The sequence below is a fragment of the Drosophila sulfurigaster genome, chromosome 3 (genome assembly GCF_023558435.1).
Source record: "Drosophila sulfurigaster albostrigata strain 15112-1811.04 chromosome 3, ASM2355843v2, whole genome shotgun sequence".
Classification (NCBI taxonomy): Eukaryota; Metazoa; Arthropoda; class Insecta; order Diptera; family Drosophilidae; genus Drosophila; species Drosophila sulfurigaster.
The window spans coordinates 44340593-44626224 of NC_084883.1; the positions used below are offsets into that span (position 1 = coordinate 44340593).

The following is a 285632-nucleotide window of genomic DNA, read 5'->3' on the forward strand; positions in this document are numbered from 1 at the left end:
GCTGAAATTTCAAGATCATTATCCATTTTGATTAGACCGCTGCTTGAGAGCTTCAGAGCAGAGACTCGGCAGAGACAATGACTGCGAAATAGGTTCACATTCCAGTGACAGTTTGTGGACAAATTCCAACCGCGAAGCTAGTTGATTAGCCTGCAGTAATAATAAAAATATCTGGATAGTTTTGCAGTGCAGTGCGGCAATTGAAATAATTTGCAGCAAAGACAGATGGCGGACTGAGAAGATCAGACAGTTAGTAAGCGAAGCGATCTGCAGCTTGCTGTTGACAGCGATGACATTTCTCAGCTCAGCTCAGTTCAGAGAGAGATAGAGAGAGAGAGAGAGAGAGAGAGAGAGAAGGAGTAGGAGCAAGAGAAGGCAGCTGAGTGCTGCGACGCCGTGCAGTCTAGTGTAATAACAAGTAGTAGTTGAAGAAGGAGCTGGAGGAGGAGGTGGTGCAGCAACTGCAGACAGACTGATGTCTGGTGTGGGGCAACCTTCTGTGGCCGTGGCATGCTTATCAACAAATGCCGCAGACAGATATTTAGAAGCATCGAAGCTGTTGCTGCTCCAGGCTGCATAGCCACAACCTCAGTCAAGTTAGCGCGCTGTCAACTTGACTAAGCACAGGCCTCCTTCTACCTCCTCTTTTGCTGCCACAAAGTTGCAAGCTGCAGTTGCAACTGAAGCTGAAGCAGAAGCTGAAGCTGCTCATGTCATGGCAGGCAACGTTGAAATATTTGACCATAACAAGTTATTTACTATGACGACGTCGATGTACGCAGGCTTGCAACTTGCCACTTGCTGCTTGCTGCTTGCCACTTGCAACAGGCTGTGCCTCAAGGACGGGCTGCCTTGCTGCCCGCATTCCGTGCGTGGAAATAGGAAAAGCGCAGAGTGTGTGCAAATTGTGCACCTATTTTGTTTAGCAACTATGAACAAAAAAAAACTGGTAGCCTGCAGTGGCAATAACAACATGTTGCTGCAACATGCTGCCAAGACAAATTTCAATAAGCCAGCTGGCGGCAGCAACATCATTACGTTGCTGCGTTTAATGACAAGATCAAGCGCAGATCAACTTTGCCACAACTTTTGCGCCGCAGACGAGTCGTCAAAGAGAGTTGCTGTTGCTGTTGCTGTTGCTGTGTTGGTGATGTGTATAGCAAATGTTGTTGATGCTTGCGGTGGTTGCTGCTGCTGCTGTCCGATGATGATGATGAACGTCAAGTAGGAGGAAAAAAACCAGCTTCGGTGTGGCACAGCAGCAAATACATCTCACCTGCTGTTGTTGTGGTTGTTGTTGTGGTTGTTGTTGCTGTGGTTGTTGTTTTAGTTGTTGCTGGCATGAGTAGTTCACAAGTCTAGTCGACCGCCTTTGTCGTCGACGTCGTCGCAGTGTCTGGGAAGTCGCTGTGTACGTTGCGCCTTAGTGACAGTCATGGGAATTATTGTTTATTGGCATTGGCCACGGTTAGCCAACAGCAACAGCAGCAGCAACAACAACCAGAACAACTACACAGCAACAGCCACCTTAACTGAGTAGACAAATATGAAATGCTATGAATATTCACACACAGAGAGAAAGAGAGAGCGAGGGAAGCTTTTTGCAGTGGCTGAGCAGCCTATTAATAAGTAGATATATCACTTAGTTTACCCATAAATTCTGACTACTTTGTTCTCTTCTCGGCATCTTCCAGTTCATTTTTACTGCCTTCGACAACTTTACTTTGCTTGCTGTTCAACAAGGAATCTTAATCAGCTAGTGAGCATAAGAGTTAAGGTTTGGCAAGTGCGCAATAATGAAGAAATATTCATTTCTACAAAAAATCTGTAATTAAAATGATTAAATTAATACAAAAGGAAAAAAGTATGTTAAGAAATTAACAGAATTTTAATGAAATATAATTTAATAATGATAAGGTTTTGAAAACTTTAGAAATTACGTTAAGTATTGTTTAAGAAACAACAGAAATCCACAAAAAAAAATCAATAATTTCCGAAAATTTTTAAGATATTCATTAAATATTAGGAAAGTTACTAAAATTATTATTTCTCTCTCAAATAATATTCAGAATAAACTATTAAATATATATTCAAAAATTATAAAATAAAAATTAATTTTTAAAATGTTGCCCTAGAAGTAGAACCACTTTTAGAATAAAATATTAAAACTAAAACTAAGAATATTAATCTTAAAAATTCCAAGTTCTCAATACAAGACCGTAGGTTACAAAATTTCTCGAATTATTCAAAATTCCTATAATTATTCATAGTTCAGTAAATAGAATTGTCGCGAACCATTCTTCATTATGATCTAAGTGTAAGCTCATTTTATTGAATTTGATTTATATTCAAAAAATGTTTAGAAAAATTTTAGAATCATACAAAAGTGATAAAGGGACACGAAATTTTATTAATTAAGATATTTTATAGTTTTTATATTTCTTTTACAATTAAAATTAGTAATAGCAAAGTCCTACATTAACTTTTCTGTTATATTCTTAAGACGAATTACTGAAGATCACTTTGTATGCCCGGCCTGTAATAAAGTAAAAGGAGCTGCCTTTCTAAAATGAAAAGAAAGTGCAGCTATAACATTTAAGATATGCTGATTGTTCAGGATCGTAAGCTTGGCATTCAGATGGTTATCTCCACAAGGCAACCCTTTCAATTGCCAAAGGACTTTGCTAAGTATAATGGATAGCTTAAATTAATTGAAGTAAATATGTATCTGTCGCTGTTGCTGCTGTTGGGCTCTAAGCCCTTGAGTTGTCCTGGGGACAACTAGAGGGACAACCCTTGCATGTCCTGACAGCTGCTGCAACTGTTAAATGCAGTTAGGCTGGCGACAAGAAGGCGGACACAAGGCGGACGATGTGCCTTTCAAATTATAAAGCGGCTTTTTTGTTGCTGTTGTTGTTGTTGTTGTTGTTCGGAATCAACTCGTTGGCCAAGTTGGCCAAAGCTATCGATCAGTGCGGCTAATGGGCAGCTGTGCAGGTGTGTCTTTGTTGCAGAGGCAGAGGCAGCTGCAACAACCAAGCTTGCAACAAAACCACGTGCTAAAACGCACACTAAACTTTTGTTCGAGGGGTTCTTAACTCTCTCTCTCTCTCTCACTCTCTCTCTTTGGACTGCTGTGAGTCATCGCACAGAATGTGAGTCGCATTTTTTTGGGTACAACTCTCGTGTGGTCCGGCGTCAGACAGTTTTGCTGATAAAGCGGCTACCTTCATTAATTAGCCGCACACCAAGATAGAACCCCGACAAAAAAAACACACAAGGAATGGAATGAAAAAACGTGGCTGCCAACTACTATTTTGGGAGGCTTGTTTTTCGGCACCTTGTTGCTCATTTGTTGTTGCCAAAAAAGAGAAGAGAAAAAAACGAATGACGGAAAAAAAATGAAGCAGCAACGCGTGGAGTGACATTCTGATTGAGAGCACAGCACGCCCAACAAACAGCCGAAGCAGTGGAGGAATAACACAGCCAAGGAGCAGGTGCTATTGCAGGTCCTGTTTGCTTTTGCTTCCTTGCCTTGCCTTGCCTTGTTGCCTTGTTATTCCTCTGCAGCTGGCAGCTGTTGTGTCTTGTGCTGTTTCCTTCTGTCTTGGCTTGCCTTGACATTGGCAGGATCAACGACTTAGCACGTGGCGCATGTGGCGCAAAAGGATGCCTGCTCCAGTCCAGTTCAGCGTGGCTCCTGCCACAAAATACACACACACACACACACACACACAGTAAGAAAAAGGTCACTCGGGAAGTGTGCTCGTCGTCGTCGTCGTCGATGCTGTGTCCTCCATTGTGCACAACAAATTGCGACAGCTGCTCCTTATGCCAGCGCCTGCTCCTTGCTGCCTGCCTCTGCCTCTGCCTCTGCTTCTGCCTCTACCTTTGCCTGCCTCTGTCTGCGTCTTGATTTCTCTTCTTCATCTCGTCTCCTTTTTTTCTCGGCCTGTCATTATTTATTATTGTTTGACTGCATTGTTTGATTTGCGCTCTCATTTGTTGTGCGTTTTAATTTAATTACGATTTATTTATGGAAATTTTTCCTAAACTACCCCTCGATCGATTTCGTCGCCCCTCTCTTCGCAATAATATTTGGACAGCATTGGCAAAATATTGGTATATTTTCATTAGCAATTAGTTGTTAGGAGGGTTGGAAAACTGCAATTTCCCAGCGGTCTGGGTGTTGTTGTTATTGTAAGTATTAATGCTCAGACACACGCAACGCAATCCGTGAGATTGAGCGTTAATTGAGACATAATTTGATCAAATTATCGCCATATCGCATCTTGCTCTCGGGGTGGCCAAACTCAACACTACTTAAGATAATGCCCCCAGAGTCGGACGGACTTCAACTCAAGAGAGTTGAGAGAAGAGCTTAGCGCCCCAATTGGACATTGTCCGGGGCAATGTTTTCAGATACTTTATCGCCGAGACGCGTTAAAATGTTTCGCGCTTTTTATTGCGCTTAACGTGATTTCTGTTTCTCGCCTGCCTCTCTCTCTCTTCCCTTCTCTACACTTCTCTCTGCTCTTCTGTGTGTGTCTCATATAAATTGACAAACTTATGGACAGCGAGGATCCTACCTCAAGTCTCTTGTCTCTTCTCTTGCCTTCTTCCTGCTGCGTTCAAGTTGAAGTTGAAGCTGAGGCTGAGACTGAAGTGATCGGCGTGTGCGGCGTCTCTTATTGATTTTATAATTAAGCGTTGTCATTAAATTTTATGAGCTGGCAGCAGAGACAGCAACAGTGATGAGAGAGCGAGAGAGAGAATGCTGCTTAATTGAGTTGTTTGGTTTTTAGCACAACATTGTGTGGCTTATACTTAAGCTATACTATGGCCAACCTCATAGTTGCAACATCGATCGTAAACTTAGTTTCAATTCGCAACTCGCAACTCAAACTCACATTCACATTGTGAGTCACTCTGCTTCAGTTTGATGATGTTTGATGCTTTCATACATAAATCATCTGCATAAATTTCGGTTTGCGAACTTCGCTGCTTCGTCGTGGAATTTCCTTTGTTTTCGTTTTCGTTAACGTTTACGTTTTCAATTGGTATTTTGGGGATTAGCTCATGCCATTCGCTTTGATTGAATGTCGCTGCGACTGTCTGCACATTTCTGAAATTCTAAACTCGCCTCATTGTCTCTCGCTCTCTCTGGCCTATAAATCTCCCAAAAGACTGTCCCATTGTTAGGAGTCTTTGCAGACTCTGCTGCCGACTTTGTGGACTCGCCATCAGCAACAGAAGCAGCAGCAGCAGCTTCTTGGTTGGGCTTCAATTAATGCGAGTTTTGTCTTCGTAATTGCCGCATCATCATCGTGCGTTGGGTAATGACTGCCCAGGCCACGCCCTTCAACCTGTGATCAGCTGACAACTTTATCTAGTCGTTGTTGCTGCTACTTCGACTGCTGCTGCTTCCGTTGCCGGAACACACACACGCAGAGACAGCTAGACAGACAGTCCAAGAGAGAGAGAGTGAGTGAAGGAGACGTGTCTACACTTAGAGAAAAATTCAATGCAGTTTGGATAGACAGCAATTGTTAAACGAATTATCCATTAAATCTTTATAGTGACATCAATTAATATTTTAACAACTTACTTAATACCGAAAATGTATAAATAAAACAACAAGTAGAACCACAAAATTTAAATATATTTGTGAACATATAAATTATAAAGTTTTTGAGAAGTAACAACCGAGACGGTGAAGTCATCCTCTGTCTGTCCAAAGGAACACACTGATATCAGAGAATATACAACTATATAATATACAAGAATATACATTTGTATATTTGTTTATAATATTACTTTTATGCAAAAGAAGAATAACTTTTGAAATTTTGTGGAATTCATCAATAAGTTGGTTTGGTAAATCGATCTTTATTTCAATAATAAAGAAATAAATTTCGAATATATTCTACAAATTTTATTTTGATTAGATAATAAAAACATATATTTAAGAATAGAGTTTCCACTTTATTGATATAAATATATTATAGACTTTTTTTAAAACAACTAGGTAGTAAACCATAGTAAAACAAATGTATGCTAAAAAGCTAAAGAAATATAAATATACATTCTAAATTGCCAAATACTGAATTATATTATTTATGTATATATTTCATCAGGTGTGCAATCTTTTTATTTTGATTTATATTTATCTTCTTATTTGTTGATATTCATTTTAGAATTTTAACAATATGTATTTGTAGTATACATGTTTCCTAATATACATATATGGTTTACCACATTATTACATAAATTGTGAATACCTCAACGAGTTAATCGCTAATTGAAGGCATCAATTCAATTTTAACTAACAAAATATGCGTTTTAAACCTTAAGTACAAACACCACGTAATTTGCATCGATTGTCTTAAGAAAATTTTCTCTCAGCGTAAGTACGAGTACAGGAGGCTCTATAGATAGCTGTAGATGTAGTTGTAGTTGGTCTGTTATTAAGGGTAAAGGTAAGGGTAAGGGGCATAAAGCCGCCTCGTCTGCATCTCAATCTCATTGTCTCGCTAATTGTCTGACTGTGTGAGCGTCAAAAGCCGACGTCGACGTCGCAGTCGCCGTTGCAGTTGCAGTCGCTGTTTTGCGCTGCTGGCGCAATGAGTTTGGGTTTAAGGTTGGCCCTGACTATGGCTTTGGTATTGGTATTGGCTTTGGCTTTCGCTTTGGTCTCTGACCGACCGTTGACGACGTGCGTCCCATTGTGTTGTGTTCCAAGCAGCAGGTCATTCTTCCTGTTTATCTCTCCCTTGCTTCCTGACGCGCTCACTCTGCTCGCTCTGCTCTGCCAGTGATATTTTCATGCCACAACACGCACAATTTACCTCAGGCGAGAGCAAACACAAACAGCACACACAAAAAGCAAAGTCAGCTGACTCATTGCAGACGTCCGTCTAGAGACATAGACATAGACACTCACATAGCGGAGGGCGGTGCGTTTAATGACCGGAACGGATTTCTCTGCTCCTACCACACAACACACACACACATACACACACACACAGAGAGAGAACACAAAAGTCTCAAATTCTCAATCGACAATTCTCAAATCGTCAAATCGGCAGTCGACAGTCCGCAATCGGCCGTCGTCAGCCGTTATCCTCGTGCAGCTTCCTCAGTTGTTAGGCACAGTGGGACAACACACACACACACCTTTACTTAGTGTGCGTGTGTGTGTGTGCACTTAAAATCCTATTAGGCTCAATTATCCGCTGATATTGCGTACACGATCTTGGCGATCTCAGAGTTCTTTCTTCTTTCATTTCTCGGTTTTCTTTTTCACTTTTTTTTCATTCATTCATTCAGTCATTCATTTGGTTTCCTTTCTTGGCCTCTGTGTGTGTGTGTGTGTTCTTGGAATTAGTTTGTTTGCCTCTTGTTGTTGTTTGCATTCAATTTGTCTCCCTCCCTCCTTTCGGTAGCCTAGACTCCTGATGGTGTCCTGTCCTGTCCCGTGCAGCAAGCTGCGTCTTTGTGCCGCACGCTTTGCCTTCTGCCCCTGACATTGATTCATATTTAGTGAGTTGCGTGTGTGTGAGAATTGCTTTTGAATTTGTCTAAGGGTTGCACACACACTAGCACACTCGGTTCTATTAGCCATCCTAGCTGTTAACTGGTGGTCCCACTTCCCACTTGTAGGTCAGGGTCAGAAGACACAGCTGCTAATTTCGAGACGTGCGTGTCGTTTGTGTAAATGATCTGATTAACACCGTTTTGAGGGTCATCAAGGGGTTAAGACCAGCTACAGAGCAGACAGCATCAACTTAAGCCAGCTGCTCCTGCTCCTTCTTATCCTTGCCTCCCCTCTCTCTTTTAAGGAATGCAGTTGGATTTGCCTGGGAGCCTGGGCAATCATTCGATGCCACTTCAAAAGGCGCCTCTGCGCCTCATCTTACCGTTAAATGAAATCACTTTTAATTTCAGTATCTCTCCAGCTTGAAAAAATAAAGTGTCGTGTTTCAAATGCTTCATAAAGACATCAACTAAATCAATAGCGACAACAGCCACCTAAAGCCAAAAAAAACCAAAAACAAAACAGAAAACCCTCCGACAACAACAACAACAAGATAAACATTCAATAGCCCAGAGCCGCAGTCAGAGCTGGAGCTGAAGTTGGAGTTGGAGCTGGGTCGTTGAAAAATTAATAAAATTAGTAATCAGCGCTTTAAATCAACAGAAATCAACAGAAGAGGTAGCCAAACGCGAGCGCCAGAGAGCAGCCCCCGTAACCGCAGATTAGATTATAGCCAACCAACAACAAACAACCAACCCAAGCAAGGCAGTCAGAGGGAATCGAGCAGCAAGCAGCAAGCAGCAGCCAACAGCAAGATGCCGCCGTCAATGCTGCTAATGATTTCTATTGCCACTTGCACACCAGTGGAAGAAGAGAGTGGAGAGAACGGGGATTGTGGAAGGGGATCAAAGGCAAGGCAGACACTGAAGATGCTGCTGTGGACAAGGACTGGTTGCCGTTCTGTCTGCCCGGCTGGCTGCCTGGCTGGCCACTTGGTGCCGGCAACTTTTAATGACGCAACAACAACAGGGCAGCATGGCAAGCTAAAGCAGAAGAACATAACAAAGTTTAGATACTCTTTGTTACTAGCACATCGTGGAAATAAGCTTAAGTAGAGAATTTACTGAAATTTTTTTCAACTCTTCACTTTTCTTTCAGCAAAATGCTTTAGTAGAGAGTAGTCGCAGTTGTTCCAAATTTATTGATATTTTTTGCAGTGTTCTTTCAACTGAAAATCCTAACAATGAAGTCAATAATTATGTCAAAGAAATTCCTATTTAACATTGGAAAATGCAGACAAAATTTTATTGTATGTTTAGTCACAATGTGTGAAATTTGCATACTGAATGCGCAAAAATAAAAGGGAGAATTATATTTATATTGCTTATTAATTTTCATTGATTACTATATTCTTTATTTTGAAATTGATAAATTGATAAAGAAGCCATTTAAATCGTTGTTATAACAATATTGCTCTTAAAATATCAAATTGGTTGTCTAGGGAAATACTCCAAAATTGTATAGTCTCGAAAAAAATTGTGAAAAATATTGTCCAATATATTTAGTAGCCAGTACATTATACATTGTTAAATGTATAAAACATAATGCGTACACATGTATGTTATCATTAAGCTGTTTAGATATATGATTTTTAAATTAATTTTCCAAGCTCTGCATTGAGTTTAAATTGCAAAAATATGTTTATTGAAAGTGTTGCTGACAATTTAATAAAAAGTTGTTAGTTTAATTTACAATTTACAATTCCAATTTATAATTTATAATCTTTTTATCCGGTAAAATTCTGCGCATTTATTTTACATTAAAAACGCTTATCGCTTTGCTAGAAACTTTCACTATCAAAAGTAGAATAGTTCTTGGCATTTGTTACCAAATCTTTAGCTTAGCAAATAGACTTGCTGTTTGAGGAACCAAATCATCGATCTGGCCTGGCAAACAGCGTCTTCTAAAATGCTCAAGGTCCCCAAAGGGGGCACTGCGAATTGAGCGAACTGCGGCAACCAATTGGCTGAGCTCACACTTGGCGCTGGGCATGGAGATCGCCGGCATTAGATAAACTTGCCACCAGCATCGATGCTGGCGTCGACTCCGCAGTTGCAGTTGAAGTTGGAGCTGAAGTCGGAGTCGGACTCAGTGTTGGAGTCGTGGCCAGTGCGCGGATGCTCGTCATCATTATAAAACGAATTGATGCGCGATTATCGCTTGAGGTTTTAAGCGCCAGCCAGCCAGCCAGCGAGCGAGCGAGCTAAAGAGCAAAAGATTGAAGGAGGCTGGTCAGCCTGATTATGGCAGCAGCTACCGCACACTCAGGCAAAAAAAAAAACGACTTTACACAGCCCAAAACACACTTCAAAGTCTCACTTCTGGGTGGATATTGGCCACGACTCCGCAGCACAAGACACAAGCTCCCTGCACCGCCCCCTCTTAACGCCCGAGAAGTGTGTTGATCTGTGTGGGAATGCGGCCGAGTGTTTTGCAATTTTTGTTGGTGGTTTCGTTTGATTTTATTCTTATTTTTTGTTGCCTCGTTTCGGTTTTTTTGGTTTTGTTGTGTTTTTCTGTTGCGTTGTGACTGCCAAAAACAATTGAATTCGATTGAATGCACCGGCATAAGGAGGCGACGGTCACATTCCAGACGGCAGCAACAATGCAACAGAGTTCTGCTGTGGCCGAAGCTGTGGCAGCTTGATCGGCCAAAACGGCAACAACAATCACAATCACAACAACTGTCAACGCGCGCTCCTTGGTGCGATGGCGGCGCCGCCGATGCCGTCTCTTAAAAGACAATCAGCGACACCTTTTTGGGTCCAAAATACTCTCACTGCAACAGCAGCAGCGGCAGCAAAGAGCTCAGCTGCAGCGGCAGTGGCAGCAAAAAAAATTGAAGCTCGCAGGCAAGTTCGTTGCTTAAGTCTTTTGTTTCGAATGCAGAAGACAGAAAACCAAATTGAACTCTATCTCCCCTTTGTGAAGTGCGAAAGCGACAGTGCAAAGAACAATGCTCAGTTGTTGGCCAGGCCAATCCAGTCCAGGCCAGGCTAGCTACTCCAAGCTTTGCTCCCCAAGCTATCTGGGAGCAGCTCTCTGCAGTTATGTCGCGCCATGTTTGGCGTATGATTTCAAAAATTGCCCTTTTTGGGGTTTCGACTTACAGCAGCAGCCAGAGCAGAGCAAGAGCAGACTCTTCTGCGTCTGAGAATTGAAGTCAGTCTCTGCAACTAAGGCCGCGGCCATGACATCATATTTGGGTGCTAAAAGCGATGCCGCCCTGCTGTAAATAGAGACTGCAAAAGCGGCTGCTGCTCCTGGCGCTGACAGGCCAAGATGGTAGCGGTCTTCACTCCTCCCTCTCCCTCTCTTTAAATTGTATGTGCTGCTGCTTTTTCACATACGTATTCTGATTCTGATTCTGTTTCCCTTTTTTTTTTGCTTCTCTTTCAACTGGTGTCGAAGTTCGCACATCAATTGCACAATCCGCAAACAGCAATAATCACTGTCAGAAGAGATTAAAGCGATAAGCCGAGCAGAGCCTGAGAGAATGAGAAACGCGAGAATGAGTAGGAGAACAAGTTGGAGATGGAGTTAAAGACGACGTCCAAGTTGCGACCTGAAATCGAAGTGTGAAAGATAACGAGGGAAGCAACGGCTTGAACATTGGCAATTGGGTGGCCAAAAATGAAATCATTAACACCTAAGATAAGTAATAAAAAAATGAAAATAAAAAGTAAATAATATTATCATTAACAAAAAAGCTAAGTAATAGGAAAAGGGAAACTAAATTAAAAATAAAATGAAAAAATAAGAATACTGCTCGACTGTTAAATACCCGCTACGCAAAAGTGTATGGTATTAATTTTAAAATGTACTAAATTAATATACCGCAACAATACAAAAAATATACCAATGTCTATATTTGGTACTACATTTAAAATGTACCCCAGAATACAAAATACACTAGATTTAAAATTGTTGTGGTATATAAATTTAGTATTTTTTAAAGTTAATACCGCAATATTTTGCATTTACTTAAAATGGTTAGCGGGTATATAACAGTCGAACACACTCGACTCTAGCTTTCTTACTTGCTTTCCATACAAAAGTATTTCTTTTCACAATTTCATTTGATCACAGCCAAATTTTCAGAAAGCATAAAGACTATAATTATTATTGTACGTATCAAAAATCGATGTACTATATTTCTTGATTTTAGCACATTATTTTTTTCTGTGTATGTTAGTACTAAGATTTCTTTATAGTTTTATCAGCTTGTGTGAACTTTGGTGCATTTCAAAATCACACAAAGCTGCCACTTTTGTTGCGCTGAAAATGGCAAACGAGCCGCAGCCAATTAATTTATTAAATTGAAGTATGAAATGGCCAATGTGGCACATGCAACAGCAGCAGAGGAGGAGGCAGGTTAGGAGTTCGCGTTCACGTTCGCGTTGTCATGAAAGGAATTTTGGCGACAGACGCCTAAAAGCAAAATGGGCTTCGCTGGTGACCGTTTTTGGTCAAGAGCAAAAGCAACAGCGTGTTAATTTTTACCAATTTGCGGTCGATGGCCAATGTGGCCAGCCAAACATTTTCGGCGACTCAACGACTTCGACGATGCGATGCTGCAACATGTTGCAAAGGTGCAAAACTAATGGATTTCATCGTCGGTTCGGCATCGTCAGCACTTTAGCCTGCCCCCGCAGCAACCTCTTCGCAGTCGAAGTCGCAGTCGAAAACGAAGACGAAGACGAAGTCAATGTCCAGCTACAGTGCGAGCCATGAATGTGCTTTGCTTCCCAGGCGCTCAACTCTCTGTTGTTGTGTGTGTATGTGTGTGTGTCTGCGTTTATATTGATATATTATGGCCACGGTTTCTTTGGGACAAAGATCTGCTTATTATATAAAAAACGAAAAACAGCAAGGAAAAAAAAAAAAACCAAAAGAGTCGCACCACAGTCCGCCGCCGTCTGTCCGCCGTGTCTGGGTCCAGTGCCAGTGAAGCAACTGCTGCCCATAGCCAGAACGAACAGCAGACCCCATCCACACACACACACACAATCGCACACACACTCGTTGAGTATGTGGCCAACTCGTGTATAAAAGGCGCACAGCAAAAGGCATCGCTGCGGCAGATCTTGAGATCTGATAAGAAAATGATAAAAAGGTAGACGCCAGTTTTTAATTTGATTGGAATGGAATTTTCAGATGATTGCAATGTTGCTAAAACGGCAGCGCCGCCGCCGTCGTCGTCGTCGTCGTCATCGTCGTTGCAGAGTGGGCAGCGTTGCAGAAGGGCAAAGGCAACGGGAAGAGAAGGGAGCGAGGGGGCAAGCAATGGGGAGACAGCCGACTGCTGTGAGAGCACAACAAAAACACAAGCAACTGCAGAGAGAGCGCAGGAGAGGGCAGCTGTGTTTTGCATGGCAGGCGGGAAGAGAGTGGTGAGAGAGAGAGAGAGGGGAAAGATGAGGGGCAGCTGAAAGAGCTTTACGTTGGTCACTGCAAATGTTGTGCCGCATACGAATGTTGCAACACTCGGTTGCAATCACTTGAACAGCGCGCTACCCTTGAGCCATGATGTATCAAGTTTTTGCTAATAAGCTAATTGAGGGGTTACCTTGCGTATACTTGATTTTCGAGTAGGCATTTGTAAATGTAACACATGTTTAGCGTATTTGACTCTGAAATATAAAGAGAAACATAAGAAATTCTAAATAAATAAATAAAAATATAAAATAAATATCAAATAAAATACAGTCATTATAAAAATTTGAAAAAAATACATAAATATTTATCTAAAATATATAATAATTTCAGTAAATGTGTGCGATTTAGTGCACTTAATAAAATATTATTAAATTTATCGTAAAGAAATATAACATGTAATAAAATTGAGACAACAAATTCGGCAATAAAATTGAAAAATAAATAGAAACAGCATTATAATATGAAATAGGGGCAGTTAATAAATGTAGTAACTAAATGTAAATTAAATTATTTCAATTAGAATTCAGCAAATATAATTATAATAAGAAAACATTTATGTCGCATGAAAAATATAATGAAATTGGGCAAGCAAGTGTTAAACCAAATGAAAATATATATTTTTTATGAAAAAATAGTATAGTATTAAAATAATAATTTTAAAAAAAGAACTTAAAAGCTCTTAGCGAATAATATCTTTAATTCAATTTTAATTTTAAACAAGCAAGTCAATAACAGTTTTGTTTCAAGAATGGGTAAGTCTCAAAATTGAACCAAGAAGGCAAAATCTTAAGTCAAGATTAGCAATCTATTCTTCAATCTAGATTTTTTTCTTTCTGTTTATAAATAGAAAATTTCTTTTAGTTTTAAAGCACAGTAAAAATATGTAAACTTAAAGAAAACAAGATTTTGATTATATGTTTATGTTAACTTAATTTAATTTTTAGCTGAAAATTCATCTTTATGCAATCTCTTATATATAAAGCTCATAAAGGGTATATGTTATATATGTTAATAAAGAGAAGTTACTTCACATAAAATCGATTTACTTGATGAGCTTTAACTGCTGGCGTAGTGTGCTCCAGATTCTTTATGGTCTAATCAGCATTCCATAGGTAAATTTGCATCTTGCGCCGTGTCTGTCATTTCATTTCACCCAAAGTACACACAACAACACAACAAGAGGCAGCAGCAGCCGCAGCAGCAGAAGGAACAACAACAAATGTAGCAGCAACAGACGATGACGATGGCAACGCTGAAGACGCAAATGGAGAAGGCGACGGAGACGGCGACGGCGACGTCGCCACTGGCGGCCTGAACGCCTGGCTGGAGAGTTGCCGTCGTCGTCGTCGTCGACGTCGTCGTCATCGCTGTCGCCGTCGGCGCAAGGATGCGAGCAATAGGAAGCAATGTGAATAGTTTTCAGACTGGCCTGAAATGGACTCGAGTCTCGAGCTGCTGCTGCTGCTGGAGCTGCTGCTGCAGTCGACGCCGCCACCTTAATTTATTTCATCTCATGCAATAATTTTTGTGGTTAACAAGTTTTGGCGGCATCGTTAGCGTCTTCACACGCTTCGCGGGATATCAACACCATTTATTGCCGTTTTGGTATTTTCCTTTTGCTCCTCTCTCACTCTGTGTGTGCCACAGTTTCTGTCTCTGTCTCTCTTTCCCCTCAACTCTCCCTCTCTCTGTCTTGTCTCATTGTCAGCCTCTGTGGCTGCTCTTCATTTTGCACCGCGGCTCTGCCTCACTTTAGTGCTTTGTTGTTGTCTTCTTTTATTTTTTTGGTTTTGTTTTGTTTCTTTTGCTTGGGCAGCGATTTTATTGCTTGATTTTTGCGGTTTATCTGCGCGCTCTCATATAAAAATCGATTGGATTCCCGTGAAATTGATAAGTCAAGTCAACGCCGCTGTTTCCCTTTGCTTCCCTCACCTCCTCGCCGCCTCTCTGCCGCCTCCCCCTGATGTGATCCTTGGCAGACGCTGTCGTAAATTATGCGCCTCGACTAGTTTTCTACATTAAAAGGCAGACGCCAGCGCCACAGATTGCCACTGTCTTCTACATCTTAGGGTCTTCGATGAGCACAGATACTGTTGAATGTTGAATGTTCGATGCTGTATGTAGGACTGTAGACTGTGTAGACTGTGTAGAGTGTAGACTGGAGGCAACTCAGTGCCCGGTAGTGTTAAAATATTCGACCACCTAGGGTCCCATGGAATTTATTTCGCCCTGCTCTTCTGGCACATTTCTGCCGCTTTTTATTAACGTTGGGCATGTCATCAACTTGGCTATTGCTTTTTAGACTCTCCTTTTTTTCTTCACCCTTCCTTCCTCTCCGTCTCTCGCTCTCTTTCTCGCTTTGAGCGTTTCTCCTAATTGAAATATTAGTTGAGCATTTCAGCTTTGTGTAGCTGGTGAGTCAGTCTACAGTCTAGAGTAGAGAGTGAAGAGTGAAGCGAGTGTAGAACTCTATGCTTAAGCTAAAGAACCACTAAATACTTTCAACTCGACCCGAATGCGAATTGCAGTTAGTTCTTCCCAGTTGAGTTCAGTCTGCGTTCGCCTTATTTATAGCCCATCCATCGCCTGTCGCGACTCGCCGCGTTTTTGGCTATTTTTGCTCCAGACAGCGCACAGCACAGCACAGCAACTGGAAAGGCACGAAATTTGCACCAACAAAAACAACGAACGATATGAGCATGAAATTCTACATACTCTAACTATGTGAAATTTGCCAAATATTTCATAAATTCAGCGGTCAATTTAGTTGGCATAATACAGAAAGATTGATAGAGTTTGAAAAAAGAAACTTTAATGGGAAGATAAAGTTATTGAAGTATTTTTTGTTATTTCATGCCATAATTTGATTTTTTTTAACATTTCAGAAATGCGCAAAATATTTGGCAACATTCAACCAAAGAATTCATTGTTTTTCTTGGCATTTATATTTGTTTATGTTAAAAACTGTAATATTAAAATGAGTTTTCTCTTTAATTTTTTCTATGGAATTAATATTTTATATAACTACATTTGCCACACTTATATTTGAATTTTGATTTAAAAAATCTAAAGATATTTAATATATTCTTATTTCAAATAAAATAGTATTGATGTATAATATATATTTAAAAAGTGGAAATTTAGAATTTTAAAATAAAATATAATTTATTTATATTTTAAAATAAAACTGAATTATTTTATAATAAAAATATAATAAATATTTTAAGAAGTGGAAAGTTGGAGCTATAATATTATATTTTAATCAGAAGAAAATTCACATTTTACGATTTTAAAATAATATATTAAATACGTTTGTCGCATTTTTAAACTAAAATATTGTATTTATATAATAGCTTGTTTCAATCTTAAGTTTAAGTTTAAAAGGAAACTATGTTCATTCTCATATGCACTCTAGTCACATTCTAAATGAGGGAGTTGTTATACCTTTGGAAAGCAGACAGTGTATGGAAACGCGAGTATTAAGAGTAAAAGCCAACACCGCCGACACTTGGCGGGGCTAATTACATGGAGTTTATTTTTAGGCCTAGACACGACGAACGCTGATTATCTGCAATGCACGTGTCAGCTTCAGCCTCCTCTCTGTGTTGTCTCCCCCCCTTCCCCTCCTGCTTAGTCCACACTTCAGTTTGCCAAAAATGTCAAAACTTTGAATCTTCAGACATTTCATTATCAGAGAAAGATGAAGAAACGGGGTCAAACTCCTTTCGTTGTCAACTTTGGAATTTCAAGGTGTCAAATCAAAGTATTAAATGCTTATCAATTAGTCATAAGACAATTTAATAATTCTAACGATTGCTGTGGGTCAGTGACGGAAACAATATTAAACGCTTGAAGAGTGTTAATAAAATATAACAATAGAATAGATTAGATAGAAGTGCGTTATAAATACCTCAAGCTTTATACGTCATATATGGAATGCCAAACGAAAAACGGAAGTACTTTATGCGATTATATTATATTTCTTTGATACCGTTGCGTATCTTAATGTGTGCCAGTTATCAAAATTCGTTTAACAAGTGTTATTTGCTTTAGACATTGTGTTATCACACTTTACAAGCACTTGATAAGTCTGGCGTGCTTATTAGATTGTTAGTAGATTGGTCAGTGCTGAAGTACTGAAGTACTGAAGAGTAAGAAATGCATTTTTTCTGGGAAACAAATTCCATTTTGTATGCCTCATCGATGCGGCCCAATTAGACGGCAAGTCAACACTCGAAAGGTTCGAAGTGATATTAAGTAAATACATTCATTAATTTATTTTGCGCCCCCCCCATCCCGAAAAAGGGCTCAACCCTCGGGGTTTGAGCTCGCCACAAATCATCAAAAGTCATTTAGCAAACATTTGAAGTTGAAAAATAGCCTTCAGTTTGCTTCAATGCACTTGAAGAGCGGCAACCGACCGCAAGTGGACGTCAGTCAGTCAGTCAGTCATGGCAGCAGCTGGGGAGGGGAAAAGTCAGCGGCAGCGGCGGCAACTTTTTACGGAAGCGGCTCAGGTAGAGCTAAAGTAGTATACTACTACTACTATATAGAGGTAGCAGAAAGTCAAACCAAAGAGTCACGTCACGCGTGGGTGCTCTGCAGTTTTTTTTTTTTTTTTTTCGTTTTACTCCCAGAGTCAAAGTCAGTCTCAGAGCTCAGAGCGTACTTAGCACTGTTGAATAATTTCCACGACCACGAAACCCAATTGAAATTAGAGCCCCGGCTCAGTAACAGACCCAAGACTCGGGCAGAGGCTCAGACCTGGCCACATGTCGCCGCTAACAACCTGAATGGAGCCCCCTTCCCTCTTCTCCCTCTCACTCTTTCTCACTCTGTAAGCCAAGTGCATTTTCATTTCCATTTCCTCACCGAAAGAGCTGCTGACTTGGACTTGACTGTTGCTGTTCGGTGTTTGCTACTCATAATGCGGAAGATTGCACCAAGTTCAGTTGGCTTCGTTCCGATCCGTTCCGTTTCATTCTCGCACCCCAGCTCCAGCCCAGTGAGAGAGAGAGAGAGCGAGGGAAGAGAGGCGAGCTTATCTCTGGCCAGAGATCTTGAGGTTTCTGCGTTCTGTAGTTTGGCTGGCAAAGGTTTTAACACAATTTAGTGGCTGTGGCCGCTGATGATCGCAAGGGTGGCACCCGGAGACAGCCGAGTAACAAAAAAAAAAAAAAAGAGTGCTGTAGTTTTGTGGCAACAGTTGTGTTAAGACTGGGAAGGGGCAAAGAAGAGGTGGGGAGAGAGCGACAAGCAATAACGGCGCTGACTGTTTGTTGTCTTGGGTTACCTGACGTTCGTTGAAGTTGCACTGTGCGAATGCACATCAACAAGTGCAACAGCAACTTGCAACTAGCAACAAATTTGAATCTCATTTACTTTCATTGTAATTACAGTCAGCGAAAAAGACAAACAACTGACCAGCGAAAGAGATAGAGAACTGATCAGTAAAAGAGATAGACAACTTACCAGTAAATAATAGAACTGATCAGCGGGAAAGAATTTAAGTTACGCAACTCAAACAATCACGCAGCCAGCAAGTGTCCAAACGTTGTAAACTTTGCTCTCTTTTATCAAAAGTCAGGTGATAAAAATTGCAAACTGGCGCCTGCGAATAGATTTTTAATTGTGCGGATTGATGACTAAGATCCAAAATGATATCATTATTTAATCACTGTCATGAGGAACCTTATCGTCGACTAGAAAGTGTTCAAATAGATTTATTACATAACCAGCGGATTTCCTTAGTTATTTTAAACTGCTTGCAAACAAAATATCTTTATTTTATTTAGTAAGGGTTCAAATAGTTATTATACTTAATATTTCAGGCATAAAAAAAAAGACCTATTATAAACAAGTAAGAAAGTTACAGTCGAGTGTGCTCGACTGTGAGATACCCGCTACCCATTTTTAATAAGGGCAAAATATTGCGGTATTATTTTCAAAATATACCGAAAATACTAAAAAAATACTAAAAATATACCAAATGGTCTGTTTGCTATATCAATATAGTACCGCATTCAAAATATACCATAGACGGCTCAATATACCAGATTGTCAGCCAAAGCAACTAAGACCCTTAGTAAATAGGCGTTTTTGCCCATACAAAAGTATTTCTTTAATAACTTCCACAATTTTTATCTGATCGCAACCAAATTTTCAGGAATCATAACTACTATAGTAGTTATTGTATGTACCAACAATCTATAACAATGCATTTTAATATAATATTTAATATAATATTAATGAGATCTGTATTTTACTGACTTTATATTTCTATTATTACTATATTTCATATTTTTATACCCGCTACCCATAGGGTAGAAGGGTATTATAACTTTGTGCCGACAGGAAATGTATGTAACAGGTAGAAGGAGGCATCTCCGACCCTATAAAGTATATATATTCTTGATCAGCGTCAACAGCCGAGACGATCTAGCCATGTCCGTCTGTCCGTCTGTCCGTCTGTGTGTCTGTCCGTCTGTGTGTCTGTCCGTCTGTCCGTATGAACACCTAGATCTCAGAGACTGTAAGAGATAGAGCTATAATTTTTTTTCGACAGCATTTGTTATGTTTGCACGCAGATCAAGTTTGTTTCAAATTTTTGCCACGCCTACTTCCGCCCCCGCAAATCAAAAAAATCGAATAACAAGCGTAATTTTAAAGCTAAAGTTACGAATTTTGGTATATACAATAATAATTATAGTAGTTATGATTCCTGAAAATTTGGTTGCGATCAGATAAAAATTGTGGAAGTTATTAAAGAAATACTTTTGTATGGGCAAAAACGCCTATTTACTAAGGGTCTTAGTTGCTTTGGCTGACAATCTGGTATATTGAGCCGTCTATGGTATATTTTGAATGCGGTACTATATTGATATAGCAAACAGACCATTTGGTATATTTTTAGTATTTTTTTAGTATTTTCGGTATATTTTGAAAATAATACCGCAATATTTTGCCCTTATTAAAAATGGGTAGCGGGTATCTCACAGTCGAGCACACTCGACTGTAACTTTCTTACTTGTTTTATTATTTTTTTATTATTATATTTATATATATTTTTTTTTAAATTCATTTAATTATAACAACAATTTTTTTTTTAATAATTTTTTGTTTAGTTGTTATTTTACTACTTCTTTTTCTCATTTCAATGCAGATGTTTCAGCTTAGAGCTTATTTCCAACTCAAGAATTACACCTTCAACTTGGCTACTCATTCTTTTCCTATAGTTTGTGTTTGTGTGAAAAGTCATTTAAGAAAATTACACAAACATTTGCGTAGTTTTGGTATTTTGCTTTTGTTATTGTTTTGGCTTTTAACCACTTGCTGTACAAATAAAGAGAACTCAAATCGCGTCAACTCGACTGAATTGTTGTTTTTGCTTTTGGCCATTTAATTTACATTACATATTTTCTTTGGTTCCTTTCCAAAAAAAAATGAGAATAAAAATCGCTTGTCGCTGACGTTGACGTTGACAGCGCAGTCGACGTCGCCGTATTTGAAAATTGCTTTTTGGAAAATTTGTTTTTGTATGTTTGTTATTGTTGTGGGTTTTCAGTGGTGCGTTCGACTGTTGTTGTTATTGTTGTTCTAATTTCTTGGTGTGTCTCGCTATGCGACTGTGTGTGTGTGTGACCGTATGTGTGTGTGTTTGTTGATGATGCAATGACGCTGCGCTTGGCAGCTGTTGTCGCTGTCGTTTGTCTTTTGTCGTTGTCTATCGTTCTACCGTCTGCTCTGTGTGCCAGGTTCTCAGTTCTCAGTTCCCTGCTCTCTGCTTCCTCCTGTATTTGGCCTGTATTTGTGTATGTGTGTGTGTCGGGATTGAGCAGCTTGTTTATGCGCGCACTTTGAGGTTGAGGTCCACGAGAGTTCGAGGAGTATTTCCTGCACTTCCGCAAAACTCTCAGCTGAGTTTTTTCAGTTCAGTTCTTAGTTGATTCCCAGTCTCAGCCTCGCGTGGCAAACAATGCTCTTTGATTGTTTGGTTTTGCAGCTTTTCAAACACTCGCACTCACACTCGCACTCACTCATTCATTCGTCTTGTACCTTCTTCTTCTGCGGCTGCTTCTTCTTCTTCTACCTGTTTGAACTGCGCCCACCAAAAAACGACAGGTGCTGACGACGCTGTTGCCACTTCCACTTCCACTTTCCCCCCAGCGAAGCTCCACATCCGTTTCCGCAACCTCGCGTCACTCTAACGCTAAAAATAGTAGCCTTTAACCGATAAGATTATATAGACCGGCGACTAGCAACGTCACTCGTGATTGCCTGTTCAATTCAAATTTCATTTATAAAACACGTACGCCAACAATCAGAGAGTCATCGACTGCTACTGCTCACTAAAAATTCGATAAGAAATTTGCAAACCTGATTAATTAGTTAGAACATATTGATTAAAATTATATATAATATATAGTGTATATCTTAGATATCTTTGTAAATAGGTAACCCTCGAAGTTATTATTATTATTATTATTATTATTATTATTATTATTATTATTATTATGATTATTATTATTATTATTATTATTATATATTATTATTATATATATATTATTATTATTATTATTATTATTATTATTATTATTATTATTATTATTATTATTATTATTATTATTATTATTATTATTATTATTATTATTATTATTATTATTATTATTATTATTATTATTAATCTCTTCTCTAATTTAGTTTTTTTCTTTCTTGATAACTGTTTTTGTTACAATTATTAATTTTAATGTTAATGTAATTATAATTTTTAATAATAGATCATAATCTTTATTATTATTCGTTAGTAATTATTTCTTATATTATTGGACATATTATATTCTCCTTCTTTTGTTCCTAAAATGGGTATTCTAAGAGAATCCCAAAGACTACTTATAGAATTAAGAAATGAAGTTCCTAATTTTTGAATTCTTTTAGCTGTTAAAAATGTTTCACATCAAACATTAAATAAATAAAACATTTCTTCTGTTAAAGACAATGAATAAAATACGTTTTTTCCCTTTTTATGTTGTTAATTACCGCAAATTACGTCATCGATACTCGATTGTTTATGTTTGTTAGATCGACGTGAAGTGTGATAAGCATTATCTGCGATTGACTTATATCGCTGATTCGCCAGAAACTCTCAACCTTGAGCTGAGTGAGTAAAATGACGCCTCTTTTGGCCGACTTTGCCCACTTTTGTTGGCCCGGCCCTCCACACGCTCTGAGGTGCAGGTGCCAAACAACATTGAGGTTGAGCTAGAGTTGAGTTGGAGTTTCGAGATGAGGTTTGTTTTACAATTGCCGCACTTGTCAGAGCGCCGTTTGGGGCGACGACATCTTTTTGTGCTACGCTTTTTATATCTTCCCCCCTCCTTTTGTGCTCCACACTCACACACACACACACACATACACACACTTCCCGCTGTCCGCTGTTGCCTCTTTTATTGTTATGCGCGCTGCGTAGAACAAGTGGAAGCTTTGTTTTGACAACAACAACATCAACAACAACGGCAGCGGCAACAACAATTATAACAACAATAACAGCATTAGCAGCAACTGGTAACTGGTAACTGGTAAAAAGCAACAGCAAGAGCAACAGCAACAACAACCACATTGAGAAAACGTTAAGTTTACACGACTTCCAGTTTCAGCTCCAACTCGAGCTCTCGAACTCCACCTGAGTCGCGGTCTCCTTCTGTTTGCCGCGCTGCTGTTTTGCTGGGCTTGACATTTGACAATAAAGCAAATAATCATGGGAAAAAGTCGAGTTACCAACTCGCTTTGCCTAGCTCCGTCTGTATGTGTGTCTGTACGAGTGTGTGTGTGTGTGTGTCAACTAAATGTTTTCGTTTTCGTTGGCTAACCATAAAACAACAACAAACTTGAGCAGCAACAATAACATCAACTAAAACCAAATTAAAGTCACAGCTAGCTGCTTTCTTAACTTGCCACCCAAAAAAACAGAAGTATGATGACTTGCAATGCTCCAAAAAAAAAAAAAATATATACACATACATACATATAGAGATATTAATGCGTCATATGTCTGACTCAAAGGGATTCTAATAATTTTCGTATTTGATCAATAATTTGCAGCTTCTATAAATTCTAATCTATTTAAGTTAATTCCGTTTGTTACTACTTTTTTGCAGTTTTCTTATCTCTGCTGACAACGCTAGTGGGAAATCGCTTAAATAGCTCGTAGCACTTGCTAAATTATTTAATTGCAATCGCAGAGTGAATGGGTCAACACCTTCAAGATAACATAATTATCGTTTGACTTTATTACGTCAGAACGTTTGCCGTGCTTTTCTAATCAATGTGATAATCTAGACATTCTTTTATTGCAATCGGACGCCGTAAGTTCTTTGGTGATAAAATTATATTTGTCAATCATAATTCATTTGAAATATAATTTGTTCTATACCATTTGTTGTCTGTCATTTCATTTGCATACCATCATTGTTGAACCTTTTTTAGATTTGTAGTAAAATTGTTTGAGTACTTAGGAAAAATAGAAAAGTCCTGAAAGGAATCGGTTGAAAATTAAATTTCTTAGGATTACATAATAATACCAATAGTTCAATTGACATTACAAATAATATCGAATACACAAATAATAATATTATTGTAATATGAAAATTGTTTAATTAAAAACAAAGTTACCAAAACTATTAAGAGTCCCCTTGACTTGATCGCGAGTCGATGTGCTTGCTACTTCCACTAAATGATAATGCATTATAGAACATTACTAGACCCAATACTTCATTGGTAGTATTCCAATTGGTGCTCACATTACTTAAAGTGTTTTCCAAAAGATTTAATAGTAAAATGAAAACCCTAAATCAGTCACATAGTTATGTTTGCCAATAACAGTTTGGAAAAAACATAAATTAAAAATGTTTTGCGCTAAATTTCGCGCACTTTCTATTCAAATTGTATAATGCATTTGAATTTTTGGCAGCAGCCATCTGATCTTATACGTATAAGGCGGGCAGCGTGCAACATCGAACCGAGACATCGAACTCGAACCGCTTACATTTTGTCCTAAGCAGATGCTAGCAGTGCCATTGTGAGTTTAACATGACCATTTTGAGTTTAACATGAAATGTGAACAGTTTGTGTTAAAGATGCTTTAATTGCAATAAATATTATTAATTAAAGACTGACTTAATATAAAAATGAAAAATTGAAATGAACTAAAAATTGATTTATCAAAATTGTAAAAATAGTATACAAATTATCAGTTGAGCACAGTCACCGCAAATATAGTTACAGTAATGAGCTGTTAACCAGAATCAGAATCTTCAACAGTCGGTTGGCTGTCTGGTTACGATGCGTTGGCGGTTCGACATGCAACGCAACGTAAGCGTTTACGTGCCGAATTACGTGTTGGCGTTAGTCCGCGGCAAACACTCAACGGCAACGGGTCAGATACGCGCGTGTCGGCAACCGCAAAAATAAAAGGCAAAAACGGCGAAAGATACAAAAACATTTCAGAGACCAAAATCGAAACCGAAACTGAGGAGCATTGATAAAAAAAAAGAAAGAAAAATTTATATTGAGTCAAATCAAACTGCAGACCGAGACACTGAGGCTGCCTGTGTTTGTGGATTTCGAATTGAATTTGAATTGCTTTCGAATTAAATCGGTGCAAAGATAAAAAAAATAAAGAATTAAAAAAATATATATGATAAAGATTACGGTACGCGATACGAGATCTAACTAATTTATGATTGTCGATTCGACTTCGATTTGCAAAGTGCGAGTGGGAAAAAAGTCGCGTGAATTTCGTCAGATCATGAAAGGACTTTCGATTTCGTATTGATATTGAATTGATGATTGCATTGATAAGCCCAGTCAGGCGTTAAGTGAAGTGAATAAAAGAAAGAAAAAAAGTCGAACGAGAATCCGAAGACGAAAACAAAACTTTGCACAACAATAACAAGAAATTGCAACTGCAACGGAAAATCCGCAAAGGGAACTTCGTCTCTGCCTCCGTCCAGCAAACAACTGACATCGTCTGTCTGCACAAGCACATATATACTATATATATATATATATATTGCTATATAAAAAACGATCGAGATCGATTTAGTGTGTGCGTGTGCAATATTCCAACATACAAACATATGTACTTGCTGTGACGATCCTCTATATAATCCACACATACACACCGATACAGTTATAATTCGCGTGTGTGCGTGTATATAGATATATATATATACATATATATATTTGTAGATATATCTAGGCAGAGTAGAAGATATATGCGTATGAGCTGAACGCGGCGCACTCTGCTCTGCTTTTTTCTTTTATAATTACTTTTGTCTAAAATTAGAAAACGTGTGTGTTGTGTTCGTCGGGTGTGTGTGTCTTGCGTACGCGTCTCTGTATTAGTGTTAGTGTGTTAGTCTGTGTCTGGTATATCAACAACAACAACACGAGCAACAGCAACATCATCATCATCGCCATCGTCATCAGCGACAACCGAGACAGTGTTCGCTTGTATGTGTGTGCCAGAAAACACTCGACAGTGAATCAGGCAACGACTACGACTACGACTACGACTATGTCTATATAGACAGATCGCGTATACGGCGAGACAAGCACTAGAGGCATTATCGGGGGGCTGGCCAGCCTACGAAAAGAAGCACACACACAGACACATATCGAACTGTTGTGTGAGATACGCGCGCAGCGAGGATTACAATTACAACAGCAGCAGCAACAGCGCAACAACAACAACACTGTGACGGCGACAGCGACACGAACGAAGCGTCGCATCGCATCACACGAACGCGAGACGAAGCAGCCAATCGGCAATTGCCGACGGCAGCCGAACGTGCCAAACGAAACGCGCACGAAACGCGCGCGCGTGAAAAACGTCGTGAAAAACGCGTAAACAGCAACAACGACAAAAATCACAAAACAAAACAAAAACAACAACAAAACTTCAAATCAAACGCCACGCGACGACCTTAAGTCTACGCCTAACGCAGAGGTTTTTGAGTTGGGGGGCGTGGCCAGTGCGTCGACTCCAAGGCGCTCAAGTGAAACGCAGCGAACAAAATAATTCTAACAGCAACATAAATAAGTGCAGCAACAACAGCGAGAAAACGAATCAACGAACGAACAACAACAATAATAACAACAAAAAGAATACAAGCAGCAATTTATTTATTTAAAGATATACGTATACATTTTTGCATTGCCAAAGCAGACGATCGGGCCAAAATGAGTCACCAGCAGCAACAACAGCAGCAACTACAAGAGCAACAGCAACAACAACAAGAACAAGAGCTGACAGCAAAAATCTCAAAGTGCTTATAAATATTATGCTAGCGATTGTCAAACATTGACACACACACATACACTACACAATCACACACCCTCTCTCACAGTCTGTGTCTCTGTCACTCACACACCCACTCATACAAGCTCGCTCTCTATCTCGCTCGCTCGCGCCTCTCTCTCTCGCTGCTGTCTCTCAAAATGCTACGAAACTATCGAAAGTATTTGCAGGATAAACGAAAATACGACAAGGCACAGCGACGACGCAGCATCGACAGCGACAGCAATTGTCAGGATTAGACAACAGCAACCACAACAGTAGCAGCAACAGTAGCAACAATCGGTCACTTCTATTTGGAGCAACTTGAATACAAAGACGAAGACGAAGTGAGAGCTCGAGCAACACACAATAAGAAGAGCAGCAACATCGACAGCAATTCGATTTGTTGAGTTTTGGGATTGTAAATAAAGCTAGGGCAACAGCAACAACAACTTTGGAGGACGCCATGTATGCGCAACATGTGCGCAAATGGAGTCTAAAAACGCAACTGCAACAAATGCCATTGATATCGCTAGCAATCTACGTCAGCAACATGTTGCTATTGATCACATGTGCGCCGACGATAACAGCAACAGCCACAGCAACAGCAACAGCTGCAGCTGCAACAGCAACAAACACACAACATCACACATTATGGGAAGCTGAAGAAAGCAGCTATTACATTGCATTGCCCCAACAGCAACAGCAGTATCAGCAACAACAACAACAACAGCTGGCGGCGGACAATGGCAGCAGTGGGAGCAGTGAAAGCGACAACAACAGCAACAATAACAACAACAATATATTAAGTAGGCTGCTTAGCCGGCCAAGCAATAGTCTTAGTAGCACTAGCACTAGCAACATTAAGTTAAGGCCAGCAACAGTATTCGACGCACAGCAGCAGCAGCAGCAGCAACAGCAGCCACAAGTTCCAAATACGCTAATCAATAGTCAAATAAATAAATTATTATACAACAACGGCAATCCGAGCTTTGCGTTGAGCAGTAAAGCGCGGCGACATGCGTTGCCACAACTACAACAACAACAACTCAGCAGCAGCAGCAGCAGTAGCAACATCAATGCTGCGCGGCAGCAACCACAAGATGATGTTGCCTTTAACTATAACAGCAAAGTCAGAGCAGCAATCACACGCCATTTCATCGCGTCCTACGAAGTGCCAGAGAGCAGCCAAGTCAACGATCAAACGGCGCGCAATCGTCGCGATTTTGGCAACATCAGCAACAGCAACGTGGGCAGCCAACGACAACAGCGTGCTAACAACAACCATCGAAGGCAACAGCAGCAGGATAAACGCGAGCATCGCCGCCAGCGGCAGCAGCAACGCAAAGAGCAGCGACAGCAGAAGCAACAACACCAGCAGCAACAGCAACATCAACAGCAAAGGCAACAGCAGCGGCAACAACAGCGTCGCAAGCATCCGCGCAAGCATAAAAATCGCTGTCGATCTGATCGCTATTGCTCAGCGCGTGATCCCGCCCAGCTGGCGTTTGTAGCGCCCACCGTTTTCATGGGCGTCTTTACATCGATGACAGCCGATCGTCGCGCCAATTTCTCGGCCACAATGAAAGTGTTGCAGGTGTACAAGCAACAGCGCGATCTGCAATTGCCGCCGTTGGTCCGATTGCAGTTCGCATTGCGCAACGGCAGCGGTGAATGCGACATCTACAGGGAGCGATTGCTGCCACGCGGATTGGTCCGTGGCAACGATCTTGAGCAATCCTCGGACGTCACCTACATGATGTTCGTGCAGCAAACGAATCCCGGCAACTTCTCCATCCTCGGACGGCCGATTCGTGTCACGCACTCGGTGCTCGAATCAGTCAAAATGGCTGTGAATGAAACTTATGGTGAGTTTGCATTTTACTTTAACTTAAGATATCTAAGAAAATTATAGAGTATTATTGAGGGAAAAGATTTAGGTCGAAATATTCAGAAATCTGAAATGATTGCAAAGTTTTTGGTGGCTACGAATCATCATTTCGCTGAATAATTATTATTATGACAGCTAAGAAATATTGAACATGGTTTATATTTTACGAATTTTTGAACTGCAATTTTTACTTCTACAATAATCTTAGACTTTCATTTAATGGTTAAACTGACATCGTTATACTTAATAATATGTTAACTCAATATGCAGAATCAGTTCTACTAGAAAAGTTTTCTCTAATGCATAATTATTATCATTAAATTAGATGCTTTCTTTCACAGCCAGTTTATCTTCGAAGACTTCAAGAATGATAAAGCATAGTCAATACCTTTGTTCTAATGGAATCATTTGTTCCAAAGAGCATATTTCTGATGTTGACCTTTCAATAAAAGATATTTATCGAAGAGGAAGTTAAGAAATTATAAGTTCTCGAATTAATATAGGGAATTTTACTATATTGTATTGCTTTTTAATTGTTGACTGCAAAAAGATTATATTTTATAATTATATTTTGCTTGGTGAAATTAAAAGAGGCAACCTGATGTTACAAAGCAAAAAATGCCATAATCTAGATTATTCTAGTTTAGGCAGCATTTACATTGACAAATCTATCTTGCAACATTTGCCTAAGACTTCTATTTAAAACTCAAGCTATTATATTAAGTTTTGATCTTGAAAACTTTTACCTTCAGAGCTGCAACTCTGTCTAATGGTAACATAAGATTCTTTTTTTATACCATATTTCTGTTCTTATTTTTGTGAAATACTTGAAAGTTGTTGCTTTAAAGATGCGATACAGATAGGCTGCCGAGCAGAAATCCCTTTCGAGGTTTGCATTTTTATTGAAATTGTGCAAAAGTATGTTGTGCAGCAATCTTATCGATGCATTCTATCTCTTTTCCGCCCACTCAGAGGCTCTTCCGCCTCTCTTGGCCAATTTTTCTTCACTGCTGCTGCTGCTCTTGATGTTGTTGTTGTTGTTGCTGCTGCTGCTGTTTCTGTTTAATGAAAATTTACCTTTTTTTATGCTGAATTTCTTATTTGCCAACTTCACGCTCTGCTAATATCCACCAGACCGAAATAATTTTATGCAACACACACACACACGAGCAACTTACACGAGCAATACACATGAGCAACACTCTCTCACACACACATACATACAACATTGGAGCCGTCGCACATGCGCCGACGATTGCAATTTTCCGTTCCAAGTCCGCATCCAGGCGAATGTTGTTAGTGTTGCTGTTGCTGTTGTTGCTGCCTGCTGCTTCTTCTACAATTTGGTGGCTGGGCAGCAACAAGAAAAGCTCAGCTCTAGAATTGTTGCCGTTTGCTGTTGCTAGTTGCACATTTTAATTAAATTCGCATTAATTTTGTGCTGCTCCCCAAGTTGGAAAAACTTTTGAAAACTCATTTCTTCTGGCCTTCGTCGTCGTCATCGTCATCGTCGTCGTCGTCGTCGTCAACGTTGGCATCTGCAGTCGACCTTTGCGGTTGGCAGACCCAGCCCTAAGTTGTTGCTGTTGCTGTTGTTGCTGCTGTTGTTGTAATTATTGTTGCGTTGCGGTTCATGACGTTTGCGTCTGTAACGCGACTAAATGCGCCCAACAACACACAGATCCCGACTTCAGTGTGTGTATGTGTGTGTGTGTTTGTATCCCCCGCCTTGAGTTGCCGCGTTTCGTTGCCTCTTTTTTTGCTTCTTTATTATTTTTATTGTCTTTTGCCGTCTTTGCTTTGTTTCAATGCGATCGCAATTAGATTTTTAATTCATTTTTTGCTGCTGCTGCCGCTGCGTCTTCTTTGGCTTCCGTCATGGCTGGCGCACACACACAGACAGCAAGAGAGTGAGGTGGTGGGAGAGAGAGAGGGGAGGAGACACTGTCGCCCTTTGCAGCAGCAGCAGCAACAGCAGACAGAAATCAGCTGCAATCAGCTGTTCCCTCTCGACAACTCGATATGCTCTCTTTACTCAGCAATTCTTCTGGATCTCTCTGTGTCCTCAAATCTTTGGTTCCAAACTCATTCCCATTCTTTTTGTTTATTACTCTTTCCTCTCTCTTTCTTCGCTTGCAATTTTTGCATGACTTCTCAATTAATTAATAAATCATCTGAGTCTTATTCTATGGCCTGACTCAACTCTCCGTTTCATCCATCTCTTTCTTCACCTTTTCGTTCCCTTCTAACGTTCTGTGTCTTCATATCTTCCTTCTCACATCTGCTTGCAACATTTGTCTCTCTCTATCTCTCTTCAATTAATTCCTTACTTTACTCGAAGTCTTCTCTATATTTCCCCACTCAAATCTTCTCAATCTTTCTTTATAGTTCCACTCAGATCTTTCTTCCATCTCTTGCCTCCATCTCACTGTTTCTCCACTCAACTCTTCCTGTTCTCCGTTTCTCTCCCTATCCTCAACTGTTCCTCTCTCTCTTTTGCTTGCAATTGTTGCTTCTCTCTTCAATTTATTCTTCATATTACTCAACTCTTCTCTCAAGCTTCATTCAACTCTTCCCTATATCCTCCCTCTTAATTTTTCCCTACATCTCTCTCTTCTTCATCAACTCTTCCCTTCTCTTTTCCCCTCCTCAGCCACAGCTCATTTTGTGTTTATTTACTTATTGCCCCCGCTTCCCTTTGCAACTTTGCAGCTTCCAGCTTTAGCTTAATGAATGAAATCGCCAATGAATGGCAAACTAAATGGCATGAGAGAAAGAGATTCGAGAGGGGACTGCAGGGACAGGATATTTACTTTTTCGTCTGCTCCGATTGATTTATTTTGCTTTGAGCTTTGTGCTGTTCGCAAACGCAGCACAAAACATTATTCGTTTTTTTTCGCAGCTGCCTTCCGCGAGTTAACTGTAAATCTCTTTCGCTTAAACAAAAAATGAAATAATCATGCACTAAATGCATACTTAAACTAGACGAATTAAGCATATATATACATATAAGAGAGAGAGCTAAACACCCACGCACTCATCAGCATACGCAAAAAAGGCATTTGCATATCAATATAGTTTTGGTAGCTGTTGGCCATAAAGCAAATCAATCACCAGCTAGATCGAGCTGAAGATCGTCATAAAACAAAACCGAAAAAAAGAGGAGAAGTCAAGCCAATCAATGTCAATCTCGCAATCTGGCAATCTAGATGAGAAACCACAAATAACCCAATCAACACTTTACAGATGCGACAATCTGAATCGGTTTTCAGTTTTTTTTTTTGTACCGGGCTCGAATATTAATCATACGCCACCGGTGACGGAGTTTCAGCGCTTCTACGCTCTGCTTGAAACTAATTAAAATGCCTTCGAACTTGAATGAATCGGTATTTTCATGAATTAACTGGTCCAAACACACATTCATATTGCCATTGGCCAATTTGCACCCACGCAACGCAGCTCACACAATTCTCACACGAGAAAAGATGAAACAAAAATAAAATAAAAAACACTCCAAAGAAGCCAACGAACAACAAAATGTGACTCCAAATATAAAAAAGGCCATGTGAAAAATAAATAAAAAATAAATGTTTTATTTCTTCAGCGCGGGCTATTATAGTTGATATTTCATTTTGTTGTTGTTGTTGTTGTTGTCCGCTTTATCTTTATTCTTGCTGTTGCTGTTGTTGCTGAGGTGTTAAGTAAATTAGCTGCTCATAAAACATCATTTGCTTTTGTGTGCTCGTCGTTACCAGCAGCAGCAGCAGCAGAAGCTGAAGCAGCAGCAGCAGCATCGATGTTGATGTTGGTTGTTTGTTTTGGTTAAAAGCGGAGACAAACTGGCAGTGCTCGAAATGCCGCCAAGCGAATACCAGAAGCAATCGCAACAACAGCAACAAGCAATAAACTGTTGTTGCTGGCATCAGCAGCAACACCTTCAATCAGTGCACAACTGTCGCTGTCTTTTAACCATTTACAACATTATATAATACTATATTGTAAATACATATAAGTTGCAACATTGAAAATCAATTTGTGGTTTTATCTAACTATGAGTATAGATTTCATTGCATTTGTATGAACCTTGACTGTGAGTTTCGCATTACGCGCAAAGCTCTCGCTCTCTGTGTCTCTGTATCTCTGTATCTCTACTCTGGTTGCACTTGTCGCCACTAGAATTGTTTAGCAAGCGATTGCACAAGCGGAAAACGATTTAACAGCAACAACAGCAACAACTGAGACAGCTAAGAATTTATTTAGGTCAACGCCTACGTTGCATAGAGACAAACTTACTCAACGGCACCCACAATTCATCATCTCTGGCTACCTGGTCAGAAGATTTTTCGCTGTTTTCTTGACGTTGTTGTTGTTGTTGTTGTACGCGTCACGCCAGAAAAGATACAACAAACTGCGACTGCGACGATTCTTCGACTTTTCTCGTTGTTTTCTTTCTGTTTTTTTATACCCGCTACTTATGGGGTAGAAGGGTATTATAACTTTGTGGCTATAGTTTTTGCTTTTGTTGATCATTTGGTATATTTTGTACTCTATGGTATACTTTAATGTAATAGTATATCGATATACAAATTATAGTCTTCAGTATAATTTTCATATTTGTTTGGTATTATAACTTTGTACCTACACTTTTTGCTTTGGTTGAGCATTTGGTATATTTTGTACTCAATGGTATATTCCTACAGTTTTTGCATTGGTTGAGCAATGAATGGAATACTATGTACATATATCTATATATATATACCATATACCATTTATGGCCTTCGATATATTTTATCTTATATTTTTAGAATAATGTCGCACTGTTTTTCTTTCATTGAAAATGGCTAGCGAGTATCTCAGAGTCAAGCACACTCAACTGCAGTTTTCTTACTTGTTTTTTTGGTAATTAAGTATGAATGCCGGCGCTAGACGCAGCAAACCAAATGAACAACTACGCGTAGTCAACAGTCATGAAAGGGGGAGGGAGTGCAGGAGAGGGTGGAGAGGGACCCCATTGGTAGCATCACCTAGGGGCCGTTTGGCATGCGGGAAATAGAAAATTATAACGAAACGAAATGAAACAAAATGAAATGAAATGAAATGAAATTTTCAAATGGCATCGCATGTTGCTGTTGCCGTTGCCCGTCGTTGACTGAGTCGCCACTCGCTGCCACTTGCCCTGCTCAGCCCCTCCCCGTCTGCCCGTAACCCACCCTCCGCTGCCAGTCGACGTTTATGAGTTTTACGCTATTTCTGGCCCCGCCAACAACAACAACAAGATCGGCGGGCAGCTGAAAAGCATTTCGAGAATAGGAAGACGTCGCTTTCGTCGCTGTCGATGTCGTCGCCTTCATCATCATCGTCAGCGCCGCCTTGCCAAAAATATTATGCTTGTTAGCCTCCCTCTAAGTGCACTTTCCTCTCCGTCTTCCCCCTTACCTCCCTCCCCTTTTCCGCTACAAATGATGTCTGTAATTCGCATTTGGAAATCAGAGATGCGGCATCTTGAAGCAACGCGCATTGCACCTAACGCAAGTGGCGCTAATGGCGCATCGACCGATATCAATGGCAATCCACTGTTCCACTCGAGCTTAATGGCAGCCCCTCTCCACTCCCTTGCCTCTCCAGCAGCGGATGTGACATAATATCCATCCACATTCTCATTCTTTGCCAGCTACAAATATCGAGTGTGAAATGCATAAAACGTATGGCACTCATTTCTGACTGAGTTCATTTGCTCAATATTCCAATTCCTATTCCGATGCAGATCTGTGTCGGCGATATCAAAGTTAGCGCAACTGCCCCACAGGTGGCGCTTCCCGCCCCTCACAAAGCATAATGAACACATTTTTTTCACTCTTTAGCATAATAACGAACTCTGTATGCTTTGCATTTAACTCATTGAATCCGTTTCTTGGAATGTACGAACACTACACACACACAAATAGATCTACATTTGTGGCAGCACTATATAAACTATATAGAATTGAACATTTAACAAATTTCTCGTGGCAAATTGTATTTTCAATTAATTGTTTTTCGGATGAAAAATGTTGTTAGTTTTGTTGTATTTCACATTTTTATATAGTTCTTGTTTGAGGTAATTATTTTCGCTTTTTTGTTGAATATTTGTTATTTATGTGAAATTTTAATATTACTGTATACTTAAATATTAACGTATTTATTATTTTAAAAAAGGAACAACATAATTATAAACTCATATTCTCATAATGAGATCTACAAAATCTCAAGATCCTTTGACGAAAATGTTATAAGAGGTCGACTTAATATATTTATTTTTTTAGAGACAATTTCTTAGTTTCGTCTAACTTATGAAATATCATTTCTTATTTTTTTTTTCAACAATTTGTAAAATAGTCACTCCATTCTATAATATTTGCATCTGTTTTACTTGCAGCGTCGTATAAGCTATCTTATTTATTTCAATTGAATTTCCATATTTTAAAAAGTCATAAATGCTTTCACAATGCTTTGACTCTAAAAAAAATTTCTTTTAATTGCTAAACTATCTTCGTTCATTTAATTTTGTTTAACTCCCCATATTTGTGGTTACAAACTTCACAAAGTATTCCGAATGCTCTTCTGCATTTGTTGGCATGTTTTGTTGTTGGCCAAAAGAGCCGAGGCTCAATTAGCCAGCTCAAGATTTTGCGTTAATTTTCGCGGCACTTGCGGCACATTCCAAATAAATAGCCGCGCAGCAGCTAAGATAAATGATAAGATACAGATACATCTTGTTGGTCGGTTGGTCGGTTGTTCACTAATTGTTTGTTGCCTTGCTTGCTGTTTAATTTCTGCCCGCATAAACGCATTGCCCTCGGCCACCTTTTGCTCCACTAAACGCGTCTCCGCCCCCTCGCCTTGCAACTGCTCTCCTTTCCCCCTCCTCCATCACCTTATGCTCTTGCGGCTGTGTTGAAAATGCTGAAAATACTGAAAAACGCTTCAACAGTTGCGCACGCGGCCAAGATTAATGACAACGCAGCTTATTGAAATTGATTGATATTTTTCGAAGAGAGTTGAAGAGTTATTTTGAGAAATCGTTTCGTTTCGTTTCGTTTGGTTTCGGATTCGGTTTCATGTTTTTGTTTTTGGCAGCATCATTTGCTCAGTTTCCCATGGTACAGATATTAGAGTCGGAAAGCTTAATGGTTTCTAACTAACTCAACTAACTAACCGTTTAAACTCTGCAATTTGCGTTGGCGGCGCAAACGCTTTGAACTTGGCTTGGCCGCTTTTAAAAGGAAGTACCCAATATATTTGGGCGCGAATATTAGCAGCTACTGTCCAGCAATTGTTCTGCTCTGGTATCTCCATGAAACTCTTCACTTTGTTTATCCTTTTTCCAACTTAATAAGTAAGAAATCTGTAGTCAAGTGAGCCCGATTGTGAGATACAAAAGTGCTATATTCACAAAATATACCAAAATGAATGTACTACAAAAACACTTAAATGTTCAAAAGATTCCGTTTTTGGTATATTGATATAGTACCACTTAAAATATGCCATAGAACGCAAAATATACTATAATGTCAGCCAAGGCAACTAAGGAAGCGTTTTTCCCCATATCAAACCATTTATTAAAAATTTTCTGATCACAACAAAATTTACAGGAATCATAAATACTATAGTTATTATTGTTTGTACCAAAATGTTAATCTTTAGCTTCAAAATTACGCTTGTTATTCGAATTTTGTCAATTTGTGGGGGCGGAAGTGGGCGTAGCAAAAATTTTAAACTATTTTCATCTGCGCGCAAACATAACAAATGCTGTCAAGAAAGAATTAGATCTCCATCTCTTATAGTCTCTGAGATCTAGGTGTTCATACAGATGGAAGGACAGACAGACGGACATTTCTATATCATTACTTTTGGAGTGGGAGATGCCTTCTTCTGTCTGTTACATACATTTTCTGCAGGCACAAAGTTATCATAATTACAGCAAACATTCATACAGTAGCTGTGGTTGCTGTTGCAGCATTTCAGCAACATGTCTTGACAACTTCTTCATCGCCGACAGCCATCGTTTCTTTTGGCTAATCGCATTTGCCACATTTGAATTGCGTTCTTAATGCAATTGATAGAACACAAACGATTTCGACTTCTTACCTGCGTGGGAAAAAAGTAATTTTTCGAACTCGAAACTCTAATCTCAACGTGCAACAGGTAAATCGAGAACATCACATGCCACATGTCCTCAGATCTTTCATAGACCGGAAATTCCCCGCGCGCCTTTCACCTTGGGTTTTATGATGAATTTTTGTCACTTGGCGTGAGCGTTTGCTCTCTGTGGGATTTTCCGCCACTGGCACTGCCACCGAGCGGAAATTCCAAAACAATTGCAACTGCTGCTCGAACAGCAGCAACAGCAGCAGCAGCAGCAGCAAATATGTTGCACTTTGCGCTTATGAAAATTATATAAAATGTGTATTATTAAACACGCAAATTGCAGCCAATCATCCGCAGTTCTCTCTCTATCTCTCTCTCTATCTCGCTCTTTGCTTGTTGCCGGCCGGCAAGCTGACCGTGTGCTATAAAAAAAAGCCAAAAAACAAAAGCAAAAAACAAAAACGACAGCAATGAAAATCAGCTAAAATTGCCGCTGGCTGCGCGAGCCACTGGCCACTTTGCCACTTGCCACTTTGGGGCAAGCTGAGCGCGTGTTTGTCTGTTTAGTTTTTTTTTTTTGTTTTTGGTTCCCAAGCTTTACTCACACACACACACACACATGCAGCTGACAATTTCAAGTTGGAGTTGCATTTTTAGCAGCATTTTTGTGCAGCATTTTATTCATCGCCGCGAGCAACAAATTTGCTGCTGTGGCTGCTGGTTGCTGCTGTTTGAGCTACTCAGTGGCAACTGCTTCACCTTGTGCAGCAAGCTATTTAAATGGTATTTAAATGTGTCTAAATGCAATTTTTGGTGGCTTTTCGAATGCGCAACAACAAATGCCTGACATAATTGAGCCGCTGTCAAGGACGCAGCCACAAAACACTTTGCGATAGCAACATGTTGCTCAGTGCAAAATATATTTATTTTCACACAGCAAATTATTTGTGGCAGCCTCATAACAACAAGTTGCCAGGTAGCTGGCATGCCACACACAGCAGCAGCAGCAGCAGCTCGACAACTTGCAACGTGCAACTTCGCTTGACCAAGGCGAGCGCATAAAGCATAAGCATAAAAAAGCTAAAACTTGCAACTCGAAAAAGTCATTATATGCAACGTCTGCGTCGCCGTTGACTGCGTCTTTGGCTTTGACTGCGACACATTTGCTTAAATAACAACAGCAGCAGCCACAGCAGCAGCAGCCACAGCAGCAGCAACTGTTGCCGCCGCCGCAGTGAAGAATTTTTTTCTTTACTATTTTTTTTTTATTGCCACAGTTGGAAAATGCAAGCAAGTTTATGCCTAGACACAAGGGGAGGAGGCTGCAGAAAAAAAAGAGAAAAAAGAAGAAAAAACACACACGCAAAGCAGAAAGAGAGAGAGAGAGAGGAGAGAGAAAAAATAAAGTCGCTGCGCGATGTGTCTTGGGTGTCTTGGATTTCCAGTTTTCGGTTCCCACAATGCAAAATTAGGTACGAAGCGTCGTCCCCATGACGTAATTAGCATAGAGCAGTTTGCAGTCGACGTCGCAGTCGCCGTTGCAGTCGTCGCATTCGCAGTTGAAGTTGTTGTCGGGAGCCCATAAAGCGAATTTACCGCACAGCACGCCAGACGCACTGCAAAAAGGGGGCGGCAACAGCAACGTGGTGGCAACCAGTCGAACAGACACACAGACGGACAGACGGAGGGAGGGACAAACAGAGAGTGAGAGAGGGGGGCAGGTGAGCCATTGCCATTGCGCATGTGTGGCGTGCGAACGCGCAGCTGGACGAGGACGTCGTCATAACTCATGTGGCAGCCGTTGCAATTGTCCAACTCGTCGCTGTCGCTGCTGCTGTCGACGTCGACGTCGCCGTTGACTGAGGCCGCGAAACATTCGCAGTTGTCGTTGCCATCGATGTTGCTGTTATTGTCGTTGTTGTTGTTGTTGTTTTTGTCGCTGTTGTCGTCATCGTCAGCGCTTTGAAAATAAAAACATTTCGTTTAACGATCTTTATCGATGCGATTATTGATTGTGTTGTTGTGGTTGCTGCCGATGTTGTTGTTATTGTTATTTGCGGTTGCTTTTGTTTGTTGCTGCAACGCAACCAAAGACCGCAACATCAACACGTAGTGCATACTAGCAACATGTTGCCAGGGCATTAGATGCAACATTGTTGCTGCGCTTAATGCAATTTTCCCTAATACGGAACCAGTTCATTATTTGCCATAACGAAAACAAAAGAAAAAGGTGCACATTGTGAATTGGTTGAGAAAGATCGTTTAATATGGGAATTACATTAATAAAAATAATAAAAATGTTAACATTATTGAACTTGCATGAATTAAAACCAATCTATAAAGTAAATTTAGCAATACTTATTGCTGGAACATGTTATACCAAAAAAACAATTATTATGTGTTGAACTTTTAATACTTTTAAACAATTAATAATGTTGTAAGAGATAAATTCACATTTCAATTAAAAAAATATAAAAAACAAATTTCAGTATTTATTATTAGCAAAACCTTTGAAGTAAACAAATTATTACTAAAAAAGTTCAGCAATTTGTATTTTTGGTGAGTTCAACTCTAAAAATAAATGGAAATAATAATATTGTTGAAAGTTTATCTCTTTCATATTTCACATTCACAAATTTAAATATATAGTATTGGGTAATAATTTGAAATAAAATCGTTATTACTTAAAAGTTAAAGCAATTATTATTTTTGATTGTTAAAAGACACAATTTCATATGAAAATTACAAAGATAAAAAAAAATTTGTAAATTTAATTTGTTATATATTTTTTAAAACAAAAATTGGATTACTAAATAGTTCGACAATTATTTTTTGTATTTTCTTTTCGCATTATCACATTACATTTAAAAAAATAAATTATTTGAATTTGAAAATTGTCATTTGCAATGAAATTCCAATAAATATTATAGTTTATTTAATGCAAAAAAAAGTCCTTGCAACAATGTAAATAAACGAGTTCATTATATTAGTTGCACTTTTTAACATTAATGCACATTGCACACACATTTATGTTAATATATTTTTTATGAAAATACTGCGAGTATAGAATTAGTTAACTAACTGGAACTCTGCATTAGTCACACGTGTCAGACTGGAAAATTGAGAAGACAACAAGTTTTGTGTGTCCGTCGTTAGTCTTCTGTCTTTCGTCTTGGTCATCCATCTGGCTAACAGCAGCAGCCTGGCTGGTCTCAGTGCCTGTCTTGTCTGGCTGTCTGTCTTTCTGTCTGGCTAACAGACTTTTCACTTCTTCTTTGGCCGGCACTCAGCGCGCGCTTTCATATGAAATTCTTGGCATAGTTTGTCTGACAGGCCAAGCTGCCTGTTGTCCATTGCCTATTGCCTGTTTTGCTGCTGCTGTTGCTGCTGGATGTTGCCACAGCTCCTTTGCTGCCTGCTGCCTGTTGCCTGACTGCCTGCCAACCACTTATTACGTAATTATTTAGCCACGGCAGCATCGCCCTGGGCACGTGTTGCCAACTCTGACTGGCAACTCTTAACTGCCAACTGGCGGCAAACTCTTGGGCACCTGTTGCTCTCAGTCTTGAGTCTCAGTCTTCGGCTATTTATGCTATAATTTCAGGCATGCAGCTAACCTGACTTGACTCTGGCTGTGGCTGCCGCTGTTGCTGTTGCTGTTGCTGTAGCAAGGGCAACAACGTCAGCAACATCAATTCAATTTGCATTACTTGGCCTCGAGCTTGAGCTCCCCTCTTTGAAAACTGCATTTGTTGATAAGTTTTTGATAATGCTCCGCAGTTCTTTTAATCTTTACGAGCAGCCAAATCAAATGGTTGCACTTCAGCGATTACACGTGCCCTCAGCATGTACTAAAAAAAAATAATATTACTGGCAAACTGACAGAGAAACAACAAGCCAAAAAAAAGCGAAAAAAAAATAACTAAGTTAACGGCGCTTTGCCAACTGTTTTACGGTTTCTGCCAGTTGCAATTAAGCCCAAAGCGTAGAAATTTTGATCGTTTCATAGACCATAAAGCGCTACGCTCTCACTAGCCCACAAAACGAGACGAGAGACAGTCATAGCAAACGGTGCGTATGAGCAATGTCTTTAAATACAACCACGTATTTTTCATTTGTCAGCTTTATAGTTTTTAATAATCAGCATTTTCTCCCTCCCCCAAAAACGAAATTATTATTATTATTCTTATAAACGGAACGTGTCATAAAAGAAAGAATGAAAAGTCTTCTTGGAAAAAATCTGCACACACAATTTGTCAGCAGAAAAAGTTGTTCATAAATACAAAATATATATAAATTTCTAATATTTGTTTTTATTAGCGCATAATTTAAATGACATGCAGACCGCTTACTTAAAATGTGATCAAAAATATAACAAACAATTTTGATGGCACATTTTTGTGGATTATTCGAAAGCCAACAACTGATTTATCCATAATTATTTTGAACATTTTAACTACTTAGAAAATTGCGAGTACGCTGCGAAAAAGATCTCGCTTTTCGTTGTCAAATATTAATTTGAATATATTCATTTTGTTGCTAGTTTTTAGTTTAGTTTGCCAAAAACCAAAAAATATATTCGCTTGGCATTTTGTCAACTGTCAACTGGCCACAAATTGAAACTCATGAGTTCCACTTATCAATGTTTTATGTCTCATGTTTTGTGCTTCTCTCGCTTCTCTTTGTGTTTGCGACATTTATCGACATTTTGTCAGTGTGTGTGTGTGTGTGTGTGTGTGTGTGTGTTGTGGTCTTAACAACAATTTTAATTGTTTATTTATGCGTCGCGGCGTCTTATAATTCCAACATTAGTTAATGCGTTTATAATGCGCAAAAAGAGCAGCAACAACAAAAATACTTTGTGTGACTCTTTTTTGGCGCCTTTCATACAATTGACGGGCAATTCCCACGCTGCGTATGAAATAAATTTCAAAAATTGTGAGCTCCTCTGTACATTTTAATGATGCCACCAAAAAGAAAGAGAGAAGACCAAAAATGAAATAAAATGAAATAAAATAAAATACCGAAAAAAGGCGAAAAACCAAAAATGAAACAACTTTGAAGCCGCCGCATCGACGGCCAAGTAATTTTCTTGCTATTCGTTGTAGTTGTTGCTCTTGTTGTTGCTATTGCTATTGCTATTGCTGCTGCTGTTTTGGTTGTTAGGCGCCCCATTATAAATCTGCGCCAGTCTATGACAGTTTCTGGCCCAAAATGTGACGCCAAAGTTTGCGTTTGCGTTTTGCCTTTGCGTTTGCCTTTCTGATTTTTCGTTTCGTTTCGTTTCGGATTTTTCTGGGGGCCATTGCTCGGCGTCTGACGCCTGTCGCCTCTGACGTGACTGCAAATGAGGCAGCGTGACAAGCGAACGACCCAAAAGCAGAAAGAGACAGATCTATGCAGAGAAAGAGAGAGAGCGAGAGAGAGAGTTTAAAGTGGGTGCTGAAATGATCTCGTGATACGCTTTTTGTGTTGGCATTACTTATCGGCGTGTATTACTTAGATAACTTTAGTTATTCCCAGAAAATCAAGTAACGAACTTTACGCCCATGACGTATTTACTATCACTGTATGTGTGTTTACGGTGCGTATGCGTAATGTACTCAGTCGCGTTAGTCGCTAATAATTCACTTAATGGCCAATCTATTGGTTGGGTATTCACATGTTAAATTTATTTATTATTTATTTAAGAACAAACACTTTAATAAATAACCGAGAATATAAACACTATAATAATAGTCATAAAATGATTGTGCTATCGAAAGCTTGTAATTGATAATGTGATTAAGGCACGGCAAAGTCACAACTAGCAAATCATTGAGCTCTTTTTAAAGGTCTTTGTTTACTTATTTTGATTTTATTTCTTTGCTTGGTTTTGAAATTTTGAAATTTTTGAAATACTTTCCTAATTGATCATTATATTTAGATATAGTTTTTAGCAACTAGTATATGTTTTATTTCTTCGACGGATCGATATATTATCATTATATTATGATCTTTTGTGCCAAGTCAAATTATAGTCTACACTCGTGATAATAAATCAAACCAAAATTTAGACAACAACTTGATTAAAGATTGTATACTTTAAACTGCAATAAATGCTTAAAGTGTACATATATTTCCTGGGTTATTGAAATGATTTCTGAAGGTTATGAGATTGATGGAAAAAATAGTTCTGATTATAATTATTATTACCTGTATTTTAGAAATGAAGAATTCGTCTTATTGTTAATATGAGTATTTCACTTACCATCGTATTCTTATTTAAATTATTATATTAACTAGTTTCTTTGATTAAACGTTTTAAAAATGTTATATTATCATGAAGATTATTTTTATTAATAAACTTCTTGATTGAATACTATTTTACTACTTTGCTGATATATTTTCTGTTTTTTTTTTTAATGACTTCTTATGTTTTCATGATTTAAAAAATTAAGATTTTTTCTTAGTATTTTTTTAGAGCATTTTTTATTTGTCTTATTACTATTATTATTAAAAGTATTTTACTTTTTCATTGATTTAAAGAAATGAAGAATTCCTAATGTAAAAGAACTTTTCTTGCTTTGTTTTTTGTTTTTTTTACTTCGCAAGCTTGTATTATTATTATTATTATTATTATTATTATTATTATTATTATTATTATTATTATTATATTATTATTATTATTATTATTATTATTATTATTATTATTATTATTATTATTATTATTATTATTATTATTATTATTATTATTATTATTATTATTATTATTATTATTATTATTATTAAATGCTTTTTACGTACTAGCAGCTTTGTTTTAAGGAAATGAAGAATATGTCTTATTATTATTATTAAAAGTATTTTACTCGCTAGCCTCCTTAATCGATTTGCTAGCAAAACACTTGCCATCGACTGTGAAGTGGCAACAACTACCGGGTTTGCTAGCCAAACAGGCTGCAACTTTGCTGCTACCAAAAGTTGTTATTGTTATGGTTGTTGTTGCAGTTGCGATTGTTGTTGTCGTTGGACGACATCGCATCTTTATTTAGACACAAAAATGTTGCATGTTGCGCGCTTTTCACCAAATGCGCACCTTGTCCACATTATTATGCAAAGAGGGTTGCACTATTTACCCAAAAATGGCCGTGGCTAATGATGATGATTGCCAGCTTTGCCACAGCAGCAGCAGCAGCAACAGCAACAACAGCTAGACTGTCTGGCCAGACAATCGAGCCAACTTTTGTTGCCTGCTGCCTGGTTGCTGGTTGCACTTGGCCAAAACGGCTGTGCAAGCAACTTGTTGCTGTAAATGTTGCCAAGCGATTGTTTATATGTCATTGGCAATTAGTTGTTGTTGTTATTGTTGCTATAACTACAAGTAGTTGTTGCTCTCTCGGTGTGTTTTTGTATTTGTTTATGGCGCTTCCTGCTGCGTTCGCCGAGACTAACTAAATATTTAGCTATCAACATTTTTGGCAGCTTTAAAACGCAATTTGTTTATGGGGAATTTCGTATTCTACTTGTAATGGCGCATTTCATGCATTGTTCTGATCTCAACTCATAAACTAATTAATTTAAAATGGAAAATCTTCTGTGTCTGCGTCTTTGCGAGTCTTTCGCCCTTTGACAAACTGATGAAATATTTATTTGAAATCTTTCATGTTTCATAAATTTATGTGCAATTTATTTTTAAAAACGCCGTCGACGCGACGATGAGCGAGCGATGAGCTGACAGACACAGCGATGAAGAGGGGGGAGAGAAAGGCACCCCACAACAACAACAGCAACAACAGCGACTAGAGCTGCCCCTATTTAAAGTGTGCGCCTAATTAGAGCTGCAGTAATAATAACAACAACAACGAAAACAACAACGGCATGTGGCGCCATGTTTGTTGGCCAAAATTAAAACTACAGCAAAAGAAAATACAGTGAAGAGATCAAAGGGCTGCAATATATGTATGTTGTTTTTTTTTCGTGTGCCTTTTGCTTCGCAGTCGGCGCCGCCGCTGTTGATTGCGCAAAAAACGAACGCTAGAGGCCGCCACCTTATGCGCTGCGGGCAGCAGCAGAAGAAGAAGAAGCAGATGAGCTGACTTTTGCTCTGCTTTTTTTTTGCATATCAATCAGTTGGTGCAACAGTTGCTGCTGCTGCTTCTGTTGATAATTATCAGTTTGAAGATTGTGCCAAAGATGCCCCCCAAGCCATTAAAGGTGTTGAAAAGGCACAAAATTTGTTGTTGTTACTGTGGCTGTTATCAGGTTACGGCATTGATATTGATATAAAAGCAATTAGCAAGCAGCGACCAGCAGATGTTGTTGTTGCTGCCAGCTGGTGCCCGATTCTCTTTCCATAGAAATTGTCAAGCTGTGACTTTGATCTGCGGAAATGTTTCGGCAGCAACAACTTTGAATTTGATTTGAAAAAAATAAAGGCCTCTAGTCTCCACACACACATAGAAAGAGAGAGAAACTAAACAGTTCCTACAGGGTCTTATTTATAGCCACAATTTTTATGCTCCATTTCAATGGGCCGACATAGACGGCGCGCGCCGCCATCCCCTGCCCCCTTCTTTGTTTCCCCCCTCTTTGGCTTGCCGCCGTCATCGCCGTTTGCCCCTTTGAAGATTGCCCCTAGGTTAGCCCCTCCCTGCCGCCTGCCTTTGCCTCTCCCAGGCATACAAAACTAACCACTTGATTGCACTTTTCGCAGCATAAAATATACATTTATGTGTGTGCGTGTGCATGTGTGTGTGTGAGTGTGCATGTGTGTTGCGGCCACAGTGGAGAAAATAAAAACCCCAAAACGAGATATAAGAAACAGCGGCAGCAGAGTCTGAACAAAAAAGCGATATAAAATTGATTTCCCCAACCGCGCAATGGCCGACAATGAAGCGCCATTGAAGCGCAACCAAATTAATCTTTCAACGACAATTACAATTAATTATAAACGCCCCCGCCGGCGCGGCCGCAATGAAATCCAACAACTGAACCACAAAAAGTAGCAGCAATCGAAGTGTGTGTGTGTGTGCGTGCGTATCGACAGCTGTTTGTTCAACGTCTGGCGTTTAAAATCTTTAAACGCAAATCGAAACGAAGTTTCAATACACTTTCAAAGCGTTAAACATCAATGCGAATAACAAATATTATAGCCATATTACTTTGCTTTATATAAGGAACTTGTGCAGTTCAAAATTTGATAGTTTTAATTCATAATTTCCTTTTTAATGCATGAAAGTCAAAAGTTGTTCTTAACAGAACCTTATTAATAGCACTCATTGTTAACAACGCACCAAAAACTGATGATCAGTTATCAATAATCAGCTCGAATGCAATTAATATAGCTGAATATTTTTATGTTTATTGGCAACTTTCAAAGTCAAAAATTTGCTGGATTTAATTCATGATTTTCGTTTTAGCTGCACGCAAGTCAAATGTTCTTAACCTAACCTTGTCTTAACAGCACTCATTGATAACAGCGCAGCAAATGACTCTTGGTTAGTTATTAATAATGCAATTAACGTTGCTGAATACTTTTCTTTTTAATAGCAAGTTTCATAGTCATAAATTCGGTAGTTTTAATTCATGATTTTTCTTTTTAAACGCAAACAAATCAAACGCTGTCGTTTAACATGGGACTTTAACATAACAGCTGGTTAACAGCGCTTGCTGTTAAAATTGCTCACACAGTCTGTTGATCGTTTATCGATGACGATTTGCAGCGCAAACTGCATCGACAACTTGTTATGCTCGCTTGCAAGTGTAGCAAAGGCAGCATTGCAATATGTAAACATTTGCTGGGCTGCTGTTTTAATTTTCATCTTTCCAACGCGCTGCCCCATATATGCATAAACTTATACTCTATGTATTTGTATGTATGTGTGTATATGTGTTTGTTGTGTAGCTGGCTATTCAAAATCCAATCTGTATGTATCCCACGAGCTATCTATCAGTCTCTGCGCGCACCTAATTACAAAAAGATGAAAGCGCTACTTGAGGTCTTCCCCCCTCTACCGCTCCCTTAACCCATGCCTGCCCCTTCAATGTTTGTGGGCCACCCAAAGCAAACACCTTGATGTGCTTTTGTTGTTTGTTGGCTGCTGCTGATGTTGCTGTTAACGTTGGCTACTTAATTTCGTATTAATAAACATCACAAATGTTGTAATCTGTAGTTTGGCACTTTATTTATTTATTTTGCCCAGGCAGTGGGGGTGGCAACTCTGCTCACGCTTATTGATGGCACCGATTTTTCGCAATGGGAAAAACACACATACAACAGTTGATTGACGAACCGTTCCACAAGTTGTTTAAACAAAATACATCTGCTGCTGTTGTTGTTGTTGTTGTTGTGCAATTTCGGTGGCAACATTGTTCTGTCAGTGGGTGTGGCAATTGCTTTTTTTCTTTGTATTAGTGAGAGTTGCCGAATTTGAAAATTTGAAGAGTGCAATCAAGCGAAACGCGTTTCGATGTTTCAGACTTAACTGTGAATTTGAACCAATTTGAATTTATACTTATTGCTCTTGGGGAATCACATTTTCAACACATCGTTAATGTGCGACCCGCACACTCCCATGTGGCAAGAAGAAGCAACAGATAGCTAATGGAAGTCAGTGAAAAACATAACGATTGGATGACAAATTGACTCGATCATCGAACGGGAAGTGCAAAAAAAAAATATTGGGGAAATTGCTCTTGGTTATTGGGAAGAACGCTGATGCACAGCGTCAATTCCTGGAAAAATCCACCAAAAAACATTTCGAATGTTGTTCAACATGCGAAACACTCACCACAAATAGATAACAGATCAAAATGTCAAAGTTTTTTTGTATTGCAAAAATTTACACATCGATAAGAATGACTAAGAAACAATTTATTTTTGGGAAGAACATAGTGCCAAGAATAGTTGGTTTATATATATTTATTCAAACAAGAGTTTGCTTTAGTTTGACTTAAAGCTTATCAGACAAAATGCAAGTGTTAAGCTGCTGCAAACATTGCGTATACGCAATTTATTCCTCAATGCTTCTTCTCTGGCTAAATTAAAACGAAAACTGCTGAAAAGTTTGCGTTTACTAAAGCTCAAATTATGTCAAAACTTTTATATTGCTTATGAAACATTTTATTTATTTTCTGATTTATTTAAAGTTAATTCGAAAATATATTTAAAGTATTTATATATTTATTTTATCATTTAATCTGTTAATAAGATGATTAGATATACGTAAAATATGATTAAGTATTCCCTATGAAATTATTGATGATTTATATAAAAGCTTTTAAAGCATATTTTTATTTAGTTTTCAAATTGCAATCTGCAATTTAATTGATATTTTTAGAACAACTCTCATCGAATATGCATTTATCGAATCATTAGTAATCTTTCCTTCTTAAGCAGATGATTTGCTAATAACAATTTCTTCAGAAATTCAGTTGAATAATAAACAAAAACAAGTAGATAGAAGCGATTATATTTACGATTATTTTTACAACAGTTTAGTGCGCAATTCTCACCCAAAATATGGGTATAAATATTACAAGATAACAACAATAGCAACAGCAACCGTCAGAGCCAGAGCAACACAGTAAAAATGCCAAGCTCACTGTATGAATAAATATCTGGATATATTTTTGTGAATATATATCTGTATTGTATATGGCCCGATAAACATTTCAACGGGCAGGCAAAGAGTAAACAATAAATGGGCTTAAAAGACGAAACGAAACGGAATGAAATGCAACGCAACGGAATGGAATGAAATGAAACGGATGCATTAAGGAATAAATAATAATAAATAAGCGCAAGTGAATTAAAAAGTGCAAAGGCGAAAATTGTTCACAGACTTTTTTTTTCTCAATGTAAGTGCCAATTCTTATTTTTTTTGTGGCCATCTGTCTGCTACAATTTCCAGCTTTTAAAGCAGTGTTGAGAACATTTTATGTGGCGTGTCAAAGAAATGTATTTTTGCGCCCGAAATTTTCCAAGAAGTCAACGCATTGTCGACTCAGAGCGAGGGATAAAAATATTCAGCCCAGAAGACCAACATAGGCGATGAGTGCGCTGCAAATTTATTGGAAAAGCGCACGAATCATGCAAAAAAAAAAAAAGAAAAAAAAAAAGGCCAACACACTTTTTGGTTACGTCATTCGTTTAATGGGGCGTATGATTAATTTTGGTGGCCGCCAAGCAAAACGTTGTTGGCCGGAATAGTTTCCCATAGCAGAACTTGGCCAGCTGACTTTTCACTGACTGCACATTTTCACATTTTCCACAAAGCAATCGACTCGAGTTGTTGTTGTTGCCCACTTTGGACATTTAAGCCGCTTTTGGCATGCGTACAACTGGCGGCTTTTTCCAGCCATCCAAGCGCTGTCCCCATCTCTGTCTCTGTCGCTGTCTCTGTCTCTGTCTCAGTCTCTAACTCCAACTCTAACTCTCTGTCTCAGCAGCAGCAGCAGCAGCAGCTGATTTATGCGCTGTTGTTGTGTGGTTGCTAGTTGCTAGTTGTGGTTGCTGCTGCTGTTGTGTAGGCGCGTTTCATGTAATCTGGCGGGTAATCCAAGTGGCCAAGCGTGAGAATTTTACTCATTGCGCTTGAGTGCAGCCAGCAACTAGCAGCCAGCAGCTCGAAGCAGCAGCTCCAACTCCAAACTTCGACCGACTTCCGTATCATTTGTGTTCAATCAGCGAACATGCACCAAATTTTATAGCTGCCAGGTGCTGCAGCTGCAGTTTAAAGTTGCAGCGCCACCTAGCGGTGCTTTTCTTTTTAGTTTTACCTCAGCTGTGGGTGTGAACTGCACCACTTGAAGGTCACACACAGCTGTTTGCTGTTTGCTGTTTGTGGTTGCTTGTGTTGTGATTTTCCCACGCTGATTAAGAACAAAAGCGAGAAGCTTTTACCACAGCCAAAAGGATGTCGCTCTCCCTCTCTCTCTCTCTCTCTGACTCTCCCTCTCTCTCTCTTCTTCACAGACTTTTCTTTGCAACTGTGCCAACAAAACAGCGCTTGTTTCTTGTAATGTGCTCATTTTCCTTATGCGGCCCGCAAATTGGGTTAAGTTTAGATTTCGCATTGCTTTCGTCTCTTTCTCTCTGTCTTTCTCGCTCTGCTCTAGATTATAAACTGTTGATTATGCTGTTGACGATCATCATCATAATTAAGATGATCATCATAACGAAGTTGTTGCCTGCTGTTGATGATGATCTTGGCTAAGTTAACAGCCTTGTGTGGCTATTTTTAGAGCAAATACTGACAAAAAGGGCGCGTCGCGATCTACAACTGGGCGATAAGCGCAGTCAGGCTGCCAGTCAACAGTCAACAACGAGAGGCAACAGAGACCCCAGATCAAGACCAAGAGCACAGCGACTTTGGAGAGCGCTTAGTCATTCCACTTGTTGGCAGCTCACCCACGTAACCAAAGCGCTGCGCTGACTCAAAACCGGCCAAAAAGAGACGCGAGACGAGACGAGACAAGACGATTGTCTGTGGACTCTGGACTGTTGACTGTCGCTGTTGGTTGTTGGTTGTGGTTGCTGTTGCACTCTGGGCTGGGCATGCAAAAATAATGTCGTCAGTGGAAATTGATCGATTTAAATGGAATTAAGATCATCGACAAAGCGAGCCAAGGAGGGAAAGAGAGCGAAAGACTGACTCACTGACTTAGTGAGCGACTTAGGTGGAACGTGGGGCACACACATCGACAACCACAGCATCGAAAACAACAACAACAACAACAACCAGTTGCCTCAACGATTTCGAGTGCAACTTAATTATGGCTTGTTTGCTTTACCGGCCGTCGTCTGGGAGGTGCGCTCTGTCATTGCCAAACAATTGCAATCGTTGTCCATGTTGCCGCTGCGACTGGCTGCTGATGCTGCTGCTGCTGCTGATGGCTATCAGCAATCAGGCGCTTTGTGCGCCAGCCAGCCACAACAACAACAACAATGACAACAGCAACAACAAAACAAAAAAAGTCAGCAGCAGCGCTGATGAGCAGAGCAGACGCCGCAGACATTTAAATTGTGGCAGCCACAGCCAGTTGCAGTTGCAACTACTTTTGCTACAATCTTCCCAAACTCATAACAAACAACGAGAGTCAAATGAAATGAGATAAGCTTCGAAAACGAGATGCAAATGCAAACACATGGCTCCTGACTCGTGGCCTTGGACAAATCTACATCTACTCTATCACTCTTTCTCTCTCTATCTATATAGTTCTCTCTCTTTCTCTCTCAATCTATTTAGTTCTCTCTCTATCTCTCTTTCTATCTCACTCTCTATCTCTCTCTTTTCTTCTCAATGTATGTTTATTTAAATTTTAGTAGAGAAAATAGAAATAAAAGCATAACACCAAAAAAAAAAAAAATGTCAATGCATTTGTGTAGATTTTCACACGCTGTCGCCAGAGCAACAAGTGCGTCTCTATGTCTGTGTCTATGAGTGTGTGTGAGAGTGTATTTGAATGTCTGAGTGTATTCATGTATTCAAAAAAACATATTGTGTGCTGGTGACGTAGTTAGATGCCGTTATCTGACAGGGCTGCAGCAGCAAATGAAGCAGAATCACAAGAAGATACAAATGTATCTTAGAGAGAATTTAATTAATTTGAATGTAAATAAAATGTTGCAAAATGTATATTTAATAATATGAAGATAAAATTTAAAACAAAATTTAATAATTAATAATTTAAAAATAAAAATTCAAAACTAAATTAATAGCTCACCTATAGAAATAGAAAAATTGTAGTAATTGCTTTTTTATAATACGAATTATATTGAACATTTAACCATTAGACTTGGCGTTTGAGAATATCGCTTTAACAATTATTTACTAAAAGACTCAAAACAAAAATAATTACCACCAAATATTCCAAATAAAAACAAACAGGAATTTATTAGTCTTAATAATCTAAAGAATTAGAGGAAAAAGAGAAGGTTCTAAACAAATAATAATAATAATGAATGTTAAAGCATATTTTACCTATAAGAATGCATCTTTCGTTTTAATATTTTAATTCTTCAGAATATTTTAGACAGAATTTTCGTGATGCATTCTTCAGAATATTTTGTTTAATTCTCTTTTACACGCTTCAGAATATTTAAGTTAAATTTTGCTATTATATTTTTCAGCAAATTAAGCTGAATTGTCTTTTGTATTCTTTAGAGAGTTTAATCTAAATTTTTTTAATCGATTTCTGAATATTAAGGCAGAATTTTCCCTTCATATTCTTCAATATATTTAAACTAAAGTATTCTTCAGAATATTTGAGCTCAATTTTTAGGTTTTATTCTTCAGAATATTTAAGATCAATGTCTTCAATATTGTTCTTCTTCACTTTATACATATGTATGTGCTTAATTCCTTAAAATATTTAGGTTCAATTTTATTTTATTCTTCAGAACTTTTAAGTTCAATTTTCAATATATTTAAGCTCAATTTTCGTTTAAAATCCAAAATTTGATGTACTACATCAATTGTATTTTTGTGCATCCCTCGCCGCAAATCGAACAAACAACAGCACAGAGTCAGTCAGAATTTTGGTTTCAGCTCTTATCGGCATTATCACTGCCGCATTGTTGTCATTCACACGCCCCCAACACAGAGCCAACAACAACAACAAAAAGAAGAACAACCACAGGCAAATAACGAGAATAAAATATCGCTTTAGAGAACGAGAGAATCTCTTGAAGAGAATACTCTCGGATTTACATAAAATGACACCAAATATTTGCATAACTTTTTGACAGTTTTGTGGAAAACAAGTCAAGAGGTGGTCCCAAACAACAACAACAATAATTATACTAATATAAAAGAGTAACAGTAAATTTAACTACTGTGGGAGCAGGCGACGTCATCGTCAAAAATCAAAAACACGTCACGGAAAATTTGTGTTATTATCAGCAAACAACAATAAATTGTAAATCAATTTTCCATGTTTGTCTGTTTGTCCGCTTTGTTTGTTTATTTGTTTGTTTGTCCCTCCGTCCGTTCGTCTGTTGGTCTGTTTGTTTGTTTGTTTGTTTGTTTGCTTGCTGCAGCGCCAGCGTCACAGCTTCAATCACTTTGATAACACACTATGCAACAAATTTTCAGCTCCTTAGCTGTGTTCACACGTCGCACTTATCTGACAAATTAATTTATTATTAACTTATACACAAACAAATATGAATTGTGCTTCCTCGCTGCTCAATTACTTAATTAAACAAATATTATGTGATCAATTTCGTTTGTGTTTATTGCATCACATACAGCTTTAAGCTGTCAAATGTTTGCTGATATTTGTTATAAATATTTATTGCCAGTATTTAGCTCAAATTTCAACGAATTTGCTGAGTATTTTGCTTTCTAGTTTTCAACACTTTTAAGTGCGAAAAAATATTGTCTTTGACTCTGGGAAATACTTCAAAGATATTCTCAATGTGTATTGAATTTCCTCAGGAATTTATTTTCACGCATGTTTGTCAGCTGCTTAAGTGATTTAAGTGGTATTAAATTCGATTGGTTTAAAAGGTATTTAGTAGGGATTAACAAATTGTTTAATTCTGTTTTCTTAAAAGCTATTTAGTTAATTTTTTTTAGATAACACAAACTATTAAAAAAGTAACCCCTAAAGAAAATATGAGAGAAAATTATTTGTATTGTATCTCTACAAACTTTTACTAATTATAATTCGAAAATATTCTATTTACGTTATTTATTCATAACAAATTTTTATTTACAATAATCGTCAAGATCTATGAGATCAACGTTTTGATATCTAAAAAATTAATATTCGGAAAACATTTTTTGTTAAGTTTGCTATTATTTAATTTATGTTATTCATTCTTACCAAATTTTGAATTTATAATAATCCTAACAATATGCGAGGACAACGTTTGAATTGACCTCTTTCTTATTCATTTAAAATTGGATTCTGCTTCTAATTTTCTATTTAAGCTATTGAACATTTTTTAGAATAATCATTTAAATTTCTAATTCATTTAAAATTTAATGCTACTTCTGCTAAACATTTAATGTAAAGAATCATACGAGTTTTAAGCAGTTTAAAAAGCAACAACACTTTTATTTGTTTGTCAAAGAGATGATAGTAAGCACTATTTATTGTAGTCAGCGAGTTATCAAGAAATGCAAAAATGTTTTTGTTTACACAAGATAAAATAATCTTATGAATGATTATTTGTAGTTTTTGTTGGATTGTGGCTTCAGTTGCTGCTGCTTCTGCTGTGTGTTGTGTTGTGTGTTGCATGCGAACAGTTTGAGCTATGCGGCGATGCATGATTCATGGTCAGAGCATGAACTCGATGTAGAAGTCAGAGAGACAGATTCAAAGCTTATGCTTATCAGCAGCAGCAGCAGTAGCAGCAGTGGATGAAACAACCACAAGCAAAGCAGCTGCTATGCTGATAAGCCACCTGCAGCAATTGCGCTTGGGCATTAGTCAGAGAAGAACGTGAGAAACTATGCGACAAGATAAGTGAAAAACGCCGCTAGAAAAAGTTCGCATAGAGCGTGCTGTTTATGCTGACGCTGACGCTGATGATGATGACGAAGAAGTTAGTATATAGACTAAAGCATTAAATGAAATACTATATAAGATAGTAGCTGGTTTTTTTTCGGGTAGATGCTGTTCTGGGTCGCTTAGCTCAGCTGGGCAGCTGGGCGAACAGATTTGCAAACTCACAGCAAAAATAGAGCGACGTCTTCGTCGGCGGCGGTTGCAAACAAAGAAAGCAAATCAAATCAAATAAACAAAACAAATACAAGAGCTGCTGCTGCTGCTGCTGCTGATGCTGCCTCGTAAAAAGGGGCAACAGAAGGTGGTAAGGAAAGGGAAGGGAAAAGGGAGGAGGGAAAGAGAAGCAGCTGCGCTGAATTTGTTTGGCATTTAGAGAGGCATTGCGTCTGTGTCTATGGATGTGTGTTGCATGGGGCAGCGATCCTCACTCACTTGACTTAATTAAACGGGGCAGGCAGTGTTATAAAAATATATATGTAGCGTCTGTCTGCCAAGCTATATATTGTATATATAGTTGAATATATATGCATGTGTGTATATGGGAGGCAGACGTAAAAAACGAGACGAAGTTCAAAGCGAACACAACGCAAAAGAGATGGAGAGAGATGCTGCTGCTGCAAAGATTGCGTGTGTTTGCTATCGCGCTTATCTTAGCGAACACAGATTAGATGCTAAAGCTAAAGCTAAGGCTAAAGCTACCTGTGATGTTTAAATAATCGCGATCGCGATCGCATCGCGTAGCCAATTTGTTGTTGTTATTGTTATTGTTATTGCAGTGAGATTTGCCACAAAATGACGACAACCTCTAGACGTGAAAGTCGCGCGTTCAAAGGAAATCACATTGCGTATACGCAACGTATACGGCAAATACATAAATAAATAAGCGAACAAACGCTGGATGCGGCGGCAAACAAACATGGAAAAAACAGTTCGACAGACGCAACGCAACGACACAATCATTATACATACATTAAGTTGTTGCTGTCGATGTCGATGTCGATGTATTGTTGTTGTTGTTGCCAGTGTTTTGCTATTTTATTAGTGTGCTGCCAACACACACACAACACAGCACAACACAGCGCCTTCAAGGCATTTTCATTGCGAACATTTTGGCCACACGTGCCGGCCATTCATCTGCCATCAGCGCTTGCCCAGGCACAGCCAAAGGCACAGGCCCAGGTCTGACGTTCATCGAACAGAGCAGACAGACAGACAGACAGACAGTCAACTAGAGAACTTGCCTCAATTTGCCTGCTTTATCCGTCTGTCTGTCCGTTTTGCAGCTTTCCGGTTTTTCTTTTCTTTTTTCTTTTTGCTTTTGCCTTGGCCATTAGAACAACATAATTTGCTTGTTGATGCTGCTTTGATTCCACATACAGAATTCGCTTTTTTCTCAACTTTCACCCCAAAGAAAAATGCTCTGCATTTTCGCACCTTGCTTAACCATTTAAATGAAGTGAAATGCTAGCTGGTAAAATCTGCAAATTCCCAGAATTACGGTAGCATTAAAGTTTGCGCTTCTAATCTAATCTAACGCAAACAATTGTAGCTGCTATTTTATTTGTCGCGTCTGCGCAATCGTCTAAGCCCAAAGGGCATCGAACCAAGCACGTAAACGTTAAAATTAAGGCAGCATAATAATTATAATAACAATTATTATTCTGCTATTTAGATAAGTGCAATAATTAGAACAAGCAAGAAAGCTACAGTCGAGTGTGCTCGACTGTGTGATACCAAGTACCCAATTTTAATGAAAACAAAAAAGTGCGGTATTATTCCTAAAATATACCAAATAATATACCGAAAAACTACTCATTTTTAATGAAAGTAAAACAGTGCGGCATTATTCATAAAATATACCAAATAATATACCAAAAATACCAAAATATACCGAAAACCAAATCTGGTATATTGATATAGTAGCATATAAAATATACCATAGAGTGAATAATATACCAGATTGTGGAAATATACCAAAACTCATAAACTAGCGTAATAGTTATTCGATTCTTATCGATTTGCGGCACCGAAAGTGGGCGTGGCAAAAATTTGAATCAAACTTGATCTGCGTGGAAACATAACAAATGCTGTCGAAAAATATTATATCCCTACCTCTTATAGTCTCTGAGATCTGGGTGTTCGTACGGACGGACAGACAGACAGACAGACGGACATGGTCTCGGCTGTTGATGCCTCCTTCTACATACATTTCCTACCGGCACAAAGTATAATACCCTTTTACCCTATGGGTAGCGTCTATAAAATGATGAGTGCCATTATCAAAAGTGTTTACATTTTTAAAGCTGCACCTACCTGGCGTATGCGTAATGTTAGAGAGAGAGAAAGAAAGAGTGAAAGAGAGGCGCAAAGTCATATAAATCTTATCTGCATGCAAATATTATGATATTCAATGCGATAGGTTGAGGCGACTTCTGGCCCCTCAATTTCGTTGGGAGTTCAACCCCGCCCCCCACCCCTAACGTATTTTATGAGGGGCGCGTGCTACGCACGATTGTAAATGATATCGGGGGCAAATAAGATAATGTTGAGAGTCGAGAGTCGCTCACTCAGTCACTCGCTTGCTTCGTTCATTCGTTCGTTTTTATGGCCAATGCCAATAAATCACTTTTGCTCAATTCTATTTAAATACAATCGAGAAAATGACACAATGTCGCCTGGGCGCCAATAAAAATGAATCAAAAATTATCAAATAAATAACGAGCGTGCGAGCTGCAACATCATAAATAACCCTCCCTAAAAACAACCGAAATGAAAATTAAAATGAAAATGGGGAAGAAGAAAAGATGAAGAGATCAGGGGCTACATTTCATTTTTGGAAAAACAGCGTAAAATCTTGTTGGAGAACAAACACGACAGCGAACGGAAGTTTTTCTTCATCGTCGTCGTCGTCGTCGTCGTCGTCGTTGAATGTGGGTCAAACGAACGCAAGCGAGACAGCAAATGTGCGTGTGTGTGTGTGCGAGAGGGGGACAGCAAGAGACTGCCAAAATAAAATGTCTTTCAGCGCAAAACGAGGCGACGTTCAAAATTCATTTACAAAAGTGAACTAAAAAGTTGTAATGGAAAATAACAAAAAAAAAAAAAAGAAAATACAACAAATTTCGATTCTCATTTTGGTAATTTTTGCTGCGTTGCTTTCGTTATTGGGAACCCCCATTGAGGGAGAACAATGTGAATGTGAAATTGTTGAGTCGCAAAAATAATGTGTATGCAAATTGCATGCAATTTGGACGACAGATGGCGCCAGCAGCGTGTCGCATGCAATTTGCTTATTAATTCAATAAAATCTTAATAAACGTAACCGTTCTCTCTATCTCTCTCTCTCGCTCTGGCTTTGGCAACGCTTCGATGCCATAACCACATGTTGTCGCCCCTCTTTATCTCTATCTCTCTCTCTCTCTCTTGCATTCTATCTCTCAGTTCTGTTCATGTTTGTTTTGCTTCTTATTTAGTCTTTTTTGATGGATTTGCATGAATCATTGAGGCGTCACGCTCGAAGGAAAAGCGCTCAGAAATGAGTTGCAAAAACGAAGAAAAATTATAATACACACACATATATTTCATACTCGTATGAAAAGTTATTTTAATGCTAGTGCCCTCCAACGTGCCCTCGACTCCTCCCCCGCCTCCTTTGCGAGGGAGGGGGAGGGAGAGGGCGACCAAAGTGTGCTAAAATCGGCGACAGGCAGCAGCCAAAACGACGACACTTTTCCTGCCTTTGGCAGCGTTTCCTCTCCGTGTTTTCTTTCGCCTTTTTGTCAATCTTTTCTTTTTTCTTTTTGTACTTTATATTTCTTTCTGTTGTTGTTGTTGTTGTTTTGTGGTAGTTGTCGCAGTTGTTATGCCAGACTTTTCCGGAAGCGCGGCGCGACAGCAGCTGCGGCTTTGACGTAGTGTTGACGCACACACAACATCAACAACTACAGCAGCAACCACAACAACAACAATGGCAAGAGCAACAAACAACAAACAGCAACAACAACGACAACTACAATCAGCGACAGCAATTGGTGTTAGGCCCCATCTTCATCATCATCAGTTGGGGCCAATGAGCTCTGCCAGCGAAGCACTTGACAAAATAACGCAACGAGTATCAAATTTCCATTTGCACACTGCGTTTATCAAGGCAGGATTTAGGATTAAACAGAAAGCCATTTATTATTGAAAATACAAAAATATATCGAATTAGTTTCTTTCTCTCTATATTTTGAAATTTTTGCAAAAATAAAACAAAAGTTTTAGAAATATACAAAATATTTTTATAATTTTTTTGATCAATGAGTTCACATTGCATATTATGCACGAGCCTCTCATGGCGATTCTCATAGGTAAAAGCAACTTTATAGCAAATTCTTTTTCACTTTTGTATATTATATATATTTATACTTATTTTATTTTTTTTAGTTTGAAATTTTTGCACTCACTAAATGGAATATAAAAAGCTTAGTAGATCCGTTTCCCGTTTCCTAACGACAAAAATTGAAAAACACAGAAATTTTAATATTAACAAACATGTCGAAGATTCTTTTCCACCTTTTTTTTATTTACTATTAAATTTTCACAAATGTATAGTAGCCCTGAATTTATATACAGAGAGAAATTTAGTACCAATATAAATATAATTTCATTCTTTTTTCACCAATGAGTTACTACTGAATATTATTAAAGAGCCTCTCCTTGTGATTCTCATAAAAATAAAGGAGTAGAGTAGTAGTAGTCAACATATTTTTTTATACATATCTTTTACTATGAAGCTTACATAGTCGAACAAGTAAGAAAGTTACAGTCGAGTGTGCTCGACTGTGAGATACCCGCTACCCATTTTTAATAAAGGCAAAAAATTGCGGTATCATTTTCAAAATATACCGAAAATACTTAAAAAATACTAAAAATATACCAAATGGTATGTTTGGTATATCGATATAGTACCGCATTCAAAATATACCATATACGGCTCAAAATACCAGATTGTCAGCCAAAGCAACTCAGACCCCTAGTAAGTAGGCGTTTTTGCCCATACAAAAGTATTTCTTTAATAACTTCCACAATTTTTATCTGATCGCAACCAAATTTTCAGGAATCATAAATACTATAGTTATTATTGTATATACCAAAATTCGCAATTCTAGCTTTACAATTACGCTTGTTATTCGATTTATTTGATTTACGGGGGCGGAAGTGGGCGTGGCAAAAATTTGAAACAAACTTGATCTGCGTGCAAACATAACAAATGCTGTCGAAAAAAAATTATAGCTCTATCTCTTATAGTCTCTGAGATCTAGGTGTTCATACGGACGGACGGACAGACGGACAGACGGACAGACACACAGACGGACAGACGGACAGACGGACATGGCTAGATCGTCTCGGCTGTTGACGCTGATCAAGAATATATATACTTTATAGGGTCGGAGATGCCTCCTTCTACCTGTTACATACATTTCCTGCCGGCACAAAGTTATAATACCCTTCTACCCTATGGGTAGCGGGTATAAAAAGTAATAAAATATATAAAGGGTGGATTTTAGTACCAATATAAAAATATAATGTTATCATTTTTTGAGCAATTAATTAAATTTGATTATTTTGCAAGGGCCTCTCTTTGTGATTCTCATATACAAGACACTTTTTCACTTTTATTTAAAGTGATGTCGACTAATAAAATAAACATTTTAAAATTTGAAAATAATTAAATATTAAACAAACAAAACAATGTGAGGAGAAATATTAATGAGTTTATTTGACATTTTAAAATTTAAAGGTTGCATTTTATTGTGAAACGTATTTCTCACTTTTACCTCCCACTTAATGGAATCTACTACTCTCTCTCTCTCTCTCTCTCTCTCTCTCTCTCTCTCTCTCTCTCTCTATATATCTATCTTTCTCTTTCTCTTAATTGGGGCTTCCCCACCCTGTCTTTCTCCACGCTTTATTTAAAGCGCTCCCAAATATCATGGCAAATGCCTTTAGCCAAAGTCCATGCTGAAAGACCAATGGCCAAGGCGTTTTGATAATCATTTTTTAAGCGCATAATTAAGTCATAATAACAATGAATCGAAATGAAATGATATGCCAAACATTAAAAAATCATAAAAAAAAGATCCCCAGCAACAACAACAACAAGAAGAAGAGCAAAAAAAAACACTGTAATAATGAAGAAAAAGTAAATAAAATAACGCACACACGCAAATAAAATGTTCATCTTATTATTATGCCTCGAATTTCATTGTGAATCAAAGCAGAAATACAAAAAAAAACGACTTGAAAAGGCTTCGACCGGCAGCAACTGCGTGCTGAATTTTTTTTGTCTTTTATTTTTTTGGGGATCCGATCTCCACCGAATTACCGATCTGCAAGCGATAGAGGAAGGGGGAGGAAGAGGGGGTAAGTGTTGTCACCCCGTTTGTTGTTGCTGTGGGCATGACAATTGTCAACTTGTTTGCGTGCTGCCTTCAATTCTTAATCGCCTTCTGTCCATGGCAACTTGTGAGTTGCCGTTTCATTTGATTTTTCTTCTCTTCTTTCCCATTGTGTGAAGCTCCTCCACAGTGCTGCGAGGAGCGAGAGAGACAGAGAGAGAGGGAGTGAGGGAGAGAGAAGAGAAGGCAAAACCGGCGAAACAATTTGGGAGCGTGAGAAAGTGACGCGGACAATTAAAATGCTGTTTTATGGGCCGTCGCTGTTTGGCCGAAACATAAATTATAAACAATAAATTATCTTTTAATATATAACAATTTTTATAGTATAAATATTCGCTGACTGCCGTCTGTCGACTGTCGACTCTCTATATATCTATATATATATATATAGTTTCTTATTCCTATTCATATTCATTTTCCTTTCGGCTGGGCCACGCGAGAGTCGCATAAATTATCATTCGCTTAGCATTAAATCACATCAAAAAATCGTCGACTCGCGGCATAAATGAATAGCTAAAGTCCAGACAGATAGATTAATAATATATTTCTTTTGGTATTAATATTATTATTATTATTATTTGTGGCTGGAAAAACTTGCGTGCGTAATGACAGCTATTGCATAATCATGAGAAAATTCGCATGCAACTTTTAAGTGTGTGTGTGTGTGTGTTTCTGCAGCAAGTGCAACTCGCCCACCCAAGAATAGAAACGAAAAAAAAATTGAAAATAGCAAATAGTAGCAAATAGATATAGATAGAAGATGTCTGTATACTTTTAGTATACGATTATTTATGTCTATGCGAAAGTTGACCAATTGTTTCACATGGTTCGAGTGATTCATTCATTACCAAGCACACGCAATTGTCAATTATCATGTGATGCGTCCCTCACACCGTTCGCTCTCCTCACTCCCCTCACTCTGTCCCGCCTCCACCTACCTCTTGCGCCCACACGACAAGCAAGCAACACAAACACTGAAAAACAAACTCTTGAGTCTCTAATCTTGTGGCCCAGACACGTGATATGCCGGCTAATTAAAGCAACCTACGGCTGCTGCTGCTGTTGTCGATACTCGCAAGCTTCTTGTGGGCGTGGCGAGGCAATCGACCACAAGCGTTTCATTGCCAAATTCCCTCCCTCTCTCTCTCTTTCCCTCTCTCCTTCTACCTCTCTCTGTTGCTCTCTTTGTCGAGACTTATGAATCAGCGGCGAAGGAGACTTTTTGGCAGCATCCCGCAAATGATTGGCTAATGTGTAATTGCCCCGAACTGCAAAAACATTTCAATTACAATTGCAAATGCAAATGCGACGGTGACTTTAATTAGGCAACTTAAATGTAAATTTGTGTGCTAAACAAATCAATTAAGTTGATCGCGGTCTAAGTACGTGACAGCTTAACGGTCTCAGCTGATCGTTTAAGAGATCAATGATAAAATTTAACGATCGAACTAATTTATATTTAAACTCGCGCATTGATCAATCAAACTGCGAAAAAAAAAACGTAAACAGATTATTTCGCAAATCTGCACGAAAATATGCTGAAACTTTATTCAATTTTTGTATATTTTGTTGACGAAAATAAATGCTTAGTTATTCTAAATGAAGTCAATGAAGATCGCTAAGAGTTCAATGATAAAATGATTTACTTTTATTATTGTCAATTACAGAATTAAGTTTTATACTTTTTGCAGTTGATCTTTAATATGTAAGGTCATAAAATTCATGAAGTTTTCAAAATTATCAAAAACCCTTTCCCAAGACGATCCTTAAAAGTTCAACGTTAAAATGATTTACATTCATTTTACATAATTAAATTGTAAGCATGTTGCAATAGATCATTAATATGAAAGGTCATAAAAATAAAAAAAAATTCAAAATTTTTAAAATATAAATTTTTTTCAATATAACTTTTAAAAATTTTCTTCTGATCGTTTTAAGTGCTCAAAATATAACCTAAAAAAATTACATTTAATTTTCATAATAATTTTTTCTACTTTATTCATATTGGTTATAATAAAATACAAGAACATATGATCTACAAAACCTATATTCTTATTATTTAGAATACAACTTCCACTATAGAAATATAGTACTTAAAACCAGAATCTTTGATCTGATATTACGAAACCCATATAAAGGGCACCTCCATCAATTTGTCCATCAACAAGTGTGTAATTTTAATAGAGAAACTACAAGTTGTTTTATTAAACTCGTCTGTCAACAGTCGCCTTAAAAAGTTTTCAGATTGAATTGCAAAATGCTGTATCTTTTCGATTGAGAGATATATACATAGATATCAAGTAGTATTATTATATGCTGGTTCGATGTGATTGGACCTTGAAAATCAGGTCATGTCATATAGCAATTTAACGATCTGCAGAGTCTATAAACAACTTACGATTAAGTTGAAATAGGCGTCGCGTCAGGTTGATCGTAAAAAAAATCAAAATCAAAATAGAGAAAAGACAAAAGTAGGGGGTGGAAAACTAAAAGAATTTCAATAATTTCTAGTGCGATCATTTTGTTTATGGCGCCGAGAGGAAGAAAACAATTTTCATGTACATTTTGCATAAACAATGATCGCACACGAAACAAAAATTAATTAGAATTAAAAAGATGCAAGTGGAAAAAGAGGGAAAATTTCGCAGACATAATTTTTAATGCTTTTGTTTGTTGTCGTTTTACAGCACAGAACGCATCGATTACGTCGATCACATCGAATCCGACGAACACGACGATCGAGAACGGAAGGGAGCTGAGGATCATATGCAAGGTGGAGGGCAGGCCGCCACCAAAGGTGACCTGGTTCAAGGACGACAAGTCGATAAATCGCAAACGCAATGTTTACCAATTCAAGCATCACAAGTAAGTATTGTTTATATACATTGTATATACATATAGTATGTATATAGTATATATTTAGATAAATATGCATGTCTAATAATTCTTTCACTCATTGTAGAAGACGCGCCGAGCTGGTTGTGCGCTCCTTTAACAGTTCCTCCGATGCGGGCAAATACGAATGCCGTGCCAAGAACAAAGTCAGCAAAAAACACATTGACAAACGCCGCATCATGATCAATGCCTATCCAGGTAAGACCAGACAGAGACCTTCAGTCGCTTCCCCCAAAATAGATCAACAACTGATCACATCTCATCTGATCTCTGTTGTCATCTTTGATGTGCATGTGTCAAGTTTTGCGCCCCAATTCATTTCTAATTTATGGGCACATTTGAAGGCGACAATCGAAGCATAGAAATATGTATGTTTCAAGCCACCTACTACACCTTGTAAAAACATGAAATTATGAATTTCAATTTCATTACGTTTATTTATATATTTTTTCTTCTCTCTCTCTCTCCCTCTCTCTCGTTTCTCTCTTGCTATCGATCGCTCTCTTTGCAGTTGCCACACGGCCGGATCAGAGCAACTGGGGCTATCCATGTAAAGAGGAGAATGTTTGCTTTCACAACGGCACCTGCATGCTGATACCGGATATCTCTCAGTACTATTGCAAGTAAGTACCCCAAAAGGATTGCCCTTTGCTTGTTTATGCCCCATGGATGTCTTGAACTTGAACTCGAACTCAAAATCGAAATCAAAATCAAAATCACAGAAAGAACAAAAACTCAAACTCAAGTGGCTGGTGTTGTGATAAAACCGGTGACAGCTGATAAAGACAGTCAGTACCCGAGAATGCACTGAAATAGAATCCAAAAACTAACCATCTAACAATCAGTGAGCGACAAGCACTTGAGAAAACTCTGACTCCGTCTCTGACTCTCACTCTCTCTCTCTCTGGAGTAGAGAGAAGTGGCATCACATTACATCCCGAGACGAGAGAGAGTGAGAAGAACTCCACGAACTCTCGAGCACTCGCACACACACACACAGCCATGGGTGTGTGCAATGTGAATAATGTCTTTCAACGCCTCGTTTTATACAATATCCACGTACTGTGTGTATGCACGACGCATATATCGACGCGTATATGTAAACCAATCCAATACTTGTACAATTCCATTCAATCCCAAAAAAGCGCATTGTATTCACTGCATACCCTGTAGCCAATGAAGGGTATGCGCTGCCTTAGTTTCAAAATGTAACAGAGGATCACTTACAAGATCAATACTGCAAAGTTGTTCTCTAATAAACTAAATTTGGTATAATCCCTGTTAATATCCAATATATTCGCAGTCAACTTTTAGTATTTTCACTTACCAGTTCTTTAATAAACTAAATTTGGTATTTCACTGTTAATACCTAATACTTCTTAATATTTCTTTAATGAACTTAATTTCGTATTTTCACTGATAATATCTAGATTATTCGCAGCCAATTTTTGATATTTTCACTTACAAGATTAATACAGCAAACTAGTTCTCTAAAAAACTAAATTCGGTATATGCTCAGCCAACTTTTTTCACTTACAGTATAAATACTGCACGCTAGTTCTTAAATAAACTTTATTTGGTATAATCACTTTTAATATCTAGTATATTTAAGTCAACTTTTGGTATTTTTCCTTACAAGATCAATACTGCAAACTAAGTCTGTAATAAACTTAATTTGGTATAATCACTCTATATAACTAGTATATTCGCAGCCAACTTTTGGTATTTTCTCAATGCGCAGTATTGCATCCAGGGTATTTAATGTGCTGGCATTGTTGGACGCTTTTCTTTTGCACTTTTCATTTCACATTTCCAATTCCAATTCGATTTCGATTTCGATGCTTGCGCTTTGCAAAAAACGGCGAGCAAAAAAGAACAGTATTATTAATTATTTGTTGCTTCTGTGTTTTTGATTCCGTTTGTACTTAAGTGTTGTGTTTGTGGGTGCACTGCAGCCACAGTTCATGGCCATTTGTCTGTGGGATGTGTACCTAATGTTTTTTTTTTTGGTTGTTGGCGAAGAAGATGTTTTAAGTGTTTTATACAAATTCTAATTGAGTGTATGTTTTTCTTTTATCTTGATTCTTTCAGTTGCCCGGAGGATTACTATGGTGTCCGTTGCGAGAACCACTCGTCAGACAGTATGTACAGCAAAAATCCCGACTGTGACTACCAGTATATTGGAGGTTTTTACTGCTAAAATAGGCACTTCTATAGCATCGATTGTTTTAGATCGAGTCACGCGATATACGTATAACGAAACGATATAAAGCGTTAGCAAAAACGAAATCCAAATCCAAATCGAATCAAAAACAAATACAGAAATCGAAACAGAACTGAAACTCTGTACACAAGAACTACGAGTATCCCAAAAGATTAACAATTATTCCAGAATGGTCGGTCATTTGTCTATACTATACCTACTACTATATACTATACCTAAACTTGAAATAAACCAAATATAGTTGATAACTGAAAGCAATACACAAACATACACAAACAAACACACATACATACATACTTACTATATACACAAAGTACAAATAAAACTAAATAATCGATATACAATATGACCAACTGTAAGATTCAGAAGTTATCCCCCGACTAGCTCCTTCTCCGTCATACCGTGAACTTGAGTTTTTTTTATTAGAAAACACATTCCAAAAAGCAACAAAGCAAAGTCTTAAAAACTAACAACAACAACTGTTCTTTTTTTGTAATTATTATACATACAAAAATATGTACTATTTAATTGAAAATTAAAACTATTAAATATTAAAATGCGAATAAAAACAAATGGTGCTATAGAAGGTTTATTTTAAATAGTTTTTACTTAGGAATCTATTTTAATTGAAATTCTCATTAAACAAAAACAAAAAAAAACACACAAAAAAAAATCGTAAATGTTAAACAGAATTTGATTTTCCATTTACACGAAAAACAAAACAAAATTATTAAGCAACTCACAGACTCAGACGATCACACGTTAAACACACTCATTACATTACAGACACCTACCAAATACTGAATAACTTGTCGAATGTGCATTCAAAGCATTCAAATTGGCACAGCCTACACTCATATGGATAACAATAACAGTAACAGTAACAATAACAATAAAAACAGAGGCTCTCTTAAGTTAGATATTCTTTTTTTGCAACATATGGCAACCCAAGCAGCAAAAGCTGTCGCCACAAAAGTACAGTCACCACACAAAAGCACTGACCAACCACTACATAAAAAAAATACCAAAATTTTGTTTTGTTTTCGATAAATACCATAAAACATCTCTATATATTTATATCAATAATTTTTGTAGTTTGCAATACATGAAAAAAAAAGGAAAAACAAATCGACCGACAAAATACAAAAAACGAAACTCGATGCGAATAATAATAATAATAATACTTCATTAAATAACAATAATAATTATTTCTTTGCAATTAATTTAGTTATACATTATACATTTTATTATTACATAGTTTCTTGTTATTCTATGAAACATTATTAACACTTTGGCTGTAGATTTTGACAAACCAAAACACCAAAAAAAAAAAAACCCCCTTTTCAAAACAAATCAAACAAACAACAATTTCATACGCTCCTTAATTTATTTATCGGTGGTTGTTTTTTTTTTTAATTTCAATTATTTGTTGACTAATCTCTTGCGTTTTCTTACTGTTTCTCTCGATTTTTTTTGGTTAACTCTGTTCCACTATTTTAGTTCTAAATTTTCTATTTAATTTGATTTGTTTATAACGCAAAAAAGAGAACAAAGCTTAGCTATAGCTTTATCCCAAAAACAATCAATTTAAATTGTTATTTATCATGCATGAAGTACTATTGAGTGCATTATTTTTTGCTTGTAATTCCCTTTTGGAAATGGTATTAGGGCAATTAGTTGGCAATAAAAAAAGAAAAAACACAAAAAAGTTATCAAAGAAAAACCAATTAATTTTAATTTTTATTTATGATTTAATCTCTTCACAGATATTTTGTTGCAATCTACGGCCAAATACATACCTTAATTAATGACTATTTTAATGCATAGAATTTTTATTTAAACAAACAAACAAACAAACAAAAAAAGAAAACTGCAAACAAAAGTACTCCCTGCACTCCAACGCCGACAATTGTAATTTTTTAGTATTATGTTTAAAAAATTATACAATTTGTTGCACCACACACAAAAAAAAAAACAAAAACCACATAAAATTTACAGCACTGTTCACATCGAGTGTGTGAACGCAGCTTTTAAATTTGTTGCAACTACAAAAAAAAAAAACGAAAAAAATTCAATTGAAACGAAATGATTAACCAGATGCAGACTGACACTTCCCGTTCTATTTGGCGTTTTGTGCACGGTGACAGAAATTTGTGTATGAAGAAATTGAATCAAAATTTGAATTTATTTTATTTTTGTACTTTGTATTGCGAGACAACAAATTCAAAAGAAGTTAAGAAAGTAAACGAGAAAACAAAAACAAAAACAAAAACGAAAACAATAACGAAAAGATCATAAAAAGAAAGTAAGATACCGATTGACCCTGACACTGACACTGTTGCGCTTTTGTTGTTGTACCATAGACATACTATACTATATACTATATACTTACTATACATATAGAGTATACGTAGCTGAGAACTTGTAATAAACCATGTATATATCGTATATTATATCTACATATACTTACTATCTATATATATACATATGTATATCCATATATGTATATGTATATTCGCTATAATTCACCATAAGTTTTGTGTACATTTCAAACTAAGTTTTAAAAGAGCTAAACTATAATTTATTTTGTACTTCATGAAATATTTAAATTAAACATTATCCCTAAGTACTCGTACATAAACATACACACACACACACACACATTTACACATACTACTAAAGCTACTTAATTTCGAAATACTATTTTTTTGCCCATTCTATGTGTTTATTTTTTTGAATACCATTATTATTATTATTATTTGTAATTAAAGTGAATGAAAAATGTAAAATGCAAATTTATGTAGTTCTTATGTATATGTTGACATCAGTTTGTACTTATTTTGATTAGACGTAGGGCAGGCGGCGAAGAGATTATTTTTAGTTATATAATTTAAGTCAAAATTTTTAATTTAATTATCGAAAGATTTATACCAAAAATACCATGTAAAGCTTAATTTTAATTCAAAAACAAAATGAAGCGTAAGAAAAAAATTTCATTAAAAATTTGCAAATACTTCACATTTTACAAATCGATTGCTTTTAATATTATTCTTCTTCTGTTTTAAATTATTTATAGCATTACACAAATACAACATCAAAAAATTGAACAAAATATTTGGTTGGTTTTTCTTTGTTTATTTTTTCCACCTAATTTGCTTTTAATTTCCCCCCCCCAACAAATTACCACCTAGCACAAATACAACAAAAGGCTCTGGATAATCGAGCCCGGTGTTGGAGGCTTGAAGTAATTATGAGTTTTACAATGGAAACCTTTCAAACTGGTATTATCCTAGCTAAAAATCTTTTGGTTTTTTGTTTTTTTTTTCTACCCCAACAGGCACCACTTACAAAAGGGGCTATGGCAACAATAATGATCGATGGATGAACAGAACTTCTAAATAGACATCTTATCTATAATATTCACATACGAGAACGTACGCATAAATGGATCTCATGCTTAGATATAGTTCAGCAATTGCTAATAAAGAATGCATGTATTTGTTACAATTACTTCCTTGTGTTTTAATGGAAGTTTGATGTGTTAGAAATTTGAGTTTTGGCGCTCAAAAATGTACGATAGTTCTTTATTGAAATTCATCGATTACTGCCAGCTAAAAATCTATCGTAACCGTTATTGCTGCCCTGGTACGTTATCAATCGAGCATGCAACAGTTGCTCGATTGATTTTATTTAGTATATTTTTCAAGCAATCGAGACATTTTATTGTGGTATTAAAAAACGCTTTGCAGAAAATTTTAGAAACTTCGTAATACTTTTAAACTGAGATGAAACCTCGATATTCGCAGAAATAATCGATGTTACAGACACTTCAAAAATATCGATACATCGATAAGTTCGAAGGTATTTATCCACCTCGAAGTTGTGGTCACACTGCTGAAAAGAGCTTCAAATCGAGCGGCTTTTATTTTTTACATGTAAAAGAAAATTTTGTAACTTTATAATAGTAATATCAAAAATGTCAACGGCTCAAGCAACAAAGAATTGCATTACACTAAAGGGCTCAGCGCAGATTATAGTCGAGTACCTAAGTAAGTATCTGTAAAAACAATAACAACGAGCACGCTTATTAATGGCGCGTTCACATTATGGCGTCCTGTTTCTTTGTTTAATGCAAATTGTAGAGTATGGCATCAATTCAATACTGTTTCAACGTGGCATTTATCCAGCTGAAAATTTTGACAACACACAACAATATGGCTTAACCATTCTCATGTCCAAGGACCCCAAAATCGTGAGCTTTCTGCAAAATGTTTTAACACAAACCGAAGGTTAGTTCTAGATTCATTCACCTGTTGAATTTTTTCTTCATTGATACATTTTTGTAGAATGGTTGGCGAAGAATATGATAAATAAAATATCAATGGTCATTACCAATGCACACACCAAAGAAGTGCTCGAATGTTGGGACTTTAAAATGCAAGCCGAAGCAGGCGATGGCGTCGAAGCTGGCGATCCCACCAAGCAAACTTCATCCAAACAATTGAGTCGCATACAAAACGAGATTCGTGATGTGATGCGCCAGATATCGGCCACAGTCAGTTATTTGCCACTTCTTGATTGCATTTGCACCTTCGATGTGATGATTCATACACTACAAAACACCGAGATACCGGCACAATGGAACGAAACTGGAGCTGTCTTCATTCAGAATGCTCAGGCCGTGCAGTTGCGTTCGTTCTCAACGGGATTGCAGAAGGTGGACACTGTGGTCAACTATAAGATGAGCTCCTAAGTTATATTCATAGTATTTATTCTGTATTTACATAAGTTAAAGTTGCGAACTTGCATTTGAAAAGCCCAAATTGTGGCGAGTTAATTATTAAATTAGTATTAAAATGAGTCGTGTTGCTTTTTCAATTTCTAAGACAAGATTGCAAAAGGTCCAAGAGGTAGGTCACTTAATCATTGAGCTGTACTATTTTTCCAACTCATAGTCATCAAAAGATGGTAAATCATATTTATGTTTATTTACAATAGCTTTGAACAAGTCACGTTTCGTTTTAGAGATTTAAATGAAGAGCCCAAATTATAGCAGGCTTATTATAATATAATAAAGTACTAATCATAGTAGTTGTGCTGCTCCTTCCAGTTCAAAGGACATCTAGACACGGAAGAGAAAAAAATGCGGTTAGTGCGAAGCCATGCAAACAAATGTTAAGATTAGTTAATTAAGGGAGGATTGTGTTGGGTGAGTGAGAGAGATATGGATAGATAATCTAACACACTACCTATCCTAAGCAGAGCTTAGTTGTCAAGTTGCTTTTGCTGCTGCTGCTTTTATTGACTTTTTCTTTGCTATCCTAGTCAGTACCAAAGTATTTCTGGCCAAAATGATTGGGCGCCACCGGATGCAGCTCCGACGTGAGAATCTTCATTTTGGGAAACGCATTCACCACAGTCCGTGCAGCAATTGGTGTGCAGAACAGATTCGAAAGTATGATGCACTTCTCGGGCACTCCATGCTCCCTCAGCACATTTACGGCTTGCAACACAGTGTTACCAGTGGACATAATAGGATACATGAGCAGCACTTGACGGCTGCCGATGTCATCGGGAAAACGTGCGTACACCACACGTGCCTCGTGTGTATTTGCATCAGATTCAACCAGAATCTTGCCAATGCGTATGGAGCGACAGCAATCGCGTAATCCCTGCTCCATAGCTTCGCCGGAACGTATAATTGAGACGCCACAATTCCCTGAGCGATATTTGAGACCCTCGTAGATGGCACCCGTGGGCGTTTCTACATCGCAGTCAGTGTAGGGCAGCTGATTCAGCGATTCTTCGATGACCAAACGTATCAAACGATCGGCATAAAATTTAAAATCGCTACGCGTGGTATTCCTAGCATAGAGGGATTGCAAATATTGTAAGTAAAAATGAATGACACTCTACAAATATTACACATACTTGTCGCGAATGATTGTGAGCAGCTCGGACACCTGTGAGTTCAATGTTAGGATCTTTAAATTTTCACCATACTCGGCAAGAATCTGTTCTGGGGTTGAGGCTTCAACAGCTGTTCGTGGAATCTGTTCCTGCTGCTGTTGCTGCTCCGTTGCTGATGGCTGTTGTTGTTCGCTCTCGGCGTTGTCGCCGGCTTGGGAACCATTGCTGCTGGGAGAACCGCCGGTGCACATGATTATCTTTTTTAATATTTAATTGTGTGGCAATGAAATGGTTATTTTGAGTGCACTTGTTTTGCTAGCGTGCCAGCAGTGTGACCGCAAGTTCATTTAAAATACCTACTATTTCACATAAAAAATATACTGCTTTCATATGTTTCAAACAAATTTCCCAAAAAACGTTAAGAACTCCAGTTTTTAGTCTTGCCAAAAATAATAATTTTGAAAAACATAATATTTTAATCTTAAAGAAGAATAGTTAAATGATCGTATTTTAATACAAACAAGTAGCAGCGCATTAGTAAAAAGTGCATACTATGAGATACCCTGTAAACAACAAAATACAAAATAGATGAACGTTAGATCAGCTGTTCATGCTGAACAATAAAATAAGTACAATGCATGACTGATATTAGTAATTGTAAAATGTAAATTAAAAATAAAAATTTTTTGGTATTGATTTTATGTTAATTTATGCAATTAAATGCTTTTGTGATTATTGACAAATACTATATTATATTATATTGTCAGACTTCACTTCTTTCGTTAACAGGGTATAGAATATACCATAAAAGGTCACACTGCATACCTTTTCGTGTATCGATTGTCGTTGCAAGTAGCATCGTTTTGAATGTTAAGGCATCGATACTATGCGTATGACACACTCGATACCGAGCTAGTATCGATAAGCGCGAATAGTGCAATCGCTGTCCCAACTTACCTCGTGTTCTGGTTGCAAACAAAGAAAAAGTGCATTTTAATTATTATTCACTTACATTTAATTTGATTTGACGATTACAACGTGAGCGCGCTGCATTCAACGTTTGAGCTCCTGTCGTGTTACAACTTGCGTGCGCCTCCCTGTATGCGTCTCATGGTCGCGTCTCCGTCGTCGTCGTGTGTGGTGTGTGTATATTGTGTGGCATTGTGTGGCTGTGGCATTGGCGCTCCGTCCGCTGCTACTGCTGCTGCTGCTGCGCCTCCGATTCCATTCATATATTCTATTAACTAATAAACAAATAACCTTCGAGACGACGAAAAGTGCCCCCGTGCACCACCTGGTCGAATAAACCAAAAGCAACGCAAAAAAAATAAAAAAAAAACAAACATCGAAAACTAAAAATCAAAAATCAAAATCGCAGCATTTGCCAAGAAACTGCGTCTGTATATGTGAGTGTGTGTTGTGTCTTTTCTTCACGTCTCTCTTCGTCTCGTCGTCGTGCTGCGCTGTTTCCGTATTGTTTCAGCAGAGCAGCAGCAGCAATAACAACAACAACAACTAGCAATTCATAGCCAAACGCAAGACCCAAAGAAAGAAGTAAACGCAAACGTAAGGCAAAAGCAAAAAAGCAAAGTGTTTGCCTGTGCTTGCGCTTGTGTGCGTAAAGTGTGCGTGTGCATGTGAACGTTGCCAGTGCGTATTCGTGTGCGTAAGCGTGTGCGTCTGCGTGTGTGTGTAGTGGAGTGACGACAACAACAAACACAACAACAACGACAAATGGCGGACGTGAGTGATCCAAGTGAACTGTTCGATCTTGAGCTCCACGAGGACGACAAAGCACATGATTCGGACGATGACAGGATCGAGCTGGACGATGTGAGTATATATACTATAACATATATAATAACAAAACTAACTGCGCAACAACAGCACTTTGCGCCTCCTCCCCCGCTTTTACTTTCGTGTACAGTACTTGAAGATTTTTCCCTCCTTTGTTTGTTGTTTACCTTCTTTGCTTTGTCTGCTGCTGGTGCGGCTGCAAGTCGTGAAAGGCGCAGCTGGCCACGAAAATTATTCGCATTTTCTTTTGGTGTTTAGGGAGCTTGAACTCTACGCTGCTGTTGTTGCGCTTATCTGCTGCGCAAAAGTCCAAAAGCGTTTGTGTGGCGTCATCAAGTTATTCAACATCTTTACTTTAAGTATCAATCGCAGTTACCTGTCCTCCCTCCCCCTTTAAACGAATAACGACAGCAACAAAATAACAGCCCACATTCTTCAATCTTTATCGCTAAATATTCTTGCAATACTGTCTTTCGATATTAAGCAATCAAACTCGGCAAATGTCCTTCAAAATAATCACTATCAATTGCTCACACACCGGCACCTCCAACACATAAAGCAACACGCTTATTCACAAACACACACGCACACATACTAAGTTGACAGTATCAACTTTAGAATTACAACAACAAAGAGCACTGTGGGGAGCCAACCCAGTCGAACTGCTCGCTTTGTTTAGCAGCTCAAAATAATGATTAAAATCTCATGTGAATCCCTAGAAATGTGATGATAATTTATCAATAAAACAAAACAACTTGGTAGCATGTAGCAATAAAACAATATAAATCACATTCACATTAAGCAAATATAATAAAGCTAAATTCTATTGAATTATAACTGCCAATTTCGCAAATTAAAAACATTTTCCAACTGTTGCTTTATGAAAAGAATTATTTTTTTTGGAATACACTTTCCTTAGGAACTTTTACATTAAATGAATTCTTTTTTTACTTATTATAATTATTATTATTATAATAAATTATAATTTAACATTTAGCAACTGCTGCTTTAAATAGATTATCATTTGGAATTAATTGAATAGATTTTTTTTCTTTTTAATTCAAATAATAGATTTCTCTTACATACTTCATTTGAACCATTTCCAACTGTTGCATAGGAAAAAAAGGGTTGTTCCATTTCATATTCTTGCATACTTCATTAGGACTTTCCATAACCCGTTTTCCAACTGTTGCATCTACCACAATTAATATTGTTTACAATGCCAAACAAAAAAAAGAGCACACATAATGTATATAACATCCGCTACATAATCAACTTGAATCAGTTATCAGCTTACTGCTGAGTCAAAATAGACTTTCTAGCTTATCAGTTGAAGGTGCTTCTATCGTTGATCATGTTATGATGATAACCGCATGTTGTTTCACTATGTTTTTCATGCTATACATTGCTGTTGGGTCAAGTCACTCAACACACACACACACAAAGACACACGCTTTGTCGTAATATTCAGCTGTAAGCTAAACTCCCACTTAAAAAGAAGAAAAAAGGAACAAAAATGCTTATCAACGAATAATATAAAATTAGAGAAACGACGAAAAAAAAATCCCATCGTGCCCTGCTGCTGATAAGACGAAAACGACGAAAAGAATGACAAGAAAATGAGGGAATGACTTGAGAATCGAGTCGATCGGAGTGTGCAGCTTTGTTTGCTTTACATTCTAGCCATTGAAAATGCAACTAAAGTGTTGCGTTGTCCATGCTGTATACCTATGTATATGTATATATATTTCCATTTATCATAAATACTTGTAGCTTTTTACGCAATGAAAACGGGGCGCACGCCCTCGAATTGTGGACACTGGAAATTATGATTGATTTGTTAATTGGAATTCGGCGCCAGCAGCATTTGTGACGAGGCTTCAAACCAGTTTCCCTTCGGACAAATCGCTCTTACTTTATGCGGGCGTCGGAGAGTCAATTCCTACTAAATATATTGTATAATATATACATATATATATATATACAGAAAATAACGAGTCCGAGACGAGAGCAAGTCTCCAAATCCCCCACAAGTCAGAGAAACAGAGCAACAGAATCAGAAACACAGCAGTATTAGCATCACTGGCAGAATTGCCGGCAGAGTATTTGGCATTGTTCCGAGTTCTAATTTTAGTTTGTCATTAAAGAGAAGGTGTGCGTGTGTGTCTGTGTTACGATTGTGTGTATGCGTGTGTGCGTGTGGAGAAGTGTGTCTGCCTGCCTGCTTGCTGTACATAAACTTGTATATAGAAGACTCGTCGAACCCGACCCGAGGCAAGTGGGTAATGCAAAAATGAAGAAAATGACAAAAAGAAGGTATCTTTGGGTTCTGCGTCGGCGTTACCTGCTTTTAACGATTTCTCTACCACGAAAACACTTTCTCCCGAAATGAGCGAATCAACATAATCTTTACTTCTTTCTCTCATTACGACACATGGCTTTAGCTTCAGTTAATTGCCGTAACAAATCCACTTAGACATGAAATACTAAGAAGACATATTTATGGTACTTCATACTTGGAAAAATCTGAATACTTAGGAGTATATATATTTTATGTTAAAATAATAAGTTTCGCACAATGCTAATTCATTCTACAAAGGATTAACCTTCAATTTTAAAAGCTTCACTTCAAATATAGCTAATTGAGTATATCAATAGTATTATACATTTAACCTTATACGCTATTAAAATATTTACTCGATATAGCATTGTCATTGCTACCTCCCACATTTAACATCAAAGTAAATCCTACGGTTTCAATTATATTAAAATTACTTAGATCTTTAGTGCTTTCATTATATTCAAAATGTTAAATTTGTATATAGATTTCTTTATTTAATTTCTTGAATAATATTAAAATCTATTTTCTTTAAATTCAAATGTTTATTTTTTAGATTAAACATAAAATTATAATATCATCATATTGAGTTTGGAATTACTTTTACAATTCTTTTTCTTTAAAAGAAAACTTAAAAACTAATAACAAAATCTCGACTAATCAAATAACTCAAAACTAGTAGGAAGCACACACCAGTTAAGCAACTAATAAATTTTAAATGAATTTCGAGGAACTATTAGGTTACGTATTTGAAAATTTGCTTACAAAGTATCTAGCCAATCATTAGCACAAACTACAAAAACCATAAACTATAAACTACTGACTAATTGCACAAGTTCTCTGACTCATTTGCATATTCTCGATTCTCTTACTTATCTCGATTCTCCGTTTCTCTTTTGCAGGTCGATCTAGAACCGGAATTGAGCATAAATCTACATCAAGAGTGAGTAATGCTGATGTTATGTCGCTGACGTTGTAGCTGTCGCTGTTGTCGCTGGATCGAGGAAGAGGCAGCTATTTCGAGAGGCAGGCGCGCAAAAATTCTTTTCTCGGAAATGCGGAGAGCGAACAAATGTTTAGCGGGAAATCCCTCTATATCCATAGCTGGTTTAGCCCGTTAATCGGCTTAGCCTGGCCAACACATGTATTGCGCATATCAGTTTACCTACCAGCAGGCAGGCAAGCCAGACAGACTGACAAATAGAAAGACAGACAGACAGACGGATGAGAAGTCCACCTGACGCAGCTACCAAACTGATAAGGGAACTAACTACCTTTATGTTGATACATATTTTGTCATATGTGTCGTCGACAGAAGTGTTTACAACTACCAATTGACTACCAAACAACAGCAGCTTGTTGTGCGCTCGTGTGTCTAGTGGGCAATATGCCAAGCAGCCAATGTGCAAACACACTCGATAGTGAATAGTGATGGTGATGGAGCGGTGGGGGGATTTGTGTTGAGGGTTTTTTAAGGGGGCGCCACCAATTGGCGCGTGTTTGCCAAAGGTTTTTATTTATAGAGCGCGTGGGCTGTCGATTTCCCACGCAAGCAGTCGGCGGCCATCAACATCGCAGTCGCAGTTACTAAACTAATAACGTAAACTAAACTCGTCACTACCTCCCCATTCCCTATCCCCAAAAACAGCAATGAAGGACAGGAGACCATACAGCTCTCAGAGGAAAATGTCAATCCGGGCAAAATCAAGCTGGGTCCCAAGGATTTCGAGCTCAAAAAAGTCCTCGGCAAAGGTGGCTACGGCAAAGTATTCCAGGTGAGGCAATCAACCAATTGATTTATTGCTATCATTTAACTAATTACGAATTGGGAATGCAACAGGTGCGCAAAACCGCTGGACGTGATGCCAACAAATATTTTGCCATGAAGGTGCTGAAGAAGGCATCGATAGTCACCAATCAAAAGGACACAGCGCACACACGAGCTGAACGCAACATACTCGAGGCAGTCAAGGTGAGTTGTCATTTAAAATGCGTTACTTAAATCAATTATTAATATTGTGCTTTTGCATTTTCAGCATCCGTTTATTGTGGAACTAGTGTATGCCTTTCAAACAGACGGCAAATTGTATCTGATACTCGAGTATCTCAGCGGTGGTGAGCTGTTTATGCATTTGGAGCGCGAGGGCATCTTCCTGGAGGATACCACATGGTATGTGGAACTATTCCATTCCTAAAGCAACTCCTTTACTCAACTGTTTTCTTTACAACTGCAGCTTCTATTTGAGCGAAATCATTTTGGCTCTGGGACATTTACACAAACTCGGCATTATCTATCGCGATCTGAAGCCAGAGAACATTCTGCTGGATGCCCAGGGACATGTGAAGCTAACCGATTTTGGTCTGTGCAAGGAGCACATACAAGAGGGTATTGTCACCCACACCTTCTGCGGCACAATTGAGTACATGTGCGTGCGCCTGCCAAGCTTTTGATGCTCCTCATTTTTGGCTAAATTACTTTTGCGAGAATTTTTATTAATTTTGCATTTTTATCTACTGCAGGGCACCTGAAATCCTTACTAGAAGTGGCCATGGCAAAGCCGTCGATTGGTGGTCACTAGGCGCACTCATGTTCGACATGCTCACAGGCGTGGTAAGTAATGATCTGGCAAAGACTTTTCACATCCTATAAATTAATTCTTTACTTTTTTGTAGCCGCCTTTCACAGCGGAGAATCGCAAGAAAACCATCGAGACCATATTGAAAGCAAAGCTTAATCTGCCAGCCTACCTCACACCCGAAGCCAGAGATCTGGTGCGACGCCTGATGAAGCGTCAGGAGCCACTGCGTCTGGGCAGCGGACCCGAGGATGCGACTGCCGTGCAAATGCATCCATTCTTCAAGCACGTCAACTGGGAAGATGTTGTCGCTCGTCGCCTTGAGCCACCTATTAAGCCGCTGCTGGTAAGTCCATTGACCTTACCCATTTTGATTCACTGTTTTAATCAACTTGAACTTGCAGCGAAGCGAGGATGATGTGTCGCAGTTTGATACGAGATTCACAAGACAGATTCCCGTGGACTCACCGGATGATACCACGCTCAGCGAAAGTGCCAATTTAATTTTCCAAGTGAGTGTCGCCCAAGCAGCTATTAGAGATTATTCAACCATTAAGAGTTTTGTGGGGGGTCAAGACCCGTTGCACGTCGTCGAGTCTTTAATTATAGCGTTCTCAATTTGTTGACCTCGTTAGCTAAAATACGGCATATGCTTATTTCAAATGTTTAATTCTTCGTTTTTTTCGGGGTAACCTTCGGGCGGGAATTTCACAATAAATACTTGTCTAGAGCTAAGCTTAAGAAACTAGTCAGCAGCAATTGAATCCATCATTAGCGATAGTCCGCCCCACATTGAAAATGCGGCTCCTTTAGAGGAATCCCAGTGGGTCCGTCTGTGAACTCACAAAAGTTCAATCCGATGCGACGAAAAGGATGACACTTGCTCTTGGGATTGCCCCACTTGCCACGATACGTCAGCCAATCGGGCACCAGTGAACGTCCTGCCAAAGAACAAGAATTAGATAGTATTAAATTCGAGAAAATAGAATTCCTACTCACCGTAGGATCTGAGATTCTTATAGCTTATGTCCACGGCCTTCCAAGTGTTCCACGGCGTGCCAAAGCCATTTATGTCATACAGTCTGGCCACCTTAACAAAGCGATGCTTGCCCGGCGCCGTCCACAGACCGTGCGAACCTTTGGCAGCAAACAGGACCGGATGATTCTTAAATGTGGTCACTGTCTTAGGGAAATTGGGACGCTGTAAAATGCCCTTGCGCGTCTCTTGACGACGAAACTCAAAGGAGCCCGTCAGCCGATTGTAGCTGTAATAGGCTCCAGCATCGTGAGCTGAGACATACATCGCCTGTGGCTCAGCATCACCATTGAAGTACAGACTCATGTGCTCCCAATCTCCCACATGGCTGCCAATATCTCGACGATTTCCCAAGCAATAGCCATACACAGCCGGAAAGGGAATACGACCCAGGGGACCCAAGCTCAGTGTGCACATGGTTTTGCCCTGACTGTAGGGATAGAACATCCAGTAGGTGACATGGAAACCAGGCAGTTTTCCTTTAACTCCTTGCTGTGGGGTTTCTAGGGGCGGCGCATCGCCAATGTTGTTGTCTTCCAGATTATCATCTTCCATCTCGGGCCCGCCACTGAACTTGACATTGTCTGCCAGATTGGCAATGAAATTGTTCACAGGCAATCCATTCGAATCGTCCTCCAGCTCCTGAGGCTGCTGCTCTACAGACTCCGGAACCGCTGCCGTTGGCAATTGTGTTTCACCCATGACCAGATCGTATTCCCGTAGCGGCGGCATGTTCGCTGCGTCGCGCTTCACGCGCTGAAACAGTGGATACAAGCGCGATGAACGTCGAACTGTATCATTGCGCTCCTCCAACGGGTCAATGGACACGGGTATGTAAGGTCCTCGAGTGCTGGCGAAGGGCTGTGATTGCGACTGAGGCATAACTTCGGGTTTTGGCTCCGGTTTGGGACAAAGCGTGACGACCCCATAGATGGGTACTGGCGCCTCGTTGGGATTGCGGCCATAGATGAAGGATTGCTCATTCTGCAGCAAGTGCTCCATGTCCGCATTCGTCACCAGATGCGACTTTGTGGAGTATTCGCTAAAGGGCACGCCAGGGGTGAAGCTGTTGCTGCGTTCCTTGTCCATGGGATGCACATTCTGTAGGAATTCCTCGACGCCCAGAGGCAGAAATTTCTCCTCTGGCGCCAGCCAAACAATCGGCGCCCATTGCTTGATTAGACGTTCAACTGCGAAGAAGAGGAGTTGGGGAAAGAGAGATTAGCTTCATTAACTTGATTTTAATTAGACGCTTAGACGTTGAGGCAATTACTCAACCTCACCACAAACACAACACTCAGCACACACACACACACACGCACTCTTTTAAGCTGCCGAATGTTCGGCATCTGCTGCACGTTGTGTTGTGTTTGTTTAGCTCTAAATTCGTTCGTTTCTTTCAGGTGTAATAAATTTCACTTTCACACACACTTGAAGCGGCCACCCAAAAACTAACCGAGCCCACAATTTGTCGCCCTCCTCAGTCCCCCTCTCTTACCTTGCCCCTTGCAGTACTTGAAGTTGTTGTTGCTAATTTGCAAATTAAACGCTTGTTATTGTTGTTGTGGTTGTTGTTGCTGGCTACCAGCGTTCCATTTAAATACGCATGGCGTGGCTATAAACACGACCGTCATCGGTCATCCAAGTAAATCATGTCGAAAATTTCACTTAATATCAACAAAAAGAAAATGTTACGTCGAATTTGTGTTGCTCTGACAAATTATCACTTTAAAATTGGAAAAAATATCTGGTCACACAACAAATAACTGCCTGTAACTGGTTCGCATTGTCCTTATTGCTAGCTAGTTCTACTAGTTCAAAAGTCCGTTAGTTCAAAAGTTCTTCGTAAGTAGTTTAACTGATTCTAGTGGCAAGTTCCGCTAGTTCAAAAGCTGTTCAAGTCTAGTTTTAGCTCAATGCCAAAAAGAAGCTAACTGAAAATAATGTCTGCCGATAAGTTGATGATTAAAGCACGCAGTGAGAGTATTCGACACGCGCTTCACAGCTGATCCGCTAACTGCCATCGTCAGTTGATACCGTATGCATACCTACTTCTTTATCTAATGCCGTTATATGTGCATATTGCAATGTTTGCGGCGGCTGTTGTTGTTTTTGTTGTTGTGACTGTTGCTGCTCGAAGGAGACAGTTGTTGCTTCGAAGTTGCTGTTATTGTTGTTGTTATCGATGAAAGTGCCAGCGCTGTCAGTTGCATTTACTAGTCTTGTTGTTGTCGTAGTTGCAACAGTTGCTGGTAATAGTTGCTGCTGCTGTTGCTGTGGTTGTTGCTGTTGTTGTTGGGGCAGCGCTGTCGCTGCCGCTGCGACCAACAGCAGCAACGAGAGTGAATTTATTTTCAACTGTTTGGACATTTCACACAAAATGCAAAAAAACAAACGCACGTAGCTTGCTAATTTGTTTCTCTCTCCTTCTGGTAACGGTAAATTTCAGTTATTATTGTTGTTGTTGCTGCTGTTATTTATGCTCGTTCACAGTATGCGAACAAAGCTGCGCTTTTATTTTTTGGTGTGACCACAAATTTGTGGTGTCTGCTGTTTGCTGTTTTCACACAAAATCGAGCTATTGCCAATTTTTTATTATAGATTTCTTGCACATGCTTTTATTGTTAGCAACTCGTTACGAATTTTTAGTTTACTGTAGTAGTTGTTTATTGAAAATTACGCAATGTCAACACAACACAATACACCACTGTTTTGTAAACTTCCGCACGCACAGTTTGACAGCCATTACAGTTTAGCGACGACAGCACTCACAGTTGTTCTTGTCCCAATTAAGCACGCGACGACGACTCTGTCAACGCGTTCGCTGCTGCGCTCTCGCTTTCTGCACGTGCGCTTGCGCGCCTCTCTTGCGCTCTTTGTCGCTCTTGTTTTGGATGTTTGGTGACTGCAAGCTTTTTGAACTGGTTTCGAGTTTGGACTCTAAAACTGTATGTGGCCCTGAAGGGCAAATCAAACTTGTGCAAGTTCGTTCAAGAATGAATGTTAATGCATTTGCATAGTGAAATTAAATATTAAACATATTTATCTCTCTTTCGTTTTGTTTTGTTTTTTTGTTTGTCTTATTGCAAATCCGAGTGTAAGCCTTTCTCCAAACGAAACACGACGCGCGCCTTATAAAAGCAACGAGGTATCAGGTGATGGGAACTGTGGAAATTGAGGGGGGGAGGTTGGAATTTTCTACACGACACGAAAGTTGTCTGCTATTGCTGCTGCTTCTTCTTCTTCTGCTTCGCTTGCTCTGTCTTCGTGCGCACAGTTTGAGCGTTACTTTGAGACTGGCCAACATGAACGTGACTGAGAAGTGGCCGAAGTGGCTAAAAGACGAAGAGAGTTTGTTTAAACCGTTTGTTGTTATTGCTGGTTGTTGTTGGTTGTTGGCTTTGGCCCATGAGCAGCTAATTGCAACTCATGAGCAGCAGAAAAACACAACGCTACTGTTGTCTGTCTTTATTTGTTTATAAAATGCGGCAAGTGCGTTTAGGTTTATGTGTTGTTTACGGCGGCCCTTTTCAGCTTTTTGTTTGCCTATTGATATATGGTAGTTGGAACTTAAAGTTATGTTTGTTTTAGCTTAAAGTGTGCTGTAATTTAATTTCCTTTTTAAAGTCACTTAAAATTGCACTGAAATTATGGATTTTATTGCCCGCAGTTTGAGCAACATTGTAAACAGTTTCATGAACATTGTGAAAGGCGGTAAACACTTTTAGGGGAATTGCTGCGCCATTAAGTTCGATTGATTCTAATAAGCAAAGCGAACACAGTTTTACAGCCGTCTCAGTTGCAATAAAACTGGATTAGACAGCTGCTAATTGGGGAATTCTTTCTCCACTTAGAACCACTTTAAGCATTGTTATGAACTTTCTCGTCACTCGCCCGCAACTTATTCTCCTTAGTGGGTCAACAGCGAGCGACTACCGTGCAATGTGATGAGATATGATCAACTCCCAAATTGGGGTTCCAATTAGCATTGCGCTCACGTACTCGAGAGCTTCGATTCACTTCCCATGTCATTCCAATTGGACGCGTCACGCATTTGTGCAGCTTCAAGACATCAAAACTCCTCCTCGTTGTTGGCGTGCCGGATAAATTTACACGACAGCCACCGGCTTTTCTGTTTTTTTTTATTTATTTTTAATTGTTTTATTGCAGTTGTATTTCTGTTTGTTATGATTTCGAGTTGAATTTCGTCAAAATTTAATTAGTGTCTTTTGCGCTGTCTGACAGAAAATTATGCAAAATGTGTTACATAGGCAGTTGGGTCAGTTGGCCGCCAACTCGGCGACTCAGCAACTCAGCAGCGGTTGCCTTGCATAATCCCTGTGTGTCCATATGCTGACGGCTGTCGAGGCGCATTAGTATGCGTCAGGGAATCGTGTTGATCCGACCAGGCAATATTGTTGTCTGCCTGCTCCAAATTTAATGGCACACTCGATCGACCAACTGGGGCAACTGTCTATCAAAGATGGAGCAACTCTTTCCGCAGTTATTATTTAAAAAGGTTCTGCTGACTAAAAAAGCGTTATGAAAGCAATAAGGAACTAAAATTAAGAAACGATTTTACCATGTTCAATGACAGAAATGTTTAAGATGCACAATTTCATTAAGGATTAAGATTAATGTCACAAACATAAATTTAAATTTAAATAAACATGGAAACGGAATTTTTTATAAGCAATAAAACAAACTTTATTTTAAGCCAAGGTCAAATATTTGGAAATATTACAATTTGCACATAATAATAAAGTTTTTATGTTGTGAAAATATTGCTTATTACGAAGCAGAAACCTCATAAATTTTCGAGTAAAAAAGTAAACATTAAATTTTAGGGTGCCTTAAAATGTTGAAAACTTTATATAGACAAAGTAAATTATTTTATGATCTGAGATATTGACTGAGAAAGAGTGTCAAATGTTTTATTTATGATTCCTGAAAATTTGGCTGCGCTCAGATAAAAATTGTAGAAGCTATTTAAGAAATACTTTTGTATGGGGCAAAAACGACAACTTTGGCTGACAATTTGGTATATTTTGCACTCTATGGTATATTTTGAATGTAGTATATTTTGAATGTAGCCTTTGGTATATTTGAATACAATTGCTGTATATGAATTTGGTATATTATAAGAATAATACCACATTGAGCACACTCGATTGTAGTTTTTTGATTTTCTTTTTTAATTTTTGTGAATAACTAATTTGTAATCTTCCGCTAAGAATGTAAATTAATCTGAATCTCTCAACTCAATTTCCTTTGCAGGGTTTCACATATGTTGCGCCATCCATACTGGAGGATATGCATCGAGCCAATCGGATGCCAGCGCGTTCACCACGACGCACTCCTCGCCAGCATCAACATCAGCATCCGGACAACAGTTTTCGACTGCAGTTCCCATCGGCGAACGCGAATGTGGGCGGGGGCAATGCGCCCATGGGGATGCAACGCTCGACGCTGTTTGCACGGGCCACGCCCCCACATCAGTTGCAGCATCCGCATCCACATCATATGGCAACATTTGCGCCACGTCCGTCGCCGGCGCAGGACGAGATGATGGATGTGCAGCAAGGACTGCCGATGGTCTAAGGTTACTATATAATATGACATACTACAGCTGAGGAAGAGGATAAGGATGATGATGATGAGAAGGAGCAAACAACGAGAGGATGGAGAAGCAGATTGTTTTTGTTATGCAAGAGAGAATTGGAGGAGAGAAGAGAAGAGAAGAGCGCGTGCTACGATAAACGTTTTGTTTGGATCTATACATAAATACTACAGTTAGAGACACACACATACACATATAACATAAACTAATATACCATATATATATGCTATAGCTATAGCTTATACTATACTATATATAGAATGTAACTATATATGTATGGATGTAGAGATCGAGAGATCGAGATCAAGTAGCTGCAAAGCGAGAATCATGTAAAATATTTACCACTTATTAACTATGTTTTATACTATATAGGCGAAAAGGTTTAAACAATTTAGTTCAAATGTACACTTTCAACTTTTTTGATTTTTTATACACACACAAACACACACACACACACTTACATACACATACTTATATACTTACATAGTGAAAAGGACAACAATTATGATTACGATTATGTTGAGTTTAAAGAGTTGAGCGAGGGAAGAATTTCCCCACCAACAACAACAGCAAAAGTTATAATGATTTACAAACACACTTTTTTTTGTTTAGTTTCGAGCTTTAAATTCAAATATTAAGCAAAAACGATAAACTAACATATAAAGCAGAATAAGATGAGAAATAAAACCTCTGTGTATAGTTGACCATAGTTATAGGAATGCAAATTGCAAATGCCCCCCAATTAAAGAAAAACACCAACAATAATAATGATAATGCTAAAACAAATAAAGATGAATATAAATATGAAAAATGAAATGTGAAATGTGAAATGAAGATGATAAAGAAACGTTAGGGAATGCATAGCCAATTTATTGAGTTTGTTTTTGTTTGTTTTTTGATTTTCTTCTCAAATAGTTGATTTATTTTATGAGAATAGTTTTGCAGATAACTCGCTTTCAGTTGCTGCCCAACATTTCTCTTAGTTATGTTACTTAATAACAGAAAGTTGTTCAAAATAAGGCATTTCTTAAAACAAAACAAAAAAAGCGGCAAAATGAAAAGAATAAAGAGGGAATTAACAAATAACTAAAATAATATGAAACTGAACCCCGATGATGCTACATATATATACAATATATTTTAAATCCAATAATTATCGTGTACTGAGAAACTAAATGCTGCCACAACAACAACAACACCAACAAAATAAAATTAAAGAGTAACTAAAACTAAAGTAAAACAAAGATTAAGAAAAAAAAAGAAATGTATAATTTAAAATTTTTTTGTGTATGTACTTTGATTATATTCTGTTTCAGTTGTTTTTTTTTTCCTTTTGTTGTTTATTCTGATCTAACTATTGATATTTGCAAATAAATAACAAAAAACCGCATAAAAAATGAAAACGACAAAAAAAAAAAAAAAAAAAAAAATGGAAAACAAAATACAATGTCAAATATAATCAAAAGGTGCTTTGAATTGTTTACAAAAAGACAAGACAACTACAATACAAAACAAAACAAAAAAGAAAATAAAAACAAAACAAAAAAAAGAGATAAACAAACTATTGAAAACGAGAACGACTAAAAACTAAATACTTATAATGGTTATGTGTATAAAAAGAAATAAAAGAAAGAAAAGGAAAAACAAAAACATATTTATATAAACAAAAAAGAAAATACCTCAAAAGCAATTATTTTTGTTAAAAAAAAAAAAGAAAAAGAAAAGAAAACCAACTAAATTATAATACAACAAAGAGAAACATAAGATGAAGATAAACATAATGATAAAGAAAACTATAATAACTATGATAAAAGTTAACGAGAGAGCGAAAGCAACAAATATTTAGCTAAAAAAAAAACAAAACAAAAATAAAAATGTTTGTATGCGAACAAAATATAAAAACTATAAATATAAATACTTATTTTTCCGAATTGTAACATTGATTTCGTTTTTTTATGTGTATAATTTACTTTTTAATTTCATATTTGTTTCAATTATTCTTTTGCTAATTGTAATGCTTTGGATTTATTGTGTTATTGTGGAAAGAGGAAAATGGAAAGAGAAACAAACAAAAAAAACTGTTTTCATTGTGGCGCCGGCAAATTGAATAAGAAATGTCTTATTTTCTTTGTTGGGGAAAGGGCCAACAAAAAATAAACAAAACACAGCAAACAACAAATATAGCATATACTTACTTATAAAATTAAGAAATATGTATAAATGAGAGTTGAGGATAAAAAAAAACCCAAGAGCAACAAACCCAAGAATGAATGAAACACTGCCTACACACTAAAAAGGAAACAAGAACTAGCAACAAATTAAACAATAAAACTAATGAATTTAAATACACGCAAGCAACATAAAAAAAAAAGAAAATATATTAAGAAAAGAAATACAAAGCAAAGATACAGTTACAGTTTGTATTCGTAGATAGCCAAGTTAAACAATTGAGACAAGAAACAAAACAGAAAACAGCAACAAAATACCAAGAAGAACAACAAGATCACTTAGACAACACAGAGATGATGATAATTTGAAGATTTAGATTCTAGAGTTACAATAATTGATAATAATTTAGCGATTTGTACAGAGAACAGAAACGAAATAATAATTACACAACTCTAAACTAAAGTAAAGTAAACTAATTAAACGTTTGGGTGACTGACTCGAGCTATAATAACAAAGTAAAAAAACAAAGAAAAACAAAAAACAAGTTCACTGTTAATAATTCATTGAATTGCGATCAACACGCGATCACACGAAAACTGTATTTTGTCTGTACGTGTGTGTGTGTGTGTGTGTATGTGTTTGTGTGAGTGTGGCAACTCTGGCAACGTATAATCACAGTTATTTTGTAAGAGAAACGCCATGTTAACAACTAATTAAAAGTACGTGTACTAAATTGAAAGATTCACCTCTAAAAAAATAAGAAGAACTCTTCTAACACGAAACACAACACACAAGGCCATAGAAAAGAAGTTTATTTTGGGGAGAAGAACTCTTAAAGACGTCGAAGCCAAACTGAAAGCAGATCACACACTCAAATCCAAATAACATAAAAACAAATAACGAAAGAAAACTATTGAAATGAGAACATCAACAGATCCTAGTTAATTAAATTGTACATTTTTATTATCATTAAGCTATAAGTGCATACAACATCAAAAACAACAACTACACACACAAAACAAATACAAATACAAATATACATAATGCATGCATATGGATATGTAAATGTATATGTATAGATATAACATATGATGACAACAACAACAACAAATGTATATCGTAATAAATTCAAACTAATTTTACAAAAACAACAATGGCAACAACGATTTATTTATTGCTGGTTTTCAGAAGGTGACAAGAAAGTATTATGATATATTCTTTTTTTTTGGAAAACAATTTTTATTTAGTTAGTATTCAAAAATCATTATTACAATATTATTATTAGAAAGTAAACTTGGGAAATCTAAAGGCATTAAGTATTTATCATTTTATATTTCTAAAATAGTTTTGTATATGGGTAATTATCCGGCGAAAATGCGAAACTATCTAATGTGGAAAAAACTTGCACCAAAATGAGTAAATTTGAATGTTAAAGCTCTTGATTAGCACTTTTATTAAGGCTAAGAATGATTTTCGAATAATTTTGTAATTGTTTTAAGAACTTACTAAAATTTACGAATTCGTACGTAAAACCAAAAATGAATGAATTTATATATTTTATCGTAAAACATAAAAGGTTCCTAAATCAATCTTAGCTCTAAATAAAGTGCTAATCCAAAAGCCATATGAATAACCTTTACTTATTTTTCAAATTATGCAGAAATAATAGTTTTTAGTTTCTGAAAAAAATGAGAATAAATATTAAGTACCAATAATTTATTACATTCTTGGAGAAAATGTAATTATTTTTTTTATTTTCCTTAATTTGGGAAACTATATTTAATTTATTATTATTAAAATTAAACGTTTTTCATTAAAATCTTTGCTATGCGCTGCTGAAAATAATTTCTAAAGTTTCTACAACCAATTACAATAATTTTTGTATGAAAATATTAATTTAATTTGTACTTTATTTTTTTATTTTCTTAAATTTACACTTAAATTATTTCGTTTATTATAGAATATATTTAAGCATTTTATCCCTATTTGGCCTGATTCGTACACTCAACTTTTTCTTTGTATATGTGAGCGCAGTCTAAAAATAGTTGAGTTGGTCAGTGCTGCTCAAACTGTGACAAGTGAATGCAAAATGGCGTCTAGTGCCACGCCCACGCAGTTGGGCGCCATTGATTAGCATGAATTAATGACAGCAGCCAGCAGCAGAAGTTTTGCAAATCCAAATGACAAGTGGGAAATGGAAAATGGGAAATGGGAAAATGGGCGAAAAGCAGAGAAAAAAGGTAAAAAGCGAAAGTATGTTAAACCAAACATAAATCGATCCGCAGCAGGAGTTGGAGTTGCTTGAAAGTCAGGCACAAGCTATTTTTAACACTCGCGAGGCGCAAGAAACCGCAAGGACGCGGAAGAAGAAGAGGAAGAGGTGGGGGAGAGAGGAGAGGGGAGACGTCGCGCCTGCCACCGTCAAAGGAGTTGAGAGTTCTGCAGTTTGTTTTTTTGGGAATCCGAATCGGTTGCGTTTGTGCTCAATTGGAATGGCAGGTGACAAAGGCAGCGACAGGCAAGAGTGAGTGAGAGAGAGAGAGGCAAACATATCATATAGCAACATATATATACTACATGTATATGTGTGGAGTCAGAGCATACATACAGCATAATAATAAAATACCGCTAGGCAACGGATAAATTCCTTAGCATGAATCGATTTAACTAACTGAAGCGAGGAGCGACCTGCAGGCGCTAAAAGGAGTAGGAGGAGGCGGAGTAGCAATCGCACCAGCTGCAGCTGGCTCAGTAGCAATTGAAGTCGTTACAGATTCGGAACAGCGTCGCCAGGTAAAAAACTCACTAACATTCTATAAAGAAACTATAGAATTTCTCTGGTTTCCCATCAGCAAAGTGTGCCATTTAAAGGATGTACTTATAAAAAACTAAATAAATATATTTTAACTTAAAAAAGAAAGACAATTCTATAATCACACACAAAGCTGTTTGCATTCGCATGACGTAACAGCAGCTTACGCAATCTTTAAGATACATTTTTCTATTTGCATATACTACAGTTTGAGAGGCATTGAGTATCATCAAGCATGTTGCCGAATTTGAAGACGCGTCGCGTGTCCGGCCTTCAGCTGGCCGGCAAGCATCTGGGACCCGTGGCCAAGTGTCCGCCCCGATACTCCGAGGAGGATTGGGACTACAACAATAAAATCAAGTTTCGCATCACCTGCGATCAGGAGAAGCTAGCCGAGCGCATTGTCGAGTAAGTGAAGCGAACTCTTGCACCTCATCATCTCTTTCATCGACTTTTGCTTAGGGAATCGCGTCGTGTGGTCGATGAGACCAAGGACACCACCAAGAATTGGCAGCGCGAGGTGGAGCATCATATGCGTGAACGCACAAGCGAGATTCGCTTTCTGGTCGATGAACTGAATCGTCAGAAGAAGACCGCTATGCTGGAGGATGAGACGTTGAACACGTATCGCAATCGGGTGCTGAGTGCCATTGAATTCCTTAAGGAGAAATCTCTGGCCATCTGCAAGCAGTGTCTCATTTTGCGAGAGGGTCGCATTGGTGTCGATCTCTGTGACGATGAGGTGGATCGTTCACTGCGTCGCGAACTGAAGGTCATCAAGGGCTGTCAGGGATTAGCCGACGCAGCGCTGAAGGAGGCCGAAGAGCAGATACGCAAGCTGCGTGCTGCGATGTATCTGCTGGATCAGGATTTGTCGGCCAAGGACAAGTCGCTGGCCATTGACGAGAAGAATCTGAAACTGAAGGACTTTCAGCATGATCTGGGCAAGGGACAGGATTTGTCCAAGCAGCACTGGTAGGTGGACGAGAGTGGCTATTAGGTTTAGAAGTTGATTTTTGTTGGGAAGAACTCTAAAGACGTTGAAGCCAAACTGAAAGCAGACCAAGAGAGATATCTCATATAGGATTTATAGACCTGTTCATTTTCGAAAAATTGGGGAGAAAAAGATATATTAGGTTGGAAGAAGTCATCTCTGACCGCAAAAAGGAAACCCTTATGTTTTGAGTCCATCTTTTTATGTCCGTCTGTTGACCTACATCTTAGTATGAACGATAAGACCATTAAGGGAATTTTATTATTTCCCACACGATTCCACATAAATAGAAACAAGGCCCTTCAAGGAAGAAAACCCTGAAGATAATGGAATCTCTACCCAAATTCATAAAAATTTCGTACCATATATAGAGGTCATTATTATAATTATATTAGGAAAGCAAAATCAATATAGAATTGCAAATCTACAATCTTTATTTCGAACTTCTGAACAGGTCTCTAGCAGTCAACACTTGACTGCAACTTTCTCACTTATTTCACTCTTACTTACACTCTACTCTTCTCACAGCCAATTCTCGCTGACCGAATGGCAGGCGCAGACCTATGAGAATCTGGAGGCCAACTCCAAGGCTTTGGTCTCCGCCGGACAGCTGCGGGCGTACATTGATCTGTTGCTCAAGCAGATCTGCGAGGACATGCAGAATCAAACGGATCGCACTAATGAGGCATTCGAACGTCGGATTGCGGAGACGAAGCATGTGAAGCAGTGTCTGGAGAACAAGCACAAGGACACCATGGATCACATCCATCAGGTGCAGCGCAACATGAACGAACTGGAGAAGGAGATGTCGGACAAGCAGCGTGCCATCACCCTGTGTCAGACCCGTCTCAGCAATCGGGCCCATCGTCCGGGTCTCGAGTTGACGTGCGACATGGTCCAGGATGCGCTGTACAATGAGCTGCAGGCGTTGAAGGCTTCGGTGTGCAAGCTGAATCAGAAGCTGAATGAGAACAAGGCATCGATGCGGTATCTGATGCATGTCCAGGTCATGCAGGAGGAGGAGATCAACATCAAGGCGAACACTTGCAAGATTGACGAGGTCGATTGCATGACCTTACGTCAGGCCCTTAAATACGCGTCGTTCTAGTTGTCCCCCGGCCCCTCCATCTTTACCCACTCTAATTGTGCCCCACAAGTCAGCAGACTCCCTGAAACACACACACACACACTGAATGTCACCTCTCCACACACTCCAATCTAAATCAAATTACATGTGCATTAATCCTCGTTCAATCCAGAATACGAAATTATATCCAAGAACATTGTGTACATGTTTAATAAATTGCAATTCACTTCGAGTTCGCATTATGCAAATACTTCTTATGTCTATTTTCTTTTACTTTCCCCCCTACTTTTCCCTTTTTTCTTTTATTGCGGATTTTATCCATCGATTTATGCTGCTTGTCACGACATGCGAAACTTTCTTTCGCCCCGAATTGGAGCAGTTTTTTTTTTCATATTTATAGACTATCCGGAAAGCTGCTGAAAGACCTAAATACTTATTGCAAATTGCATTGATTGAGATTAACATTTATTTATTTCAGATAAGTATTTATTGCAATGTAACTTTGGACTCCAATTATTTGTTTAACAGTTGTCGAAATATTACATTTTAATAGTTGCTCATTTACTTACTAAAAAAAAAGATTGAGCAAAATTAATTTTCGTGCTGTTTATGACTAAAACTCTAAAATTAATACAAAAAATATCATAGATCAGATAAGGAATATTTTTGTTTCTAAAAAACGTAACCTAAAAAAGCAAGAACTTTAGTTTTTATTGAGCTCAAGTTTCTCAAAAATGTTTAATGAAATTTAACTCGTCAAATGCCATTCGTTGTAAATAAAAAGAGTACATAACTATTCTATTGTCAAAAATTCACTAGAATCCTTTAACTATGGCAATCACTTACTATTTATTCATTAAATAATAAGTTAAATTACTTTTTATTGAACCAGTCTAATTGGTTTTTTTGTCATAATCAAGTAACATTTAAGTGTCCTTAAATTGAATAAAAACTTATAAAAGTATAAGAATGACAATGAAAAAACGAAAAATATAGGAAAATGAAAACTAAATTATCGAAAAGTCAGTAAAGATCATTCCTATGTAGGACTTGAAGTGTTTATATATAAGTGTGCGTTCCTCAGCTCGTTGTGGGCAGGCAGACAGATGTGCTTCTTGAATCCCAGATTGCTGCGGAACTCCTTGGAGCAATCCGAGCACTTGTAGGGACGCTTTCCGGTATGCAGACTCATGTGCTCATCTCGATGCTGCTTGCGGGCAAATGTCTTGGGGCATTCTGAACACTTGAATGGATTCGCAGTGTGCTCGTTGCGAATGTGCAAATTGAGAAACGATCGCTTTGCGAATTTCTCCTCACAATAGCGACAACGGAACGGTTTCATGACATCTTTATGCGACTTCAGGTGCTCATGTAGTTTCTCCATTTCAAAGAATTCCTTGCTACAACTTCTGCATTTGTAGATTTTACCCGAGAGTTTTGTCGTCTTGCCCAATGGTATTGCCGTGCCTCCACACCATTTCATTGCCGTGACTGGCGTTGATTGATTGACTCTCTTGTTAATGTCCTCCACTGTTTTGACCGCCAGACTAGGCGAAGCACTCGTTTTGTTCTGGGCAGGCTGCAAGCATTTCTCAGGTGGCAGAAAAAAGTCGTCATCGTCCCCCAAGGTAGCATTGTCAGGTGCATCACATGAATCAATTTCACTTTTCACCTTTACGGGTGGCAGCAAGAAGTCATCATCGTCCTTCAAGGACGCATTGCCTAGTGCATCATATGAATCAATTTCCTTTTCCAGCTTCACAATGCTCAAGTCAGGTTGCTGGTTAATTCCACTGCAGCTGGGCTTGCTCAGCATTTCCATAAAGAGATTATAGCTCTGTTCGCTGATACGCTTAAAGCGAAACGCATTTTTACATTCTTGAACGCAGCTTGAACAAATTTTCTTTGGCAGCAAATCATTCTTGTCCACCTTACAGGTAATGCACTCGGTCAGCATTTCGAGAAGACTTGGTTCCTCTGCTGTCGATTTCTTCTCCTCGAATATATCCACAAGATCATAGGATTCATCCATGCAAAGGCGACATACTGCTGCCATTTTTGCGTGCGAATTAAATCTGAATTACTTATTAATGCGTTTGTTTATGTTTTGCACTTGTCAAAGCTATCGAAATCCAGTGTTGGTAACGCACTTTATTTATCTACGATAAATTCGTGACCAATAAAATTATCAAGTTCTTTAAAATCAGTGTTGTCGACACTTGAATGTATTTAAAATAACAACATAGACCCTTTTACGAATAAATTGTAGTTTAGCGGTATTTCACCTTAACTAAAAACACAAACATTAATTTCAATTGTAATAATAATGGACTGAGTCACGTTTGAGTTGCCATCTGTTATCGTTAATTTCAAACTCAAGTTATCGAAAACCAGTGTTTGTAAAATAACAGCTAATTCGCCAATCCCTTTACGAATTAATTGCAATTTTATCCATTTATATACATGTATGTTTATAATCTTAGAACGTATTTTACAATATAATTATAATTACAATACGCCTTCCCCTCGGTGAGTGAGCAAGTGGTACTCCACATGCTGTTTCTTCTTGAACGCCTTGTCGCAATGCGGACACTTATGCGGACGCTCGCCTGTGTGGACGAGGACATGATAAGCGAGCATGTGCTTGTGAGCAAAGGACATCGGACAGTATGGACATTTGTATGGCGAATGGATGCGCATGTGTTTTTGCAGACTCGGCAACTGGCCAAAGGGTTTTAAGCAATGCGGACATTCATAACTACGACGGGCTGGAACATGAGAACGTGAATGCAGTTTTAAATTCTCTTCGGTACTAAATAGTTTCGGACATTTGGCGCACTCGAATCTCAGCTCCACATGATGACTGTGATGCAGGTGCTCGTCGAGCTCTTCATGGTGGGCAAAGGATTTGGGGCAGTGTCGGCACTTGTATGGCGTCACGCCATGAGCTCGAAGGTGTGTCTGAAGCGAGGAGCGTTCGTTGAAAGCTCGAGGACAATGGAGACATTTGAAGGTCTGGACTACCTCTTTCAGCGTTATTGTCTTGTGTGTGTCGCTCAACAGACTCCTCACAGAAAGTCCTTTGTCATGGGACTCATCTATGTGGTCCGCTGACGTATTGATGCTCCTTATCGACGATATGGTAAATGATTTCCCATTCGGTCTTTTCACCTCGCTAGTTTCAGGCACTTCTACTTTAATAGGACTCGTATCAATTGGATGCTCGACAACTTGGGACTGTGCGGCAATGAGCTGCTTCTGCTTGTTATGCATCTCCCAGAAACTCTTGTGACTCTGCTCGCATTTCCGCTTGAATCGATAGGCATTTTTTGTTTCGATCACACAGGTCAAGCAAATCATTTTTGGCAGCGGATCATCCGGCTTTACTTCACAGCCCACGCACTCGGTTAGCATTTCCGCTAGACTGGGCTCCTTCGATAACATTAATATTGGTTCCACAAACAGCTCCATCAGCGTCACAACGCTACTCATGCAAACTCTGCACGCTTTTTTCTCTACGGCCATCCTCAAATATTTTCACAGGCAAACTAAAGAATACACAGGTGAGCTGTCGAAAGTACTATCGATAATATCGATGGTAAGGTTTCATTTCTTAGTCGATTGTTTTTCAACTATCGGTATAATATCGATTTAGTGGAGTGCGATGGATTTTTATTGCAATTGCAAGTTAAATCTTTTAAGAAATTGAAAACTAAATATAAATTTTAAATATTAATGAGACTTTAAATTCATTTATAATATACGAATATAAACAAAAATTATTATTAAATTTTTATTTTATAAGCATGGTCCTATTTTTTTTTTTTTCTATTTTTGACTCTTTATGCCAAAAATAAAAAATTATGTTTACGAAGTTGTTTATTTGTTTTTATTTTCCAATTACTATATATATTTTGTATATCAATAGAAAAATCGATAGTATCGATTATTTCAACATGGCGTGGATTGTCGTGTGATTTTTATAGATTACTCATCAATTAAAAAGCATTTTAATAATAGAGTATAAAATTGATTCATGATTTCTTAATAATATTAAATATATTTATAGCTTTTATTTATTTTTAAATTATTTTTGCTGATTAAGTAAAAATGATTTCAGCAAGTCTTTTATATGAATTCCTATAACTGATTTACTATTTAAACTATCAATGCACAGCCAAACTTTAAAAACTAGGAGCCTGAAATTTTAAAATGAATATGACAAGCTTTTAGATGGCAATTTTCTAAGGGTGTGCAATTCAAATCTTATTTAATTATATTTTATTTAAAACCAACGCTTCAATTAAAGAAAATTACCTAATATGTATTTCTTACATTGTAATCTTATCGGTGAAGTTTGTCCATGCTATTCAAATTTGTATGAAGGGTCACCACATTTTACCAGACTATGATAATTCTTTTTTTTCTACCGGGCTGAGAGTTTTGGGATGGATGCGCAGATGCATCTCCAGATTCGCGGGATGATTGAAGGTTTTTTCACAATGTGGACAGCCAAATGGACGTTCAACGGAGTGAGTACGCATATGGGATTGTAGATTCCCATTCCTTTTGAAGGCTTTCGGACAATGCGGACACGGGAAGCGATTCTCTTCGCCATGCATATGGTGCATATGTTGCTTGAGCTGCTGGTCCAGCAAGAACTCCTTGGAACAAACGGGACATTCGATAGGTCGATCGGTGGCATGAGTACGCAGATGTAACTCCAGAGCTGAACTGGTGTGACAAACTTTGGAGCAACGTATACATGTATAGGGATGATATTCGTCATTGCTGTGCTCTAGGAGATGCTCAGTCAGCTTAGCCAACTCAGTAAATTTTTTATCACAAGTACCACATCGATGAAACTTCTGTTCATTACATCTCTCCACTCGAGACAGACTCGTTTCAGCTCCTCCTGAGGATTCTTCAGGCCTGGGCTTTGGCTTCCTTTCCCAGTTGCGCATTTGAAGACTTTCCTCTATTTTCCTTCTCTTTATTCTCGCCATTTCTATTGCGACCGATCGACTGCTCATCGCGTTCTTTTGTTGGTTCCTCTTGTGAAAAATGGCGATATGGTCGCTAAGATCAGACTGCCCTGTAAATGTCCTAGGACAATGTGGACATATGAGTGTACTGCCAGTTCCAGCGTGGAGCCGAACATGGGCATTTAGAAGCGAACGCTTAGCAAATTTCTGTTCGCAGTAGCGACAACGAAAAGCTTGCAACATGGCTTGATGCCCCTTAAGGTGTTGGTTCAGTTTCTCCAAGTGAACGTACTTCATTTTACATAGATGGCAATAATAATAAGCTCTATCCGTGTTCATCGTCGTATTTGGTGTTGTAGGTTCGCTAGTCTTGGTTATGTCCTGAGTAACATCGGAACTTGAGGTGCTTGCAGCTGTTTGTAAACGATCATCAGGTACTTTAGTTTGATCATCGTTGTCTTCTGCTGGATCCACAGCTGGCTGCAAGTTGTCGCCAGCTATGTATGTGTCTTCAACCTTAATATCGTCATCGATTTTAAGATTTTCATTGTCCACAGATGAATGTAAGTTATCTTCAGCTATGCAAGCGGGTTCTTCTTTAACTTGAACTTTTTGATCATCTGGCTGAAAGTTATCTGCAGACATCCAGGTATTTTGCACGACATCTTCATCAAATTTCTCGATTTTCACACAGCTCAAGTCCACATTGTTCACTGTTGGTTGTGCATTTTGAGATTCGGCTATTTCCTCGTCCAGCAATTCCATAAACAATTGATAACTCTCTTCGCAAATGCGTCTAAAACGAAATGCATTTAGACAGGAGTCGACACAGCTCGAGCAAATTTTTTTTGGCAGTGGATCATTCTTCTCCACTTTGTGGATAATGCACTCGTTTAGCATTTCCACCAGACTCGGTTCTTTGGCTGTTGCATTCCTCTCCTCAAATATGTCCAGATGGGAGTCGGATTCGACCATACAAATCCGACAGACATTTGCCATACTTGCTTGCTGTCAGATGTTGAATAAGTTTACCAAATGTTTTGGTTTACTCTTGTTTATTGTTCAATTATCGATAAGTTGTACCTTGTTATCGAAGCTATCGAAAACCAGTGTTGGCCAGCATTGCCGCCTAGGTTCCTTTATTCAGGTTAAATCAGGCTGTTTATGAAGTGTGACATCTAACCATTTAAGTACATTAATAAGGATTTTTGCAGAGTGAAATATTGCAATTTAATCTTAAAGAGCATCTCTATATCGACCACAAGAGCTAGCTAAATCTCAGTATGGTGATACTTAAACGGCCTAGTAATAATTTTAGTTTACAAATACTGTCTGTTGTTTCTTTGATATGCCTAAAAATTATAGAAAAAAATCAGGCATGATGTTTTTTTTTTATAAAAAATATTAGTATTTAGTTTTATAAACGTCGATGCTTGCCATAAATATCGATATTTTGAATATTTAAAAGTATCGATGTATCGTTTATTTTTATCGATGTTTGTCCATGTCTAACAACAACAGCTAGAAGAAAAAAACTTTAGAATTCTGCCGCTTTGTTGAGTTATTAATTAATGAATGTGAAGCTAATAGTGTACAAATCACAAGTTAAGGTAAGTCTTATAGACCAAGCATGTACGATTTTCAGATGTGCGACCGGCTAGCCGGTTGGGAAGTATTCCAATATTCCAATTGGGCAGCGTCCGGCGACCAAAAGAGAGAAAAAAATATGGAGTACAGCCACAGCCACGAAACTCGCAAAATCAATAATAGCGGCGAAATTAACACAAAAACTAAAATACATTTTGTGTGCATTACATTATTGTGTGTTTTGCAGTTTAGGTAACAAAATGTCAAAACGCAGCGCTGATGATGCCAGCGGCGCCGGCAGCGGGGGCAGCAGTTGTTTGGCGGCTGCAGCGGCCGCTGGTCAGCCGCCCATCAAGAAGGTGCACTTCGAGCCGCATCTGATTGGTCCGGTGTCCACGCTGGAGGAGTTGGACATCAAAGTGCTGGAGTTTCAGAACAAGAAACTCGCCCAACGCATCGAGCAGCGAATGCGGTGTGAGGCAGAGTTGCGGCATCGCATCGAACAGCTGGAGAAGCGTCAGACGCAGGACGATGCAGTTCTCAATGTAGTGAATAGGTATTGGAATCAATTGAACGAGGATATAAGGGTGCTGCTGCAACGTTTCGATGCCGAAACCGCCGACGAGCTGGAGAATAAGAATGAAAATGAGGTGACCACCTCGTTTCTCACACAACTCTCCACATGGGACAAGGAGGAACTGGACGAAAAACTGGCAAATCGGGTGCAAGTGTCGAAGCGTGCAGTCGCTAAAATAGTCCAGGTTATTGATAGGTTAATGCAACGCAATGAGAAGATAACGCTTGTTTTGAAAGGTGATGCAACAGCGGCAAGTTCTGGGTCTGCCAATGATGATGAGCAACAGTCGAACAGCGCTGGAGCGGAGGGAAATGCGGCGGCAACAGCAGCAGCAACGGCTGCCGCACTCGAGGAGACGCTGAAGCAAACGCACATCGAGATCATGACCGAGAATCGCGCCCTGCAGAATCTGAATACGTCGTTGCACGAAAAATTCCACACGATGTCGCTGAAAATGAAGGAATATCAGGATGCACTCACCGCCAAGGAGACGGAGAATGCTGAGCTCAAAAATCAAATCGATGAGCTGCAATATGATCTCGAGAAGATCCATTGCCGCAACGATAAGCTGGAGAACCACTTGGCCGAGGCCATTGAGAAGCTGAAAGCGTATCATCAAATCTACGGTGATCCCAACAAGAGCAGCAACAGCACGAAGACGCCCAGCACGGGAACAGGATCGGGCGGCGGTGGTGGAGGAGGAGGAGGCAGCGCCACAACCAATGTGAATAGTCAGCATTTGGAGGAGCTGCAAAAGGAGCTAGAAGAGCATCGCGAATTGGCCAATAATCGCTTGCAGGAACTGGACAAATTGCATGCGACACATCGCGAAACACTCAAGGAAGTGGAAAAACTTAAAATGGATGTAAGTGGACAGCAAGGATTAGCGACAGTTTCTTTTTTACTTAACAACTATTCTTTTCTTTATTGTGTAGATACGACAGCTGCCCGAATCGGTGATTGTGGAGACCACAGAGTACAAATGTCTGCAGTCGCAATTCTCGGTGCTGTACAACGAATCCATGCAGATCAAAACGATGCTGGACGAGACACGCAATCAGCTGCAGAACAGCAAGAATCAGCATCTCCGCCAGATCGAGGTGATGGAGAGCGAAGAGCTCATCGCCCAGAAGAAGGTGCGCAGCGAGATGATACAGATGGAAGACATGCTCGCCGTTATACGCAAGGAGTACGAGGCTCTGCGCATCGATTTCGAGCAGAACATGGCCGCCAATGAGCAGACGGCGCCCATCAATCGTGAGATGCGACATCTGATTACATCGCTGCAGAATCACAATGGTCAGCTGAAGGGTGAAGTGCAGAGGTATAAGCGCAAGTATAAAGACATCTCCACCGATCATGTGAAGCTGCGCAAGGAGCTAGACGATGCGCTGGCCAAGATCGAGGGCAGCAAGCAGCAACAGCAATCGGTGGGCACGGCAACGGGCGATGACATTAAGCAGGAGTCCAGCAATGTCAACATCAAGGAGGAGAATGCCAGCAACTCCTCGGCGGGAGGCGTTGGAGGCGGCAGCGGTGGCGGCTCAATGTGCCAAACAAATGCGGGCAGCTGCAGCGGCGATGCAAATATTGCTATCAAGGAGGAGAATTGCGCCAGCGCTGAAGATGAGCTCGAGGAGGAGGCTAGCAAAGATGTCAAGGATCCTGCGATCAAGCAAGAGAAGATCTCCGCCAGCGAAGCAACGCCCTCTGAAAAGAAAGACTCACCGGGTCCAGCGAATGCAACAGCAGCGGGAGCAACGGGAGCCGCAGCTGGGAATGCTGTGAAGAACGAGAAGGACACCAAGGAGGGCGTCAAAGGCAAGGATGTGAAGGCCGTGGAGAGCGAAACGGTGAGGGATCTAAAGGCGCAACTAAAGTGAGTATTGTAGAACGTCTGAAATTGCAAAGCAAATTTATTAATATAACTTTCCTATACAGAAAAGCGTTAAATGATCAGAAGGAGATGAAACTGTTGCTGGACATGTACAAAGGCGTCTCGAAGGATCAGCGCGACAAAGTGCAGCTAATGGCCACCGAGAAGAAGCTGCGTTCCGAGATCGAGGAGCTGCGACAGCAGCTCAAGAAGCTGCAAGAGAGCAAGCGCGAAGAGCGCAAGAAGCTCGCCGACGAGGAGGCGCTGCGCAAGATCAAACAGCTGGAGGAGCAAAAGTATGAGCTGCAAAAGCAGGTGGCCAATCACAAACCCACCGAGAATTCCTGGGGCGGAGCACCTGGTGCCGGCGGACCCGGCGGTGGCAACTATACGCGTCCCTTTGTCGGTTCGCACGAGGAGGAGGCGCTGCTCAATGAGATGGAGGTGACGGGTCAGGCATTCGAGGACATGCAGGAGCAGAACTCCCGCCTCATACAGCAACTGCGAGAAAAGGACGATGCGAATTTCAAGCTGATGTCGGAGCGCATCAAGGCGAATCAATTGCATAAGTTGCTGCGGGAAGAGAAGACGGTGCTGGAGGATCAAATGGCAACGGCGACAACGCAAATCGATGCCATGCACATTGTGTTGCGCAAGCTGGAGGAGAAGGAGCGCAGCTTACAGGCCACCGTCGCATCCATTGAGAAGGAGTTGATGTTGCGTCAGCAGGCGATGGAGATGCACAAGCGCAAGGCGATTGAATCGGCGCAATCGGCAGCGGATCTCAAGCTGCATCTGGAAAAGTATCATGCCCAAATGAAGGAGGCACAACAGGTGGTCGCCGAGAAGACCAGTTCGTTGGAGGCGGAGGCCTACAAGACGAAGCGACTGCAGGAGGAGTTGGCGCAATTCAAGCGAAAGGCGGAGCGCATGAAGAAAATGGAAATGTCGGGCACAACCATCGATGAGGTGATGATCGAGGAGATACGCGAGTACAAGGAGACCCTGACGTGCCCCTCGTGCAAGGTGAAGCGCAAGGATGCGGTCCTCTCCAAATGCTTCCATGTCTTCTGCTACGACTGCCTGCGGACCCGCTACGAGACGCGTCAGCGCAAATGCCCCAAATGTAATTGCGCGTTCGGCGCCAACGATTACCATAGGTTATATCTGCAGTAAGGTGGAGAAGAGTATCTGGAGAAGGAGAGGAGGAGCAGTTTACATACCAAGCAGTTAGCCAGCCAGCTAATCCCATTATGAGCATATTATCTATGTACTATTAGTAATATATAAATATTTTTGTTTAAGTGTCCGCCAGAGCGTGACTTTAACCCAACCCCCCACACAACCCCCAATCCATCAACCGCCTATCCTTGGTATCCTTTATATACCTTGAGTGCGGCATTTATAGAAAAAAATCCTTCCTTCGCTTCTCATAATTCGATGAGTTCCGAGTGATATTCTCCCGGGTTTTTTATGTAGCTTCTAGATTGAAAACTAAATCGTACGAACTAATAAATGGCTAAAAAAATTTACAAAACAGATTTCAGTCTTTAAATCTCTACGAATTGTGATGGGCAGCACTGTTTCTACAGTCTTGTGTGGTATTTATAGCGAGCGCAGTGTGCAGCCACACTGTTAACCGGCTTCTGTTAACAGCAGCAGCTGCGGCAAATGTTAACAGCGGCTGCGTTTCGTTTCGTTTCGTTTTTGGCTGTAAACAGTTTCGTCGTTGCTGTTGGCTCGTGTGGGCGCGTTTTAAATTTCTGTGTCCTGTGCGTCGCGGCGTTTTGCTTGAACGGGTTTTTTTCTCGATGCATTTGAAGCCTTTGTGGATTCGTGTGGACCCCGAAATAAAAGTGCAACGCTTTCAAATTTAATCGATGTTGTGCCGTCCAAACTACATTGTATATTTGCTGTCGCAAAGCGTCGCATTTGAATTGCCAAAATAGACAACAAAGTTTTGCTTAAGCCATCGATTTTTCGCGCTGTTTAAAACGCGTCTTCTGTGGGTGTACGTGAGTGTGAGTGAGTGTGTGTTCCATTGTGCCTGTGTGTGTGTGTGTGAGGACCTTTGCGCACACATACGCTCAGATAAACCGAAAATACGGGCTGACGAAACGCTGCTGTCGCCGCCATTCAAAGTCCTTTACAGCTGCTGCCTCTGCAGCTGCCAGGCTACAATAGAAGAGCAAAGCAACAAAAACAACAACAACAAAATACCCAAGAGATTCCCTGCCGCTCGCTCACCTGGTCAACGTTCTTGTTCTCGCACTCTCTTGATGTATTACTGATGTGTGAGTGTGTGTGTGCGTGATCTTTGTGCATTCAATTTGCACAAATTTGAAGAAGCGTTAATGCAAAATTCGCAAATCCAAAACGTCACCCGTCCACGAACATCGCAAATTGCCATCCAACTTTGTTATTTTGCACATACACACAACCACACACACGGGGGTGAGCAATAATAGAATTTATCAGACGTCCATTTGCTGCTAAAAACTCCCGAAACAACAACAACAACAACTACAACAGCAGCAGCAGCAGCACAAAATCAACAAGCGAAGAAGCGAAGGCGGCAGAGTGAAAGAGAAGGCAAGCATGCCTTGGGGGACCCTCTGACATTTTCATCAGTGGCCACCGAAGGAATAAGCAGCACGACAACAACTACAGCAACAACAGCAACGACGAAAACAACAACAAAAGCAACAAGAGCAACTGGCACAGTTATTCGTACTGCTTGCCGCGCTCTTTGTGGGTGAGTAGCAAATTTTTTGATGTGGTTGTTGTTATTGTTTTTTGTTTGCGGGTAGAAAGTTGTTATCGAATATGATGGCAGAAGGCTAAGACAGTGACGGGATGGTGACTGCGACTGCGACTACGAACAGTGACTGTGAACTGGGATTGGAGTCGAGTCCATGGGTGGGCGGTTAGAGACGTTTTTTCTTTCAGTTTTTCTTTTTTCTTGAGAGTTTTTCAGTTTTATTTTTCTTGTGGCTGCCTGGCGTCACCATGTCGTTGGTTTTTTTTTGATTTTTCAATTACTTTTGGCTAGTTGAAAGGTCACTGCAACTCCTATTTCCAACAACAACTGTGACTTCCTGCCTCGACACTTCATTATGCAGCGTCAAAACTCATTTCGTGTTGCATGACTTGAGCGATAATCGATTTGTGAGCAAATATGGTATATAGCATAAAGCAGCAATCAGGAAGAGTGCAATTTGATGTCAGTTTGACGTCAGTCAATCAATCAGTCAATCAGTCAGTTGGCCCGATTATTAAACGCTACGTTTTCTTGTTTGCTATATTACCATATATACATACATACATACATACATACATCGACTTCAAGCTCTAATGATGAAGAGCGGATGTTCGAACCGTTTTAATTACGCATCCGCGACATTTTGCGTCGCCTACTGGGCGGGTGGACAAATGGACAAATGGACAAATGCTTGATTGGAGTTGCCACAGCTACTACTTGAGGAAAATGTTAATTAAGCTTCATTAATCCGTTTGCTGTTTGCCGTTTGCCGTATTTTCTGATTTCGTTTCGATACTCGTAGAGAGAGAAAATCTTAAGTGGCTGCGCGACTTCAAAACTTAGCAACAACTTAACGCAATGAATGAGAGATTAGAGAGTTGCTCAATGTTGTTGTTGTTGTTAATTACTTTCATGGCATTTAATTACTTTCAAACTAATAAAATACATCGCGATTGCAATTGCACTTTTGTAGTTTCAATTTCTTGCTTTTTTCCATCCACATCCGATCATCAAATTGTTGCATACTTTTTTTTTAGTTTTTTTGTTGAATTTCGAGCTTCGCCTAAGTCGAATTCCTTCATGTTCAATTTATGTTTATGCGCCACAAATTGCTCGAATTTACTAAATCGTTTTTCCCCAGGCTAAATCATCATAAATCAAATTTGTTGTATTGCAAAATTAAGCAATTGTATTTGCAAGCATAATAGCTTTTCGTTTGTCTGTGTGTCTTTGAAATCGCCTCTTGAATGGGCAATAATTCCATATTGATTAATCGTTATGGTTGTTTCGCTCAATCCGATAAATATTCGCAAAGTTCGCCCATAAAGAGTTGGAAAATGTATCGTAAATTTTGTTTTGTCAACCCTATAAAATCTACTTGAACTTTCGAACGTAAATTTATGTTCGGTTTTCCATTTAAAATTCGGGTAAAGCCAGAAACAAATTTAAATCAGGAAATTTTAAATGAATTTAAAATGAAAAAAAAAATTTCTTTACATTATATGTTTTTTTTTCTTTGCTTTAGTCAAGTTATTATAATATGTTTATTATAACGAAAATTGCAATATAATATATTCAAACCTGGTTCAAAATTAGTATGAAAATTTTAATATATTATATTATATTATATTTTATAATATATATTATATCGAAAATTATAATATAATATAATCAAATTTTTGATACTGATTTTTATATTTCACAATATATATTATATCAAAAATTGTAAGGCTGGTTAAAAATCAGTATCAAAAATTTGAGTATATTATATCGAAAATTGTGTTATATTATATTCAAAACTGGTTAAAAAAAAGTATCGAAAATTTAAATATGTTATATACAAAACTGGCAAAAAATCAGATTTTGAATTATTACCGTTCAATTATTTATTTTTGCATTGCAATATTCCGGTTTATTGTGTTTTATACATAGTATATACAAATTTGGGGTTTCAATTATCGAAAATTATCTTAATTGCTGTCTGCGCATTTCAAACGATTCGTAGAACTTGAGAATTATCTACAAACATTTTAAAAGATTACATATTGATATAAATACATATTATATCTTTTTGGAAATTATATAAAAAATAGGGAAAACCTTATTGTTGTGTTTTTCCATATATATTTTTAAGTTTTATTTGTAAATATCTAATGTCTCACTTGTTGATAAATTTGCCCTAATTTTAGGCCATTTGCTCTGACACATTTTCGATTTCTAATTAACGGAATCTTATCAGCTTTCGCGTTGGCTGCGGTATAATTATTTGCCAACCATTTGCTAAATTTTCTGGCTGCATTTCGAATTGTGGCCTGTTGTGTTTTGTGTTGTTATCGTGTCTGACGATAGCAGTGCCTTTTATACATATGTATATATGAACGATTACCCTCGATTCTATGTACACAAATATTTCCACTTGAATTGTTTTTTTTGTATGCCTCCTACTCTTCCCTTCCTTTCTCCAACTTGTCTTTTTTTGTTGTTTGCTAATAATCACAAGCAAATTAATTGCGATAAAAAAATGCGATTGAAACTTGTTTCAAAGTGTGCGAAATGTTTTAAAACTCACACTCGTTGCTCAACTTCCGCCCACTTTGCCCCCGCTCGGCATTCGATGAAGCGAACAGCTCAATAAAAAATCATAAAAAAATAAATAAACTTGTCATCGTTTTGTTTTGTTTATATTCATATTTGCGTAGAGCGTTTTTTTTGGGGTCTTTGTCGCTTTGCCATTTTCTGTGATTTGGCATTTTCAAGGTCAGTTTCGTTTTAACTGAACTAACTGGAGCAGACCTTAGAGAACCTTGGACAAGTTGCCATGGAGTAACATATCTCTCAGCTCTCTCTCTCTCTCTCTCTCTTCTCATTGTCAGCTGTCTCAGCTTACGTCGAACAAAAGGATGCTTCGCATAGCATTACGAGTTCAGTTCAGTCTATACTATATACATAGACTACATGAAGGTTCTTTTTGCGTTCTGCAAGTTGACAATGAACGAGGCTCTCAGGCGAGACTTCACGGCGTCTGCCGCCCCCCAGAGAGTTAAGCTTCCTCTAGCTGCTTTTCTATTTTCGCTTTGCAGCTGTACAATGATATTTTTTGCCGTCTCTTTAGTTTTTATGGGGACTTCAGAGTCTGGTCAATGGTCAGCTGGAGACACAGACGTGTAGACGTGGCTACCCCAAGCACACACTCACACACACACACACACATACAGCCCCCCTAAACGCCTTTTGGCAGAGGCTGAAGCAGAGTGTCATGTGGCGCATGCCGCTGAAAACAGCAGCAACAGCAAAAAAAGTAGAGTTAGACAACTAAAAAAGTTATAAGCGAGCGAGAGAGCTCGACTGTTGGATACCCGCCTCTTATTTTATTGAGTAATAAAAAATAAGTGTGACCAATGCAACTGAGACACACCTGATTTTCATAATACGAAATTAAATTTGTAATCATTTTCATGATTTTTTATGTCAAACATTTTGAAACACATTACAGTATATGTTTCGAAAGCTTCAACTTAGCAATTAGTTTGGTTTCATTTTTATTGTATGTTTACAATGTTTTTATATAAATCTTTCTTCACCAAATATCGTATACTATGTTGATTATATTGACTTTCCTTAATTTCATCTGTTTTAGTAGAAAAATTCAAAGCGTCCTAAATTCTTGTTTTCGTTTTAAAACATTGAACTTGTAAAATTTCTTATCAATGTGTTCTAATCATCAACATCATTACTTTAAAGTAATTAATTTGTTTCAATAATTTCGACAAGTAAAAATAGAATAGTATTCAAAAAAATGGAGAATAAATAAATATAATACTAAGATAATTGCAGGAAAAATAATTAATATTATTTAAAAAAATTAACAATTTAATAAAAATATATAAATATTATAATTCGATATTCGAAAAATCCATATAAATAAATATGATATTTCATACTTTTCCATATTGATAAAATTTGAAATTATATGCACAATAAAATTGGTGCATAAAGACTCAGAACTAAAAGAGTCTATTATAATAAATGGTATATTTGTAGTATAATAGTATAATTTGTAGTATAATACTGTGGTATAATACCACAATTTATGGTATAACAGTATAATTTGTGGAATCAGAGACTTACTTGTGCCTATTAAGTATTTTTGTGGGCAATTTATAATACCCTTTTAACTCGATTGGTAGCGGGTATACAAAAAAAGACGCCTTGAAGCGTGAAGCGGGCTTCCCATTACTGTTTGCTGTTACTCACTTGATAATGTAGTTAGTACTCGCAGTAGTAGTAGTTGAATATATACAAAACAAAAAGTATAAGCGAATATAATATTCATATACACTCTGTGAGCAGTTGTGTCTGGCACATCGTTATATAGCCTATGTCATAAAGAGTTTTATTTTTCTTGCCATGCACTAAAAGAAAAATGAAGCGGACCAAAGACTTTCTCTGCCATATGACAAACAATTTCGGCTCTTGGCGTAATTGCCACTGCAATGAGCTGTTAATGAAACCAGATAGACCGACAGTCGGTCAGATAGACAGACAGACAGATAGATAGCCGAAACAGTCAGAGGCAGAGTTGAAGTTAGAAAATAAATAAAAAAAAACGAGGCAAGTGCCAGTCATCATTCCAATATGATCCGACCCACAGTCAGGCCAATGTACGATCCGCCCTCAGCAGCTTAACAAAATTAAACCAACACAATTATTGCTCTTCTCTTTCGCTTCCCTTTTTAATTTCGTTTTTTGCACATTTCTCTACTTTATTTTTGTTCTAAAAAAACAACAACCACACAGCTAAGTAAACAAAACACTGAATAACATAATTCAGCACAGATCAAAGTAAAGACAGTTCTTTAATATTTTATTTAGTATGCATTTTTTTAGATTATGATTAATCTCTTTTAAGTGATAAGCGTGGCTGATTACCTATCAAAGTTTTTGTAGAATTTTAGCCATGTTTGCTTTCAATAATACTTTGTAGAAGAATGAGTACCCTAAGGGGATCTTTTTATTTGTTTGTCACAAGCGGCATATTTGTATAACTTATCTCTACAAGTGTCGGAACATATAAATGTTTACCCACAGTACGTGTGGCACTATCGCGAATTAATTGAATTACTGAAAATATATTTAACATTTAAGAGCTCCAATAGTAATAAAAATCGGTTAAATAAAGAGAGGATGATTGCAAGGAAATACTACACAGTTTATTAAATACTGTATTGAAAAATACTGATAATATTTAAATATTAATATATTTTAAAAGTTATTCTCAATAAAAGCGAGGCTTAATAATATTATTTATTACCTAGCAGTGAAGAACTTCACTAGCATTAACTTCATAAAGGAAAGAGTTCAATGAATAAAGATTACAAATAAATACAAAATACTTTATTAAATACTAAAACTGTAAAGAGAAATACTGATAATATTGTAATATTATTTATGTGTATTTGAAAAACTATTCTCAATCGAAGTGCAGCTCCATATTATTTTTATTTTATGCCTTACAAGAACTCCAATAGCATTAAACATTAAATTCCTAATGGGAAATTCAGTAAAGAATACTACATACCATATTAAATACTAAGACTGGATATAAAAATACTGAGCAATTGCGAGTAGTATTCAATTATTATTTATACTTTATGATAAAAGTGTAGTTTTTTTATTATTTTTCACACTATTTAAGGAAAATTCAGTAAAGAACATTATCCACTATATTAAATACTAAGGCTGGAAGGGGAAATACTGAGCAACTGCGAGTAGTATTCAATTATTATATATATTTAAATAACTATTTCGGATAAAAGTGCAGTTTTTTTTATTATATTACACACAATTTAAATAATTCTTAAATTTTATTTATTCATTGTGCTTTAACTGTTATAGCTTTTATTTGTTAAACTTTCTAAATACTGAAATACTGCACATTTGGTATTTAGTTAACGTTCTAAATACTAAACTACAGTTGTTCAATAAACTGTTTTCTTTTTACGGCTGAATACCAAAATGAGCTTGGCAAAAATGCAGACTATAAATTTAGTCAATAAATACTGAAATACTGCACATTTGCACGTTATTTAGTTAACGTTCTAAATACTAAACTACAGTTGTTTTCTGTTTTCTTTTACTGCTAAATACCAAAATGAGCTTTACAAAAGTGCAGACTGTAAATTCAATAATCAATAAATACTAAAATACTGCACATTTGGTATTTAGTTAACGTTCTAAATACTAAACTACGATTGTTCAATAAACTGTTTTCTTTTACTGCTAAAAACCAAAATGAGCTTAGCAAAAGTGCAGACTGTAAATTTAGTCAACTTTCAGCTGATGACATACTTATTTTTGGCGTATACTTGACTTATTAATGCCACTTATTAGGTTCACTCTAAGTACAAAAATAAACAATTTATATTTATGAACTGTAAATGAAAAATTAAGTTGAGTTGAGTTGCGTTGAAGCATTTCTAAGCAGGCGCATGGCAAAAGTTATTCGAAACTAATTAAAATTTAATCAAAGTGTGTTCGCTGAGATTGATTAATTATACATAACAATGTTTTGAGTGGCAAGTGGGAGTGTCGAGCATAGGTTTGTGCTGTTGTGTGTTGCACAGTGTTATGCTGTGTGGCACAGTTCAACTTTGGACAACACAACAACATGGCAAAACAGTTCTCGCATTTAGCTTCGCATTTTTCTGGGTTGCTTCAGTTGCTCAATCTTTCTTTCTTTCTTCGACTTTCAACAGATGCAAAACGAAACTTTTGCGTGCGCGCCGTTGAAGTTTTCTTGTTGACTGAGAAGCCGCCGAAAAATTGTTTATAGTTTAACAGCAACAACAACAACAACAACTAAAATAACAACAACAACAAATCCCAGGCCGTAACTTCAAAAAGCGCAGCGATTCAGTTGGTCGCTTCTTCCTGCTACTTGCAACTTTGCTGCATGCTTCTTCAGTTGTTGTTGTTGTTATTGTTAGTTTTGTTGCAATTGTTGTTGTGATTGCCCAATAGCCAGAGCCAAACCCGCGTTCGTGACAGCCCAGCTGGCCATGCCACATGCCCCCTCCCTGCCTCCTCCTCCTCCTCCTTCTCCCAAGTCCGCTGCGACGTCTGCGTTCTCTTTGATTCATTAAACACCAGGCGGTGCCAGCTCGATGCCTCCCCAGCCCCTGTTTATACTGAATTGAAAACAAAACAGCCAAGAGGGAGAAGGGAAAAGCGGAGGGGGAGAAAGTGGGGAATCTCGAGTCTAAAAATTAGATATTATGGCTGGCGTTCTCTATGGGCATAATGCGCACTAAGTCTGCAGGTGCAACACGCTGAAATGAGAACTCCACAACCCAGAGAGAGAGAGAGAGGGAGAGGAAGGAGTGAAATAGAGAGAGGGAGAGGGAGACAGAACCCGGAAGAGCTCTTGCCTCGTTTGGCTGTTTGCCCCAACCCGAAAGTCGAAACTCTTTGCGCAGTTTTCAATTGCTGTCCCCAGCGACATAAAAGAGAGAGAGAGAGAGAGAGAGAGAGAGAGAGCGATAACTGGGCGCGCAACTTGCAACTGCAACTCATTATAACTGTGCAGGGTTGGGGGCATGCAACACTGCGGCAAATGCGGGCCTCAGGCCTGGGGGCACGTTTGTAATTCGCGGCACAAAATGTTTCACTTCATTTGAGTTTCGTGGGTCGTCGACGTTTTTGTGTGTGTGTGTGTGTTGCTGCCACAGGAAGTCGACTCGAGGAGTGTTCAATAAACCAGCAAACGAGGCGTGGCGTGGCACACTTCAGAGCGTTGCAAGCGTTGTCCACCTGTTTCATTTGGGTAGCGTGAGAATTGACATTCGGATTCGAATTCAGATTCGAATTCGAGACGAGCTTTGCCATCAATTAAAATAGTCGCGACATTTGCAAACCACCCACAACAAAACAACAATAACTGAGATGCGATGAGAGATAAAGATGAAGCACAATCCACATAAATTGGTTGCCTGCCTCTAGTTGCAACGAGGGGCAAAGAGTTGTGTTGAGTCCCCTTCACTAGAGAGCACAAAATAAATTGCCATAAATACGAGGCATGGAAATAAATTGTTTTCAATGCAACTACAGCTAAAGCAAACATCAAATGCTGCAAACAACAACTGCGAAGAAGAAGCAGCAGCGAGAGAAATTTATGCAAGTGAAAGAGAAAGAGACAGAGAGATAGGGAAAGAAAGAAAGAGAGATAAGTTCCCCACCAGAGATTCCCCCTACAACAGATGGACACAGAATGAGAATCAACATCAGAATTAGTTCGGCTGCACAATAGAGCGAGGGAATCGCATCAAAATATTTAAAAAACGACTGTACAATAACTTTTATGAGCGACTATAAAACCCTGCATATGAGTCTAGAGTCTAGAGCATAAATAATCGTTGCCAGAGTTGCGAGTTCACAGCTGTCTGAGTATCTGAGACTCTGTGAACTATGTGTGAGGAGATAGTGCGACTTCGACATATGAACAAACCAAATATTATTTATGGTAAACATTGTTGCTTATTGAAAGTGAATCGTATCAACAGAAAATATTCAGTAAATTTTCTTGAGGGAGTTTCTAAGATTATTTATAGGCTTATATCAGACCTATAAATTAAAAAATCAAAATGTTTTAATAGTCTAGATTAGTTATTCAAACAGTAGTGAAAATAATTTAAAATAGGTTACAATAAGTTGTTTTATATTTATTAGTATTAAGAATTTATTGAAGCTATTGAAAGCATATTAAACTATAATAAAATTTACACTAATATGCTATTTATTAGTATACCGAATGTATTTAAAAACTTTGGGATTGTTTTAAAAATAAATTAAGCTATAATTACATTAATATAATATTTTTGTAGTACTCGCAATTTTAAAACTTTGGGCTGCATTTGAAGTAAATTAAGCATATAAACAGTAAACTAAACTTTTAAAAATATAAAATATTATATTAAAAAATTAAGACTTTATGATGAACATTGTGAACTTTTAAACTTATTCAAATCGCATGTCTTTTATCACATTTGCACAGCAAGCTAAATTAATGTTGATACAACAATTTAAGCTGCTGATTTTGTATAATTTAAGAAATTAAAAGCAACTTCAGCAGTGATTAACCAGATGTTTAACATATCAGAAGCTCGCTCAACAATCAAGACACAAAGTACAGATAAAACAAACAAGATTAAAGTGCAGCTGATAAGCACGACTTTTAAATTATCAAACATGATTGCGATTAATTAGTTTTCATATGTGAAATGTGTATACAAATACACAGGCTTTAAACTTTTTGAAACTTTAAACTCATTAATAGACTTTAGTTTAATTTGTTTTAATTTCGAGTACTAATAAATATAATATTAATCTAATTATATCTGCAACTTCATTTATTTTAAAACAATCTGTACAATTAATGTAACTTTTATTTAATGCTTTAAAAGGCTTAAACAAATTCGGAATACAAATAAATACAATACTACTTAATGTAAGCTTCGTTTAATTTGTTTAAAATTAATCTCAAAGCTTTTCAATAAATTCGGAATATCTTTTTTTGACCTTAAGAACTCGATTTCTCATTCTAATTCTGTCTAATGATTGATTCATTTTATTAACATTCTACTCACATGTTTCCTTAGTAAAAGAAAACAAAGTTTTCTTCAACTTATGAAGTTCATTCCCAACTTTAATCGAGTCATTTTCAGATGATTAATTTGGTTGGCAATCTTGATTGCTCAAATGCCTTTGGGATGTGTGTGTAGAAATACTTTTTTTTTTTTTGTTGTTGCTTTCTCATGCCAAATGATCTTTTAATGTGTTGTAAATGTGCGTTGCATTAACTGGACGCTGAACTGTGAACAAGTTGCCGCATTGCGTCTGAACTGTCAAGTGTCGAGTGTCGCAAAGTCAAAGCTACGCTAACCCTGATCCATCGCTCCTTCTCTCTCTTTCTCTCCCTCTCTCTGACATATTGCTGTCTTTCTTTAATGACACACGCAGCATTTGCAATTTGCAAACTCTTTTATTTTTTTACGCGTTTCTCTAGCATGTTAATTGCAGTTGTTGTCGCTTGTTGTTGCTGTCTGTTGTTGATGTTGCTTGTTGTTGTTGGTTGGTTGTTGTCTGCTGTTCTTGTTGTTGCTGTAATTAACTTGGCTATGTTGTTGTCGCCGGCGTTGCCCTCGACTTTGCCTTTGTTTGCGCGCTGTGAAGCGCCTTAATCGAATTAGCTGAATGGTGCAACATGGCGGGGCAAGTTCAGTTCAGTATCAGTTCAGTCTCCGTCTCTCAACAGTTGTTCCTCATTGATTGCAGTTAATTAGGCGTAACATTCAGACAGCGTGTTCTTCCTCCTCCTCATCCTCCTTCCACCTGCAATCGAACTCTTTTATGTTGAGTGGGTGCAACGCTTGACTCTTTGACTCAGAGTTGGAGTTGGAATCGGAGTCGAGTCGCAGTTCCGGTTTATGCAAAGCACGAGTATTCTTCAGCTGTTGTGTGTGATGGACAGACCTCGATAATAAAGTCTGAAACGAGTTTTATTTCTTTTCGCACACACAACTCAATCTTTCATTGTCATGGCCATGGCGAGATGGATGCGATGCGATGCGATGCGATGCGACAACTTTATTCGCAGTTCGCAACTTTAAGTTCAACTTCAACTGCTGTGGCAGCTGCACAAGAGGCAAAGACGCAAGTCTGAGGGCTTGCCACATGCGACAATTGAGCTGCAACATTTTATGTGTGTGTGTTTGTGTGTCTGGAAATTGTTTCGCTTTTCTTGCATCGCTTGCTTTGCTGCCTCGCCATGCCTCGCTGGGGGCACAAAAAGTCCGCCTCGTTGCCTCGTTGGCTTGTTGCCTTCCTTGTGCGGCACTCGAGTGTCTCGTCTGCCTGCCTCAAGTGCCCTTCATTAGACCGCTAAACCCCCCTTCACAGTTCTCTTTAACGCGCTTAAAGACCTCTTTTTGTAGAGAAGCCTTTAACGTGTTCTAGCCAAGGTCGTTTGACAGGATCTCTTTCTCTCTGTCGACAAAACTGGTTTCACATTGTCACGCCCAACAACAACAACAACAAAGTAAAGAAAAAGAAAAACTAACTAAAATGCCAACTATCTTTTACTTTAACTGAAATTCCAATTACGAGTGCGCGAGTGCGAGTAAAAAACACATTTGAAACTGGAGCAACTTCATTATGGCCATATCTTCCCTTTCAGCTTGTTTTTCGCTACTGCTGCTGTTGCTGATGATGAAATCGTTTTGGGCCAAATTTGGCCAAAAATCTCTCTGGGAGATCGCATAACAAACAAGGCACTAATGATGCGTGCCATGAAACCAACAGCAACAGCAAAAGCAACACCAACAAGTAACAATAACACCAGCAATAAAAAAACAAAATGTTATATAGACAGCTGTCCACGACCCCGACATACCCTTACTATATAATTAAAGCGTAACATATGGTTGCAAGCACTTTATTTCATTTGGCTTTTATTTACCCAACTTGTGTCGAAAATCAACAGCAAGTTTTTGAAAGAAGAACTTTGGAGGGATTTCCGCATTTGTTGATTGCAGAGGAACTTCTCTCACTCAAATTGTTTTAACAAATAATTCAATTAGAGTTTGTTTTGATAGTTCCGTTTTACTCTTGCTTAAGCTGCATAATAATTTATAGAAGTTGTTGCTAAAACGCAACTAGTTTATATTGAATTACACACTATATTATTAAAAAGGTTATAGTTCATTATAAGCACTCAAGCATTCCTGATTTCAACATTTAAATTCTTTTCAAGCTGGAATTGAAAACAATGAACTCATATGGAGACCTGTTAGAGAAGTTCCAGTTTAAGTTGTTTGACCATATTTTGAATATTTTGACCATAATTTTATATTAATTGAATGAGGTCTAAGCAGGAGAGATGGTTGCATGATTTGACGAAAAGTGGCTAAAGTGAAAGTTTATGTTTACCAATTATAGACTTTTATAAAGGAAGTAAATATATATTAAGCCGCTGCACTTAAACTATATCATTTTAGGAAAATTATAATAAACAAAAAACGTCATCTCGAAGAATATAAACTTCATTATACTTTTGTAGAATTAAAAAAATAAAATTATTTAGGAAGATCAATTATATTTTGTTCATTCACCCAAATTTAAAAATACTTAAAGTTGATTATTTGTATAAATAATTTTCGGAAATGTATAAATATTTAAAATTTCATGAGGCTTTTATATCAAGTTTGTTTTAGACTTTTGTTACTCCCGCTTCCTCCCGAGCAAATCGAAAAAAATCGAATTAGCAAGCATAAATTTTCTATTTGGTATATACAAAAATTACTACAGTATTTACGAAACTGACAATCTGGTATATTTCGTACTATATGGTATATTTTGAAAGTAGTACTATAACAATATACCATTTAAAGCCTTAAGTATATTTACGTACTTTTTCGGAATATTAATTTGATATATTTTTAGAATATGGTTTTATAGAAGTTGGGTAGCGGGTATCTCATATCCGAGCACACTCCAATGCAGCTTTATTGTTTATTTTATTTTACAGTTTTTAAATACATTAAGATATTAAAAATTCTATTCTCTTTGCTTAATACCGCAAAGTGGAAGTAAATTTATATTCTTTCTGAGAGTTAATTAAATCATTCCAATAAATCTTCAGTTGGTCAACTCTTGGTGTCTTCTGTTAGTCGTGATTCATATTCGAAGAAGTCGCAGGGAAGAAACGTTGTCGGTTGTCAGCTGTCAGCTAATTAGTTAGTTATGGCCAAGTTATTTGGGCCGTTCGCAAAGGTGGCCAACTTGATGATGAGTAGACGGAGCTTTGGCCCGAGATGGCAATACAATTAAAGAGCGTTCCCTTTTATGCGATGTTTGCTTGTGGCAAGGTTGTGCTCATACTTAATGCCACATGCAACAGTCATAAATATTCCACTACAGATGATGATGCTGATGCTGCCCCAGTTACAATAACAATCATCATCACAATAATAATAGTGTGAATGCGAATTGCAATTAGAAGCAACTTGAAAGCTGCCAAAAATGCAGGAATTCAAGAGGCAGGCAGCTTCTTCGACGACAGTCTGAAGTGAACAATGAGCGAGCTGTGCTCATAACTTATGCCGAGTGTCCTCAGCACTTTTTTGTGGCCCAGTTGCGTGTCAGGTGTGAACTAGTTTAAGTCAATCAAAGTGGCCAAAAACCGCTTGGGCACAGCGTGCAGCATGAGGCATGCAGCATGAGGACAGCTGGACAGCTGCTAAAAACTGAAATGTCGTGTCCAACTTGACCGCAAAAGGCAGCAAGTTCTCTGTTTTGCAGCATTCGGCAGCGTGTGGCATTCCCCTCGAAAAGGTCGTTGGCGTGCAACTTGCTGCAGCGGGGCAGACACTGAAATGCCACAATACCAAAAATACGCGTGCATGCAACAAATTTGGGTCGCACTCTGTGTGTGAATCACTTGCACTATAAAAACCAAACGAATTAAATAGTTTTTCTCTTCTTTTTGTTTTCTAGTTACTACTGAGCTGCCATGTCCGGCACGCTCTGCGAGATGGAGCAACCACAACAGCAACCAGAACAACATCTGCTGCTGCCTGGCGAGGAAGACCATCAGCTGGCCGTGTGCCTGGCCAGCCTGGAGCTGCAGGACTGCGAACAGTCGCTGACGGTGGTCCAGAGCAACTGCGATGGCAGTGACAGCGGTCTCGATGTGCCCAGCAGCTGTTGCTTATCACGAATGACGCTGCAACGTGGCTTGAGCAGCACCAGTGGTGGCTACACCAGCAGCAATGGTCTGGAGGAGATCTACGACAGCTGCGAACTGCAGTTGATGAGCAGTTGCAGCGCTGTTTCACCCAGCGATCAGAGCAGCGAGTGTTCCCAGCAACAGCAGCAGACGAAGACGAACACACAGAAGACAGCGACGTCGACGACGACGCCACAGCGACGCACGCACAATGGCAGCGTGAAGAAGAAGGTGGCCATGTTTGAGCCGGAGCCGGAGCAACAGTCGCCGCCGCAGTTGCGCGGTCGCGTGGCCAACTTGAAGCGTGCCGCCAGCTTGCCAAGGCAACAACAACAACAACAGCAGCAACAACAACAACAGTCACAGGCGGGGCAGAAGGAGAAGTCACGTCCACTGACCAGCTCCAGTTCGTTTCGTGCACCCAGTGCCACGCCCACAGCTACATCTATGCGCACGCCACGCCCACAGAAGCCAGACACGCTGCCAAGTGCGCTGAATCGCGCTCAATCCGTGCAGCGACTGTCGCAAGTGCAGCGCACGCCTTCGTTGAGTCGCGCACGCACGCCGGGCACGCCTTCCGACGACGGACGCTGGCCGGCGAATCGCGGCGCTGCGGGCGCAAGGCGTGGCATGTCTGTGACGCCGGATGTGATGGCCAGCCGGCTGCGCGGGAGTCCAGCCCCAGGTAAGCCAAGTGAATATCAAACTTCATTACAAAGAAGCCTAATCCCATCCTCTCTCTCCTTGTAGGTGGCACCTTGCCACGACGACGCAAACAACAGTCTGTGGAGGATTTGAGTGTGGGGCGTTTATCGCGCAGCAACTCCATCAGTCGTGCTGCGGTCGTGGATGCGCGGATGACTTCCTCCGTCATGCTGACACCCACAAGTCGTCGTAGTCTTGCGCCTCCCGCAGCCAGCGCCAAAGTCAATTCGCTGCGTCGCCCACAGCAGCAGCAGCAGCAGCCAAGGACACGCATCTACCATGAGACAGCGGTTCAGACAGCTCTGACCAGCGATGATCTGGAGCAAGTGCTCAACGGTGGCGTGTTGCAGACACGCGCCTTGGATGCCGTGGAGCAGCGTGATCAGTGCACGCAAGCCGAACCCGATCAGCGTGATCATGAGCTCGAGCAACTGCGCCAGGAGGTGCGTCAGTTGAGCGGCAAGCTGCAGAGGGAGCGTGAGGAGAAACTGGCCATGCAGCAGGAGTTGCATCTGAATACGGAGCGTGTCATGGGCATGCTGGAGTTGGCGCGCGTTGTCAGCGCCAGCGCAGGCACGCCCACCTCTGAGGATAGCGGCGATGGCAGCGGACACGACAGTCTGCTGATGCTCGAGTCGCAGATACAGATGAGTGGGCATGAGTTGTTCGAGCGGCAGCAGGAGATCGGGCAGTTGCGTGCCTTGTGTCGTGCTTTGCAGCTGGAGATGCGACGATCGCTGGCCACGCAGCAGCTGCTGCTGCAGGAGAAGGCTGCCATTGAGCAGGAGTCGAGCGAGTTGCAGGACTTTTTGCAGCACGAGAAGGCGGCGCAGTGCGATGCGCTCAGGGAACTGGAGACGGAGTATCAGGCAGCCAAGGCGCAGCTGGCCAATCGCGAGGAGGAGGCCAAAGTGTTGCGCGACGAGTGTCGACATCTGGTGCGTCTGAATGAGCAGCGTCGCCAGGAGAATCGTTTGCTGCAAACGAAATACGCAGCGCTGGAGAACAAGTCGCGTGAGCTCATCCATCAGCAGAATGCGGCAGTGGCAGGCGCCTCCACAGCGCTGTCGGGATTGCATACGCGTCTCGACAGCCTGGTGGAGCAGCTGGTGTGCTCCTACAGCATCTCTGAGCAGGATCTAGAGGTAAGCTTACAGTACAACCTTTTAAATTATTATATTCAACGATTCAAGATGGCTAGATAGGTATTTCTGGTGACTCTATCTAGGGCAATTAAGAACTTGGTTTGTCATACCCTCAATAAACAGTTAGCAACCACATTCCATTCAATTTCACTCAATAAACAATTTATTTCTTTGTTATCACTATCTAATTCCAACCCTTTACTCCACAGGACATACGCTTCCAGGGTGAATCGCTCGCTGCGGAAACGGAGCACGCTCAAAATGGCATGAAGCCCAACGGTCTGGACTTGCCACTGAGTCCGGCTGCCAATGGCGATGCGCTGCATACTCTAGTACTAACCAGCGATGGCTCGCTGTCGCCGCAGCGCAATCAATCCTTCATTGCCGCCGTCATCGGTGCCATACGCCAGGCCACAACGCACTCGGGCAAGCGACTTTCGCTGCGTCATGGTGGCAAAAGACAGCAAGGTCAGCAAGCGACTGCAGGACATTCGATGCTGACGCTGCACAACAACGAACCAGTCAGCCTCAATGGCAACGGGGATGACTCTGATTCCACCGAAATGCTCGACTCGGAAACAGAAGTGAGTAGTACTTAAGGATAACAGCTGTAAATCAGTATTTAATTGAATATCTTCTTCAGCCCTGCCTACTGATGATGGACAATGTGCTGGAGGATGTTGTGCAGCCGGATTCGCATTCACACAACATGGTTTCCTCATGCACGGGCATGATCTCGCAGATTGAGCTGCCCACAGAGCTAATCAGCCAGTGCAGCCAGCAACAACAACAGCAGCAGACTGTCAATGGCGATGATTCGCTGCAGCAGCTCTCACAGGCCATCACCAATCGCCAGCAAATGGAACTGCACGTGCACAAGTTAAGTGTGCTGCCCATGAAGTGAGTATGGCATTCAATTATGCCATACCAACCAATTCTAATCTTTACTTTTCTCTTTAGCAATCGCGATCAATGCAACACGGAGGAGTTGAGCTGCCATGACTCGCTGGCTGAGCTGCCCTCGCTGATGGAATACAGCACAGCTCAGGCAGTTGTGGACCAGGTCATTGAGGTGGACACGCTGGTTACCAAATTGCTCAAGGTGCTGCGACTTGTGCAGCTGGACAACGACAATTGCATACAGCAACTGATCGTGGATAAGTAAGTGGAAAATGAATATAATTTGAGGATAGTTTAACTAAATTCAAATCTCTTACAGAAACAAACTACAACAGCATAAGGAAGATATGCTGGAGAAGCTAAAAGACTTGGAGGATGTCAATCTGAAGTTGCAGGACGAGCTAATGGACGCCACGCAGGAGCTGATGATCAAGGGCAGCGATCTGAGTGGCGCCAAGTCGGAAATGCAGCGACATCGCAACGAAATCGACGTAAGGTTTTAGCCACGTTTTGTGTTTCTGCTCCTCCACCTCCTCATTTATTTTGGACTACTATAAAAACATTTTTTATGTTGCGCATTCTTCGAAGACATTTCTATATATCGTTATCGTTTAGTCGGCCAGATATATTTTCATATGTTTTAACACAATTACGATCGCGCTTCTGATCTTATGTTAATCGTATCTTTAGTCATACAATTACACGTATTATTTGATTAGAATAAAGTGAACTCTCTTGGCCTAGTTTATAAGCAATATCATCGATTTGGAATTTTTATTTTCGTCTTTTGAAACTTTCATTTCACATGCCAACATCAATCTCTATATTTGTAATCCACATTCATTATCATCCATCCATTCATCATTGGGACTAGGGACAGTCACAAATCAAGTTCAAAAGCGCACTCTTTCGTTTGAAATGAAATGCAAAACGTTAACTACTAATACTTCATACATAACCAACTTCGCCTGCTTCTGCTTTTGCTTGCTACTCTCGTGTGTGGCAACAGCGTCTCAATGAGGACATCTGTACGCTGAGCACTTTGTGCAGCAGCTACAAGAAGCTCTCGCCCACCACAGAGTTTCCGCCCATGCAGCTGTTGTCGCCCAACCAGGCGCCCGAGCAGGGCGACGTCCTGGGCATATTGAATCTGTTGAAAATGTGGCATTCCGGTGGACAGCTGCAGGATCAGCGTGTCAGCAGCTATCTGCGCAATGTGTGCGGCACACAACTCACAGTGAGTCCTTAAGCAAATATCTGTCTTTTTCCCTTTACTAATCCTGCTTTGACTTCAGGTCAATACGGCGGCGCATCAGGACAACAATAATGTGGAGCGTCTGCGCATCTATGCCAATCAATTGGAGCATGTCTCGCGCGTCCTCGACAACTGTCAGAGCCTGCAGGAGCAACCGTTGCAACAGCTTCGCCAGGACATGGAAATTGTGCGTTTGAATGCGAGCTGGTCGCAGTTGCTGGATCAATCGGAGGAGCGCGATCTCAATGCAAATGGTGGCGATGTGACGGCTTCAAGGCCTTGAATGGTGTCAAATTGTTGTTAATTATCTAGTTAACTATTAGAACTTACAAGTTGTTTAACTTTACGTAGTTAGTTACAAATGTTTGCGTCCAATTCTAATCGACATGAAAAAAATCAAGGCTAAACTTAGACTTATTCAGCCGAAGCAAACACATTTATTTGCTATAGTAGCCTAAAAGAAATCTATTCCAAAATTTGTTCTAAAGTCAAAATTCTCTAATCAAAATCTTAACGTTTTAAAATTTAAATCAAATTAACTAGCATACATTATGTTGCATACTTTTTGGGATGCATTGAATTTTGTAGTTGAATGCAAACACTTGCCTAATTTTTGTTGCATACTTGCAGGCAGAGATTCGAAAGCACCTATGCTCAATTGAAGTTATTTATTGCATACTTTTTGGCGGTATCTTTGCTGACTGCAGCGCATTGAAAAGCGCTTTGAATAGTATTATTTATTGATTGATTATTGTATTTGCGGGCTTAGGCACCATGGCCATGTGCTACCTGATTATATATATTTATCCACATATATATATATGAGTGAATGAAAACAAATGATATTTTGATTTGATAGCAAGTTGTTTGTATAATACACGTATAAATAAATAGGCATAAACTAAATGTAAAAAAATCAACTAACGTAGAAAAAAACAATTTCGCAAAATTTTTGAAAAATTCCTTGAAACGTTGGTAAGTCTATAAGTATGGGGGCATACTATATATGCATAAATACGATAATATAGTATATGTCTATGTATATGTATAATATATGTATGTATATAACATGTATTCGTGTATAAGTAGATATGGACAGCTATGAATGTCTCTTGCGGCCGCCGCTCGTGTCTTTTTGTTTTGTGTGTTTGTGGTCTTTACAATTACAAATAATCTCACAATGTAGGTTCAGGTTCTGTCTTGTCTTGTTGCTGCTAGAAGGAAGGCTTGCTGTTGCCAATGCTGCGGGCGGGCAAACTATTTGTCTTGACTGTGGGATTGTCGCGAGCCTGCGAATGGGCCACCACAATGCTGAGGCACTGCACCCACTCCTCAGCATTCTTGCCGTCCTTGGGCTTGAGTATTAGTGTCTGATCCGCAGTGAAGATCTCAAAAGCCTTGGGTATATTTCGAGCCCCACGCGACACTTTAACGGAGCGTATTTGATTCACATCGATGCTCTCGCCGCCGCTCTAAAATTGCGAAGGAAATGCCTGAAGTTGTAGAAGAAAAAGTATATATATTTCGACTTACCGATCCCTTGCAGGACAGATGGGCGCCGGAGAGCGTGAAGTAGCGAGTCCGCCAGCGCCTAAAGAGTCGCCACTTGCCCTTCTTCTCCTTGAGCTGGCCCTCGATCATGGGCTGATTGCTGCCATTGAGGAAGCCAACCGCCTTGTCCGGATGATTGCACAGAAAGCAGCCCCATTGATACTCCAGCTCATTGCAGTTAGGATTCGACTTGTTCGTCTTGGACACCTCGAACACATCGAGAAAGCCCGAGTGACGCAGCTCATTCACAAGTATCTCACGGTCCTAAGAACATAATTACAATTATAAAGTTGAAGCGGAAGCACAGAGTGTTCCATACCTTGACCTGGGGAAACTGACTGGTGACCAGTTCGGTGAAGCTGCGATTCTCGCACTTGAGTATCTGCCAGATGTTCTTCAGATTGCTGATACCCGGCTCACGTGTGCTAAGCACACATTTCTCTTTGACCTGTAAAGCATTACTTGTATTAGTTTGTAATAGAGGAGGAAAGGGAGTCGTAACTTACAAAGTGCCGCACTTGGAAGTCGAGGAAGATCATGTGTATCCAGGTTTTGGGGTTGCGTGTACGCATAGTGAAGCAGGTCTTCGAGTAGAGGCAATGCGGTCCACGTATCTGGCATGCAAAATGCAGTTTAGCCACCTTCTTGCGACGCTCTGCGAATTCATTGGAAACTGTGTGTGATGTGTGCAGGTGTGTGGGTGTAGGTGTATAATGTATAGGTGTATAGTGAAGCGAAAGAGAGTTAGAAAGGAGATTCACAAGTAAGAGAGCTGCAAACGAAGCTAATGCGGAAATAATAAAGTCTGACCAAAAGAACTTTAACGTAAATTTATAGTCAAGGAAGATCTAAGTCGAAATATTGGAAATATTGTCCCTGAATTTCATAGCCCTAACTCCTATAAACTCTGAGATCTAGTTAATAATAACGACAGACGGGGCAATACAAGTCCCTAATAAGAAGAGACTTACCCTCAATGCTGCACCTGGTGGGCGGTGGCAAGTGCTGTGAGACCTCATCCATATACGACTTGATGGAGACAAAGTTCTTCTCGCAAAACTGTTGGACGGGATCGCGCATGATCTGATATGGCTCAAAGGTGCTCATACGCTGATCCATGACGTTGTTGGCATTGAGTAAAGTGCGACTGGTGTTATCACTGCGACGAGGCGCTACATTCGTGGTGGTCGTGGGACCCGAGACGATCACCTCGCTCTAAATTAAAGTAAATTCATTTAGTAATGAATGGAATAAACCATCTCGAATCGCCTTACATTGCCATTGACTGGCAGCTTCATGACGGACTTGGCATTGCCATTGCTGGAGCATTGAGGCAATGCTGGCGATGCATGATGTACGGAGACGGCGTTCTGTGCAGCTCCTGCTGCTGTTCCCGTTCCTACTGATGTTCCTGCTCCCGTTTGTGGTATGGAAATGGAGCCCACCGACTGGTTCAGTGCATCGGTGCTGTACTTCATCAACACTGTGCTCGAGTTGAGCAGCGTTGAGGGACCTTGCGAATGGGGACGCACTTTTGATGGCGATGTGGTCACCGTCACGCCGCCCGAAGTCACCGGTATGCCATGCTTATTGTGTCCCGTGATAATCACATCGTTGCTCAGCGGCGGCACCGGCGTCACTGGCGGATTATTTGGTGTGGTGGGCGTCTTGGGCGTGGCGCCCGTTTGCACCACAACGTTGCCATTGGAACTGCCACCAGCAGCCTGTTGATTCAGTTGTGAATTGCTCAGACGCGTCATGCTCTTGTGCAGTCCGCCCACCGAGCCGCTGGCCACATTCAAGCGGGTCACGCTGCGGTGCGTATTGCTCGCCGGATGCAAACGTCCCGTGCTGCGAGAATCCCCAAGCTTCACACGACGCGTGTAACCCGTGTGTGGAGGCGTGGGCGTGGCCACCTGAGCGATCACAGGCTGTGGCGCTGGCGTTGGCGCAGCAGGCGGTGCAAGGGGCGTGGATGTAGACAGTGGTGTTGGCGTGGGTGTAGGCGTCGCTATGGCTGTGGGCGTGGCATTGCCAAGCGGTGTCTGCAGCATGTTGCTGGTTGAGGGAGCTGGCTTCATGGGCGGACTCGGACTGGAGCTGTTCAGACTAACGATGGTGACGCCACCCGACGTCTTGTTGCCCACATCGTGCTGCGAGCTGAGCGCTGCGTTCTTCTGGCGCACACAGGCGAGCACCTTGTCGGTGAAGAGCACGGGATAAGCGGAGCACAGACGCGTCGCCTCCTGTTGCAACAGCGCCTGAGCGGGCAAATGTTCCAGCACAAAGTCAAGGGCCTGCTGAGCGGTCTCCTTGCTGCCAATGCCCGAGGTGGTAAGGATTTGGGCGCACAGTGTGACCGTACTCGGATTGGTTTTCGCAGCTAGGCGCAGCTGCTCGAAGTGATCGACGAGCAGGTGTGGCGAGTGCTGCGCCAGTTTAAGCAGTATCTGCATGGTGATGTTCGAGGTGTCGCTGTCCTGCAGAAAGCCACAAAGTTGAGGTACACAAGACTCCAGCACAGCTGGTGACTTCTGCACAATGAGCAGATACAGCTGAAAGACGGCCATGCGTTCCTGGGCATCACATTGCGGCAGCAGCGGAATGAGGAGTGGAGCATGGGGCGTTACGGTCTCGGGGGAAACCTCATAGACCTGGGAGAGCACACGCAACAGTCCATAGTTGCCCGCAAGTATGGAGTCCATGATGGGATCCATGATGTCAATCAAGAGATAGGCATAATCGATGGCGGCCAGCGAGAGATAGCTGGCGAGATTGCGGGAGAGCTCCTTGTTGCCCTTGGGCAGAAACTGCACCGCAATGGGCAGCGCAATCTTCATGAGTTCCTTCTTATCATAGTTCTGCAATGAGAGTGAGAATTAGCTATGTAGTTGGCAAGGGGATGCAGCGGACTTACCAGAAATATGCTGGAGATGATGTCGGCAGCAATCTTGGCATGTGGCGGCTCCTCCTTGGTGGTTGCCACTGGCTGCAGATTCCAGAGCAGACAGGTCTTTAGCAGATCCACAAGAGCGGCACAATAACGCTCCGCGCTGCGTGTTTCGCGTATGCAGGAAAGCACACGAGTGACGCAAATCTCCACAACGCTCTGATCATTGTTGTTCTTCACGTAATCCGCATGCGAGATAATGGGATTGATTTCCGACAGCTAAGCAAAGTAAAAGTTAACTTGATTACGATCTTAGTAGCTTTGTTGGGGTGTTAACTAGACTTACCACCTCGGTGATGTCGTTGACAATGTCCGCATCGGGAACGGAGAACAAATCTCCGGCACGGGACAAATCGCGCTTGGCGAGCACTTTCGTAAACAGTTCGTGCATCGCTCTAGTCTAGTCAATCATCTCCTTGGGCAGCTGCAAGCACAATGAAAGCAAAGCGGTTTTATTTTTCGGACATTATTCGGGCACTGGGAACTTCTTGCAACTTTGAAGCACTTGGAGACGCAATGCAATTTGCGACGCATTTGCATTTTCAGTGTCATTGGCAAGTTGCCAGGCTGCTGTCAGGCGGCGGCTGCTGGCGCCTTTGCCTTTCTTTATCTTATCTCGCCATAGGGCAGAACAATCGGGGAAGTCGGAGAAGGGGGAATCAGGGAAAGTCGGAGATCTACACTGGGCACAACTAGCCCTAAGCATTTCGCTCTGCTCTCCACTTGACTAAATATTTGCTGCAATAACTTTTTCACTCAACTGTCGCTCTCCCCCTCTCTCTCTCTTTCCCGTCTCGTCTCGTGTCAGTCTATATATCAGTCAGGCAGCAGTCTGGCTGGATGTGGAGAGATGCACTTGTGTCTGGCCTGTGGCATTGTATAAATAGCCACAAAATATGTTACTTGTTGCACTTGTGAGGCAAAAGTGCCTCAACACTCGATATCTAAACCGGCGCTGGACTATAAAGACAGCAAAGTGCCGCTGATAAGACTGTCTGCCACCCACTTTATAGAGCCGGAGACGGACACCGTAAATATGATATCAGTGGTATCAACTGGCATGTAAGTTGTTATCGTAACTGACCTTTAAAAGCGATTCACAAACACCAAAGACAAATTACTTATTTTTGTGTGTTCAGTATCTTTGCAGTCGATCTGGCGTCGCTGTTGGTCAAGGTTAACGGTAAACCATCTATATATGTATGTATGTATATTTGCGAGTATTGTATTGTACACTGTTGTATATTCAACTGATTCGGCAGATTTGGCACATTGCAATAATAATGTGCCGCAGAAGGTAATGAAAATGCGCCTCGTTTTCTGTTTTCTGTTTTCTGCGACTCTCTTTCTCGCTCTCTGGGGATTCCCCTGGTTACTGAAGGGAGCGGAAGTCAGGGAGTGGGGAGAGGGGAGCAACGGGCACCTTAAACTCGCTGCTCGGTGCAAATAAACACATGGCAATTGTGTTTGCTCTGATATCACAGACCTGTCAGCGTTCAACTTGAGCCAGCGAATGCTTCTCTTCATGCAGTGTGGAATGCACTTTGCACATTGGCCAAAAGCAACCAGTGTTGAGGAGGGGGTAGAGGGTTGAGGGGGATTGTAAGTACTTGTAGTTAGATTTTGATTAGATGCGCAGAATTCCACAGTGCAACGGGGATTAAGTCTTAAGTCGCTTGGCTAAGACGACAATGGAATTTGCTTTGTGGGCGCAACTTGCCGCTGTCTTTGTCTCTCTCTCTCTCTCACTCTCTGTGTCTCTGTCTCTTTCTTCAGCTGTTGCTGTCTCTATAGACTGTTTGTCTGTCTGTTTGACTGTTGTGGCCACATCAAGGAAGCGACGCCAACGCGTTGTGGATTATTAAATTTTTGTTCGAAAACAACAAAACCAAAAGTTGCATAATGCCAGCGCCTGAAGGGGGCAACGGTGAGGCGGGGGGCAGCGGCTCTGCACGCGAATTGCAGACGCAGACAACGACAATGGGGACGGACATTTGCTTCCTGGAAACCCGGACAGCCGCAGTCGCCACAAAGCAACAACAACAGCAACAACAACAGCAGCACTTTGCTTGTTGTTGTTATTTATGGCTCATTCGCGCTCAGGTTGCAGCAAAGCAAAGAAACTGGTTAAAAAATAAATAAAGAGGCAGCAGCAACAAGTCGCAGCAGCAACGAGAGAAAATTAAAAGAGAAATAGAAATACACGTATAAGTAATGGATGATGATGATCGTCACGATGATCATGATGATGATGATCATGATGATGGCGTTGGCTAAAACATAAACCGAAACCGGTGCGGCAGGTTACAAACACAAACACAAACACGCACACACACACACACACACGTAGAGTTAGAGCAAGAGAGAAGGAGAGCGAGAGAGCGATTGAATTGTGTGTTGGCTCAGTTGGAAGTTTAGTTTAGACACAACAACAGATCAACTCTGGCAATAATTCTTAGTTCGATTTGTGTTTTCATTTTCGGTTTTCGGTTTTTTTTTTTTTTGGCCAAAATGACAGAGTTCAACGCTGGGCAACCAGTTTCAGTTGTCTTGGGTTTAATTAAATGCAAATCAGATGACTCAATGAAGCGCTGCCAACTTGAAGATCAATCTCTCTCAAGTCAGTGAAGTGGCAACTTGCAACTACATAGCAACTTGCAACTGGCATTGATATACGATCATTTGCTGGCACAGTCTGGGCCAACTCACATAACCTATCATAACAAATACGGGGCGTATACGCAATTGCAATTGTGCCATTGGAATTGCCAATATGAGAACAAGTAATGCCGATTTCAGTTTGCAAGTGTTTTGTTCTTGTTTGTGCATTCCTCAAACAGTTATTCCCCACATCTTGCTGTCGTTGTTGTTGCAGTTGTTGTTGCAAATACCTGGCCTTAGACGAGCGTCAAGTGTCGAGAGCCTGGTCCAGGTTGCAAGTTGCAACAGAGACACAAGACACAAGACACGACTCACAACTCGAGACTTGAGACGCAGACATATTCATATTCGCACTCACACTCATTCTCCTAGTTGTAGTCACAGTTTTGGCTTTAGTCTTAGCTTTAGTTAGACACACACACACACATACAAATATTGTGTGTTGTGTTGTGTCTGCTGCAAACTAGTTTCAAGTCTGGCTTTGCTTTATGGCTATGGTTATGGTTAAGTTACCCTACGCATGCCCAGAGACTGCGATTGCAACTGAGTCTGCGACTGTCATTGTCGGATCAACGAGTTCCGAGTTGAAGTAATAGATTGTTCTGGATAACTTGAGCAAAGACTGGGCCAATTCTTGCCTGGCAACTAACCCAATTCGACAACAGAATACTTAAATATTTATTATTAGTTATCAAACTACTTGTAGATAGAGATTTTAATTAACATACATAACTAATAATGATTATTTAAAAGACCATAAAGAGTACTTGAGATTTCTATTATCATAGAAGTTATTTTTGAAATAAATAAATATACAATATAAATGCCAAAATGCATTTATTTAGGTATCCATTAAAATTAATTTCATTTTATTTTGTAATTCTATATTTTTTAAAAATATTATATAGATTGATTTTAGTTCTTGAGCGTTATAATATGGTTCATAAGTAAACCAAAGAAGAATTGCATTTAATTATTGATTTCAAAATGTTTGTAGATTGTTAATACTTCTCTATTAAATTTGTGATAATTAATTAGCACACACATTTCTCTTTCTCGATAATTCTAATATAAAACATTCGAGAAATGCTGCCTGGAAGTTTAATCTTACGATAAGCTATACTATCGAAAATTATTATGCCATTGATTAGAAATGCTTTTACGATTGTTTATGATTGTTATACATGTGTGGATGTAGAGAAATTTGTATTTAGTACGTGTGAATTATGATCAGAGGAAACAACATAGTATTCATTAATATGGAGGCATAAATTTTTATAAACTAATTAAAAAACCACAAATTCTAACAATAGATAAAATATTTGCACAAAACGATCAGAATACAAAATGTATTAAAGATATGCATATTTTATGATATAGGAAATAGATGATTTTGAATTAGCTGATCTCAGCCAGCTGTTAGTCTAGAGTCTAGAGCCTTTAAATAACGTTCAATCTAAAGCTCCATCTAATGGCTTCTTTAGGCAACTGCCTATATATACAATTAGTGATCCTAATTTTGCTTACCTTCCTCACATACAAATTGCTTGGCAAATTTATAAAGCCACAGCGTGAGAACCCAAATAAGAAGATATTAGCAAACAGCCAAAAAAAGCACGAATAAATGAGAATTTATGTTATCCCCTGCCTCATTTGGCGTGGTGTGGAGCGACATATGTATGTATGTACATACAATAAATATGTATATATGGACTGATGTACTGTCATATACATACATACATACATATGTACGTGCATATACACGGCATATACACAAGTAAATACAACATCAACACGGTAATCCGAGCCAGACACAAGCTAAGCCAAACCAAAACGCAAGACCAACGAGGGGTAGACATGACCATGCGGACGCCGGGGGCGATAACTTGTTGAAAAATGAGCGACGCGTGAAACTTATTAATGAAAAGAGCCGCAAACGAAATAATTATAAGCAAAAAAAAAAAAACACACAAAAAAGAAAAGAAAAGGAAAGGAAAGCAAAAGGCAGGCAAAGACAGGCAATCCTAACAAAACCTAACTAATAAGAAGAAGCAGTGGCAGCAGGCAGCACAGGTATGTAAGTCTACTAAGTCGTCGAGTAGTATTCCAATTTGAGTTGAGCTGCGTTGCTTAAAACGGTAAACGCTTAAACGTTGACTTACCGAAATTGCATACGACGAGCTTGAGCATAAGAGGCTGGGCTGGGGAAGCGGAGGAGGGGGGCTGCAGGCACAGCTGAGCTGAGGTCGGCGCATGGAACTGGAATTGGAACTGGAACTGCACTCAGCTCTCGCTCTCTCTCGCGGTCTGTTGCTCTCTCTCCTGTCTATGCTCTGCTGAGCGGGGGATAACAACAACAGCAACAACAATAGCAAAACACTTGAAAAGGCACGAAAAAGGTAGATGACGACTTTGACTGTGGTTGTTGTTGTTGCTGCTGCTGCTGCTGGTGCTATTGTTGTTGTTGGTGAGCTGTCGACCAAGTCAGTCAGCCGCACAGCCGCCGTTGTTGTTGTTGTAGTCTTTTGGGTGTAGTTCAATATGAGTATTATTGCTGCTGTTGCTGCTGCTACTGCCGCTGGCGTTGCACAAAATTCAGCATTGGTTTTAACGTATTGGATTTATTTAATTATGTTATTGTTGCAGCGCCAGCGCATTGGACTTTTGCCTTTCATTTGCATTTATGCAAAAAACACACACATACATACATACACTAAACAAAACTGTGAAACTGTAAAACCGAATTCATATTCGTATTGTTGTTGTTGTTATTCGTATGCATAGTACGAGAAGAGTATAAGTATTATTTGTTATTTTTAACACACTTTCGCGTTGTCTGTTCTTTTGCTGTTGTTCGCTGCTGCCTTCGTTTCTTCTTTTGTATTTTTGCTAATCACATTTTGTTAACAGGCCACACATACACGCACACACACACACGCACACTGCACAGCGCACACAAAGTGAGTGAGTGAGTACGAGAGTGAGAGAGACGGGGGAAGCAACGCTGGCAGACTAACTGACGGCTCATGCGCGCTGGCCAATTCCAAGCAAACGCGTTTAGGCCAAAACGTAGACTGAACTGTTGCTGCTGCCAGTTGCCAGTTGTGAGTTGTGAGTTGCCTGTTGCCTGCTGTTCGCTATTCACTGTTGGCTTGGCTGACTGACTGGTTCTCTCACCGACTGGCTCTCTTGCTGTCTTTCGCTCTCTCTCTCTCTCTCTTGCCGTGGCGCTCTCTTGATTGGCTCATGATCGCAAGCTAGCAACTTGTTGGTGCGGTTGCTCGCATTGTTGTTGTTCTTGCTGCTGCTGCCGTTGCCGTTGTCGTTGCTGGTGCTGTTGCTGTCGGTTTTTGCTCGTGCACACACATTTATCACAGTTTGCTTATGCGCTTTTCATTCATAAACAAAAAGCGCAGCGCGCTTTGTTGTTGTTTTTCGCTTGATTGCCTTTTGCTCTCACCTGTTGAGCAGCTGCAACAACGCTGTGGCAACATGTTGCTGGCAACATTTCAAATGTTGCCATCGCTTTGTTTTGAATTTGCCGGCATTTAGCAGAGTTGTCAACTAAACTATTTTTTGAAAGATATCATTTGTTTACATTCAATGACAATTTGATTATTTAATTTAAATTAATTTGAACAGCAGATGAAAAGTTTAAATAAAAACTATTGCAAGAAACTTTTAATTGTATGAAATGAAACTGTATCCTGAAATTCGGGAATTTTAAGGAAAAGTAATCAATAAATAAAAATCCGGATATATAAATGGGCTGTTTATTTGCTTGTTTATTTTTTATTAATTAAATAATAAGTTTTACTACAAGCAGAATATTTTTAATCTATGATGAAAATATATATTATTATATTAGAGATATCAATAGAAGATTTGTAATCTGTCAAGAACATATTACAGATACACAATTTTCTGTGAATATCTATCTACCTTTATAAGATTTACATATTACATTAAAATATACAACTATAAAGGAATTGAAGCCATTTCCCAAAAAAGAAAATAATTGGTATCGATTGAAATTGGAAAAATTTAATATTTGAAAAAGCTATAGCTTATTAAATATCACAAAAGAAAACTTGCGATCTGTAAATGACGTTTGGAGACAAATTCACAATTTATTCTCACACTTATTAGCTCTTACTGACAATGTTTGCTTGTCAAATTTGAACATCTACTTAGCAAGTGATTACAAAACTTAATTACTGTACTGTTACTTTCAAATCTATCTGTCTTATATTTTTTAAGGGATTTTATATGTATGTTAAAAGCTAAGTGAAATGCCGGATAGAACTTTGTCACATCGAATGATTGCAATCATCTGGAGCTGAAAAAGCTCAAGGTCACAATTTGCCAGACTAAAAGCAGGTGTGTCTGGCTGAAAGTGTTTCAAACAGCTTGCGATTAACAGTTAATCGCTAATGAGCAGACGAGCGTCCAAAGAACGCAACCGACGAGTTGCAACACGATCTACACTCGGACTCCGAATCGCATTCGAATTTGTATTTGTATTTGTATTTGTGTTTGTACTGTATTGGTTGGGTAATCTGGAACCGGAATATGAAGTCCAAACATACTTATACGAATGTATCTGATATTTGCCTTGCAAATATCATTACAAATAGAAACGAACTCAAAGTGAAGTGAAGTGAAGATGGTCGACTAAAGGTTGCAATGGCAATTGGAACACTGGCTTTAAAAAACAATTTGTTATTTTTTATTACACATTTAAAAAGATCATAGTGTCTACCATATATAAATAGCTTTTAGTCTCTCCGGTAATTGTTTAAAATCAATTTAGTATCGCATCAGTTGCGCTCAGGTCACCTTTTGTCTTTGTGTTCTTAGGCGTACTTGGCAGCCAGACCCTCAACGAAGGCGATGTATTCCTTCTGTGCTGCCTCAGTGGATTTGCCCTTCTGCTTGTTCCATGCCTCCCACTTGGCCTTGCCCTTCAGGTCGAGGAGACCAGGCTTGCTGGTCTCGTTGTCGCCAACGGTGGCCTGCTTGAAGAGAGCGTAGAGCTCGAGGAACTCATCATCGCTGGGACGCTTGGTCAGCGTCTTCACCTTCTCGGCGGCGGCGTTGAATTGCTGCGAAACAAGATTAACATGATTAACATGCTGGTTGCTGGTTGCTGGTGATAAGCTCGTCAAACTGATAGCTGCTAGCTCATTACATATATGAGGCGATCAGGAATCAAGTGGTTGCTTTACGACCAAGTGCCACTTACCTCGGTGAGGGGCATTTTGTTTTAGATTTTAATCTGTAAGCAACAAGAAAATGAGAGAGATTAAAATATGGTTAATGACATAACATAAAACAAGAAGTTGTTAGTCCCAAAAAGAGAAAAACCCGTTTCTTAGTAATAAGTGGTATAGAATACCGTAAGCTAATGGGGCTTAAATGATCTGACGCCAAATTGTCTGGCCACCGCTTGAACTTTGCCATAGCATCAGGCGATGATTATTCGGCAAATCGTTTTGAGGTCGCACCATTTATGGCGGCTCCTCCACTGAGCATGTAAGCTTGACTTTCACCATCAGCAACAAAATACAACAACAAAATAAAAATAGAAATTCATTAATGAAAAAATTATGCGAACGCGCGCGACAAGAGATACAAATACAAATGCAAATGCAAATACAAATAAATGTATCTAGCAGATTGCGTGGCGGGTGAGTCTCAATTGAATTAGATTTGTCAGCGCGAATTCCCCCAAAACAGACGATGAACAGCAGACCCAAAAAAGGCGTTTGGGCGTGGTCCACGTATGTACGTGTTCATCATACTCAGCAGCCACTTGAAATCCAATGTGGAGCCCAAAATTGGTAAATGATGTGGCCCCATAATAACACTTGGGGCCCTTATCTAAATGAGCTTCTGATATTTGTTATTTGTCACATGAACAAGTACACACAATATATTTTAGCTAATCGATTGTCTGATAACACGCCACTCTCAATAATTTCGTTTGTTTCCCCGGAAAACTACGGACTCGAAATCCGTACTCGTTGCACTTACGCTGGGATTTGCTGTCTGGGCGGTCACAGAACTCGACACTGTCTGAATCCGAGTCTCGCTTGGACTTTCAATTTAAGTCTTTTTTCGCACACGATCGCGAGCGAGTCAAAGCTCTCTTCACAGCAACTGGGAGCGTCCACTATCGCCAGTCAACAGTCGCTAGAAGCGGCTACGCAGAGCTTTTCTGATATTCTCCCGAATTCTCACGCACTGCGTTCACTTGCATGCTCCAGAGTGTGCTGCTCACTTTACTCACGACCCGATTAGCTTTCAGTACTGCATGCTCTTGGATGTGCTTCTTGTGGTGTTATACCGATATGGGTTTGGATTTAATCACTATTCTCGGGGTGATGGGTGCGAAGGGCAACCGGCAAACGCAGTAATCGCAGTTGCAGCTAATAATATACTTGGGACTGTGAATGATTTAACTTCCTTTGCGGGCTTAATCCAGAAATTACTGCACTTATCAGTTTCACACCTGTTGATTAGTTGACAAACAAAAAAAGAATCATAGGTATACATTTAAATTGCAATTTATATTAGCGAATGAAAATATGAAACGTGTACTTTAGCGCGTGATGTCATTATTTAGTTTATTCCTCAAAGTTTAGAATAAATGTATATGTATGTATATATACATATATCTACAGCAAATTAAATTTGAAGACGTGCACTTTAGCCTATAATATTATTATATAGTTAATCCCAATAAATCTCTTTTGCAACATACATATAGTACATAGACTCAAATGAAATTCAAAAGTATTATTAGACACACACAATTCAAAATAAGATTTGTAAATTGATAGTTTACCAAATAATACTCAAATATTTGTAGATTATTTATTTCTTATAAATATATCGTATGATTAAAGTTAATAAGAAATAAAATAATCTACAAATATTTAACTATAATTTTCTAAAGTATCAGTTAGTCAGAAAACTATAAAATGTAATTCGATTCACAAGTATTTGATTTGATTATCTAGCAGACCTTCTGTTCGTATGAAAACCATAACTATCTTTCAAAAGCTTAGTACAATCTTCTCTATACATTACATACATATATGCTTTAGAATATTGATAAAGCACAATGTCAGACCATTCCAATGAGTATTGCTTTATTGTCAATAAGATAATATTCTCCAAACATTTTCTACCGCTCTAAAGTTCAACCGTGAGAGAATCGTGATTAGTCATATTTGTTTCAACAAATAAGTTGAATTTATGTTGCATACTTTTAGGGGCAAGCAAACTGCCATTTGCTTTTATAATTATTGTCACGGTAATAATCATAAAATGGTAATCCGAATTGCTAATATGATAATGTTATTTTAATCTTTGTTTTGTGATTGGGGGAAATACTTTGTATTTTGCCTTTGGAATTGCCTATAATAAAACCCGAATGGAAATGAGCTGTATTTCAGAAATTTGTCTTAATTGTATTATTTAAATTTTGTTTAAAAGCTTTTTCTCCTACCTTATAGCAGCAAATTGTGTACTGGAAAAAGAGCTATAACAATTTAATTAATTTGTAAGCCTTCTCCTTAAAACATACTTAAAATTTGCTCTTTAATAAAATATTTCAATTTTTGTAGACGTCGATTATCTTGAATGGTGGATCCATTAATCTTTACAAATGTTCTCTGATTCAGTCATAAAAAATAAGAAAGCCGAGTGTGCTTGACTGTGAGATACGCGCTATGCTTTGTGAATAAAAGCAAAACAGTGCGATTAATTTTAAAATATACCGAATTATTGGACCGCATAAATACTACAATAAAACAAGTAAGAAAGCTACAGTCGAGTGTACTCGACTGTGAGATACCCGCTACCCATTTTGAATAAAAGAAATGTATTTTTCGGTATTAATCTCAAAATATACCAAATATACTGCGAAAATACTAAAAAAATACCAAATGGTATATGTGGTATATCGATATAGTATAGCATTTAAAATATACCTTAGACAGCTCAATATACCAGATTGTCAGCCAAAGCAACTAAGACCCCTAGTAAGTAGGCGTTTTGCCCATATAAAAGTATTTCTTTAATAACATCGACAATTTTTATTTGACCGCAACCAAATTTTCAGGAATCATAACTACTATAGTAATTATTGTATATACCAAAATTCGCAACTCTAGCTTTAAAATTACGCTTGTTATTCGATTTTTTTTGATTTTCGGGGGCGGAGGTGGGCGTGGCAAAAATTTGAAATAAACTTGATCTGCGTGCAAACATAACAAATGCTGTCGAAAAAAAAATATAGCTCCATCTCTTATAGTCTCTGAGATCTAGGTGTTCATACGGACAGACGGACGGACACACAGACGGACAGACACACAGACGGACAGACGGACATGGCTAGATCGCTGGCTAGATTTATAGGGTCGGAGATGCTTCCTTCTACCTGTTACATACATTTCCTCTCGGCACAAAGTTATAATACCCTTCTACCCTATGGGTAGCGGGTATAAAAAAACATACAAAAGGCTATATTTGTTTTATTGATATAGTTCTGCATTCAAAATATTTCATAGAGTGTAAAAAATACCATTTTGCAAGCAACTAAGCAATTATTGTTATGGATAAGGTTATAATTACAAGTAATACATTTTCTACTATTATTATAAGTAAACATTTCTAAAAATAAGTCGATTATGTTATATTTGTGATTAATGCTCGATATTCGACTTCCTGTTTTTATGAAAAACGTAGTTATCTTTCCAGTTTTCAGTAAAATCTTATTTACACATGATTTATGCTTTGGTTTATAGATAAAGTCCGTCATTTCTGATGTCAGACATTTCCATAGAGTTCCACGATATCGTCAATAAGATAATTTTCTACAAACATTTTGTATCGTGCTTTGAATGCTCCAAAGTTCAATCTTCATTAGTCATATTTGCTTGCTATTTATTGTGCGGGGACGCCAAGAAATCATTTGATTTATAATTATTGTCAGCCATATAACGATAATCTCAATTGATAACTTGTCGATGATTAAACTTAGCGAATTTTTCAGCTTTAAGTATGTGTTTGATTATTTTTTCCCAACCAATATTTTCAGCAGATCTATTAATATACTGTAATATTTAGATTAAAGAATATTTGCGTATGTGTTTTATTAAATTGCATTACATATGATTAAATCTATATTATATTATTATTATTATTATATATTATTTAATTTCCGCAAACACCAAATTGCATGCGATATTTTTTTTATGATAGCTTGAGAATGTGACAAAGTTTTTATAATGAAAAATGTTGAGATTTATATTAACAGGTTCCCTCAAAAATAAAAATGTGTCTAAGACCTTAATTGTAAACAATTTTTATAAGCAGTGAATCGTACCTATATATAAGATAATAATAATGAGAATTAATTTATTCACCTTACATGAAAGTCCTGTGGGGGAATCCTTTTATGCCTCCGCATGCCTGTCTAGACTTTAGGCAACCCCATTTGGATATACTTTTGATTTAGTTCCTAAATGTTTATAATATAAATTAAACAATGAGGTCTACATTTAAATGCTTAGGGGTTTATTAAACTTTAGTATAAAAATACAATAAATACATTTTTAACAACAGCGACTGCTACATTACGATATTAGTGACAATTTTAGGATAAGTAGTGTCAATTATTTGTCTCTCTGCATTATTAGAGGCAAACCGTTTATTGGTGCTTGGCGACGTACGCCTTGTAGACCTCGATGTAGTGGTTCTTGGCATCCTCGGCGGTCAGACCGGCCTTGCTCTTCCAGGACAGGTAGCGGGCCTTCTCATCCGCATCCTCGGGCTCATCGATGTTGCAATCACCGACGGTGGCCTGCTTGTAGTAGCCGTAGAATTCCAGGATATCCTCCTTGGTGATGGTCTCCCTGAAGGCCTTGGCTTTCTCAACGATTTCCTCAAACTGCAATCGAGCAACATTCAAGTTAGTCTTATCACATATCCTAGTTTGTTGAAATACAATTAAAAAATTTCAACTTACGGTCGGCATGTTGATTTGGTTTTTGGTGGTTTGTTGTGTTTGGCGAACGGAAACGAATTGTGGCTCCTCAAATCGCCCACCAGCTATATATAATGGGCTCAAACATTGTAGTCACCCGTTGTTTTTTTGTTAATCTTATCAAACAGGAGACTCTTACTGTTTGTATTTCTCATTCCCCTTACTCCACTGCCCCAATTCATCATGCAGCCACTCCGAACACAAACTATATGTGATTGTCATGATTGATTAGGCAGATAGGGGGCCGGTAGGTCGGAAGGGAAGGCAAAAAGTAAAACAAAACTCGTACGAGCCTTATCAGATTTAGGGGAAACTCACAGCGCACTTGCACTTTTGGCAAAAAAGAAATTAGTTATAGCTATCATCCAGTTTGTATATAATAAGTACACACATACAATTTTTTTTTTTTAGAGATATGAATAAACAGCCCATGCACTTAGGTGATAAGATTAACATGAATATTTTATGACTGTACCACGCCTAGCTGTATATATTGAATATCGGAAATATAGCAAGTCAATCCTGACTAGCTATCAAATCAACTAGATGACTTAATTAATCAGTCGCCGGACACGTCATAATGCCATTGCCAGTTAATGGCAATTGGGTAAAACACCCTTCAATCAAAGGTTGTGTGATTAAAACTTCGAAAGTTATCTCTGGCTGATCTTACAAATCGTAACTACTGTCTTGGTCCTATCTTTTATGGAAGTTTTCCAAAAAAAATATCAATGTATGAATTGGGCATTTCCGATACTACTAGAGGCGAGTACAATGCGATAGCCCCATTGACTATTTTTAGTGTAGCTGCTACGATATGCAAATCAATCCATTTCATGAATACCAATTCTAAATAGAAGATAATTGGATATAAACAAAACTAAATCGATTTAAGGTGCAATAACAACATGAAAACGCTACTAAGAACCTCTTAAGCTTCACAAAGAAACCCATGGATTCCGGAAATTCTGAGTTATATGGAGTTTCCAAGCAGGCCACCCTTAGGAATGTGAACATTGATAAGCCAGGCGTGTGGGATCTAAAGAAGAAAGCCATGTACAAGGCGTGAAGTTCGTGAAAAGACCGTCAAGGCAGCTTCCATTGCGGTCTACAAGAAATAACATATGCCATCAAATACAGCCTACAAAATTAAAAAAAAACAAGTAAGAAAGTTACAGTCGAGTGTGCTCGACTGTGAGATACCCGCTACCCATTTTTAATAAGGGCAAAATATTGTGGTATTATTTTCAAAATAATACTAAAAAATACTAAAAATATACCAAATGGTATGTTTGGTATACCGATACAGCACACCATTCAAAATATACCATAGACGGCACAATGTACCAGATTGTCGGCCAAAGCAACTAAGAGCCCTAGTAAGTGGGCGTTTTTGCCCATACAAAAGTATTTCTTTAATAACTTCCACAATTTTTATCTGATCGCAACCAAATTTTCAGGAATCATAACTACTATAGTAATTATACTATATACCAAAATTCACAGCTCTAGCTTTAAATTTACGCTTGTTTTTCGATTTTTTGGTTTGCGGGGCGGAAGTGGGCGTGGCAAAAATTTGAAACAAACTTGATCTGCGTGCAAACATAACAAATACTGTCGAAAAAAAATTATAGCTCTATCTCTTATAGTCTCTGAGATCTAGGTGTTCATACGGACAGACGGACGGACACACAGACGGACAGACACACAGACGGACAGACGGACATGGCTAGATCGTCTCGGCTGTTGACGCTGATCAAGAATATATATACTTTATAGGGTCGGAGATGCCTCCTTCTGCCTGTTACATACATTTCCTGCCGGCACAAAGTTATAATACCCTTCTACCCTATGGGTAGCGGGTATAAAAATCAATTAAAAACATTTTCAAGTGTGCACTAAATGACGCAACTTACCAACAACAACAAATGAGTGTAAACTAAAAAGCCGCCTCAGATTGCGGCATGGCCACTGCGGCAGCAATCAACGGCTTCGACTGTCCAGTCTTCAACAGCATGACGCGAATCTGGGAATTGTCGGGCGTCAGGCTGCCCGGTGGCAACTTGTCCATCGGATCCAGCACAGCAACAACCTCAAAGTCAACGCGCAGCGGAATGCCGGGCAATACACTGGGCAACCTGGCCATGGACTGCGACATAGTGTAGTGCCGTCGATCTGCATGCAGCAGCACCACCAAATTCGATGCCATCTTAAAGGTGGACAGATTTTGGACGGTGAGGTAGAGACGGAAGGCGGGTCCGCTGCCGCAAACCTCGGCTGAGAGCTTGACAGGTGCATGGGTGAGATCACCAGAGATGGTGCTCTCCGAGGAGTTGATGGCATCGATGGTGGCACGCGCTGCTGTGTGACGCAGTCGCCACAGTTCTACCTGAAAGCTGCCATAGCTTGCTGAAAGCAAATAGTTGAAATAATTCAAAATAAAACACTAATACAGCATTCATTACTCACCCTTGGCCTTTAGCTTCTCTCGCGCAGCCTGCTCCACGAATATGGAACTCTTTTTGGGCTTGTCCAGTATGGATACATCCGCAATCCGTTGTGACTTTGTTGCACTTTTATTCGCTGCCGCTGCAGCTGCAACGACGTCGGTTTCAAATCGTGTCACACGTCGCAGTATCTTGAAAAACATTTCACCCGACTGCGTAGTCAATGTGAGCACATGATCCTCCATGCCCATGCGACCGTAAAGCATGGCAGCCACTGTCTCGGGCAGCACAAATTCATCGACCAGATAACGTTGTAGAAAGAATTTAACGACGCCGCCTTGAAGCGCCACAGCCACCAAAGTGAGGCCCAGATGCGCCAGCATCAGTGGCAGAATGCAGACTGGTTGTGCCTCCAGCTGCACCTGATAGAGCAGTTTGCCACGCTTAGAGTAGCAGAGGTACCGTTGTTCCATGGTGGTCACCACAATGGTCTGATCTACAGGTAATAGTAGTAGACCCGTCAATGCAGTGGTCATCTTGAGTATCTCCTGTCCCTCGTTGTTGGCCTTACGCAGTAGATAGACGCCTCCATTGCGTGTGCCCACCACAATGCAAAAGTCCGTTTCGTAGGTGCCATGCACAGATATCAGGCTGGGCACAGCGGTTTCATAGCTACAAGTGCGCGCCTGATAAACCAGATTGAAGCCTTGTGGTTCCAGAACAAAGACGCGACCTGTGTCTGTGGCGAGCACCAGATGTGAGGGCGGATTGGGGCTGCTGGAGACACGTTTCAAGCAGCACATGGCCACAATGTTGCCAACTCGACCCACAGGCGAGTCCTTGTGTGTCTCAATGAAGGACTAAAAGATAAGATGATATCAATGCAATTGGAGAGATATTCATAACAGTTAGCCTACTTCTCTCTCCTCCCCGCTGAGCTGTAGCAGTCGCTGTGTTTTGCGCGACAGCTTCGCATGATCCACCTCCTTGAGCAACTGCAGCAGTTCATCGTGAGTCTCTGTCTTCATCACAGGAAGCTTTCGCCACACCTCCAGCTCCAGTTCCTCGGCATCCAAGGCGGGCACAGTGTACTTAAAGTAAGGCTTCATATGCCTGTAGAAGAGCACAGACTCTGCAATGGCAACGGCAATCACTGAGAGAGAATAAAAGAGTGAGATTAAGAAAGCTAATCGAATTGTTTCTTTAACTCACCCGGTGTTTTGGGCTCGGTTTCGTCGATATAGAGACTCTCAATGGCCGTGGGAATGCCTGGCAGCGATTGCTCCTGCTTCAGCTTGAGACCACGAAACACTTTTAGCTTAGCGGAGGGCTCGTCATCGTCCTCCAGCGAAATGTCGGCAGCCAAAAGACGCACGTAACCATCGCATTGAACATCACTCAATGTCATGCAACTTGACAGTGTTGAGAGGAGGAGTGGCGTTTCTTCACCAATGTCCACATGCAGCCAATTAGATGTCAATGCAGTTGCCATATCTTAATTTGCTAGCTAAAGAATATATAACGTTTGGGCAGTGTAGTAATTAAGCGATAATTATTTGTTTTGGTTTTTCATCCTTAGCAACGAAAGTATTTTCAATTTGCGCCAACATTTGTTATCGATAATAGAAGATAACATAATGTGCCATTCACAGTTTACGGATACATTTGTTGCAGAGCAATCGAAATTATAAGTAAAATGTTATTGAAAGATTTCTGATAAATATTAGCTTATAAAATAAATAAATAAATTTGTAACTTGAGTTGCCGTTATCTTCGCATTTATCGAGTGTGTTAGCAATATAGATATTGACCAAAATGGAACTAGTCGGCTTCTATAAATTCATGCAATTTCCCAGCCCTGGTGTAAGTGCCTTTTTGCGTGAATGGCTAAAGAGCAACATCGCGAGCGACGCGACGAGTGCAATTTATAAATAACAATAATTTAGGCATAAGTTAATAATAAATAGCAGTAGTGTGTTCATACAAAAGTGATGACGGCAAGAGAGAACGAGGTGCAGCTTTTCAACCGGGGCGAAAGAGTCCTGTGCTACGAACCCGACGAATCGAAGGCGAGGGTTTTGTACGTCAGTAAGGTAACCATGCACAAGCACACTCGCAAAATTGCACACACACAGGCGCACGAAACGTCAAATAGAAGTGCCAAACACGAGGTGGTCGGCTTCGATTTTTCTCACGGAAAAACTGTTTTTCATCATAGGTATTGGCCGTGTATGAGCAAAGGGACGAGGCAAATTACACGTACTTTGAATACAAAATTCATTTTCAAGGCTGGAGCTCAAGCTGGGATCGAAATGTGCGCGCCTCCGGTCTTTTAAAAGACAACGAAGAGAATCGCAAACTTCAGCGTGAACTGGCTGAGGCCGCGCAGCTACAAAAGTGAGTATACACAACGACACTGTCTGTGTGAGCTTTAAGTGTATGTGTAACGGTTTGTTTACAAATTACTTACAGAAGTGGCGGCTACTCATACAAAGACACTAAGACACCCACTTTGCCGGCAAGTAAAAAGCAACGATTGACGCGAGGTGGTGCTGGTAATCTAGAGGACTCGGTTGCTGATCCTCTGGACATATCCCAGGATTTTTCACATAAAAACTCGCGTTCTCGGGACAACAGTGGGAATCGAGCACGCGACTCGAGCGGTGGCCGGAAAGCGGACAAAACCGGCGCAGCAGCAGGTGCAGTAGATGCCAGCGGAATGAGGGAGACACGGAAAGCAGCACGCGGCGGTGGCCGCAAAGGTGGCAAGTCGATTTTCAGCATGCGCACGCCACAGAAAGAGTCGGCGAACAATATGTCGATGGATGAGGATAAGTTTATCAATCAGGATGATCGTGTGATGCTGCGCATTAGTGAACGATTACGCGGTTACATGGAGTATGATTACAACATGGTCTGTATGCTGGGCAAGCAGCATGCGCTGCCCGCTCGCATGCCCATCGTGACCATACTGGAGAACTTTGTGAAGCAGCGCGCTGTGGAGCTGGCGATTAGCATCAAACAGGACAGTTCACGGGGTCGCGTCACGACCAGTCGAAATGCGCGCATGGAGCGTGAATACGACCGTGTAATGTCCATGTAAGTGAGCAAGAATTTTAATTCAAACTTAATCGCAACTAATCGAATCGTAATTTGTAGTGTTTGCATGCTGAAGGAAGTTGTTGATGGATTGCGCATCTATTTCGAGTTTCATCTTGAGGACCACCTGCTCTATAAGGAGGAGAAAGACTATGTACACAGGCATTTAACCGATGATAATTTAAAGAACTGCAGCATTATGCTGAACAACGCTGCTGTCTATATCAATGTCGATGCAGAGCTGATTACCCAGAGTGCGGTAGTGAATGGCGATGACGAGAATGAGCATGTTTTTGGCGGCGTTGAGTACAAGAAGCAGCGAGATAAATACCTCGAGTACATTGTGAATAATAGTGGCAAGAATAGCATGGCTCTCGCCTACGATGAACGCAACTCACCTTATAAGGCAGCTGACAAACTGCCTTTCGAAATGTACGGCTTCCTCTGTGAGACCTTTAACTGGAGATTGTTGTCCGCAGAGTCGCGGCCAGAGAAATCCATGATGTTTGGCGCACCTCATCTGGCGCGTTTATTGGGTAAGCTTACTTTGCTTGCTTTCATTTTATTTAATTACTTATTAATCGTTTTAATCTATTTGCAGTTAAGTTGCCAGAATATCTGAATGTTTCGCCTATATCCAATGAAAAGCTGGAAGATCTGCTGAAACATTTAAACTCCTTCATAAAGTAAGTCGATTAATTGTATTTTTCATGCCTCGTTGATTAATTCTGTCATTGTTTGCAGTTATTTAGAGAACCATGAGGAATGGTTTGATAAGGAGAACTATGTACATCCAGCTGTGAACCAGGAACAGCTGCAACAGGAACTGCTCGAATCTCTAGAGTAGTCAAACAGAGATTTCAAGTCTGGTAGTCTTAGATATTTAGTTGTTAAGCTACTGCCAGGGGGAAAGTAAAAGAGAAAGTCTTTTATAAAGTCGATTAGATTTTAAGTAGATTTTTTTTATTATTGTATTTTATTTATTATGCATTTTTAAAGCTTGCTTTTTTGTTTGTATTTTATTTTTTTTAGAATTGTAATTGTCATTTTGTTCAGTATCAATATCAATACGTATACTTTTATCAATTAACAATAATGTTTTATGATTTTGGTTTTCATTTGCATTTTGTTTTAACTACACAAGTTGTAAATAACGCGCTGTCTATAAAAAAACCTACACATGTATAATCGAATAATGTCTAAAACTAATTGTTAATGTTAATATATGGAAAAGACAATTGTAACTTTTTTTTCATTTTTATTTGTGTGTTTTCTTAAAATCTAAGTTAGAGTTGAATAGTTTAACGTCTAGTATTTTGTCTTTAATATCCTTTTTTTTTTTGTAAATGTGTATTTTGTGCTCAAATATATTAAGAATTTTCAACGATATTTGTCTTTATGCTTAACAATTAGAATGTAAGAGGTCCTTGGAAACTGATGGAAAAGTGCTTTGAAAAACCTTTCGCATTTGAAACACATTTGTGACGAGTCCTCCACGGCGGGGCGCACCTGTTTCTCTGGATGTGTGTTTGTTTCTGTTTGTGTTTGGTGTTTTACGGGGCGTTTATTACTTTGGAATGTGCTGGGAATCAACGGACCCATGGTTGGACCCATACTAAACTAGTGGCTACTTGGTAAATAACATACGCTTGGAGCGTTTACGTGTTTGTGTGTGTGTGTATGTGTGGAGTTTATTGTGCAAAATCCTGCCTAGAAATTCGAAACGTTTTGTTGTAATTTTAATTTTAATTGTAATTGTCATTTGTTTGTATTTTGTTATTCTTTTGATGTCGTTTACTTGGACGGCTTAGAGTAGATGCTTGTCTGCGTTTTGTAACTTGTCTTTGTTCCTCGTTTTTGTCTCGTTTGTGTCTTGTGTTAACTTGGACGAGTCCTTCTTATCCTTAATACATAATTATACTGTACTCTCTCTCTGTGTCTTTCAGCTTTCCCTAAATAGTATTGTGTTTTGTTGTATTTTACTTATTTCTGTCGCTTCGTGGCACTGCTGGCCGTGGGACGCATAAAGCTGCTGACGGATTGCCGAGGATTGCGCTGCTGAGGATTACTACTGCTGCTGTTGCTGCTTGTCTTCGCCTGCTGATTCAGCACATTCTTCACCAGCATCGCACTACGCGCTGCTGTCAGTCGTGAGGCGGATGCCGAAGCTGTTGCCGCCGTTGTGCTCGTGCTTTGATTCTCCTTGAAACTTGTGCTGTTGCCCAACGGTTGTCCCGCTGCCTGAGCACTGCGTGTCGTCTGGCCAGGCGTGAGCTTGCTGCGCACCAAGATGACACTGGGACCCACACTGGAACCGCTGCTGCTGCTGCGACTGGCTGGGACACCGCGTGCTGTGGCTGGACGTGCATTTTGGGCTGCCAGTGGACGCTTGCTGGGTGAGGAGTCCACGGAGACGGTGGCGGTGCGCTGCACTGAGGGCAGACGACGCACCACGGTCTGTGTGGAGGCGGCACTGTTGATGGAGGAGCGCGACGAGCGTAAGCTGTTCCTGGAGCTGCTGCGTTCGACGTCGCGGGATTTGGGTGCGTTCAACGCGTAGCTGGGATCGCGACGCACACCCGACGCGGAGCGTATGCTGCCGTTGGGAGTGGCACCCAGCATCGGGCTGCCGTTGGGCATGCGCAGCGGACGACTCGCCGAGAGGCTGCGCTTGGCTGTTGCACTCGCTGCTGCTGATGACTGGGATGCAGTTTGTGTGGCTGGCATTGGATTGTGTCTGCTTCCTGGTGCCGCACTTGTGGAGCTGCCGCGGAGACGCGCCTGCTGGAGTCGATCCGAGAGGCGACTGCCCATGCCCATGCCCATGATGCTGGTCGTCGTTGTCTTCTGCTTCGACAGCGGACGCGAACGTTGCTGCGAGGGCGCATCATTAGTCTCGTTGCAGGAGGAGTTGGTGCTCTCGCCTTTGCCATGCGATGGCGTGTCGGAGACCAGGCTCTGCGTCTCCTCGAAGCCCTCGTCGTTGAGCTCGTGATGTCCGCTTGCACTTAGCTTCAGCTTGCTGGGCGTCAGCTCGCGTGGCGGACTCCAGGGACGCTCGGGTGTGCCCGTTGGTGACTTGAGATTGCGTATGGCTTCGCGCACATCTTCCTGGTTGATGGAGCTGATGTGGCGACCCACTTTCTCCAGCTTGGTAATGTTGCGAGCCTTGTCCGGCTGCTCCTCCCGCTCACGTTCACGCTCCCTTTGTTGCTCATCCTTTTGCAGTCTTCGCACTTCATTGGCGCTCGCTGATTGCTTGATCTCCTGGTTGGTTGACGTTGCCAGCTCTTCGTTGCCGCTGCTGTAGTCCGTGGGTCGCTTGTAACGTCGCGTGCGTCTTGCTGAAGCGTGTCTGTCAAAGTGTCCTGGTGCATCCGACTCCGCTGTCGAGACTGCGGTGCTCGCTGTCGTGTTCTTCTCCTCCGGCAGATGCTTTGGCTTGTCCGTCATGCTGACGGTGACCACTGTGGTGTTGGGCGTGGCCAGCACACGTCGCGTCACTGGCGGCGTCTCAATGTTGTCCGCATCAATCTCCTTGGACGCATACTGTGACTCGTTGTGACTCTTGTGATGATCCAACAGACTGGCAAAGGGATCTTCATGCGCCGATGATGTTATATTTTCAGATGGGGCCGCTTCCTTTGGCTTCGCTGGCTCCGGTTTCATGTCCATGGCGGAGGGACGTCGCACATAGATCTTCAGGCAATCGGCGCTGCCGTCGCTTTCGCCCAGCAGCTGTATAATGGACTTGCGACGATCCTCCTCGGCTATCGAGTGCAACACGCCAGGAGTTTGACTCTGCTCCTGCGATCGCTGGCGGCGATATTGACGCAGCTCCTCGGCGGTGGTCAGATGTGGTTGCGACTTCGTTGCGGCATCGGCAATCGCCTGAATGTTGCCCACCACATCGGTGTTGTCCAGTGTGCTTGATGGCTTCCAGTCCGCATAGACTCGCTGGTATTTGTCAGCAGTTTTGTGCGTCTCCTGATCTCGTTGCTTGTGGTGTTGATTAGTTGGATTAGTTGGCGTCGTTGTTGCCGTTGTTGTGGTCGATGTTGTTGCTGGCATTATCTTCTCTTCTGGCAATGGATCCAGTTTTCGTTCGTTTTCTGTGAAACAAATGATTAGAGATTAGAGATGTTGCCATTGGGAATGGGGTTTATGATGTCTTACCAGATTCGTTTTCGAGCGATCGCCGATTCGCATTTACCAGGCGACGTTTCCGCTTGTATTCCTCGTTCTGTTTCTCATCGTTTTCGTTGGACTGCAGCCAAGTCTCGATTTTCTGGCGCCATTCACGGGATATTCTATATAAAAATTATAGAAATTATATATCAAATTAATTAAAGAGAAGGTAAAATCAAATCAAAATAACTAGCCCCGTAATTTATAAGCTTTTTCTTGTAGTGTTAGGAAACAGACAAATAATAAATAATATTAAACAAAAATGTTTTGTGTTTTTAATAAGGAATTAAAGATTATATTTTTAAAAATACATTTTATGTACCCTTCACTTCAACTATAGCAATAATAATATTAACATAAAACATGCAATATGAAATTATTAAAAAAAAAACGAACTCTGCTTTTTAATTCTTTTTTATAGAGAAGAAGAGAACTCTAAGATTTTCTGTAATTATTCCCTGGGGAGTTAACTAGTCATCAACATAAAAAGTTAATTTATCAATAATAAATTGCGTTAATTTGGCATTGACAAGTTTTTGATTGTAGTTAAATTAAATGGTGATATTCATAACTGTGTTTTTTCTCTTATGAATTTAATAGATTTTAATTGATTGTAAAATTAACTGATGAGGAGGAAATTAATAATTTAACAATCAACTCGTGCAAATTTTAATATAAAAGATACAAATATATAGGAATGGAATGGTAACTAAAAACAGGTTGCATTTTAAACATTTGTAAATATTTCATCATGTTTAAGAAGTGTTAGTTAGTGCGTTATATATATATATATATATAAAACATATTCATGTCTTTAAGCGTGTTAGTTTAAAAATCAAAACCAAAAGAATATTGAACATTTAAGGCATTATTTTTATTCTGATATAACCAACAAATATTAAGCAGTTTATGAGTAAAGTAAATAATATATTAAATTCTTGAGAAGTATTGAGGATTATTTAAAATAAGTTTAAAAAAAGTGTAGGAACATAAGGAATAAATTTCTTCAAAATAATTTCGAAGATTTTGGTGTTTAAAATGTAAAAGGAACATATGGTAGCAATATAAAGTGTGAGCATTAAGGATTATTTAAAACAGGCAATAGTCAATATAATAGAAGGAATTTCAAACCTCGGTTTCGCATCCTCGTGCGCTGTTGTCGTGGGCGGCTGCTGCTGTTGCTGTTGTGGATGCTGTGACTGAATGTGAATGGTTGTTGTGGGGCCATTGCTGACTGGTGTATTCGCTGTGGTTGTGGGCGTGCCCGTGCCGCTGCTGGCCAAGGGCGACTGCAGGCGATCCTGCTGCTGTTGAGGCTGGGGCTGCAGCAAAGGAGCTGGCGAGCAGGCGCGTTCGCGATCGACGCCAAAATCAATGTTGAGCAGTTCCGGACGCTTGCGACTCGAGCTGCCGGAGCGAGCTCGTCTGCCTATGGAGCGATCTGAAGACAAAGAAGAAAAACAGTTGAAGAAAAGGAATCAAAAGGGAGGATGAGGATCACTTACCTAGACTGCCGTAGGCAACTTTGCGATCGCGACTAGCGTGTCCATCATAAGGTCCTGTGGAGCGGCGCAGGAATTCCATGAGCTCATCCTCTCCGGCCAGCACACGACTCGGTCGCCGACGCAGACTTCCATTGGGTGTAATGTCTGGCGAGGCGCTGCTGTCCTGCTCGAGGCGTATGAAGCCATTGGTGATCTCTCCTGAGCCCAGCTGGCGTCTGCTTAGCGCGGGACTGGCGCGCGGATCGAACAAACCGTCGCCCAGAAATGAGTCTGAGTCGGAGACAGGCGTGCCTGCCTGACCCACTGTAAAAATACAGTCATTAGTTGCTAATCCTTGCTAAGTCTCAACTTCGAACTTACGCTGCCTGGCTCGCTTGGCCATTTGCTCCTCGCGCTGTTTGCGTCGCAGAGTCGCCTGCTGCTCCTGCTGCACTCGTTTCTCGTTCTCTTTGATTGACTGCCGAAACTTATCACAGAAATTCTGAAAGATCTTGAAGCACTCCTCCAGCTTGAATGTGCCCGCATCCTCGCAAAAGAACTCGGCCAACTTGAGACGCAACGCATCCACCTGCTTCATGCCCTCCTTCAGCACCGACAACTCCGACTTTGCGGCCAGCAGAAAGTCCAGCATCTGCTGCTTGATGTCCGCATCCGTTTCGGGCTGTTCAATCTGGTTGCTGATCTTGGTTATGCGATTTTCCAGCGTGCTAATCTCGCTGTTGATCTGCTCCATGGTTGTTCTGAAAAGGAATAACAGATTTGTGATTATGTAACGGGAGCAATGCTTACAAGATTTAAAATAAAACCTGTTTTAATGCACTACATTACGAAATTGAATCCCAATTCGAAACAAAGGTCTTTTAGTAAGAGAAAGAAAAGAATCTAATATGAGTAAAAAGTATTTTTTTTTATTGTCAAGATTCGAGATAATTGAGATTTGAAAATAGCAAATCTTTAGGGTGTGTAATATGAAGAATTAAGTATTTAATGTGTAGTCTATTTAGTTTTAGGTTTTTCTTTGTTAAATAATATTGAGATATCAGTAGGAAAGAAGGAAATGATAATGTAATGTGTTTTTGGCAAAATACTTCAAAAGAATTTAGAAAGCTACAGTTAACTTTTGACTGTAATAAACCATTCATTTTCTGAGATTTATCAAGTTTTAACTAGGAAAAGATTATGTAATATCCTATAATAGTCCAGTGTCTAGCTCACAAACTTAATAAACCCATTTTCATTTTTATCAGAAGTTAATAAACTGATATTATAAAGAACTGAAGACTTACTTGCTGGCATTTTCGAGCGTGTTTAGCTGCGCGGTGAACTGCAGCAACTCGGGATTGCGTCGCTCCGCTTGGAGGGCCACAAAGTGTATGAGATTCATGCCCGGTTTGTTGGCCCTGATGTCCGTGAGCTTCTGCAGCGAGGAGAGCTTAACTCCCGCAGCATTACCCGCATAGCCGCCAGAGTTGAGGAAATTGCCCGCGACGACAAGCAAATAGAGCAACTCCTGCAGCGCTTTGCTGTTCAGCAGATCATCGCCAGCGTAGAGCATGGCATTGATGCAGGGCTCCAGATACGCAACATTGGCGGCAAACTCCTCTTTGAGCAACATACTCTCAATGCGCAGTTTGTAGCTACAGAAAACGATGCAATTAATAAGAAGAATCTTTTGGAATTATTTCAGGACTTACTTGGGCACCTCGAGCAGCTGCAGCAGAAACTTTTCAGCCGTGGCCAGACGCGTCTTGTCGCCGTTGAAGCTCTTCAGCAGATCCAGTTCATCCATGACGGGCAGTATCTTGAGCAGTCCCCGCAATCTCTCTGCGCCAATCTCCTCGTGCACGCCATCCTTGATTAGCTGAATGATATTCTGATGGCCACTGCGAAACTGCTTCACAAAGATGTTCACATTCAGGCTGCGTTTGCCATCGAGCAACGTGATCTCCGCCTCCTTTTTGGACTTGCGATCGAGCGTATCGTAACCGCTGGACGACTGATTGCCACTGGTATCCCTGCCCAGCTTGGGTGAACCTTGTCCGCTGGTGGATTGCAATTGAAAGAGATCCTCGAGCTCGATAAAATCAATGTCCTTTTGGCTAGAGTCGCGATGCTGTGTGGCCATGTTGCTCCAGATGTTGTCGTTGTTCATCAGCACCTTGCTCTGCGATATCATGCCCCAGTTAATTGTCCTCATCTTCGCCTTGGGCGCCGGCGTATCCTGCTGTGGCAGCAGTACAACCGTCGGCACTGGCGCCGCTGCCACCGGCTGCATTGGAGTGCGTGGTCGCGACATGGACGGAGGTGGCGGTGGCGGTGGCAGTACTGGACCGTGTCCGTTCACCGTGAGACCACCGTTCATGATGGGCGGCGGCGGTGGCGGTGGAGCGGGCGCTGCTGGTGCCATCGGCGGTGGTGGCGGCGGTGGCTTGGCGGCATTCTGTGCGGGCTGCGCAGGTTTGCGCGTTGGACTTGTGGCATCGCTGGCTCGACATGCGGAGCACGTGAATTTCTGGGCGGATTGTTGGCGCAGCAGGCGCACTGCATCGTCGGGCGACTCGATGAGGGTGGCGCGATGCACGAGACGCTCGCAAGTGTCCCAGATGACATCGCTAAGCGGCTCGCGGGAGTCAACGCGCAGCAGATGCTGCAGTATGCTGAGGAATGGACCCTCTTGCGGCTTGTCGGCCACCTGGCGAAGAGAGCAGAGAACATACGGTTAGATATAGGAACAGGAAGGAATATTATGGGGCCATATGTTGGTGGTTTGCAATAGTTTGCGTGAAATTGAACGAGTCAACGAAAAGTTTGATTTATCTGTTAGCACAGTCCTTAACAATAATTAAATTATTAATGGCAAATAAAACAAACAGAAAGGTATTAATTTTGAATTGATAATGCGACTGTTTTGTTTATATTTATTAAAGATCAGTTGAAGCTGACAATGTGAGAACTTGTTCGACTGCAATATACGAACTGTTAACGCTGTAGTCTAGTTAGGCTAAATTTATTGTTGAGAACGTATTTTAGAAACAGTAATGAGCATTTTTTGAAGTAAATCATTTGGTAACTTATTGAATTGTACTATTTGCGATCCTCTAAGTGCCCAGTTTGTCCCTACTATGTTATTGCAAGGTGATCTATATAAGCAACATTGGTTGCTTAGAACGACTCCTTCAAATAATAATGTTAATTAATTTATTTATTTATTATAGAATTTTAGAACACGCTGAAGTGTTTAGTTAGCTATTACACATAGCTGCATACCTTAGTAATATTGCTTGCTGGGAATGAGCTTTAAAAATAATAGTGAAGATCATTTTAGGCAAGCAATTGTGTAACTTAATTACACTTTTAGTGCTCATTTTGCCTAGTAATCTTGCATTGAAATGTGACACAAAGCAAGAAGATTAATTTATGAATGTTTTCTATTTATTTTAACTAAACTAGTTTATGCATTTTTAATAAATTTGCCAATCTAAGAATGTGCTAAAAGAATTGCCATCAATTAACTGTATGCAAGCTGGGCATGTCGCTAGATGGCGCCACCACAGTTGAAAGGAATAAATTTAAATACAATTAAAATGAAATAAATTACTATTGAACTGTCCACCTGCCATTTCATTTCCTAGTTACTATACTGACATTTATCCCGGCTCGCGTGCAGAGCGGCAACTGCCGCAGCCTTGACTGAGTGCAAACAACGAAGCAAACACACAAATGCACACACAGGTACACACTCACACACATACACACACACATGCATACACTCAGAAACATTCACCACAGCCACAAGCACACACGCTCTTCTATTAGCCAGAGTAATCCACATATGCACACGGCACGTATACTTAATGCACATGCAAATATTACGCATACGCCGCGTATGACACACAGAGTGAGAGAGTAGGATAACTGTCGCCTTACCTGTCGCAGTATCGCGTAAAAGACATCAAGATGCGAATTCAGATTGATGCCATCGGGCGCCCAGCCTGGACTCTGGGCCTCGTCGCATTCCTGTTGCTCCACGAATACGTCCAATTGTACGATGATATCGCCCACACTCTGTGCGACTTTTCTGCAAATGAGCAAAGAGGGGCAATCAATGGGTTAATAATGATGGTAATTGCATACGGAATGAATGTGTTGTGTTGCTCGCTCGTTCGTCCGGTTCATTATTCAAACGGTAATTTGCACTTGGCAATTTGCAATTTGCAATTTGTTGTGCATGGCAATTGACAATTGTTGGTTACTAATTGATTTGTTATTTATGACAAATGCAACAACGATTTATGGTCCACAAGTTGCCAACAGGCAGCGGACAACCGTGACATTGAGTAACCTCAGCAGGTTGCCAAAATTACAAAAACCGAAACTCACTTGAGATTCTGCACCAGTTGCAAGGCAGCGCCGCTGTAACGGGACAGCGAGCAGCAGAACGTGCGACGTCGCTGCAGCTGCAACTTCAATGGCAATGGCAACGGAGGAGCAGAGGCTGATTGAGATGACGACGACGAGGACGAGGACGAGGACGAGTACGTTGATGACTCCACGTTGCCTGCCTTGCAGCAGCCTTGGCAATCGACACAAAAATATATCAAATGAAAACACAAACAAAACTCGCTGCACGTTTTTTTTTTTTAGAGGCAGCCGCCTGTCGTCCTAACCATATTCGATAGTTGTTAGTTCAAGTTGTTTTGTGTTAAAAACTAATCGTTTGTTGTTCGTTGCTTTGCTGTGTCCCTGTCGCAGATGCAGCTCCTTTTATGGCCTCTCCTGGCAAATCGAATATTGCACCTTCTATTTATTTGTTGTTTTTCTTTTTAATTGCTTTTCAATTGTGTTTTGGGGCGACGACGAGTTCAACGCGACGACAGCGAGGCAACAGCCAGCAGTCAGCAGCAGCAGCTAGGCAATGGCAATGGCAATAACGAGGACGAGGCAGGACTGAGACCAGCCGGAGCCAGTTGAGCACAACTCGAGAGCCGCAGAGAGTCGCTGCTCTACTTAAGAGCGAGAGAGCGAGAATTTGTTGTTGCCTTTGTCCTTGCCAGACACGTGCTGCGCGCGCATTGCCAAAAAAATAATATAAAAAAGAAAAACAAAGGCGAGTCGACTTGGCAACTGAAGAGTGCTGTTCACATTTGTTGTTACTCTCTTTTCGTTTATATGTTATTGTGACGAGACATCATCATCATCATCGGCACGTGATGCAGTTCTATTTTGACTCATCACGGCATTTTTGTTTTCGTTTTCGTTTTTTTTTTTACCGGCCAGCCGCACGAAATGTGGGCGCCAAAGTGGGAAAATAGTGGGAAAGTCCTGACTGTAAAGGAAGTCGCAGGCACTGTGAAAACAACAAGGCTAATTCCGAGGCACACGAAACGGAAGCACCAAAGTTACCGAGAATCAACAACTTTTGCGGCAACTGAAATCCACACCGGAAAGTTCAGAGTTTAAACTGTATCTTTCTCTCTCGGTGTTTTGCAACAAGAGCAACAACAACCACATTTCTTAAGCAACTTTTTGCAGGCAAATCTGGCTAAAGATCAAGGTTGCCGGCTGAGAAAAGTTGACCCTAAACTGCTTCCTGAGCGGTGATAATAAATGTGGTTTGACAACAAGTTATTGTCTGGCTTTTATTTCGAGCAAATAATATTTCTTTAAATATTGATTTAAGCTACAATTGAAATATGTAATCTTGCTAGTTCTAAAATTTGTATGTATACAAAAAGCAAAAGAAATATGCCTTTAATTTGGTTAATTGGTTTTATTTATGTTATCGGTTTACTCTTTTAGAAAAAAATGGACGTAGATTCCAAAAAGATGATACAAATATAAAATAAGTTTGAATAGAAAGTAATTTTGTAATTGAAAATCCTTAAGTGGTAAGGATTAAAAGCACATTGATTCCAATAAGCTTATATTCAAATAAAAGAAGTTTAAAGAGGACGAAGTTTTTCAATAGAACCCCACACACCTTTGCTCTATAAATACTTTTTAATTTACATAGAACTACCATAAATCAAAAACAAAAACAAAATAACTCGACTCCATAAATCTCTTTAGAATGTTTGCGGACAACAAATTCCATTTGCTATCAACGCACTTAAGAAATCTATTAATAAATTATGCGAAACGAAAATAATAATTATTTGCGTCTCACATATTTATGTGTTTATTGTGTGTAATTATATACGCGTGGATTGCAGTTAAACACGTAAAGTTCTCAAGTTGAAATCGATGTAATTTAATATTGAGAGACAATCAAAATGTTTGTCGAATTTTGCAGATTGATTAGAACTCATTGGATTTGACAGCAATTAAAATCCGCTTAAAGCAACTCAGCAGCTTCCAAGCTACGCATTGACTCTAATGAGCATCTGTTTATTAATAGCACCTAAGCTGCCCCCCTCCCCTTTTCCCCCTCTTCATTTGTCTAAGAATAACCCCCTGAGGGGTACAAAGCGCTGAAATCAAAGCGCTGTTCGGCTGAATGAAAACGTTTAAAGCGATTTGTGATTTCGAAAAATATTTGAAATAAATTCAAAAGCGCGAGAAACTACGCATTTAATTTAAACAAATTTTCATAACAATGGGAGGCGGCGGGGTAACTGTTGGAAGGAGGCGTGGTAGCTGCCAGATGACAAAATGGATGGGGGTCCATCACTTGGCCCCAGACACAAAAAAAGACACACAAAACAGAGCCGCAAGACAAATGGCATGAAACAATCAATTAGGCGAAGATTTCTATGACGAGCGTGGAGAAGAAGCTGCCAGAGAGGGGGGCAGAGGGGAAGGCTGAGGGGTTTCGGATTGTTGATCATTTTTTGGGCTAGAACTATTTGGACAAAAATTTAATTGAATTTGTATTAGTTTTGCGCAAAGCGACAAATTTGTTGTCAACTTGCGGCCGAGGCCCCCATTAATAAACCAGTTTACCAGAAGGGGGAAGGGAGGGGAAGGGAGTTGGAAGCAGGGAGGTAGCTAACTAATTGATTTATTGTTGACTAATTAAATATTGAATTAATTGCTTGACAGACACAAAACAAACCAGCCAAAAACAAAACCGGCGCAAATTATTTGCATAAAACAGCGACGAAGAAAAAAGTAAAGAAAACTTTTTTGTGTTTGTCTTTTTGGATCGTTGCCGTTTTTGATGGATGTTTGACAAGCGTACAAAATCGTCGAACTTGGCCAACGCCAATTGAGTGACCGTTAATGACAGCCACGGGGTGTGGAGGGGAGAAGGTTTTTAGAGGGGTGGTGGGGGGAGGGACTGATACGCGTGCCCATGTGAAATTCTGCGATGCCACAATGGACCTTGATCTTGTCTAGTTGATTGCCGAACAAATTGACTGCAAAAATGCAAATTCAACGATTTCGCCATCGTGAATACTTATTCGAATAGCGAATCGGTTGGGTGTATTCACATCGAAAATACCACTAAAAATCGCTACTTAAACTGTTTGTGATATTCATTTGGACCATGTTGTTATACGCGTTGTGGGAGTGTTTTTTCAGGGTTTCACTTCGCAAACATTGCATAATTTTGTTTTTGTCTTGATTTAACATGAATCTACTTTATAAGTATGAGTGTCTGAGTTATCGAAGTGTGGGTGCCCTAGCAATATCTTTGTCTTACAATTGCCCATCTGCCACCTCCACCTCCCCCTCTCCTCGCCCACTTCTCCAACAGTTTTATTGTAAGCCTTAGACTCACCTTAGATTGTTCAGCAGCGGCAGCACTTTGAGGCCTGCAAAGAGAAAAAACATCGAATGAATAACAAATAGTATTAGTTGCGAGTGTGTTTGAAATATAAATGCAAATCGAATATATTACAATAGTGTCAAATTACAAATGCCTTAAACTGCTCTAGTGCTCCATAACAAACATTTCAATGCCAAAGATCGTTCGACTAGCTAATGCTCTACAAAATGGTGAAATTCATTTTGAAGTTTATGTGTATTTTTATCTATAACTCGAAAACATTTACATTTCGAAGAATATATATTTTTTAAGGTCCACATTTAAACTTGAAATAATATTTATTTTATTTAATATTTATTCCTGTGAATTTTAAAACTATAATTCAATTTCATTTTCTTATGAATAATCAATTCAGTTTTTTTTTTGACTACAATTGCTTTTTATTAGACATTGGCAAGCAACTAACAACTTTTTAAGACATATAACATTTATTTGATGTTTGTTTCAAATATTACATTTTAATTTATCGAAACATAAAATTGTATTTATTTGTAATTTCTCATATTCAACTATATTTTTCAATTAAAGCCCAAACGACTTATTATGTAAATTACAGTTTCTGTTTTTATTTCTCGTTCATTAAATAAATAACTGAACATGTATTTTATTTCCTAATGAAACACCAAACGATGTTTTTTTTTAATTATTTCTGTTTTTAGTCCTCGTTAAGTAAATGCATGGCTAATATATTTTGATTTTCTAATTAAAAACCAATCGAGTTTCTGTGTTTAGTCGAATCAAAATAAAATGAATAAAATACTTGAGTAAATTCGTATATTTCGAATAACTTTAATTATAATTTTATTATTAGTATTTTTTATTGATTATTAAAATTTTTTCTTGGAAAAATTACATTCTTATATTTTTTATTGTTTTTTCTTTTATAATTATTTTAAAAATTTTAAATGTAGAAACAACATTTACTTTATTATTTGTGTCTATATTGAATGATTCAAAGCAGTCAACAATAAAGTAAGTGAAATCGACATTTGCATTTTATAGAGCTAACAACAACTGCATAAACCGATTCGTTTACAACTTTTATTGGTCTGTTTTTTTTTTTTTTTTTTTGTCAACAACTAAACTTGCATATTTTATGCGTAACACGACTCTTTAGTACATGACAGATTTATAGCAGGTATCATATCATAAATTTGACTATGGTTTAATTTAACTAACGAGCTTTCGAACCCATTTGATATTCAATATATGCCGAGCATAATGGACTTCTCTTGTTTCAGAATCTACTTAGTGTGTTTATGGCGAATAATTTTAAATAAATTGTGTGCACAATAAATAAAGGAAGCACTAAATCAATTGAAACCAGAAAAGTGAGTCTCTTATATAACAATTATCGAGTACAATTGGGTGTCAATTTAACACCCATAATTACAGTTGCCCCTAAAATGGAATGATTTAATAATTATTTATTTCAATATAGTATTTTGATGTCAATATTGGAATCAATGTTTTCACAATCGAGAAAGTTGTTTTCTCAATCTTTGCTTTTATAATCTTTGGCAAGTGTGTGTGTGTGTGTGTGTGGTTGGCTTATAAAGATCTTTTCATATCGTATAAGCTTAAGTTGCGCCACTGCCCAACTCCCACCATACTCTCGAGTACAGAGACTGGATATGGATTGGGGTCTGTGGACTGGAGATTGGATGTTGGATATTGGAGAGACCGCCCAATGTTGTGGCCCAAGTAGCTTCCGGTCAAGCTTGTTTTAAGTAACTTTTTTTTTTTGTATTTCTTGATCAATTTTATCGCCTTCTGCTTTTATTTGCGCACTAAGAAGCAAATGATTGTAAGTAAATAATAAAAAAATTAATTACAAAATATACTTGTGAAAGTCGTTGCAGTAGCTTCTGTGTGTTCCCCTTCCCCCTTTACACACTTTCCCCTCCTTCTCTCGTTAGGTTTCCTTGTAGCATGTGCCTTATTTGGCGCCTTGACGTTCATAATTTTATTTTACGACTCTGTTTCGTTGTCATTTCATTTATTTGAAATTGAAAACCATAAAAGGCGCACAATTAAAATGTGTGTTTGTGAGTCAGACAAGTGTCTCTGTGTGTGTGTGTGTGTGTGAACGTTTCTTTTGTTCGAGGCATTGTTTTGAGTTTCGGAAGTCGAGGTCTTTAACTATGTAGAATTGCGAGAACTGAGAACCCGATCTTACATAAAAGTCACTCGCAACTTTGTCAATGCCCTACAGGCCGCAAGGAGTTTGGCAAATTTGCATCTGAGCCCCGCCCAAAATCAACAGTTAATTGTTTAATAACAGGCAACAAAAGAGCGAGCGAGAGAAGCGCGACATTCAAATTGAATTCAGCGGGGAAAAAAATCCAATTCGATTTAAATATTTTTTTTTATGTACATTTTGTTGTTGTTTTTTGCTCGATATTGTAAATCTGTTGACGCTTTATAAATCAATTGAAATTGAAATTTGCCAGGCAAGCGAAAAACAAAAAAAAAAACTAAATGAGAAAATTGTTAAGCAAATAAATTTATGGCGCGATCGCGCAACAGAAAAACTTAGCGTGCCACAAAGTGGAAAATCATGGGGCATAAATCAGAGAGAGAAAAAAATCGCCGCACAGCCGGCAGCGATGGACTTGACAGATGACATACAACAGATATGATGGCTATACTCTATGCTATCTATATATATATATTGCCGACTCACTGACTCCCCTGACAATTCCAATGCAGATTCAAAGAACTTCGAGTTGCGAGTTCTCTCAACTGATCCGATAATTGGGCACTTAAGTGGCATTAGCAGATTTCAGAGAACTCTGACTCTGACTTTGAATTGAATTGAATAATATGCAAATATATTGAACATGTTTTTTCCTTCGAGGGGCGTTTCTGGAAAGTCACAAAAGAGCACAACCGAGGGGGGGAAGGGGAGTTGGTGAGGTAGAGGAAGGGGCGTGGAGCCAATAGCCTTGAAACCGTATACATCATCTCATTGCCAAACGAAATGCGGCCCAGTTGCCTGTCAAAAGTGTCGCTGAGGAATGTTAAAAGTCGATATGGAAACTGCATGTGTGAAACGTTTTCCTCTTTCCCCCCCTCTCTCTCTCTCTCTGTGGAGGTAGATTGTGGCTGTGAAGTGCGTGACTTACATATACCCGATACCCATAGGGTAGAAGGGTATTATGACTTTGTGACTGCAAGAAATGTATCTAACAGGCAAAAGAAGGGATCTTTGACTCCAAAAAGTATATATATTCTTAATCAGGATCAACAGATATCGAGACGATATATCCATGTCCGTCTGTCTGTCTGTCCGTCCGCCTGTATGAGCACCTAGATCTGAGAGACTTTTAATAAATATAAATATAGCAATTGTAATGTTTTCAGGCGGATCAAATTATATTTTAAATTTTTGCCGCGTCTATCATACTTGTGCCTTGCAAATTGACAAAAATCAAATAACAAGCGTTGTCTTGATGCTAGATTCGCGATTTTTGGTACTTATTATAATTAATATTCTTTATGATTCCTGAATTTCCTGAATTTAGATACGATCAGATACAAATTGTAGAAGTTATTTAAGAAATACTTTTGAATAAAAAAAATCTTTGGCTGACAACTTGGTATATTTTGCAATCTACGGTATAGTTTGAATTTTAATATATTCCAAATAATATACTACAAATATACAAAATGTTATATTTAGTATTTTGCGGTATATTAATTACTTATACCAAAGGTTATATAATATTATATTATTAGTTTTTTTTTGTGGTATATTATTTTGGAATATTTTATGAATAATACCGCACTGTTTTGCTTTTATTCACAAGTGGTAACGGGTATATCATAGTCGAGCACACTCGACTGTAGTTTTCTTAGTTGTTTTTGGTTGAGATTTTGTTCGATTTTTGTCGCCAGCTGCCTTTATTATTATTTTCTTGTAATGCTGAAAAAGCGCAGCTCAATTTATTTTAATTAAGAACAATAAAAACTCCCAGAGAGTTGAGAGTTTTTGTTGTTGCTGCTGTTGTTGGCAAGTGCAGCCATCATTCAACAGCAATAGCAACAGCGAGTTGCAAGTTGCGACTGCGCTGTTGACGCATGTGCAACTGCGCTCAATCAAAGTCAGACATCAGCGACGACGACGAAGACGACTTGGGGCTCGAGATGGGATTGAGAGATGGAGATGGAGATGGGAGATAGCAATGCAGTTGAGGGATGGAGTTGCAGTTCATGAACTTTGCTCAGGGCAGCGACAGGGGCTGAGCTGAGGGAGTTGCCACAGATGTCAGGGACAGGATGTGAATGCGCCCCTTGTTTGTCAACAAAAGTCTGAGGGAAATGCGACTTATTGCATTTTAACTACGTGTCTATGTTGTTGATATAACAGCGCACTTAAGTACGACTCTCGTCAGCATGAAATTAAATAACAATTTGTTGCTTTTGCTGTTCTTGCTGTTCTTGCACGCACAATGGAAAGCCTTTAACCAAAACGAAAACTAACACATGGGCTGAAAAGTCCCGGGCCTGACAAAGAAAACTTGCTTTTTTTGGATCAAAATTGGCGTTACTCATCAACTTTATCTTTATCAAGAGCATCGCAATCATTCCAGAGCCGCTATAACATTTCAATATAAATTTTTTAGAACGATTTATTTTTTGCCTCAAAATAGGCTTCAATTTCAGTGATAATCTCTTCAATCGTGCGAAATTTTTTATCGGCGAGCATTTTTCCAGGACTGCTGATCTCCAGAAGTCGCTGGGAGCCTAATCTGGCAAATTAGTGGATGTGGGAGCAATTCGAAGTTAAATTCAAGTAGTTTTGTCACTGTCATTGAATCATGAACACATTCTTGTTGTTGGTCAAAAGTGAGCAAACGCGGCAGCCATTTTGAAGAGATTTTCTTATAGTCAAATGCTCATGCAATATTAAGCCAACATGTTTTTTTGATATCTTTACGATGTTAGCTAACTGACTCAAATTTAATTTTCGATCATTCAAAACGATTTTGTGGATTTTTTTTATATTTTCTGGTGTGACCTCCCCATTTGGACGTCCACTGGGTTCTGCATCATCGGTGTCTCTACGACCACGTTTAATGTCAGCAAACCAACGTTTAATTGTTGTTTCTGATAGAGAGGAGTCCCCATAACACTTTTCAAGCCAAAGCTTTGCTTGAACGGTATTTTTTATATTCAAGAAGCATTGTAAGATTAGAAGACAAAATTGCATTTAATCCATTGTTGCGAAAATAGAAAAAGTAGTGTCACTTTTGGCTCAATAACTTACAAACTAATGAATAGAATATCATGAAATTTTAGCAGCTGTCTTCTGAAGGATTGTATTAACTGAAAAAAAGGTGACTGCAATAAAACTAGCACAATCTATGTGTAAGGCCCGGGACTTTTCAGCCCACGTGTTAGATGAGGAAACGTCACGATTCTGTGAGAAAAAGTATAATTAATTTTATGACAAAGTTGTTTCAAATGCGTGCTCGTAAAAGTGCGTGAACATATTTCAAAATTAAACGCGTGATTTATGCAGATGATTCAGAATTAGATGAGCAATTGTGAATGTGCTGAGAAGTCAAATTAAATGATGAATAAGCTGCGAAGAGTGTCATTAAAGAAATTTATTTGAAGAGATAAGCAAACGATTTCAGTTTATGAATAAGCAGCGAAGATTGTCAAATTTTAAGGCATCTAAAGAAGCAGAAATTAATGGCCAAAGGAATAAACTTATCTTTACGATATTTTCAATTAATAAGTTAAAAGGATTGAACAAATATCGATCAGGAACAGCAATAACTTATTTAAAGATCTTGGTAATGTTGGTGTTATGAATAACCAGAGCAGAAAATAAAAAAATAGATAAATAGATAGCTAAAGGCAGAAGTTTCCCTTGATAAAGTTTTGAAACGTTTAATCAAAAGATGAATAAGCAGAGATAAATAGGTAACACATATGAGACTACATCAGATTGAGGCAGTTTAAGAAATATATATTATGAAAAGATATCTACAAGCAAATGTACTAAACTTTTCTTTAAGATATTGCTGTATGAAAAAGTTATTGTTATCTATAAGTAAAAGTCAGTCATTAACTCTCCTTATATTGTCTAGTGGGAGAGTTTGAAGATGTCAAATTAAATTATGAATAAGCCGAAAAGTTTGCCAAGCAGCTAAAGAATTCAAATATATAAAACTACAGCAAAAGCAATAAATTTTTAAGCTCTTTTCAATTGAGCAAGTTCTCAGAATCCAATTTAAATTAGGAACAATGAGAGAAGATAACGCAATTATGAAATAGCTAAAGAAAAAGATAGGACAACATATGATATCATATGTATAAGTAAAAGAAATTGACTTTCCTTTAAGATATTTTCAAAATTTCCCTAAATGCCTAGCTCTCAAGTCACGTTTGTCTTGTTGTCACGGTTAAATTGATTTTTTCATTCTAGTTCGATTTATGAGTATCGCGTCATTATCTTATATAGTATTGCAGTTCAAACGAAAACGCTTCGAAAACGCTTTGAAGACGCACCTCTAATCGTTGACACGTGCTAAGGTTACTCAATTGGATTGCGTCAAGAGGCAAAAGGCGATTTGTGGCGATTTGTTGTCGTTGTTTTCAGTTGATGTTGCTATTGTTGTCTGGCAAACCCGATGTTGAATCTATCATTATCCACGACCCCCAGAGGCCCCGAGGGTCGCTGGCGTGGCTGTGACATGCAGTTAACCAACTCCGCTTTTTTTTTCTTTTCGTTTTGTATATTTTGGGCATATATATGGCATATGCTATATATACTCGTATTCGAATGAGTATAAAGTATAAAAGTATATGGTCAAGGGCAGGCGACGATCAACGGCGCCGTCAGCGGATCAGCGGGCACATCAATCAAATCAATGAAATCGAAGACAGCCAAACAGTTGACTCGGCCAATAGCAAAGCCAAAAGGCAATGACATAGGGAAGACAAGACAAGAGGCGACAGAGACGAAGACCGGTTGGTGGAGGGGGAGGGAGATGAATGGGGGAATAGGAGGTCGGCTGATGACTTTTGCGGTTGGAACTAATGTGTTTATCGTTACGGTTTCTGTTTGGTTATCAGCGTTGTCAGCAAGCAAAACAGAAACAGAAACCAAACCAAAATGTAAACAATTAAAGAACGCAATATGGAAGAATATAAAACATATAGAGTAGTGTGTTGATTTGTCACTGCCACAATTGGGAAATACTTGCAATTGTGTGAATACATCAATATTGGCTAAACAAGGTCGTAGTCCAAATTTAATGAGCGTAGCTCTAATAGTTTCCGAGTTATGAATTGATAGTTATCGATGTGCTGGAACTAAACTAAAGAGGTTATAATGAATAGAATTATCTACACAAATTTGCCAATGCTAACTTGTATTGCTTCTGAGTTATGGATAGTTTTGGGTAATAATAGTGTTGGGAATTTAAAATTTGGGGCAGTTAAATTTGTGGTTTAAACTTGAAATTATTTAAGTAGCACATATGACGAGTGCAGATAGAAAGTGAGAATGAGCATGTATAAAAAATGGATTTCATGTTTAGCTAAAAAGAAAACTTTCGATGAACCAAGTTATTTTAATATTGATCTTAATATCTTAATATTGAGAATTCTTAGAAAGCATTGAAATTAATATTTTTATAATTACATTAATTTGCAATTAAGAATTGGTAAATAATGCACTGTCAAACATTCTGAATTGTTAAGCTGGTACACATTAAAATACTTCATTATAGAATTGATGTTTATAGCAAGTTAGTACAAGTTTAAGGACTAGCATGCTCTAATATGATCAAGACATAAATGTCCATCAAATTGTGTGGTATAAACTTTGATATTTGTCAAGCTTTCTGTCTTTATTATCTTACTTTCATTCTGATTATATTTAGAACTACACTTGATTATATTATATTTAAAACTATTCAGGAAATAATATTTTCTATGTTTACGCCAAACTGCATGATCCTAAATTGGAAAGTTTGCAAGCTATGTTCGTTTATATTTTCCTAATTTTATTGTGAGTATAACTAAAAATAATTATAACTATAACTATTAATATATCGATACCAGTCAATCTTCAAAATTGCTTAAAGATCGATAGATTACATGGCAAATGTCATTAACCCAATCCAGAATATTTTGCAGGCAACGTTTGTCTTTATTTTCTTACTTCACTTCTCAAATATTCTTAACTATAGTACTAAAACTTAATCTTGTATATGAAGCTGCCTTAAGAATTTACATGCCAAATTTCACCATTGAAACCTCGATAGTTTGCAAGCAATGTACAGTCAATGTACACTTTGCACTTTATGACTTATTTAAGCAGTGAGACTCACCAATAAACTCGTTGCGTATGCGGATGCGTTCCTGTAGCTTTGGCTCCGAGATGATGACACAGTTGATGAAGGCCAGGAGCGTGGCTTGATAGTCCAATGGCGGCACTGTGGCGGCACTCGACTGTTCCAGCTCATTTATGACAATTTTAAAACGATATCGTTCCTTCTTGAGATTCTAGACGAGCCAAAGAGGCGATAAAATGAGTTGTGGCATAAGAATAGACACAATACTATATAGTAAGCATGATGATTACCTTGTAAAAGTCGAGGGTTTCGATGGCCCGGGCATAGCCATCGGGGCTGTAGGCGCAGAGCGCTGACAGCAGCTCGAAGACCTGCTTCTTGACCGTCGCATTCTGCGTGTATAGGGCAGTGCCCAACTTGGCAATGTAGTCACGATTCTCGACTATATAATCCAGACCGATGCGTGAGTCCATGTTTGTATGTTTGGGTTGATCGGTGATCGGTGGGAGTGTTGAATGTGAGTGTGGGGGGGAGGGTGACGAGCTATGCTCGCAGTTTGTCACGCCGCTCGTCGGGACGCAATTGGATCGATCGATTTCAGCAGCGGCTCGTTGCAAAGGTTCTCAGTTCTTGGAGTTGGAATTGGACTTGGACTTGATTGCCGCATTGAATAACTAAACAGTTTCCGTCATGCCGAAACGCCCCTCGTGCGCTGAATCTGTAAGAGAAGAGAAGAGAACCAGATGAAAAGCGTTGCCCATGAAAATCGCGTTGATTGCATTAGACACTTAAAGGGTGCACCCAAATGACGCGGCGATCACGAGGATTTACCCCACCCCCACCCATCAAGACCCGACGTCAATCGTTGTTGGCCCCGCGGACTTTGTCAGTCGCTGCTCCATATTTTTGTCTATTTTATATGCGGCGCATGCAGCGCTTTTAATTAATTTACGATCTTGACTTCTGGGCTGCAGGCGCACACAGAAAAAAAGAAAAGAAAAAACAAAACCAATTGCCTTTGATTTCTCAACTGCAACATTTTGACGGTCAAAATGCAAACGTGAAGCGAAGCGAAAGAACGAGACACGAACTCGGGCTTAAGATCAAAGTCGGCGGCTGAGTTTTCAATCTGTTTAGTCGCTTTAGTTGCCCCGCCTCCAAGAGATCGGCATCTCAATTATATTAAATGATCTTGTTAATTTGTTTACACTTTAAACAGGCAGCTCGATTAGTCGCCAAATCGCAAAAGTGCACAAATCTGCCGACAAAGTCTCTCTGCCATTTAAGTTCTCGCATATTAAACAACGAAAATTTTTCATTAAAAAACTATGTAAGAAACAACAACAACAATAATAAAGACAACGACAACAAAAAGGCCGATAAAATGTTTAACATTTTTGTTAAGAGCTCTGATCTCAAGTGGCACTTTGCGTTATTTGAAATTATAATTTGTGTGTGCGCTAAATGTTCATGTTGATATTTTTTTGCTTTATACTTTATATACACACAAACAACTATTTATATAGATTGTTATTGTTGGAGCTAGTTGACGGCGTCGCTAATGAAATCACATAAAATGCCATAAAATAAATGGACAGCTCGTAGAACATGACATCCTTTAGATATGCCCGGATAAAGTGCCTCGCACACTTCCGATATAATCCGCTGGCTAACAATGCGATATTATATTATTGGATTGTGTACCCTAAAGATCAAATCGGAAAACAAGTTCTCAATCAAATCGAAAATGTCTTGAAATATTTGCAATTTGTGTCATATTCATTTTGCCTGTCTCTCTCTCCTATTGAAATTCTAATGAATTCAAAAATGGCATATTACACTCTGCTGCATAATTGAGTTGGCATAAAGAGAATGAGATTATCTTTGGATAGATTTAATGCAGTGATTATTGCTTCATTTAAAGAATTAATGAAACGAATTCTCATTAACTGACATGTTTACTCACACTCATCTCTAAAAGAACTGTCAATTAATGTTAATTCTAAGATTTTATCACTTTTTCAATAAATAAAAGTAAATTAAACAAAAAAAACCTAAATAATTATTGCTAATCATTTAGCATATTTATTTTGCAAGTATTGTTAAAATTATGACTAAATTTAGGAATATAAAAACAAATTCATTGACAAAAAATAATATCATAAAAATCAATTATCACAAATTAACTTTCAATTAGTTTATTTATTAACTAAAAGTAAGAAACGATCTAAAATACTTCTAAGAAGAGATAAAGATTTATTTATTGAGTAAGATGATTGAATAAATAAACTAAACTTAAACTTTATTTTGGGTTATAAAGGATTGTAAATAATAATATAAATGAGAAACGTATTATAACTTTGTGACTGCAGAAAACTTATACAACTAGCAGAATATACCAAATATATAGTAGGCTTCGGTATATTATAATAATAATACATATATACATACATATATAAATTTGTGGCTTATTTGTGGAAAATGGTTCTATTGAAAATCTCCCTCGACTTTAACTTTCTTACTTGTTTTATTTTACTTTATTTAAATTACGAACTCAAAAAAAAAAAATTATTATACTCAATTTTGATTCTATTTAAATTAAGAAAAATTAATAAATTGAATTTATTTTGATTATATGTAAAGTGACAAATGCGAAATCAGAACATTTTTTACTTTGATTATATTTATAATTAAATAGACAAATTAAAATAATTTAAATTGGTTCCGTTGTGATTCTCCATTATTTTATTACTATTATATTTAAAGCGTATCAAAATAAAGAAAATTTAGAGCTCATATTGTGACTAATATATAATTTAGTCAAGTTTGATGCTATTTAAATTAAGAAAAATGAATAAATTCAATTTATTTTGATTCAATTTAAATTGAGAAATAAGAATAAATCAAAAATGTATTTTACTTTAATTGTATTTATATTTAAATTAAGAAATTCAAATAATTAAAATTTGGTCAATTTTGATTCTTCTTTATTTGAATATATAAATCGTAAATCGTGATTTTAGAGCTTATAGACAAATCGATATTGTAGGCCTTCAATAGCTTTTAATTTTTGTGTTGTTTAGTGTTGCGAACCTGCTGCTTAAATTTGTGTTTCAATCAATTAGGCACACCACCCGCACTACAGACTTCGGAGTAGTAGCCGCTGATCTGGCGCAGAGTGTTTATAAGCTAGGCTATAGACTCGTGGCGACTGATAGACCGATAAATTAAATGCTTATCGGGGCACAAACTGGTTCCATTAGTACGAATATATGTATATATCGAATGGGTTAAAACGATGATTGCAGCGCCATTTATTGACAATTTTTTTTTAGTTTTTATGCAAAGCAGTTGAAAAATGTTGAAAACAGAAAAATGCGAAATTAATTGAATTGTAAACAGAGTTGGCAGCACAAAACCTCAAAACGGAAATACCCTGGGAACATTTTAAACACACTCGGTTGGCAAAGGAAAATGTTAATGAACTCGTTGCAGTCAGTGTTCTGGACGAAAGAGGCTAATTAGAATTTCTGTCAAAAGGTGCAAAGATCTCATGTCTTTTGTCGGGAGTTCTTTGACTGTATTTGGCTTGTTTGCGGTTCGAAGTTTTTTGGTTTTTGGTTTACTTTTTCCCTCTCACATTTTTCTTCTGTGTGAGATTTTGACTTGTTATTTTATTTGAAGTTTTTAGCCTCGGCTCATTTGTCTTGGCTCGAAGACAATTGCGGGGCGTTGACAGGCGCAAATGGCTTTGTCATATTGTCGTTGTCCTCTACTCCCCACCCGCTGCTCAGCTCCCCTCCCCTCCCCCTCTCGCTGTTGGGTGCTCAACACAGACGACAGGTGGCGACTTGGTGTCGCCGTCGCCCGTCTATAAAATGTCAACCGAACACACACAAAGACACACACACAGAGAGCACTATACACATGAATTTTGCCAGCCGCTGAGATTGTAAAATATATTTTCATCGTCATCGCCTCGCTCGAAGCCAAGTTAAAGTGCAAGTAATAATTCACGAATTTCAAAACTTTTCAATGCTCAACGAACATTTCTGTCTGTCTGTGTCTCGATGTCTTGCTGTCTCGTTGTCTCGTGTTGCTGTTGTGTCGCTTTCAATGTCTATGCGACATTTTAATAATGAATGTTGTATAAATTATGCTTTTTTTGGGCCTCTTTTTTTTTGGTGTTTAACAAATTCACAGGCCGTTCAGCCAGCTGCTTAATGTGATTAAATGTTGTGCAAAGTGCATTGGAAATGCTTTAAATATTTCGATATTTTATTTATTTTGTGGGCTTGTTCACAAATCAAGCATACGCCACGTAGGACACTTGACAGTGGACAAGATCGCGAGACAAGACAAGATCTGAAATGTAAACATGAAAAATGCTAAACAGTTTCATATTAAATATCTAATAAGCAAGCAGAGCAGCGACGCCAGCAGAACTGTGGCAAGGTCGCTACCGATGTTGTTGTTATTTCGAGTTGCGTGCCACCTGTAACAAATTGTAGCAAATGAAGCTGCAGCCTCTTCAAAAAATGTTGCCGTCTCTCTCTCTCTATCTCTCTATGCATTTTCAACGGGTGTGTCCCAAGTGTTATTTTTGTTGTCTCTAACTGCTTTTGGCCACCGTTAAAAAAGGTGTTGGTGTTTGGCTTTGGCTTTGTTGCCATTGCTTTGTGACTGCACAATTTTCATAATCTTTTTTATTGAATATTTTTTACGAGCTGCAGTCGACAGTCGGCAGCCGTAACGAATTTGCATTTTGATTTGTCCAACAACAAAAATACAAATGTGAATAGAAAATTAAATAAATGGCCATTGACCAAAGTGTTTGTACTTAACCGATAACCGATAAATGCGATAAACACAACATTGTTGATATTACCATTACATCAATTTATTTCATTGAAATAACATAATGGAAAATCTCGCACCCTCAACGCAAACGTGCAGCTTCATCGTTGAGCTTTTTATTAGCACATTGCAATTATTTAAATATTTATCTTCAACTTTAATAATAGCTCAACACATATTCAATTAAACTTTAAGGCGAATATTCTACACATTTGGCCTTATTATTTATGATGCTTATGAGTTCTTTATGACAGATGCTGCTGCTGCTCTTCAGATTTCAATGCAAAAAATACTCTTAAAATATTGTAAGGTTCAGCAAATTATTTTTATGCAATTCTGCAATCAGTTGCACATTAAAAATATATTGTTTTCATTTCAATGCGAAAAAATACTCTTAAAGTGTTTAAAAAGTTTAGCAAATTATCTTAATGCTTAATTCTATAATTGTTCATACAATAAAATAAATTAAGTTTTCCTACATAAAAAGATTAGTAACAAATAATGAAGTAAAATAAACTTGTTATATTTGAACTATTTTCAAATAGTTTTCAGCTTTATTATCAACCTCATTCTCTTTGATGTTAACAAGAACTAAAACCAAATATAGCCAAGTTAATAGCTTCCCATTTTGGGGAAGTAGAAACAATAAGAATTTTCCAGCTAAGGTTTATTTAATATGCTCGAAATTTGAATTAGATTTTGGATGCTTCAGTTACAAAACGGATGATTGTTTGCCCTTGGCAGAGTTGAAAGCGTATTTTGTGTTCGTCGAGACCATGAGAACGTCCCATTTATTTATTCTTGTTTAATCGAGAGCTATGCAACTTCATTTTCATTTCACTGTTGAGTTGAGTTGTTGTTGATGCTCGTCTTATCAACAACAACAAACAACATCAAACTCTGATGCTGTCTGGGAAAAAAAGCACAGAGAAGCGGCTTTGTGTTGCTTGCTGCAGTTTTCAACTAACTGCGAACTGATGGACGAGTCATAACACTTGACAACAGACGACGCCAGCAACAACAGCAACAACTTTGAGACACAACACAACAACAACGAATCCCAATCAAAACACGATCTCGACGCTTGGCGCACTCAGCATTGACCTTATGACTTCTAAAATCGGTAAAAACATCTTTACAGCTCCATGTGGCAGTATCGATTGTTGTCGTTGTCGATGTTGTTGCTGTTGTTGTTGCTGTACGTTGTTCGTTTTGATATGTTTCGAATATGCGCTAAAAATACAAAAAACCAATTCGAGATGTCGCGTACTTGAAATTGGGATACATTTTATTGCCTTTATATACTTTATGCGATTGCCATTCTCAATCTCCATCTCAATCTCAATGCAACTTGCATTGCCCGACTCATTCATGCAACGTGTAGACAACGCTTCCTCTCTCTCTCTTTCTGTCTCTGTTCATTCCTTCTCCCTCTTACATGCACTTGATCTCAATTTTTATTGTTTTTTTTTGAGGATAATGCCACTTGCACTCAGTTCAGCTTTCGGCTGAAGTTAAACGCTTTCGGCCACATGTCAAGTTGAAGTGCAGCCACAAAACGAAGGTCAAGCTGCGCTTTTGCAAAAATTGAGTAATTAGGGCGTGGCCACAACACGCCCATTAAGGTAAAAACAACGATTAATGCCTCAATTAACAGCTGGTCAACCTGATGAGCACTTGTCCAACTCTTGCAACGTAGGCGTCTCTTCAACAAATCACCGAAAAAACACAAATATGCACATAAAAAGTACATAATTTAAAATGTTTTCTGGTTGTGCTGTGGTTAACAAAGAACATTTGAGACTACACAAAAAATAAGTAAATAAAACGCAACCCACGGGCTTTAAAATAGTGAGAGAAATAAATAAAAATAAATGAAGAGAGAAGAAAAAAAAAACAGAAACAGAAACAGAAATAATAAAATAAAGCATGCGTAGGCTTTGCATTTTTGATGACGATGACTCTCGACTATGACTCTGACTCTGACTCTAAATCTGACGTTGACTTTGGATGACCAATAACACACAGCTAACAGCTAAACCACAAAAGCCAAAGAGCTAACAACAACTAGTCATTCAAGCTAAAGTTCGTACAAACATTCATATTATGTGTGTACTTTAGATATGGGCGCTAGAGATGAGCACGTGCTGCCCTTTTGTGAATGATTGTGAAAAGCCGTTAGCTAAACATCGTTTTAAATTGAACTAATCTCGATAGAAAGTCGATGCTTGCATTATGCATGCTTAATCAATTAAGGTATATTGTTGGGTTTATGTAATAAAGCTTTCTTTTGATAAAGATCTAGTTTATAAATTCTGTTGTGATCTCTATTGAATACTATAAATATATAACTAGTCTTTTATAATATAAGTTTACTTGAAATATAGATTATAATTTATATAGTGACGAAATGAATATAACCCAATCAATTTGATTTAATTCTGAATCAGTATTTTAGGTATTAAGTAATACATTTTTCTTTAATGCAGATGCGAGTATAATGCTATAATAAACTTTGGTATCTTTATAAAATAAGACTAATATATTACTGACATTATTAAAAAAATATTTGCTATAATTAGTAAGTGTTCCATTCATAAAGTTTTCTTTTTATAAAGATCTAGTTTTTGAATTGTGATCGCTGACTAATACTAGAAATACATTACTAAACTAGTTTAATAAGAATTAACTTGAGTATAATCTAATCAACACAATATAAATAAGAATGTATTTATATATGTCTGAATATATTTTTTCCTCAATGTAAACTAAATAAAATAAATAAACTCATTATGATCCCTCGCTTCTATTCTCCCATGAGATTTCTCAATTCACACTTGGGAATTAAAATAACCAAATTCGATTAATAATGATTAAACAACATACACATGCATAATACAAGCTTCATAAAGAAAAGATAAATATCGCTTATATCAAGTGTCAGCTATTTAAGCATCAGTTCAATTTATCAAACTGTTGAAAGAAATAACTTTTTGGGGTAAATTAAATTCGCTTTCGTCAGTCAGATTGTCATCGCTATGGATTGCAACAAAGTCCCACTCAATAGATACATTTTAGAGCTGGTCCCTTTTATCCCAAAAGAGACTTCTTCATTAGGTCTCATTCAGAACGCCGCGTGGCGCTTGTTGACATTTGACAGTCAACGCGGGTTCCTCCACAGAGATCAGAGAAATGAAATGAGGAAGGGGAATCCCTCGCTTGATGAGAATTTATGAATGGTCTAGCACTTTTTTTGGGGGGCTGCACTTGGAACCCATTGACAAACGCAGAAAAAAAAACAAAAGTCGTGCAACGTGTGAAAAGCAACGAGTAATATTTTGTATGGGGGAATTTTCAAATTTTGTACATTTTTTGGGAACTTTGGAGTTTTGCGCAATTGGCGGCAAAGTGTGAAACGAAAAGACAAAAAGTGGAACAGGTTCGTTGCTGTAAGTCTATAAAAGATGAGGCGCTAATGGGCAATTTTCATCGCTCGTTTACACAACGGAAAAGCGAAAGTTTTGTTTTATTAAGATACGAAACGGATTTGGGTTTAAAGGTTGCAGCTCTAAGCTATAGACATACATATACGACTGCTGCACACAGCTGGAGACTTGTTTTGCGATTCTTGTAAAGTGCATAAATATGTTCGACTCTTATGACAGCTAACAAGCTAACAAATTACGAACACACATATGTATGCAGAATGTGAGAGAGATACCAGGTGTATATGCTACTTTATAACCGAATGGCTAATGACATATCGAGTGCCAAAATAAATCGAAAATACCAAAACGACTTTCAGGGCCAATTGCGCACAATGAACGCTAATTATGCTGCGCGGCTCAGATAGTATTTTTTTTCATTTTTGGAGCTAGGTTCAATGCACCGCAGCCCACGCATTGCAGCATTTCAAATCCCTTGTTGACCTTAACTTTGAATTGTCAAAACACAAAAAGTTCAACTGGCCGCAGGTAAAGATGTGTGTTTGTTATTTGTTTGATTTGCTGTCCAACTTTTGTAGCTACAATCGCAGTGACAGCTACAGCAACAGCTACAGCTGCTTGCCGATAGATGCCGCCAGTGTGCTGACATTGACTTGCGGTTTCAGTTGCCGTTGTTGCTGTCGCTATCGTGTTTCTCAGCTACGCTGTGTGGGCTCTGCAAATTGTTTTCCTCACTTCATTTATGCCAAAGAGATCAAGTCTCTCTCTCGCGAACAATATCTCAAATTCTGATTAGTCAGCCAAGTCTTTTTTTTTGGGTTGTGCTGCTGCTGCTGTCACTTGGTGGGTGCGATTCTTGCTTCTACTTTGACTTCTTTTTGCGTGGTATTCAAGCTTAGCTATTTGTCCTTCAGCTTATGAAGCTTATTGAGTTCTTTTTTCGGGGCTGTGGCGCATCCAAACATGTACTTCCGCATCACATTAGAGATTATCTATGTCTCGAGATCTATCGTCTTGACTATATTTAGCACGCGTTTATCACACCTACGTGGCAGGTGAATCAGACTCTGAGTTTTGTACTTTCTTTAGTTCTTGTGCCCTGTGTTACGCCCATTGTCAAATTGCGGCATTGAAATGCAATCCAACAAGCTGCCATTTATGTAAGTTCAACATTTTGCAGAGATCTCTCGCACTTGCTGTGTTGCTGCTTAGCTGTTGAACAAAGCGCAAAAACAAATGCATAAATTAAAAGTGTATAAAATTAGATATCAAATGACAAGCGTGAAAATCCAAATGGCAGAGATTAAAGGCCAGGCTAGAGTACCAGAGACAGAGACATAGAGAGAGAGAGCCTGTCAAAGGTCTGTGGCATTAAGACGAATTGTGAGTGTTGGCTTTTACCTTTTTGGCCTGGCTAAAAAGCTTGCGCAACTCGCAACTCGCAGCTCACACAGCGCCAACTCGAACTTGAACTACATGCAATGCACATTGAAAATTAGCTGCGCAGATTGCTCCCATTTCAGTTACTTCAGTTCAGTGTGTGTGGCATCGGGCCACGCCACGTGACAGGCGAATTAGTTGGCCAAAGCCTGCATTGTAGTTGGCCTTTTTGGGGCACACACACAGAGAAGCACACACACACAAACACACTCAGTTAACTTAGGGAGACAAAGACGAGGACAAGCGGCAAACAGATCAGCGATCTCCAGGCAGCCGAATCGCCCACAGCGCCGCTCGCTTCGCTTTGTTGTTTCTCTCTCACTCTCTCACTCTTTTTCTCTCTTCTCTCTTGAGTACGAATAACTTTGGCTTCGTCGAGGGCATCTCAAGTTGATCATGCAGCTTGCCAAATGCGATGAAAGAAGCGAAACACATTCAAGGGGAATTCAACATTTAATGCAGTGTTAAATATTTATAATTTAAAAAAAAAAAGGCAGTCAGACAAGCGATTAGCTAGAAATTTGTTTAGTAATCGGATAACTTACGACAGCGGCCCTTCATTAGTTCATTGATTAAGATTTAATAAATCAATCGAGCACATGCTTAGAATACTTGCGGGGTACCACATAAATAAAAAACAAAACGTGAATAATAACAATATATAAATAAATCAAAAATAAAAACTAGTTTGCCCTTTGCGAAACATGCTGAAAGTTTTAATTTTAGCAAAGTAAACATTAGAATGAATTGTGAAATCAATTGTAATTGAATTGTAATTGAATATCAAACGTCAACGTACAAAATATATAAATGAATTATACAAATAGTTTGTATAGGGAGTCAAACCAATATATTCCAAAGAACTATTAGACCACAAATATATAAAGTTATGTTTAGAAATTTTATTGAAGCAATGGCGAACGAATTTGCGTTATGAGATTATGAAATTATAATGAATTTCTTGTTCTTAAATATTTCAATTTAATTAGTAATATTGATGTAAAAAAAAAATATAAGAACACCTTTGAATTGTTGCTGATTTTATAATAAAATAAAAGTTAATATTGAAATTAATTTAATTAAACATTTAAATTAATATTTCCAAAGCATATTTAAATTATAAAAACTTAAAGCTTTGCTTCGAAAGTTAACTAAACCAATTGCAAAAGAAATTACAGAACTCTCAAGAAATTAAAATGAATTTACATTTACATGAGAAAGAGAGTAAATTGAATATTAAAAAACAAATTGCATATTTCCTGATTTAGTGTCTATGAAAAGTGTCAATTTTAACAAATTAAATATAAAAGTGAATTGTACAATTTATTCTACAAATACCAAAAAATGTGATTCAAAGAATATTTAAATAAAAAATAATATTTCTTTGGCAACGCAAATTCAAGACTCTCAAATAAAATAAATAAATCTAGTAAGTTTATATTGTTAGCAAATGAGAAATAAAAAAAGATTTTAATAGATCAAAGAATATTGAAATTATAAATCCAATCTTCAGTTATTCAAAATATATAATTATATAGTTTGCATATTTTATTTAATTTGCCAGAGAGCATTATGATTTCGGCGTGTGCACCGAGAAAAGAGAGAAAAAGATTGCCATTCATGCTGTTGCTGCTGCTGCTGTTTGTTGTTGGCTCGTGAACTTGTAAGCCAAGTTTGTAACTTAATATTTTCGTTAGCCGTTTGTTTTGTTGTTTTGCATTGTTGTCAGTTGTTGGCAGTTGCTTCGATGCGGTTCGGATTTGCGCTTGAGTTTGCGTTTTGCGCTATTTATAAACAATGTGTGTGTGAGTGTGTGTGTGTGTGTGTGTGTGTGTGTGTGTGTGTGCTGAGTACAACGAGCCAAAGTGACGATTGTCTTACAATTAAGATTTCATTGTGAGATTTCCTGGGCCACATGGCGTATGCGCAACCAATTGTTGTGTTTCGTTGCTGCTGCTGGCACTTGCAGCATAAACATGCAATAATTTGTTTAATTAGGCGTAAATGACGCTTACAGCGACGTCAACTTCGCTGCTTGCCGCATCTAATGGAGCTTGACTGAATTTAATAGCTTTGACGGGGTTTGCTTTAACCTTAACACGAGCTGCAACACTGTTGTGGCAAGTGAATCGCAATCGACATGTGTGTGTGTTTGCCACACCCTTGTGGATTGTTGCAATGCTAATGCCACACTGCAAATGCACCACTCATATTCTTTGCAGCCAAAAAAGCCATAAAACGTGCCGCGCATAAGTCAAGTCAAGCCCAAGACGAAAGACTCAATACTCAAGACTGAGACCAACCATCGACCTGCCAATCGATCGAGCCATCGAACGATCGATCGAACGATCGAATGAGCGTTTGGTCTTCGCTTCGGTGGCTACTCACAACTCTCAATTTGATTGCACATCGTCCGAGTAGCAAATCGTTTGGCTGCCTTTGCCATTCACGACGATAATTCAATTAATTGCGAAAATGTCCTAGAGACAAATTCATATTCATATTGCAACACTGTGTGTTTGAGAGACAAACGATCGAATCGTGTCTGCGATCGTGTAACTTTTCATTAAATTTCATTAAATTCTTTAATGCGATAGCAAATAGCAACAACGAAAAGTAACTAAAAAGCTACTCAAAAAAAAAGCAACAGCAAATCTTTGGCTGATCTTCCGAGTCAAGCAATCAAGAGACGAAAGCGATGATCACAACTCAGTCGCTGCTCCAGCTTCAGCTACAGCTCTATGCATTTTATGACTTTGATTTATTTGTGTAAATTATTTTGCGCAAAGCTGTTACATGGCAAACGAGCAAAACGAGATGACTCTGTGGAGAGAGGAAGTGTTTGCATGTTGTCGCTGCGATTGCTGCAACGATCGAGGATAGTTTGTAGACGGAGTTGGAGTTGGAGTTGAAGTTTTCGCTCACTGTTCGTCAAAGTTATTAGCTGTCTTCAATTGTCAGCGATTGAGTCTGAGTCTGAGTCTGAGTCTCAGTCTCAGTCCCAATTCCATTTCCATTCCAATTCCCATTCCCAGAGACATTACATAAGCGATCTGTCTAACTGTCCGACTGTCGATCAGCTGTGCATAATTTCAATTTGATGAAGCATATACGAGGCGATAGATGGGTCTGTTGATAGGCGCCGTTAACTGACTTACCCTCCAGGCTAGTAGACGACGATGACTCCCACTCTCAGCCTCTCTCTCTCTCTCTATCGCTCTCTTTCTCTCTCTTTCTGTCTGACTTGCATTGCACGCCCGCTTAGCGTGTTTAATTACAATTGGGGGGATTTGGGAGTCGGATTCGGATTGAGCACGGATATCCGCGTACGTGTTGCGCATCGTCAACAATCGAACCGAACAATCGATCGATGAATCGTTGCTATGCACAAAAAAGTAGAAAAACACTCCACATGCTGGACTTCAACTCAATCAACGTCAGCTGCAGCTGTCGCTGTGACGCCGTTGACGCTCTTCACACTCTGTTGCCTATTTTGGGATAGACTGACCCATAAATGCCCAGGCCATAGAGCTATCACATAGTCTGACAGTCTTTATGCTTATTCGATAGCGTCACACCAACAATCGTTCGGCTACTCTTCAATCTTACTTTGTTTTAATAGAGAAGTTGACAAAGTTATAGAAAAATTTCTATTACAACACAGTTATCATAAATGTAAATTGTCATATTGTAATGTTATTAGAAAAAGGAATTATTATAGTCATAAAAATTCAAATATTCAAATTCAAAGACTGTCAAAGTCAGAGATATTTCAAAATGTTTTAGAGAAATTTCTATTACAACACAGTTGCCTTATTTGTAAATTGTCATATTGAAAACTTATTTGACAAAGGAATTAATAAAGTTTACATAATTAATAAAAAACATGTATAAGCAAGCAAAATTTAAAATCTGTTAAAGACATTTTTATTACAACACAGTTGTCATATTAAAAATTTTATTGAAATTTTAGTAGAAAAAGACAATATAATTTTGTCACTGCGGAGTAAATCTTTCTTTAATTTTGTTTCGTTATTAATAAGTATTATTAGCTTTGTAGATAAATTCCTAACTACAAATAGTTGCCATATTTGTAAATTTAACATCGTATCGTAATATAATATAGGCATTATTTGAACCATAAATAAATACATATTAAGTTTATATGTGTAAACTTTGCTTTTGCCAATCAAATTTAAATGAAAATCGTCAAAGATCAAATCATTAATATCATGAAAAGAATATCAAATATAGATGAAAATTATACAAAAAAAAACAAATAATACAAAGAGCAAGTCTCAAAGAAAAAACAAAATTGAGTACGAATTTAAATGAAAATAAACGAAAGATGTACTATATAAATAATGGTAATAAAATAAAATACGAAGAAATAAAATTATTGATCAATCACTTATAAACAGTAAGCCTTCAAAAGCAACTAAAATAATATCACGAATTTCTTTAAATTTCAATATCAGTTCAATTCTAGCATAAACACAGCACTAAAATAAGTTCAAGTATCATTGAATTTCTAATTTTAAACTTGTCTACAGAATATTAGCTCTATATATGGCAGGCAAGTGTTAAAATTGTAAGCGGAACTTAGGAAGTAAATATCACTTATCGAGCACTTGTAAAAAGCCAACTAGCACTTGCGTATGTAAATGAATATTTTGTTAACGATCCATCGATCGATCGAGACCCTTTCGATGATAATGTGTTCCCTTCTTTCTGTGGCATTACAAAATCTAATTAATAATTCACACCTTGTTAACAATCAATTAAATGGAGCTTAAGCATTGCTCAACTAACAAACTGAAGGCTACACAATTCTCTCTCTGTGTGTCTGTCTGTGTCTCCTCTCCCTTTTTTTCATTTTGCCACCCGCACAATTCCCTTTGTCCAATTGCTGTTTGCTTAATGAAAACAAATGAATTTACGAGTTGTTGTTCGTTGGATCGTTATATCTGACTTGTGACCAAGAGTGTTTATCCCAGGCACGCACGATCACCTCTTGAAACGGCATTGGCCCGCTATTCATTTTGATTAAAAGCAAAACAAAGCGGTATTATTTTTAAGATATACCATATAATATACCACAAAAATACTACCCATTTAAATAAAAAAACAGTGGAGTATTATATTTAGAATTTACCACAAATATACCGCAAAAATATACCGAAGGTCATATCGATTACTACATTAGAAATATACCATAGAGGCCAATATATACTAGATTTAACAAAATATGCCAAAATTCGCGACTCTTTTAAATTACGTTTCTTATTCGATTTTTGTCGATTTGCGAGGCGGAAGTGGGCGTGGTAAAAAAATGAAAATAAAGTTGATCTGCGGGCAAGCATAACAAATGGTGTCGAAAAAATTATATCTCTATCTCTTATAGTTTCTTAGATGTAAAAGTTTATATGGACGGACAGACAGACAGACGGACATGGCAATATCGTCTCAGCTGTTGACGCTGATTATGACTTTATTAAGTCTGAGATTTCTCCTTCTGTCTGTTACATACATTTCCTGCCGTCACAAATACCCTTCTACCCTAAAGGTGTCGGGTATAAACAAAGCATAAGCAAAAGTGTGGGTGGCTTGGAAAAATTACAAGAATTGAAGAAGCAAAGACGGTTGGTTGATCGATGAAGTCGTTAATGAGTTCTTTATGCCTTTTTTTCATTTTTGTTGATGGAAGTCCCAATCGAAAGCCGCTTTAATCCGTCAGAACGTTAAAAGAGCTTTTTGTGCAAAGTTCAAATGGACAAACGAATCGAACCTTGGACTCCAATAGGCTCCACCGATTGTTACAATTCGTGACTGCGTGGACTGCATGGATACATGGCAAAAAAAAAAGCAAAGATACAGATACAAATGGCAGTGCTGGAGAACTTGCCGCACACGCAGCTGCGGAAATGAAAAAAAGCAATGTAGGTGAAACAAGTTCCCTCGGCAAATGCCAAGCTTAAGTGCTCTCTGGCAATATAGATGCAAATCAATAGACGAATACGATTTTATTTTCGGCTCAACGCTCGACTCTAATAGAATTCTCGAAGGCAGACACAGCCACACAAAAAAAAAACATAAAACCGCAACCGCAAATCAGACAACAACAAAACGCAGTGCAGGCCCAAAGGCGCCGCCGTAAGACACTTGAAACACTCGGCGAGAAAGAGAGGCTTAGAGAAAGAGATGGAGAATTGGATAAACAAGTTGAGAGCGATTAGCTGAGAATTTCCGTTTCAGCAGCTGCTCGTAAATCCAGCACCAAAATTTAATAAATGCTCCTAATGCAAGCGAATCTTCAAACATCCCCAAAAAAAAGTCCAAAAAGTATCTTCCAAGAAATCTTTCAACTGATCGCGACCTTGAGCACAAATCTCAGACATGTGTCGCAATGTCTTCTGCCAAATAAATATTTATGTGCTGTGCACAATAATAAAAGAAGAGCTCCGCAAGTGGCTGCTAATAAAAAATGAACAGAATTAGCTATGCAAACACGCACTCAAAGTTGTTGTTGTTTTTTTTTTTGTTGTCTTCTGGGTGCCACTTGATCATGCTGCGAAGATAATATGAGTAGCAGCATATAATTATGTAATTTAATGAGTCAACTTTTACGTGAATTGTTTAAATTGATTCTGCAGCGCTCTCAATCAAAATTCTTATAAAACGATCTCGACGATCTCTTTCCGCTGATAACCCAAAACATAATTATGCCACATTTAATGAGCTTAGTTTTACGTGAATTGCTTAAATTAAAAACGCTCAGCGGGCGACCAACAAAAAAAAAACACAATCTAAACTGCTGAAGAGCAGACGAACAACCCTTCAAAGCATCTGCAATTTAATCAAATACTATATGCATAATAAATGATTCCAACACTTGGTATTTATCAATGAAAATAGTTCTTTGGAAAAATTTAACATTCCAAATCAAAATTGAGGCCACAATAAATTAGTTTAATGTGTTGACTTTTACGTGCTTAAAATTTAAATGAACTCAGCAGGAAAGAGAAGACTTTAATTTGCATATTAATTATTATTGATTTAAACAGCAAAATGTAATATTAAAACTATGCTATAAATATTGTCAATAAATCGAACAAATTTTTAAAACCTTGCTACAAATATTGTTAATTTATTTTATAATAAAAACTCTGCAACAAATATTGTCAATTTAACGAACTAAATTTTATAACTTTGCTACAAATAATGTTAAACTATTTTGTGATTAAACTCTGATAGAAATATTGTTAATTTATTGAACTGAATATTACAATTTTTCTATAAATATTCTTAATTTATTTTGTGATTAAAACTCTGCTACAAATATTGTCAATTTATCGAACTAAATATTTAAACTCCGCTACAAATATAGTTAATATATTGAACTAAAAACGCAATCATTTAGCTTAATGAAGAGCTTATCTAATATGCTTAAATAATGACTACAAATTTAACGAAAGCGAGCAACGAGCCAAAATTCCATAGAAATGATCAAGGCTAGCAGAAAAATCCATAAAAAAGTTCAACGATCGATGCGCGATCGATTAAAATGAAAAGTTTACGATATAATATTTGATAAATTTGGAGCTAAAGAGATCTGCATAATTCCGTGAGTTTCATATCAGCTGACAATCAGTTAATATTAATTATGTTGTGTGGTAGAAATCTGTTCGCTATCTTTTGATCAGTTCGGTTCAATCAGTTACTGATTGGCAAACAAATTGACACATTTTATGGAAAGAAAAAAATGATTCTGGAAAAAAACATTGTTTGTGTTTGAGACGTAATAACATTAAATGTGAATTTATTTGGCAACCTTCGCGCTGATTTGACATCATATCGAAGCATTATTTATCTTTGCCTGGCCTTTTTTCATATTTTTGTTGCGCTGCTGCTGACGAAGAATGCAAATCCGAGTGTGGAGGAATATGGAAAAATTATGCAAAAAGCGCAAACAAATTAGGCGGGCAACAGAAAACAGAAAACACACACACAAGAGCACAAATTTCACCTGTTGACAAGGCGAGCCAAGGCAATCAGCCATGGCCAAATATGTCGAGAGTTGCCCTAGAAATGTTTGCAATACGTCGAAGCCGCCAAAGCAGCCTTTTTTTTAATGGCAGCCTAGAAAGTTAACAAGCCGAGAAGTCTCGAGAAAAACAAAAGCGAACAAAACAATAAAAGAGTGAACCGCATGGCGGAAGTGTGCAAAAACAAAAATGTAAAATAAAAATAAATATAAATATATATTTAGTTAGGTGGGTCAAAGCCTTATATATACTAGTTATTTATATAGTGAAGCTATGCCGCAAAGACTAAGTCAATAATTACACAAAAAGCGTGAAAAAGCGCTTCCTATTATTAAGAGTTGAATTTGTTTTGGGCGCGCAATTTAATTTATATAACTTTAATCGTTTATAAATGATAAATTAATATGGGAAAAGCAAATTGTATGGGCGGTCGATTCAGCTGCGTCTTCTCAAGCGTTTCTGAAAGGCGTAAAATCATCATCATCAGCATCGCAGTCGGTAGCCTGAGCATTTGAAGCGCCAAGTGGCCGACAAGTTGCCAAAATTGGCAAGGCTTAAATGGACATGACAACAACAACAACAAAGCTATTGAGTATAAGCTGCTGACGTCTTAGTCTTAGTTTTGTTGTTTATTTATTTGTATTTGTATTTTTTTTTTTTTGGTTATTTCCTAGCCCGCCTTTGTGCAAGTAGTAATTTATGTTTTGTGCTCGAATCTGTGTGTGGGCGATGCGACGACCATTTGAATTACGCATACGACGCGTTGTCTTCAATCAGAGTTGAACCTCTTTGCCATATAAGGCAGACGTTACGTTCTACTCTATTATATGTTTAACTTACAGAGTTTACAACGTAAAATTCATGCAACTAAATGATGCTCAATTGTTATTTACGGTTTCTACACCTTTCACGCGGGCTCTCAACTCACGAAACACAATTTAAATGAGCTGATTTATGGCAATTTGATGGGCACATTAACTGCTCCCGACTGCTGCGTCTCCTTCTGCAGCTCCACCAAAAAAAAAAAAGAGTGAGTACAAAACAATTTATTATAAATTTAAGGTTGATTCTGTGCACAGAATGACAACGAAAAAATTCTTACAGCTGCCGTTTCAGTGCCAACTCTTTTCGGTCGTCGTTGTTGTTCTTGCTGTTGCGTACTTTATTATTAATTTTAAGCGTGGGCTACAACAACAACAACAGCTTCGACAACAACAACTAGAACTACAAACACCCACAGAGTGTTTGTCAAGTTGCTTGGATTTCTTGTTGCTGTTGCTGTTGCTATTGCTTTTTTATTCGCTTCTTAAATGCTTTTTTGCTGGCCGCATTTGTTATTACATTTTGTGGTTCTTTTTTGTTTTATACGCGATTAATTCTTGCAATCTCAGCAGCAGCAGCAGCAGCAACAACGTGTGTGTTGTCGGCGCTTGCTTCTAATTGCATACACGCAAATTACTCATACGCCGCGTTTGCGCGCTCGCATAATATATTTATTATTATACCCGATAACGAACTGCAGTATTTACGATTGCTGAAAATTTGATTTTCAAACTTTTGTATGACAGTCTGGTATATTTTGCACTTTATGGTATTTTTTCAATGTAGAAATATATAAATTTATCACATATTTGGTATATTGTAAAATGAATACCACACTGTTTTGCTTTTATTCACAATGGGTAGCGGGAATCGGGTTATAATAAATGTAAAAGTTATTTAAGAAATACTTTAATATGAGAAAATACTTTGTCTGACAATTTGGTCTATTTGGCACTCTGTGGTATATTTTGAATGCAGAACTACATATATCAGTATACGAAATATTGTCTTGTACATTTTTAGTATTTTGTGGTACATATTTCAATTTGCATTTTGCAATATTGATTGTAATAATATATCAATATACCAAATATAGCTTTTGGTAGACTTTTAGTATTTTAGTATATTTTCCACTATGTGGTATATTTTGAATGATGAAGTACTATCAGTATACCAAATATATTTTTAGTATTTTTGCGGTATATTAAATCGGTATATTTTAAAATTAATACCACAATGCTTTGCTTTTATTAACAATGGGTATCGGGTATGTCACAGTCGAGCACACTGGACTGTAGCTTTCTTACTTGTTTTAGTTTTTGCGTGGGCCACAGCCACAATAGAGAATCGACAGTCGACAACAGCGCTGCGCATCCTCCTCATCAACATCAAAAGCAGCAGCAGTTGAATAACAATTATATGTATTTATTTCTATTCTGTATTTTTCTGCTCTTTGCTTTTTGCCATTTTTATTTATTGTTTAACAAATATTCCATTCCCTTGCCCCTCTCACACTCTCTTGGTCTCTCCCTCCGACTTTAACTGCTGCCCTGCCCCTGCAATGAATTGCTTTTATGCGCTCATTTGCATATTAAATAAGCAACTGCTGAAGCTAAAGCTAAAGCTGAAGCTGAAGCTGTGGCTGTGCCTTTAACTGATGCATTCGTGTTGGCAGTTGTTGTTGTTATTATTTATTTGCTGTGTGGTTAGTTTCTAAGCGGCAGCTGTTGCAAAGAACGTCGTCGTCGTCGTCGTAGGTTGGCTTAGCGTATTACGCGACGCAGCTATTTTATTTTATATCATACTCATAACATATGTGTGTATCTCCGTTTCATTCTTTCACTTAGTTTGCAGCTCGTTTTGGTTTGTTGACGTAAAACAAAGAAAAAACGCGCCAAGTGCAGCAACTACAACTACAGTGAAACCTGTCAGCCAATCTACTCTCCCTCTCTCTCTCTCTCTCTGTGATTTGTGATTCATTAAACAGTTGATTCATTGATTAACTTCAATTCGTTTGCCAATTTTTGTGGGGGCAGCATTAATACTAATTAACTAATACATTCGACAGCATCTCCGACTGCGACGAGTTTAACTCATTAACTTTAAGCGATTTCAGAGCTACAGTGAGAAAAAGTAGTACGAGCATTTTACAAAAATATTTATTATTTTAACTAATTAGCTACAAATATAATTTGTTAAAATAATGCGACTAAAACGATTTGCAATTTCAAGTACATTTTATGGGCGCATCATTTATTTAGTTATTTCAAACATTTTGCCATCGCATTCCGCATTTAAATTTAGCACAGGTTCTAATAGAATTTGCTATTTATTTTTGTATCGCTGCGTTTAGGCGATTCCAAAAGTGTTTTTGTGTTTGCGCTGCAAATCGATTTCCAAATGCAAATCAGTGCCAAATTGAAATATTAGAGAGACTTGCATAAAGAAATTTTCTTATTTCAATTTGAATTTAACACATAGGAAAGCTGCATTCGAGTGTGCTCGACTTTGAGATACCCGCTACCCATTTTTTATAGAACATTTTTCTCCATATATATATTTGCGGTATATTTGCAAACTACTAAGAGTATAGCAAAGGTATATTGATTAGTTGGTATATTAATATAGTACTACAATCAAAAAATACCATAGAGTGTAAAATATACTAGATTGTCAGAAATAAATTGTAAGAAATAATTATCAAATCTTACTGTAGTGCAAATTTTCTTCAAATTAATTTATTTTTTAAGAATTTGTTTTATATATTTCTATAAATAGAATAGTGATTTTGTGTATTATAAATTTTCTATTACAGTTCTCTAATCTAATTCTATCTATTTTCACAAATATAAGTGATTTTGATGTATTGCTTATACCATTTTCTAATTCAATTACAAATTCTATCTTGGGTTATTCCATTTGTTTATGAATGTACAAATATTCTCAGAAAAATGCAATCTACAAAAGCACATAATAAAGCTCAACTCTTGTGATATTCTCATTGAATATGTGTGCTTCAAGTTTAATTTGCTTTTAGTGCTAAAAAATTGCTCTCATTCTGCTAGATTTTCACAACGATTGCTTAGCTTCAATAACTAACAAATAAAAGCTGGTTTTTTTTTAAGTTTTTCCATTGCAATTTTCACAGCGTTCGTTGTTATGCTGTTTGCTTGGGAGAAGCCTATTGAATTCCTTTCCTGGAAGTGGTTTTCAGATTAGTCAGCGAACTTGTCGCATTAGTCAGTCAGCGGATAGCAATCGGCAAATAATTCAACAATTAGCCAAATAGTTGAAGTTCTTTAGCCATGTTAAGATCAGTTAACACATGTGCCTAGCCTTATATCGTTGCTCTCTCGAAGAGAAGTCTTAGATAACAATTGGCAAATAAATTTATGCGCCCAAATAACACACATGCAAATCTCAATATTGATTCAAGCAACAATGGAAAAAGCAATATATAGTATATATATACATATGTGGTATATCTGTGAGTATTTATCGCAGCTTTGGTGACTATTTTTTGCTGTCTTTTGGCGAAACAAGTAGTTGAATTTCCTTAAACAAAAAACTTAGATATTGACGGGCAGCGACTTAAACTTGTGCAACTCTTCAAGTGTGTGTCGGTGTGTATGAGTGTGTGTGTGTGTGTGTGCATGTGTGTGTGTGTGTGTGTGTGACATTAAACCACACACAAACAAGTGCGCCATATTTGGCAATTGACTTTGCAGCCGAGTCAGAAAATATCTAGCTACGATTTGTGTGCTCGCTTTTGACTTCAGACACATAAATACATAGATATCTATATATACACATATATATACATATATTTATGTGTATGTGTGTGCGCTTTTTAACTGTTTACGCTGCCCACTTGCGATGGCCAGCGGCTTGATAAATACGTTTAGTTTTATAAACACAAATTGACACTTCAAATTGTTTGCCAAAAAAAAAGAGCACATAAAAATCGATTGAAAGAAATGGAAAAAACTGAAAAATCATGAAATCAATTTGAATTAAGCCGCCCCGCTTTGAAGCACACTTTGTGTTGCATGCTCAGATTTTTGCTTGAGGCAAATATCGATTCGAATGGAGTTGGAGTTTGTCTGGAACTCGGGAATACATATATCATAACCTTAAGCACCTTAAGCACTTCGCGGAATTCGCAAGGCTGGTAGCCGTCTCTCTTTCCCTCTCTCCCTCTCTCATTCTAAGTCGATTCTGAATTTGATTGTGATACTGATTTGTATCGGCAAAGATCTAACAGAATAGCAGCATATCGTTGGCCTCTAATGCTGCTGTGGGGCGTGTTTCGCATCAAGAACGAACCATAAACAAATTTATGATCTTGAAGGAGGTTCTTATAACTCCCGATCTCTCTCTCTCTCTCTCGTTCTCTTTATTCGCTTTATCTTTGCCAAACAACTTGCGTCTGTTGCGTTAATTAATTGTTTGCCTACGAATTACAACAGATTTGCCTCATACATATGCATTTATAAGTGCGAAAAAAAAAAAATTATGGTGCAGTCGAGCTTCGCTACTAATTAATTTGTGACGATTTTATGTAAAAACTGCATTTGAAAAGTCAGTTCAAAGCGCTTAAAGTTAATCAAATATTTATTTTTAAGATTAGCAACGATTTTTCGTTCTATTTTAAGCAAGTTCTAGAGTAAATATTGTATTACTATAGTAAAATAAATTAAATATTCTAGTTCAAGATTAAAGATTGATATATGAAATATTCTTGTTATTCAAATAATAACTAAATGTTATAATAAAATATAAAAAATATTCTAAAATTGTTTTTTTTTTGTTTTTAATTTTCATTCATATTTCATAAATGATATATAAATGTAAAAGCAAAATATAAAAAATATTCTATAATTTTTTTTATTTTCGACCCATATTTCAAAAAAATCAGAAACACAAAAAATATATTATTATATTTAAATATTTGATATATATTCTCTATCTTGTTCTTAAAGAATCGCTTAAAGTTTGAAGCATTGATTTTCCTTCTCCAAAAATATTTCAAATCATATATTCATATCACAAATTCATAAACCTCAGAAACATTTCTAGAATATTTTAATCTTTTGTGTAGTTTTTTTTTCTTGTCCATATGAAGACATTAAAAAGTGTCTTCGACTGCCTTCATAATGAAAATGATAATGACGATAATGATAATGATATTGATAATGATAAGAATATTAATTTTTTCAGATGTCCTACATACGAGTTTGAGTTGGGTTCTGCTTTTGACCATAAACCGATTCGATTGTTATAGCTTAAGCATTTAATGAGCTGCACTTGCAACGCGGCTGCGGCAGCGGCATCGAAAGGGTGACAAAGGGGGCAAGGGGGCAAGGCAGTTTATTTTCTTATCGTAATATTACTGTTCCGCGTAATTGATCTACTTATTATTGTTGTTGTTGTTGTCAATGGACTAATAAATATTATTTCAACTGCGGTTGATGCTGACCGCTAATAAGAAGGCAAACAATTATATATTTATTACTTCCATTTTCCACATTGCTGATAAAAAATAATAATAACAATAACAATAACGAATAACAAATGAACAAAGTAGCGCAAAGTTTTGAAATTGAAACTTACCACCGAAAAATAAAAAAAAACTAAATTGTTATTAAAATGGCAGCCCAACACCTGTTGCTCTTGTCGTTGTTGTTGTTGTTGTTGCTTTGGCTGCTCCAATTTGTGAATGAGCTTAATTGCATTTATCGATAGCACTTTGTTTGGCTTGCGTCAAAGTTATCGTTTCTCGTTTCTAGCTGCTGCGACTGCAGTCGTTGTTGTTGTTGTTATTGATGTGGTTGTTGTTGTTGTTTTAATTAGCAACACATACACATTAACTAATGCACACTAACACACAAGTACGCGCACACACACAGAGACACAGTCTGAGAGGCAGCCAGACGCATGGTAGGGCGCCCACGCAGCGTGCCAAAAGAAAACGCGTTTATTGAAAATTCAACTGCGACTGCGACGCAGGCGACAAGCGACGACGGCTGCCGCGCAAAAAGAACTTTGCTAGCTGCGCTGCGCCAGCGACTCAAGAAAAAACAAACGCGACAATGCGCGGCGACGGCAGCCAGCTCGTGAAAAAAACCGAAATTGCAATAAGAAATTGCACGCAAATAATTTATTGCGATTGCGACTTCGCTGCAGCTCTATAACCGATTCGCTGGAGCGCTCGCGTGTAACTGAAAAATCGTTTCAAACTTTAATTTGCCCGTCAACCGATCAGCAGCTCTTCCTCTTCCTTTTCGTTTTCGAATTTACTTTGTGTGTGCCAGTTGCTACGCGTGCGCGCCACGACTGCTCGCCTCGAACACCAAAAAGCGACTGAAGTTAAGAGAGCTACATGCTCGCTCCTTTACCGCTGACGATCGTGAAGAGCACAAAAGTGGCGCTGCTTGTGCTCCACCAGCTAATGTTCTCTTAAACGTGCGTATTTACGTTTGAGGTTAAATTTCACTTATTTTTAAAGGACCAAGTTAATATTAATTATTTATATTACACATAATTTCATTTAATGACAAATATACTAAACATTTTAAATTTCTTTTTAATTTCTCCCTAACCGTTAAAATTAGGACTTCAGCTAGTCAATCGACTTACATTTTGTCGAAAAAAATTTATATATTTATGTAACTTTTTGAATTATCTATAATAATACACACTTTTATTTCAAAGATATTTGTAGTAACGGTCATTTTTCTAATCTGAAATTCCATAAAAATTCAATTTTAAATTGAAATTGATTTCCATGTAGCTGTAAGCCGGTATTAAGTGTGACCGCAATTTATTAACGTTAAGCAATAATCAGAAATGCCAACCTGACTTTCTTTATTGAACATTTTGATATTTTTTCAAAGGGCGGATTAAAAGACATGTAATTTTAAATAGCTGGTTAATTAACAAGTTTATTAAATATGTAAGTTCATGTGCCGTTGAATGTTTTGCAAAACACTTGCAGTTTTGACTCAAATTGGTTATTTGGGAATGGGATGGGAATGTAGATACTTGTGGAAAGTCTGCCATTATTAAAATTATTTTTATGTATTGATATTCTTATAAATTTATATATTTCTTATGTGAAATTCTCACAAAATCGTGCGCTTCTAAATTTAAGTTGTACACCTAACGTTGCAGCTAAAACTAACCGAAAAATATACTGAGTTCACGGCCCTGGTAGCAATCATATGTTTTTGCCCAACCAGCTGTGTGGGGACCACGACGACTGCCATCTCTTTCTACGAAACGCGAATGCGTCAAATTTTATACATTTTTATAAATTAAAACAAATTGCAAAATGCTGGCGAAACGAATGCAGCTGTGGCGCGCCTCCCAAGCGATGCTGGCGATCAATGGCACGGCCAACAGGACAAGCACACAGGTAAGCAGCCGGCAGTCAAAGCCAAGCGAAGTTCATCCATTGTTGATGACATAACCTGCAAAGTGCGGTTTGTTATGAATGCGTTTTACTAACTAAAAACATATACTCTGCAGATGTTTCCCACTGTCAGCAGTCGGGATATGCATATGGCAAGTAGCTGGAGTCGCTTAGCAGCGCCACCTGCGTCTACATTGCTGCCACTCTATGGATCCATGGCGGCATCTCCAGTTACAATGCGCTTCGCCAGCTCCAGTTCCAGTTCCAGCACAGATGCCATGCCTGTAGTCTCAACCAAGGAGCTTGTTGATCTGCCCGCCATTCCTGAAGCCCCAGTGGCACCAGTCGTCGAGCCACAAACGCTGATGGAGACAATAACGGTGGCTGGTGAACCACCTTTCGCTTCAATCGGCTTGGGCGGCTATTCGCCGGTGGGTATTGTGCAGAACTGCATGGAGTTTCTGCACTGCACATGGGATATACCCTGGTGGGGCACCATTGCCATTGGTACACTTGTGGTGCGCACCATCATCTTCCCTCTGGTGATTCTCGCGCAACGCAACTCCGCGAAGATGAGCAACAACATGCCACAGATGCAGGTGCTGCAGCTGAAGATGACCGAGGCCCGTCAGTCGGGAAACGCCATCGAATCCGCACGCTACGCACAGGAAATGATGCTGTTTATGCGCGAGAAAGGCGTTAATCCTCTCAAGAATATGATCGTACCACTGGCACAAGCACCGCTCTTCATCTCCTTCTTCATGGGACTGCGTCAGATGGCCAACGCGCCCGTGGAGTCGATGCGTGATGGCGGATTATTCTGGTTCACGGATCTAACGCTGGCGGATCCCTTGTATCTGCTTCCCGTCATCACCAGCGCCACGTTGTATCTAACCATTGAACTGGGCACGGATAGTGCGCGTCTGTCGGCTGCCAATATGAACACCATGAAGTATGTGCTGCGTGCTCTGCCCTTGGTCATCTTTCCCTTCACCATGAATTTCCCCGCCGCCATTCTCACGTATTGGGCCTGCAGTAATTTCATTTCACTGGGTCAAGTGGCTTTGCTGCGTATTCCCTCTGTGCGGGATTACTTCAAGATCGACAAGATGATTACGCATGCACCTGGCTCCTTGCCCACCAAGCAGAAGAAGGGTTTCGTCGGCGGCATGAAGGAATGTAAGTAACGTTTATTGTTTTGATAACTTGGGGGGAATCTCAGTTGTAACTAAGACTCTGGGTCAGAGGAGGTTAAGTGGGCTGTTCTCCAGTGAATAAACTGCTTCTCCTGCTAAACAAGGCGATGCATTAAGCAAGGATGTGTGCTGACAATTTGTGCTTCTGAAATTCCTCTATTTTCTATAGCTAATTGTGTATCTAATCTCTCGGTCCTTCTCAAGAGATCGTTTAGTATTCCGACACTCTTACGCCGTAGCAGAATGCCTTCTTGCTTCTAACTTCCTTTGTTAATTAACTTTCTTTTTTTTCGCTTTGCAGCCTGGGACAACATGAAGATCACCAAGGAGATCGAGGAGCGACAGCGCCTGGATGAGATACGCTTCGCCAAGGCGGGCAAGGGACCGCTAGTCAAGACGTACAAATACGATCCTACACAACAGCAGCGGACAAGCACCAGCAGTGTAAAGCAACCATCCTCCAAGCAGCAGCAATAGCTTCACTTGTTAAACTTCAAAACCGTGTTACCATAGTCTTTAGTTCCACCCAAGATTGCAGACGTATGCTAAAATAAACTATACATATTTACTATTAACAAACAGAGATACAAAGTACATGAGTTCAACTTCTCGCCGAGATGCATTGATTGATGACTTCGGCCAGATGTTTGTTCTCCAAAGCGGCAGCAACGCGTTCCTTGTCCGCCAGCTGCTTATTCACGGCAAACTCGGAGGCATGTGTGCCAGGTGTTATCTCCACGGTGACCTTGAAGCGTGGCGGCAACGAACGCAACAGTTTCACGCGTATTGAGAGTCCAATCAAGGTGGCCATGGAACAATGCGGAATTGTGGGTGTAAAATTCACGTGGACATTGTTCTTCTTGTCACTGATTGTTATGAGCTGCTCCTGCACCACGTGCAGCTCCTCAAGCGTTAATGGATGCTCTGGGTCATTGATGTTACGTATCAGATCTGCAATTAACATTGATTAGATGAGATTTTGCTATATTGCTTTATTAACGACGCACCAAAAATTTCACGTGTATCAAATGGATCCACAACAGCTTCGTCCTCCTCGTTGGCCGTTGTTTCACGTTCCTTAATCTTGCCATAGACACTCGGATTGATGTTTTCAATTTCTGCAGGCATTTTGTTCGTTTTTACACTGCTATATTTAACTAGAAATTTATTATTTACAAAATTTATATGCGAGAACTTTGCGAACAGTGTGTACACACTGATTAGCACAACATTAACACATTTTTACCACACAACGCATTTTCTTTCTACATTTATTGTGCACACACTGATTGCTCATCGCGCGTTCTACAAAATTTGAATTGATAATTTTGTGGTTGCTGTTGCTATTGTTGTTGTGAGACAGAAACGCTATAAAAATAGAGTTTCGCAATTAATTAATTATACTACATTAAAAATGCAAACTAGTACAATTCCCAGAAAAGTTAAGCTGTAAACCAGAGTGCCGCATTACGTAAAGCCTGCAATTAGTGGCGTACAGTGATTAAGATTTATGTGCATTTCAATTAGCTTTCCTATAACTTTTCATATTTGCACTGATTTTTCTAAACGTGCGCAGATAGTTTTTGTGTGTTGTTCGCATCAATATGCTAACTAAAGATGACTAATGATGCCGGCTTCCCAAGACCTAGAGATCAAGTAATATATAGCACAAAGTCAATCTGGCTAGTTGGCCGCCTTGAGCCACATTTGATTCGCACATATCAATAAAAAAAAATATGCATACTATATATAAACGGGTATAAGTTGGAAAGATGCTGCTGCTGTCTGTCACTGCTTTTGACTTACGGTGATTTTTATTACAGCTTATAATTAGCTCTATCAATGGGAAAAATAAATACTGTGCGAGTCGAGTCAAGTCGAGAAACTTGTCTCTCCGCCATATGTACAATGTAAGGTACGGCAATTATCACCAATTTACGAACTGGTTAACAGCAATCTCAAACATGACAATATAGCGCCCAGCGAGAGATTCGCTATCCCATAAAATGCGCCGAATGCGCGACGATTCCAGCAGTTCATCATCAATATCTAGACCGTTCAGTTCGAGATACTTTTTGCCAGCGAAATGAGAAAATTCGTAAGAGCGCTCGATCCATTCAAATACCGGATATATATAGCATACAGTTTATTTACTTTTAGCTGATCTTTGTGGCCTTGTGCGTCATTTGCCAAGCCGCTCCCTCAAACATCAAAGGAGAAACTTTGAAATTGCACTTGTCTCGCGAGAAACGCAATGAGGAGCATGGTCATGGTGGTCCCCCTGCCATTAAACCCGTTTTGGAGAAGGCCCGCGAGTCACTCCAACACCATGCTGGTCTACCCATTGCGGAGGAACATGGTCATGGTGGTCCGGCTCCAATTAAACCCCATTCGGTGCTGGCTCGCGAGGGATTGCAGCACAATTCGGAGCATGGCAAGCAAATTGCCGGTGCTCTGATCGCCCACGAAGCTTTATCTAACCACAAGAAATCCAAACGTGACATTCCCGTGCCGACTGAAATCAAGACCACCGCTGCTCCCAAGGAGGATGCGCCCAAAGAGCCCGTTGCACCCATCGAGGCTGTGACACTCCCCGAGAAGGTTCCCTCAGCCAGCCCAGCTGCAGATGTGGGCAGCACAACCCCTCACGGTCCATTGCGTCATCGTCCAGTGCCAGTTGCTGAGCTGTTCAACAAGGCCAAGCCTGGCAGCTCCGAGGAGGAGAGCAAGGAGAGCGCGGAGAGCAAAGAGAGCAAGGAGACCAAGGCATAAAATGAATCTTGTATTATGTAATCTACGCTTTTCCACTCATAACTTTTAAAGTCACGTGAAGCGAACGCGAACAAATGGCAAATAAATAACAACAAAATATTTACAAATCACGAAAGTTTGCTTCTTACAAAATAGTATCGCAACCAGATGAAACTGGATGATTGATTATATTTCTGATATCAACTAATTAATACCTCATAAATAATTGCGGTTTCTGGCAATTCAATTTGATTTGCGGACACAAAAAATTTTTGTGAAATAGTTTCTTAAATAGAGTTCTTAAAGAGAGTTCTTTCAGACTCAATTTGTAGAATATATAGAATATATATTTATAATAATTTTAGTTTATTGCCTTATTTAACTGATGAATTTTAAAATGCATATAATTCGATTAACTACAGAAAATACGGAATGTGTTAAATTTAAATTAAATGCTAATTTTCCGCATTTCTACAAAAGTCCTATAAAAGGCGACACACCAAAAGCTTCTCAATCAATTCTAAAATAATCTGCAAAAATGAAACTCTTGGTAAGTTCTAATATTTGATTATGTTTATAGTCAATGACAAAGACTTTATTTCGTTACAGGCGTTAGTATTGGGTCTGTGCCTCATTTGCAGCGTTTATTCCGCACCGCAATACTACACTAAATTTGGTCCACCGCCGTTCTTTCCCACTACACCCGATTATTGGGGAAGCTAAGTTTTTTCCGACTCCATAAAGTATATATATATATATATATATATATATATATATATATATATATATATATATATATATATATATATGTACATAATATATTTGAACATGAAAGAGCCCAACCGTGGAAAAGTGGATATTTGGCCTTCTTCTAAATAAAAAATTATTTAAAATATAAACAACTTGTTTTTTGAATATTTTTTCCTTTTATATATAGTAGAAATAATCGATTATCATATTTTTACGAATTTTACAATACCTTACAGTCAGAAGTGTCAAACACTTTTGCTCGCCAATATATGTATATTATTATAATGTTAGTTTATTTCCTTATTTGCCTAACGAACATTATAATTATATAATTTGATTGGCTACAGGAAATTAGTAATGTGTTAAATTTAAATTAAATGCTAATTTCCAGCACTAATACACAAGTTTTATAAAAGGCAACACACTAAAAGTTTCCATCAATTCTAAAATAATTTGCATAAATGAATATAGTTAATAATGAAGACTTTATTTCGTTACTAGCGATATTTATGGGACTGTGCTTCATTTGTAGCGTTTATTCCATAAGGACACGCAGTAAATTTAAATTTGGTATATTCTGCTTTTATTAAGAATGGGTAGCGAGTATCGTAAAGTCGAGCACACTCGAATGGAGCTTTCTTACTTGTTTTTATTATATTATATTTACAAAACCTGTTGGAATAATAAAAGCTTCAAATTCCAAATGTAATAGTGTGATTAATAAATTTATTTAAGAAAATCTTAAATAAAGACTACAAATTCGAAATGTAATAGGGCAATCTTGTTATTCAATATATGTGACGAAGTAAATGTTAACCAATTATCTAAAAATATTTATTCATTTACCATGTGGTAAATTTAAATTTAATGCTAATTTTCCGCATTTCTACAAAAGACCTATAAAAGGCGACACACCAAAAGCTTCTCAATCAATTCTAAAATAATCTGCAAAAATGAAACTCTTGGTAAGTTCTAAAATTTGATTATTTTTATAGTTAATAATAAAGACTTTATTTCGTTACAGGCGTTAGTAATGGGTCTGATCCTCATTTGCAGCGTTTATTCCGCACCGACGTTCTTTCCCTCTACACCCAGATGGTTTGTACTTCCATAAAGTATACATATATATATATATATATATATATATATATATATATGTATATATGATCGGTTGCAATCAAATATATATGAACATAATAGAGCCCAACCGTGGAAAAGTGGATATTTGGCCTTCTAAATTAAAAATTATTTAAAATACAAACAACTTGTTTTTTGAATACTTTTTCCTTTTATATATAATAGAAATAATTGATTATCATATATTTACGAATTTTACAATACCTTACAGTCAGAAGTGTCAAACATGTATCATGTTTAAACATGTTTATTTCTTTATTTGCCTAACGAACATTATATTTCATATATTCATAAAATTAATTGATAATCATGAATGTAAGACTTAAACAATTATATGTATTTCCCAAATGAATTTACTTAGTAATTTTTATACCCGCTACGCAAAGGGTAGAAAGGTATTGACATATGAAGTCTATGTTTCGTTATATAATATAATAAAATTTCTTCAGTATATAAATTTGGTATATTCTGTTTTTATTAAGAATGGGTAGCGGGTATCGTAAGGTCGAGCACACTCGAATGGAGATTTCTTACTTGTTTTTATTATATTAACAAAACCCGTTGGAATAATAAAAGCTTCAAATTCCAAATTCTAAATTTAACAGTGTGCTTAATAAATGTATTTAAGAAAATCTTCTTAAATAAAGTCAACAAATTCGAAATGTAATAGGGCAATCTTGTTATGCAATATATGTGACGTAAATGTTAACCAATTATCTAAAAATATTTATTCATTTACGATGTGGTAAATTTAAATTTAATGCTAATTTTCCGCATTTCTACAAAAGACCTATAAAAGGCCACCACCAAAAGCTTCTCAATCAATTCTAAAATAATCTGCAAAAATGAAACTCTTGGTAAGTTCTAAAATTTGATTATTTTTATAGTTAATAACAAAGACTTTTTTCGATACAGGCGTTAGTAATGGGTCTGATCCTCATTTGCAGCGTTTATTCCGCACCGCAAGGCAGATGTGATCCTCCGCCGATCAACCCCGATGATAGAATCTGGCCTCCACCTGACCTGATCGATCCCGAATATGGACCACCCTGGACGTGAAGTGAAGTTGCTTCATAACTTAAAGTACGAAACTAATTTAATAAAAGAGCTGTTATTTTGTATACTTAAAGTGTGTAATAAACATACATATGTTAGTTTTGTAATCACTTATGGATTTAATGTGCTGACTAATTGTCCGACTTATAGGGTGACTTTGTATTATAATGTTTGTTTATTATATTATTCACTACAATTAATAGTTATTTTTGTAGTAACTTAAAAGTATCGTTAAATTTATTGATAATCATGAATGTAAGATTTAAACAATTATAAAGTATAACTTTCTACAAAATGTAGAAATTGCCTTCTGTAGTCGGGTCTTTGCTGTTTTGGTTGACAATCTGACATATGTATTTCATACTCTATGGTGTCTTGATATACCAAATCTATAAATTTGGTATATTCAAAGCTTTTATTAAGAATGGGTAGCGAGTATCGTAAAGTCAAGCACATTTGAATGGAGCTTTATTACTTGTTTTTATTATATTAACAAAACCCGTTAAAATAATAAAAGGTGCAAAATCAAAATTCAATAGTGTGATTAAGAAGTTTAAATAGCTTATAAAAAAATGTAAAGTCTACAAATTCCAAATGTAATAGGGCGATCTTCTTATGCAATATATGTAAACTGAAATGAAGAGTAAATGTTTACTAATTATATAATAATGTATAATCATTTATGATGTGGTAAATTAAAATTAAATGCTAATTACTACATTACACAAGTCCTATAAAAGGCAACACACCAAACGCGTTTCCATCAAAGAATTTGCAGAAATGAAACTCTTAGTAAGTTCCTGTTTTAATAATTTATATATTTAATGTCAAACTTATTTCATTAAAGGCAATTTTTGTGACTTTGTGCGCCATTTGCAGCGTTTATTCTAAAAGGCCAACTAAGCCTCATTCTGTGATAGCGAGAGAAGGTATTGTTCATAGTCCTTCAAAACTGACCAAGAAAGGAGCCTAGTTCAACCGATTTATTCCTTGAATGAATAAACTGAAAATGTAAATGAGAAAAAAATGCACTTCCTGTTCATTTTTAAACTGGTACAAATTAAAGTCATCAGATAATAAAGTTTAAAATTATTCAAGCAAGTAATATTATGAGGGCGAAGCAGCTAAAAGTGAATCGGTTTCGATTCTGTATTTTAGCTCTTTCATGACCAAATTAAAATGGGGACACATAGAAAATATTATTTCGATAAATGATTAAAAGGAGCCCTAAATATCTTTCATTCTGATCTTCGATACTCTAATTCCTTTGGTATGTCCTTTTAGGCAACATTTGTCCATCCATATATATAAATAAGAACGAAAATGTAAATGTTAAATGTAAAGTCAATGTTGCGTATATGCAACGGCGGGCATGAGAGGGTTAAAATCGATATACATACATATATTTATATATTAATTTTCATTTTAATGTGTTAAATTGATTAGCACAATATACAGGAAACTCGCAATATGATTTTAAATTTAAATTAAATGCTGATTACAGCATTTTTAGTTGAAAAACTGCACACATTTTTAGTGAAATTTTGACATTTTTGTTCAAGCGATCACTAAAATCATTTTTTTCAAAAATCCGTACGACATTCTCTTTATATAAGATATATTATATTAAGATAATTATTTCCGCCCTGTAGGTTCAAATTTACATCACTTATGCTACATGCCACGGAGGCGTGAAACAGTGAAACATCGTTTATTTTTTTATATGAAAAAAATGTATTTGTATCAAAAAGCACTTCGAAAACAAGGAGGTACTCCTATTACTTAACTCTTACGATCGGATAGTAAAGTTTGAAATTATTCAAGCAACTAATATTCGTTTCGTTTCTGTATTTAGCCATTCCAGTGTGTTTACAATCGTTTTACATTTAATTGAAGTGGTAAATCGATTAGATCAATATACAGGAAATACGAAATGTGTCGAATTTAAATTAAATGCTAATTTTCCTCATTTCTACAAAAGTCCTATAAAAGGCGACACACAATAAGGGTTCCAATCAATTCTAAAAGAATTTGCAAAAATGAAACTCTTGGTAAGTTATAAAATTAGATTATTTTTATAGTTAATAACAAAGACTTTATTTCGTTACAGGCGTTAGTAATGGGTCTGTGCCTCATTTGCAGCGTTTATTCCGCACCGCAAGGCAGATATGATCCACCGCCGATCCACCCCGATGATATATTCTGGCCTCCACCGCATCGATCCCGAATTTAGACGCTGGACGTGAAGTGAAGTTGCTTCATAACTTAAAGTACGAAACTAATTTGATAAAAGAGCTATTATTTTGTATACTTAAAGTGCATAATAAACATATATTAATTTCGTAATCACTTATGAAGAAGATGTGCTGACTTTGGCATCAGCCGTGCAAAAAAAAAATTGTCAGACTTATAGAAAAAATGAAATGATGAATTTTATAATTCATATAATTCGATTAACTACAGGAAATACGTAATGTGTTAAATTTAAATTAAATGCTAATTTTCCGCATTTCTACAAAAGTCCTATAAAAGGCGACACACAATAAGGGTTCCAATCAATTCTAAAATCATTTGCAAAAATGAAACTCTTGGTAAGTTCCAAAATTAGATTATTTTTATAATTAATAACGAAGACTTTATTTCGTTACAGGCGTTAGTAATGGGTTTGTGCCTCATTTGCAGTGTTTATTCTAAAGCGTCACGCAAGCCGTGGGATCCACCTTATCCTTCGGATAACTAATTTAACGTACGAAATGAATTTGTTAGAAGAGCATTTTTTTCTAATTGCACACTTACACTAAAAGTACGTAATAAACATACATATATTGGTTTTTAAATCACTTATGAAGATGATGTGCTGACGCTGGCATCGGCTGTGCCAAAGTATTCGTCAGACTTATAGATGGGAACCGCTTGAAATTCGCCATCAATCAGATTACTGGATGGCTGTGCTCCCAGCGTATCTGCAGCGGATAATTTGGCTTTTAGTGGTTTGAGCAGCAGACCCTTTAGACTGTATTCGGTGACATTGAGCTCCCGCTCAGCAACATCAACTGAGCTCTCGACTTCGTTGAGATTCTCGTTAACTTTGGCCACAAATCGTTCCAATTTGTCGATGCGATTGCGCAGCTCGCCAAAGTTATCGCTGAAGTTAAGAATGCTACTCACATGATTGGCCATAATGCTGTTGGATTCCGCTCGCACCTAGAAAATGCCACATATCAAACTGAGACTTAGAATCGATTACCAATCACTTACCGAAGCCAAAACAGTTTCGAACTCGTCTAGTCGGGCGAGCATGTCTTCGATGTTGTTGCACAGTGGGTTAACCTGGAGAGGGATGAGTGCGGGAGAGGGATAATTATAAGATGAAAGCATAGATGTCTCAAGTTATATACTCACTTCTCTATCCAAATCGGCAGTTTGTATGATTCTCGCATAATCTTTGGCACTCTGTTCAACCATTTTCACACATCAGCTGACGACACAGAGCAAACGAAAACAACAAAACTGTAAAATCAACAAGCTGCAGACGCTGAAATCGATAAACGCTTATCGATAACGCGGCCAGTGTTGCTCATTGGGATAGTTTTTCTTAACCAGGGCTGCTATGCACTGAGATGTTAATCAGTTTTACAGCTACAGGGCTGCACAACTCTAATAAGGTTGGCAACAATGCTCTAGATTGGCAAATTCTAAACTCGCGTATGTTGTATTGATTTGTGTGTTCGTGTGTTCTTGGGCCTCAGAGATTACAACTTGTACCTATTGTCTAGTGCCACTGCCAGACAGCAGCGAGCGTAATGAGCAATTACCGAGGTATCGGGGGCGGCGGCTTTCCATACAAAAAGCAACCGAGCGGTGGCAACAACATGAGCGCTGTGCCGCCGCCGCCGGCTTTAAGCAGCAATCGAGGCGGAGGATTTGGCTTCAGCATCGGCCGTGGACGAGGCCGGGGCTTCCAGGCTGCTACAACAGCAACTGGCCCAACAGCAGCCAGCAGCGGCAGCACCTCGAAGCATGGCTATTCCACGCTGGAGTCCATCAGTCAATACACAAACTCCACGAATTTTGTGGGCAAACGCAAGCAACACATGGACGACGATTACTTCGACGACGACGATGAGCCAGCCACGCAGCAACAGCAGCCGGAGCAGGCTTATATACCAGCACCCGGCTCACCAGGTGCCTCGCCAGGTGGCAACAATAACAAAGCGGACTCCGATTCAGATGAGGATCCGTTGGAACAGTTTATGGCCGGCATCAATAAGCAAGTGGAAAAAGAGAAGGTGCGGGCGGCCGCCAGTGCGTCAGACACACAGCTGAAGGCGTCGTCGGCAGCGGCGCTGGAGAAGAAGGGCGTGCGTGGCGACATCGATGACGAGGACGATGAGGAGAGCTACTATCGCTACATGGAGGAGAACCCAAATGCGGGACTGCGCGACGAGGGATCCGATCAGGAGATCGACTACGATGAGGATGGCAATCCGATAGCACCGCCCAAGAAAAAGGATATCGATCCGTTGCCTCCCATTTATCACTCCGAGATCGAGTACGAACCCTTCGAGCGCAACTTCTATACGCCGCACGAGGACATTGCCCAGCTGGACGAGGAGCAGGTACGCGAACTCCGTCGCACGCTGGGCGTCAAAGTGAGCGGCGCTGCGCCTCCGCATCCGGTCAGCTCCTTTGGCCACTTTGGTTTCGATGAGCCGCTGCTGAAGTCAGTGCGCAAGGCGGAATACACGCAGCCCACACCCATTCAGGCGCAAGCGGTGCCAGCGGCGCTGTCGGGACGCGACATCATTGGCATTGCCAAAACGGGATCGGGCAAGACGGCTGCATTCATTTGGCCACTGCTGACGCATCTAATGGATCAGCGGGAACTGCGTACGGGTGATGGACCCATTGGTTTGATCCTAGCGCCAACGCGGGAACTCTCGCTGCAGATCTACAACGAGGCCAAGAAGTTCGGCAAGGTGTACAACATCAATGTGGTCTGCTGCTATGGCGGTGGGTCCAAATGGGAGCAGAGCAAGGCACTGGAGCAGGGCTGTGAGATTGTCGTTGCGACGCCGGGACGCATGATCGATATGGTCAAGATGAAGGCCACCAATTTGCGGCGAGTCACATTTCTGGTGCTCGACGAAGCCGATCGCATGTTTCACATGGGCTTCGAACCTCAAGTGCGCTCCATTTGCAATCATGTGCGTCCCGATCGCCAGACGCTGCTCTTCTCCGCCACGTTTAAGAAACGCATCGAACGTCTCGCTAGGGATATATTGACCGATCCGGTGCGCATCGTGCAGGGCGATTTGAATGAGGCGAATCAGGATATTACACAGCATGTGTATGTGTTTCCCAATCCGCTGCAGAAATGGAACTGGCTGCTCTGCCATCTCGTCAAGTTCCTCTCCGAGGGTGCGGTTCTTGTGTTTGTCACGAAGAAAGCTGATGCTGAGACGGTGGCCAACAATCTGCTCGTCAAGGAGTACAATTGTCTGCTGTTGCATGGCGACATGGATCAAGCGGATCGTAACAAGGTCATTATGCAGTTCAAGCGCAAGGAATGCGACATCCTGGTGGCCACAGATGTGGCAGCTCGTGGTCTGGACATTCCGCACATACGCAACGTGGTCAACTATGATATTGCACGGGACATTGATACGCACACGCATCGCATTGGACGCACGGGACGCGCTGGGGAGAAGGGCAATGCGTATACGCTGGTGACGGACAAGGATAAGGAATTTGCGGGACATTTGGTGCGCAATCTGGAGGGTGCCGATCAGGAGGTGCCCGACGATCTCATGGAGCTGGCCATGAAGAGCTCCTGGTTTCGCAGCTCCCGCTTCAAGCAGAGCAAGGCACGCAAGCCGGCAAATAATTTCATGGGATTGGGCTACCGTGAGCGGCCTGGAAGCGGAGGAAGTGGAAGTGGCAGCGGAGGCTCTGGCGGATCTATTGGCAAGAGCAAGGGACCAGCGCCGGAGCCAAGCAGCAAATCGCTGTCGGGCGCCGGACCCGCAACCGATCGCTATTCAGCGATGCGTCAAGCTTTCCGGTCGCAGTACAATTCACAGTTTCGTGCCTCCAGCGATCGCACCTGGGAGCAAACGGTGCCAGAGACGGGTGTCTTTGCAGCGCCACCTCCGCCACCACCACCAGCAGCAGCGCCCGCAGCAACAGGAACGGGAGCTTCAAGTCAGGACCCGAAGCGTGCCAAGAAAAGTCGCTGGAACTGAGGGAGAGAAGAAGAGGAGAAGCATACAAACGAGAGGAATCAATCCCAATCCCACAACCAGTCCAAGCTCATCTTTCATTTCAATATTATTTAATGTGTATTTGCTTTTATTTCACCATTTAAAAGTACTACCTAACGACTAGCATTAATATATAAAATTATATATTTATCCATTGTATACTACTGTCAGCAAAAAGTCTCGATACTCTGGCTATAACTCAAAATCTTTATAGGTCTTCTGAATTAGTTTCATTAAAGTAGTTATCCACTCATTATTAAACACTTTTGATAAATATGCTAGAAAAACGTTCTGTTTCTTCACTTATTCAACATTTTCAAAACGGAGTTCGACACAAAGTTTTCAAGCAAGAAGGTGTAAATCTTGTTCCTAATGGATTTGGGTTTTTTTTCTCTTAATTTGATAAACACCGAAAGAAGTCATCTGTTTGGTTCACCATCGATATTTGGAGACTCTGAGACTCAGATATTCAAGGAAGGATTTTTACAGATTTTAGAATTGCGGAAGCGATGAAAAATCAAATGATAAGATTTTTAAACTTCAACTCCTTAGTTCATATCAATGGTCATCAGTCTGTTTCTGGAATTTTATCTTTTCTACTACTTTACTTTCCACTTTACAAAATTTAAAACACACTTAAAGCTTGTTGCGAAACAATTATTTTTATCTGTTTACAAAAGGATGCTTAAAAGTTAATGCATATTTTGACTAATCAAATAAAATAATTTTTTTGAATTCAGAATTCCGTCAAATTCACAGATCTAAAACATTTTGCCCGCAATAGTAAATGCCTAAAAGGCAATGCTTCGTGTCTTTTTGGTGCATTTTTACGGGTGTCAAAAAAGGCATAATACATATGTATGTATTTTGCGAGTCAGTGAGGCAATGTCTATAGATATGTATGTACATGTGTGTTAAATACTCTTATAGACACACTCTATTCCTTCATCCACGTGTAGCCAATGGCAACTCAATAAAAATGTATTTAATTGTAATTGTATTTTTGTGTTTTAGAGGAAAGAAATCCACGAATTTTTAAATTTAAAAAGTAGTCTCGGCTCATTTGGTTAATCTAGCTTTTGAAGCCGCAAATATCTATGAAGATATGATATAGAGAGATGAACCTCTTATCATATAGATGATTTCCGAATTAGGAATTAATATTCATGACCTAGAAGGACAGAAAAAGAAAGTGGAAAGAAATATTTCGAAATCAAAATCCAAACCCATAAAAATCAATCCCAATCCCAGTTGAAGTTAATGCTTGATTTCAATATTATTTAATGTGTATTTGCTTTTCTTTCATCATTTTAAAATTACAACTTAACAACTAGCATTAATATAATCATATATAATATATATATATCCATTATATATTCATATATGTTATGTTAGGTAAATACTCGTATATACACACTCCGTTCTCTCATTCACGCTCAGCCAATGGCGATTCAATAAAAATGTCATTAATTATAATTGTATCTGTGTGCTTTATTTACTTCGTTTTACTTTCTCATTATTTTAATATTTCTGATTTTTTTGTTTTTCGTTTTATGTGTATTTTATTTTGAATAAAATCACATTTGCGCATATTCCATGGCCTCAACTTGCCCCCGAATCGATTCCAATTCGTTTCCTTGTTGATCACTTTCCAAACGACGCACGATCTGGCAACGCTTGCAGATCAAAGTGTGTTTTGCAACACTGGCGCCCAAGGAAAGCGATCTCCAAATTATGTTTCGAGTATTTCTTGTTTTTCTTTGTTTAGCAATTTTTTTGGTAGAAGCGAGAAAAATGTCGAAGCTATTCGTAAATTTTATGAAATATTGTTTTACAATGAAACCACTACGATTTTTTTTTTGTTTTTATACTTTCATCTTCTTTCGATTTTGTTTTTTTTTTGCTTGTAATAAGAGTACGACGATAAGCGTTATATATAATAATTTAGCATATGGTGTATTTGTTTTATTTTGATATAACATTGAGAAAAGTTGAGATTCATTTAACTACCACATTGACGAGATTTTGCAATAATTGTTTTAAGCTTTTTTCGTTTTCGTTTTCATTTTCTTATTTTTGTTTTTTTTGGACTTGGAAAAGCATTTAATTTCGCTTAAAAATTTTGCTATTTTGAAATTTTATATTTCATTCTTTTCCTTAATTGTTTATGTGTTTAGTATGATCATATATCAATATCGTTTTTGGTTTCATTAAATCGTTCGGCTTGTGGGTATTATATAAAAATTGGTCCATGTTAACCACATCTTACGAAATAAAAGTAAAAACGTAAAACTTTATCTGCAATCAACTGGAATAAAAAGAAAATGTAAATGTAAAAAATCAAAACGAAACCCAAAGTGTTTTTAAACAATACTTTTTTATATACGTATTCTTTTTTTATTTATATGTATTAATTAATTATTTTTCTTTTCATATTTTTGTTTTTTTTTTCTTTTCCTTTTTTTTGTTTGTTGTAATTGTGTGTGTTTTGTTGTTGCCGCATATAACATACATATCGATATATACAATTTATATTATATTTTATTTAATTTTACTTTATATTATTTTACGTCTAGCGTTAAATTTGATTTAAATTTGTAATAGTTGTTTGTTTGCGCCTTAAATTACAAGTACAATTTTTTTACACTTAATATTTTAAATTTTCGCTCTCGCTTTCCTTCCATTTTTTTTTTATTTATGCGCTTCCATTTTGCTTTAATTTCGTTTAGTTTACCGCGCTAAATCAATTAATTTTATAGGCATTAAAAAATAATTAAAATTATGCAACAATTAAAATGTAAATGTTTTCATTTTATAAATGTAATAAAATTGTTGGGATTTTTTGTATTTTCTTTTTTTGTTTTTGTTTTTGTTTGCTCATGCTTCCCTTTTTCTTTACTTGTTGTTGTTGTTGTATTTAATTTCTTTAATGTGTTTGTTGTAATGTTTTGCTGCGTATTTATTAATTTTTTTGCTTAATCTTTCTTTTACATTTTACTTTTTAATACTTTGTACAAGAAACATTTCACATATTTAAATGTGCATCAAATGTATGAAAATGTCCTGATCAAATTTTCAATGCGAAAAATAAAACACAAAAAAAAAATGTTCAAATTGCGGGTGGGGGACCAGCGAAAATTACACATTTAAATTCGTAAATTTCATTGAAGGAATTTTTCATAAAATTTTTGTTGTTTTTTTTTTTAGGTTTTTAGTAATGCTTTCAACTGAATTGAATTATATGGTATAATGACTGTTTGTTGTTATTATATTTTTATGCTTTTTTTGTTTTTGTTTAAATTAAATGCCAATTAATTTAATTAATTAATTTTTAAATCACATTTCATTGTTTTTCAACACTGCAAAATTCCAATTTTGCACTTACTGCTTCGATTTCGTGTTGTTGTTGTTTTGTGTGTAGATGTGTGTGTATGTGTGAGGAAACGAAAATTGTTGTTGTTGTTTGTTGCTATAGTGCACAATTCATTAAAATTAATAATACTATTTACAATTATGGTTTCATGCCATTTGCTTTTCTTTTCTTTTCTCTTTTCACTTGCTTTGTTTTCTTTTCTTCTTTTACATTTCTGAATTTTTCTCATTCGTTCTCCATTTGCTGTTTTGCATTGTGCAACACTGGCGGCCTTAATCGAATAACGTGGCCAACAGATCATCGTTAGCATTGTTGTTGCTGCTGCCACTCGATGGCGGCGTATTGAGGTCTGTCTGTGGATCCAAATATGAGAGAATTTCCATGGGATCCATATCCTGCAGCAGCTAAAAATAAAGTAGAAAGAAATTTAGTTTCAAACTATTTTCGGGATAAATCTTTTCATCGACTTACATTCAGATCGTGTCCGTTGTTATCGAGACCCGCAGCGGCGGGATCAAAGTTTTGCAGCTCGGCGCTCAGATCGTTCAACTGTGTCTGACTGCTCATCAGGGAATTCAGCAGCTGCTCCTGCTGCGATTGCTGCTGGGATTGTTGCTGCTGGTTGTCCGCATTCGAGAGGCTCGTGCTGCTTCCCAGACTACGACTTGGCGTTCCCGGTGTCTGCGGTGAATTGTGTCCAGTGCTGTTGTTGTTGTTGTTGCTATTATTGTTGCCATTGCCATTGGAGGCGTTGGGCGTGCCGCCGCTGATCGGCTCATTGTGTGAGGAGCTAACGCTGGGCGGACCTCCGGGCGTCATCGGATGATTGGCTGCACCAGGTGTGTGTGGTGTGTGGGGCATCTGCAAGAGAGGGAGGAGAGCGGGGTTAGGTTGATTCAATTTGTATAGACTATTATCAATCTACTATTTTATTATTATTAATTTCGATTTATTTTGAGGAGTATGAAAAGATATCTATATATTTTAAGATCAATCATCAATCTGGTTATTTTATACTGCATTGTGGTAATGGTATACTTGTATATAAATAATACTAAATTATGGGATATTTCATGGTAGAAAGAAAAGGGTAAATGAGGCATTTGTAATGAAATGAAATTTAAATGAAATGCTTGATTTTAATGCTGAAGATTTTCATAGAAGAAGGGAGTTCATTTCTGGGTTTCTCATAATGAAAATGGTTGTAAGTCTTCACATTTTTGATTGTGATGGTATTTTTATATACCAAATGTACTCTATATTCTTCAAATATTCCATGACAATAGAAAGGAATGTAGCTGAAGCTTATACCTGAGTTAAAGCTTAATGTTTAGGATAGTTATTTTATAAAGTCTTAACAATTTATGATGGTGATGGTATCTTTATATACCAAAATATACTCTATACACTTTAAATATTCCATGGCAAAGAAAAATAATGAAGCTGAAGCTTGTACCTAAGGTGAAGTTTTATGTTTTGGATAACAACTTCAATAAATGTTTGTGTTAGGATAGTTATTTTATAAAGTCTTTACATTTATGATTGTGATGGTATGTTTATATACCAAATATACTTTATAAATTCCATGTCAAAGGAAAGGAATGTAGCTAAGTTAGAGCTTTATGTTTCGGATAACAACTCCAATAAATGTTTGAGCAAGAATAGTTATTTTATAATGTAGCAAAATTTACCTGATCGCTGAGCGATTTCTCCATGGCATTGAGCTGATCCAGCGAGTTGACGCCATCGCTGTTGGCCATATTATTGCCATCGCCATGACTGCCGCTGAAGCTGTCGTAGCTGCTGCGATTGCCACTGCAAAGAGATGAGGAAAAAAGTCAGTTTTTGCGAAGAAGCTGACATTAAAGTGTTACTTACAGTTGGCCGCCATTGGGTGCATTGTTGTTGCCCATCATGTTGCCATTGGCAATGGAATTCATGTCGTGCATGTTGTACGGACTCATCGCCTGTGAATTGTCCCAGGTGGGCAGCTGTGTGGATCCCGGCGACATAACCTTGGCAATGTCATCGCACAGCTCCTGCTTGATGGCCGGCAAGCCGACGCTCGTGTTGCTGCTGCTGCCATTGGAGTTGCCATTGGCAGCAGTGTTGCCACTGCTCGAATTGCCACTCGCAGAGCCATTGGGTGGTGCCACAGCATTGGGTGTTTGTGCACCGCCGGCTGGAGGCGGAGCATTTGGCATGCCACCGTTGTGCTGGAGAGCACGCCAATTGGCCGATGAATCAATGATCACTTCATCCACATCGGAGTGGCTCAGCGTATTGAGTATGGCCCAAATGTACTGATCGATCTCAAGCGTATCGGTGATGGCGGACTTGCTGCACTCGGGACAACGCCACGAGCCGCGCTCGCTGTTGATCATGAGATACGCCTCCAGATCGAAGCATTGCACGTGCTTGCACTCATGACCGCGGGCGGGCAAACGTATTCGAGACTTTGTGATGGGACACTTCAATGAGATCTTGGCGCATTGCGGTTGCTGACCCGACTGACCGGGCACCGATTCGGGACTGGCAACGGCGGCGCCATCGGCACCAACGCTGGGCAGGCTCAGGTTGCGCTTGATCTTCTGCACACTGTGCTCCAGTGGCAGCAGATTGCGTTTATGCAGCGTCTGCAGCACTTGACGCACCGATGGTCGATGGACTAGTTGCAGCACAAACAAATGTGACTAAAGAAGAGAGGAAGAGTTGAAATTATTTGGAAATCAGATTGAAGGAAAGAAAGTTTAATACTTACACAACAACAGGAACTGGCGGTCAGCTGCAGCGTATTACGTCCGGCCTGGCAAACAGCCTTCAGATAGAGCGGACGCAGCGCAGTGCTATTCTTCTCGGATCGCTCGATGTTGAGCGGCGTGGCATTGGCGGAGACGGTGACGGTGTGCGGCCAGTTTGTGTTCATCTGGCGATCGTCCTGATGGAAGCACTTCAGCTGCAGCTCCAGATCGGTGCTATGAATGTAGAAGATTAAAAGTTATAACCTGACTTGGTTAGTTGCTTCAATTGTGTTGACTTACCGGCACATCAGCGTGTTGTAGACATTCTGCTTGAGATGGAACACATGATTGCTCACCGAGAGATTGTGCAGCAGGCGGAATGGTGGCAATATGATGCCATCCCGCACCGGGAATGTCAGTCTCATCTCTTCGCCTGTAAGAGAAGAAAATAAACTCCAAATAAGTACAAATGCAGCAATGGAAATTAACTTAACTTCAGTACTAAAAAGTGCAGCTTTGGAGTTACGTTTTATATTCATTTTAATAGAATTTAGGGAGGTAATAAAAGCTGTGAGGGATTTCTAAACAAATCCTTAGTTGCTTTGTAACCTCATAAACATTGTGTCCAAAATTCATGGCAATAGCTCTCATAGTCTGAGAGATCTAAGTCTTCAAACATGCGGACAGACAGAACGACGGATGAGATTATATAGACAATGATCTTTTAGGGTATTTTGCAGGGTAAAGATATGTTATTATTACTATTACTAGAATAACTATGTTTAATATCTAACATAGAAGTAAAATATGTATATTAAATCTTTTTGAACTTACTGCTGTCCATTGGAGGCTTGATGTCCGGATTGGGGCTGACGTAGGGCACACTGCAGGCCGGCGTCAGAGGTGGCGTCGGATTGCCAGGAACTGGACTGTGCTGATAGTTTTGCTGGAAACTGTAACAAGAAAAGAAGTACAATAAGTAACTGCATCATATGAATTTCCTTCTCTTGAGCTCACCCTTGATTTTGGTAGGGATTGCCGGTGCTGCCAACGGCGCCCGGTCCAGCCGGGCACATGCCGCCTTGGCCAGCGCCCACGCCCATGCCGCCAGGATAGAATTGCGCCTGATGCGCGCCCGCTCCTCCCATGCCGCCTGCTCCTCCGCCCCCACCGGCGCCATAGCCGACACCAGCTCCGCCCGCCTGGGGTACAAAGCGTTGCTGTCCCATGCAGCCACCTGGACCGCCGGGGACCATGCCCGCTCCGCCCATGGGCATCATGCCGCCACCGGGACTCATCACTGGGCCACCGTTGGGTGCCGAGATGCGTCCATAGGCGCCAGCGCCACCAGCTCCGACCACGCCTCCAGCGCCCATAGGACCAGCTCGTCCATAGCCATTGCCTGCGCCCGCCTGCATCGGCAGCGGGACTCCGGCTCCTCCGCCGGCACCCGGATGCATCTGCTGGCCGCCGTACATCTGCGGATTGGGCTGCTGTTGCTGGGCGGGATTCGGATACATGCCGCCGACACCGCCGCCAACGCCAGCGCCGGCACGCTTCTGGGCCATGTGCATCTGCGGATGGGGATAGGGCGTCATGCGGCGCTGTTGCTGCGGCGGCGGTCCCTGTTGCTGCGAGTAGCCGCCGTTGGCCATGCCCTGCATCTTGGCCATGGGATTCATGCCGCCCATCTGCATGCCGGGCATGCTGCCGCCGGGGCCCATTGACATGTTCTGCATGTGGTTCATGGGTGACATCTGCAAGGAGAAGAGGATCAAGAGGTGTGGATTAGAGTTGAGTTGAGGTTGAAGGAAGAAAAGACACAGTGGGAACAGTTCAAGTGGGGACTTTTAGATTTAAGACATCTAAAGTGTGAGCCAGAGCAGTTTGGGTAAGAGTAGTTAGAGTGGGAACAGTCAGAATGGGAACATGTAGAATGGGAACAGTCCAAGTTCACTGATAACTTTTAGAGCTGGAATATCTTGGGGGTGAGCTTGAACAGTCTGATTGCAAACAGCTAGAGTGGGAACAGTTGGAGTGGGAACAGTTCAAGTGGGAACAGTCGCATCAGTAAATGTTTAAGTGACAACAGTCAGAGTTACATACATCCAGAACATTTCAAATTGCAATGGGAACAGTTTCGTCTGGGAACAGTATGCCTGAGAACAATCTAGCTATCAAACAGCTGCGCTTGGCAGGCAACTAATTAGCTTAGCGCGTCGCCCCTTCCGCTTCTCCCCGTTTTACAACCGCACTTTGCTCACAGCGTGCAAGCAATTAAGTTTGTTATTGAAAGCGCATTGAGAGACGTCACGGCACAAAACCGAAACCCAAACCCAAACCGAACCTAAGCAAACCCGAACGAACCGCACATAAGCCGAACACGAGCCGAGCACGCGTTGGAGCCGAAGACGAGGCAAAGTGCGACACCAAGTTGAGCCATAAAATCGGGCGAGAGATTTTTACCTGTCGCTTCGATAAGTAGTTGCATCTTTCGTAATTGGTTCGCCCGCTTCCAACCCGCTCTCTCTATCTGTCTATCTCCTCATTCGTTTCTGTTTTGCGATTATGCATGCATTGGGTTGGGGAGTGACCTTGTCCATATGCCGTCTATATACGGGAGGTTTTTACGACGAGTGTTATGCCAGCCAGGCAGCTCGTTAAATGGGTGATAGTTATAGCTAAATGAGCTGATCTGACTTTTGTATCTGCCTAGAGAAGCATGATCCGGGTTTTGACTGTCAATAACTGTTGCGAAACTCATCGACTTGCAGGCGGAAATGTATTGCAAGTAATTATGTGTTTGAGATTAAAAAAAACTAAACTAAACTCAACTTTCTAAACCATATTATATATTAAGAAAGAATTCTAAGAAAATGTTTTTAATTCAATATTTGCTAATCATAAAAGTATTTCTCGAAATCAATTACGTAGAACTATATTTCTAATCTACTATATATTATATATTAAGAAAGAATTCTAAGAAACTGTTTTTAATTCAAGATTTACTAATTTTTAAACCTAATTCTTGAAGTCAATGATGTAATCTATAAATTAACTAAATTTCAGCACATTTCGGTTATTTCTGTTTAAGGGATAAATTCTTACATCATATATCTAAAACCCCTCCCTAAGTAATGAAAACAAAAATCATTCCAGTGTAGCTGAGCTTCCCTTTCACTCTTTAAGCGCGAATTTGTCACTCATTGAAAATGCCAAATTGAATTGCGACTTCGATTCAATTTTGGAAAACAACTTGTATTGTTAAGCGATTGAAAGCTATTGGCAGATGCATTTGGCCTCCAACTAAATTGCGATTTGTCAACAGCTGGCAGAGATTGAAGAGACTGAAGACTAGAGACGATTGCTGCAGCTGCAGCTGCCATGAAGTCATCCGACATTCTTACTCACCTGATGATGTCTTTGTGCCGCTGCATTGCCGTAGCCCATGCCGGCCATGCCCATGCCCCCTTGGCCACCGTTGTAGCCGCCCTGACCGCCTCCATTCATGTATTGGCCATTGCCGTTGCCCATCATGCCGCCATTGGGATGCATGCCGCCGCCCATCTGTCAAAGAGAGAGGGGAGAAAAAAGTTGTTTAGTTATAGAGTTATATAAGTATGATAATATCTATATATGTAAAGTTCTTTGTTCTGAAGGGTAAACCCTACGAGGCTGGAATTTTTACACAACATAGTTTAAAAAGTTTGATTGCTATTAAGGTCTTTAAATTTCCAACAATAAGTATAAAATAAGATAACATTTGTTATTGTCCTGACTGACTGACTGAATTCTTCGTTTGCAAATAGAATGGTAAATCCTAAAAGGCTGCAATTTTTACACAACATAATTAACAAAGCGAGATTAAGCAATAAGGCTCAAGTTCTTTAAATTTTCAACTATAACTATAAAATGTTATAACATTTGTTATTATCCTCACTGACTGACTGAATTCTTCATTTGCACATAGAATGGTAAATCCTAAAAGGCTGCAATTTTCACACAACATAATTTACAAAGTTTGTTTAGGCAATAATGCTTAAGTTTATCAAATTTCTAAATTTTTAAAATATGATATAATTTAATATCTATAAGTTATCCTCACAAAATGCTTGAATCGTTAATTTGTAAATCAAATGGTAAATCCAAGGAGGCTGACATTTTCAAACAACTTATTTCTTTAAAGTTGGTAGTGCAATAAGGCTGCAGTTTTGTAAATTGAAGCACTTAAACTATTTTAAATAACAAATTGGAATTAAAACTGTTAACTTTATATTACTATAAATCGATAATTCAAATTGCTATAAAAATATGAAATTAAAGTTTTATTTAAACTATACTAATTAACAAATTGGAATTCAAACTTTCAACTTTTGACTCAATATAGAGTCAATAATAATAATAATTCAATAATTTAATATTTCTTCAATAATTCAAATTTGTTGGAAACTATGAAATTCAAATTTCCAACTCTATATAAAATCACTAATTGAAATTTCTTTAGCTTTTGTTCATAATCTATCTGAAAAGAGTTATTAAATTGATAATCACCTGACTGTAGCCACCCATGGCATCCATGTTGGACATGTGTTGTTGCTGTTGCTGCTGGTGATGTTGCTGTTGCTGTTGGACCATATTCGGGTAACCAGCAGCACCGCCAACGCCAACGCCGACACCGACTCCGCTGCCTTGGCCTTGGACGCTTGGACCGCTCGAGGAGCTGAGGCCACCGAGTGAACTGGCCGAGTTGCTGCCGCCAAGCGATGTGAACTCCGAGTTGGGACCAAAGGTGTTGTTCAGGCTTCGCAGGCTGTCGCCGCCGACGAGCTCATTGCCCAGCATAAAGTTGCTGCCGCCCACCGAGCGTTGTTGCTGCTGTTGCTGGTGATGCTGCTGCTGTTGCTGATGGTGTTGCGGATGTTGCTGCTGCTGATGGTGTTGTTGCTGTTGCTGCTGCTGTTGTTGTTGCTGCTGATAAGCCAAAAAACTTTCGCGTTGCTGTTGCTGGTATTGCTGTTGCTGCTGTTGATTGTAATATTGTTGTTGTTGCTGCTGATGCTGCTGCTGTTGTTGCAGTTGCTGCTGTTGCTGTGCATCGACAACACTGCTGCTGCTGCTGTTGTTGTTGTTGTTGCTGCTGCCACCTGGCGGTGAGATTTGGCCCCCTGTGGCTGGCGCCCTTGAGGAGCCCGCCTGCTGGTTCATTTCATCATTTTTTCTGCAATAATCATAGATCAAATAATAATTCGGATTAGTTGTTGCCCATGGATAAGCACTCCACATGATTTTCTTATGATATATATCTTATATAGTATATAAATTCGATCCGAACAGCGCTCAGCTGACAATTCTATCGAGTTTTTAACGCGAAAGTAATTTTGTTTCACAGTTTTCTAATGAAGCTTTCCAATTTTGAGAGTCAAACCGAAATGAAAGCTGTCAACAGAGAGCGAGAGTTTTTTTTAGAGAGCGAGAGCGACAGTTAGGGAAAAGATTAAAGATTGAAAGCGAAGAAGCAACAGGTGGCTGATACAGTGAAGAAACTTGAGTAAATTCCAGAAATAAATAAAACAATTCATAATTGAAAAGTTTGTATTATGAAAAATAAAGAGCAGAGTATATATATTTTATATTTGTATACAGAGTATTAAACTATTTTTAATTTATTTCTCATAACAAATACAAGAGAATTTATTGATATCTTATTCAGAATCAACAAAATCCACATCTTCTATATAAAGTGTGATAATTTAATACTCAGAAGTATCATATTATCATCAAATAATTGGATTGCAGAACTTAAGATCCATGACTTATGATTAGTTTCTCTTTAAAAATGATAACATAAAGATAAAATAAAAGATCTGTGTAAATGTTATATTGATTTCTATAGAGTATTATAGTTTAACGAGAAAAATTCTTTTGTAGAATTTATCAAAGCCATTAGCAAAATTCTGCAAAATAATAGAGCATTTTTCTCGACATAATTTCAAAAGAATTTCATAGCTAATTATTTGCATTTAATCGACTTGCACATTGCGCATAATTCCAAGTAAAATCTTCGGCGATTGTTATAAAAATAAATCCAAAGATTTCAATGGATGCTGTGAGTCAGTTGAGAGTGTGTGTGTGTATACGAGTGTGTGTGTGTGTGTGTGCCACTTTTGTGAATGTTTTCTGATGTTTTCCAATGGATAATAATCATCGCGTTGCGAAGATTTGCAATTGTCAACTCGTTTACTTCTAATGGGGACACTTTTGTGGCGATGATGATGTCAGCTTTATGCTCACGATGCTCTCGTCATCATTATCAGCAAATAGCAACAACAACAACAACAGCAGTAACAACGACAACAACATCATTATTCGTTTGTTGTTTGTGTTTTTCGAATTGCATTTTGTTAGCTTCACTTGTCGCTCTTCTTCTCTCTTGACATTTAAATGCCTAAAATGTCAAATGGGCTCAGGGCTTGCCCCTCTCCATCACCCCTCTTAACCCTTCTTCCCCCCTCGTTGGTATAAACAAAGCAATGGCGATGTTCGTCTCACAATTCCATTGAAATTGTTTTCACATTCGCGTTTTGATGGAGCTACTTTTAAGGTAAAAATAATTAAGCATATTTGCTAGCCCCACAACAACAACAACAACAATAACAATAACAACAATAGCATGGTAGCATATGAAGCGACGAGAACACAAACACAAAACGCAATGCGAATTGGAAAAGTACGAAATAAATACAAAAAAATAACACAAAATAGCAGCAGCAACAAAAAAATAAATAAATAAAGAGAAAACAATACAGAAATATAAAGTAACACGCTCACAATAATTGCGCATCTACAAAAAACAGCGCCGCACAACAAAAGCAAATACAGAAAAAAAAAGAACACACACACAGCAACAACAAAATGGCAAATGTAAATAAATAGCACACTAAGCGATTGGCTGATAATCGCATGACGAGCCGGCAACGACCAAAGACGAAAGAGAGCAAGCAGGCGAAAGAGGGGACAGGCACAAGACGAGAGCGAACAATACGGGGAGATAGAGCGAGAGAGAGAGGGGGAGCCAGGTGGAAGAGCAGTGGAGTGAACCTGTGATTGCCGCTGTAGCGACTGTGACGATAAATTAGCATTGAGTCCAACTAATCGCTCGAGTTGAGTGCGGCCGCTAGAACGAGATAGAACGACTGCGGCGAAGTGCTGCGAGGGCGTTGGTGTGAGCAGTGCGGCGAATGCTACACACACAAAACAAACCAGAGCAAAAGCAAAAGCAAAGCAATGAGTAAAGTAAAGTGAAGGCGCTGCAAATGCGGGTCAGCAGGTCACAGAGCGAAAACTGGACAGCAAAGGATTGATAATGAGTTACGAGTAACGAGTAATGTGGCATGCTTCAAGGCGAACCATTTGTAGAGTATGCAAATATTAATATACGAGTATATGGCAATCAACGTTATTAACCAGCTAGTTACAGTTATGAGCAACTTCCTGGCAGCATAACCTTCAAACTACGAGAAAGATAGAGAGACAGAGAGAGCGCAAGCGGCAGATAGATCGCAAATAGTGCAAGGTGTATGCGCGATAAAAAAAAAACGACCAGCAACAACTAAATGTAGCGTTAAACAAAAACAAACAAACAAATTGCCTAACGCCCGTTAGTTGAAAGAGTGGCGCTGCAGGCATGTCTAGCGCGAGAGTGAACGAGCGAGGGAGAGTGGGCGAGGAGCGAAGGGCACAACGTCATACAATCGTCAAATAATCGTCAAGTTTTGTCGTCTCGTTTTGTTTCGTTTCGTTTCGTTCAGCCTCATTATGTGACTAACAATTTGCATTGGGAGAGTGAGTGAAAAAGGTATGCATATGTAATGCATGTGAGTGCGTGTGTGTGTGTGAGTACAGATATACAGCTGCTGCTGCTGTACTCTTGTTGTTGTTATTGTTTTTGCTTCTGTTGCGCTTTGCTTCGCGTTGTTGTTGCTGTACGCTGATTAGATATAAATTTCTTTATTGATTAGATAAAAGAAAACAATTGTAAGCGTAACGCATACAAAACAAAAATCAGTGCAAGATCGCAGCAGCTGATCTGTCGCTATGTCGCCTCCTCCCCCGTTCCTTACCCTTCACCTATCTAATTGTAAATTGCGCGCACTTCAATTTGCAACGGTCATAAAACAAATGTACTTTTCTCTCGCTCTCTCTCGCTCACAATGATTTCCGTGTTATTTGAATGCGATGCGAGAGGGGGAAAAAGCGAAAGGGCATCGTCGATCGTCTTACACAACACTGGAAGTTGGCGTGAGCTGCGCTTAAGTCGCAGTTACAACCGTTATTTTATTTCAATATTTAATAATTTGTTTTCTTTACGAATTTCATATTTCCACAGGGAGGGTTGATTATGTCAGCTGTTGAAATATGCGTTTTTTATGTGTTTAGGGTTGGGGCGCTTACTAAATTAGTGTGTGGATGGACAGTGTTGAACAGCGAAAACGAGTGTGAGTGCGAAAGAGAGGAAGCGAGAGGGAGGTTACACAATATTGCACAATATAAACTCGACGCTCTACTAAATGCAATGTGTCTGGCCAGAGTTCATGATTGGCAAATGTCTGCGGGAAACAACAAAAAAAAGCTGAAAAATAAGTGCAAAAGTTTTTTGTATTTTTTTTTTTTATTTATCTTTTGCCATTGTTGTTATTGTGTTAGTTGCCGTGCGCTTTTTATAGATGCCATTTGCTGGCGCGTGTAAGCAAAAAAAAAAAAACGAAGAAATATAATATAAAAAAAATAGAGTAGGGAAAAAACTGTAGAAAGCCGTAAAAAATTGTCAGACACGTGCGTGGAACAAAACGGAACTGATGTGTGGAGGAGGGGAGGAGATCAAAAATATACTTTATAAGCATTGCTATCAATGGACTGAGTTGATTTATATGATGGTTTGTAGTTCGACATGTAGTTGTAGTTATTAAAGGGGTTTCTCGTTTTTGCGATTTCGATTTCGATGTGGCCAACACTGCGTATGTGAAATATTTCGAACCCCCCTCAAAAAAATTGCATATAAAACATGACAGGCATGCGATAGTAAAGAAGAACTGACTGAATGCCATCAGAGCTGCACACACACACACACACAGAGATGACAAAGCCTCACATACATCACAAAATTCGTCCAGCATTTGGTGTAAAACCAATAACATCCGCAGTGCTGCATTTCATAACCAACCCCCAGCTACTACATACACACATATGTACATACATACTACTCCTCCCCCAACTACTCCTCTACCACATCCCATCTGCTGTTTGGTCGGGTTCGTCATCAACGTCGACGTTCCATTGTTTGACTGCATTCGATACCCTCTCAAAATGCGTTTGACAGTTGTTTTCAAGGGTGTTTAATGCTGCACTCCACTCCACCCCTTGAACTCTTCCCTTCCCCTGGGCATGCACACTTTCCATAGTCTGCGTTTCAATTGCATTTGCCGCGCGAAGCGCTTTAAAAATGTTTTCCAATTTTCAACTGCTTCTTACTTTTTTCTCTCACTCCTTTTTTGGCGCCTTCAGGTATGCAACACTTTTTTCTGTGCTGCAACTTCAAGTCGAGAAAGGAAGAAAATAAACTCTCAAACAGCATGACGCCAAAAAAAAACAAAAACTGGGATGCCATAAAACTAGACGGCGCCTCAAGTTACAGGACATCATACCCCAGATTTACTTTGGCTTTTATGGTTTCATTTTGAGTGAATTACTTTGGCGCCAAATCGCCCGCTGTGTGTGTGTGTGCGTGTGTGAGTGTGTGTTTGGAATATTCCAATAAACTTTCCGCCCAGTTAAAGGCGTAGTAAATATCGTCTTATGATTTATTTGTCAATGGACTCTCTCGCACGAAGTTCATCATAAATTGCAATAAAAATAAAAATAAATCAGCATAATAGACTCAACTCGAAATCGAGCGCAGCAACCACCGCAACAGCAACAGCAACAGCAACCCTCGAAAAAGACAAAAGAAAAAGGGAGAGAAGCAAAAGCAGAGCGGGCAACTGTATAAAAATCGCATGGCAAGAAATAAAAGAATAACGCACAATTTTTGATTAAAAATCCAATGCAACAAAAACTGCAGCAAACAATAAACAAGGAACACAAAAACATATTTCTATATGGCCAATTGCAGTTCGCTTCTCCCCCTTCCTTCTCCGCTTCTCCCGCTTTCCCCGCATTTTCCAGCCATTGTGTGTTATGTAAAATATTGTCTGAAATTTCTCTCAGTTGCATTTTCCTGTCGATTTTAAATTCATTTTTATAAATGTTTTGCCGGTTTTGCGGTGCAACGATTGTGCCCCAAGGGGAACGAAGAGGTGGGAGAGGGGGGGGGGAGAAAGGAGAGAGGCAGCCTGGGGTTGCATAAAAGTTTGTTTTTGCCTGTTGCCATTGTTCGATTTGTGAGCAGCGCGTACCACATGTGGTATGAGTAATATTTGAATGGCTTTTTTTTTTGTTTGTTGCGTTGGTTTTGCTGAAATTTGTTAGGCGCATTTTCGGCACCTGTAAACTGCAGACAGCTACAACAGCGACAACTAAAACAATAGCAGCAACAACAACAACAACAACGACAACGACAGCAACAAAACGTTTTTGCCGTTGACCGCACACGTTGCGTATACGCAGCATGGGTTGCATTTTATTTGCACGCCGCGATTGAGTGTGTACGTGTGTGTGTGTGTTTGGGTATATAATGACACTAATTAGCACTTGTGTGACTGAGTGTGAGTGCCTCAATGTGCGATACGCAACACAGTGGAGCAACGTTATAAATGTTTTGTCAATTTTAATTTGAAATTTAAAGTTGTTTGTAAGAAGGTAAAAATATTTACTTATTTTGCAGTATGTAGTAAAATTTGCTATCTGACTTAAGTTGCCCAAAAGTGTTTATATTTGCATTTTAGTTTAATCAATTTAATATAAATGTAGAGCAAATAAGCTTAAATAACCGTAGCATACTTCTTGGCGCTTGTTTTTAGAACTTGATAATCGAACAACTTAAAAAGCAGCTATTAAAAATTTTTTGTTCAAATAGGTTGAAGAATGTAAAGTGTTAATTTAAATATTCAACTTATTTTGTAATTTCTTATTTCTGGGATTTTTTTCTCTAATGTAAATTTCACAAAACGTGAAATTAGTATTAAGCTGTTAAATTAGAATATCTAAATTCAAAATTAAAAGATTATTTTGTATTTTATTTTGGTCATTTCTACCTTCAAATTATTACAAATAAAATGAAAAAGATTATATATTAAAAGCAAAAATATGAACATTTGTTATTTTATTTTGACCATTTCTATCATAAACATAAAAAAAATTAAAGGGAAACCATATTTTTTTTATATTATTTTAACTTTTTTTTATTTTTCACATAAAAAAAGTGGAAAAGAAATAGATTATTTTTTACTTTATTTCTATCTTCGGCATACAAAAATTAAAGAATACTATTTTTTATTTTATTATTTAAGAAAATAAAGACAAAAATAATAATTTTCATTTTATTTTTACCATTTCTATATTCAACATATAAAAATTGGAAGAAAAAGATTTTTGTTTTATTCTTGGACATATAAAAAAAAAAAACAAAAATTGTAAAATATTTATTTGATTTTGTAACAGTTACTTTCATTAGTTTGCTGCACCTTTATTTCTACACATTTTCTTTTTAAGCTTTCCTATTGTCCGTTCATTTTAGGCAGTGTTCACTGTAGCGCACATGTCAACTAAATGCTGCTGTATACTAAGCATTTTGTCGTTTGGAGAACTGCGTCATAGTATTTTTCAGAGTTCAACGCATAAATAAAATGTGCAATGCATTTCACAACTTAGTAATTGCATTTCGCTCGTTGTTGTTGTTGCTCGATAGTGTTGTTGCTGTTGTTGTTGTTGCTGCTACTGTCCTTGTGTGATGTAACCCCAAATGGTTTTTGATGGCTGTCGCTGTCGCTGTTGGTGCTGTCTGCTCGTGCAGCGATAAAAACAAAACAGAAACAGAAAAAAAGAAAAAAAAAACAGGCAGCATTGACTTGTAACACGCGCTAATCAACAACAGCAACAAAGTTGGTTCCAGACCAGCTCTCTGTCTGCCCTCCGCCCCCTTTCCCTTCTTCACTTGTTGCCTCTCCCCTCCCCTTCCCCCACCGTAGAGACTGTAACTATCAATCAGTCGACAGTTTTGCGCACCTTACGCCTAGTTTGTCGCTTTTGGTTGCTTTTGCTATCTTATCTGTCAGTTTTGCTGAAACAAAATTTATGCCAACGTCGCTCGACGGACGGTGTGTAGAACCTTGTGGCATATACGAAATGAATTCTAAACGAATTGGATAATTCGTTAGCGTCATCCAAAAGTTAGTTTTGTTTTTCGTTGTCGTTGTCGTTGTTTTTTATCTAATCGCCAATTAAACACAATCGTCCATTGCGAGATCGCCAGGCAAAAGCAAAAATCATAAACAATTAGAGACACATAAACATTAAAAATAAATCGAAGGCTGACTGTCATCGCAAAAGCTAAAGCTTAGTGCAAAAACACAAAACACAACAAAAAAAAAAGAAGCTGCAATAATTTTTGCTCAAGTATTTTAAGAGAGAGAGAGAAACAGCAACAAAAGCACATAAACAATATACATAAATCACATTTTTAAAATAAAACAAAGCGAAAATTGCAACAGCGCAAATAAAAACGACGAAAAACTCAACGCATAAATCGACGCTGGCTTCTCAGTCATCGTCGTTGTTGTTGTTGTTGTTGTTGCTGACGCTGGCGTCGTACTTGAAAACCAGTTTGAAGCAACACAAAAATGTCGACTGAAGTACAGCTAAACAACAAACAAAAACAAGCCCAAGACGAAATTGTTTAAGAAATTTGTGCCATAAATTCAGAAATCTTCAAATCTTTCAACATAACCACAAAATTGTTAAAGCCAACAAAACTTGTGGAATGAGGAAGAAGGAAACAGTTTCGAGGAACAGCTGATGAAGCAACACAATAATAACAGCAGCTGTTTTTAGGCACTCGAAACTGTGAGAAGCGCAGAGAGAGGTAGCTTGCAAATTTATGAGAAGCGCTGAGAAAGGCGCAAATGTTGTTGAACGTAAAACGATGAGCTGCAATTCTTAATCAAAATATGCGAGCATGATCAGAATTAAATCACAATTGACTTATCAGCATGATTAAGTAAGTTTTTCAACTATTACTTGCAACTTTTAAAGCTTTGCTTAATAGAGAAAGTTAAGGTAATAAGAATAACAGTTAATGTTAAACTTTAACCTCAGCAGTAATTGCGAATGGAGCTCTTGTTTACTTTCGATTAATCGCGCAATGTAATTACAAGTATTTCCAGTTCTCAGCACATTTAGTTGTTCATTCATTTGTGCACCGTTCATTACGAATCTGCACTCGTTTCACAATATATATACTTATAATCGCAATCGCAATACCATAAATATTTGCCATACGCTCATACGCGCCGCAGTTGAAAGTTCCATTCACAAAAAAATGAAAAAAATAATCGAAAAGCGACACGAAAATAAAAAAACCGATTGACAATCTCTTCAATCGTTAACGGTATAAACGTTATATAGTTGAGGGGTGTTCTATGGTATTCGGGGGCCTAAAACACACATTTCGTCAGCTAGTAGGTGGGCGGTTTTTATATTTTTCATGTGTTGGTGTGTGTTGGAAAGAAGTCAGATGATAAGCGATGCGATAACTCAACAATTCTGCATACCTCAGAGAGGGAGAGGAAAGATATAGATAGATAGAGATACGAGGGAATGCGATAGAAGAACCCGAAACCGAACCCGAACCAAAAGTGCCATATAAATTTCCATTGTTTCGAATTGTACGAATCGAAAATGGACGCTACGATCTGTTTGTCTGTCAGGTTGAGGCAAATAACAGCACTTTGCTCCATAATTTGTCGTCGTTGTTGTTGTGCTGATAAGGTGCGTTTTTTTGTTGTTTTTTTGGTTACCTTTGATTTCTCGTGTGCAACTGAAACTTGTGCTGAGTGCTATCTATGGCTCTGACAACAACTTTGGTTTCTATTTATATTTTTTGTTGTTGTTCTCGTACTTCGGTTAGGTTTTTTTGGTTTTTCTGAGTTCTGTTTTTCCGTTTTAAGCATACATTTTACTATACAATATCTATGCGAATGTATTGAGGCTCTGATATCAATGCTGGTTGCCTTTTAATTGGGTCGTTAAACGTATATTTTGTTTTTTTTTTCTTCGTTGTGTGTGGTTTTTTCGGTGGTTTTTGTTTTTTAGGAGGGGGAAACGCTTTTTATCATGTGACTTCTTCAAGGTGTTTTGGGGACAGTTTCAAAAAAGAAAAATAAAGAGTGTTGTAAAACAATGAGTCATATATTAAGTTAGGATCTTTTTATCAAGTGACTTCTTTTGAGGTGTTTTGAGAAAAAGAGTGTTGTAAAACGACACAAGTCAAAGGAAAAGGTTTTAGTCTATTATTGCCTAATCAAATCGCTCTTTATCAGGTGTCTTGAGGACAGTACACAAAAAGTGTTGAAAAACGACAAAACTTAAAAGGTGGAATATTTTCAATAAAGTGTTTTGAGGTCAATTTAGAGTGTTGAACAATGACAAGAGTCAAAAGTCAAACTCTTAACCCATTAATGCTTAATTAAGTCTTTTTTGAAAGTGTTTTGAGGACAATTCGACAATGAGTGTTGGAAAACGACATTTAAAAGATGATGTGTTGTGAAACGCCAAGTGTCAATAGGCAGACTTTAATTGATTATTGATTCGAAAATAAGTGTTGAAAACGACAACTCATTAATATCTACTCAAATCGACATTTATCAGGTGACTTTTGCTAGATGTTTTGACGACCATTGAGAAAGATAAGTGTTGTAAAACGCCGAGAGTCAAGAGTCAGACTCTTTACCCTTTGATGCCGTATCAAATGAAATTTGAAAATAAGTGTTGAAAAACGACAACCTATTAATCTCTAATCAAATCAATCGCTTTAAGTTGTTTTGAGGATCATTTCAAAATAGAAGTGTTATGAAACGCAAAAAGTCAAGATTTAACTTGATCAATGAAATCTTTTTTTAAGGTGTTTCGAGATCAATTCGAAAATGAGTGTTGAAAAAGTACAACTCATTAATCTCCAATCAAATCGATTTTAATCAGGTGACTTATTTATTCGTTTTGAGCACCTTTTAAAAAGAGAAGTGTTGTAAAATGCAGAGAGTCAAAAGTCAGAATCTTAACCCATTAATGCCTAATCAAATCGAAATTTGCAATTAGATATGCGAGACAAGCGTTGACCTTCACAACGTAAAGTACAAAAAGGGGGTTAAAAAGTAGGCCCACAAAAATATATTTTGTATTTAAATGGGGTGGTTTCATTTACACGTGTAACGTGTAGATATATGTGTGTTGATCGTATATCAAGGGTTGATGGGTTTATTAATACGCTGTGCACTTATTAGAGGCATTTTTCATAAGTGCACGCGGTCTCGGTCTCGGTCTCTGTTTCGATAAAGCAATAAATGGCTGCGAATGTTTGTTTCTCTCTGGGGTTAATGAGAGTATGAAGCGTTCCTCTTCTCTCTCTCTCTCTTTTCCTATATATCTTTTCGAATTGCACCTCGAGGTATTCTCCGGGGGGTTGTTCGCTGTTGTTTATATTTGATTTTTTTGCGTTTGCGTTTGCTTTGGCGATTTGCAAATGGTTTTCCGCGTTTAGGTTTTGTTTTTCTGCCCATTTACTTATTGTATCGCATTTTTATTTCCCGTGTGAAAATTGCCAAAGGCAGAAACAGAATCGACAACAGGAAGTCCTTCGGGGAGGTAAAAACGGCTACTTTGTCGTCCTTTCTTTTCGTTGTTATTTTTTTTCGCTGCTGTTGTTAATTTTTGGCGACTCTTTTGTGCGGTGGTTGCTCGCGTTGCCTTTGTATATTGTGTTGTGTGTTGATGGGTTGTGATTTGGTTGCCTTGGTGGTTGATTGATGTGTCGCATCGCTTTTCGATATGATGACGACGATATGCATTATGTTAGCATTTTAGTATAGATTGTACTGTATCTTTAAGATACAAAACGTTTTCTTTTGCCACTGACTTTCGACTACCTGTGTGTTGAATGGGTTGAATACCTGTGCCGGCATTTTCTTGATGAATTACAAGCGTCTTTGGTTTCATTGTTGTGGAGGGAAAAATATGCGTGGCATGTGAGAAAAACAGCAAACGTAGGTAGGCAAAAAAAAAACTAAGACTCTAAGAACGGAAAAGAAGAAAACGAGAGACGGACCCAATCCCAATTCCAGATGAGACGAGTTTGTAATGCTTCGTTCGGTTTGACCTTTTTTTCTTTTCCACTTTCGGCCCCTCTCTTTCTTTCTCTCTCTCTGTTCTCCCCCATTTTGCCCGATACAAAAGCAAAAAAAACGACTGACAATGTGTAGCGGGAAAAAAAATGTTCTTTCATTCTTCTACGAAAATAGTTCAATGGAAAAACTGCTGAGGAAAAACTACAGCTACAAAGCAACAACAACAGTAGGTCGAAAAGAAGAAGAAGTAGAAGTAGAAGAAGAAGAAGAAGTCGCAGAACAAATTGTGTTTGCTTCTGCTTCTTCACTTCTCTTCACTTCTCTTCGACTTGTGGCGTACGTGCAAACACTGAGGTGAGTCTGTGTTTGTGTGTGTGTGTCTGTCTCTCTGTCTGTCTGTGTGTGTGTGAGAGTCAATTATGGGTCAGCTGTGCGTGAGAGAGAAAGAGAGAGAGACACACTCCATCACAGCTGATGCGAGGATGTGTTTACGAGGGGCGAATAAGAAACTCAACAAAATAAATAAATTTTCTTGAAATTTCTAGTTAATTCCAATTATACAATTTCACAATCTAAAAACAATTTCTGGGTGATTAAAAATTAACGCGAGACTGATAAAACAAAAATTAAATGTATTTATCACACACATCGATGACACACTTGAAATTGTGAAAATACTTAAGAACTATTTATAAGAGTATTTATAGAAAAACAATTTACAAACTAAGTAGCTAATTTTGGTATTTTCTTAATTTACAAGCTAACAAATAAGTTATGGTATTTTGGTATTTTCTTAATTTACAAGCTAACAAATAAGTTATGGTATTTTGGTATTTGTAATTTAGTATTTTAGGCATAATTTCAATTGATTATTCCCAAAATGTAACTACAAATATTTTAATTTTTGGAATTTTTGTTATCGAATTTGTCACTTTTAGTATAATATTAAAATTGATTTTTAATTTGATTTTTGTTTTTTGTGTCTACAACAAACAAAGCATAATTTGTACAAAAATTTACAATAAAATATCTAAAAACAAAAGCACATTCCTTTCAAAGCACAACAATTAAAAGAGTTTCTAGATAAAGAAATACACAAAATTTGTTTGCCATTTGCACAGTTATTTGTTATTAATTATTAATGGGGATATTAATAATTTTATGATTTAAATTAAAGTGGCAAAGTTATTTTTTTTTTGTTTGTTGTTTTAAATGGAATTTATTTTTAGATATTTTACCTAAGTTTTGCTTTATTGCGCTTGTTGTTGTTGTTGTTGGTGGTGTAAGTGGTAGAAGAAGAGGAAGAAGTAGAAGTGGAGAGAAGTCAGCAGCTGTTGTTGTTGTTGTTTGTTTGTTTGTTGCTTGTTATCAGTTTGTTGTTTGTTTATTTTGCTCTCACTTTTGCACTCAGAATTCGTTTTTAATTTTCAATTAATCGTAATTCGATTACATTGATATTTATTTTGCACTTTTTATCATTTATTTACTTCTTTGTTTGTTTTGTTTTGGTAAAAATTGAAACTTACTTTTTGGAATTGCGCTTCGTTGTTTGTTTGGAATACATGGGAATTTTGTCAACAATCAATTGCATGGCATCAACAAATACATGGGCATCTAACACACACTTGTGTCCACTGTGTGTGTGTGTGTGTGAGTTGTTGTTGTTTGTTTGTTTGTTGCTTGTTTCAACTGTTTTCTTTTGTTATTCGTTGTTGCTTCAAAGGTTCAGCGACATTTTGCCAAAGTTTATTTCAACTTTGTTTTGAATTTTTATTTTTAAACCTTTATTTTTTGTGCACTTTTTCTTTCACTTTTGTTGTTGTTTGTTACGCTTTCACATTTCTTAGGTCTGTTTTGTTTTTTTTTTTTTTGTTTTATGTGTTGCACAAGTTTTCCCAATTTGTTGTTTTCTTTCTTTCTTTTTTGGTTGCTAGCAAAATTTTTAAATAATTTTTGTTTGCACTTGATTTTTTGTTTGTTTTTGATTATTTTAATTTTGTTTCACTTGTTGTGCTTGTTTGTTTGTTTGTTGTTTGTGTTGTAATACTGTTGTTGTAGTAATCCAAGTTTCTGTTGTTGCTGCTGTAGTTGGTTGTTGTTGTTGTTGTTTTCGTTTGTTGATGTTTTGCTGAGTTGCAACAGGAACTTTTTATAGCACTTAATCCACAAAATGTGCTTGTTGATTGTTGTTTTTTTTGTTGTTGTTTGTTTTTTGTTGTCACTTGCTTTCTTGTTTGTTCGAATTGTCACTTGAACTTGTAATTTGTTTATCTTCATTTAACTGATAATTTCTTTGTTTTGTTTTTAAATTTTTTTTTGTTTAATACACTTTTCGAATACTTCACTGTTTGAATTGTTAATTCAATAATTTTACATTTTTTGATGTTATCTTGTGTGTGTAAAAAAACTTCTCATTATTTTCGAAATAAATTCCAACAATAATTTTTTGACGTGGTCTCTCTTTGATTTGTTGTTGATTTTGCTGCTGCTGTTTGTTATGTGTGTGCTTGTCGGGTGCGCGTGTTTCAACCGAACGACAACATTCGACGGCAGCCAGAAAGGAACTGAAGCTGGCTGGCAGCGCTGACCGTGGCACGACTCGAAACTGACTGAACGGGAAACTGTTCGACTGCGATGGCCGCTGCCGCTGCTGTCGTCGCTGTTGCTGTTGCTGTCGCTGCTGCTGCTGCGATGGCGGCGCTACCTTCGCACCCACACACACACTCACACACACACACATAGAGGCAGACATAAACCGAACGAACGAACGAGCAAACGAACGAGAGAACGAGCAAGTTCGTCGTCGTCGTCGTTGGTACAGTTTGACGGCTCTCTTGAGTTCACGCTCTCTTTGTCGCCCTCTCTCTGTCTGTCGTTCGACTATTTGGTTTGTGTGCTCGCTCGCGCGCGCTTGATTTATTTCAGGTCGCTGTGTTTGGTATTCATTTGACTGTTAAGGGGCGACGACGCGCGAGCACTTAAGTAAAATAATAATTATACGTATGTCAATTTGTTTGACTTCTTTGCGTGCGTACAGCGCAAAGAGTAGTAGAATCTACTACTTTTCTGGCTACTACTTTTACTACTACTTTTTTGTGACATTTATTGGGTTTGTTTTGAAAGCGTTTGATAGGCACAAGCACAAACATACACACACACACGGGCGCACATCGCTCATACGTCATGTGTGTGTGTGTGTGAGTGGGCAGCGTTAAGTAGATTTTTCAGCACATTTGTCTTAATTGTTGTGATTTGTGGTTGATATTTGAATGATTTACGGTCGCCAGGGGCGCAATTTTTTTGTTGTTCATTCGATATTTTTGCGGCTTACATATGCAAATTGAGTGTTATTAAAATGCAAATTAATTGTTGCTTAAACGTTGACATTATACTCAACCCAATTAACTTGCAAAAAAAAAGTGATCAATAAAAAATGATCATAAACAGTCACAAAATATAATCAACGAATTATCTAATTTAACACTGCATAAATAAATAAATAAACATGCCATATGCTCAAACACACACACACACACACTCAACACACAAAAATACTCAAACACACTCAAACATTGCTTTCGTCGAGTGGCCGCAAAATTGAAATACTTTAATTACCCGAATAAAAAACATTTAACAATTTAATCTGAGCATATCAATTGCCGCACACACAACACTCCACATTCACACACACACACACTTACACACAAACACCTACTTCTGCTCTCTTGTGGTGGCCTCTCTCTCTCTTTCTCTGTCTGTCATACATGTATGCTCTCATTTCACGCGCTCACGCTCACTTCGTGCAGTGCTCTCGGCAAAGTCGAGTCATGCCCAAAATCCACTCCCAATTTATCACTCAATTAGCACAGAAAAATGTAGTAGTGTATTTACTACACTTCTCGCACACACACACATACATTGAGAGCAACAGCAGCTGCACAGCGTGAGAAATTCACTGCGAATTAAATGCATACCCAAACAGCAGAGCAGCTTCAACTTCGGCTGCGGCTACTGCTCGGCTTCGGTTTCGGTTTCGGGTTCGGCTCAACTCGTCGCTGGCCACTCTTCGGCTCTGTTGGCTGCGACGCGTATCCGTATCGGGTGTTCATCTCAATGAAATTGTAGCATATTTGTTGCCATATCGAGATTAAATTTTCAAAACACAAACGAGCGCAGCGCCGTTGTTGGAGGTGGCAGTGAAAGAGTGCGAGAGAGGGAGAGAGAGAGCAAGACACACATAGAGAGTAAGCGAGCTAGCGAGTGATGGAGAGAGAGAAAGCTGTATGTGTGCGTGGCTTGTAAGCTTTTGTGCGGTGGGTGGGTGGTTGGTTGGTTGCTTGGTGGGTCGTTCGCTTGGTTGGTCGTGCGATTTATTGATGACGTCGACGTCGCTGTGCTGCGCTGTTGCTGCTGCTGCTGCTGCTAGCGCTGCCTCTGGCTGGCAGTGTTAATGTGTTTGTTGCTTTGGCATAAAATTATGTTTTATTTTATTTAACATGCTGTATTTTTGTGTGTGCGTGTGTTTGTGTGTTGTCTGCTCGACGTCGATTTTTGGCAGTGCTTGTCATAATTTCAATGCGAGAAGGAAACGCAGCCGTCCTGGCGCAGGAAGTCTTCTCGAGTGCCAACAACAACAACAGCAACAACAAGAACAATAAACGTCGACAGTTGTGCGATGATGGCAGCTTCATTGGGTTATGCTTATGCCTTTGGGTTTGGGTAATGTTCGTCAGTATGTATGTGTGTGTTGCCTCTCTTACTCACACTCTAGGTGTATGCGTTTGTAAATGTGTGTGTGTAAAAGGAAGTGTATTGCGTTGTAGGCCGTCGTCGTTGCTGTGTGCGAGGGAGGCGAGGGAGGTTCGAGTGTCTGTATCCGTATCTGTGTAAATGCGTCGCTTGTTGTTGTTGCTGCCATTGTTGTTGTTGTTGTTGTTGTCGTTACTTCTGTTCGCTCGTTCGTTCGTTTGTTCGCCCCCCCAACCCCCACCCCTCTGGCCATTGTGTATGTGTCATGGGCTGCTTATGTGCGTTGTGTGTTCCTGTGTTGTGCCTTCCTGTCACTGCGACTGCGACTTCGACTGCGATGCGACTGCGACTGTGAGCTGGGCAACCGCATACAGGGTGATTCAGTTGGAAGGCATGACACATTCCTCGCTTACAGCACAGCTGTTGTATTCGCTGTGATCGCAGTTAGTCGCAATGCTGTTTTTCTGTTATATCACAGGGTGACACACTACACAGGGTGTATACGTAATATAAATACAAACTTAGAGTGCGATACTTGTACAAGATACAAGATTTTAAGCTAATTTTAAATTCAGAAAAATTAATTTTCTGAATTATTAATTTATTGCATAAATAACAGAATATGCAAATCAGTATTTTCAATTTTTTTTGTTAATTTAATCAATAATCATTCAAATTCTTGAACATTTTAATTCTCATTTTTGGAAAACACTTTTTAGGGAACTTTGTGCTATTAATTTTCAAAAATATTTAATTTTATAATTGTAAGCAACAATGCTTAGAGTCCCAGTTATTATCTCTTTGATTTTAAGATACTAAAGTATATCCCATTTTCCAATTGGATGCATTTTAGCATAAGGAAATTATACTGTAATAATGTATTCAAAATATTATGTTTCATTATTTATACTTTCAATACAAATAAATTATCAAAAATAAAATAAAATAAAAAAATAAAATAAAATAAAATAAATCTAGTCCTAATCTATTAACGAAAACTATGACACACCCTGTATATAAAACGCGGCTGTAAAAACAATTTAATGCATAAAACGACAAAAATCTGGTTTTCACAAAACCAAACCCAGAGCCACCAACAAGCGACGAAAGCGCTAAAGAAGGAGGCAAATGGGTGGCAAAAAGAAGCATAAACATTGTGTGCGGTAAGTGGTCGGGGGAAGGGGAGATGCAAAAGGAGAAGTTGCTGCTGCTGCTGCTGGAAGAATATTCACAGCAACAACAAGAGCAACAGCAGCAGCAGCAGCAGCAACAGCAACTGTTGAGATTACACTAAAAGTAACTGCGGCACTAAAAGCAACAACAAGCGACTGCAGCAGGCAGCAGGAACAACAACAGAGAGAATGAGAGAGCACAGCACTAAAATCAATTATGTAGCAAAGAGCGCCAGCAACTGCAGCAGCAGCAGCAGCGTGAAAATAGTAGTGGGTAAAGCAAAAGCAAAAAAAAAAAAAAAATGGCACTGTCAGAGAGCAGAAGGCGCAACGAGGCGGTGGGTGGTGGGTGGCCAATGCCAGTCAGACAGTCACACAGTCAGTCGGTCGCTTCGTTAGTTCGTTCGGCTGTTCGTCTCTTTGTCGGGTGGTCGGTCGCTCTCTTCGTTCGTCGGGTCGGTCAGTCACAAAATATGTTGCGCATTTCAGCCTCGGCAAACGTAAAAACTGAGAGAGCCAGAGAGTGTGTGTGTGTTTGGGGATAAGAGTGAACGAAGAGAGAGAGGACGTCGACTGGCACTGTGTAACTGTTGTTTTTATTGCTGTGGGGTGGTGCTGAGGCTACGCCTGCCTATGCTAGTAAAATGCGTGAGAAGCGTCGAGAGAGGTAGGAGGTGACAGAGGCAACGGCGGCTGGCAGTAAACGATGAACTTTGCTTGACGATGCTTGCTTTTGTTGTTCCTCTTGTTGCTGTTGCCGCTGCTGCTGCTGCTTTTGCTGCTGCTGTTTGGTTAGAGGCAGACACCTTTCCACGTGCAAGTCGAGAGCAGCGCTGCGCTGTCGACGCCGGCGTCGCTGCTGCCCCGCAGATGTTTGGCAAAATAATCAGCAGCAACAGCAACGTTTGGAGAAAAGAGCGTGCAAAAAATTATGCTGAGTGCTTTGGCTGCCTGCCCATACAAAGTGAAAGAAGCAGCACTGCACTGTACGTGTGAGTGTGTGTGTGTGTGTGAGTGTGAGTGTGTTTGCGTGTGTGTGTGTGCGCAGCATAACACAAAAAAAAGGCAGCGAAAGAAGAAAATCAACGACAACGACGACGACGTCGCTCGGTGGTTCGATGTTCGTTCAGTTTCAGTTACAGGGGCAGCGGCAGCGGCAGCGACGTCGCAGTCGGCAGATACTTTGAGATTTTTTTCTTTTGTGCTGCGCTTTGTTGTAGTTGTGTTTGTATTTGTTGTTGTTGTTGTTTTCATACACATTTTATCAGTCGAAGCGACGTCAGCGTCGATTTTCTTGGCTTGCTTGTTGTGTTCGTATTTCTTATTGTTGTTTTTATTTGGGTGCCGTTTGTTGTTGTTGCTGTTGCTGTTGTTGCTGTGGTTGTATCTGTATCTGTATCTGTATCTCACATACACAGACATAGAGGCGAGTCGAGAGTCTCTCGTATCTTTGTATCTTTTAGCGCTGTTTTGAGTTAAGCAATTGATGGATATGGTTTATTTATAACGCTTGGCGACTATCGAATGAACACTTGGCCTCTGTGCGAGAGTATCTGTATCTGTAAGATACACGCTCCGTCTCTGCCTCCCTCTCCCTCTTCGTTGCTTCGCTTCTCGCCTCGTCTCGACTGTTCGATAAACGTAAGCGTAATAATATTTTATTGAAATTTGTTTTCTTTTCTCTTATTTTTTTTTCTCCTCGTTTCTTTTCGTTATTTTTTCTTTTTTTTTTTGCTGTTGCTGTTGCCTCTGAAGAAATGCTCAACAGCCACAACATTTTGTACAATTTTTCTTCTTTTTTTTTTTTTTTTGGGTTGCCATACAAAGCACAGCGACAGCTGTGGGAGTGAAGGGGAGAGGGCAAGGGGAGCAAGTGGGGGGCGCACACGACGACGACGACGACTGCCTTCATTTCTTGTTGTTGCTGTTTATTTTTTCTTCTCTGCTTTGTCGTCAACGTTTTTTTTTGCGCTATAAGTATCTGTTGGATAAATATGAGGTTAAAGCGTTGCCTTCTGTTGCCTTCGTTGTTGTTGTTGTTGTTGCTGACGTTGTTTACACACACACATACACACACACACACAGCTGTGTATTTGTATGTGTACCTTATGTACCTGTGCGCTTTTGTATCTGTAGATGTATCTGTATCTTTAGCTCGTATCTGCAGCTCCGTTTGCGTATCTTTGCATGTGTGTGTGTGTGTGGCGAAGTGCAGCGCATTTTGATTGTTGGCTGCCTTTTGATGAAAACATAAATATCACAACACAACTGCAAAAGAAGCCAAAACTGCAACTGAAGAACTGAATTTCAATGCGAAGCAGCTAAAGGAATGCTCTCTCACTCATTCCCTCTCTCTCCCTCTCTCTCTCTATCTACCTCTCTCTCTATATATACCTCTCTCTTTCTCACTGTTTAGCTCTCAAATCGTTTTGGCTTTTCGGTATGAATGAATTGTTGTTTTGGTTGCTGTTGCTTGTTGTTGCTGTTGCTTGTTGTTGTTGTTGTTGTTGTTAGTGAAGTTGTTGATGTTGCTCTTGTTGCTTTTGTTGTTTGCTCCTTTCTGTGTTTGTGCGTTGTGGTAAATTGATATGGCAATGAATTGGAATTTTTTTTGTTGCTTTGAAAATTGAAGGTGTACTCTTTGGATAAGCATAATTATGTATTAATGTGTTTGCTGGGCGCACAACAAAAAGAAAAAAAATAGAGATTGAAAGCATTTCGAAAATCAATTATACAACACACAATTGGAACAGTGGATTTAAAGTGTTGCAAAGTCAATAATTTAATATGGCGCAAGAGTGGAAAATAATTAGATAAATATAAAAAAATTAACATGTAATAAATTTTCATACAATTATATTTAACATAAAATTACGTTGTCTTATTTTGTACTTTTAAACTACCTATGGAAACTAATATATTTTAATATTTAAATCAGTTTATTATTAATTAAATATTAACAACATTTAACAAATTAATATTAATATGAATTACATTTACTTTACTGATTTAAAAAATTAATTAAAATTTATTTAGTTAAATATATTTTCAATTTAATAAAAATAATAAATATTTAAAAATAAATAAATAAAATAAATTCACCTTAATTTTAAAATTAAAAATAAATATTTATTACGTTAAATTGAAAATAAATAAGGAAAAATAATTAATAAAAGCTTTATTTTAAAATACAAATTTTTTTTAGTTATATTTATTTTAATTATTTAACAAATTAGTTTAGTTAAATTTATTTTCATTGAGTAGCAAATTAATATAAATTTAATTTTATTTAGTTAAGTCTATTTTCAATATCATAATAATAACAAAATATTTACCTTGTTTAAATTAAGTAAAATAATTACATAAATTAAATTAGTAATAACTTAGCAAATAAATACGCTAAAAGTAATTATGTAATTAACTAATAATAACTTAATACACTTTTATTTTATTTTATTTATGTTTCATTGTTGCTGTAGACCGGGTAAGTTAATTTATTAGGTAAAACTAGCTAAAATAAATATAAAAACCTATTAGCTTATTTATTTAAATGAATATATAAAATACATATTTGATAAATAATAAAAAATGTACAAGAAATTTAATAGTTTTTAATTAATTGAAAATATGATTTTATATTTGATAACTAAATAAACAAGAAATTTCATTATTTTTATTTCATTTTTTTTATTTATTTTTTTTTATTTTTATTTATTTTTTTTATCTATTTAAATTTTAATGAAATAACTAAATTGTTATAAATAAGGAAATGGACTATTATAAATAATCTAAAAGTCAATCCCTATTTTATTTACTAAACATTCCATAAAAGTTAATCCATTAAGTTACATATAACAACTAAAATTAATAAAAAAAATGTATATGATGTATTTTATAACTAAATTATAAACAGATTTGTTTTCAATGTAATCAAATTTGTAAAGCTTTTAACGTGCAGACATTTGAAATGCCAAAAATGAATTGATTCCATTAGAAAAACAAATAAAATGAAATAATAATTACGCAGCTAATTAATGTGATTAAAATGATGCGCTTTAAATGAAATAATTTAATGCAGAGCTTAAACGAAAAAAGCGCTTAATAACTTGTAAAGTGCTTAGAGATTATAAAAATAATAATAATAATAATGTGTAATTATTTCATTTGGTTTTACGATGTTATTAATTGTCGAAAATACAGAGAATATTTTGTGGAGCATTTGAAAAGCCATAAAATAAGGGAAGACGACAAATAAATTGAACTAAATGCGGTAATTAATGAAGGGCGTTTTTATTAATTGCCTAATTAATGCATAGCAAAGCTTTTGATGATGAAGAAGATTCATTTTTTTTTTTGTGATTTCACATTTTTCATATTTTTGGTGTGTTTGTTTTGTTAAGTGACATTAAATAACAAAAGTTGTTTTTGTGCTAAAAATAAGTTAATTCATCAGAATGCTAAAAATACAAATAGAAGATGAGAGAAAGAGAGAGAGAGAGAGAGAGAGAGAGAGAAAACAATAATAAGACAATTGAATTGAAGTTTCAAAAGGTGGGTAGTGAGGGGATCGCTTCCTTCCTGTGGAAAAAGATCTCGAGGGTCGCTCTTCTTCTTCCTTCCCTCTCTCTCTCCCTCTCTCTCTCTGCCTTGCTCTTTTGGCATTGCGTACAACTTAATAATTATTCATGCAGTCGCCCCGATGACGATGACGACGACGTCGCAATTACAACAAAGTGGATGCCACATGCTCATGCCCACACACTCCAAAAAGAGCAACAACAACAGCAACAACAACAACAACAATGCGATACATAAATGAAATCGAAACGAAACGAATAATAAACGAAACGAAACGAAACAAAAAAAAACATAGCAGGCAACAAAACGAGCGACAATGCTTTATATAGTTGAATGACTGAACTGAACTGAACAAACCCGTCAACCACAGCAACAACAACAGCAACAACAATGAAATTAACACACACAAAATACTTATACGCAACAACAACAACAACAACAACAACAGCGAGCACAAGACAGCAACAAAAATTACCTTAAAAACACCAAACAAGCTGAACAAAAAAAAAACAAAATCCAACACGAGTTGGAGAAGCCGAAGCAGAAGGTGAAGAAGGAGACGGAGAAGCAGAAGAAGAAGAAGCAGCAGCAACAGCGGCGGCAGCAGCAAGCGAAGAAGAAGAAGAAGAAGTAAAAAATATGTACAAAAGCTGAAAATAAAAATACATTAAACGAAATAAGATGAATACCAAACAAATAAAAAATTTATGCGCTGTGCGGGAGAGAGCGAAAGAGAGAGGGGAGCAGAGAGTGTGGGCCAAAGAGAGCGTGATGTGGTCAAAGGGAGGGGGAAGGGGAAGGGGAAGGAGGCGGAATAGTAGCTGCGGGGAAATTATGCCACAATCAAAGTACAACAGCAACAAACAGAGCGAAATCAGCGAGTGCGCAAAAGCTGATGATGATAATTAACTCAATAAAGATGATCATCACAATCATCATCATCGTCATCGTGGCTGATGATCGACCTGATTATCATTATCGGTCAGTTTAGCGTTTGCATGCCGCATTGAGTGCATCTCCAACTCCACAACTGCAACTGCAACGTCGAGTATCTCAGCAGCTGTGTCTGTATCTGCATCTGTATCTGTATCTGCATCTGTGGCTAGCTGTGACCAGAAGATACTCGAAGCAGTTGCAGTTACCTCTCAGCATCTGTGTTGTTGTTGCTGCTGCCTGCTGCCTGCATTCCATAGATACACAAAAATAAAAATGCGGCTATGATAAATAATAAATACACACACACAAACACACACTCACACACACTCGAAGATACTTTTCAGTCACTCAGACATCAGCGTGTAAATGCTGAGATACATTTGTATCTTTTGCTGCTGCTGCTGCTGCTGGCAGACGGAAATAGGACAATGCAAGTAGCAAGAATGGAGAATGGAGCGAATGCAGATCTCTTCGAGTATGAAAGAATGTTTTTCTTCTTCCACAAAACTTTCAACAACAGCAACAACAACAACAACAGCAATTTACATGCAACAAATTCCATTGCTGATCTGCCACAAATGACTCAAATAGCAAAGCGAATGTTAAACGAATTCTCAATTTTAAAACCAAGTTCAATTCACATTTGTAGCAAAACTTGAGAGTTGAGTCAGTTTTTTCGTTTTTTTTTTATTATGCGATTTACTTATGACGATATTTTGTGCTTTGCTTGAGTCACTCTTGTAATTGCACATCAGGTCACTCGTTATTCACACACACACACACACACACTCACAATCGATTGCAATCATTCACTCACTATTCATAGCACTATTCGTGTAAAGTTTCCATTTGATTTCATTAGTCTTGTAAAGTGTAAAGTAGCTGAGGAAAACAGTTTTATTTAGCATGTTATTAAATATATCATATCATCTTAGTCAGCTTCAAATGATTAGCTCAAGTTCTCAATACTTTTTCTTACATCATTAGCTAATTTTAATATTCACTTCAAGTTGAGCAATCTTTTATATCGGATCACTAAATTAATTTTACTTTAGTTCTTTCCTTCACACAATTATATTATTTATTTTTTACCTAAGAAAAAACAGTTTTACTTAGCATGTTATTAAATATCTCAATATTTTTCCTTACATCATTAGCTAATTTTAATATTTGCTTCAAGTTGAGCAATCTTGTATATCAAATCACTAAATTTACTTCACTTTGTTCTTATATTATTGTATATTTCATCTAAGAAAAAACACTTTTATTTATCATCTTATAAATACTATAATTTTATCTTTCTCAGTTTTAAAAGAATTAGTCAAGTTCCCAATATATTACACAATTTTATGTTTTATATCAAATCACTAAATTTATTTCTCTTTAGTTCTGTCCTTCACATCATTGTATTATTATAAATTTTATCTAAAGAAAATTATTATTTTTTTTTTTATCATATTATTAAGTTCATATCATAAACATTATTTTATCTTTCTCAGTTTCAAATAACTAAGTCAAGCTCCTAACATATTTCCTCACATTTATTTACACTTCACATAATTATTTTTTATTTATTTATTTTTGATGCTCATCTAAGAATCTAAGAAACAATCAGTTTTATTTATAATATTATTCATAATATAATTTCATCTTAGTTACTTTCAAAAAATTTAGTCAAGTTTTCAATATTAATCATTACTTCATTTGGGAATTTTTGAAATTACGTCATGTTCTTTTAAAAAGAAGTTATTCAATTATTTCATTTTACTTCCATGTAAAAAAAAGTATTATTGATAAAAATATAAGTAACTAGAAACAAATTTATTCATCATGTTAATAATATCATAACATCTTACTCAGCTTCAAATGATTAACTCAAGGTCCCAATATGAATCATTACTTTATTTGGGAATTTAGGAAATTAGCTCATGAACTAATTTCAGATTTTTTTGTACTTCCATGCTTCAAATTGATAAAAATAAAGGAAACATTATTCGTCATGTTATTAAAAACATCAAATCATTTTAGTCAGACTTTAAGAAGAATGTAACCTTATTTCCATAAGACTGATAACAAATAATATAATAAAAATTATAAATATATTTACTTATTTTATAAGCGTAATGGGAATTAAATTTAATTTAAATTCAAGTTTATTTCTTTAAGTCAATTTCAAAGTTTCACTCTTTAGAATAAGTTAAAGTATTAATTAAGACTATTTTGTTCATAATAATTGCAGTGATAAAATAAGATGAATCTTTATATTTTATTTGGTTGTGGTTACTATCACTTGTAAATTATATTTAAATTTCACAATTTTGATATAGTTAGAAACATTTAAATAAATTAAATAGTTTCCTTCCTTATAAATGAAGTTTGACGAAGTAACTAGAAAGGTATCTTGAATCTTTAACCCCTTAAGATACCCCTAAATGACTTTTCTTTAAGCAAACACATAACCCGAAATGTCATTACCTACTCTCCATATCGAGGTGTCCTTTATGCATGTCCTTTATTAGCTATCGTTTCTTTGCTTCGCTGCGCACAATTTGTTTTATATTCAACATTGTTGGTTCCACTCTTTGGAAATGGTTGACTAAATATTAATTGTAGTTATACAAATAGATGAATCTTAATCTTTAATTTCGTTCATCTTTTAAGGTGAATCTCATAGATATTGTATCTTTAAACCCTTGACATACCCCTAAAATCATTTAACCCGAAATGTCATTACCTATTCTCCATATCAAGGAGTCCTTTCTGCATGTCCTTTATATTATATCACATAATAATATATAACAATATTTGTTTCATTCTTTGGAAAGGGTTGACTAAATATTAATTGTATTAATAAAAAGAGAAAAAACTTAATTTTAAATTTCTTTCGTCTTCTGTAGTGTCTAATTTTAGTATAAATCTCTTTTAAATTAATTTATAAACAGTTTCCTTTATAAATTATCTATAAAAGTATCTTGTCCGCTAATAGATAATGTATCTTTAACCCCTTAACATACCCCTAAACACATTTAACCCGAAATTCCATTACCCAATTTCCATATCAAAGTATCCTTTATGCATGTCCTTTATTAATAGCTCTCGTTACTTCACTTGGCTGCGCACAATTTGTTTCGAATATCAATCAACTTGTTAGAGACTCTCTAATTGAAGTCGCGTCTCACTCGAAATTGTTTGTTGCGCTGCGCGCTGCGTGTGCAATGAATTTTCGCTGTTCTGTTTGACTTGTTAACCACTCGACACAATTATATGTTGACATTTAAATAGACTTGGAAGACAGACTAAGTAGTCGAAGTCCTTTCTGTTTTTGTCTTCAAAACAAACACACAAAAGTGAAGGAACTTCAAAGCAGCTAAAACACTTGTGGACAGAGGAATTCAATGAAGACACAGATTCATTCGCATTCATGAATACGAATACGAACACTCACTCACTCACATTCACATTCATTTGTAGTGGAATGAAGCCAAGGGAGGAGTTTGGCACTTAGCACAAGCAATTACCAATAGACAACACCTCAAGAGGTAGTCTCTATCTCCCTCTCTCCCTCTCTCTCTTGCTATAGCTATCTCTTTCTGCTTCCCTCTGCTGCTCTATTTTTCAGTGAGCTGTCTTGGCGGCTCTTCACTTTAGGCGCCTAATTGCACAACAAAAGCTTCAATTAAACACATCAAAGAGCTTATTACAAACCAATAAACCGCAGCCCAAAGTGTGTGTGCAACACACACTGACACACACACTCACACACACATACTCGCAGATTCATTCAACTGTTGTCAGCCAGCGAAGCGAGCTCTAAAGAATGTTGATGTCAAGGATTCAATTGCGAAAGATGAGCCTCGTTTGCCTCGCAGGCTTTTTGTCAAAGTCAAAGTCCAAACATAAAGTACTCTATATAAATAACATATATATATACGTATATCGCTTTACACATGATAATTGTGCGTTGATAATGCGCTGATAATGATGTCCTTGCTACGTTTCTGTGTTGTCCTTGCCTCACCTGGCCTGAGGTCGTCTCGGTGGTTGTTTTGAGTGTTGTTCTCGGTCTCTTTGGTGGTTGTTCCACAACTCGGAACGTTTATTGGACGTTTAGTGGTTCTAATGTGCATCCTGTTGCGTCCTTGCTACTTACTGTTATACAGGGTGTTCACAGTTCTCGGAGATCAGCTACCTGAAGTTGGCTTCCGGCTTAAGACGCAGTTCAGGTAAACGCTTCAACGAAGATCGTCTTTGCAACCCTTTTTTTGTGGAGTTCAAAGTTCAGTTGGCAGCAACAATAATCATAACAAGAACAGCGACAATCATCATAATAATAATAATAATAATCGTAATCAAACGAAGACGCGACGTGCTCATCTCACACTCACATGACTCACGAGTCCGTCTAAGGGTTAAAGTGAACCTTTTTATTTTCGGTTTGCCACCCACACCAACTCACTTGCAACACTCCTTCCCCTCCTCCTTCTCCCTCAACTTGGTTGCAGGACAATAACGTAAGCACATGTTCAGGGGTAGCAACTGAGCAGTTGAGTTGAGCAGGGGGCAGGGGGCATGCCACACACACATTTGGGGGTATGCTGCAAGGCGAAGTGAGCCGAGGCAAGCTTTGTAATTCCTTCCTTCTGGCTTTGAACTTTTTCTGCGTCATCGTTTGTGATTAAATATGCCAACCATACGATGGCTATATCAGATACATGTATGTTATGTATATACATATATTTTTATACCCACTACCCATAAGGTAGAAGGGTATTATAGCTTTGTGCCGGCAGGAAATGTTTGTAAGACATAAAGTTATATATTCTTTATCAGCGGCAACAACCAAGACGATATAGCTTTGTTCGTCTGTCCGTCGGTCTGTCCGTCTGTCTGTTCATATTAACACTTATATATCAGAGAATATTAGAGATACAGCTAAAATTCTTTTTTGACAGCACTCCTTATGTTACAAGTCGAATAACTTTAAAGCTAGAGAAGCTTAGAGCGATTTTGGAATACACAATAACACAATAACGCAAATACAGTATTAATGAATCATAAATTTGGTTGTGAACAGATAAAAATTGTCGAAGTTACTAAAAAAACTACTTATACATAGTACTACAGGTGTTAGTTGCTTTGACTGATAATCTGGTATATTTTGCACACAATGGTATATATTGAATGTATTACTACTATCATTCAATATACCAAATATTGCTTAACTTTTAGTATTTTTGTGGTATACCTATTCGATATATTTTAAAATCTGGTATATTTTGCGTTCTATGGTTTATTTTTAGTGTTGTATATACCAACGCAACCTTTGGTATATTTTTAGTTTTTTTGAGGTATATGAATTTGGCATATTTTAAAATGAATGCTGCTCTTATTCAAAATGGGTAGCTGCTATCTTACAATCGAGCACACTGCCAATTTATTACTTGTATGAATGTAGTGCTATATCAATATACCAAATATAGTCTTTGGTATATTTCAGTATTTTTAATTACATTAATTTGGTTTATTAATTGCTTTTATTCGGGTATTCCACAGTCGAGCACACTCGACTTGTTCTGTATATATATATTTCTATATACATATGTATATTTATCCATATAGTATCGCTTTTGGTATCGCTTGTATTTTCGTGCTGATGGGGCGAGCATTTTTATTTGAGCCTTTACTTTTCATCAGCTTTGCTTGTTGCTGCCATTGTTGTTGCTGTTGTTGTTGTTGGTGCTGTTGTTCTCTTGTTGTTGTTGTCTTCTTGCTGCTGTTGTTGTTGCTGTTGCTTTTGCTGTTGTTATGAAATCCTTTTTATTTGCGGGGCTGTTTCTCTGCGTAAACGCAAATTGTGAACCTTTTTTTTGTGATTTTTGCTCACTTTTCGCAGCAGACAACACGTAGAAAGCTGTGCGCCAGCAGGCAACCTCAAGGGGGCAGAAGCAGTGTATGAGGATGAGGAGGAGGAGCCCGAGGGGAAGGGAGCTACTACCCAAAACACACGCCAAATGTAACCTCAAAGGGTTAAACACGCAAAACGCAAAAGCCGACACAAAAATAAGAAGCCGTGAAACAGCATTAGAGAACTGTGCTAGAAAAAGACAGCTAGCATAGAAGAGGAAGAGTATGAGAGGGATAGAGTGAGAGAGTGAGCGAAAGAGAGTGAGAGATGGAGTACAAAATTGAAATGAAAATAGAATGCGAAGGCAAAAATATGAAAAGCAATAACAGAAGGCACAGACATGAAACGCACCAAACAAAAAAACCAAACAGCACAAAAAAAAAAGACGGCAAACGGGACACGGGACTGGGAAACATGTGCAAGCTGGGCTTAAGGGCACAACGACTGCAGCAAATACACTACAATTGAAAATAAAGTAAGATAGTATTTAATATTCTCAATTTGAGATCAAGAATACAACACTGAAGCTTGGCCAATTGAGCAATGTGAAATGTAGATTAAGATTAAAATTGTTGTTTAGTATTATATATAATACTAAAAAAAATATCTAATGTGTAGCTGTATTCTATATTTTTAATGGCGACGTTCAATAGATCAAACTAATTAAATTTAATCAATAAAGACAATACATTTAATAGACATAATAAACCAAATATTAAGAAATGAATTCATAAATTTGCATTAATGTTGGAGAGTATGTATATGAAATACAATCAAAAAATGTGTTGAAGAAAATATGAAGCTCAAAGCAATGAATGAATTTTGTATTATAATGCAATAAAATAAAACCTACTAATAATAAAGTGAATGGAAATTTAAGAAAATAAAGAAAGGAATTAAAATTCAGAGCTAAGAAATTTACAACAATAATTATTCGAAAATATTTAAATATTTTTCGAAAAATGAATTTAATATTTATAACATTTTTTTTTTTTTTTAAATATGGGTAATTCCAAAACGGAATTTGTCCCGTGCGAGACTCTTTACATTGAAAATAACATAAACTAAAACAATTTTGAAAATAAGAAAAGTTTATTTTTATAGCTCTAGATAAGTACTTTAATTAGAGCTAAGAATGGTTTTGGAATTTTTTTTCTGTTTTGTTTTCTGATGTGATAATTGCAAAAATTAACCGATTCGTACGCAAAACCAAAAAAATGAACGAAATTATATATTTTATCGGAAAACAGATCAAGTTCCTAAAATCAATCTTAGCTCTAAATATAGTGCTTATCTAGAGCTTTAAGAATAACATTCACTTATTTTTAAAATTGTTTCAGTTTATGTTATTTTCACTGCAGTGAACTGTAAAAGTCTCGCACGGGACAAAATTTCGCCATGGAATTACCCATATGTATATATACTTTGCATAAATCTTATTTGAGCATAACTAATCTTTACATAATAAAATTCTAAGCAAGCTATTAATTTTAAGCTATGGCAGCAGCGAATCAATTTAAAATCCATACCAATATTTAATTTAAATACATTTTCTTAAAATAACTATTTTAAAATGGTTGATTCAAATATTAAATTTCTTGAGCAAAAATGTTATTTTGTTTATTTTTTTTATTTATCAATTTTTATAAAGTATTTACTTCAATAATTATGCAAATATTAAATTGAAATATTTATTCATGAAATGAATACTATTTAGCCTGATTTTATTTGCATCTAATGATCTTGTTTGCGTTTAAAATTAATCGCCTTAAGAGGTGTTGAGATGGCGGCAAATGACTGCAACAATTTCATGAGGAATCCCTTAAAGATTTTGCGGAGTTTCTCTTAGACTTCTGCCCTACATCCCCTTTCTGAAATATAACTAGTTTGTTATTCAAAGTGATCTCAGTTCTGTCTCGAGGATCACTTCATTATCGCTGTCAGCGATCAGTGCTGTGAAAGGACCCTAAAGAATGCCGTTGTTTGGCAGTGTAACCGCAGTGTTGGTTCTGGGCTGAATTCACCTTCCCCTAACTCAGCTTACTCCCCTTTGTGCCCCTCTCCATCCACCTCCCCATCAACACAGCTGTTCCATCACGAATTTGTTTGCTAATAGAATCTGAAAAGAACATTTTCGATGCCTTTGTTGTAGTTAAAAAAAAAAGAAAAGTGAAATACGCAAATGCTTTTGTTGTTGGATTTTTGAAGGTTTGAACTTTTTTTTTCATGCTTTCAGTTGTTGTTGTTGTTGGGTCTTATGTATATTTATCGACAATTTGCCGGGGGTAGGCAACATTCAATGGGCTGGTGGGCTGTGGGCAAGATTATCGCACGCTGGGGTTAAAAACTTCCAATTTAAATTCAATTTCCGTGCAAATGGTCAAAAGTCTCGACGACAAAAGCGACGAACAACAAAAAAGCAAAACGCAAAACGCTCACGAAATAAAAATTCGAAATATACAAAAAAATATATGTAAAATAAAACCCACCACTTAAGGCGCTGCGAACCGGATATCAAAAGCGTAGACAAAATACAAAGAGCTATCGCAAGGATATGCACGAGTTACACTGTGAGCATGTGTGAGGATTTGAAGGATGAAGGATGCATGACCAGAAAAAGAGAGAGAAGAGAGAGACAGAGAGAGATGGGCAAAGTCACTTCATTATCGAGATTATCGGCGCAAGTTCAACCCTGGCAACAACAACAACAATAGCAACAACTGGCAGTCACATCAAGCTCTCGTCCTTCGTCCTGCGCTCATCCTCTGCACACGTTCGCGCGTCAGCACAAATGTCAAACCACTCAGTTCCTGTGCTTCTTCCACTCCATGGGGGTTGCCCAACTTCCCAACTTCCTGCCTGTCTGTCTGTCCGTCTGTCTGTCTGTCTTTCTGTCTTTCGTTCCCTCTGTCTGTGTGCTCGTCAGCATCCTTGAGCTGCTCCGACGTCGGCGGCATCTTGTGTTTGCCCCCAGGACATGCTAATAAAATTGCCACGCAAATCCGCAGCCCAAAAAGTGTTGACGAATGTTTTGCGCCTTGCGGCGCATTTGACGCATTGTCGCGCGCGTTTCCCGCGCGTTTTCCACGCGACTTTTTCGGCAGCCTAAACAAATTAAGCGCGGCGAAAGTCAGATTTATATAGTTATCACTGAATGCCAGGCGGAAATTGAACAAAACAAGTAAGCAAGCTACAGTTGAGTGTGCGCAACTGTGAGATACCCAGTACACATTTTTAATGCGGTATTCATTTTAAAGTAAATCTCATAAATATACCACAAAATACTAAAATATACCAAAGGTTATATCTGGTATATTAATATAGTTGGTTTAGTTCTAAATATACCATAGAGATCAAAATATGCCGGATTGTCAGTTATATCTAAACGACAAATACAGTATTATTCCTAAAATATACCGAATTAGTATACCACAAAATGCAAAAATATACCAAAGGATAGTGAAAAATATACCATATAGTGCAAGATATACCAGATTGTCAGCTAAAAATCACACAATTCAGTATTATTCTTAAAATATAAAGAATTAACATACCAAAAATACAAATTTTTTTTTTATCAAAGTGGTGTATTGATGAAGTACTACATTCAAAATATACCATAGAGTGCATACTAGATTGTCAGCCAACACAATATCACAAAGTCCAGTATTATTCTTAATAAATCATAAAATACTAAAATTATACCAAAGGCCATATAACATAGTACTACATTCAAAATATACCATATAGTGCGCAATATACCAGATTGTCAGGCAACACAATGTCACAAAGTTCAGTACCATTCTTACCGAATTAATATGCCACAAAAATACTAAAAGTAGACCAAATTATATATTTGGTATATTAACATAGTACTACATTTAAAATTTACCATAGAGTACAAAATATACCAGATTGTCAGCTAAAGCAACTAGGATTTGATTGAAGTAGGCGTAATTTCCCATATAGAAGTATTTCTGTTTCGATTGACACAGATCAAGAATATATTATATAGGTACATATACTTTATAGAGTCGAAGATGCCTCCTTCTGCCTGTTACATACTTTTCATAGAGATACAAAGATATAGTACCCTTTTTTTAGTCAGGCTAGCGGGTATAAAAAAAGTTAGCTAAATGCGATTAGTTGTGGGGCGGTAAAAGGAGGCGTGGCAGTCAGTCAATAAGTCAGTCAGTCAATCAGTCTGATTGGGCAGCTTTAGTTACGCGGCTGCTGTGGAATTCGCTGAGTAATTTGAGTCTAAATGATGTCACACTGATTGAAATCAAAGCCAATGCCAGCTATCGCATTACACGTCAGCGAGAGAGAGAGCGAGAGTGAGATAGCGAATACTGAGGGCAGATAGCGAATCGCTGAAGGCACGCGCGAGTCTAAAGATATTGTATCTATATAAGTTAAAATGCTAGAAAACAAAAAGCGCATAAAAGTTAATTAAATGCAATGCAAAACAAATAAAACAGAATGGAAATGTGGAAGCGGAAAAAGAGAACAACAACACACATCGCACACACAACACAACACAACACGCACAACAAGCTTGTTGGCTGAGTGAAGGCAACGAGCTAATCGATTCATTTGAAATTCAATACACAAACACACACACACACAAACACACACACACACACATACACGTACACACACAAGAACAACAACGACGAGCAACGAGAATGAGAACGAGCAGCACGAAAATCAATATGAAAAGCATAACTGAAACACAAAGTGTCAAATAGACAGACATGAAACGAACTGTAAGTGTGTGTGTGTGTGGTATGCGTGTGTATGTGTCTTCGTGTGTGTATGAGTGTAAGTGTGTTTGTTACTGCCTCCCCTCAAATTTAGAGTGCAACCACCAGCCACTAAAAATGTTGACACACTCGGCATGCAACTTGCAACTTGCAGCTCGACAGTCAGCAGTCAGCATATCTACACTGAGAGAAAAAATTATGGGCTGAACACTAACAACTTTTCTATCTAAGAAAATGTTACATGAAGAACAAGAAATTCTGGCAAATAGATTTTGAACTTAAATTCGAATATAACGATTTAGACAATCCCATTTTAAGATTAAAATTTTGCTTTACAGAGAGAACAAATTATGTGTTTAAAATTGGAATAAAATTTTTAAGTTTAAGAGCTTAAAACGAGAATTAAAGAATGAGAAATCTTCGAAAACTATTTTTGATCTTACATTTTTATTTTAAAATAAAATTATTATTATTAAAAATTAGTATAAATTTTGTAAGTTTAAGAACTCATATATCTTAAAACTAAATTACGTGAAACAAGAATTTAAGTATGAAAAATTCTTGAAAGAAGATTTCGATTTAACATTTTATAAATACATTTTTGCTTTACACAAAAAAAAGTCAAGTGTTGAGCACATTATAATCAAAATGTCAAGAATCTTAAGATGAAAAATATTTGATAATAATGGATAAGATTTCGATCTTATATATTAATTATTACAAAAATACGTTTATTTTATAATTGAATATTTTTATTGTATTTCTTTGAAATAATATATTATCGATAATAGCAGAAATATAATAGCTGAAAATGTTAAGTAAATGTTATCCGTAATAAATTTTATTACTATGCTAATCTTAATCACAACATAAGTAATATTACATTCATTTAAATCGAAGCTAAAATGTTCCATTGTTAATCGTTTGTATGTGTAAAGGAAATATCTGTGTGCAACATACAATTGTTGCAAGCGTTTTCTACTTGCCACACACATGCCACCGCCACTGTGGCTGCCATTTTCAATTTATTGTTATTATTAATTTTGCTGCCCAAAAAGGGATGCGATACACAACAACAATAGCAACAACAACAACAACAAGAGGGAGGACTCAACAAGCAGGACGAGTTTATTTGTGTGAAATTCAAATGTAAATACTTGAGGGTGCTTAAGGGTGTCTTTAGGGCTTTATTTGCCCCCTCATATTGCGACGCAATTTCACTCGATGTTATGTGAGTGTGTGTGTATGTGGTGGTGCAAAGGTACCACAACTAGCTGCCGTTGCAGTTGCACACAGTTCGTGCCACAACGAGGCAAGCAAGCTGTTTGACCGGTGGCATCATTGCAAAATCAATCGACTCGACGTTATGAAAGCCAACCGATTCGCACATGGCCTAAGTCTGTTTGAGTTTATGATTGGGTTTCAGCCCCTGCCCCTTGCCCTTGCCCATGTCTCTATCTCTATCTCTCTCTATCCGTCCAGGGTTGCCACAACTTAGCATGTTGGGCGTTCATAACGCATTCATTTGTCGACGCTTTAATGTTGTCGCAGAGGTAACAGTTATGACATCACTTTACATAAATTACTAACTACTTCACATTCTTATTACGATTTTAATTGAAAAGACAATTGCATTTTCTATTATTGAAATGGCAATTGAATTACAAATTTTCGAAAAATAATTTCAAATCTATTATTTGATTATGGTTGACGTGCTGAATACTCTATAAATATGAGAAAGAAAATCATTTAAGACTATGTTTGTTAGAATCATATATAGACATAGACTTAAGACTTAATTAAAATATATAGAAATTGAATTAAAATTACAAATCTAATTAAATATCTAACAAAAAATTCTTCTAAATCAATTATTTTGAAAATTTCGAAATTAACTCAGATTTCATCTTCAGAAAATATAAAATGAACAAGAATATGAATATTTAATAATGTAGTTAAAATGTATAATTAAAAAAAGTTATGATATTATGAAAAAATAAATGAATAAATAATATTATATATTATATAATTAATACATTTTAACCACATATCTGTAATTTGTAGGGTATTCCTAAGTCGCCTGCGGGCGAAATTTAACTTTTAAAATACTCCATAAAATTCTGTAGAACATTTTGCATCAGAAAATGTTTTAAATAAATGATTTGTATAATATATATAGACAACTTACTTATATTACAAAATTTAATCTTCAGAAAATATAAAAGCAATAAATTCTCACGACTATTTGGTAAAAAAATGGGAATTACATTAAATAAATATATTTATATTATTGGAAATTAAAATGCATACTTAAATATTGAAACTAAGTTGCATTGTATTTTTTATCCTTATTAATCTATTTAATAATTTAATTTACTATTCAAATACATAATTTTTTCTTTATAGTTAAATAGAAAATAATAAAATATCTTATTTAATTTAAAATTAATTTTGTAAACAGAACTTATATATTATGTAGGGTATTCTAGAATCGACTATTCGTTTTCATATTCGATTTGCTATTTGGCCTTAATAAGGGGTTGATTTAAATGTGAAGAACTGGGTAGAAGTAATTTTTGCAAGCTGTAATCAAGCTGCTGATTAACATTAAAGCAGCGACAGGGTATTTACAAGTCTAGAACCTTCTTCGCCGTGCACTTTATTGATGTAGCTGGCATTTTTCTTGTCATGGCGGCGACAACGGCGACGAAAACGACAACAACAACAAAGGCAATGAAAACAAAAGCAACAACAACAACGACGCCAAAGATTAGTCATACAAAAAAAAAGTATTGTTGTTGCCAACTTATGCCTGAGGTGGAGATATTGCTGCGAAGTGGTGGGTGGAGTAGGAGGAGGAGGAGGAGTGGGAGGTGGACTGCGGGACGCCTGACGTCTGGCGACATTCATTTCAATTGACACGTGCACTGGAATATGCCTCCTCACCCATATATACACATACATCCATACATACATATATATATTTTCAGTATATATCTATCTATCTGCTCAACTTGCCAACAGCTTGAGGAGACAACGCAGCATTTTTGACGCATAAAAATGTTGAAAATCAAGCTGAGATAATGAGAATAAACTCTGAGCGGAGGAGGGAAGGAGGGAAGGAGGGATGGAGACTGAGGGCGTCATTGTCGGCGCTTAGCCTCATGAATATGAAAATGTTCTGTGCAAGAAAATAGCAGTCAGCTACTGTCTCAGTCTCAGTCTCTCATTCTCCATCTCTGTCTCAATCTTCTCCTCACCTTCTCACTGCAATGAATCGAAGTCGAACTCGTAGACAGAGGCTGAAGCTTGCGTCAGCAACTCCCTTCCCCCTCTCCCCATTGTGTGTGGCTCCTGCTGTCTTAACATTTACGCATTTGACATTTTTTGTCACCCAAAATGACAGCGGGTGGGCGCAGAAATCGGGTGTGTATTAAAAAATTATATGCCAAATCGAAATTGCATGTTTTACATAAACAACTACAATTTATGTATCTCAAAAGTACTATGTATATTTGTTGTTTCATTTGACCACCCGCTGTGGGCTGCAATCTGCTCAGCTCTCGTGGGGGAAAAAACAACACACACGCACACTTCATTTATAAAGTTCACCAAAAATAATTCCCTTATGAGAGAGAGAGAGAGAGTTCAGCAATTTTTCTAACCCTTAAGTGAGCATTTATTGCCATTTATGCGGTTCGCTTCGGTTTCTATCTCTCTTCCTTTCACTCTCTTTATGTCATTCCAGCCTCCGTCCTTTGTTTGCCCAACATTATTTATGGATCTGTGACTGCATGATTATGCTTTATGAACTGCTTACATGGCTTAGTTCAATGCCTCCTTCAATACAATTTGACATGGCAATGATTTGGTTGCATTCACAGATTACTGTACATATTAATTGTGCGACAATTTAACTGATATTTGCAATTGATAACACTTTACAATTTGTCAGCAAACTCGTATAATTGTGTTCTCATGCTACATTTCGATAGAAGTCTTTTTGAAGGATTATGCTTATTTTTAGAGCAACAAAGTATCGCTTTACGTAGGATTTATAATTCACCCCAGATGGTTTGCAAACGATTATTCTCTCTCCTTATTATTATTTGTAACTTTGAATGCATATTTTAAGGGTCTAAAGACGCCTTCAGGCTATGGAATGGATTATAATTTGGTTGATATGCTGATCAAGCCCTGTTTTAATTGAATAGCATTAGAATTTCTAAGCTATTATAAGCCTTATATTCTTAATATTAAATTCTATTGTATACTATTGCGAATTAAAGTGCCTTCTGTTAAACTTTTAATTCGAGAAAATATTTCAACCACTATTTCTTATAGGAAATGTTTAGATTAGTATTAGAATTTCTAATAATTTATCACTTCATTTAAAGATTTAGAAAGGATAATTAAATACAACAAATACCTTAATTTTCATATGTTAGTATATTTTATAATGCAGAAATTATAGTTTTTTTATTCAATGCCAAATAAAGATTCGATTTTTAATTTAAACCATTTGATTATCATTTCATTTAGAGATAATGAGCTAAAAAGAATGTAATAGAAATATTTTGTTATTTTAATTGTGATTATAATTTATTTTGGAATGATATTAGAAAAAGAAATCTAAGTTCTCCAAATTTGAAAGGTAGTTGAGTATGTTGAATAGTTAAAGATTTTAGTTCTATATGTGAAATATGATAATAATCTATTTTTGGTTGTATGAATAAATAAAGATATATGAAAAATTCCCGAGATTGCAAGTCTGAAATATTAAGCAATTCGATTTAAAGCTAAATCAAAAAAAAAAAATTTAATGCATTTTTTTATGACCATTGTAATAATAATCTTAATAAGCAATAAGAAAGAATGAAAAATATCAACTCTTCAAATTTTTTCGACTTTTAGAATATAGACAAAAAGAGTTTAATGAATACTCTACCTATATTTTGTTAGATCATATAATCTTTGAAGTGATTTTGTAAGAAAATATTGAGAAAGGAAGCCTAAAATTTCACCAAATTCGAAGATTTCATGAAATTTTACTTATATATTGAATAACTTGACAAGATTTTTATTTTTCACATGATATCATAATTTCTTATGAACAAATAAAAAGAAAATTGAAATGCAATCACACTTATATTATAAATTTTTCTATAATTGACAAATAAAGAAATTCCAAATGTAAATTCTCAAGATTAGAACATTATTTAAATCTAATTGTTTATGCGACATTTCTCAACAAATACTTGGCAATCGATTTTCATTGAAGACTTTGCTGCTTATGCAGCCATTGTTTGCGCAATTTTCCATCAGTTATGAGTCTATAGTTTTTAATGCAATTAGCTGTTTGCCCACCAGCGTGCCCTTCCACTCGCTGTTCGCTGTGGCTTGTTGTCAACTGTATTGATCTTTGATTAAAACGATTAATTAACATAATAAACACATGATTTGCGCCATGGACAAGTGCAGACCTCCGACTGGGTTTCATAGCGGGTGACGCCATGCATAAGAACTGACCCTGAGTCTCGGTTGTCGACTGTCGACTGTTGAGTTGTCAATGCACTCACACACACTCATGCTCATACTCATACTCATACATAAACGAGTACTTGCCGTGCACTCACAATGCACTCGCATTCAACTCGCGCTCGCTCTCTCGCACTCTTTCTCTTTGTCACTCTTTTCTGTCTTTGTTTTGTTTATGATTTTGTTCCGCCACTGTACGATATGTTTATACTCGCTACTCATAGGTTAGAAGGGTATTATAACTTTGTGATTGCGGGAAATGTATATAAGAGACAGAAAGAGGCATCTCTGACCCTTTAAGGTATATAGATATTTGATCAGGATCAGCCGAGCCGATATAACAATGTCAGCCTGTCTGTCTGTCCGAACGTAAGAGCATCTAGATCTCAGAGATCAGATCTATAATTTTCGACAGCCTTTGTAATATTTGATCATGTCTTAGTTACTTTTTCTGACAATCTGGTATATTTTGTACTGTACATATTACTAGATTAATCTATCAATTCTTGCCTTTGGTATATTGTAGTATTTTTCTTTGATTGTAGTATTGTAGTATTTACTAACAATAATAGCTACAGTATTTACAATTTCTGATCAGATAACAATTTTAGAAGTTGAGAAATTTTATTGTGTCGGAAAAACGTCTACTTAATACAGGCTTTAATTGTTTTGGCTGACAATCTGGTATATTTTGCATTCTATGGTATATTTTCAATCTAGTAATATATAAATATACCAACTATAGCTTTTGGTATATTTTGGCATTTTGCGGTATATTAATTCGGTATATTTTAAAACTTTGAACTGCACTATACGATATATTTTGAATGTATAGCTATGCCAAAATACCAAATGTAGCATTCAGTATATTTTAAGTATTATCAGTATATTAATTTGGTATATTTCTAAAGAATAATACCGCACTGTATTGATTGTATTCAAAATATGTAGCGAGTATCTCACAGTTGAGCACACTCAACTGTAGATTTTTTACTTGTTTGTTGTTGTTGTTGTTGTTGATTGTTGTTGTTGCTGTTGAGTTGCTGCCAAGTGCAGTTAATTCCAATTGGCGACGAGTCGTCGCTGGGCTCCCTGGTCAAGACATACTATACTACGAGTATACTATACTATATATGTGAGTATAAGACTCCGCATAGAGTCAGGTCTCTTTGGGTGCCTTTGGCCTCTCGCTTCGCTGAGGTTTTGTTTATTTGCCTTGTGATTTGCATAATTTGTTCTATAATTTATGGTATGCAAGCGCGTTTTTATTATTGTTCTTTTTCTTGTCAATTCACTAACTAAATTACGCGCCTGGAATTTAATTGAAAATGAACACAGCTCGACAACAAATAAGAAAAAAAAAGAATAACATGGCATTCAGACAGCCGGAAACAAGTTTTACTTGAAGGGGTTTTTCGATTTGGGTTTTGTGGTAATTCACGATCACGACTTTACCATATCCTGTCCTCGATTTTATCGACGACACTCTTCAATTTCCCCCCAAATTCCCGATATTCGTTTCGGATTTAGGGCCCAATGATCTGTTAATTCCAGATGGCTTTAATTTATTTGTAAAAATATTTTCCATATCAAAGCAAGAAAAACACAATTTGTGTTTTCCCACATGCAAACTAGTTAGAAAAAAAAACGAAGAAAATAGCACTGAACACAAGATAAAATTAAAAACTCGAAGCGTGCGCAAGTAAATTTTCATAAACAAATTGCTTTATTTTTTGTGGGGTTCAGAAAATAGACAGCAAAGTACTACAGAAAAATATATATTTGGGAAAGAAAACGCGAACGAAATTCCTCGATTCGTTTTCGAGATGAAAATTTTTGTTGGTTGGTATGAGATGAGCAGCGAAACAAATTAAATGCGTTAAGTAAACTCGCAATTGTAAATAAAAATCGCCCATAATATATAGTACATATATTGCAACAACAACAACAACAACAATCATAACAACAACAAGTGGGAAATGTGGCATTGACCAAGGCAGAAAATACGCTTATGTAGTAAAAACGACTTCAACTCAAACATTTTATAAATACACATAAATTTTCATAAATATTTCTCTTGTTTTGTTTTTATGGAAAATTCACATTTTCCAATTGCCACAATCGATTCTATTAGCTGCTGCTTGCTCCCTTGAGATGCTTCAATGCTTGTCCCAAATTCAAATTTTTTTCTTAAAAGAGAAAACTATTTGTTTATTTAATCTACATATTTGATGTACTTGAAATACAGTTAGCATAACATTCTATCAGACATTTTTTGTTCAAAATGTATGCGAATAACATAGCAAGAAAACTATATTGAAAGCAATGAATTAAAACATTTAAGAAAATGGTCAACTAAATAAGGAAACCAAGTAAGAAAGCTACTGTGGAGTGTGCTCGACTTTGAGTTACCTTTTACCTATTTTAAATGATAGCTAAAACAAATAATTCTGTACTATTTCTAAAATATACGAAATTAATATACCGAAAAATTCTAAAATATGCCAAAGCTATATTTCATTGTATTGAAATAGTACTACATTCTAAATATACCATGGAGTACAAAATATACCGCATTATCAGCTACAGCAAGTAAGACCCAATATTCAATTTAATAATAACAATTTAAATATTTGTTTGTGACTTGACACTAACAACAGAACAAAAAAATTGTTTCTTAATATTATTATTATCATCGAAATTATATGTATAGAATAGTAATATTATTTTGCATAACTGAAAATTGTTCTTGATAGGACTAATTAATAGGTTTCAGCATGAAGACTAGGATGAAATAAATAAAAAAGATATTTGTTTTAACCACCTTAAAGAGATCAACATTTTTTAATAGCTTCACGAAATGTTTGTTGCCTAATCGCTTATATATTTTTCCACTTTACCACGATTTTCTTTTCCACAGAATTATCGTTTCAATTATCGTATGCTAATCAGCTGAATTAAAAACTATGTCAGCCAAACTCCCATGTATTTAAAACCCTTTCCTAACTCTCAATTCATGAGCACAAATATTTCTTCAAAATATTTGGTAAATGTTTAACTATGATAATCTTTAGTGTGTAAGTAAACTCTCGAGTATCTCATATTGTATCTATAACGTTTGTCTACTTTTCTCTGTGTCACCATTGAATGGAATATTATTTGCTGTTGCTGTCGACAATAAACACTCGTGATAATAAAAGTCATTTATGCTAATCATATCTCCGCCACTGTTGATTAGCATAGATTATAATCAATTGATATTAGCACCTCTGATAACCGATAATCTTCATCGCTTAGTTGTCATCTAGTTTTCTAGTGAATTTTCCAGTCACACTTTATTTTTTTTTTTGATATGATAATCGGTAAAAATTAAAGTTTAGCATAGCTGTGAAAGCTTTTTAGATTTAATGGATTAAGGTTGGAAAATTGTTGCTGCTGCTTTGGCCTGACGGCAGTTTAGCATTTTAGCAGTCGTAGCTTTTTCGGTTTGGAGGTCGCTTTGGCTTTGTCAACGAAACAACCCCGAGCTATCCCCCCCTCTCACTTCACCACCCCCTTATTCACCCGACTCATTTGGTCGTTTATGCGTTTTGTCTTTTGGGCCAAGCAAAAGGAAAACAAAACAAAATAGCAGAGAAGAGGAGAGGAGAAACAAAAAAAAAAATGAATCTTTTAATTGTGGCGTTTGCTGTCGGGCGGGCAATCCAAATGATTCTCGGAATAATTTCCCCATTTTAGTTGTTGTTGCTGCTGTTGTTGTTGTTGCTGTTTTGCCTTTTAATTGAGTACACACAAACGAGAAAAAAACCTAAATTTAAATTATGTGCTTATACATTGAAAAGCAAGCACAAAAGGCGAAGCAAATGGTAGCGAAGAGAGGAAGAGAGATGAAAGGTGGCAGCTACATATAAGCAGCAGCGAGGCAAAGTGCGTGCTACTCTTCATTCCCTCCTCATCCTCTTGCCAATCACTGCTCCTAAAGTCTTTATACAAAATTTCAGCGGCTCTTTCATTTGAATTTTACGCAAAGCAAAACAATTATGAAATTATTTATTAAATATTGTGAAATCGCTCACTGCACATGGGCACAAGTCGTCGTCGTCGTCGTCGTCGACGTTGTCGTTGTTGTCGCGTTGTGTATACAAAGATACAGCTACAGCTGCAGATACATAGATAGAGATACAGATACATTGGCAACTGCGTTTGCGATTGCGACTGTAGCTCAGATTGTCACTGGGACTGGGCCAACCTTGAGTTGGATGTTTCCACAAGGCGTACTCACACTCATATTCATACACTCACACACACACACACACTCACACATATTCATACTCTATTCTAATTGCTGCTATTGCCCATCGTCGCCAGCGTCAGCCATTGTCATCGTCGTCGTCGTCATTGGCGTCATCGTCATCGGCGCTAGGCGGGTGTGAGATTTAAGTCACTTTATCGACAACGCGCCGATTTTGGTTGCCCGCCCCCTTTACCCCCTTCTTCTACAGTCTGACGCCCTATCAATACAGCACCTCTTTGGCCGACGACGACGCTTCATCATCATAATCATCATCGTCATCATCATCTCCGTTTGTGGCGCTGGGCTTTGGCTTTTGTTTCGACTGAAGCGCGTATTTCTTCAATAAATTCTCAGTTTATTCGGTTTATTTATTTACTTATATTTGCTATTGCTCTGCCCCTCCCTCTCCCCTCTTTTGAGGCTCCGCTAGCTCATGCTTCACTTCACTTCACAATTCCCTTTTGCATTGGCTTTTGTTTTTCGCTTTGTTTCTCTGTACTTTACGATTACTTTTCTCAGTTTTTGCCTCCTCTCCTCACTCCTCAGTCTCCTCACTCGCCGCTCGTCATCGGTCGTCGTCGTCTTCGTAATTGAATTTCAACTTGTTTGCATTGTCGACGATAATTCGTCGAGCTATTTTGCGTATTGAGATCAGGGCCTCATCAATTAGTAAATTAATTTTATGCGCAACGCTCTCTATGGAATCTTAAGTTTTTACTCACACCGCCCCGATCACACATATTATAAACATTTAGTTTTGTTTTTTCATCAAAGTACTACAAGATTCAGTAAAGCTCTTTGGGTTATGCTTCATTTACGAAATATAAATAGATTGAAAATTAAACATGTTTTGAATAATGTAGATCAACTTCATGTTAAACAAATAATGAACGTTTGGTATACAAGGAAGAGTATTTTATTTGATCATTTTTCAATTATTTTAAATGAATTTATGGCGGAAAACAAAACAAAATAACAGAGAACAGGAAAAATAATCATTTAATCTTAGCGTTTGTATTTTATTTTATAATTTTTCAATTATTTTAAATGAGTTTATGTAGGTTTTTGAAATCGTGTTATTTTTATATGTGCAGTGAATGTTCTCTTCATTCAAATTAGATATAAATATATTGTTATTCGAAATTTACTAATGCTTTACGCAATATGAGTACATTGCACATTAAATATATTTAAAATAATGCGATCAACTTTATTTGAAACAAAAAGTGAATAAAGAGAAAAGTATTATTTTTATATTTTTGTATTTATTTAAATGGTAAATTTGTGAATTTTTAATATATAATAATATTTTATTTTTTTATTTAAATTTTCTCTCAACATTTTTCCATCACAATAGATATTAATATCCAAAAATTTAGTAATGCTTTTTAAAAAAAAGATTTGAATAAAGTAAAGATGTAAAGAAACATTTTTTATAGTTACCACATCTAAATTAATTTAGTAGCTTTAAACTTTATTTAATCTATTTGAGTTTCTAAATTTTGTTTACGTATTTGTTGTATTTAATTTAATGCATAACAGTTTTCTGCAAATTGATTCGTTATATTCTATTACTATTAACACCTCTAAGGTTTCAAATGGGTTTATTTAATTGGTTAGAAAACAAATTAATAATTTTGTACTTTGACAGCCATAATATTGTTTTCATTAATTTAATGAGAAAACAAAAGCTAATAACTGATTTGTGTAAAAATATTAATTTGCTAAAGTTATAAGCGTTGACGTTTACGAATAACTTTTCACTTTTTTGATAAATTTAAAAATAATGTTGCTGGCATTTTGCATAAAATATGCAGTTTTTTATAGAAGTATGTTTACAGCAGATTATTGCATTTAAATACCCTCTATGAAGTAAAAAGAGAAAGTGAATCAAATAAATATATATTCTTTTTTTTTAATGTAAAATTTAAGTAATTATTCTACGTTTTAGTTAAATATATTTAAAAAAAAATTGCATAAAATTCTTATATGCTCTCATCAATTGAAGTAGGGTATCAGTTAGTCGTACAATGCAATTCGCTGTCGCATTCAAATTGTCTGATTGCTTTTTTTTGCGGTCGCCTAGTGAAGTGAACAGCAAATGGCAGAAAAAATGTGCAACAAATTTGTGATATAATAATTAAAGTGAAATGTGCAATATGAATACAAAATGCAACAATATAAATTTATAAATATGTGTATACAAATAAATACTAGCGATTGAATTTCACATTTCGCAGTTTGTTTGTCGCAGCATAGACGACGCAGCATGATAATTCAATCAAAATTGAGATATTCCGATAGGCAGGAAATGTGTTTGCGATTATGACTGTATATGCGTGTGTATGTGTATAATAATAATCTTTACTATTTAATTTGTCGCTTTGAATAATTCTTGTTTTTGTTTTTTGTTTTTTGTGTTGTTGTTCAATTGTGGCCTCGTTTCGCATATTTTGCATATGGCAAATTAATGCAAATGCGATTAAATGTTTTCATTTTAAATGCTTCTGATTAACGCCACAATGTGACTATTTGTTTTATTTGCTTAATAGTTTTTTATTATGGTATTATGGTATTTTCACTGCTTCACAGTTGTTGTGCGGAATTCTTGCCATTTTGAAAATGCCTGAACATGTTACACTTGTCGTATACTTAATCTACACAAATTCAAAATCTCTTTTATCTTTTTATCAGTTACTAATTTGGAAAGATTATTATATATTACAATTTTGTTGTGATCTTTGTATATTTATATATTTTAGTATATATAGTATATTTTATATATATATATTTTTTTTTGTATAGTATATTTTAAGTATAATACTATCAATATAATCAATATAGCCTCTGGTATATTCAAGTATTTTTTTCGGTATTTTAATATATATTTGCTTTGGCTAAAAATCTGGTATATTTCAAAGGTAGTACTATATTAGTATACCAAATATAACCATGGGTGTATTTTTTTTATATTTGGCGGTATATTAATTTGGTATATTTTAAAATGAACACCACACTGTTGTATTTTTATACACACTTAACTATAGCTTTCTTGTTTTCATTTGAAAATGTTCTATCACGTTGCACTTGTCGTATACTTAATGTACACAAATTGAACTCCCCTTTATCTTCTTCTTAGTTTCTAATTTTCTGAGATCAAAATTAATTTGAAATGTATTAAATATATAAAAAAATATTATGGTTTATTAGGTAATTTTTAAATGCACTTGTCGTATACTTGATATTTCGATCACCAATACATTTTAAAAGCCCTTTTTATGCGTTGCGCTTTTCTCGGTTTGCAAATTTCCTGGGGGGGGATGATTGTGATGTTGTTTGTGATTATTATGTGTAAAATCAATAATAAATTAAAATGTATTAAATAAACAAAAATTAATTATGCACAAGATGTTGCAGTTAAATGCACAATTGCCCATGGCAGACAAACCGCATACACATATTGACTATGTAACAGCTTGTTGTGTGCGTTGTGTGTGTGTGTGTGGAATGCCATCGTCATTGTTATTTATATCGGAATAACAAGGTAATAACTGCACACTTAAGTATGCAAATAGCCAAAAATCATAAATGCATAGTAAACACCTACACACTGAGTGTGTGCATGTATCTGTGTGTGTGTGTATGTGTGTGTTGATTGTGCATGCAAATGTTATCATTTGTGATTAGTTACAGACTCGAAATACCGATGCCAAAAGCAGCAGCAGCAGCAACAACCACAAGATAGAAGACAAGCTGCTCACAGCTCACAGCTCAGCTTGGGCTAAGCTTTTTGGCAGCCTTTGGCATCCTTTGGCATTGTATCTGTGTGTGTTTGTGTGTGTGTATCTGTGTGTGGTTGCAACATTTGACTTGTTCGTAATCCGTTTTGAAAGTACTTGTCTCAGCTTTTGTTGTTGCTTGTTTGCCAGCTTGCTGTTTGCTGTTGTTTATCTGGCATATTTCCTGGCCAAAAATTAAGTTTTTGTTTAAATAATTTATAGGCTCATTTGTTTGCTGCACTTTAGGCTCTTGCTCTTTTACAATTAATTAATTATTCAACAACAACAAGCCCATAACAGATGATCCAATCGCCAGAACTTATCAAATTTTGCATTGCATTTGCTAAATAAATATTTATTACATTGAGAGAAATTCCAAATTGAAACTGAAGCTAAGCTCTAAAAAGCAAGTCAAGTGGAAGCTGTTGACTTATGTACAAGTTATGAGCTAAAACCATTAAGTATTCACAGTTGCCGAATGCTCAAAATGAGGCCTATTATGTGCAGATAATGAGGAAGGAAAGTCAAAATAAATTATTGCCCTAAGGCTTAGCATGTGGTTTTTGGGAAATGTGCCCAGAAAATGCATTAAATAATAATAATTTCTAAGCAGGATGCATAAGTCGAAGATTTGTAGTCGTGTAAAATAAGTTGTTTTGATTATTTGCACATTATAGATTGGCTTGACATTTTACGTGCTAAGTATTTTATTCAAATTAGTATATTTGAGCCGACAGCTTTTTAGTTGTATAAAGTTTTTTCCAAAGGAATTTGTATAACAAATATTCGTGCAATTTGTTTTACAGGTATATGGGGTCGCGGCGAATATCCATTTAAATAAAATCTGTATAGTGGAAAGTAAGATCTTGTAGAAAATATGCAGTGCCCCATGATTTAGGAGAACGAGGAATATCGATAAAAATCTAGAGACTCCGAAAGTTGGAGATGTCATGCTTTTGCACGCTAAGTTTTATTCTTATAGAGTGCATCGAAATGTGCTTGCTTAACCTCTGTTATGTACACTTATATAAAATACTCTTAAGGTATTGTAAATCTAGTCTCAATCTTTCATTATGTTATGTTATATGCCAATATATTTTGTTTTGATTGTTGAATTAAAATTTTAATTAAAGTAGCTGATAACTTAATATATCATTAGACTGAATTCAATTGGAATTTGGTTAAAATTTGTTATTTATGAATTCCGGGGAATGTGCAAGATGCATCAGTCGTATAAAGAATATCTTTATACACTTACAAATGCAAATCCCTATTCAAATGTTTACTTATAAATTGTAAGAGATGTTTAACATTTAGTTGTAGTAGATCACTTTGGCATTCATAAGTTTAATTAAAAATATTTATATATAAATCGCGCAAGATATTAAATGTCAAAGAAAAGAATCTGTTATTATTCCATACTTTTACTTATTTTATTTTTTAATTAATATTAATTTATATTCATTGAATTAGTCGCACTTACTTGCCAGTTTTGAGCGCCTCCTGCAGTTGTTTGAGGCATCGATCGATTTTGCGCTCGCGCACTTGGGAACCGTATTTGGAGGCTGCATACGGTTCGAGGGGAAAACTAAAGTAAGGATGTGCATCGAAGGTGAAGTGACAACTAGCTTCTGCCGAGCTGGCGACACTCTTTGTAGCATCTGTAGCAACAGCTGTCTCTGTTGCTATCTCTGACTCTGCTGTTGGTTTACTCATCTTAGTGCACGCGTTAAGTATACGACACGTTGACAAGCTACGCTTGTATTCCCAGTTTTATTTCGCGCAACTCTTTTGAGTTCTTTACGCACTGACTTCGCGACAACAACTGCTAGTGGCCAACTGAACAAGTGGCTATAGTCGCGGCCTAATCGGGCGACTTCTTTGTCTTTTGAGGCGGCTTTGGCCATTGCCAATTGATGATTATTTCTATGTATTTGATAGTATTTGTGGTGCCAGGTAGCTTTACAGTTATTACAGTTGTGGCCAGCAACTAAGTCATCAATGAGCAGACATGCTGGCAATATTTTCCATTCTGCATTTTGCATATGGCGCATGGCACAACAAATCATAAGACCAGCACATTGCGTATACGTCATGTGTGTTGGGTTTTAGTTTTCATTTCTCCGTAATCGATGGCAAATTCCTCGTATTGTAATGCCATCCGCAATGCAAATCAGCGCAGCGTCAGACAGACTGTGTTTTTTCAGCTTTTTCGTTTATGCAAATGCAAATCTATTTGTTTGTCTAATGCACAGTTGGCCTAGTCGCAGTCTCGCTGGCGGCGGAGGAGGAAGAGGGGGACTGGGAGAAAGTGGGAGACTGGGCGACGTTGTTGCCACTGCAGTGTTGGGCACAACTGTTTTCAAGGTCTTTTCGAAATGCATGTTAGACTTTGGCTTGCAGCAGAGACATTTGTATTAGTTAAGTGTTCATTAGTTGTATTGAGAGTGAAAAGGCGACTCGCATTTTCCTACTATTTTCTTTTCATATACATATTTCTGACTACTTACTTTATGGGTATATAGTCTTTATGTAATCTTTTCTAATATTTCTATAAATTTCCTTTAACCGATTAATTTTTTTTAATTTTTTTACAGTTTGGTTTATGGAATGAGCACAATTTTTGCATACCATAATTTTTCTGAAACTTTATATTATTTTTAAATAATAAATTTTAAAAACCCAGCATAAGTAAAATATACACTTATCTTATTTTATTAAAAAGTTTCTTAGATTTTTAATATTTATGTAATTTTCATGACTCCATAACTATATTTTCTATTAAAGTCTTTGGTAAGTAATTAGACAATTTTCTATATGCCGTAATTTTTGTGAAGAGTCGAAACTGATATATTTCTCCAATACACCATTCTGAAAACTAAATTTATGTAAAATATATTTTTATTTATTCTAATGATTGAAGAAACTTATTTTTTATATTAGACAAAGTTATAGATACCTCTCACTCTCTCTCTTATTGAAAATACTTATACTATTTTTATTATTTGATGATATTATTGACTTATTTTATGTAGTTACAAAATGCTTTTACTGCATATTTTGATACCTCTATTTTATTGTTTTAGTAAATTTACTTATAATAATAATTTTAAAAATAAGTTAACGATAATTAACTAACTTTTTTTAAATAAAACATTTTTTTTTTCTTATTTTATGTAACTAAGAAATTCCTTTATTTTAATATTTATCTTGTCTATTTTTAAAATATTATAACTTATTTTATATAATTTTAAAATTCTTTTATTTAAATATTGAAAGGGTTTTTGGTAAGCTTTTATAATGAAAATTAAATGAAAATATATTAGAACCATAAATACTGTATGACTTATTAATATTACATTTTCCAGCTAAAAATTGTTCATTTGATCAGCTCTCTAATTTAATATTCAATTGACTAGCAATTAAATGGTAATACTCTTAACTATAGCTTTCGGTTAATTTGGTGCGTTGAGGTAATGCCACAAATATTTCCATCTATTGCGCTACTTGCTTCCTCTTCCACTTCCCCTTCCCTACCCTCTTGCTCTGTGCTGTTTGTCATGTGCGGCGTAGTGAGAAAAAGTGACCTCATTTAAGAGAAAGAAAGACTGAGCAAAATGGGAGCGAAGTTTTGTTCGCGTTGCCCACACTCAGGCTACAGTTTTTCCATATTTAAGTGTCCTTTCGCATTGCGTTGTTTCTTGTTCGTGTTGTAGGCGTCGTCCACCTCTCCCCTCTCTCTTTCCCACCATTAAGTTTCGCTTCCGCTGACTGTTGTTGTTGTTGTTATTGTTGTCCTGCCTTTATTTTGTTTTGTGTGCATGTAACTTGCTGGAAAATTAATAATAATAAAAAAAGCAGCCAGAAGAAAAACGAACGAAAAACACCTCAAAATACTGCACGAGAGAGGGCGGGAGGAGGGATGTGGAAAGCGGGGGTGTATAGGTCAGTGGGATGGTATCAAATACACGCGTGACCCTATTAAATGTGTGCTAATAAAAGCTCGGGTCTCCAAATAAATGGGCATGACGACACTGAACGCTTCCTGCAGAAGTTTGATGAGGGTGGTGAGAGGTGAGAGAGGGAACAGAAGGAGGTGGACTATACAACAAAATTTTGTTAAGTGGGCGGAGCAAACCAAGAAAAATTACTTAAAAATTCAAGAGAAATTCTGCGGATACGGATGCTGGAAACTGGATGCTGAATGACGATGATGATGAAAGCAAAATCAACGCGCACAAAGACGCTAAAGAAGGTTGAAGGATGGAAGAGTGTGGGCGGGATCCTAGAGGCTTGGGCTTCCTATTTGCGCTAAAGGTCAACTTGGTTTCGTTTTTTTTTTTTTTTCGTTTTTTCATTTGCAACGTGGTCATTTATAAAATCTCCAAGCATTATTAAACAACAAAAGCGAAAAGAAGAAAAAGCGAAAGCAAAGGCGAGTCCCAAGCAGGCGCAGACTGTACCCCAAAAAAAAAGAAGCAAGGACTAAGACTAAGTCGAGTACACAGACATACAATATATATATATATATATAAGGGTACTATATGTAGAGGCATTCGGCTTCTGTCCGCGATTTATCAAATTAATGAGTATCATTCTATTTTCATTTCATTTTCCATGCGCCAGCGAAGGACAAACCAAAAAAAAAGGAAAAACAACACAAAGGAGGAAAAATAGTAAAAGGCAAGTGACCCATCGAAAGTGGGAATGAAAATTAAGGTAAAGTATAAAAATGAAAAGGATACGCAATAAGGAGCGCAACTTAGCTGCCACTAACAAATGAGAGCTCAGTTCGAAGGCGAGGATCTCGGCTAAAAGTGAGTGCAAATGTTGTTAGGCCAACGCCAACTCGAACAACACACAACAACACAACACATGGCAAAGCGTAGCAGCGTTCGAAACTAATGTGGGCGATTACATAAACAGGACACACGAAAGGACGTACTGAGGACGACAATGTGGAGATGTGGAGCGAGTCGCCTCGGCACATTTGCCGTGTAAGCAAACACACCCAAAAGGCAAATAGCAACTCCCAACGACTGAGCATAAATCCTGACCAAACCCATGGCCCATGGACATCGTTGAACCCCCCCGCCGAAAAAGGATACACAAGCACTTTGCATGCTCTGGCTGCCTGTGTGGTCATGGCGAAGGTACAAATAAAGTGACCAACCCGAAAGGTCTACAAGAAAAAGGAAATACATATAATAATAAAATACTTTGGCGCACAACAAAAAGCAGAGGAAAAAAAAGGAAGCAGAGTAGCCAAAAGGACGTCGCAATCGCAAGTCGGAGACGGAAAGACGAAGACCGAAACACACACACACCAAAAGAAAAAAAAGAAAAAAAAGGAAGCCAAAGCGAATTGTTTTATATCCCTCATTTGTCCATTTAATGGCTGAAACGAGCCAACCCCAGCAGCAGCAACAGCAGCGCAGGACTCTAAGCAGGACTCGTAAGCAAACAGAAGAGACAGCGGCAGACGGCAGCAGAAAGGATGGCAGAGAAAAACGCAACCAAGCAAAGTGAAAAAGAATATTGAAACACTAATAAAAATAAGGATAAGCAGAGAATGCATTAAGTAAAATATATAATAAGTGGGCCAGACTGGTATAGAGATGGGGCAGGGTATCCAACGGGTATACACAACTCGAACCCAAGCCCAATTCAAACCCAAACCAAATTCAATGCTCGATGGGACGTATGAGATTGCTTTGCTTGTGCTTGGGTCGAAGATGGACATGGCTTTGGTGTGGCTACAGATTGGATCGCATTTGGGGTTGTGTTCCTTACACACACACACACTTATAAACATGAAAAAGCTATAGTTTAATCATAACAATAATTCACCCTTTCAAGCAGGGCAAACTGTCGATTGAGCACGCTGAGTGTGCAAAAGGTAACTTTAACAAAAAAAAGAAAAGAACAAGTGAAAAAGCAACAGTCGAGTGTGCTCGACTGTGAGATACCCGCTACATTGCATTATTGAATGCAAAACAGTGCGGTATTTATTTTAAAATATACCAAACAAATAATAAAAATATACTAAAGACTGTATTTGATATATTGATATAGCACTTCAAAACATACAGTAAGAACAAAATATACCAAATTGTCAGCTAAAGTAACTAAGTCAAATATACCAAAGGCTGTATTTGGTATATTGATGTAGTCCTGTATTCAAACAAGTAAGTAAGCTGCAGACGAGTCTCATCGACTATGGAATACCCGCTTCTCATTTTTAATGAAAGCAAAATAAGACGGTATTAATTTAAAAATATACCGAAAATACTAAAAATATACCAATGGGCATATTTGGTATATTGATATAGTATTACATTTAAAATATACATCATAGTGAAATATATACTAGATAGTCAGCTAAAGCAACTAAGATCCATACTAAGTAGACGTTTCTTCCCATTGAAAAGTATTTCTTATATAACTTTTACAATTTCGATCGAACCAAATTTTCAGGAATCATAAAAACTATTGTTATTATTTTTCGTTCCAAAATTCCACACACATATTATTTAATTTTTATTAATTTGGGTGGGCGAAATTGGGCATGACAAAAGTATGAAACAAACTTGATCTGCATGTAAAGATATGTTAACAAATGCACACGAAAAGTTTTTATCTCTGAGATCTAGATTTCATACAAATACTTTACGAAATACATTCCTTATAGGGTCGGAGATGTTACATACATTTCCTGTATGCACAAAGTTATAATACCCTTCTACTCTATGGGTAGCGGATATAAAAACCCTTTCGGAAATCCCTTGGTTACCCAAATTGCTTTAACAAGTTGATTTTCAAATCCTTTTTTACATTTTGCCGTAATTATATTTATTAGTTTCTCTGTTGATTAATAAAAAGCTGCTCTATAGAATGCTCGAACATGGCCACGACATTTTTTCAGACATTCTCTTTTGCTGCCAAAGCGATTCATATTGCCGCCACAGCCGCCATAATTCCATGATTTGCATACCTTTGCCTCTGCCACATAGCTCCAAGTTCTCTGCTTTTGAGATTCACATACTATGTAGCCAGCTGGAGTTTCGATGCCTTGTTGAAACGGCTTGTCGAAACAAACAGCTTCGGAAAAAAGTTTTAGGTTTAGAATTTCATAAAATCAATACAATTTTAAATAATATTTAATATTTTATATTTACCATTACTGCTTATCATGTCGATTTTAAATAGTAATATAATATTTAGTAAAAATGCAGCAAATAATTTCATTTTGGGGGAATACTTTATCTTTCAATTTAACTAAGAAAAAAAATTGTCTAGTTTAACTAAAAGTTTATGATACTTATTAAGCAAACATTTTATAGCTTATTTTCTAATAGGTATACTAAATTAAATTAGCATGTCAAATTGATTGATGTTTGTTAAATTGAATTAGTTAGGCTTATTATAAATCAGTAAAACAGCTTTAAGAAAAAATTTTAAGCAGTTTATTTTCAAACTTCAAAGACTAAGTATTGACATCTTTAATTTCATTTGAAAAATATTTTATTTTATCAACCTAATATAAATATGATTTTTAAATAAATATGTAAATATGTAAGTACATTTTTACATTTTAATTTCTCAACAAAGCTGTAAAATAACCGCGCTTAAAGTGTCGCCAAATACGCAAATAATAATAATATCAAATTTTAATGCATTGCAATAAATAATTAATTTGTACTTATCACACTTTTGATTGACAGTCGAAAGGTGCAGAAAATGTCATTTGAATTACGCTTAACCGCAAGTAAATATGCATAAAAGTAAATACATTCACTCAAAACACTCACAGTCCAACATGTGAGTGTCGCAGTCCACTGTGTGAGTGCTTCGTGTGTATTTAAATGTCAACTTGGCAACATATAGACTCAACCGAAGGACTGAACAGTGCCATGAGTGGGAAGCGGGGAGTGGAAAGAGGGGACAGGGTCAGTCGTTGGGTCATTTTGTCGCTGCAGCCATATGAACTATGAACTGCACACACATACACACACACATACTAACACACACTGAGTTGGGGGAGTGGAAATGAAAAACAAAGTTGAAGCGAGTAAACAGAAAAAATATATATATAAAAAAAAGAGTCCAACAACTGCAAATAAAAGGGTGAGAGGCAAAAGGTGGCAGAGGAGGCAAAAACAAGAAAGAGTTACGAGGCTGAGTGTGAACGACTGTGAAATACTCGCTATGTATTTGTAATGATAATTTAAACAATTTTAGTAATTTCCTCTACAAAATGTTTTACCAAGTTCTTAAAGACTTATCTCTCATATTTGCTGAGTTGCAGGTGTTTATATGTAAGGACAGACAGAAAGCAGGAAATGTCATTATGGTTTTTGCATTCAATTATAGTAATTTCCTTTTTTGAAATTACGTCTTAGAAATTTTATTGGAAAATCTAATAGAAATATCTCTAAGATTCAAAGAGTTCTGTATGTTTATACATGCGGACAGACAGATAGCAGGAAATGTCTTTATCGTTTTTGCTATCAATTATAGTAATTCACTTGTTTGTAATTATCTCTAAGAAATATTATTCTAAAATCTTTTAGATATATTTTTAATATTCTATGAGTTATAAATGTTTATACATGCGGACAGACAAATAAGAGGAACCGCTTTTATAGCTTTTGCTATCAATGCAGATAAATAACATATTGAATATGATTTAAAATATTTTTTTTGGTTGAAAATATAAGTTAATAAGCTGATTCTACCCTTTAGCTACGAGGTATGTAAATATTTCAAATGAATTGAAACAAAAGGGAAATGCAAATGGAAAATGGAAAATAATATGCAGCATATTTTAGTTGCTGCTGTTGGCCTCAAAACAAAAAAGCAAAAAAAGGTGGATAGAAGAAAAAGTAGGAAAACTGGAAAAAGAATAGAAGGAAAATATGATTGCGCCACAGCGTTGCCAGCTGTTGTGCTGACCAAAAAATCAAATGTGGCAACATTGCCAGGGAAAGAGAGAAAAAGTGGAGAATGGGTTAGAGAGGAAAAGGGAGACGCAGACAGAGAGACAGCCAGACTTTGTGGCAGTCAGAGGAGTAGCAAAAGTTGATGCAGAGATAAAGAGAGGAAGGGGAAAGGAAGGAAGAGGGAGACTGTGCGGGTGTGTGTAGATGCCACAGTTGAACTCATCATGGCCACTCTGGCATTGCCGTTGTGGCAACTCGACTCCTTCTCATCGCCATCGCCATCGTTGTCGTCCTAGTTGGTAGCTCCTGGCACATGCAACATTCAATGCATACAAATGGCATTTAAGCCGGTTTTGGCTTTCAAAACGCCACAGCAACGAGCTAAGCGCAGTCACTACACACACACACACACATACACACACATCGAGCGTAACAGCAACGCAATTTATATGCGTGGCAAACATGAACACAACAACAGCAACAACATCACACAGATGAGCGCTGGAACAAAGCGAACTTCAACCGAGTCAAACAGGCGGCAAAAGCTACTAAACTTACACACTCACTCATACAGAATTACTCACACACACACACATATACATAGCAGCACACTCATACATACATATAGATGGTGCTCGCCTGCAGCAAACGCGCCTCCTTGTTGCATAGTAGGCACAGTGCGGTGCCGTGTGGCACAACTCTGGGTTGAGTTCAGTTGCTGTTGTTGCTGCTGGGACTGTGTGTGTATTATAGTTGGGACTCGCTCAGACTGCTTTTCGGTTGGGGCGTTAGGCCGTTGGTGGCTCGGTGGTTAGCTCGTTGGGTGGCTCGAGGCTCGATGGCTGAGGATTGCGGACTGTGTTGGGTTGGGTTTGAGTTGGGTGCTTCGGTTATGGTCATAAAATAAACCAAACAAACAAGCCGGAACCATGTCAGAAGGCACCAAATACCAGCACAAGCGTATTTCTATGTATTTGCGAATGTGTCTGTATGGATATGTTAGTGTGTGTGTGTGTGTGCAGGTTGTGTTGTTGGTGTGGGCCCAATGCAAGGCCGAACACGATTGAGCACAGTGAGGCAAGCTGAGCATAGCTAAACATTTAGTTGAACAGATTAGAAAATGTGACAAAAACACAATTAATTGTAAAGGAAGTTACTTTAATTCGTTCTTTAGTAAAGTAAGAATATTGATATAAAGTAAAGTAAGAAAGATTACAGAATATATGTATCAGATAGTTGTGGCTTTTAAAACCTTTTTATTCAGTTAACAAATTATCCATATTAATATCATTCTTATTGTATGTAAGGTCATCATCAATTTATAAAATATGTAAATAAAATTAATTGGTGAAGATTTCTAAATATCTATAATACTCGTTTACTTTCCACTTTCATTGTCTAATCACTTGTATCTGGAATTTCAAAAAGATTTCAAGATTTGAAGACTCAAAACTTTAAGGCAAACAAATGCTGCTCATTTTAGCAATACTTTTACTTTCGTACGTGAAAAATGTTTGTATCTATAATTTAACACTAAAAGTTCTGTTCCAACTTTACTTTTTGTATGAATGGTAAGCATAATCCATGGCGATATTTTTCTGAATTACGTTGAAACTAAATTTGAAAATGAAATTGACTAAAATAAAATATTATTTTTGACTAAATAAAACGTAATATATATTTTTTATGTATTCTGATTAATATCATGAAATTACGCTAAATATCTTATCAAATATATACATACACACAAAAGGTATTCTGTTTCATATAATGAAATTACGCTTAATAACCATTCAAATTGAAATTAAAATAATTAAGAAATAAACAACAATGCTTTGCTTATTAGGACATGTTAAAAGAATTACTGCAATTAGGTTTGTTTAAATAAAAGACTTAACTTTTTCAAACTATATTTATTTTATTATTCATAAAAATTTCTATTATTATTTATAAATTTTATCCCGTAGCCAATATATAATAGAACCAATAGAATTTTGTTCCACTGTGCTCGAGTTAGCCCCTGCTGATATGTATGCTGTCTAGCGCTGGGGCAGGTGGACGGGCCAAAGGCATTTGGGGCTAGATGAGGTTGTTGAGGACTTGGGAGGATAGCAGAAGGGGGGAGGAGGAGGAGCTGTGTAGGGACACAACGCGAACGGTGCGAGCTGTTTCATAATTTTATACACTTGCGCTGAGCTGCGCTGCGGTTCGGCATGGACACGACCAGCAAACATAACTCCCCCTATGTTCCCCCTCCCCGCTCTCTCGACACACCCACAAGCACACACACACACGCACACACATAGAAGTTGGCAACTCTGCTGGATGGCGTGTGTGCGTGTTGTTGTTTGTATGTCTGCGCATTTATCAATAAAAATGTTGTGCGTTCTTGTTGTTGTTGTTGTTGGCTTTGTGGTTTTTGGTTTTAATATTTTCACCGCTTTAAGTGTTAAAAGGATATCTGCCATTTATGTGTGTGAGTGTTGGGGTGTGTGTCTGTGTGTGTGTGTGCTCGCTTATCGTCATAAATATAACGTTGAGTGTGTGTACTCGCATATTAAGTATACGCAGCGTTACACGAGTCAACTCAAGGGTTCGACTTTACTGCTGCTGCTCTCAAGTGGAGCACTGCACTGCAAATAGTTTCTGCTGGTCTTTTGCATCAATGCAGCTGCACTTTATCCCCCTCTCTCCTCTCCCCTCTCCCCTCTCTCTAGCCATCCATCAGCTCCCCCTCTTGCGCGTAACAAATTTTATTTTATAATCTGCGGATTAAAGCATTCCCCGTTTTGCAACCCCAAATGCTTTGCAACCAAGAACTCTTCAAAAAAAAGCGAAGCTTCTCATTTCATTTTTTTTTTTTGTATTTTATATTTTTGCTTGGAATGTGGGTCGCTACTTTTTATTGCTGATTACTTTTGTGTGATGCTACGCAAAGGTCTCAGCGAGAATTCAACGCAAATTATAATAAATTATTAAGCAGCGAACATTCAACAATTTCACTTCGTTTGCATCTTTCTGTTGTCTGTTCTTCTTTTTGGCAAAAAATCAACGCTCAAAATATATTTGTGTGAAGGTGTCATTTGCCCAGCATTTGAAACATCTCCAATGCAGCGACCATTAACATTCTTTTCCCCTTCCCGACTCTCCACACAATTTGAGGACTTGCCGTCAACAGCAGAAGAAGCAAATGCCAGTAGCAGCAGTTGGTAGGTAACGAAATTAATTTTCGTACAATCTCCTCACAACAAAGAGCAAAAGCAAACGTTAAAAAAGGCGCACGTGCCACGCCCCCCGCCGACACAGTCTCCAAGTATCTCTGTCCAGTCGAGCAAAGCGGCAAGCGGCAAGCGGCTCCTTGACAGTCAAGAAGAACAATCGCATGGACTAATTTTCCACTCTGCACCAAGAACAATCACACACACACACACACACAAACAAACACACGCAGAGAAAATACGTGCAGACAAAAGCCACGGCAAGGACTTGGACTTGACGCGTTTGGTCCTGGCACTACAAGGGATTAACCTCAAAAAATCTCATCAAAGTCAAAACCAAAGAAGCGCAAAAAAAGCGAAAGAAAAAAAATAAAACAGTGAAACACAAGACACGAGTCCAAAAACACATTGGAGAAGAATGTATGTGGGAGGGGTACGAAATGAAGGAAGGGAGAAGGAAAGGAAGGGAAGGGAAGAGATGGAAGAAAAGGAAGGGAAGGGAGCAAGTGGTGGCAGAAGGTGGGTCAGGTGGGGCAGCTGTGCTGCTGCTGTTTGTGGTGGGTGTGAGACTGCAAATAACACAAGAATTCAACGACTCGTGAGAGACACCAAAACGCTGTCCAACAACACGAGGGAGAGAGGAAGGTTAGCAATGGGAAGCAGGAATGGGGAGCAGCTTGAGTGGGGATGGAGCCATAAAAATAAACCACCCAAAAGTGGGCTAAAAATGAAGTTGTGTGTGCAAAGAACAATAAAAATGGCAGTCGAGGCAAAAGGCTCAGCATCGCTGAAGATGATGACGATGATGACGACGACGACGACGGTGGCGATGGCGATGGCGAAAAGTTACAGCAACAAATCGAAGGAATGAGCAGAAATGAAATGAAACGAAGAAGACAGAAGGCAAAAGGAGAAAAGGCGAAATAAAAGACGTGCCGTGCTCTGAGCTGAACTGAATAAAACCGAGCGAAAAGCGAAGCAAACAATAGCAGCTCACTATGCGAGCGAGAAGAATGAGATGGAGAGTAGGAGAGGGGGAAGGGAGAGGGACTGCGGGTGGGGGTGCATAACGTATTTGCAGTGGGGGTTGCAAAGGCGACAGAAAAAATTATACAAATACAAAAGGAAAATCATATGAAAAAAAAAGCACAATGACAAAAGAAAAACGAAGAAGAAAGCAAAAAAAAAAAAAAAACAGTATAATACAAGCGATTGGGCTCGACTAAGGGATGTGCATGTGTGTGTGTGTTTGGGTGTGCTGCGGACTGTCAGCGGGAGGCAGCTGAGGTGAGGAGTGTGAGGGGTAAATCATCTACAGCTACGTAGTCTATATGTGTCTAGGGGTTGTTGCAATGACGAGCGAAACTCGCCTCGACTCGACTCGACTCGACTCGAGACTCACCCGATGACAATGACATTGCCCTGGGTTTGAGTTCTCAACTCAGAACTCTAGATATCTACGGCATGAACTACCCGTCAAAAATCGCAGCAGCTTGTCAAGAGCTTGCCTGTAAAATAATATGCCAAATATGCGCAAATTCATTTTCCACAAGCAATGCAAATGTGGCAAATGAGGCGCGGATGAGGCGAATCAAATACAAAAAACAAAAAAAAAATTAAAATGCAAAAAAAAGATATAGCTATATACTTTTACATTTACATACATCACTTTTGTGTGTGTTGGTAAAAAGGAAACCACAGGAACTCACAAGTTCCAGCCACTTAGCAGCAGCTTCGTCATCCTTTGGCCTTCCCCTCTTCTCCCCTCTGGCATTTCTTTGGCGTTTCTATCTCGCTCTTTTCTGGCCATGTAATTCGAGCTCGGCTCGTCTCTGCTCTGCTCTGCTTTGCTTTTTTTGGGGGATGGCCACCTCGACTGTGTGGCATGTAAGTTGACTATTATTTTGACATGACTACACAATCAAAACCTGAAAATTTCCGACGCCAAGCAGACCTCTGCATGCCCCCCTTCCCCTTCTCTTCTTTGTCCCCCTTCGGCACACTGGCCCCATCATGGCCCTTAAGGCATAATCTCCTTACGTCTCGTTTCCCTCTCCTTCTCTCACCCACACACCAACACACACACACACCAACACACTCGCAAGTCGAGAACAATCTCTCGCTCTTCGTCTGTGTCAGATGCCGTCAAGTCATCAACGCTAAACGACCTTCGCTGTCAACGCACAGTGGTTCATGATATGTGCAAAAATAGATTTCTTACCTTTTAAATACTTGTATACTCGTATTCTGAAAATTATTAACGCTTAGTTAGTATTCGAAATAAGGAATTAATTCTTCTAACTAGATTTCGTATTAAGAAAAACTAATGTGATTTACAAAATAAAAAGAAAATTAAAAATTGCTTGGAATTTTTCTTTTAGTTTTGTTACAAATATTGTTAAATAGAAAATCTATTTATTTTAAATTTCATATTTATTGCTTATACTATATGGTTATAAAGTATAAATACTGAATATTCAGTATACAGTAGAATATTTATACTGAAAAATCAGTAGATTTAATATTCCGAATATTTAAAATATATACTTTATACTGAATAGTTATACTTAATACCTAGTATATTTGATATACTGACTATACTGAGTACTCTAAGCTTTCAGTATATATAATCGGTATGTAGAATAATATATAGATAGTAAGTAGTACAGTAAGGATTCAGTATATTGTATATATATTACATATACCATTTAGAATATATATAAAAGTATAGTAGTTATATTGAATATACTAAGAATTCAGTATATAGTATATATATTGAGTATTCTTATATCTCGGTGTTCATATACTAAGTATTCAGTATATTTTTATGCATTTATTTAACTGTTTATCAACATTTTTAATTAACACTCTTTTCTTGTAATCATTGCTCGCTTCTATACAAATGAAATTCAGTTTAATTTCACAGTTCTTACCTTATGCTTTGTCAAACAATTAGTTTTTAAAGCTTTCTATTCTATACAGCAATTTGTGTGTCACTGTGCAGCATTGTTGGTAACGCTTCTCAGCTACAAGCCAAACATTGTGTTGACGGCTTTTAGGCATGTGCGTGGGTATGTGTGTGTGTGTGTGTGCCAGAGTATGAGTGAGTGTGCGGGTGGAATGGATCAGATTGTGAGTGTGTGTGTGTGGTGTGTGTGTGTGTTGGGTGTGCCATAGGGCTGTAATAACAATGACGACGACGTTGATGCGTTGTCGTTTTCGTTCTGCTGCTCGTCGTTGTCGTTGTCGACGCCAACAGTTGACAATATGCGCAGGCAGACGAGCGTCCTCCTCCCACCTCCCACCATCCACCTCCCCCATCCTCACTCTCTTAAAGCTGCCTGCCTCCGTCTGTCGCCCGCCCACCCACACATTGTAAATCCCTCGACCGTCGCGTCGCCTGTCGCGCCACAACCAACAACCAACAGCCGACAACCGACAACCGACAGCCAAACAGCCCCTTCAGCAGCCACTGCTTTAACCTCCTCCTCCTCCTCCCCCACCCGCTGTGCCCACACTTTGTGCTCATATTGCTGGCAATTTTCTATAATCCTTTTTACTGGCTGCCTTTTTCAAACATTTCTACAAGTTGTTGCTGTTGTTTGAGTTTTCATTGTTGTAGTTGTCGCCGTCATTGTTGTTGTTGTTGTTGTCGATGTTGTTGTTGTTGTTGTTGCTGTTGTTGCTTGTGAAAGTTTATGAAAAGTGACTGCGTTAGCAGAAAATATTATGCTGCCAGAGGCAATGGCATACCCACAGTTCCCTCCACTCCACCTCCCTGGCGTCACAGGTTTTTTGGGTCCGACAGCAATAAACTCTTTTTATTTTTCGGGGCCAAGTTTTGTTGCTGCTGCTGCTGCTGCTTCTGCTGCTTGGAAAACTTTTGGCTTTTGCTATGCAGCAGCCCAAAGTTTTGCGAAAATGTTTAAATTCAACAAAATACGCAGTTACAAACACACACACACAAGGAGTGAGAGAAGCGAGAGCTACTCACAGCTATCATGGCCACAGTGCGTATGCGTGATATACTCGAGTAGCGCACCCAAAAAGTTCCACAGCTTAAATCAAACTTTTTGGGATTTCACAAGGAGTGGGGGGAGTGAGGGGAGGGAATGAAGTGGGGGGCTGCTTTGGTTGCTTTTAGATCTGCACTTCAACTTTTGGGTCAACGTCTGTTTGTCTATTTGTTTGTTTGTTGCTCTCGATGTCTGTCGTCGTCTATTTTGCTCCCTCTCCCCCTCCATTTTCCTCCACCTCTGGCAAGCATTCTCCCCTTGACCACACCAGCATAGCTTCGCTTCGATGTCTGCTCGATTTGTTTGTACATTTTCAACTTTGGGGCTGACCGTCGTCCAACATCCACAACATGTCCGTTTGTCCTTCGCTCTATCTCTGTATTACTCACTGCAAAAGTGTCTCTGTCTCTCTGTCTGTGTGTGTGTTTGTGTGCGACCTTTTTGTGAATTTTCGCCTTGACTGTCTGCCCGTCTGTCCATTTGGTTGATGCCAAAATTCTCATTCACCCCTCTTGTCGCTTTTTCCCCCTTTAGTCATCAACCATTTGCCGGCATTGCCTTGGCCCCACATTCTGTTGCTGTCGCTTCTGCTTTCTCTATTAACTTTTCGTTTTAGCTACTTTTTCTTTATCCTGCTCTTTCCCTTTCTCTATCTATCTCTGTCTGCCTGTCTGTCTGTCTGTCTGTCCGTCTCTCTGACAGTCTGACTCTGACCTGGTCGCCAGAATGATGACCACCCAAGTTGGGTTTTCTACTTTCCTTTTTATTTTTCTCTATTTTGCTGTTGCACTGTTGCTCTTGGTGTGGGCAAAATGGCTGGAAAATTATTCGAAAGAGAACGCTAGATGGAAGGAGACAGTCGGGGGAAGGCGAGAGTCGGGGAAGGAGACAGTCGGGGAAGGAGACACTCAGGGCAACATTGTAGATGATAGTCAAGGGCTGCTTGAGCTGAGCGCTTGAGCATTTGTATATTTTCATTTTAAGCAGTCAATATAATGCTGATTGTAATGTTGCTCTATATGATTTGTACTTCTGACGGGGGGTGTTGATAAAATTCCAATCCAAAATGTCATACGCTTGATTTGCTCTAAATACGGAATTATTTATTTTACGATTTTAGGAAAGTACTTATAAGGAGGAGATTATATTTATAAATACTTATAAAGACAGAAAGGAATCTATGAATTTCCATTAATATTTTTTACGTGTTATATTATTCTCCCAATATATTTCAAATTACATTTAAATCGTTTACAATTAGTATTAGTTTCTTAATGCTTTAATATAGTAATGTATTTAAGTGACTTAATAATAATTAAAATTTTGGTGAATTTATGAAAATTAATCAAATTCTTAAATGTAATATCTTAAGATACGCTTATGTAATATTTAATAATATTGTTTAATATTAGTGTCTTTTATAAGAATATTTAATTATTACAAATCTTTGTATATTAATGAGAAAACATTTATTGAGTAAAAAAAAGAAAATGAAGTTTGATTAATATTTTTAATTATTTTTCTTCAAAGTGTGATCTATAAATATTTAAATTATAATATATTTTTCTAATAACATTAATGAATATAATGAACATGTTAATAACCTTGTAATTCATTTTAATTTTATTTATTTTATATCTTAATTATGATAGTTTATAGTAGAGCTATTAAATATAAGACAATACCATCATTAAACATTATAGAAAGTTTCGTTTTCTTTACAATTTAATTCAATCATTTTAACATTTTAAAAATTTTATATTAATTTTAAAAAATTTTAATATAATGTAAATTTTTTTCGTATTGATTTTTATGTATATTTATTTTTATAAAAATAATTTTGAAAACTACTTCAATTATACTACAATATACTATATACTTATACTTAATAAAAAAATACTGCTATATATTACTATATATATTCTATGTGTATACTTAATATTAGTCTTATCTCTTGTGTGCTCTTTGCTTGTCTCATATTTTACGTGATATCATCTAATATTTCATTTGATATAACATCTGTTGGCTGTGTGTACTTCTGTCACACATTTTTCAAACCCATTTAGTGAAAAAATCGTTGGCAAATCCAATGATTTGGCAGCATATTCGCATCGCATCGCATCGCTTGTATCATCTTATGTTTAACATGCTCTGTATCTTGTGTCCATCTCTGTTTTGGTATTTCGGCCATGCCAGGCTCGATGTTTGGCATGAAAATTCTGTCCATTTTCGTGGTTTTCCACAGTCATTTTCATTTTCAATATCTCACTCTCTGTTCGCCTTCGTCTTCGTCTCTTCGCTTTGCTCCTTGTTTGCTACTAAATTTGCGCAATTTGTACGCTTTTTGGCTGCTCGACTCGATTATATTTCAGTAGATGACAAACAGAGTGCGGCAGTCAGATTGCCAGTGAGAAAGAGACAGAGGAAGAGAGAGAAAGAGAGACATTGAGAGATACAGCCACAAGGAGTTTCATAGCCATTTTAGTCAGGGGTCCATGGGCCATGGACCAAGCACAAGTCAAAGCACAAGCGAGCCAAACAATCTACTCTCTGCCACCTACTCTGACTCTGACTCTGAGTTGGCCACCTGGTTCTCAGTCCTCAGTCCATAGCAATGCCAGTGCAAAGGACATGCTATAATTTCGAGCAGCAGTAACAGCAACAACAACTACACTAAACCAACAAAAGTAACCGAAAAAAGCAACAATCCGAACAGCAGCAGCAACAACTACAAACAACTTAGCCATGTCTGTGAGTCCCAAGCGGCCATCCGGCCAAAAGCTCGCTCATAGTTGTCCTTTGCCAGCAGTCCCCCTCTCTCTCTCTTTCTCTCTCCCCCTTCATTCTGTTGGTATGCCATCACGCAAAATGTGCGCCTGGCTCTTAATGGGTGGCTTGACAGGGTTTAAGCTCTTTTACGGGGCAGATTGTGTTTCACCAAGGGCCCAAAAACAAATGCAAACAAAATACAAACACACAACTGGCAAAAAAAAAACCAAAAAATACAAAAATCCAACGAAAACCGTAGCATACAAAAATAGTATAGCACTTGGCGTGGGGCAAGATTCGGGGAGGCAAGTGGGCGTGGCTGAGGAAAAGTCTCGAACAAAATGGCAAAAGGCGCAGCGAGAAGAAAATAAGCTTCAACTTGGCTTTTGGGTAAAAACTTTGCCAGCTTTTCTTTGGCCGTCATTTATGCTCCTTGGCGGGGCGACCCTCCTTACTTACCCCCTCTTCCTTCCGCACCCCTTTCTGGCTCTATCAAGTGCAGCTTTGCTTTGCCTTTGCCTTTGCCTGCTGTTGCTTTTGTAAATTGGTAAAAGTTTGAGTTTAATTCAATTCGGAACGGTAGCTGTGAGTGCCGGCTTCCTATGGATAAGGCGCACTCAATGCTGGGTAGAGAGGGGGGACAGGGAGTGGGGGGGAGCAATGGCAGTAACTTGTATCTGTGTGTAAAGGATATCACGCGTCGCCCAACAGTTGCTCTGCTGTGTTCACTGTTCTGTTCAGTTGTTGTTGTTGTTGTTGTTGCGCGCAAATTGCGGTGCATGGACAGTCGGCGACATGCACAGCGGAGAGAGTGAGGAGGGGGGATTATAAGAGGAAGAGAGAGGGGGAAGGGAGGCAGACCAGCAGCTGCGGGTGGCACAGACTGGCAACAAATTCATGCGCTTTGTTGTCGCTGCATATGTAGTAGATTGTTGGATTGAACTGCTGCATTTGCCATGGAGTGGAGTGCAAGGGCTGCAGAGGGGAGGGAGGGAACTGTCAGGGGGGAGGGTATGACTGCTGCTTGTTTAGAAGGAAGCACAAGTTGCACATGAAACTTGGCACGTCGCCTAACGTGGCATGTTTATACGAGCGCCAGAGGCGAGCGACAAAAAACAAATGGCTAACAAACGCACACACTCACTTACACACACACACTCAGCAATACACACACAGTTACAAACACATCCTTAGACTCCCTCACTTAGTGGTAACATTCACTCACACATTGGCATTCAGTTTATACGACACTTATTGCAATATTACTTCTAGTGCAATGTTCTTTAGCAGTTCACTTTACTCTTGAGAATCATTTTGTTCTTGCTTTATGCACTACTTTGTGCAAGGTGGCAACTCTACCGCAGTTTGATCGTACCGTAAATAACTGTTTTCCTTATTTGCTTGCACTCTGCTCTAAACAGCACTTTAGTTGAATTGAAATTGTTTTTGATAAACAATTATTTATAATATGCTTTCAAAATTTAAAAAAAAAATGTGTTTCTTTTTAATTTTTTTTTTCAATGTCTTAAAACACTCTCAACAAAAAAACTAATCATAAAAAAGACTTTTTTAAACCATTAAATTTAATTTTTAATACTTTGCTGTTTATGAACTTTAATTTTTTTAGCACATCTTTGAAGTAAACAAAAATTAATATATATTCGAATTTTTTTATTGGCCTAAGGTATTATTAACTATTTTCGAAAATTTTGTTGAAAGTGCTTAAATAAATTTTAATTATTTTGCTATTTAATTTTAACAGATCGTTATAGAAAAAGAGGTAAAATAGAATTTATTTGAATGTGTTTTAAAGAAATTATTAAATTGAATAATTATTATTACAAAAATGGTTGAAAGATTGTGACATTTTCTATAGCCAAAAATATATTTAGTAATTTTATAAACTTTTAATAAATACTGTATAAGAAAAATTTATTTCAATTGCATCTTTTAAATATTCAGCTCTCGATTATACGAATATTTTTTTTATTTTAGAATAGTTTTAAATTCGTTTTACTTTTAAATTTTTATTTTAAATTTTAAATTTACTTTCAAATATTTGGATTCCTAAAATTTCTTTAAATTTCTTTAAAAGTTTAAACATATTATTAATTTCATTAGTCGATATTCAAAGATATCTACTTATTAAATTTTTCATATACCAAATTCGAAATTATTTAGTTACCTAAGAAAATAATGTTCATATAACATAGATTTGAAAATAAACATTACTATAAAATTTACAAATGTTGTGAATTAGTTATTTCGTGAAATGTATATTAAATGAATCCGGACTATGAAAAATATCATTAGAACTTTTTTAGCTTCTCATAAAGTTTTGATTATTTCATGGCTTATCAAATTTCATTATTATTTTGAAGAGTATCGTATAAACGTGGCAAGTTTTCATCTTTTACAACAATGTAGATCGAGTTGCCGTTGTTGTTTGCAGTTGTTGTCGCTGTTGTTGTTTGCAGTTGCTTCTTATTGTTGTTGTTGTTGTTGCAGGAGTGCATATTTTATAGGTTTTTGTTGGAGTTGCATGGCCAGAACTCAAAGTTAAGGCTACGTTTGGTTGCCTGCTAAATATTAGCAACAAATCGGTAAACGTTTTAGACCTTTCCAAACAGGAGTAGTGAAAGGAGTGGTAGAGGAGTAGTAGAAGGAGTAGTAGAAAGAGTTGTGGAAGGAGTAGTGAAATGAGTAGTAAAAGGAGTAGTAGAAGGAAGAATAGAAGGACTGATAGAAGGAGTAGTAGAAGGTGTAGTGAAAGGAGTAGTAGAAGGAGTAGTAGATGGAGTAGTAGAAGGAGTAGTAGAGCGAGTTGTAGAAAGAGTTGTGGAAGGAGTAGTGAAATGAGTAGTAGAAGGAATACTAGAACAAGTAGCAGCAACAACAACCCCATCCCCTCTCCCCGTGTGTGTTCTCTCCACGCCTCTGACACCCTTTGAATGGGTGGATGGGAGAGAGTTGTTTTGTTGGTTTTGTTGTCGCTGTGCATTAAGTGTTGCCAACTTTATTTAATGGCATAACAGTTGACTGCCAGTTGGCTGGCATTTCCCCACACTACAGCGCCAGTGTTGCTAAACGGTATAAGTATGTATGTGTGTGTGTGTGTGTGTGTGTTTGGATTTGTTGTAGCTGCTTGTGAAATTGTATTTCGTGCACTCATGTCTCAGGGCAGCAATGGGTTAAGAGGGCGAGCGAGGGAGGAAGGGAAAAGAGTTCCCGACATTTGTGGGGAGTGTCCGTGTCGCACAGTTCATTCAACGTTTCGTTTCGTTTCGTTTGGTGTTGTGTTGTGTTGTGTTGTGTCTTGACTTCTACTTTCTTGCTCCAAGTGTGTATTTGTGTGTGTGTCGCTGTGTGGGCGTAAATTGTCTATTAGTCAGGCGAGCAACGTGAAATTGCTGTACATTTTTACGTTTTGGCTAAGGGATGAA

General features: G+C 38.1%; 23 protein-coding genes and 4 long non-coding RNA genes across 41 annotated transcripts; 13 read left to right on the forward strand and 14 right to left on the reverse strand.

Annotated features, from left to right (window-relative positions):
• Positions 1-14725: 14725 nt before the first annotated feature.
• LOC133843964 (uncharacterized) lies at positions 14726-15803 on the reverse strand. The gene is made up of 2 exons (XR_009894557.1): positions 15536-15803; positions 14726-15467 (listed from the first exon to the last, which is right to left on the reverse strand). It is a non-coding gene; the product is annotated as an uncharacterized LOC133843964 (long non-coding RNA).
• Positions 15804-24414: 8611 nt separating this feature from the next.
• LOC133841793 (protein vein) lies at positions 24415-68937 on the forward strand. 5 transcript variants are annotated; one of them, XM_062274524.1, is made up of 6 exons: positions 24415-28240; positions 63017-63194; positions 63292-63422; positions 63736-63847; positions 65316-65365; positions 68786-68937. In XM_062274524.1, the coding sequence occupies exons 1-6, from the start codon at positions 26839-26841 to the stop codon at positions 68848-68850; spliced, it is 1938 nt and encodes a 645-aa protein (XP_062130508.1). In that variant the 5' UTR covers positions 24415-26838; the 3' UTR covers positions 68851-68937. The 5 variants fall into 5 exon arrangements, with proteins under 5 accessions (XP_062130508.1, XP_062130510.1, XP_062130512.1 ...); XM_062274526.1 differs by lacking the exon at positions 68786-68937 and adding an exon at positions 67215-67439; XM_062274528.1 differs by lacking the exon at positions 65316-65365 and having other exon boundaries at positions 68786-68918.
• A 386-nt stretch (positions 68938-69323) lies between these two features.
• Positions 69324-70308, forward strand: LOC133842661 (mitotic spindle assembly checkpoint protein MAD2A). Its single transcript, XM_062275856.1, has 3 exons — positions 69324-69497; positions 69591-69737; positions 69795-70308. The coding sequence occupies exons 1-3, from the start codon at positions 69425-69427 to the stop codon at positions 70199-70201; spliced, it is 627 nt and encodes a 208-aa protein (XP_062131840.1). The 5' UTR covers positions 69324-69424; the 3' UTR covers positions 70202-70308.
• Positions 70309-70412: 104 nt separating this feature from the next.
• LOC133842659 (uracil phosphoribosyltransferase homolog) lies at positions 70413-71715 on the reverse strand. Of its 2 annotated transcripts, none has more exons than XR_009894421.1 (3): positions 71380-71715; positions 70698-71313; positions 70413-70570 (listed from the first exon to the last, which is right to left on the reverse strand). XR_009894421.1 is itself a non-coding variant. In XM_062275855.1 (3 exons), exons 1-3 carry the CDS (start codon positions 71607-71609, stop codon positions 70560-70562), a joined length of 774 nt encoding a protein of 257 aa, XP_062131839.1. In that variant the 5' UTR covers positions 71610-71715; the 3' UTR covers positions 70413-70559. The 2 variants fall into 2 exon arrangements, 1 of the variants encoding a protein (XP_062131839.1); XM_062275855.1 differs by having other exon boundaries at positions 70781-71313.
• A 562-nt stretch (positions 71716-72277) lies between these two features.
• On the forward strand, positions 72278-87004 carry LOC133840379 (ribosomal protein S6 kinase beta-2). 2 transcript variants are annotated; one of them, XM_062272183.1, is made up of 10 exons: positions 72278-73191; positions 76396-76436; positions 77142-77268; positions 77334-77465; positions 77530-77663; positions 77728-77919; positions 78014-78104; positions 78167-78409; positions 78468-78581; positions 84383-87004. In XM_062272183.1, exons 1-10 carry the CDS (start codon positions 73093-73095, stop codon positions 84704-84706), a joined length of 1497 nt encoding a protein of 498 aa, XP_062128167.1. In that variant the 5' UTR covers positions 72278-73092; the 3' UTR covers positions 84707-87004. The 2 variants fall into 2 exon arrangements, with proteins under 2 accessions (XP_062128167.1, XP_062128166.1); XM_062272182.1 differs by having other exon boundaries at positions 72279-73191; positions 78167-78415; positions 78474-78581.
• Positions 77742-82382, reverse strand: LOC133840378 (uncharacterized). Of its 2 annotated transcripts, none has more exons than XM_062272180.1 (3): positions 81154-82382; positions 79069-80295; positions 77742-79010 (listed from the first exon to the last, which is right to left on the reverse strand). In XM_062272180.1, exons 1-3 carry the CDS (start codon positions 81473-81475, stop codon positions 78841-78843), a joined length of 1719 nt encoding a protein of 572 aa, XP_062128164.1. In that variant the 5' UTR covers positions 81476-82382; the 3' UTR covers positions 77742-78840. The 2 variants fall into 2 exon arrangements, with proteins under 2 accessions (XP_062128164.1, XP_062128165.1); XM_062272181.1 differs by lacking the exon at positions 81154-82382 and adding an exon at positions 80604-80806.
• Positions 87005-89757: 2753 nt separating the features above from the next.
• On the forward strand, positions 89758-92037 carry LOC133842425 (tektin-1). The gene is made up of 3 exons (XM_062275501.1): positions 89758-90114; positions 90169-90681; positions 91229-92037. Exons 1-3 carry the CDS (start codon positions 89942-89944, stop codon positions 91806-91808), a joined length of 1266 nt encoding a protein of 421 aa, XP_062131485.1. The 5' UTR covers positions 89758-89941; the 3' UTR covers positions 91809-92037.
• A 789-nt stretch (positions 92038-92826) lies between these two features.
• Positions 92827-93843, reverse strand: LOC133840095 (zinc finger protein kipf-like). Its single transcript, XM_062271756.1, has one exon. The coding sequence runs from the start codon at positions 93841-93843 to the stop codon at positions 92827-92829; it is 1017 nt and encodes a 338-aa protein (XP_062127740.1).
• A 452-nt stretch (positions 93844-94295) lies between these two features.
• LOC133840096 (zinc finger protein interacting with ribonucleoprotein K-like) lies at positions 94296-95279 on the reverse strand. The gene has a single exon (XM_062271757.1). It carries the CDS (start codon positions 95277-95279, stop codon positions 94296-94298), a length of 984 nt encoding a protein of 327 aa, XP_062127741.1.
• Positions 95280-95720: 441 nt separating this feature from the next.
• On the reverse strand, positions 95721-97852 carry LOC133845345 (zinc finger protein 786-like). The gene has a single exon (XM_062279790.1). The coding sequence runs from the start codon at positions 97769-97771 to the stop codon at positions 96194-96196; it is 1578 nt and encodes a 525-aa protein (XP_062135774.1). The 5' UTR covers positions 97772-97852; the 3' UTR covers positions 95721-96193.
• A 370-nt stretch (positions 97853-98222) lies between these two features.
• Positions 98223-102343, forward strand: LOC133845343 (E3 ubiquitin-protein ligase Bre1). 2 transcript variants are annotated; one of them, XM_062279786.1, is made up of 4 exons: positions 98223-98382; positions 98607-99801; positions 99872-100815; positions 100878-102343. In XM_062279786.1, exons 2-4 carry the CDS (start codon positions 98620-98622, stop codon positions 101986-101988), a joined length of 3237 nt encoding a protein of 1078 aa, XP_062135770.1. In that variant the 5' UTR covers positions 98223-98382; positions 98607-98619; the 3' UTR covers positions 101989-102343. The 2 variants fall into 2 exon arrangements, with proteins under 2 accessions (XP_062135770.1, XP_062135771.1); XM_062279787.1 differs by having other exon boundaries at positions 98268-98382; positions 98612-99801.
• A 177-nt stretch (positions 102344-102520) lies between these two features.
• LOC133845342 (uncharacterized) lies at positions 102521-122239 on the forward strand. 2 transcript variants are annotated; one of them, XM_062279784.1, is made up of 9 exons: positions 102521-103567; positions 117122-118038; positions 118104-119203; positions 119413-119787; positions 119847-120103; positions 120164-120364; positions 120423-120594; positions 121113-121340; positions 121399-122239. In XM_062279784.1, the coding sequence occupies exons 2-9, from the start codon at positions 117138-117140 to the stop codon at positions 121639-121641; spliced, it is 3477 nt and encodes a 1158-aa protein (XP_062135768.1). In that variant the 5' UTR covers positions 102521-103567; positions 117122-117137; the 3' UTR covers positions 121642-122239. The 2 variants fall into 2 exon arrangements, with proteins under 2 accessions (XP_062135768.1, XP_062135769.1); XM_062279785.1 differs by lacking the exons at positions 121113-121340; positions 121399-122239 and adding an exon at positions 120978-121040 and having other exon boundaries at positions 102523-103567.
• A 189-nt stretch (positions 122240-122428) lies between these two features.
• LOC133845344 (protein melted) lies at positions 122429-131610 on the reverse strand. Of its 2 annotated transcripts, none has more exons than XM_062279789.1 (9): positions 130683-131610; positions 126146-126283; positions 125827-126078; positions 124184-125770; positions 123881-124124; positions 123416-123564; positions 123229-123357; positions 122892-123173; positions 122429-122830 (listed from the first exon to the last, which is right to left on the reverse strand). In XM_062279789.1, the coding sequence occupies exons 2-9, from the start codon at positions 126248-126250 to the stop codon at positions 122573-122575; spliced, it is 3006 nt and encodes a 1001-aa protein (XP_062135773.1). In that variant the 5' UTR covers positions 126251-126283; positions 130683-131610; the 3' UTR covers positions 122429-122572. The 2 variants fall into 2 exon arrangements, with proteins under 2 accessions (XP_062135773.1, XP_062135772.1); XM_062279788.1 differs by having other exon boundaries at positions 123416-123582; positions 130683-131609.
• Positions 131611-133222: 1612 nt separating this feature from the next.
• On the reverse strand, positions 133223-134675 carry LOC133843766 (acyl-CoA-binding protein homolog). The gene is made up of 3 exons (XM_062277450.1): positions 134557-134675; positions 133766-133798; positions 133223-133625 (listed from the first exon to the last, which is right to left on the reverse strand). Exons 2-3 carry the CDS (start codon positions 133778-133780, stop codon positions 133377-133379), a joined length of 264 nt encoding a protein of 87 aa, XP_062133434.1. The 5' UTR covers positions 133781-133798; positions 134557-134675; the 3' UTR covers positions 133223-133376.
• A 3412-nt stretch (positions 134676-138087) lies between these two features.
• LOC133844637 (acyl-CoA-binding protein) lies at positions 138088-138718 on the reverse strand. Its single transcript, XM_062278719.1, has 2 exons — positions 138560-138718; positions 138088-138481 (listed from the first exon to the last, which is right to left on the reverse strand). The coding sequence occupies exons 1-2, from the start codon at positions 138566-138568 to the stop codon at positions 138242-138244; spliced, it is 249 nt and encodes an 82-aa protein (XP_062134703.1). The 5' UTR covers positions 138569-138718; the 3' UTR covers positions 138088-138241.
• Positions 138719-140488: 1770 nt separating this feature from the next.
• Positions 140489-142658, reverse strand: LOC133840432 (Bardet-Biedl syndrome 1 protein homolog). The gene is made up of 4 exons (XM_062272246.1): positions 142237-142658; positions 141942-142177; positions 141047-141884; positions 140489-140986 (listed from the first exon to the last, which is right to left on the reverse strand). Exons 1-4 carry the CDS (start codon positions 142514-142516, stop codon positions 140517-140519), a joined length of 1824 nt encoding a protein of 607 aa, XP_062128230.1. The 5' UTR covers positions 142517-142658; the 3' UTR covers positions 140489-140516.
• A 210-nt stretch (positions 142659-142868) lies between these two features.
• LOC133840433 (protein male-specific lethal-3) lies at positions 142869-145512 on the forward strand. Its single transcript, XM_062272247.1, has 6 exons — positions 142869-143117; positions 143243-143421; positions 143497-144123; positions 144184-144659; positions 144725-144809; positions 144868-145512. Exons 1-6 carry the CDS (start codon positions 143016-143018, stop codon positions 144968-144970), a joined length of 1572 nt encoding a protein of 523 aa, XP_062128231.1. The 5' UTR covers positions 142869-143015; the 3' UTR covers positions 144971-145512.
• LOC133840430 (formin-J) lies at positions 145450-190881 on the reverse strand. Of its 3 annotated transcripts, XM_062272245.1 has the most exons (13): positions 190129-190881; positions 166196-166623; positions 165942-166116; positions 157540-157573; positions 153744-153894; positions 151511-152508; positions 151103-151453; positions 150177-150556; positions 149817-150119; positions 149443-149752; positions 148300-148433; positions 147434-148235; positions 145450-147397 (listed from the first exon to the last, which is right to left on the reverse strand). In XM_062272245.1, the coding sequence occupies exons 2-13, from the start codon at positions 166376-166378 to the stop codon at positions 146107-146109; spliced, it is 5112 nt and encodes a 1703-aa protein (XP_062128229.1). In that variant the 5' UTR covers positions 166379-166623; positions 190129-190881; the 3' UTR covers positions 145450-146106. The 3 variants fall into 3 exon arrangements, with proteins under 3 accessions (XP_062128229.1, XP_062128228.1, XP_062128227.1); XM_062272244.1 differs by having other exon boundaries at positions 145450-148235; positions 166196-166617; XM_062272243.1 differs by having other exon boundaries at positions 145450-148235.
• Positions 190882-191598: 717 nt separating this feature from the next.
• Positions 191599-194077, forward strand: LOC133841438 (mitochondrial inner membrane protein OXA1L). The gene is made up of 3 exons (XM_062273915.1): positions 191599-191932; positions 192046-193108; positions 193427-194077. Exons 1-3 carry the CDS (start codon positions 191849-191851, stop codon positions 193600-193602), a joined length of 1323 nt encoding a protein of 440 aa, XP_062129899.1. The 5' UTR covers positions 191599-191848; the 3' UTR covers positions 193603-194077.
• On the reverse strand, positions 193672-194352 carry LOC133841440 (MIP18 family protein galla-2). Its single transcript, XM_062273918.1, has 2 exons — positions 194133-194352; positions 193672-194076 (listed from the first exon to the last, which is right to left on the reverse strand). The coding sequence occupies exons 1-2, from the start codon at positions 194251-194253 to the stop codon at positions 193727-193729; spliced, it is 471 nt and encodes a 156-aa protein (XP_062129902.1). The 5' UTR covers positions 194254-194352; the 3' UTR covers positions 193672-193726.
• Positions 194353-195104: 752 nt separating this feature from the next.
• LOC133841439 (uncharacterized) lies at positions 195105-196004 on the forward strand. Of its 2 annotated transcripts, XM_062273917.1 has the most exons (3): positions 195105-195223; positions 195286-195326; positions 195360-196004. In XM_062273917.1, the coding sequence occupies exons 1-3, from the start codon at positions 195212-195214 to the stop codon at positions 195895-195897; spliced, it is 591 nt and encodes a 196-aa protein (XP_062129901.1). In that variant the 5' UTR covers positions 195105-195211; the 3' UTR covers positions 195898-196004. The 2 variants fall into 2 exon arrangements, with proteins under 2 accessions (XP_062129901.1, XP_062129900.1); XM_062273916.1 differs by having other exon boundaries at positions 195108-195223; positions 195286-196004.
• Positions 196005-196695: 691 nt separating this feature from the next.
• Positions 196696-197905, forward strand: LOC133842488 (uncharacterized). The gene is made up of 2 exons (XR_009894406.1): positions 196696-197591; positions 197651-197905. It is a non-coding gene; the product is annotated as an uncharacterized LOC133842488 (long non-coding RNA).
• A 317-nt stretch (positions 197906-198222) lies between these two features.
• On the forward strand, positions 198223-198926 carry LOC133841048 (uncharacterized). Its single transcript, XR_009894250.1, has 2 exons — positions 198223-198620; positions 198679-198926. It is a non-coding gene; the product is annotated as an uncharacterized LOC133841048 (long non-coding RNA).
• A 524-nt stretch (positions 198927-199450) lies between these two features.
• LOC133841049 (uncharacterized) lies at positions 199451-199846 on the forward strand. The gene is made up of 2 exons (XR_009894251.1): positions 199451-199611; positions 199667-199846. It is a non-coding gene; the product is annotated as an uncharacterized LOC133841049 (long non-coding RNA).
• A 1082-nt stretch (positions 199847-200928) lies between these two features.
• LOC133841047 (biogenesis of lysosome-related organelles complex 1 subunit 4) lies at positions 200929-202379 on the reverse strand. Its single transcript, XM_062273296.1, has 3 exons — positions 202222-202379; positions 202078-202149; positions 200929-202023 (listed from the first exon to the last, which is right to left on the reverse strand). Exons 1-3 carry the CDS (start codon positions 202282-202284, stop codon positions 201661-201663), a joined length of 498 nt encoding a protein of 165 aa, XP_062129280.1. The 5' UTR covers positions 202285-202379; the 3' UTR covers positions 200929-201660.
• A 90-nt stretch (positions 202380-202469) lies between these two features.
• On the forward strand, positions 202470-205287 carry LOC133841046 (ATP-dependent RNA helicase DDX42). Its single transcript, XM_062273295.1, has one exon. The coding sequence runs from the start codon at positions 202623-202625 to the stop codon at positions 205062-205064; it is 2442 nt and encodes an 813-aa protein (XP_062129279.1). The 5' UTR covers positions 202470-202622; the 3' UTR covers positions 205065-205287.
• A 1599-nt stretch (positions 205288-206886) lies between these two features.
• Positions 206887-230133, reverse strand: LOC133846507 (zinc finger MIZ domain-containing protein 2). 2 transcript variants are annotated; one of them, XM_062281524.1, is made up of 11 exons: positions 229054-230133; positions 215748-216414; positions 214608-214763; positions 212214-212953; positions 212031-212149; positions 211497-211629; positions 211217-211430; positions 210334-211148; positions 210147-210270; positions 208927-209316; positions 206887-208859 (listed from the first exon to the last, which is right to left on the reverse strand). In XM_062281524.1, exons 1-11 carry the CDS (start codon positions 229116-229118, stop codon positions 208728-208730), a joined length of 3555 nt encoding a protein of 1184 aa, XP_062137508.1. In that variant the 5' UTR covers positions 229119-230133; the 3' UTR covers positions 206887-208727. The 2 variants fall into 2 exon arrangements, with proteins under 2 accessions (XP_062137508.1, XP_062137509.1); XM_062281525.1 differs by lacking the exon at positions 229054-230133 and adding an exon at positions 228766-229020.
• Positions 230134-285632: the final 55499 nt, after the last annotated feature.

Excerpts from the sequence above, each read along its gene's own strand:
- LOC133841046 (XM_062273295.1), top strand. The coding sequence starts at position 202,623 with ATGAGCAATTACCGAGGTATCGGGGGCGGCGGCTTTCCATACAAAAAG.
- LOC133841438 (XM_062273915.1), top strand. The coding sequence starts at position 191,849 with ATGCTGGCGAAACGAATGCAGCTGTGGCGCGCCTCCCAAGCGATGCTG. Across the intron at positions 191,933-192,045 it reads CCAACAGGACAAGCACACAG|ATGTTTCCCACTGTCAGCAG; the intron begins GTAAGCAGCCGG and ends TATACTCTGCAG. Across the intron at positions 193,109-193,426 it reads CGTCGGCGGCATGAAGGAAT|CCTGGGACAACATGAAGATC; the intron begins GTAAGTAACGTT and ends TTCGCTTTGCAG.
- LOC133846507 (XM_062281524.1), bottom strand. The coding sequence starts at position 229,118 with ATGCAATTGATTGTTGACAAAATTCCCATGTATTCCAAACAAACAACG. Across the intron at positions 214,764-215,747 it reads CCATGGGTGGCTACAGTCAG|ATGGGCGGCGGCATGCATCC; the intron begins GTGATTATCAAT and ends TCTCTTTGACAG. Across the intron at positions 211,149-211,216 it reads CCGCCAGTTCCTGTTGTTGT|TCACATTTGTTTGTGCTGCA; the intron begins GTAAGTATTAAA and ends TCTCTTCTTTAG.
- LOC133842425 (XM_062275501.1), top strand. The coding sequence starts at position 89,942 with ATGTTGCCGAATTTGAAGACGCGTCGCGTGTCCGGCCTTCAGCTGGCC. Across the intron at positions 90,115-90,168 it reads CTAGCCGAGCGCATTGTCGA|GGAATCGCGTCGTGTGGTCG; the intron begins GTAAGTGAAGCG and ends ACTTTTGCTTAG. Across the intron at positions 90,682-91,228 it reads GATTTGTCCAAGCAGCACTG|CCAATTCTCGCTGACCGAAT; the intron begins GTAGGTGGACGA and ends CTCTTCTCACAG.
- LOC133840095 (XM_062271756.1), bottom strand. The coding sequence starts at position 93,843 with ATGGCAGCAGTATGTCGCCTTTGCATGGATGAATCCTATGATCTTGTG.
- LOC133842659 (XM_062275855.1), bottom strand. The coding sequence starts at position 71,609 with ATGTGCACCGGCGGTTCTCCCAGCAGCAATGGTTCCCAAGCCGGCGAC. Across the intron at positions 71,314-71,379 it reads CTCACAATCATTCGCGACAA|GAATACCACGCGTAGCGATT; the intron begins GTATGTGTAATA and ends CCTCTATGCTAG.
- LOC133840096 (XM_062271757.1), bottom strand. The coding sequence starts at position 95,279 with ATGAGTAGCGTTGTGACGCTGATGGAGCTGTTTGTGGAACCAATATTA.
- LOC133845343 (XM_062279786.1), top strand. The coding sequence starts at position 98,620 with ATGTCAAAACGCAGCGCTGATGATGCCAGCGGCGCCGGCAGCGGGGGC. Across the intron at positions 99,802-99,871 it reads TGGAAAAACTTAAAATGGAT|ATACGACAGCTGCCCGAATC; the intron begins GTAAGTGGACAG and ends TTTATTGTGTAG. Across the intron at positions 100,816-100,877 it reads GATCTAAAGGCGCAACTAAA|AAAAGCGTTAAATGATCAGA; the intron begins GTGAGTATTGTA and ends TTTCCTATACAG.
- LOC133845345 (XM_062279790.1), bottom strand. The coding sequence starts at position 97,771 with ATGGCAAATGTCTGTCGGATTTGTATGGTCGAATCCGACTCCCATCTG.
- LOC133840379 (XM_062272183.1), top strand. The coding sequence starts at position 73,093 with ATGGCGGACGTGAGTGATCCAAGTGAACTGTTCGATCTTGAGCTCCAC. Across the intron at positions 78,105-78,166 it reads TCGACATGCTCACAGGCGTG|CCGCCTTTCACAGCGGAGAA; the intron begins GTAAGTAATGAT and ends ACTTTTTTGTAG. Across the intron at positions 78,410-78,467 it reads TTGAGCCACCTATTAAGCCG|TTGCAGCGAAGCGAGGATGA; the intron begins CTGCTGGTAAGT and ends ATCAACTTGAAC.
- LOC133840433 (XM_062272247.1), top strand. The coding sequence starts at position 143,016 with ATGACGGCAAGAGAGAACGAGGTGCAGCTTTTCAACCGGGGCGAAAGA. Across the intron at positions 143,118-143,242 it reads GGGTTTTGTACGTCAGTAAG|GTATTGGCCGTGTATGAGCA; the intron begins GTAACCATGCAC and ends TTTTCATCATAG. Across the intron at positions 143,422-143,496 it reads GAGGCCGCGCAGCTACAAAA|AAGTGGCGGCTACTCATACA; the intron begins GTGAGTATACAC and ends AATTACTTACAG.
- LOC133845344 (XM_062279788.1), bottom strand. The coding sequence starts at position 126,250 with ATGCACGAACTGTTTACGAAAGTGCTCGCCAAGCGCGATTTGTCCCGT. Across the intron at positions 126,079-126,145 it reads TCAACGACATCACCGAGGTG|CTGTCGGAAATCAATCCCAT; the intron begins GTAAGTCTAGTT and ends TACTTTGCTTAG. Across the intron at positions 124,125-124,183 it reads AGCTGCCAGTCAATGGCAAT|AGCGAGGTGATCGTCTCGGG; the intron begins GTAAGGCGATTC and ends ACTTTAATTTAG.
- LOC133841047 (XM_062273296.1), bottom strand. The coding sequence starts at position 202,284 with ATGGTTGAACAGAGTGCCAAAGATTATGCGAGAATCATACAAACTGCC. Across the intron at positions 202,150-202,221 it reads CTGCCGATTTGGATAGAGAA|GTTAACCCACTGTGCAACAA; the intron begins GTGAGTATATAA and ends ATCCCTCTCCAG. Across the intron at positions 202,024-202,077 it reads TCGAAACTGTTTTGGCTTCG|GTGCGAGCGGAATCCAACAG; the intron begins GTAAGTGATTGG and ends GGCATTTTCTAG.
- LOC133841440 (XM_062273918.1), bottom strand. The coding sequence starts at position 194,253 with ATGCCTGCAGAAATTGAAAACATCAATCCGAGTGTCTATGGCAAGATT. Across the intron at positions 194,077-194,132 it reads TGATACACGTGAAATTTTTG|ATCTGATACGTAACATCAAT; the intron begins GTGCGTCGTTAA and ends TGTTAATTGCAG.
- LOC133845342 (XM_062279784.1), top strand. The coding sequence starts at position 117,138 with ATGTCCGGCACGCTCTGCGAGATGGAGCAACCACAACAGCAACCAGAA. Across the intron at positions 119,204-119,412 it reads TCTCTGAGCAGGATCTAGAG|GACATACGCTTCCAGGGTGA; the intron begins GTAAGCTTACAG and ends TTTACTCCACAG. Across the intron at positions 120,595-121,112 it reads GACATCGCAACGAAATCGAC|CGTCTCAATGAGGACATCTG; the intron begins GTAAGGTTTTAG and ends GTGTGGCAACAG.
- LOC133842661 (XM_062275856.1), top strand. The coding sequence starts at position 69,425 with ATGTCAACGGCTCAAGCAACAAAGAATTGCATTACACTAAAGGGCTCA. Across the intron at positions 69,498-69,590 it reads GATTATAGTCGAGTACCTAA|AGTATGGCATCAATTCAATA; the intron begins GTAAGTATCTGT and ends TGCAAATTGTAG. Across the intron at positions 69,738-69,794 it reads TGTTTTAACACAAACCGAAG|AATGGTTGGCGAAGAATATG; the intron begins GTTAGTTCTAGA and ends ACATTTTTGTAG.
- LOC133840430 (XM_062272244.1), bottom strand. The coding sequence starts at position 166,378 with ATGGACTCACGCATCGGTCTGGATTATATAGTCGAGAATCGTGACTAC. Across the intron at positions 150,557-151,102 it reads ACGCTCGAAAATGCCAGCAA|AACAACCATGGAGCAGATCA; the intron begins GTAAGTCTTCAG and ends ATTCCTTTTCAG. Across the intron at positions 150,120-150,176 it reads GGCCAAGCGAGCCAGGCAGC|TGGGTCAGGCAGGCACGCCT; the intron begins GTAAGTTCGAAG and ends GTATTTTTACAG.
- LOC133841793 (XM_062274524.1), top strand. The coding sequence starts at position 26,839 with ATGTATGCGCAACATGTGCGCAAATGGAGTCTAAAAACGCAACTGCAA. Across the intron at positions 63,423-63,735 it reads CATGATCAATGCCTATCCAG|TTGCCACACGGCCGGATCAG; the intron begins GTAAGACCAGAC and ends CTCTCTTTGCAG. Across the intron at positions 65,366-68,785 it reads CGAGAACCACTCGTCAGACA|GCACCACTTACAAAAGGGGC; the intron begins GTATGTACAGCA and ends CTACCCCAACAG.
- LOC133840378 (XM_062272180.1), bottom strand. The coding sequence starts at position 81,475 with ATGTCCAAACAGTTGAAAATAAATTCACTCTCGTTGCTGCTGTTGGTC. Across the intron at positions 80,296-81,153 it reads GGCATTAGATAAAGAAGTAG|TTGAACGTCTAATCAAGCAA; the intron begins GTATGCATACGG and ends TCTTCTTCGCAG. Across the intron at positions 79,011-79,068 it reads TAAGAATCTCAGATCCTACG|GACGTTCACTGGTGCCCGAT; the intron begins GTGAGTAGGAAT and ends GTTCTTTGGCAG.
- LOC133840432 (XM_062272246.1), bottom strand. The coding sequence starts at position 142,516 with ATGGCAACTGCATTGACATCTAATTGGCTGCATGTGGACATTGGTGAA. Across the intron at positions 141,885-141,941 it reads TCAGCGGGGAGGAGAGAGAA|TCCTTCATTGAGACACACAA; the intron begins GTAGGCTAACTG and ends CTTATCTTTTAG. Across the intron at positions 140,987-141,046 it reads AGAGAAGCTAAAGGCCAAGG|CAAGCTATGGCAGCTTTCAG; the intron begins GTGAGTAATGAA and ends ATTTGCTTTCAG.